This window comes from Vanessa atalanta, chromosome 21, assembly GCF_905147765.1.
Source record: "Vanessa atalanta chromosome 21, ilVanAtal1.2, whole genome shotgun sequence".
Lineage (NCBI taxonomy): Eukaryota > Metazoa > Arthropoda > Insecta > Lepidoptera > Nymphalidae > Vanessa > Vanessa atalanta.
This window is the reverse complement of record NC_061891.1, coordinates 5,136,836-5,350,946: the sequence shown is the minus strand read 5'-3', so window position 1 is coordinate 5,350,946 and position 214,111 is coordinate 5,136,836. Positions and strand designations below refer to the sequence as shown.

Sequence of the window (214,111 nt, the reverse complement as noted above, 5' to 3'; positions counted from 1 at the left end):
TTCTATCGTTCAACTTACCCGTTGGAATGAGAAAGGGACGTGGCTATAATGTGATGTCTTATCTCCGTATTTTTTACAAAATTAACTAAATAAATTAGATGTGAACGCACTACTTGCATCAAATATGAGTATTTTTGGATATCTAAATAATTTCAATATCTGCTAAGATGATGAACTTGAATAGCTGAACCTCGACGATGATGGTTTCCTCCTTACTTTGCTACGAGTTAGCTTTCACCTTCGCAGCGTCCTGTGTGCCGTATTAATCATTATCCCACTTCTAATGTAAGATAGTTATAACAATGCTATTGGATCCATTGTATCCAGAAGAGACCCTTTTTCCCAATGTTTGTTTTTTATAGTGTTGCCTACTTCAAAATTCATAGTGACAACACTATACTCAATTTAAGACAAATCTAACTCTCAGCTGATTGTCAAAGTTGACAAAATAAAATATTATTTAGTTTATTAGGTTATAAAATTGTACTAAATAATAAATACTCAGTGTCTAAATAAAATGAATACACGTTATATATTTCGCTCACTGAGCAGACCTGTGATTTTAAATATGTGTAAAAGGCATAAAGGATACAAGATTATAAAGCGTCCGGACCCCAATACTTTAAAAATGCCTAATCTCAGTGACGCACCGAGTATTATGGATATAATTAAAGAAAAAGTTCGGTTAAATGGACCGTTAACTGTTGCCGAATATATGAACATTGTTATAACAAATCCTACAGAAGGTTATTATATGAAAAAGGATGTGATTGGTGAGACAGGAGACTTTATAACTTCACCGGAAATTAGTCAACTGTTTGGTGAGATTTTAGCGATCTGGTTCTATGCAGAAACTCAGAAAATGTGTCTTGGCAAGCCACTCCAAATTGTCGAACTAGGACCAGGAAAGGCTACATTGTTGATAGATTTGTTAAGGGTAATTGTATTTATCTTCAGTCTCACATACCTTTTTTTTAAATAAAAATATTCAAGAACTAATACTACCTTCCACATCTATCTCTCTTGAACTTGTTGCTGTATCAGTATATTATTAGCTAAGATCAAAATGAGTTTAAACTATGATTCACTTTAACCTTACTGGCCAGACAGTAAATAAAAATAATTTATGAATAACTTCTCTTTAGAGAAAAGAATAAAATAATAACAAATTTAATTTATAAATTACCAAATAAAATGAAATTAGTATAAGTTTTTTACTATTTATATATTATTTTGTTTAAATTGGTTATCAGTTTAGTTTTATGACTTTTTTTATAATCATAAATAAAAGTATTCTTCATACTTCAATATGTTTAAATATATAATATATATCTTAATTTAAAACATCTTAAATTTTGTGTTATTCAATTGGTAAAATTAACTCAAAGGAAGTTTAAGAAATAAATACATTCTAAAGCCAATGCTTTACTGTTTACTATCTTTAGAGTAAGTTGCAAAAATATTCTAATATATTATTAACATTTTTCAGGTATTAAATCGTTATGGATACAAAGCTAATGATCTTAGTCTTCACCTTGTAGAAATATCATCAACAATGCAGCTGTTTCAAGCGAACAGGTTGTGTGCTACTCATAAAGAGACTGATTTATCTCTACCATACAATTATGAGGTAAAGTGTACTAGTCTACTTCTAACTATATGTTAATTTAAATTCACATCAATACATCTGAATTGAATTGGAACTACATTGAATAAGGTAGTTTTAACATAAATAAGAAGAATTAAGATAAAACATGACTTTACAGAGTTAACAATTTTTTTAATAATATTTTGTAAATTCGTATTATTAACTTTGTATGTGTTATATCTATAATATATAACCTAGTATGAATATTAAATTTAGTAAAGAAAGTCCATAAATATCCCAATGGGGGACAAAGTCTCCCCCTTAAAAGAAAAGGTTTCGGTTAGCACAACACTAAATAAGAATGTTGCAATACTAACTATAAATGTTCAAACTATTATAAATTAATATTAACTATTATAAATTTGAGTAAGTATTATTTGAAAAATTATAAGAACACAATATTTATCCTGAACAAAACAGCCAATAGTACCAATAATTATGTTTACATTTTAGGGGGAAACAGTGAGCGGTATAAAAGTCTATTGGTACAATGATTTAAAAAAAGTACCCAACAATTTTTCATGGTACATTGCCCATGAATTTTTTGATGTCTTACCTATACATAAGTTTGAAGTAAGTATTGTACTACTACACTACTCTACAATCTACGAAACAAGCATCATAAGCCGAAATAGCCGGTTTGCCGGGTTTGCTCGAAGAAGGAGCTTTTACGGGTCTTTCGAGCTTTTTCTCACCTTAACCTCGTACTTATTACACTACGACTCACTAGAGCAATGTTAATCCTACTTATATTATAAAAGTGAAAGTTTATAAGGATAGAAGAGTGGATCTTTGTTACTCTTTAACCCATAAACTACTAAACATATTTGGCTGAAATTTGTGGAATAGGGATACCCTGACTTTACACATATATGCATATCTAACACTTACCCCCTCTTACACGGGCTAAAGCTAGGTTAAAAAATTACAACAAATGTTGGTATCACTATAATAAAATCCAAAAAGCCTTTAAAAGCGAAATTATTATCATTTGTACTTAAAGATATCATAAAATTATGTAATTATATTTCAAATTAGCAAATGACGTAAATGAAATATTATGAAAATGTACATTTAGTAATAAAATTTTTATAGAAAACAGAAAATGGATGGCGGGAGATCCTCATAGAACTTGATGAGAATGAAAAATTGCAATACCGAATAGCAGCCAATGAGACACAGCCTGTTAGAACGTTAGTCAGGCCGCCATTAGATGCTGGAGACAGGATGGAACTCGAAATCAGTCCTAGAGCTTTAGGTATCGCGAGACAACTCGCTACTAGAGTAGACCAGTATGGAGGACTTGCATTAATAGCTGACTATGGACACAACGGAGAGAAAGGAGACACTTTTAGGGTATTTTTTTTATTCAAATGCCTCCTTTAATAATGGTTTGCACCATTTAGTTACCAAGACAGAAACGAAATACCATTTAATATTTTGTCGTACTAATTTAACCCTTGTCTTTGATATTATTTACTGAATTCAAACATTAGCGCATCACTTTTTATGAAATATCTACGCGGACGGCCATACGGACCACCTGATGGTAAGCGGTCACCATCGCCCATTGATATTGGCAAATCCAATGCGCCGTTGACTTTGGGAACTAAGATGTTAAGTCTATTATGCTTTAGTTACATGGGTGAGTAATCACCCTTCAAACCGAAACACAAAAATTCGAGGAGATGAGTGAGGTTTGTACCCACACAGACTGGCTTGCACAAAGTATAGCTTTGAAAACTATACCTAAGCTAAGTATAGCTTATAGTATATTTTATAGTAGTTAAGTTTAGAAAAAATCATGTCATTTTTCGTATTCCACACATTAGCATAAGCGCTTGCGTGGTAGTTATCACTCATGAGTTATTATTTATGATTTAAATTTATTCATAAAATTTATTTTAATTGTTAATAAAGAAGTTCTTAATTTGAAAATATTTTCTTTATACATTACTTTTCAATAAAACAGATACTACCAATACTGTTTATATATTCATTACTCATAATATCAAACGGCAATAGTCCAAGGTATCGAGATCAAATCTGCAGCTTCCACATCACTATCTGTACATATCTTTAAGGTCAAGCAACTTTAGCTTGAAGTGTTATATAAAATTTATAATAATGTTAATTTTTTTAAGGCATTTCACAAACACAAAATTGTAGACCCGCTAGAGAATCCTGGTAATTCAGACCTAACGGCTGATGTGGATTTTAGTCAACTGAGGATATCTGCGTCAATGTCACCAGGAGCGGAAAATTATGCTGTAGTTCTAGGACCGGTCAAACAGATGGAGTTCTTAGAACGAATGCAAGCTAGAGTTCGATTACAGGTAAGATAATTAATGAGAAAGATATTGTACCTTGTCTGTATACAACTTGTATAAAACTTATACAAGATAAGCTTCTCTGGTGGACCCGCTTCAAAGTTATTCTATTGACGCCACGAAATTAAATATTGCGTTCTTATATATTGTATAAGATAAAAAATTTAATTGTTTTGTTTTAGGTATTAATTGATAATGCTAAAACTGAAGAAGATAAAGAGAAAATCAAGGCATCATATGAAATGCTGGTCGATCCAACAAAAATGGGGGAAAGATTTAAATTCATGGCATTTTATCCTTCTGCAATGGCCAGTATATTAGAAAAGATACCCCCTTTGGGATTCTCAACTCCTAAAAATAGTAATTAAAAATGACATCAATACCAAAATATTCGATCTAAGTCTTTAAGTTTGTATTTATTAGGAAAAACAATTATAATGCAAAATAATTAATTCGTTTTTTTTTATTCATCTTTAATCGGTTCATTTTGCCGAAATATTATTTTTGTAGCTTTTTATTAGGAAAATCAATGTTTTGAAGTACTTTTTCAAACATAGTAGAATACCCTATTCTTACCATACCGACAGCATGAAATGCCATTCTTGCAATAAAATCATGGGTAATCCAGTGGGCCATCAAGTAAATTCAAAAAAAGTAATTCAACAAGTTTAATTTTGATGTAGAAAAATCGCTGAAAAAAACAAATGAATAAGAATCCAAATAGTATTGTATCAGTACGGTACGCCGTTAGCAACAAGCACATGCCACAATATGACGTCATCATTTGAGACTATGAATAGTTCTGACAAGAACTACTTAATATGAAACAAGAAGCAGGACGCGGTTTCGTTTGAAATATGAATAGGCTCTAAAAAGAACTGTTTATCTTCAAAGAAAACTATCTTGAATTCTTCACAACGTGTACTACACACACTTGACAATAGCGCGAGAGCAAGACAATATATTTCACGCGTCTATCAATTGGGCTTACTTTTAATGTAGACGTTTTAATTTGATGTCCGGTACGCATCGAAACCTGGGTGTCGCATTATACGCCATTTGCGAGGTCTAGAGCACAAATCTTTACTGCCAGTCCAGGTTGCGTGCACTCGCTCAATTTAGATAGGTTTACTGACGTCAACATACCATCTGATCAAACCGGAACTTTAAAATTGCAAGTTGAAGAAACTCCAGATGGACCAGGGATACGGAAAAGGCGAAGGGTCAAGCTATGACCATCCACGAATTCTAGGGACTCCAGATTTCATCAGGGATTCCAGAGCGCGAGTCTCTGTATATACAAAAGTGTTCCTACCTACAACCGAGCAGTCATTAGTCTCAATATTTTTATATTTATATTTATTCACCAACACGACGTCATGGTCGCCACAGCTATGCTTTCTATGATCCAGTTTGGAGCAGGATCCACTTGCCACAACCAAAAATAAATAAAAAGCCAAACCCAATCTAGAAAACATTTAGTAAAGCTTTTAATAAACCATATATATTTCAACTCAAAACTAAAACAATTCACAAATGTTTAAAATTTGATGATGGCTATTTATAAAATAATAAAGGAATACGGACAGAGTTTAGAGTTTAGAATTTACTTTACTACAAATAGTAAAGTCATCATAATATTCGCCACATTTTTCTTAGGAAAAGTATAAATTTCCCTTTTCTTATTTTTCACACCTTCTAAGCATTGGTTTACAGTAGCATTGTGACATTGCAATCTAAAACTTTGTTCTTATTAATGGGATTTATCCCACATTTTTCAAGTCCTTCTGAAATTTTATCAGTTAAATTTTTGCTATTTGGCTGAAAAGATTTTCAGCATTGATGGAAAGAATATTTTAGGTATGGTGGCATGTGTTCTGCCATCAGTTTTTTTCCATTGTCAAAGTATAGTCCTCCATTTGCTTTTCAAGTAAGACCAATAGCAGCAACATCCAGTGGATGTGTAACATGTGACTGTGTGTATGTGTAACAATTGAATATTATATTTCTTATTAAATCTATTAATTTTTATGCCCATTTCATCCTTAAAATGTGGCAATATAATTGACCTTACCCAGTCGTCAAAAGTTTATGCATCAAACCAACCAGAAGTTATGCAATTATAATAACAGCCCTTAGGTCCATTTTGCATCCAGGTATCATAAACATGTTGTGCTTTATACACTACATATGCAGGCAATAAAGTGCCATGTGCTGGAGCAGCCATGAGAGAGGTTGATCCCTTTATATGGTTCATTGCCCTTTCTGGATATTTTACATTTCTCCTTACTAATAATTCTTTTCTAGCTGGATCATTCATTAAGTTAGTTTCGTCCTAGATTACTATATTTGTAAGTGGGACTCCCAGTAATGCTCTGGCTAATACATTAAAATAGTCTTTAATAATTTCTGATGAAGCAATTACTCCGGATTTTGTTACATTTTGACTTAGTCCTATAGATATTCTATCGCTATGTCTTTTAAGAAAAGATTTTACATAATCAGGACCTGGTACATTGTCATTAAATTTGCAACATAAATAAATTTATGTCCTAAACTGTCTAAGTATCCCTTTATTATAAGCCTCAAATCAATGGTTTCTAAGGGATATCCCCATTCAGAACACACATTAATATATTTAATTAAATAATCTTCGGTTGCGGTTTAGTAATCTGCTCCAGGAGCGGGGGGTATAGGGGCTGTGGGGAAGTATACGAGTATTCTCCCTATGCTCTGGTACCATTCCCATCATGCGAAATTGCTTCATTCTTGAGATATTGGCAAAAACTAATCATATAATTCTAACCTCAAATCAGGCTATTTATTAACAATTTCGAAACTCAGTGGCCTTCGGCGCTACGGGATGAGCAGCACCCCCTTCGCGCCTTCGGTTTCTTAAAAAACACTCTAGGGGTAAGTCCGACAAGACCATATTGAGTCAGAGTTAACAGAGACGGTTTTGTGTCAATTTTATACAATCAAATGTATAAATCTAAGCTTTCTAGCAAAATCATCGAAATAAATCACAACAAACAAAATGAGCACTCATTCGAAATACGCGAGTCAAAAAGAAAAAACGCCATATTTAAATATGAATAACGTCAAAACACATTCGTGATATTTGACACATTCATTTAGCGTTTTGACATATGACAAGCAACTTATGTATATTGCATCCTTGTCGAACTTATACAAAATAGTTACTTATCCTGCTCTTATAGTAATATTACGATCTATTTGACATATTTCCGCGTGTATAGGTTATGATAGTTTTTCTTAATTTTCTCGAAAATGGTGCAGTTTCGCAGGACGCGAGTGGTATTGTTGTAATCATGGACCAATTCTCTAACATATACAACAATTTGTTTCCCCAAAATCGTGGAGGATTATTCTAAACCCAACCCCTAAAATATATTGTGCATACTATGTTATTTGAAAGGAATAAAATTGGGGTAAACAATTTATAAATATTATAATTATTTAACTTTGTATTCCTTAGAGGAACTTTATAATTCTATGATAAAATCAATAGGTATAATCAATAATATAATTTACGTATTAATAAAAAATAGAAAATATTTTTAAACATTTCACAAATTCGATCTTTTTTCTATTTCAGATAGTCTGCTTACTGTTTAGGCAATGAATATATAAAAATTACCACACTTTTAGTAATCGAAGCTTGACAGTCTTCGTTCCTATTCCATAGGAATTCATCTCTATATACCCCAAAGTGAACACCTAAAAATAAACTATTATTGTACCTCGTTTCAATATGTTACTCTTAACGCCATTTCATCAATTAAATAAACTCTTAAATTTGTACTCTGAGTGAGTGTAATCACAAATTAAATAATTATTATCAGCTATTTCTGGCGAAAATATATTTTAAAACATTTAAAGGTAGGTAAAGCATATGGTCTCTAACCAATGGTGTCAGCTCATATAATCATATTTTCCCACACAAAGTACACAATACATATAATACAATATTTTTATATTGCATATATTCCTTAAGAACAAATAATCAATTTATATAGCATTCCGTAATTATTTGCGGAATAACAAATAAGTAAATAACTGTCACATTGGAAAATAAATATTTTGAATGTAAACAAATTAAATACTTTTAATTTTTAAAAATGGATGCCTGTTAAGTTTATTAATTCTTGCAAAACAATACGGTCGGTTATTAAATTCCTTATCATTTTTTTATGCCTAAAACAATCAATAAATATAGTTTTTCCCTACCAACACTTGAGAGATGCAGTTTGTTCCACTGATAAATCATGAATTTCCGTGAGTCGTGACAGATTACTAAATATTATATATGACATTCACAGAGTATAAGAAGTATAAGCTCAAATAATCGAACCTGCTGAAAAATTATGTCGTACATAGTAAATGTTCATTCTTAATATCATTTTCAGTCCTTTTCGTTTAGAGTACGGGTATTCCTATCTATTTAGGAAATTAAAATATTAAAGAAAAATAAATAAACTCAAAGAACAGATAACTTCCGCACGATATATTTAGTAATTTCACGCTGTGATGAAATGTCACAATTTCAGTGGATTTGTGCCAATGATAGAGAAATCTAGCAATGTGAAAAATTGTGATGTTCATGCAATCCGTAATTTGTGATAATAAAAACGTTTTGTGTTTAAACGAATATATTTATAAAACTGTCTGTGGCAGAAAAGTTTGGGCGGAACAAAGAAATCGAGTTGGATGATTTAACAATTTTGATCTGAGGTAAGGGAAAGATTTTCTTTTGTTGCGTTTTGTTTTATTCCGTCGCAGTTTTGCTGATGCGATATAACGCCAGTTTCACTGCTTCTGGGTGCGTAAGAATATATTTATTTATATCATTCAACTGGAAAGTTCACCACAGAATAATACTATTATATAGATAATGATCTGATTGTATTTGTAACCACCAATAGGAAACTAACTTTCAGATAAATACGAGAATAGATCTCAAATTTCAAATATTGATGATATAATATTCGTATATATTTAAATAAAATAACATATGTGAACTGTCATTAATCACTATAAATATATTATACTAAATATTGTACTTGTGTTGAAAAAAATATTCGAAACGAAAACTACCAAAATTATTTTAATTTTAAACAATAAAAGATTACATAAAAAATGAGTATAACAGGGTTATAATTGATATCACCATATGTTATATTAAAATTGTTTAAATGTTTTTACTACTGGTCTTTTTAATTATTTGCAAAGTAAAGTGTACTCACAGCTTTTCAAATAATAGATTTAGAACAATGGTTCAAAAGATATAATATGTTAACCACATTACGTAGCAACATTTGTCTAATATGTTATCCCGATATTTAGTTTTTATCTGATAGAAGTTTTTATCTATATATATATAAGGAAATGAATCAAATGGGCTATGTAGTGAGTAGTGTTCAACTCCATCCAATGAATATACTGTCTGATTTAATTTTCCAAAGGAATACATAAATACTAATTATAATTTCTTTTGGCGGTAGAATTGGCACTTGTAAATTGGTAGTTTATACCCAGACACAAAGACCAAATGTATTAGTATTAATCATCTACTAGGGTTAATCAACTGACGTTGAGAAAGAGTAAATTTCCTTGCATCGCAACCTAGCTTCAATAGAAAAGCATAAAATTGCATTTTATATGAATGAAATTTTGTACTTTATTGTAAGTAAAATCTTAATATTACTAGGGTTAATTACTACCCTATTAGAAATTATTATAGTACTAATATTTTGTTATCCTAATACTTATTATTACTGAATGTTGTTATCTATTTATATATAAGTACATAACTACACTCAGTAATACACCTTTTTCACCTCTGTCTTTGTATCTTTTTTTTTTAATGGTGAATGCTTAGGGTTGTCATTATAAAAGATTATGGTCGAAATTTAAAGATTGGGTGAACATTAGTAAATATATAGAGTTTTAGGGGTTGGTTATCAGGTATTAGGCATAAAAAAGTAGCCTAGTATGCCTTTTCTTGGGGTCTAAGTTCAGGTTTAGCCTTGAAAGAGCAATGGATAGACAGACAGATAGTTACTTTCTCACTGTATAATATTAGTGAAGATTAAAATGTGAAATGAAAACTTGCACACAAGCATGTGCAGAGGTGGATACATTTGTCATAAAGACAAAGTCAAATTACAAAATCTTTATTCAATATAAAAGTGTTACAATTACTTATTGATAGTCTAAAATCTACCACCGGTTTTGGAAATTAACACCTCGGATCTGAGAACTGGCGAAAGACACTCAGTGGGTTTTTTTTTGTTTCTTATATAAATAAGTTTCTATAGAGTAGATGTGCAAAGAGTTAAATTTATACACATGTGTTAAAAATATATTGTATTGAATGAACTATTCCTTGTTTATGTTCATACAGCCAATGTCAACAAACTTAAATTTTTATTAATATATTTTCCACCATTTCACTTTGGATGAATGGATTGACATGATAAGGCTTTGTCCAGTTTAGCATAATTTTCTTATCATTTGTATCATTAAAATAATTCTAAAATTATCAGATAAATAAAATAATATAAAGCTTTGTAACAAATTAGAATAATAATTTAGTACCTTACTGAATATGAAATGTAATCCATTGGAATTGTAAACAATGTTTCTTATACATCTATGATTACAAGTGTCATTTTTCTCTGCAATGAATAATGGTTGAATTTCAAACAGTGACCATTAGTTTTTATTATTCCACGAAATTAAGAAGTGTATTATGCAATCTGTACATTCTTAACTCGATTTCTAATTATTTTTTAAAGTCTTATTCTTTTTTTTTGCATAATGTTTGGTTTAAAATGATTATATCATAACTTAATTATTTAACTATATAAATAAAAATTTTGATATTTTTTATTATAAAAGTATATGCTTATCTTCTTTCTATCTTATAAAAAATCTTATTGCTTATAAGATTTTTTCATAATAAAAATTATTTAAAACGTTTCACGATGCGTCGTAATAGGATAAGAGGCTCAAGTATCAATAATCAATATAACGCGTCAATTTTAATTTTCGACAAAAAAACGTAGCTATTGGTGCCTTAAAGTAATTTTTGTCTATCCAGCAGCATAAGACCGCAACATTCGATAGGAACGAATGAACTTATAGTTATCTAAAGTGAAAGCACTCAGAACCTGTGAAATTTGTCAATTGATGGCTTAACTCGTCCTGACACCAAACTATAAAAGACTCTCTGAAGCTTGGAACGTCAAGCTCCACAACATGATGCTGCAAAATTGAACATTGCTTAGTGATAATACCAACTTTATGAATTAAATGATAGCCATATATGATCTCTAGTATTTGGTTAAAAAGTAGCAAGGTCTATTTAAACACATATTAATAATAATGGATAATTAAACGAGAAGATATGCCTGAGGAAGAAACATCTATCTGCATTAGTTGGTATATCAGTAGCCAATATTGTATGAGGATCCTACACGATAGTCCTATATGACCAAACTCACTGCAAAATGTATAACAAAAATGATCATCTGGTCAGATGCAACAGCGATTTAAGATTTACGCGTTTAAACACTTCAAAGCTGTGTGATGAGGGTCTTACACTTATTTTAAGGTCGATTGTGACTGGGAATGAGAAATGGGTTAGGATAGGTTAGAAGACCATCAAATGGCACAAAAAGTACCAAGACCATCCCAAGAAGTATAAGGTGTCAAAATCTATGGCATTCGTCTTTAGGACTCTGAAGCAATTCTAGTCATTGAATTTAATGAAAATGTTAGTGCGCTTCCATATAAGCGAGACTGAGACAAGTCACGAAGAAAAAGATACCAGAATAATTATGCAAGGGTGTGAAGCTTGTGCAGGCAGACAATGCACCGGTTCACACGAGTAAAGTTGTGATGGTTGCTTTCCATATAAACGATTTCGTACCGGTTCTTCACCCATCCTTTATTGCGATTATAGCCTATTGTTTGTTTTAAATTAAAAAGGGGTAATTTTATATTTTCGCGGTCACTTGCTATTTTAGCTACCGTAACCGAAAAAGTAATGGATCTTTATGATTTTTTTAAAATTTCATTTACGTTCATCACGGCGGATTTTTTAGTTTATAAACATTAACTTAATTCAAGATTTCGAATAGGTCCAGATTGTTAAAAGCTCGAGTAATGAGTAATCTACTTATGAATAAACCTTTACTTAATTTTTTTTTGTAACTTCGTAAGAGGAAAATACAATCAAATGCCTGAATAAGGATGGAATATACAAAAACTTTTATGACATCCACGAAGTAAAGAGCCTATAAGAAAGTAAAGAAAATGATCAAGTTATAAAATAATCAAATACCTAAATAGTGCATTGACCTTGCTAATAAAAAAACAAGTTACACTCTACTAATTATCTATTATATAAACTTGCATAAAAACTTGTTCTTAATTTTATAAGACATTGCATCAATAGCAACACTTACAACAAGCATAATTAATTAAATCAGCCTAATGAATATGTATCAAATATTAACTTTTTTTTTTAATTAATCTTCCTACAAATCTCTTACCAGCACCTTTGATGATGTTTGACGAGGTGGCTTAATTTTCTTTTGCTTTTGAAGAACTTATTATCTAACAGTAAGATGTATTTTTTTAGTATTCTTCCGGATAATGCTACTTATCCGGAAGAATTAAATGTATTTTATAAATTTCTAAGCAGTTGTTGCATGCAGAAGTAATAGCTCGATAACACTTTTTTTTTCTAATATAATTAATAATCGAATTATCACGATACATGTATCGTCATAATTCGTTAACGATTACGAAAAATGGATATTGGTATTCGTGTTAAATTAAGTATTTCTCTATTAAGACTGGTTAGGATTTCGGGTAGGCGATTAAGATTAACCAACTGCGCAGGTTACGAGAGATATGCGTCATCAGATCACGAGTGTGTGTGGAGACACAGGTGCACTTTCTTTTCTCTCACGCTCATAATCTGATAGGACTGCAATCCGCCACTATCAGAGAGGAATCATGTTTACGTCCTTACTAAAATGCGACAGAGTGTTCTGTCAACCTATCGAGATTGGTGTAGTATACGATATCTGTAGTATGCGAGAGTATACTACAGATAATTTCTACAATAACCGAAGACCTTTGGATTTGTCACGTTTGAATGCGCAAGCGATCCCGTGGCGCCCCAGAAAAGACGACTTTTTTAGTGGGTATTCCATATTCCATATACTCGGCGACGGTGAGTCCCGTATCCATCTCCGATTCATGCGGGGGCAACGCGTGAATGTGCGTTTCCAGCTAAAAAAGGACTACTGCATTTGTAGCCTTATTAGTTATTAATATAGCATTATAAACAACGATTTCGTTAATGCTGTATGGCAAGAGAGTACATTGAATAAAATTTGGAATTAATGTTAAAATCCTCCACTGTTTAGATGCATATAAACAAGAGAAAATTTTGCATGACGATAAGAAATTTACGATGTAATTATACATAACATGTTTATAAAATAAATATTAATATAAACTGATCCATGTTTATGCTTGTACGTATTTTTCTTAAGGCAGACAAAATATTGGGCAATTACTTCGACTGTAATGTAGATGTAGATAAAAAAAAATGTATATTTATTTCCTTAGGTCACTAATTATGTAACTAAATATTTTCATTATTTTGATAATATCTACCTGCTCTATTCGACCAACTTAGAGTTTTCTGGGGTTCCGTTTTAGACCAACATATTTTGGTCCAATAGGATCTCTCTGTATATCCAGATTCTATTAGACTTTTACAGTATATGACAATGAGTGAAATGCATTTCCACGGAGGGTATGGAGAACGAGTAATGCCATTAAAAATATATTCATTATTACAAAAGGTCTAGGTACCTTTTGTAATGTATTAATAAATAGTCCCTTTTAGCATAAAATGTCCTGCTTAAATTATTTCTGAAATCGTTTATCGAAGTCGAGTCCTACTATAAGTTAAATTATTTATTAATAATGATATACAGGTACATTACATTGAATAAATTATTTTATTACAATTCTTTCACATATATTTTAACCTTTTCACTGGAATTCCTTACCGTTAAATTTTTTATTTTGTACGATAACGAGACAACGTCACTTGACCTACTCCCGAGTTCACTAATTAAAAACGTAATAATACTGTATTTGTATACTATTTTTATGGAGTTTGTTCATTTTCGTGCAGTTCACATAATAGTTATAAATAAAAAAAAAACTCATTGATCGGATCATCATACGGCGGTATATTCTGAGCTTCTGGGTTCAAAACTTTGGGTTGAATAATTTAAAAGTTGTAGAGGGTTTGCTATCGAGAAATTATAAGAAGCCCAGAATATGGAAATAGGCAGTGTTTACACTCCCGTGCTTCTGGAAGCACGTAAAGCTGTTGGCTACTCGCCTGAACTCTTTCCGGTCGTGTCGAATTGTCGGTTGCTGTCAATCTAATTATAAGAGTGAGTCAATAGAGAGTTTACTTATGTTGACGCGCACACCTTTGCACTATAATAAGTTTCGCGTAGACAGCAAATCTCGTTTCAGATTGACCACTAATAGGTCAGACTTACATATTATTTATATATATGTGAGTATACATTAGTGCAATAAGATGTGCGATTAGTTGTATGTATTTATACTATTCGATTTCATCGTAACTTTATTACGAAACACAACAACATCGGCCATCCTTAACAACCTAGGGCTGTAATGTGCATTCGTCGCCCTTTTATATTCGAGTAGGGTCGCACTGGGCTGCAACCTTTCCGGTGCCTTGGTAGAAATTGAAACCTCAATTGCAACGCGATCAAGTACAGATCCTAACGATACGCACAGCGTTCAATGTATGCACTACGGGAGGTAGGATACTAAAGAGCTCGCCCCCCCCCCCAAACTTTACGCCCTGGTTCATCGATCCATCGCATCCAAAAGTAAGGATGTAAAGCGCAAGCAAATTTGCCATTTGCGGAATCAACGATTAGTAGCAAGTGCTTTAAGCATGATTAAATATATATCGATATAATGTATTCAACCGAATAATGTGATCATAAAAATACAATAATGACCTCACTGTATCTCGCTCGACATCAGCGGATGTTTTTAAGCTATGAGCATAAATTGTAATAATCTTAACTTAAATAAAATATACACAATATTATATTTTTAGTCAATCCTTAATAAAAATAGCTCACGCTGGTGTGCGGAGTTTTATTATCAGTATTTTTGCATATCATATAAGTAATACGTTTTAAGGCCTCGTCTCCTCTAGTCGTTTTTGGTGCTTATTCCACCACACTGTACCGATGCGGCATGTAGATACACAAGCGGCAAATTTTCATCCGACACAAGCAGGCCTCCTCACGGTGTTTTTCTTCCCCGCTTAGCATGAGCTCAATTATAAACACATTAAAATTCAGTAGCGAACCCAGAATATCCGGTTAATATATACCCGTTCAAACCACAATTTCAGCTCAAGTTCAAGTTTTTTTTTTTTATGTTAAAATATTGTCTATTTTAAAATTACAATCATAAAGTAAGTATAGTCACAAATAAAACATAAATGTAAAAAATTTACTAAAATATGCAAAGCGTGGATAACATTTCTGCCACGCGCGCATCATCAGCAGGTGTTACAAGCCACGGGGTTAATGGCCTTTGATAAGGAAGCGAAACGATAGTTCGGTATGATCACGAGTTCGATATATATAATCCGTCGTAACTCAACCCTGGCCTAGGACAGGCTTAATATGTTAAAGTAAGATCTGGAACGCTGGCAGATCAACACTTAGATCCACTTTGGCCTATTCATCGGCAAGTCGTCATGATAGAAGTACCACATCATCTTATGTATTTAATTACACAAGTACGAACAGCTTTTGCAGGAGAGAAATACAGCAAGTGTACAGATGGGACGCACTTGTGCAACAAGCGAAACGTTTTCGTTTTTCAGATTATCACGTTTTTTTTGTCATAAATCGTAGAATAACCGGGCCCAGTATACCGATCGCCACGTGCCTACTGCTCTGCCGCGTGACCGCTTCTTATTTAAAAGGTCGTCACTTTTACATTGATGCAGCTGTTGAGTTGAAGTTGTCTTTGTTTACAGTCCCATGTGTCAGAATATGAGAATAAGGATATAGAGACGCAGCTGTTTGTTTATTTAAACATACACATTTATGTACTGTTATATTTCCTTCGCAGTCTGTTATTCCTTGATATATTGCCTTGGTCGCATTTTGTTCTGGAGGATATCTTCATTGGAATTTGAAACGGTTAATTACTTGGGAAAAATAATGACATATGTACATATTGACCTAGGAAATTACTTGCTGAGCGTTGTTCAAGTTCAATTAACCATAAAATTAAAATTTTAGGAACTAATACGAATTAATTTTTATCTAGTTCAGACAAAATTGCTAGTCACTCATTATACTGAGTTTAAATTTTAATCAACTAACGAAAATACTTTGTGTAACGATTGTACAGTAGCGCAAAGCTGGCGGTCACAGTAGCATGCGAATGCGATCCTGTGTATCCCCGCTGAAAAGACGGAGAGGGTACCGCTGGTTTTTAGTGGGTATTCCGGTGTACTTAGCGCAGTCCTGGGCACCGGCGAGTCCCACATACCCCCCCACTTTACTGGGGGAAACGCGTAATGCGTTTTTCCAGCGAGAAAAAAAAAAGTGGCGCAAAGCTTTTGTCTTCATCTTTCCGCCTGAAATTGCTATACAAAACATTTAACAGTAACTATTAAACTTATTGCACAAGTAAACAGTATTATGAAATAGATGTTTAATAGTTATTAATAATCTACCAGCACCTGCCGAAGGCAGTAATGTTCAATACTGGCAGGTTTATGAGAAAGTTTCTAACATAATATTAGCGTCTCTCATTCAATCTTCTGTGCAAAACCCCGTTTTACCTATTTTTAAAGGACTAAGCAAATCATTTTCAAAGTTATAATCGCTGAGGAAAATTAGTATAAAAATATAATAATAATAATACGCCATTATCATTAATAGTAATCCCAATCATTATTATTGGACTTTTTATGAATTATTAAATCCACGATGATAATTTTATAGTTAATGTTTTATGTTAACACGTCTTTATTCCTATTGTACGTATGTATATAGATGTACAAATAAACGTGTTCATTATTATACTTGAATCACTATATTGAACGTGTATGAAGGCCGAGTGATGAATTTCCTCATTTTCCGACATTAACAGCTATCGGAACGAATAAGATTAGGTCTTGAATGCATTTCCTGAAATAACTACTTTATCTTGAAATACTATATGATATGATATCATGTGTATATAATTACAATTTATTTTACTAAAAAAAAAAAATCATTTATACAAATTTTTTTGGGGTCGCATAGAGTATAAGATGTCTAATTTTTACGGTCGGCCGTCCGTCGGATGTTAGCCTTCTTTGGGAATGTAAATTTGTTTATCGGTAAAGAGTTTCTCGCTAGTCCTTCTAATAGAAATTACTTTCTGGACCGGTGGTAAAACGAACGAACAAAAGTACACCCAAGTAAATAAAGTATATTTTTAGTGTATAATGCCCGTACAATCGGATATAATCAGAGTGATAGAATACGGAGTGCACCTATAATATTTCAAGCTAGCCTCTGTTTCGAATGGCATATACCAAGCAACATTGACGAAATAATCTGCCTTATTGGTTAGAATGGCCATCCTGTATAAAATATACCAGGAGGACATAATCATTGTTATTGTTAATTTATTGTGTGTTAAATCAATTTAAATATCCGAATGGATGGTGCAATGCTACTTACTTTTTATTTTATATATTGGAGTTAGTAGTTTCTTGAATGTTTTTAAAATGCCATTGCATTGGCAAGTTCATTGACTCTCTTTATGTCTCGTGTTTTTAATGTATAAAGGACGACAACAAGGGTGATTCAACTTAGTGTTATTGACGTTTTTGTTTTTCAAAATATATTTTTATATATGTATATGCAATTATATTATATATAGATATGATATATAAAATTATATAGTAAGATAGTATAGGTTTATTACTTTGGCTGTAAATTAATGAATGTATTGTAATGTAATCTCTTATATAGATATAAGCTTTCTTTTGTAGCAAAATCTTTTATTCAACTATTCTTAAGGACATGATTGAAACATAATTAATCAAATAAAATTACATGCCGATTAAAGAATCGAAGTACAAGTAAATTCAAGTTGTAAGTTAAAGATTAGTAATGATTTATTCCCTTGTGTTGTTGCAGTCGGAGATAATTGGAGATGAGCACACCACCGCCGATGCAGTTGGAGGTGGAAGTCGGCGACGAGTCCATGGAAGAAGACGCTGCAGACATGATACCGGCTGATCGGTAAATTTTTTTTTATATAAAATTAGTCTAGCAATATATTTCTGAAGACAAGTGAAAACCTGCTTTTAACATAACCTAAGGGTTATGTTAAAAGTTAAGGACATAACGTCTGAGGGTAAAATTGGTGCTAAGAATCGGGCCGACAACCTACTGTTCAGCGTTTTAACAAGATCGGATTTGTGCGATTAGACGTTGAATATGTGGATATGGATTTTATATAATATAGTCAAATTGACCTAAGACTTAAGTCATAAACTCTAGATACTTTTTTGTTGTTCAAACGTCACTGATATTTATTCCTTGCGATTGATTAAATTTGGTAATGAATTAAGGATAGCTGGTTCAAGTTTTTTCTTATCGTTTCAATGGTATAGACGTAATAACCAGACAGTAGTACACATAATAACAGATAGAATTACTTTCGTATTTTATAATATAAGGCTGATTTGAAAATAGTTAGCTATAAATATTTAAATATGTTATACTGGTTGTCGCCCGCGGCTTCGCTCGTTTGTTTCAGGGATTGGTTTGGGTGTTTGTGGTTGTTTGTGTGATTCAGTCGTTGGCCTGCGACAGAGCGACAGCCAGACAGACAGAGTTACTTTCGCATTTATAGTTTTTTTGTATGATATCGGTAGGCGGATGTGCAAATGGGCCATAGGCCGTGGCGCTGTAAGAAATATTAACTATTCCTTACATCACCAATGCGCCACCAAGCTTGGGAACTAATATGTTACGTCCCTTGTGCCTGTTAGATCATGAAATTGAACAGGTATAGGTATTTTGCAACACAAGAGATAGATTTTTTTGTATTTCTTGCTCCTGTTCGATTAACATAGGGATTATGTATCAAAGGCACCCCAAGTCTAGTCTAGTCTAATCTACACGTTATATGGACTTGTTTTTTCTTCACTGATCTCACACAATCTTATCAGTATCATTTCCATATTGCGATCGATAATAACATTTATTTTGAAGTATTAGTGTTGCAAATCGCTTTCAAAGATCGAGTGCTTTTTATTGATTGTTGTTTAAATAAATAAAGTGTGTTGTGATACGGTGTAGGCAATTGTTATTAAAATTATAATCGTTGATTGTTGTACACGCACATACGTTACGGTGTCGCATTAAGGCAACAATATTGAGTTGCATTTTTTTTTTATTATTTTTATTAAGAGTGTAATTATTATTTTTTGTGTCTGATAATTTAATTCGTGTTTCAATCAATGAATCGCACAGTGGTATGATGTTATTAAAAATATTGCAAAATTTGTGTTGCAAAAGCGATGTTGAGTTGCTAAATGACGTATGTGAGTGTGATTCGAATGATATAAAATATAGGTATGTGATACATTAAATATTGTCATTAATATTTATTCTTCACATTTCTCATTTCAGTATGACTAAATTTTTTTTTTACGATTATATGAAATAGGCAAAGAAAATTTGTTGTAATTCTATAATCAATTTAGTTAATTAGTCAAAGAGATGTATTTTATCGATGCTCAAATTTTAAGAATACTTCCCCTATAACCGCCCTTAGCACGAATCAAATTATTGATTTTAGTTTTATTTCAAATGTCAAGGGTAAATTTGCGATTTATATGATTAAAAACAATGACTGGTTTTCGGTCAATGTTAAAGCGGGTAAATATTTGATTTAGTAATCGATACAGCTTTAATTGTCATAATAATATAAATGATTTTCTAAGTTACAAATTATTTATTAATTTTATTGCAAATAAAGTAAAATGAAAAATAATCATTCATATAAAAATACATAATGAGGCTTTAAATTACACGCAAAGGCGGACTTGTCCCAAGAAGGTATGTAGTTGAACTTGAGTAATCTCTTACGATCCTTAACAATGGCGTAAGACATTTCAAAAAACGAATGTAGTGTTGTATATGATTATATTAATGACCCTGAAATAGGAAATATATTATTATAACCCTATCTTCATGGTTTTCAAAATATGTATTAAATAAATAGTGTTCCAAAAAACATTCCATATATTATATAGGAGAATAGTGAAAAACGTTTTTGTAATGTGTACGTGTCTTGTAAGGTTCTTCCGAATCTTCTGTACCGAGATGTAAAGTAAAGTACAATATAATAACACTCATATACACTATATTCTTCTTTTATTGATATTATTTCTGAAAATACATTTAAATTAATTTTATTTATTTTTTTGTTACAGATGTATTCATTGCTTATGTTAATTAATTTAATAAAAAGAGATTTTATTTCGAGGAAATACGTTTACCTTCTACCCTTTTTATTGTTAAAAAACCTTGTATCATTTTTAATGATTATAATTTTCATTGACAAAAGTTTAGTCAACATTCTACACGGCAATATTATTTAAATTGTATGAAAGTATATTAGTTACAGATAAGTAAATAAAATTGTACCATTTTACTTAAGTGATTAATAAGAAATAATAAATCCTAGCGATTTCCTGCTTTCCAAATAAACCGACAGTAATAATAGTTGTTAGTCGTATATAATACGATTATGACTCATATATTTTCAAACGAGAACATATCTAAGAGTATTCGTTTTTATCAATTGCGTATGTAGAAAATAGTGTCGTACGTAGTTACTTTACTACGGCAATAAAATGTCACGCTTTGCCGATAAATATTATTTCTGCAAACATTTTTATTGTTTTAAATAAAACTAGCAGAACATTAGCACGCTTTGCTCAAAGCGTGTTTAAAGTTTTTCTAATATACCTATTATAAAAGGTAGTCGATTTTATTTGAAATCGTAATCGACCTATTCGTTTTGTGTATATCATTGACACATTAAATATTAAATTATATAAGTTTTATAACACATATTTACTAATAAATTGTAGGTATTGATTATGCAATCGATTTTATGGATTGAATGTAATGATTGATAGGGTTATACTAATTATTATTAATCTTGTCGGAAGGTCGCAGTTATTGAACTTATCAGTCTAACATCGTAAATGCGAAAGTAACTCTGTCTCGCTGACTTATACTAAAACTGATCGTAATTAGATATAATATAATATAAATATAGTGGTGGTGGTGGCGTGTACAAATTTTGTACGGAAGATATATATATATATGTATACTTACATAGCCTATTCCAATCAAAGTAGGAGTACCGACTTTTGAGCTATATATTCAATGCTATTAGCTCTAATAATAACTAATTAATTTACTTTAATTTTACTTCTAAAGTTCTGTTATCAATTTTCTTATTGTATATCAGATTGTTAAATGTCTCGATCAAGAATTCGTTGCAAATACGGTATTTACCAAGTCGCACGAGGCGCTTGATGTACATACTAAAAATATGTTGTTTTTGGCTAACTCGCCTCCAAGCCTGTTTAGGTTGGTACCACCCAATCATCATATATTCTGTATTGCTGTGTTCCGATTTGAAGGGTAAGTCAGGGTGTATGTAGTGTATAGGCACTGGGGACATGTCATGTCAATTTTTATGGGCAGTGGCGACCACTTACCATCAGATGGCCCATTTGCACGGACCAAATGCCACCGATTTCATAAAGACGATCACGAGTTCCTGGGCCGATTAAAAGTTATTGGGTTTTTTATCGAAAAATTCTCATTAACAGGCAGGACTCTGGAAGTTGGAAGTGTGCACACTCCTCTGCACTGGAAGGCGCGTAAAGCTTTCCGGTCGTATTGGATTTGCCATTCACTCTTGAACGGAATCTAATTAAATTCAACGTAGAAGTCGATTTTATCGTTGAATAGGCCATCGATAGAATCAGGCAGGTAACAGTCCACAGCAGTTTTTATTTTATGTAACATATTGTTGGCTGTTTGCGTTTCAAATTATTGTTATTTTTCAAATCCTATGCCTTATATTCAACGGTATATACATAATGTATAGACCTGTTCATATTAATGAACACGTCTATACATGTTGGATATAACTGGCGCGAGCCAAACGCGACCTTGATATTTATTGATTAATTCAGTTACTAAGAAATCATCATCTGTTAAGAGGTATAAAATTATAATTAATTCATGTTATTTGTAACTTTAAACAGAAAAACAACTAGAAAATTTAGATATTTAAATTTTTGCATTTTTCTGTATTACAAACGAATATTTGTGTAATATGTTATTAGGGTGACCAACTTTCCGGTATTTTCCCAGACAGAAAAAATAAAAAACAAAAACACACCGCGAAGCATCCGGTAATTTCTAAACTATAACAAAATAGCATTAATTCTTAAAGTTGAGGATGAAGATTTAATTCTTGAAGTTGATTTTGAACGCTTATTATCATTATAATTAATTAAATAGTGTCCTGCTTCCTATCACCGTCCTGGTGACCCTGTTGCAATATGAGCAATCTATCGTTAGTACATAACATCGTGAATGATTTAAACGTGACCAGTACTGGTGCTCGTCTATATACTATGTTATGTATAGACAAACTCCAGTCGGTAACTTCGCGTTAGGTAGGTGCTTTATTCTTAGCTATCCGGTCGCAATTGCGTTGTTTGTTCCAACATACAGTGGTAATTATCTAGGGGGAGTGCATATTCTTTCGACCCGAGATGTTGAAGAAAATAATATTTTTAAATTCCCATTTCAAAATTCAAAAGTTATCGTAACCGATTTATACTAGGTTTTCTAATAACCACTGAAATATCGGATATTATACTATTATTGCAATTTTATAATAATAACAACGACAAAAATATTTATAAAATATGTACAGATTTCACAATGCACTGGAGTTTTGAACTCTCCGTTCATCGACACGATAGGATAAGGTTGTAATATTCTGATTTCTGAACCTAAGTATTTTTGTTTAAAAATTAAATTAAATTTTAGAATATCTGCAACGGACAATGTTTTGTTTTGTAGAAAAATATAATCGTATGCCGTATTTTTGCGCTTTGTGGAGAAACATATTCATTAATATGCCGTTTTCTTAAAATTTTGACAAAACTTCAAAGTATAAAAAATATCTACGGATGTATTTAGCGTTTTATTTTTTTTAGTTTATTATGAGTTCAAAGGTAAAGGATTTTATTTGTCTTATAGCAGATATTAATAATTTATATCGCTTTTGTTTTACACGAAACGAAGGTATTCGATAGACGAGTGAGCCAGCATCTTAGATCCCTTGGTTAATGTAGTATTGACAGTGACAGGAATGGTTTATACTGGGTAATGTTGACTGTCATAGACAGATGAACAAGGGCCGTTTAGCAGTTCTATTCTAGTGCATATAAAACACAATATTACTTATTTTACGAGTTTTCGTTTGCAGATAGTTATACTTATATTTTTTACGAGTTCTAGTTTCGGATTTATTAAAATACATTTCACAGTACTACAGAAGTGAAAGCGTGGGCGAGCAATAAGATGACTGTATTAATGGGCTAAAGGCTGGCTGGTTACGAGCGGAGAAATTGGCGCGTTACTGATTGTGTTATATTCGTCTATATCTTTCAGTAGGTAAAGAATCCTATGTTATGCTCATAGCGATTATAGAGTATGCCTTTGGGCAAATTGATCTTGCGGCTTATTTACACAAAAATAAATACTCGACATTAGGGCTCGCTTGACCCTTAAAGTCAAAGGGGATTCCTAAGAATAAATGCTCACATTTTTAAGGATCTATCACGAGTCCGGTTCAAAAACTACGAACACACGTTTTAATTTGTTACTCGAATGAAACAGGGAGAAAGAACTTGATTATTAAAAATTCAAGTTGCGTTTGTACGCATCGTTTCGATAGGGTAGTAATAATAAAAACGCTATTCTTAAAACAAAAGAACGTCGCTTCGCAAAAATATTTCTCTCCGAGTTTACTTTTTCTCTTTGTAAACGAGGTCGCATTAATGGTTCAGTGTCATCTACAAGGTCTTAGGGAAACAGGTACGCTCCACACTGGGACAGTGCCAGTTTCCTACAATACATACGAACAAAAATAAATTTTATTAATTCGCAATAAGGCTCATACCATAATTATAGTCTCAAAAGAAAAATGCACATTTAAACTAAAATTTGCTTTATTGTTTCGTAATAAGGTCGAATTTATAGTAAATATATAAGAGCGATTTTTCTTTTCTGTCGATCGCTTTTTAAAGGTCATTGATTACTAGCAATTGTCTCATTTATTGCGATTATTGACATTTCGAAATTGAGGAATTTGTTTCAATTTTAAGCAAAAACTTGGCATTGCCTTCATGTAATATTAGGATAAGGTCTTAAGGTTCGTAAAAGTCGCGATATATCGGCGATTTTAAAGCTGGTTTTGTTCGATTGGCCAAATTGCTTTAAAAAGCTAACGGCCTATAATTACATGTTTAAATTTCTTTACAGGTGATAAAAAAACAACTAATTACTTGTAATTAAATGTACCGCTGATTAGTTCAGATTCAGACGAATAATGCATCTTATTTATAAACAAAGGTAGACACGGGGATGACGTTATGCTTTGTGGTAGCGTCTGCCAATAAACTCTGGTCATTTTTTATATTGCCAACACAAGTCAAATTCCATTTCCTAGTAGTATTTCATTCATTATAAACCGAAAAACGTTGACAAAAAATGTATTTATAATTTTATTAATGTAAAATATATTTTTATATACGTAGATCAGCTTAATAAAAACCGCCAAGTTTGTGTCAACGGTTCTTCTCACGTATGAGGTATTTCCTTCCGAACCTGTAGAAGATATTTGACAATATAACTACTACTCGAAAGACTTGAAAGTTAATTCTAAATTACTAATGCGCAACTGATAAACTTTTTTTTTATAACGGTTCGATATTCAATTTGTCCTATCTTTCATTTAAAGTACAAACAAATTAAAAATTATACATTTTAAACCTTATCTCCTTGATATAAGATTTAGTTTTTTTTTTGTTATCTGGATCGTCTTCACCCGTGTCACTGACCGTACGATGAAAATAGAAATAATTTCATCGTTTCAAGTTTTGTATTTTAAACTTTATTGCAATATCGATAAGGTTTATAGTGGTATCGTGCGAACGTAATTTATGAGGCTTTATTCCTGAATTTAGGCTGTTGAAATGTTATTGAACAAATGGCCTATTCCAAAAAAATTATAATATTTTTATCGTGTTCCATGTCTTCGCAATAAAGGGGTAATGTCTTTGAACTTTCGGAATTATTTTTTTAAGACAAGAGATAAATACATTTTTTATACAATGACCCTCTTAAATAAACTTTTTTTCTGTCGGATTGTATAGAAAGTTTACAGAAGTGGGTATAAATATGTCATATTTGGGTGTAGAAACATGTTTAATAAATAGAGTTCGATTTTTAAAAATCTAAATTTTGACATAAATAACCCTTACAGGTCCCCAGTGATTTTTCGACATTATTATTATAGTATAATATGATTGTATTACGCGTGGGTGAATCAAATCGCATCTAGATAATTATTGATTTAATTTAATGTAATGGTTAGAATTCTCCAAAGATATTCTATGAAAAAGATTGGTAACAATATAAATAAAAACTGTAGATTTTTAATTTTAAATCCATCAGCTTCATAATCTTGCGAACCTCTAGAAAGTAATTTAAGCGCAGGTATGAGATACTCCTTTACGTCGTCCATGTCTTGGAAAGGGTATTTCTAGCTGAGGACAACGCTTGAAGAAACACAGTTATAATATTAAATATATATATTTATTGTCATAGTTTGTTTATTTTTTTTAACGAAGTTCTTATACACGCTATACAGTAAAAACGTGAGAACTTTTACTCTTTTTTTTATTTTGTTTTTTCTTTTTAAACTCACTCTTTGTTATTATTTTGATTCAATGGGAAATTTAATATAAAAAAAAAGAAAAAAATAACTATTCTCACAAACTTTGTTAATTAATTTAATTGTGTCTGTTATTTTTTACATAATACATATATCACCATTATACCACCACCACCACCGTTCACCGTTTCGGGTGACTCACGACTCCTCGTTTGCGTTTGAAATGTAGTTTTTTTTTAAGTCTGCCTGCTTTATTAAAGCTATTTTATCATAGTGCGGCAATAGAAATAAAGCAAAAGCCGTAGCAGCTAATTGAATAATATCAATTCATTATAATATCGACACCTGTCTCTCATCACTATATAAATTACAACCACGTTGAACCTAAATAACGTAAGTAGGTATGTCAGACAAATGTCCAATAAAAAACGTCATCAATAATACTCGAATATATTATTAACTCGTGTATAATGTACATATTTTTTTTTATATAATTAGATTATAGATCTCTTAGAGTGGCCTCATGCCAAGTTGGGGAGCAGTTTATTGTTTACCGCGCTCCGGAATTATCGTGTTTGCTTATTTTACATGAGATTTTATACGCTCAATGTTTCGTTCGTGTCTAAGTTGGTTTATTGTGTCAATGATCTTGAAAAATAATCAATGTGTTCCCGTGATATAAAATATATGTATAAATGAACGTTCCTCTTTTATTATTTTCAGCTACGATTAAGCTGAACTTTTAAATAATTGACGTTTATTATTTTTGATAATCAATTTAAAAAAAAAATGGCGATCATTTTAATTTAAGTCTTTGTTTAATGACTCTATCTCTATGGACTGCTGTCAATGAAACATTAGTCTTTGAAATAATTTCAATATGATCTAATAATCCAAATGATAATCAAACTTAAAGTCCAGTTGGAACTATACCAATGAGTGATATCGACAGATTTACGTTACCCGCACGCGCTGACGCTGTTGTGGAGTTATGGAGGACGAAGATGGCAGAGGGTGTCCTCTCACCGGCACACTTTCAGGACCACTGGCGTGTGACTGTGCCCAGGATCTATTCGCCACAGCCCAACAGGACATGCTTGGGTAAGTTTACATTCGACCGAAATTATAATTAATTAAGGCTATGTGAGGATATGATTTTGATTATAATTTCAAAATAAAAAACAATTTTAAGATAAATTGCTTTTTTTAATTTTATAATCATATTACACAAGCGTTTTTTCCGGTTATTAAACAAATGTAAATTCAAACAAAAAAATATTATTAAAGTCAGGTTTAATTTCATATATTATACATTAGCTTAAAAAGACCCGTGAACAAGTCCGCGACGATCTTTATGTATAATTCACAAATTGATAATAGATGACTAACAGATATATTATGTAATTCAAATTAATTTTATATTATACAGGAAGGTCACGTTTGCCGGTTTATGGTTGTTTATAATATTTTGCAAACTAAAACCAATTTTATAATTCAATAAAATAATTGCCAATATCTCATTTGTAACACTGAAAACTTTTCACTTGTTATGTTTATTTTATTTTTGGCCACAAATTTAACGATGTTTGTTTTTTAATCTGTTGATTTTCTTTAAAAGAATCTTTTTTTTCGTAAACTAACTAAAAGGAGGTTATGTCTAAATATAAAAATAGTCAGTTATTTATTTACGTTGCCGTTGAAATAGCGCGTTGATAAAAAATCCGTTACACCAGCGGATGTATTCGTAGCAAAGATGCCTAAACACATTATTTACACTGCTCCTAATACATTGTTTGTCGGTGCAGATGTATGTATGACGCATTTCCAGCAGTCACAACCTACCGGCAAATAAGTTTGTCTAAATAAAAAGGTTAATTAGAAATGTCATAATTATTTCAGACAGCTAAGTTTTTTTTTCAAAGTAATCAAGTTCAAGTATATTGATAAGTGATATGCAAAGTATGCAAAATTTTATATATTATAATGAGAGTTGTTTATATTCCAGATTGGTCCTTCGACGAAGAATTAGCAGCCAAGTTACTGATCCAACCCCTGGAACAGTTCGTGTGGGGTTCCGCAGAGAGTTCTGAACCGCCGCCGCCTCGACGGTCCACGCTATGTGGCCGTGTATTCAAACAGGGAGAGCCGGCATATAGTTGCAGGGAGTGCGGTAAGTGCCCCGTGCACGGAATATAAAAAGCTTATTTATTCTATTTGTAGTCCATTCCAATGGCAGGAACAATAAAAATCAACCAACTTTTACTATTATTTATTCACAATTAACAATGAATCCTGCACATTATGTATACATGTGGACAAAATATGGTCTGTTTTATATATATAAACACCCAATACATTTAAATGTTCAATTTTTTTTATTATTATTTATCATGTAGTAAATTAATGTACATGTCAAATAATATAAATTAAATAAATATCTGACGAAAATGATGGTTATTATCATATATTGTTGTGAACAAAATGTAGCATATAAAAGTCCAAAGCTATCTAAAACTCAATATATTAAGTAATTTATTGGATGACATAACAAAAAAAATATATAGAAGTCAGAAGGCTGCTCAACGAGGCGATTGCAGAGATTAATAATCGCAAGTGGTCTCTGTTCATGGAACACGTAATAAAACAAGAAGAAAAATTAAAGAACTCGACAGTATACTGGATTTATCAACGTCTGACCTTTCAAAAAAATATTATAAATAATAAATGTATTAGAAAACTCTGAACCAGAGTCAAATAAAGATTATTTATAAAGCAACAAGCATCCATCCATTTAAATCCAAATAAATAAAAGTTTTAAAATGAATATAATTTGTAATAAAAAACAATAACATCAAACATTCAGTGCTCAATCTTACATTCATGCTACAGTTCGAATATCATGAGACATGTTAATTCGAGATCAAAGTTGTTTATTTATCATTACTCCACTTGCCATTGGAATGGACTCCGACTTTATTTGTATTGCTTATTATTTTCTTATTAAGCGTCTACAATAAAATTAGATGTTAATAATATTCAAAGGCTGAAGGAAGATAAATCTTTGTAAACTATATGTACAGAGATTGTTAGTGTATTAGTTTGGTTTTCATTCCAAAGTCCGTTGAATAGGGTAAGAAAGGAGTCAGAAGATCAGTTTGACGATCATGATAGTCCAAAAAAAAAATTACAACTTAAACAGAAGGAGAGAGTTAAATGTGAGATTAGAGCATGATGCATAGATATTCTTATGATATTTTTTCATTTTACAGGCATGGACAATACATGCGTTCTCTGTGTGGAGTGTTTCAAGGTGTCTGCGCACAGACATCACAAGTACAAGATGGGTCAGTCCGGGGGCGGCGGGTGCTGCGACTGTGGCGATACCGAGGCCTGGAAGAGGGATCCTTTCTGTGATCTTCACGCGGTAAGGCGTTATTTCCTCCTACATAAGTAAGGTTTAAAGAGAAAAAAAATAGTTTTAAGGACCGGAAGTTGATAATATGCAAAGTAATTTTAAAACACCTTGCATTGTATTAGAAATTGGTCGATAAAATATATTTTTTTGTAACATTCCATCTATATACAAATATATGTTCAAATATTTAATCTATTATATTTACTAATTAACATTTAATTTTAAAGAATATTCAATAAAGAATAAATAAAAAACTAAATATAATAATAGTCTAATGAAATGATCTACCCATTATAATAACATGCTGTCCAATAGTTTGTCCTATGGCATATGTATGGTATACGTCCTTTGGCATATATATATTTACGATGGTACAAGGCTATATATATAATTAAATTTACCATGATATTTTTTTTGATAAATTTAATAACACAAATTGAATTGTATAAATATAATAAATAATATATTATTTCTTACCCAGGCTCCTGATAGCGAAGAGCAGGCCCAAGCCAACATTGGCCCCGAAGTGCTTGAACGAATGAAGATCGTTGCGTCAGTGTGTCTATCGTATTGCTTTAGACTGCTCACGCTCGACCATGCGCCCGGACTGCCTAATGATTTAATGTAGGTATATGTTTTCGTATAATCTAATTTAAGTATTTTTAGTTGAATGCCTACCGAGACCTCTGTATTAGAAAGCATATAAGGCAGCAGAATCTAAGGTCTTCTGTTCAAATCCTTTTTTAATGTCTACTCTGAGGCTCGGAAAGCTTTAAAAGATATCTAGGCCTTAAATTAGAACCGGGTAATGTGAACTAAAATAAAAAGCTAGACTAAAACTATATATCATTAATCATTATATTTTATATAAGATTTCATCTTTGGTTAAACCAACTATACTATGAATAACTTTTTATAGTAAATAGGTAAAAAGTCAATTGATACCTTAAGACTGTGACTAATTGAAGTTTTTTCTTTACAGATTAAAGGATGCTGAAAAGGATCTACTACAGATATTAGATCAACCTGATTGCTATTGTACTGTGCTATACAATGATGAAACTCATACTTTTGAACAGGTAACATTTTTCAAAGTTTTGTCATAAGTTTGACGCATAATAAGGATGATGAAAAATATATGTGTATAAATGCACTGCACTATAACTAATTTAATACTATGTGTTTTACTGGATTTTAATAGCCAACCATCCTTGGGAACGGTTTTGATAATGGATTGATAACGGGGATAATGATCAAAATTCACTTAGTTGGCTGTTAAGACGGCGTAACAGGTTAAAATGACTCAGCGACTCGTCCGCAGGTGATAACGACCCTGAACCGCGTGATGAAGTGCAGCCACCGCGACTCGGTGGAGCTCGTGAGCCTCATCGACCGCGAGGGTCGCGCGCTCGTCAAGTGCAACTCCTTCCAGCTCTGCGACAAGCTCAAGACCGACATCGAGATGTGAGCCTCCGTCGTATACTTAGCTCGCTGGACACCCACCTGGCGTGTGGTGGTGAGTGGTCACCTCTGCTGCCAACCGAGGGCCTTAGATTGTTATGTCTCTTGTGCCTTTCAACATCTCACTCATCTCTCACATAAATATATGACGGATGAGTGACTTCTACAAAAGACTCCACAACCAGTAGGACAGGGATAATTTTTAATTCCCAAAGCGTACTTTCTATTTTTAGGCAAGTGAATTCTCCACTAAAATTCAGCACTACTTTTTTAAGTTTCTTATTTTTAAAAACAAGTACCTCGATGGTGGAATATGTTTATTTAAGGCAAGCATGTTGCCGATATTCACATTAGCATCTGCATATGCAATTATGAATTGTTATTTTCGACTCGTAATTAAAAAATATATATAATTAGGTACCTCAGTGTTCTCTAACACAACATAACAACAGCACCTACAGCGCAGATGTCAACTTTAAAATGACCCACTGTCAAAGATCATGCATTCGCACCACCCCTGATTAAAAGTCGTTAAGATATGAGATCACCCCGACTCGCGTGCGAGTCGCGTGGTGTGTGAGTCCGTTTGCACTCAGCCGGCGTGCGATGTTCGAAAGGTTCACGTCGCGGCACGGGCCGGCGCTCAAGGTGCTGGTGATGCACGCGCACGTCGTCGCGCACCAGATCTTTGCCATGAAGCTGCTCACGTGGTGAGTTATATGATTTTATCTATTAGCATTTTTTTTAGCATTAGCAGCCCGTAAACGTCCCACTGCTGGGATAAAGGCCTCCTCTCCCTTTGAGGAGAAGGTTTGGAGCATATTCCACCACGGTGCTCCAATGCGGGTTGGCGGAATACACATGTGGCAGAATTTCGTTGAAATTAGACACATGCAGGTTTCCTCACGTTGTTTTCCTTCACCGCCGAGCACGAGATGAATTATAAACACAAATTAAGCACATGAAATTTCAGTGGTGCGTGCCTGGGTTTGAACCCGAAATCATCGGTTAAGATGCACGCGTTCTAACCACTGGGCCATCTCGGCTCATTTTTATCTATACACCTCGTTTATGTATTCTTGAGTACACAATTCCACAGTTGGATCCGATGGAATTAACTGAATCGATAATGCCGCAATCGGTACAAATTAAGTATAAAAAAAAAACGATATATACCTATAAAAGTTTTAGTAGCATATATTACAAGCGTAAATAACGAGGCCGGCTCTCGCCGTCGACAGGTTGCAAAACTTCGTGAGTCAGGAGCAGAGCCTGCGGCTGGCGGTGAGCCAGGTGGCGCTGGCGGACGATTCGGCGCCGGCGGGCTGGGCGCCGGCGGGCGGCGGCGCGGGCGTGGCGGCGGGCGTCATGCAGAACGACTGCCGCATGTGGAAGGCGGCGCGCACGGCCTGGCACCGCCTGCTCATCGCCACCACGCTCATGGACTACTCCACCAAGCGCGCCATGGCCATCCTCTTCACTAAGAACTACGGTCGGTTTGAGATATCTGTACTCATATTATAAGTGCGAAAGTTACTCCGTCTGTCCGTTACACTTTTACGGCCAAACTACTGAACCGAATGTGATGAGATTTAGTATGAATCAAGCTTGAACTCTCAGGAAGAACATTGGCTACTTTTTTGTCTTGGTTGGCATGACGACCAAGCCCTAAATCACGACAACTAGTATTATTTATGGTCGCAATCTCAGATTTCCAAGGTGGGTTCAGCAGAATAGGATAGAGCTTCCTCCTTTTTTATTTTGATGCAGGGAAAATCTTTAAAAGATCCCCTGGCCTCATGAGGACCGGGCTACGTGGGATTTTTGCCCACTAAAACTCCGGCGATGGCCGCCCCACGAAGGGATCTACGAGGGTGAGAGATCGTTTTCAAAAACGCATCAGCTGCCCTTTCCCATGTCGTGCTTCGGTCTTTGCATGGCAGAGCTTGTCTCGAGAAAAAGGCAGGGTGGAATAGCACTACTTTATCCCAATCCGTAGTAGTCGTAAGATCTGACTAAGGAAATTTTGTTAAGCATATCCAGCTCGTAAGCCGTCTATCAATTTTATAGGGACGGGGAAAAAACCCTATCATTCCAAAAAGGGCTGGAGTCAGTAATATGACTGGCCGTAGAAGTCTGCCCAATCCTGATTTAGCACTGCATCGACCAAATTGGCAAATTATGACAATTCTATATTTTCTATGAGTTTTTCATCTGAAGTTTTTTTATATTAAAAATCGTAAATATGAGTTCTCATCTTATCAAATTAACTGAATTGAAATGTCAGTCGAGTATCTCAATGGGATTAACCGATCGGTTGTGCACAGGGTCGATCCTGAAGGACTTCATCCGCGACGACCACGACCACTCGTTCTCGATCTCGTCGCTGTCGGTGCAGCTGTACACCACGCCCACGCTGGCGCACCACCTCATCGCCAAGCACGACGCGCTCTTCGTCGTCATGAACACCTTCGTCAGCGAGTGCACGAGACGCTGCAACGCAGAGGTGAGCGACATCGTGATATGACTTTACCCTACCTAAATATCTATAAACTTTAAACCACTAGAAAGACGACCACATCTGTGATCGGCATCACAAGCTTACATTTAAATTTAACCGCGTGGATGCGATGTGTGTCACAATTAAATGTGCGAACTTTTACAATGATAGCAAGAAAAATCCAGTGATGTTATGTTCACCTACATACCAAAATAGCAAAGCTAAATGGATCAAAATTGTATCATAGAATTATATTTTGATTGTATTAATTTTTCAGGGTCGCCTGGAATTCGACAGGAACCATATATCTACTGGATTCAAGCGCGCTCAGTTCATACTCTACGACGTAAAGTACCTGTTGGGTTCCGTTCCCACCGTGTTCGATGAAGATTTAAGGAAAGGCTTCCTGCATGGTTTGTCGCTGATGCTTAACTTACTCGTGATGATGCAGGGAATGGATTCTGTAGTGAGACAAGTGAGTGGGATATTATTTCCAAAGTTTATCGGTATGTAAGAAAGCCATCTCGTTGATACATTTTTTTTTTCGATGATCCTTTCATATTAGAGATTTACAAACATTTCGAACATTCATTACACGTGTTCGTTGACTGTCCAAAAACTACCACCCGTTCGGAAAGAGATACCTATGAATTGAGAAGTACTCATAGCGATAGATTGTACTAGGGAGGTTTCTGTCGACAGGTCGGCCAGCACATGGAGTACGAGCCCGAGTGGGAGTCCGCCTTCAATCTGCACGTGAAGCTGGCGCACAGCATCACGTTAGCGCTGGAGTGGTGCAGCGCAGAGCGGACGCTCGCCGCCACCGCCTACCGCATGGCGCTGCGCAGACACGCCGACACCTGCGCCGCGCACGCGCACGAGCTGCGCGGTCAGTACGCACGTGCTCGCTCGACACGTGGGCCTTACCGCCGACGCATATAGATGCGCTCTGAAAGCGATACGGGTGTCCGTATGCAAATAAATATTTACACAAAAGTTAAATTTTGGACATAAAAGTAACACGGTACATGCAAATGTATCTATTTAACAAAAAATGTTTTACTATTTCAATTTTAATGTAACAAAAAGGGACAGATGCGAATATATCTCGATAATGCTTTAATTGTTTTGTTACTAAATGTCTAGTTAGCTGCAAATTTTAATATGTAAGGGGCGTTACAGAACTGAGCAACCAGAGCGCGTTCGTGATCCCGTACGACGTGTCGAAGGAGCCGGTGTCGGTGCACCGGCCGCTGTCCCGGTTCCTGGCCGGTCTGCATCTGCAACTGCACCGCCACGGGCTCGCCTATCACAGCCGCGAGTTCGACCGACCGGACTCGCCCAAACCGACGCCGGAGGAGCTCATCGGTTAGTCTCTGCTTCGTTTATTTACTCGAATTATATTGAATATTTTGGACCCCTTTAGGGTTGTTTATTGCGATATAAGTCTTTTGATATATTTAAAATTGGGTATTAATTCATCAGAGCCAGTCCTGCGCACGATGTCGATGATCGCGCAGGTTCACGCTGGTATGTGGCGACGGAACGGATTCGCCTTGCTGAACCAGCTCTACTTCTATCACAACGTCAAGTGCAGAGCGGAGATGTTCGATCGTGATGTCGTTATGTTACAGGTGAGTGCGTGTTAATTTATGTACAAAACTAAAACTTTTTGATTGAAGAATAACATGATCTCCCGACTTTACTAACAAAGACATTTAAAAAAATACACCAAAATACCACTTTTGTACACAAACCTTATAAGATGTACTTATTTGAGTATGGTCTAAAGTATTTTTATTTTTTCAGATTGGTGCTTCCTTAATTGAAAGCAATGAATTTATAATTCACGTTTTAAACAAATTCAACCTGCTGGACTGGGCTGCACCGGATTTCGAACAAAAGTCGATAGAGGATGACACCTTAAGACATACCATCAGCATGGTTGAGGAGTTCCTAAGGCTGCTTATTACAGGTAATAGGATAATAGCTTATTAAGGGTAAATACCACTAATCTCGAATCCGTGGGCATCGTAAGAAGCCAATAAAGATTTTTGTGCTAAGCTCATTCATCAATCCACCAGCTAAATGATTCTCAAGAGGGGTTGGTGTCAATTTGGCATGCTTTTATAAACATTGTACTGTTATAAACATTGCGCTGATTTGAAGTGAATATGGAACGAGAAAAAGCGAATAATAATTATAATAAGATATATGATTCAATTATAAAATATTTGATTTTGTAGCAAAGTGTTAAACAACCCTTTTATTTTCTTCACTTAAGTAGTATTGTTATTTATTTATGTCAAACCATTTAATGAATTTTAACTTTTTACAGTCGTTGGTTCCCGCTATATGCCAGGTGTGGGCGAGGTGACCAATGAAGATCGCACCAAGAAAGAGATCATACAGATGCTCTGCGTCAAGCCTATGCCGCACTCAGAACTCAATCGGTATTTGTATATTTTAATATTTATTTTATATTTAAAGTATTAGCACGTTTTGTTGTAAAAATAAAAGAAAATTATCGACGAATTGCTCATATTTATTAGTCAGCATCTATGTACGTCTACTCAATAACAATACAATTAATGTTAATTGCACAATATAAATCTGATCTATTTTTTCTCTGTCTGAGCCACTTGACGATACGTACCTTCTTGCATAGACAGAAATTTTAACCATTTTTACAATCGCTTACTTACTATTCAAACTGGGACTTTTTATTGCGGTTATAAGATGTATTTTACTTAATGGTAGATAAAAAAGTTCCTATTACTTGATACGAGTTCGTGTTTAATCTAGATCACTTCCCGAGGATCAACTACACGAGACGGGCCTCGAAGCTGTTATACACGAAGTAGCAGACTTTGTGAAACCGACCGGCGGTAACAACCGCGGCGTTTACAAATTAAAACCGCATCTCTACGACGAGTATGATACGTTCTTCTATCACTACACGCGAGAAGAACTTTCTCGAAGCGAGGAAGAACAAAGGAATAGACGGAAAGCCGCAGGTAATAATGATATATGGATAAAAACTGATCAATTCAATAGGTTGATGATATCTGTCGGGTGTAGCCAAATTTGCCTTGGTCAGTACAGCTAAAAGAGAATCGAATGCACGCGCACAAGCATATAAAAGCCGGGAAAAAATAGGAATGGTGATTACAATAAACAATAGTTAATTCAAAAAATAAACCATTAAACTTGTTAAAGAATTTCAAAATATAATCACGTCATTTCAAAATATTAGTTCATTATTTCTGTATATGTTTAAAATATAATTATTTGTGAAATTCCAGGTCTACCGGAATGCTGCCCGCCTCCGTCGCTGCCCAAGCTGTCGGCGCCCTTCCGCCTGCTCGCCAACCTGCTGCAGAGCGACGCCGCGCTGCACGTGCTGCGCTGCGTGCTGGAGCGAGCCCTCGACCTGCGGGCCAGGTCCTTCTCCGAGCCGCAAGTGCACAAGGTGACCGACCAGGCGTTCCGATATAGGCTACACACCCGTCGGACACCACGAGCCCGATTTTATTTTTAATTAAATAATAGAATATATTGAATAGTAATGTTGTCCTCGAGTTCCCATCTAACGGGGCGCGTCACGCATTGCTCTACAAAATCGAAAGCGACTAACATAGGTACTCCGTACCGCAGGCGCTGCACCTGATCGGCTACGCGCTGCGCGACGAGGAGAGCGGCCACTACGAGTTCCTGGCCTTCGCGGAGAGCGCGGCGCGCAGCGGGCTGCTGTCGCTGCTGCAGCGCCTCGCCGGCAGCCCGCGCGTGGACGCGCACCGCGCGCTCGCCCGCTGGCTGCTGCACCGCATGCGGTCCGTGCCCGCCCACCTGCGCCGCTTGTGGTGCCGGTCGCAACAGTGTCTGACGGTCTCGGTGTGAATGTCGTTTCAGATCCTTACTGGGGCAGGGAGATGAGAACCTGAGAGACATCGAAAACATGGAAACCGACCAGGAGGAGAAGCCGCCGTCCGATGAAACCGCGGGTATGGCTCGAGACTGATCGGTTCGTCGAAGCGATAGATTTATTTATTGTTATATATTTTTTTATTTAGATGCCGAGAAGGCCCGTCGTGCGAAGCTAGCCGCCGACAGACGCGTCAAGCTGATGGCGCAAATGAAGGCGCAGATGAATAAGTTCATATCTAACAACGCTACGCTTTTCCAGGAAACCACGACTGAGGTGATTTAACTACTATTAACGTGCCTAATTCACATTGTTGAAATTTTGGAATTATATAGATAGCATTAGCAGTCTGTAAATTTACCCACTGCTGGGCTAAAGGCCTCCTCTCCCTTTGAGGAGAAGGTTTGGAGCATATTCCACCAAGCTGCTCCAATGCGGGTTGGCGGAATACACATGTGGCAGAATTTCGTTGAAATTAGACACATGCAGGTTTCCTCACGATGTTTTCCTTCACCGCCGAGCACGAGATGAATTATAAACACAAATTAAGCACATGAAAATTCAGTGGTGCCTGGGTTTGCCGAAATCATCGGTTAAGATACAGGCGTTCTAACCACTGGGCCATCTCGGTTCTCTATATAGATAGGAAAGACTTAAAAAAAATAAGTTAGATAGGCCTATAGATAAATATTATGTATAGGCTGTAAAAGTATTTACTCCAGTTTCCAGTGTAAATTTAAGATAATTGTATATCTTGAAAATACTGTTTCCTAGTGTTATATTTTGCCTCTGAAGATTCAAATGAAGCCTTACTTGAAAATTAAGTCTGTTTTCGGATATACAATAAATTTAAAAAGTCTAATGCGTACTAGTGTACCTGAATACTTTTTCAGGTACACTAGTATGTCTAAATATTCTAAATGCTTTTACTATTTAAGGTTACAGAAGAAGAGGAAAAGCAGGACTTGCTGCCGCTGTACCGCGGGGCGGCGCTCGGCGTGTGGGGGGGCGGCGTCAGCGAGCCGCCCCGCGTGTGCATCATGTGTCAGGAGCAGGTAAGCAAGCTTGAATTTTAACGAAAACCTACTTATATTGTTATTTTATATTAATTTCTAGCCTATTCCAAATCTTATGGTATTCACTCATTGGAATAGTGTAGGAATAGTGTAGTAGTAATATAATACCTTGAAATAGTGTTTCATTATCAATAAATGTATATTAATCAATCTCTATCAGAGATATTACCAAATTGCATAGAATACGTAAAACTAAAGTTTGTTTATCTTTACTCTATCTTCGATCGGAATAGGCTACAGATAAAAACTGCTTTTGAATCACCGTGAAAGTGAATTCAATTTAATAATATTGCCCCCGATACGAAGTATACTCCTCGACTTCAACCAAAGCCCCTCTAGCTCCAAACGTCACTCATACAATCATACAGTCAAGCAAACAGGGGTAACGCGTCGGCCTCTCGGCTCCACACTATATTCGAGCGTTGCCCAGGCTCGCGTGGAGGCCATGTCGGAGCCGCTGGTGCTGGTGGCCTTCGCGCAGCACTCGAGCGTCCTCAACCGCAAGGGCGCGGGCGCGGGCGGCGCGGACGCGGCGTGGCGCAGCGCGTGGCCGCCCGCCGGCCTGGGCGCGCAGCCGCACGTGTCGTGCTGCGGACACGCGCTGCACGCGCGCTGCTGGCGCAAGTACGTCGACGGCGTGCTCGACAAGGAGAAGCTGCGGTGAGTGCCTCCTGCTCCTGGCGGGATGTGAGTTGCGGTCGAAACTCTCTGTGAACTAATTCATGAAAAAATACTTGAGGTGCCGTTATGTCCAAATGTCAGCAAAAAAGGATCATGGAAAATAATGCCTTATAGTAATCGAATGTGATGACGTCAAATTTTAATCTACGATTTCATTTGTACCATCGACATTGGAAAATTTATTTATACATTGGTTGTTACCTATTTTAAAGTATTTCCCGCCGCAGACCGTACCGCATCCGACAGCCGGCCGCGTTCGACGTGGAGAAGAAGGAGTACCTGTGCCCGCTGTGCGAGCGGCTGTGCAACACGGCGCTGCCGCTGCTGCCGGCGCCGGCGCTGCCCGCGCGGCCGCCGCCGCCGCTGTGCGAGCACGTATTCAGCGACGCCTCCGAGCTCATCCTCAAACTTAAGCACCAGGTAATAATAGCCGCCAATAAGCCGTACGACACCTACTAATTACACATGTTGACTTAACGAGTACTCCTAATTATTATAGTATTTGTTGACGTTTTTTTGTAATTATATAAAGTTTAAACCAGAGATAGTGCATAAAACGGTATCTTTTCTTATCTTTTATATCGATAAATATCCAATATCCCATTACGGCTATTCCTACTACAGACTAACGTAGAATATGTCCATATTCTATTATCTGTTTGTTTATGTGGTCCTGTATTGTAGTAAGTTCTTAATCCAAATGTCTATGGCCTTAGAAGCTAGCAATTAGAATAACGGGGCGTCCAGCATATATTCCGTTAGTCTAACGTCTGTTCGCGTCGAGCTCGTGTAACGCAATGGGCCCGCAGGTGTGCTCCGAATCTGTGCATCTGTGCACGGAGTACTGCGAGGACATGCACTGCACGGCGCGCGCACGCAGCGTGGGCGCCGTGTCGTCCGACATGGAGGACGAGTCCGCCGACGAGACCGAGGTGTACGTGTCCACGCACGCGGAGAACCTGCTGCCCGCCGAGTTCCTCACGCACTTCGACTGCGACCTGCCCGAGTACAACGAGACCACCAAGATGCTCGTCGAGGATTTCGCTAAGGTGACATTCGCGTTCAACTCGTTTCTGCAAATCGACAACGATTTTCTTACAAAAAAAAGCAATATGTACGACTCAACATTTTCGTTTACAGATGCTTCCGGGAATTTGTGGTCTAACAGAATCGGGTGGCATGGTGTCCGTTGCTGCTCTGTACCGAGCCACATCTTATACCATCATAAGCACAGATGCGGTTCTCCAAGCAGAGAGTCGGCCCCTTCTCGGCGATCTGCCTTCGAGACATCGAGATGCTTTACAAGCACTCATACGTCTAGCTGCGGTTGTCCCGACGATTTGGTCTTCACCTAAGCACATCTCCCACCATGCCTTGAGCACTTTGAGCACTCTAGAAAAAACATCCCCCCTTACACATCAAGTGTTCGGTACTCTAGTCGCCTTAGTCCTCACCGCTCCCTCATTATTCTGCAAAACATCAGGCCCCGCCCGTCCGACACACTTAGCGAGACAAATAACCCTAGAGGCGTTCAGAGCGACGCTGACCAGAGCCCTGATAGCTACCGACGTCACTTCCTGCACCAGCGAAACCATGGACGGCACGGAACCGACCAGAAAACCAGACTTAGAAAATTTATTGTCATTTATGAAGGAATTGCGGAGAGGGAAACTCGAAATTGAAAAATTAAGTCCGAACGAAGTCTGGGAATGTATAAAAAAACAGTGCCATAACTTCTTGAGATGCTGCTGTCTATTCTACCACTTTTTGAGCGATATCCAACCTCCCTCTGAACTGACCGTAGTGGGCGGAGATACCTGGGAGACAATGTGCGGATACTTAGACCTGCCAAGCACGTTCCGAGACCTAATCGATAATCTCTTAGCCAGAAAGAAGGCCCTCGCCTGGTCGGAGCTATCGACCGACTGGTTCAACGGCGATCTATCTCCAAAAATAGTACTCGAACCCGAGGAACCTCCGCGATTGATCACGCTGCCCGACGACTTCTCGGAGCTAATGAACGTGGTCTCCGAGTTCTCGTGCCCGAATTCGGAGCGGGAGGACAGCAAGAACCCGACGATGTGCCTCGTCTGCGGCCAGATCCTGTGCTCGCAGAGCTACTGCTGCCAGGTCGAGATACGCAAGGTAACCCGCGGCCCCGCACAGTGCCCGCACTGCGCGAGCGGCCGCTGACGCCCCCGTGTCCACAGAGCGGGCGCGGCAACGGCACGGAGCTGGTGGGCGCGGTGGTGGCGCACGCGCTGTGGTGCGGCGCGGGCGCCGGCGCCTTCCTGCGCGTGCGCGAGTGCGAGCTGCTGCTGCTGGCGGCGCCGGCGCGGGGCGCCATGCTGCCGGCGCCCTACCTCGACACCTACGGCGAGACCGACCAGGTGCTGTACCGTCGGTCGCTGTCTTTGCCGAGTTTTGGCACCACTATAACGATCACTTTGATATTGCAGGGCCTCCGTCGCGGGAATCCGCTCCATCTCTGCCCCGAACGCTACGAGCATCTCCGCATGTTGTGGCTGAGTCACGGCATACACGAGAGGATCGCCCGAGGACTCGACACGAACATGCTGGTCACCACCACCTGGCAAAACATGTGAAAATGTGACGCCCACTCGGCATCATGTGCAGTCGCGACTTGAGGCGATAGCGGGTGCGAGCTCGTAGCGTCAAAGGCGCAACTTTAAGATTATGCAGAGAATTGATTTCGAAAGATATATCTATTTGATATCTGGAAAAGGCCGGCACCTTGCTTCGAAAGGCGCATCGAATCGGTTTTTCTTCTCTTAATTTTGGACGTAGTTACGGAAATAATAACTAACCATTTTGGTTAAAATGTCAAAATGGTTGTAATGTATGTTACAGAATTACTCAAAAAAATGTCGGTCGCTTTAGCTTTTGTAAGCATATTTGTATTGGCTTACAAATGATTCATTTTATTTTATGTTAGTAATAAAAAAGAAACAAGTTTTAATGTTTGGTTTCCGAAACTGCGTCCAGTTTTATCAGAAGTATTTCTTTATTTTAACGTTTTTATAGAACATTTTAATTGTGTGGTTTCGTATGGAAATATTACCTTCCAATATAAAACCGCATCTATTGTCCCCAGTTAAAAAATAAACAATATAATATGTATCGTAAAAGATCTCTCATTATTACCAAATAGTTAAATATAAATTTCACGATTACGATTACGACTACGATTGAACTGTGATAAGCCGAGATTGGCTTTTAACATATGCACGCACGTGCGTACTCATATTGATAATTTTTCAAAGGGTTAGTTTGTAGATCTTTATAGTAATAATTTATTTTTAAGTCCGGATCTAAATTGTGTTATTATAAATACGTAATACGACTTCTGGTCTCGTTTCATACTAGCTAATTGTAGAAACAGTGTTTTAAGAACACAGTATAGAATTAGATCGGATGATGCTTGAAATTAATTAAAAACATTTCATTTTAAAACTATATATTTTGGTGTAAAACGTGAGATTTTAAAATTCATTCGTTGCCTACTTGTTTAAGATATCGTTGTTGCACAGAGGATAAATAATAATTAGCTATAAAATATTTAATATAGTTTCAAAAATGCTTATAATTCGATATTATACTTTGTCTTGATATGCGGTAAGAATTATATCGAAATATGTACAAGGGTCGTTAATCCCTGAGGTCATTACTTAGACAAAAAGCTCTCGAAAAAATTATGACAAATTAAAATTTTGATTTAACGTATTTATTAAATGTTTGTTAATTGTATAAAAATATTGATGATGATTTTGATTGATTAATAATACAAAAACCCTCTAACCCTTTTAAAATAAATTGTTTTCTTTTAAAGTAAATCTTGTTTGTAATAAATCATATAAAATTGTTGTGTGTAGAGCCCTAGCCCTAGCCGAGGGCTCCCATTAAATTTGTGTATTCGCACAAATTACTTTGTTGGTATAAAAGTCGTGTTTAAAAATGTAACATTGAATTTGTATGTTCGTGTTTGCAAATAAATTAATTGCTTCATTTATTTTTGAATTTGTTTTAAATATATCATATTATTTCACATCTTGACATTGAATGTATATAAGTTATTTATAATTTCCGAAATTTCTAAATAAAACTAAAAATAATAATTATTTATTTACATTGTTTTATTAATATAAAAAATATATAACAAAATAGGTATCCTGTGAAATTATTATTCCAAAAATCTTTGAATATATTTTGAAAAACAGTGATTGTAAAAACATAGTTTATTATTCGCAAAAAGAAAAATATATAAGACATTTCTTTGTCGATATACATATTTTTATAATTATCAAAAAAATTGGTCGTTAAATGAAATCTTTTGTTATACTTGATTTTAATTGTATATACATATAATTTTTATTGTGTTCGTGCAATAAAGAACCTAACTTTATTTTTGTGTGATTTCTAATGTAGCTAGTTAAATAGAATAGTCCTTTAAATATAACATTTATCATCGCTGAACGGTTGTACAAAGATAACACCAATTAAATCTTATTGTCTATTACATAAGTGTAATTTTCTTTTAACTTGCCGTTATTGCCTTGTAGTGAATTATTTGCACGTTAATTAAAGTTTTGTATAAAGACTCGGTTACTAAAACTGTAGTCACATTATGTAATATAATTTCATTTATCAATTCACTTGAAATATTAGTTTAATGACTTTTATTTGTGCCAACAATTTCCTTTAACACTTGAATATTTAAATTTTTCAAACACGACAGGCGGCTTTTGCGGACTAATAAAATTTCTTGTGTAATACATGAAATGGGGAAATATATCCTTTATTATGTAATTAATTTTGAAGACGTTGATTAGTCTTCACATTAAAGTTATTAAATACGTTATAAATAATTTATTTCTATTATCTTATAAATAATAGGGTACCTAATGAGGTTGATCGTAATATAACTTATGAAGAGTTTGTATTAAAAGGTTAAAAGCCCAAAATGTTTAAATGTCAAACTTATAAAATAAAAATTCCTAAAATCTTACACTGAGTTTATTTTATAATATCTCCTTTATACCTAAAATTACCAATCTTGTTTTATTTAAATTAAAAAAAAAAATGAACAATATTATTAATGAAAAAAAAATTCGAATGACCCCGACGTGATTTGAACACGCAACCTTCTGATCTGGAGTCAGACGCGCTACCGTTGCGCCACGGAGTCGATATTAACTGCTTCGAATTTAGTAAATTCATACATTTAAATTTGTGTTTCTTAAATCAAATTTTTAACGAATTTATAATAAACATATTGTATTCACAAAAATAAATTCTATAAAAATGTGGTGTTTTCAATAAATATTTTTTTTTAAATATTAGACTATAACGAGGATACATTGTTTGCTTTTTGCGGATTCAGTCAAATGATAATGTAATTTTTACATAAAGCTGACAAATACCTTTTCTATTTAGCTTAGAACGACCTGTCTACCTACTAGATTAACTTTTTTTATAATATGTAGGCGGCCATGCAAATGGTACACCTGATGGTATGTTGTTACCACATGTTATATTGGCGCAAAATATTAACTACTCCTTACATCAAACCAATGCGCCTCCAACCTTGGAAGCTAAGATGTTATGTCTCTTGTGCCAGTTGTTACTCTTAAGGGGACTACATGAGCTAAATGCAAGTTTTATAATGCAAAAAAGTATATGATCCAATGCAGTAAACCAAATGAAAAAAATATATGATAATCTTCAGGATACATGCTAAGTATTTGTTATTTTGAAAACATGATGTAATTAATTTGGTACGATAGAAAAAAATCACAAAGTTACCTCTAAAAAGATCTTTTAATCAATAATAACGATACTTATATACGTTCCATAATTCTGGTTTTTTGTCAGATTATTCTACAAGCAATATACTATTTAACCTCGGTTTCACTTTTTTAGTAAAATCAATAGATTTTTTTTAAATCCGATATTCTTATTTTCGAACAAAATGCGTACGGATGTGTGCGTAAACGCCGTGTACAGACAATGCCGGCCGAGGCCTGATGCTATACAGACGTGTCGATCTTTTCGCCGCATCATTCATTACGTTACGAGATATTTTTTTGTAATTTTAATTGTAAATTCATTGTTTCATGTTTTCTTATAATAAATTTTATTCTTTCTTGTAAATAAATATATTAAGTTAAAATAGTGTAGTAGTAATTAGGCATTTGATTTTTAATAATATTTTTTGTTATAAATTTTAATTGTGTAAATATGGGAAATAAAGTGAAACGCGTGAGGAAAACTAAAAAACGTTTATATAAATCAAGCGCCGAACATACATATGAACGATATTAAAAGGTAAGAGTATTTAATTAGTAAACATATTTTTTTTTTATAAATTTTGAATATTGAAAACATCTATTAGAAAAATGTGCAATCAGTTCGCATATAATCAGATTTTTCGAGCAATTCTTAATAATTACGATAGAGTATTTGGTCAAAGGAAGGAAAATATCAATTGACTTTCATGGGGATCAAGTGACTACATTCGATCCCCATGAACTCGAAGCATTTTTTTTTTCATTATAACTACTATGACATATTAAGATACATATTTTTTAAATACATAATTTTATAATTAATAAAAATGTAATTACTAACATATATTTATTTTTTACAGAATAAAGAAAGTCGAAAACAATAACACGGAAGCTATTTATATTGCGTAAGAGTTTAATTTTATCGATTGTTTATAATAAGAATTAAAGTTATGTATGAACTAATTTTAATAATAATAAAAAAAAGTAAAGTCGTAACAAAAAAAATTTAATTGTTGTGAACCAGAGAACTAGAATATTTAGAAGTGTCATTTGTACGTAATTCATAAATTTAAATTTTTTTGTAACGTCCGCCATATTGGATTGAATATAGCAGCAATTCATGAATCGTGCATTGTCATCGAGATTAAATATGTGTGCCAACTTTTAGCTGAAAGTGGGTGTAATATTTATTCCAAGATTCCAGGACATATGTAATAACATTAATACATACAAGTGAAATTAAATAAAAATTTTTTAAAAAAAATTAACACTAAATGTTTTTTTTTTTGTAGTACTAAATATAAATAAAAATATTTTAAGTTTAATTAAATCAGTTTTATTTTTTAATCATTTTCGAATAACAGTCAAAAGCAATACAAATAATTCTAATATCCTATCTATTTTTATGAGATTTATGATTAAACCTATTATGATTAACCTTTCATTCATCAATGATTCAACCAAACCGAATTGACAACTTTTTTTTTAGTAAATATTTAGATTTTTTTTTTTTTAATTTAATATATATTTTTTCTTTATGAACCAATATTAATAAAACGAATAAATACTACGCTATATCTTACCCCACGGTCACTACACTACAGATTTCGAACACTTACGATTTTATTATATAAATAGATCATTAAACTTTTATAAAATGTTAAAAATTGGTATGTTTCAATATTTAGTATAAGAACTAATTGTGGTATAATAATATAAATAATAGAAAAAAAGGTTAAAACTAACTGTCTATTTTATTGTATACAAAATATAAATAAAAATATTGTAAGTTTAATTGAATCAGTTTTATTTCATAATCATTTGTTAACTAACATCGAAAGAAATAAAAATAATTCTGTTGTCCTATCTATTTTTATGAGATTTATGATTGATCTTACGTCGCTCGGTTTGGCGCCATCTATTAGAATATTTGGGCGTAATCTCGTTACCTCGCTTAACCCTTAGTACACGGGCTTGCCGTTTTTGTCGATTTTGTAAGTGTGTGCGTGCGATTCTCAAGGGCACTTAGCTCTTGTAGTCCTCTTAAGTAATGCTGCTTGCCGGTAAATTGCCGTATAGTCAGTAAATTTTGCTCTAGCTATGTGCATACGTATGTAAAAATAAGCAGATTCGTCAGGATTGACTCCTTGAACTATTGTCGAACCGACTTCACTCCTAGCACAAGGTTAAAGCTTTTAGGAGGGGGACATTTAGGACCAATATTAATTACCTGGATAAAGGCATTTCTGCTATTGGAATAATTATTCCCTTGAAAATGCTATTGTCTTTCTTTTTTTAAAACGCAAGTTTGTGTGGAATAAAATACGTGCCAAAGTGTGTGCCTCGTTGACGTCAAAGCCTCCAAGCGCATGAAGCGATTTCTCAATTGTTTTTTATTTACCTAGTACCTTAATGTAAATGTTTGTTAGCTATATCTGTTCAGTTGTTTCAAAATTATATCTTGATCAAAATCTTTTCTTTGTCGGTACATAGTGATTATAAATTAATTCACGTAGGAATAAAAGCTTTTATTTTGATTTTAATAATCTCAATAATAGCATGAATCTTTCTTTTGTCTATGCTTAAATAAATATGTTATGGTTTATATATTTTTTTTAAATAATTTATAATTGTAAGGTTGAAATCTTAAATGTATTATTTTTATGTCAAATACTACTTTAAATTAATATTTCATTAAAGTAGTATTAATTAGCTCTAAAAAGGTTTTATATTAAATAAAATTCTTAAATGAAACAAGGATTCGTAACAATTTATTCTTTCAAAATGTAATCTCATAACTTAATTATACTTAAAATAGGTATTTCTTACATCGCAAGTTTTAAACAAGAATGCTCTTTGATTTTACATGCTAGTTTCTTAAATTATTATTAATACAATGTATCTAGCTGCCTGACTTGAAAAAATGGATTCGTTTTAAAAGTAATCACACATACAGTAGACGAAATAAACCGAGATCAATACAGTAATAGGCATCTATTGAACATCCAAATCTGAGATCGATTATTTTATTTTTTTTTAAATAATTTGCTTACCACAAAATTATTTTTATTAGCTTCACACTTACAAAGACCACCTTACATTAAATATAAAATATAATTTAAAACATTATAATATGAAACTTACTTAATAATCTTAAATTAAATTGATTTATATTATTATGGAAAATCGTTTTAAAACAAATCAAGTTTATACATAAAATAATATTTATACCATATGAAGTGAATATTTTCTTACAAAACAAACGCTAAATCACCATTTATTGATTCCAGTCACATAAAGGATAGTCTATACTTTTAGGCATATCAAAACAAAATGCAGAAATTAATGCAAATCAGTTGCTTTTTAATATACATCATAGTATATATTGTTTTATTCGTGACATGACGTTTCGCGTGACAATTCGTTACATTTAGGAACCGGACACAAATTGGCCAGACAGAAATTATCTGGGAGTGTTTGCGCGGGAATTTCTTTGAAACTGAAGTGCGGTCGATAAAATAAACAGTTATCAGAGTATCGAATTTAGTAAGCAGGATTTTAAACATCGTTACAATATATAGAAATCTAAACAATAGTTATAATCATAAATTTTGATCAAATTTAATTTTAAAACTTCACTTTTTACAATTACTAACAATTTCGTTAACACAAATTGTCGTTACATTATATTCTAAAATACTAAAAATTTGTTATCTACTTGGTTCACCTACAAATGTATAAAATTGGCACATTATCTATAGCGGTACATTTATACGAATATAATAAATTATACAATATAAACAAATATCGCAGACCGCAGTGTCAGTATTAAACATTTGCTGCCCGAAGGGTATATATAGAGTTGGTACAAGAGGGATATCTAGATCAACAATATTTGTTCTCAGACGGCGCAATATCTGCCAAAATTTTTCGTACGTATCTATTATAAATGGGTGAAAATATTGTTAAAAACATGTTTGCCGTATCGATGATACGCACGAACGAAACATCACTACGGCTTTCCGAAGTGCAAATTGCAATAAAACGCTTCCTTAATCCACGGGCAGCAATCGTTTAACACTATTGCAGGTATTCATATACATTTAATTTATTAATAATTATAATATTGCATAGACGCATTGCATACAAATGTTTGTCACAAGCGTCGACAACTATAATGTTGGCAATATGCTGTGAAGAGAAAAAAAGATGTAGAAGTGAGAAAACCTATTCAAAAAAAGAAATACAGTTAAATGTAGAAATATTTCAAACACAATTTCCAAAATAAATTAAAATATGAATGACAAGAGTTGTGATTGTAAAATGTGTATCTAAACAATTTAAAAAAATATCTGAATAATGACAACGAACAGTGGAAGATTAAATTCCAAGTTCTCCTAATAAGTCTATCTTATTTTATTTGACACTTCAATATACGTCCTAGATTTTACTTAATTGTTAATAATTCGTAAGACTTGTATTTCATTTCTTTGTCATGAATACACAAAAAATATCCGACTTTGAAGTAGCAGATACAAGATCAACGTTAAACAACTATTCTCGTACACTACGATACTATATATTCGGACTTTAAGATATCTTAGTCCGACGATTTAAGAGTTGCAATTGTTTGATAGCCTCGACCGTCTCGAGGGTTTAGTGGCTAACTTATAAATCAGGTCTGTAGATCCCGAGGGATTTAAAATCCAAGTCAGGCCCATAAAATGATATCGGGTTTATATTCCAAAAAAACGAACAGCAGCCCAAACATTGGCTGTTAGTAAAACCGCATTCATACCCGAACAGAATATATAAAATGGATAAAAATATACCTTCAAATATTTTAATTACTAATTATTATCAGCTATTTACAATAATGGAAACTTGAGTTGTGTCCATTAAATTAACTTGCACTGGCTTATTATTTAAAAAAAAAAAGATTAATATAAGGTGTTAAAGTCTTACGTAAGCAGTTTTCGGGGGGAAGAAGGTTCATATTTTGCTTACTTGTCACTCATATTAGCAACGAGGAAATATCTCTTGTAACATAGCATAATTATATAATAATTAACCGTTATAAGCAAAGTATATATACATGTTATGACGGCTATCGATATTCCTTCATTTTTAATTAGGAAGAAAACATGATCGGTAAAAAATTTCGGAATTTATATTATTTGCAAATTTTACGTTTTAACATTTTTTTAAACATAAACACGTACGAAGTATAAAATCACCGATAATTGCATACGAAATACTTGAACACAGGATGTATGTTAAAGTACATACATTCAGACATTTGAATGAATTATTTCTATTATAATAATTACAGTATGATAAATTCAACAAATTAATACATTACTTAAATAGGGATCTTAAATACGTGCTCAAAATAATTATACTAAGCTCCGAATATTAAAACAAATGACAAGATGTTGGAACGTTTTTGATATATAGTCTATTCCAACCACAAGAGGACAAGGCCAAACAAACATATTGAATTGACGCTGTATCTTTGGTTTAGATCTTGTATGATATTCATTATGAATTTTCAAAAAAATGGCGCGAAGCTATCATCGCTACTTTGGAAGTAAAGTGGATCTAAGTAGTTAAGTGATTATTAATCAAAATTTGTTAGTTTGATCTCGCATGCAATACTTTATCTAAGGTTTGTCTTTGTTCATCCCTTTTTCGATTGGAAAAGATTATAATTATAACGTTATAAGTGTTCCAATTGTTCATAAGCAATGTTTTTAAGAAATTACAAAAACATACTAATCTAAAATCATATTAATGTATTCCAGTTTCAAGAAGTCTTTCATGCAAATTAAATTTTATATTACGATTGGAACTTAATACCTAATAAAAATAGAGCAATAAAGTCTATGACCCGGTGCTAGAAGGGCAAAAGAACATTTTTGAGTATAATGTAAACTAATTTTACTATTTGCCAAATAATTTAAAATATATATATATATACGTAAGGATTGACTCTTTCAGTACCGAGCCACAGAATTATAAGTGTAATCTCATGTGTTTAAATAAAGATGGGAATGTGAAATGATTACAAGTAAATGACGTCAGCATTTGACCCAATATGGCGGGTAACATTTTAAGATTTTGAAGAAGATAAAATGAATGATTGTTATAGTATATTTTAATATTATCAATGCATTTTTTGGATAAATTTGTTTTGGTTCGTTAGTTTATTTAATATATAATATTTACCAAACTATTTTATCCCTAGCAACCTACAGAACGTCACTTTGACGGACTCTCAAAAATTTTTATGCTATTAAAAGGTCTTCAAATCCACAGCCTTTTGTCCTTAGTACTTATAATTAAGATGGAATATTGATTATTTAAATAAATTCACCGCTGGAATTTATATTTAAATTTGACAGTGGTTAGTTATGGTAGGTATTATTCAATTTGGGGTTCAGTGAGGATGACTGTCGGGTGCATAACTATTAATAAATACTAATATATTTTACTCGCACTTATTTGTTTATATAACAAATTAAAGCACAAATTCAAAAATAATACTACATAAAGAACCTACGAATTCTAACGACTTTGAAATTTTTCATGCCTTATACTTAAAGAAGTTCAATCACTATCAATAGAACATTCTGGTTCTACTGAGTGATACATTTGCATCCAATAATGAATATTGGCAGATATCGACACAGAAACGTTAAAACCAATGGAAGATTTTAATTCTGCTGTGGTATACATTTTGCATCAAAGATGTGTTGTCATGGTCAAGATCTTTGACTAGTTTTATTAAATACTATTGAAACTAGTGAATGATCTTAATTACAACAGGCGCTAGATGTCTGTTCCAGCTATCTTCCACTCCAAAATATGATTTAGAACTGGAGCGCCTCATTGTTTGGCCGCCCTGTACCATGGATTAAGACGGGCTTGCGAACGACTCAACAGTCATCGAGACAACATTAAACTTCTTAGTTTTATAGATGCTGAGATTTTACTTGTACCGTTAAGGTTCAAATGGAGAGTTCGAACATTTGTAATACCGTTTATGTTAAACACGGTATTATATACACGACATCATTGTACCGATCTTGAGAAAAAACAAAGTGAATGCAAACAATACGAACGTCATCCTCAAACTTAAGAGAGAAAGAGATTGAGTTCTTCTATTGAAGACTACCGTGACGTCTGTTACATCAGTTTCCTAAAATCCATACGTAAAAAATTTATCCCGATCGAAGACAGTAAATTTTAATTTATATGTTTCATATATATTGAGTTTGCACTTGGCGCAAGTGCATTTGCCATTGGCCTGCACTGTTCGTCCCTCTAGCTGCAGAGGCAACTATCATTGCTCGAGTTGTTCCGCTTCTGCCGCGATAATGTCACAAGTCTGGGACCACGTTCACCCTGGAATATAATACAATCATATATTAATTCAGTTAAATATTATACTGGAAGTCACCCGCGGCTTTGCTAGAGTTTTAGAGGTAGGTTGTCAGGTTAGGTACAAAAAAGTAGCCTATGTCCTTCCTTGGTGTTAAAGCTTCTTACCAAATCAGCCGTGACAGAGTAACAGGCAGAGGTACTATCGCATCTAAAATATTAGTATAGATAAGGGACAGGCAATGACAGCTAACAAAAAATCCAAAGGATTTTACCATAATTTTAAGTGTATAAAGATTATAAGATACACACACACACACATATAGTCTATTCCAATGGAAGGAGGACAAAGATAAACATAAATAAATTTACGTATTTCATGCGATTTGTTAATAACTATATTGTGTACTACGAAAACTTTATGATAATATATATTTATTTATAATACAACACTATTACATTTAAGTACTTATTTCAACTTTAATTTTACTTTCAAAATTCCGATAACAGTTTCGACTTTCAAAACGCCATTTTTTCGCAAATCCATAGCGAATATAGATTAACCAATGGTATCGCGTCAATTTGCTGTCAAATTTTGTTTATTTGGCTTTTCTATTCTTATGTTTGGAATAGAGTTTATATCTTATAGAGTTTGTTTGGTTGCTAGCGCTACAGCTATCGAAATCATCGCTAATCGCTAAGAGACGATTGCGATCAAATATTTGGAAATATTTACCTCAACACTGAGGACGCGCAGCGGCTGCTTTGAATACAGCTTGTGAGCCAATGTCATGAATATGGATTCCACATTATCACACTCGGAGTCCAAGAGAGCTGATGTTTCGAACAACTGAAAAATATAATAAATATTATAATATTTGCCATTTTCATAAAGTACCCACTGTTGGACATTAGCCTTTTGTGCTATTCTATATGGTATGCTTTGCGACACCTGCGACTTGCAGCCTGGACGGATGCAGTTCGTTCACCTCTCCTTAATATATATTACAGTTAGAAAATATATCTTAGTTCAAAGATAAGCATTGCCAAAAAACATTGAAGTGGTACATACACAACATCTGGAGCAACAAATAAATCGATAATATTGAAAAATAAAATTAAAGATTAGTAGTTACCGGCATGCCATGCTTGTCAGCGAGACGCTGGGCGTAGGTGGTGGCCAGCCGCGACTCGGGCGTCCCGCAGTCGCACTTGTTGCCGACCAGTACGCGCGGCGCGCCCGTCAGCCCGTGCGACTCCACTTCCTGCATCCAGTTTGCTATGGACTACAAGATAATATGCATTTAGATATAACTATAGTGAAATCAAAGATTTAAATTAAAACAATTATTAAATTAAATACTTAGTTTTTTATTAAGTCAGTATGTGGTTACCATCACTCACAGACCCACACAGGCTTGCAAAAGGCCCTACCACCAAAGAAACACAATCATTTATACTTAAAAAAAAAATCTTATTTTGACACACTTATATATTTATATTAATAAAATAAATAATAAATATATGTTTTTTTACAAATACCAAGCAAGTTTAATATATTCTGATAACACTTTTGCCAACATTAAGATATAAATTTTAATTATGTTAATACTGAAGAGGGAAGTTTAGCAGTGACTACAGAGAGATAAGTGTTTGGCTTATCAATATCTTTACATGAGTATATCTGCCTGAGTAGGTAACAGCCACTCATTGTATTCTATTGCCAAATACTGCAGACAATCAGTATTGTTGTGGTTTGAAGGGTGAGTAAACCAGTGTAAATACAAGCACAAAAATCATAACAACCTAAAAAATTTCCAAAAAACATAATGATGATGATGTATTTAGCTATAGTTCATGCTTTTTATATTTATTATTATTATTTTTACATTATGTCTATGTATGGAGGCAAATACTTACCACATGGTTGCCCATTTGCTGGTTTGTTTACCAATTACATAAAAAATATAAACAAATTAAAGTCAAGGAAAAATATGTTGTAATCATGCAAATTATATATTTTATTCAAATGTGAAATAATGATTATATCGACACCAAAAATTTATACTACGCTAACTCGAGAGTGTGAACAAAACTCCATTAATAATAGTTAACGTAATTTAAATCGATTGATTTCAAAAATTGTTTTGCCTTTAGTTAGCGTTGTATAAAATTTGTAACTTCGTTAATTTTGTTTATTTCTTCAATTTTTTTAATACATATTAAATAACATATTATAAGCAACTTGGCATAAAAAAACGATTGTCACTAAAATTCGAGTTAGCATACTATAAATTGTAAGTGTCAATATGTAGTTGAACAGTATGAACCCTTGTTGATTGTATATAATTATATATATGTTTATAATTATATATACAATAAGCTTGTAAATCCTGAACTATACCCATGCAAGTTGTTAAACTTTTAAACAATTCATTTTACTTTTAATATTAGAACATGAGGTAATACTGTTTATTCTTACCTCCAATAAAAATTATTCAATAATAAAACGCTTTAGATTTTATATTTCCAATACAATAATAAAAACATTAGATGTTATAAAAGAATAACAGTAAATATTAACTTACATGAAATGTTTCTGGTTTTGTGACATCATAAACTATAACAACAGCATGCACATTCCTGTAGTAGTGCTGCACCATGGACTTCCGGAACCTTTCTTGACCTGCGGTATCCCATAACTGCAACTACAACATTAAATAACTCTTGTAAATATAATATAATAATATTTTTTTTACAAATGACGTAAGTACCAGTACTGTATGTAGTTTTTATTTTTATTTTAAATCACTCAATTCTGTGTCCTTTTTTTTGTGGACAGTTTAAAAAATATTAAATCATACTAAAGTTGATAGTTTAATACAACTTAATGTTACCTTTATATCTTCATTGCGTATGCGTACGGTTCTTTCTCTGAAATCGACCCCGATAGTAGCCTCAGATTTATCCAGAAACTGACCTTCACAAAAGCGATAAGTGAGGCATGTTTTACCCACTCCAGAATCTCCAAGAACAATAATTTTAAACACCTTTTTCTGTTTTAATCCAGGTACTGGTTCATTTGGTTCGGACATTGCATATAAATCTTTGTCTAAAAATATTTAAAAATACATATCAAGATTAGAATAAGAGGAAAATATCAATATTTTGTTCCCTGATATTGAATTGATAATAATTGACACTGACATATAAAAACTGTCAAAAAGATACTGCGATATTATTACAAAAATATTATGATACCGTAGTAATGTTATTAATTGTTGTAGCCTGAAATGTGTTCTACTCTTATTTAATATTATCCCAGATAATAAGAATTAATTACATCATTTTTACCCATAAATAAAGAATAAATTGATATCTACATAGTTAACAACTGAACCGATGTGAATAAAGTATATAGCATTTTAATAAATTCAGGCTTGATTGCCTGATAATTAAAAAGAATAACAAGACTAACGAAATATTTAGTTTATTTAATCAATAACCACATAATTCTATGAACTATTATTATATTTGTGTTAAGTTTAGCTTATCTTGAACGTACCTAGTAGTTTTATTTTAAGCGTACATGGCAACATTAAGTTTATATTAATATTATATTTTTCTATATGGTAGTAGTTTTTCGGAAATGTCGGATGACGAGAGAGGGTTTCTGATTAATTTGTGGCGTTAATTATTCTAAAATTTTGCAAACCTTTCAAACGTTGTTTCGTATCAAAAATATTCAGAAATTTTGGGCTTATAGCTATGTAGGTAGACATATATAGATTAAATAATCCTAAATTTAGCTGCTGAATAACCTCTCGATCTGGGCTATCGTAATTGCTCCTTGTAATTGTAGATAGAATAGTTGAGATCGAGATAAATGAAAGTGTTGTTTATATATTTTGAAGTTCATGGTGCGGTACGCGTCGCGAACTGTCTTGAATGGGGCAGTGGTGCTTGATAATGTGAAATCATCAAAAAATGTGTTTGGTTTTGTGTAATTTAATTACAAAGTGTTTTTGTGCTGTTGATCGGATGTTGCGGTAGGATTGCCATGTCCAGGCTAGTGGACTATTTTGTCATAGTGGGCTTCGACCACGAGAAAGAAAGTAAGTTACTATTACATTGCTACAATATTTTTGAGAATTTCTTAAATTTTTTGTTGCGGTTTGATATTTGAAGTAAATATTTTTTGGGCAATATTTAAATTTTTCTTATAGAAAATAAATAACTTTCGTAATTTAAGTTCGTCATTTTGTTCATTGGTTTAAAATTATAGAACATACATTTAATTATATCATTTTGATTTTTTTATTAATATTACAAAGTATAAAAAAATATTTAATTTGTGACTCAATTCATAAACTCTTATTTAAATTCATTGTTTGATGTACATAAAACTGTTTTGATAACATTTACTATGTTGACATGTTTTTTATCTGTGATATTATCTAAATTACATTTGCATTTTAAGCAACCAACATAAAAAAATATGTGCTGTGTCAACTAGAAACTATTAGGCAACAAATTGAACTGAACAAAGTATATATTGTTTTTTAATTATATTTAGCTAAGGTACAATACTAAAAAATAACAACTTATATAAATATGATTTTTTATACTTTTTCTAAATTATTTAAACTCATGTATTTTTGTTTATTACCCATGCATTTATAATTTAAGTGACTCCTAGTTATTCTTAGAAACAATCCAAGTTTCTAAATTGAAGCCTAATTAATTTGGCCTTGAAGTGTAATGCATGTTAATAGCTCACCAGTTGTGAATATTCTAGTGTAAATAAATCAAATACATATTAACCTGCTATATGATCATAAAAAAATGCTATTTTTTTATAAATTAGAAAGATTCATGGAACCTTTAATATCATAACCCCATGTAACATGATTATTGACTATTTTTACCAAGTATTTCTTTGGCAATATTTTTTTATACCTTTTGTGAATGCATTAAGATCATATAGTTTTGTGACCATTGTTCTAACTATCAGAAACCTAGTAATTTAATAAGTAACAAAATTAAAAAAAATAAACATACTTGATAGTTATATAAAATTCAGTTTTAAAATTTATTACTATTGAAATTTGGAGGATTTTCTTAATGATTATCAAATACCAAACACCAAACAAAGTGGTGTTTCTCCTTTTAATATTCATTACAAACATATAATAGGTAAACCTTGGATTAACATAGGTTTTCCCATTGATCGAAATTTACACTCAGTTATTTAATCTTAATAATTAAAAATATAGAGAAACTAGTCAAGTAACTACAATAAAATAATCATATTGTTTAAACAAGTCTTTATTAGAGTCTTAACTTCACACTAACAAAAGCCAAATTAGTAAATTGAAAGTATTATTTATTTCTAATACTAAATGTCTAAACAGTTGTTACTGTCTAATCAACATGAATTTTATTTATAGTCGACCAAACAAATTATTAATGAGTTAACTTTCAGAATTTCTGTTAAACCGTTATTAATTGTGTTTGTAATTCGACTCACTTTATAGACTAATTGTACATTCTAATTAGAATAATTTTATAAACAAAATTCATTAACTATTCTCTTAGTATATTGTCTCACAGCATATTTTAAATGGTTTTGTTTAACAATGAATATTATAACAGTCAATATGATCTGCTGAAAAATGTGGTTCATCATTCAGATTTTAAGATTCAGTCATTTGTCTACTGCTAGAAAGTATCTCATTAAATGATCCATTGCTCCCAAATCTTCAATTTCTGTATCCAGCGGGATCCCATCATCTAATTTCCGATTCTGGAGTAGTCCCATTGTAAATGTCCATGTTTCGGAACTGCATGTCATAGCAGGTTGGAAATTTATGTCTTCAGCATGGGTGATATAGGTATCGCGAAGACAGCAAAACTGTTCGATTTAAATCAGCTTTTTCGATTTCGGTCTTCGGCCATGCTGGAAAGACACATATCTACGCAGTTATTCAACAGGTTGTGCTAGCAACTCCACAATGATGAATGATTATAGGTGATTCGAATAAATATAATGTACTCGTCATTTACATTGATGCTGTACCCAGTTCAAACCTGTAGGCATTGATGCATTGTTTAACTCTGTGCAATTTATCTTACGCTTCTGGATTTGGTTATTCCTTGTAGCAAAGCCAATAGGTTTTACATAGTCTACAAAAGTATGACTTTTGTAGACTATGTAAGACATGTATGTACAGAGATTGATTTTTCGGTCGTCGGCACTATCTATGGAACAGGATGCATATAGCCTGAATGAAACTGCCTTGCTGGTTGCTATCAATTATAAATTTTATATATGTATATTGTATATACATATATGAATACGTTGTGTGTAATGCTTTGTTCTATAAATAATACTAAAATATATGTGGTTCGTGTATCATTTACCTCGTATTGGACTGAAAAAAATTAAAATAAATTATTTCGATGTTTACGTATTATTTTCTTATTGGCGGAAAATTATTGTTACTGAGAAGGTTTATTTTCTTTTTAAATGACATTAAAAAAAAAACAAACTTGTTACTCGAATTCAATATTATTCCCTAAAGTAATGACATTCAAATAAATTTTATTTAAGTACGTTCTTATAAGCTCTTTAAATTATCATTTTACAAGATTGGATAATATTACTACTAGCGGTTCCGAACGAAGAAACAGCAAAGTACTCTGTGCCTAAATAATGTCGTACCTTGCAACGCAATAAAGAAAAAAAAACAACTAAAACCTCATTGAAATATTCTTTTATTCGGCTCATATTTTACATTGTTTTTATAAAGTCAGTTGGGGGATGGGTAATAAATATTAAACATTCCTTATACGTCCTTATATGTGCCTGTTACAATCGCTCAGTTACCCTTCAAACCGGAACACAACAATACTAAGCATTGCTGTTTGGCGGTAGCAAGTCCCTACCCAGAGCGGCTTGCTCAAAGCCTGGTTCCTGCATGGGTTTGAACCCGAAATCATCGGTTAAGATGCACGCAACCACTGGGCCATCTAGGCTCTATTTGTTATTAATTTTTATTTACGTTTTTACATACATTTGACAAATCTATTTTTTATAATTCTAGCTAACGTGAGCGACAGCATAAAATATAAAAAATAATAAATATACATTAAATTATGTGTCAACACTGGTTTCAAACATGTATGTTTCGGCTATATCTGATTGAAACGAAAACCATCTTTACAAACCATTTGACACATGAATGCATATTTATTAGCTGAATCACGCATTTGTCACGTTAACATCATCAAGCTACATCTTCGCGAAAGGAGAATTGGCAACTTGTGTGCCGTCAACACGCGTCGATGAGAGTTTGTGCAATCCCCTTTAGTCGTCAGCAGATTAATACACTGTCGTGTTTTTGATACTGATAATTGTTGCCGACTTTCTAAAGAACTGTAAACTATTTCAGTTCAAAGATAATATTAACAATAATTTAGTTGGCAATTTTAATTTTTATCAAGTTGTCGCAACTACTTTTTTTCGTGGTATTAGATCGGATTGCATTTATTTATATTATGTATTTTAAATAATGTTAATTAACATAAGTATTATACTAAACGCACTTGTATATGCTATACTTCGATAGTATTTATATATAAATATTATATTTGTTGTCTGTGTTATGATATAACAATTGAAATTTATAAATTCAAAATTCGAATATTATTGAAAAGTGAGTGTATCGACTGACTGATCGTCTTACTAGATAGATTCGTGATTACAATTCCGGACATGGAATGAGATGTGTTACGTCACTTAGGATGATTGGTTGCGGTAGGCGGTGGTTTCCTTGCTCTATTTATCAGATTACATTCATTTGAAAATCGTAACAAAAATTATTTAGTATCGACTTGTTCGCAACCGGTTTATGTTCGTTAGTAATATATATTTTTAATAAAAACAAAAAAAGGAAAGTTTTTGGCTGAGGATTGTAAGAGAGTAAGACTCTTACTTATCTGTTAAATTATTCTATTCTTGTTGGGTATGCTAGACAGTCTTTTTTAAGAGATAATTGAAAATGTTATTTTTAGTACTTAAAGTTATAAATAAATAGCCAAATCGTTCGCGTGTCTCTAAATTTACAAACAATCATTCTAAAACACATACGCGCCATCGAATGGTCATATGTCTGAAACCTTCACGGAAACTGTGCCAACAAAAATTGTATATATTTTTGAGTCAATCGCACAATCGATGCAATATTGATACGCATTCATTGTAAAAACAAAGTTATTAAATAATAATGTCGAATTACTAATAGTCCCACTAATAGTTATTTCAATTAAAAATCGTAGAGTGATAACTTATTTATTTACTTTACGTTAACAAACGGGAAGTCCAATGCATCCATTTTTAATACTCAAAAGAGTATTAACACGGTAAAATAACAATTGATTTTTAGTTGATAAAAACCAGTCTAGCCCTGCGACTAAAGAGCACTGTCGTTAGCATGTTTATTCGAAAGGCAAATAATCCTACGATAACAATAAAAACAATTATATTTGTAATAGGAAAACATAATATAGCAACGCTATGAATGAATTTTAACAAACGGAGCTATGTTTTACTTGGTATTTAAATCGACGCAGAGCAACCTGTCGATTTGGCCTCTAAATTCTAACTAAATCTAGTCAGTTCACTTGACGACCTTCAAATTAAAGCTTTTGTAAACTAAGACCCTGTTTTGTGATAATACTGTATTGTATTGTAAATTTGTAATTTATATTCTCAATCATAATAGTATATACAAACAATAATGAATTTACCTTTGATTACTACTGTTTGGTTTATTCATTTGTAACATTATTAAATTCGTTTCTCGCTCGTGAAATTATGAAATCCGACTTACGGAGATACGCTATTTCGACGCGTGTATCCTTTAAGTGTTGTAAATAATAATTATATTCTGAGTCGCGTATCAATTTCCGATATTTCACGATCGTTTTCTACGATAGGTTTCGAGTTTTTTGTTACACAATAGCTGTAGAGTTTCATTGTTTAATAGTTTGTTATTTGTGAAAATAAAATGTATGTATAGATAAAAAAATAAATAATTAAGTACTTTCTAGAGACTGGCGTAATTTTAAATAACATTAATCACAATGTGATTTTAGGCAGTCCAGCCGAAGTAGAAAAAATATAATTTAAAGTCATCATTTCTTAATGGATTAACTTGATTATATAATTATATACTACAATCGCTTAGTTTTGTACCAAAGCCCAGGATCTGTTTATGTTTGCATGCTAAACGCTTGTTAATTATTAGCTTAACGATAAAATAGCTCTAAGAAAAGTCTATAGATATAACACTTTGTCCCAATAATGTCCGTTTAACTGTTTTGTAAACAATTTTTTGTGTGAAAATTTTAACTTCATACAACTTACTTTTGATATTTATTTTTGGTTGTTCATTATTTTAATGTATTCGTAACAACAATTGTATGCAAAATCAGTATACCTACTTTAGATTATTTGCTTTGTGGTTTCTCTGTGGATCTCTACTGTTTAATTTTTTCGCAATAAATATTTAATGCCGACATTAAATTTTAAAAATCGAAGTACTTTCCCTTCTTTAATTAAGGAGTAATTAATGTTGTACCGGCATTTTAGAGTAGGTCTTCGTCCTTTTTGTGAATTATGAACGTAATTCTCTTCTACACATTTCCACTATCGGGTTAACTGAATCTATTGATCGTTTTTTATAGTATTCGAAACAGCATTTTTGTAGCTATCTTCTAGTAAAGAAATAGAATTTACGTCAACGACGAAAAAAATGAAATAGAAATTCTTACAAGGTCAATATGAAAATAGATCCAATTTTTTTCTTTTGATTTTCTCCACAGACGTGTTTATTGTATATTTTTATTATTTATAGTTTTCTAGTTAGATGTAGACACAGGCGCCTGTATTTATTTCTACACAGCATCACAATCAAAATTACAGGATTACATATTTTGTTTATCTTCATGTGTCAGATGTTTTTTAAGTGGGGTTGTGGTTTCCTAAGTTGGTCTGGATGGTATACGCCCAGCTTGTCTAAGTTGATGTCATGTGAATATGAATCGCTATTTTAAGGTTGTAGTCCTTGGTACTTATTCACCGTGTTCCCCATTTCACAAATTTGCATCAATTGTAAAACAATTGATGCAAAATAGATACTTTTCTGTTTTCAAGTTCTACTGCGTGTCAAAGCCTATTTTATTCTGGGTTGAAGTTCGTTGAAGACGTAAGATATCGTATTTGTGTTTACGATGGGATTATTAAATCACTCCGAAGGGCGAAAACGTAACATTTCTTAGTAACATTTTTTTTTGGCTAAGTCGGATGATTTTTTATCAATCTACGTGACTAGCAGCTATAAAATGGTTTCAACGAATTCTTTGCCTGATCTGAATATTTGATATTCGTTAAGAAACTTGGTAAAGACGTCGTTGAATGTTAACTTAATTTTTTATTTCGACCTCATGATAGATCATGTATTGAGTCAAAGCTTTTTTGAAAACAGAAAACATAAATTGAAAACGTTAGTAAATTTTAATGTATGCATTAAATGATTGCAAATTAGACACTGAAGAAAAATTGTTAATTATCAAATCACGACGTATAGTAGATCAAAAACTATGCCAGATATAGTACAGTCACAGCCAGTAAGTGCCCAATGCACGTGCCAAAGCTTCTCTTAAGGAAAAGGTTTGCGGCTTATTTTACGTCGCCACTGTACTGCGGTTTGGACTCTTTGCCAAGCTCGAAATTAATTACAAACATAAATTAAACCATGTTGTGCAAAGAAAACAATTTTATGTAAAAACAATAATGTTAGAATTGACTAAGATACCCATAAAATTATAGTTATATATTAAATTTACCTACATATTTAATTTAACAGGGTTACTGTCTATAAAAATAGTTTTCTCTTTTAAATCATACTTTTATTAGTGCTTTCGTGGGTTTTTGCATAACACGGTCCAATTAAGTATATGAAATATCATGGTTCTCACATGGATTTGAACCGTGATATTTGGTTTCAACCCACGTGTTTCATATGTTGCGTGTTCCATCTCGGGTCGAAAAAGTAGAGAAATTTAATTATTCGCCTAAACATAATGCAGAATGCCTTGTGTCATGGCCTCTTGCCTTAATATTGAATTGTTGATGTTTTCGATTAATTAATTTATTTGTTGTTGGTAATGTATTTATTTAGTTTTATGAATTGCAATACAAGGAACGTAAGGTCACGTTTTTGTTTTTTATATATCATAGTGGCGGTTTTAATATTTAAATGATGTGAACGTTGCTTTTATATGTATGCGGCTTAAGGTTGTTTTAGGATTGGATGAAAATCTGCATATTATATATTTGAAGGTTTTTTTTTTAAAGAATATACATAAATTTAATAATAATAATATAATATAGTACATTTCTACAAATTTAACATACTTATGCTATTTTCTGACTTAAAGTAGCTTACAAACATTAACAGTCTGTAAATTTCCCACTGGGCTAAGGCCTCCTCTCCCTTTGAGTACGTGGTCGTTGGAACGTACTTCTCCCCGAACCGCAGCCTGGCTGAGTTCGAGATCTATCTCGGCTTCGTCAGATCTGCTGCCTAAACCGACAGTGGTTCTTGGTGACCTAAACGCAAAGTCGCGTGCCTGGGGCAACCCTGCCACAAATCCGCGAGGAAGGGCCGTCCAGGTGTGGGCACTGCTCTCCGACCTGTCCCTTCTCAACAAGGGGCAGGTTCACACCTGCGTGCGCCAACAGGGGGGTTCCGTGGTGGACGTTTCGTTCGCCACCCCTGTCGTAGCACGCAGAGTGGTCGATTGGAGAGTGGAGGAGGAGGTGGAGACTCTATCGGATCACCGCTACATCCGATTTGAGATCTCCACCTCTCGCAGGCCGGCGGAACCCCAGAGGGTGCCGACCAAGCTGCCGAGGTGGTCTCTCGGCCAGGTCGATCGAGAACTGGTCAAGGAGGCCGCGATCGTGCAGCGGTGGGGTTCCGCAGGGAGGACGGAGGGCGCTAACGCAGAGGAGCTGGCGGGCCGCATGCGCAGTTCGCTCAAGGAAGTCTGCGATGCGGCCATGCCTCGGACCCGGCGCAGGGTTACGCGTCGGCACGTCTATTGGTGGTCACCCGAAATCGCCGACCTTCGGGCGACTTGCTGCCGGGCGCGGAGGGCCTACGTCGACACGGATCTGGAGAGACAGATGCTGGATGCTTATCGCCAGCTGAAAAAAGATCTGCAGCTGGCGATAAGCAAGGCCAAGGAGAAGGCCAGGGAGGAGCTTCTGGCGGGTCTCAATCGAGACCCGTGGGGGCGCCCGTATCGCGGTGTGCGCGGGAAGTTCCGCAACCAAGCCAACCAACCGCCCCCGTCACTGAGACGATGCCGCCGGAACTCCTCCTACGCCTGGTCGGGGAACTCTTCCCCCATCCAGGCGAGCATGTCCCTCCACAGATGGCCCGCTCCGTGATCGAAGACGCAGTGGCTCCACCACTGACCACGGAGCGGGAGATGGAGATGGCCCTCGGCCGCTTGAGGGCCAGGAACACGGCGCCGGGTCCGGACGGGGTTCCAGGGCGTGTTCTGTGCGACGCCCTGGAATTCCTGGGTGCAAGGCTTCGGGAGCTGTTCGACGAGTGCCTGTGCAGCGGGCAGTTTCCGAAGCCTTGGAAAGAAGGGAAATTGGTCCTGTTGCCGAAGGAAGGTCGGCCGATGGATTCGCCTTCGGCGTACAGGCCAATTGTGTTGCTGAACGAGACGGGAAAACTTTTCGAGAAGATCCTCGCAGCCCGTCTCGTTCAGCACCTCGAGGAGGTCGGTCCGGGTCTCTCAGAGGCTCAGTACGGGTTCAGGGCGGGCCGGTCGACGGTCGACGCTCTGAACGCCCTGAAGACTCGGACGACAGAAGCGGTAGCCCGGGGGCAAGTCATCCTGGCGGTGTCACTCGACGTGGCGAACGCCTTCAACAGTCTCCCTTTCGAGACGATACGGGAGGCACTCCGATACCATGGGGTGCCGACCTATCTCAGGAGGCTACTGGAGGCGTACCTCCAGGACAGGGAGGTCCTCTGGGCGGGGGTCAATGGGCGGTTGGTCCGGCGTCGGGTAGGTTGCGGCGTTCCACAGGGGTCGGTTCTCGGCCCAATTTTGTGGAATGTCGGTTTCGACTGGCTCCTGCGAGCTCCCGTCCTTCCCGGGATGGGGGTGTTGTGTTACGCTGATGACACCCTCGTCACGGCGACTGGGCGGGACTTTCGGGAGGCAGCTCGCCTCGCCGAGGTCGGAACGGCTCTCACCGTGAACCGTATGGGAATGCTGGGCTTGAGGGTCTCCATAAATAAAACGGAGGCCCTTCTATTCCACGGTCCACGGAAAGGACCCCCACGAGGGGCGAGTATCACCGTCCGGGGGACGGTGATCAAGGTGCAGGCCCAGATGAAGTATCTGGGCCTCATCCTGGACGGTCGATGGAGCTTCGGGCAGCATTTTGTCCATCTCGGCCCGAGGCTCATCAACGCCGCCGCCGCTCTCGGCCGCCTCCTTCCGAATGTGGGAGGACCGGGATCGCTATGCCGGCGTCTTTATTCCGGCGTAGTAAGGTCGATGGCGCTGTACGGTGCTCCGATCTGGGTTGACGCCCTCACCGCTCACAATCGGGCCCTGCTGCGGAAGCCGCAGAGGGTCATAGCGGTGAGAGGCATCAAAGGGTACCGTACGGTGTCATGGACTGCGGCGACACTTCTCGCGGGCGATCCTCCCTGGGAGCTCCAGGCGGAGGTGCTCGCGGAGGTGTACCGGTTCCGGGTCGAATCGAGGAACCGCGGCGACTGTCCAGGGTCGGCGGAGGTCGGGCGGATCAGGGCTCTAGCCCAGAAAGCCCTGATCGTCCGATGGCAGGAGGATCTGGGGTCACCCACGGCGGGCCTGGCGACAGTGGAGGCGATCCGTCCCCACTTGAGTCGCTGGGTCGAGAGAAAGAAGGGCACACTCACCTTCAGGATGACACAGGTACTTACCGGGCACGGGTGCTTTGGTAAGTACCTGCACGGAATAGCGCGGCGGGCGGTGTCACCCTCCTGCCACGAGTGTGGTGCGCCAGTCGACACGTCGCACCACACCCTGAGTGAGTGTGCTGCGTGGGGGCCCCAGAGGCACACCCTGGCGGCGACTATGGGCGGAGACCTCTCGCTGCCGAGCATCGTCAACGAAATGCTCAGTAGCGAGACGTGCTGGTCGGCGATGCGGTCCTTCTGCGAAAACGTGATGTCACAGAAGGAAGCCGCAGAGCGGGAGCGGGAAGAGGATGCCGCTGCAGACCCGCTCCGCCGAAGACGACCAGGGAGGAGGAAGAAGCGCTACGCGCACCTTCTCCCCCCGCCTCAATAGGCGTCGCAGGGACTAGGAGGGTCTCAGTACCCTGAGAACCCCTTCTAGGTGTTGGAGGCCGACCGTCAGGGCGTCACGGTAGCATGCGTAAGCGATCCCGTGGCGCTCGCCGAAAGGCGGAGAGGGTACCGCTGGTTTTTTAGTGGGTAAACCCGGCGTACCTGGGCGCACTCCGCGTCCAGGGCTCCGGGGAGTCCCACACACCCCCCCACTTACCATCACGTGGGGGAAGCGCGTAAAGCGTTTTTCCAGCGAGAAAAAAAAAAAAAAAGGCCTCCTCTCCCTTTGAGGAGGTTTGGAGCATATTCCATCACGCTGCTCCAATGCTGGTTAGTTGATACACATGTGGTTGAAATTAGACACATGCAGGTTTCCTCACGATGTGTTCCTTCACCGCCGAGTATGAGAAGAATTATAAACACAAATTAAGCACATGAAAATTTCAGTGGTAAGCACCACTGGCAGGATTTGAGCCCGCAATCATCGATTAAGTTGCACGCGTTCTAACCAATGGGTCATCAGTGATCAGCTACCTCGAAGGGAGCCAGTTGTTGTCAAGCTGGTTTAAATTCACAAATCATTCAGATGAAGATGTAAAAATCGATAGAGTTTACCTTTAAACTATGCCAGAAAGTGACTTACGCGACTTAGCAACAGATAAAAAATAGCAAACTAACCCATGATTTTCTTTAAAAAGGCACTATAAATATATTACAATCAGTAGGTATCGAAACAAGCGATTTATTGGTCTGAAAATACTTTATATCATCAAAAAGTAAATGTAAATTAAAAAGTAATTAATTCTAATATTAAAACTGAAGGGTTCTACTTCATTAACTAGACGCATGGTAATTTTGTGACGAGTTTACAACATAAACACTGCGTGCTTAATAAGAAGCACCTGTTAGATTTAAACTCTAATGATATATTATTTGTTTTGGGGTCTGACATCAGTATATTCTAGTTCAAAGTATTGGACGTCACTGATCAGTGATAAGCGGCCATAAGTTCCGATAATATATGTTATTCTATAGTATTTATTATGCTTTCCGTCTAATTAATTAAAGGCTCAATTTCCATCTTTTGTCATTTTAAATGTTTAAGGCTGCAATTATTTGTTGTGTTAGTTTGCGTGTTGTTGTGTCGTTGGTTTTAACGTGTTAACAGACTGTTTTGTACTCTGGGTCAAGGTCGACCGAGGCTATGCTAGGCCGTTAGGTCGTTAACTTTGTCACGAGCAAATGCCGACTGACGAATGATATCTGCATAATAAAAGGGGAAACTTGGACACAAATATACTTCTTAACAGGTTTCTTTTTTTTCTTTGTTATAGTACTTTTCAGTTTTAATTATGACATTAGGTTAAGATAATGTTTAAAAAATAATTTTCGCGCAAACTCAATACAAATTTCTTTAAACGTAATTTAGATTTAGTCAAGATCTTTTCCATTTCGTTCGATATTTCGTGAATAAATTACAAAACAAAATTATAATGATGATAAATTACTTTGTTTGATAATTAAAAATAAAAAGTATTTAACCGTAGACTTATTCAGTCTAAAATGAGGGGGTTTTTCGATCGAATCGAAATTCTTCTTCATCTGGGTAACAGATGACCTCTGGCAATCTTTATTTAATATATGTATCTAATTTTTATTGTTACAGGAGGCGGCCTCAGTAACGGCATCATCCTTCAGCGATTTCCTGAGATTAACTGGGAGGACACACCCTTCCACGACGGCATAGAATGGGTACAGATCATTATTCTCTCGAATTATTTTTCATTCCAATTCATTTCAATTTTCTGTAATATGGAATGAAATGAAATCAGAGCTGTTGCCTTGGTAGACGGAAGATATCCTAAATATTACTTGTCGTTATTTCTGTACAGTTCTGCCAGCCGCAAGGATGGGCGCTCTCCACAGAGCGTTCAGAGCCCCGCTTCTACGTGTCGGTGCTGACGGACGTGGATGCGAACAGGCACTACTGCGCCTGTCTCTGTTTCAACGAAACTGTAGCCATCACACCCACCAAACCGGCAGACGAGGTAGGATCTTTACTTACCGCCTTTGATGATATTATTTGTTTTCATGTGATCATAATAACTGTATTCATATACACAACTAGTGAGGACTGTAAATACAGCCCTATATACATGTATATGCAAATTATGTATCTGAGAATCTTATTCTAGTCTATGTAGATAATACCTACAAACCTACAACATTTAATTTTACAGAACTTGAAATGATTTGGTACGTTTAATAAAAAAGAAATTGAAGAAGGTTTCGGTATTTCGAACAAGAACAAATACTAATAGAAATATATAAATATCAATCATATTTTTAATACAAACGATCATGTAAAAATAACACCTGGAGATAATTGATAATAATTTGTAATTGAATAGAGAACTTTAATAACACTGAAAAGGATTACACGAACTTCATATATTTATATTGAATTGAATAAATGTTCACCATACGTTAAGATATAAAAATAACGTAGTATGAACAACACTATGTCCAACTAATCTTAGTAGATAATGTAGCAATTACATAACGTTTCTGGACACGGCTGAATGCTGTCCACGTCGGCCTTTAATATAACCGTTCCACTCTAATAGATGTTTAAACGGCAAAGTTATGACGGATACTTTATAAATTCAAGGTCGTGTTAACAGTTTGGTAAACAATGGCGCCAACATTTGTCAAGAGTTTGTTAAGAGGGTTTGTGTTTGTTAAGAGTAATATTGATAAATGGGAATCTAGGACTGAATTTAAATGACTATTGATGTGAAGTTACTGTCAAGCAACAGAGCGCTGTTGTGATATGAGTAATGCGTTGAGACTTAATACTCTAGTTATTTACATTGCCAATAAATAATTGTTTAACGTATTGATTATTGACTGATCACATTCGAATACACATTTTAAACATATGTGTCGAAGTGACGTTTATTTTTAGGTGCCCATCCTTTGTCTCTCTTTTTGTAATATAGGTTATATGAGATAGCAGATTAAATGAGAATATTGATGATTCGTAGAGGTTAATTAATTTTTCTACCGCTACTCAAGAATCATTTGATTGCTAGGTTTCGGTTTTAAGGATGAGTAACACAGTGTAATCCAGATACAAGATATTTAACATATTAGTATCATGTTGATGATGTATAGAAAAATTAAAGTTTGTCGACGTCTATGAGCTCTGGTGGTCACTTCCTAATGGCATTTGCCATTATCTTACTGCACAGCTAAAAACTTCCCTTCCCTGGAGGAAGTTTGCGAACCCGTTACAATCTCCACTGCGGTTTGGTTCCATGTGATATAATTTCATCCAATATATGCAGATTTATTTACAATGTTTATTTTCACTGCCTCGCACAAGATGATTTGGGCGAGGTTATCCAAAAGGGAACCAGTTTTCGTTTTTTAAGCTATTGTCGTTAGGTTTATGGATCAATTTTAGCCTGTAATGATTATTATCTAAGCAGCTAAGTGATATATTTTCAAATAAATTTGATATATTTATTTAACTTATTCTCAAAAGTTAAGTTTGCGGTTGATTCTAATTTGCATAATTACATCCACTGCGTAAATACAAATTAAGTTCATAATAATTCAGTGGTACCTGGGTTTGAAATCGTATCGTCCAGTTAAAATACACGTGAACAAACCACTGGGTAATACTCGGATGTGTAACTTATATTATTTAATTTGATAAATATTGCAATAGACTATTAATAATCTATACCCAATTATAGTAGTGAGTCGTGCGCGGAATTATTTCATCACTACACAATAAATCTTTTTTTATTATTGTATTCCATCAGACACAAGTTCACTACAATTATGTGAAGTAATCTAGTTAAAAACAATAGTTATGGTAACTGCACTCTCTCACAATGCGGTACGATATTGCCAATGTCAAGAACGGGTTACGATATTTTTTTATTATTGTAATCGTAATTGCAGATCGCTTACGAAGGCCTAATTAAACGTCAAAGTTGAGCACTTGCCTGGTTTGTTTCGAAAAAAAAACCACGCTTCGCAAGTGGATTAATTTCTGATAATTAATTTTGGAACGACCATTGTTATGGTATATACCGTTGTAGTCTAAAGAAAAAAAGTAGTATGTGCCTGTATATGTCCCAGTGTTGCGTTAATGCCGCCTCCGTTTAGGGGAAGTATCAGCTATTTATGTGAAACAGATTATTAAATTCAGTTTATTAACGACGAAGATTCTCATTTTCTTCCCCTATTCCATCCTTTTAGATAGATGCTTACCTCTTAATTTATATGGGATCAGCCTTGCCCTGTAATCTCTTCAATGAATCGTTAAAATCGGTCCACATTCGCCGAATAAATCGAGTAACTTCTAACGAGGCATATACCGCTTATAGCGTATATTTATATATCTCTAAATTAAATGAATACCCAATTATTATTATTTTATTTATAAATAACGATCCGCACGGGTTTTGCACGGGTGCCATTCATTAATAAAGAAAATAATATAATATAAATAATATTTTTACCTTATTTATTTTATTTATTTAAAAACTTTATTGACCAACAACAAAAGTTGGAACAAAAGGCGGACTTAATGCCTGAAGGCATTCTCTACCAGTCAACCTTTAGGCCAAACAGAAAGTCATGAAGGCGGTAACAATAAATTTTACAATAAATACTATAATAATAATAATGAAACAGAAACATAGATAAAATATTATATATATGCATGAGAATACACATTTATAATTAACAGAGACATAATAGAAATTTTAAAAACACAGCGTAGTGAGAGAAAGAAGGAGAAACTTAAGAGAGGTTTTTAATAAGATGATCCTGTAAACGACGCTTGAACAATGCCTTAGTAGAAGCCTTTCTAATTTCTACCGGAAGTTTATTCCATAATCTGACAGCTTGGACGGAGAAAGCGTTAGTTAGGAAACCAGAGAAGTGACTGGGAAAAGAGAGAAGGAGAGAATCAATAGAGCGTAGCTGTCGATCGTGATTGTCAGAAAGAAATTTGAATTTATCCTTTAAGTAATCAGGGGAAAGCGGGTCAAAAAGAATAGAAAAAAGAGAACACAGTAGCCGTAAATCTCTGCGTTGGCGGATAGGGAGCCATTTGAGTTCGGCTCGACAGTGGGAAATGTGGTCGAATTTTCGAAGGCAGAAGATGAAACGCAGGGAATTATTTATGAGGCGATCGAGTTTGTTTAAAAAAAAATTCATTGAGATCGACATAACACACATCAGCGTAATCGATGATCGGATATATAAGGGCTTGCACTAGCCCTTATATATCCTTATAGCATTCAGGAATCATGGAGCCTTCTATCAGTGAACCGTTTTTAGAATTGGATCATTAGTTCCGGAGACTAAGCCCTACATACAAACAAACAAATTTTAAATCTCTATAATATTGGTATAGATATTTTGTTTTTAATTTTTTTTTGTGTATACGTTAGTTACTATGGAAACGAATAAGGAATACTATTAATATTTACCAATTAAAGTATAATGTCAGTAAACAATTTTACCGATACCGACCGATAATATACATATGTATTTAACGACTCTTTATTGTACATCAATAATATAATTCGTCGATACCCAACTAGGAACGTGTAACGAATAAAGTCGTTTCTGTATATTTGCGATACACATAAATGTGTCTTCGTTTTATAAGAACGCCTTTGAATTAGGCCTCGTATAGATAATTCTGTCATCGTAAACAAAAAGAATCTTTTATCGAATATAGTAGCTTAATATTAATAGTTCCATTAATATTATAAAATATTATGTTTTGTGAATACATAATTCAAATTACATGAACATATAATCGTTCATCTAAACAAATATAAATGAGGGTCTGTCTGTTGGTCTCTTACGGAAAATCACTGAACCGAGTTTGATAAAATTTAATATGAAGGAAGTTTGAACTCCATGGAAGGACATGACAGACATTACCAATCCCTTAAACGCGAGCGATACCACATGCGACAATCAGTTGATTATAAAATATCATGCCTTATGTACGTTTATTTAAAATTATATGAACATGTTATTGATGGTCATGTAAATGTAAAACAAATGTTTTTTTTATCGTCGTGTTAGTGGAATCAGAACAAAATAGTGACAGTGAATTGTCCCAGTAGCAAATGACACTGAAACGATGTCCGCCACTTCCGACGCGTCACAGGATGTAGCTATCTTTGTCAAGGTTGCTTCGTCCACTAGCTTGACTCCAGATATCACATCTGAGCGATTTGTGTTCGACAAATATCATATTCTTTAATATAAAGCTTTTCTACTATGAAAATGTATATTCACTAAATTCATCCTGAGATTGAAGATGATTCTATAAGCAGAAATAAAGTTGGGATAAATTTATATATTAATGCATTTACTATTAAACGATCAGTTGTTTTTTTTTTAAATGATATAGTATGTATTTTTTATTAAGTTTATATATAGATATTTCGGAAGTCGGAATCATATCATTTCTAATTATAAAAAATATCCACGATTTTCTTCAAAAATCGCTTGGTGCTTATAAAATAAAATCTGCAACAAATGATAACAGAAATTTTAACTCATCATTATTCATACTTCACACTTCACTTACATTACTTCATACTTAATAGCACAATCGATACTTGATGATTTATTTCGTTCAAATTTGATCCAAAAATTTTAAATTATAACAATCTGTACACGTTACAATTAGTTTCGTACAACTTTCCAGATTGCTTGACGTTAATCGTTATTGCTCAGCTACTTTGAATTCTGAAGTTGTATAGTCTGTTCTTCAATAAACGGCTATCTAACGCTAACGTTTATTGAGGCGTTCAACCATAAATATTCCGGCTGTATATAATACGGCCGCCGCCCTATACACGCAAGTTTACGTTTACGTTATATCTGTACTTGTGTTCATGCACACACTTGTGTTCCGGTCCTGTGTGTAATATCCTGTGCAGTTGGCTTGTGGCTGAGAATGACCACGGTAACTTTTTTTGGATAGGAGGAAAACATCGCCAGTTCAAATTCTCGGGCTCGATATAAATATACCCTGATGTTAACGCATTCAATCACACGAACTTCCGCTTTATAATATAAATACAGATTTTACTTGAGAATATATCTGGTGATAGGAGTTTGTGCAGGCTTATTGAGTAGGTACCACACTCTTTTACCGCCAAGCAGCAATACTTAGTATTGTTGTATTCCGGTTCTAAGGGTGAGTGAGCCAGTGTAACAACAGGCACAAGGGATAACGTCTTAGTTCTAAGAATTCTTAGAATCTAGGTTGGTGGCGCATTGACGATGTAAGGAATATGTTTTTATGACGGTGCAGTGGTGACCACTTACCATCATATGGCCCATTCTGTTCTAATAGTGTAAATCACGACGTGTCAACGTTAAATTACTATTAATGGTAACCTTCACCAAGCATACAGTCATTCTACCGCCAAGCGACAATGAGGAATATATTATGTTGTTTTGTTCCGGTCTGAGGATTAAGTAAGTCAAGCGTAAGGGACAACTTAGGTAGCATGCTTGGTAGCACATTAGTATTAAGGGCTGATAATTTTGGTTTAGTGAGTAGCTTACAGGCCAGCAGTCACGGTTTTCCTATTAACGATTTCACCGTAGCAATCCGAAACAAATAAATTGCCAATGGTATACATTGGTTCTTCGCTAGCAAACATGGCTGTAGTGCGACAGAGTTCCGAAAAAGTTCAGATATATGCTCCTTTTTTTGAACTCTTTAGGAGCTCTGTCGCCTCATCGCAATGTGAAAGTGCTAGTCTACTTAATCACCATGATCTAAATTTTCATGTTAATGAAGGTCTTAATGGAATTAAATAATTTACGAAACAATGTGTCCATTTTCTGAATAGATTTTATATTGTTAAATAAGTCATCTATTGCAAACGGTTAGTGTAGGTAGTAGGTCACGCGACATTATTAGTAAATAGCATCGCATAGGATGTGAATCTCAAATAATCGTGAGTACTAAATCACGACCGAGGTCTATGCCCTGCGATGATCTGGCTAGATAAATATAACCTTATCTTTGTCTTTGGTATATTATTTGTGTAATCTATTGGTAATTTATATTTATGTTTAATTTAGGGATGACAAGGTTTACTATAGGAGCTTTTTTTTATTACTGTCTATGGGCAGTGGTAACTGGCGCCGTAAGCAATTTTAACCATTCCTTACATCACCAGTACCCCACCAACCTTGGGAACTAAGATGTTATATCCCTTTTGCGTGTATTTACATTGGCTCTTTCTCCTTCCAAACCGGAACACAACAATACTAAGTATTGCTGCTTGGTGGTAGAATATATGGTGAATGGGTGGTATCTGTCCAGATAGGTTTGCTCAAAAATTTCCACCACGTAAGCTGTAAAGTAATAATTTTATTTATTTAATTGATACCTACATGCTGTGTGTTCTTATTTATGTGAGCATTATTCTCAGATATCACAATCTAGCAACAACTCGAATGTTAACATTTAATAAAGTACTTTAGCCAGATCGATCTTGATAAGGTTTCAATAGAAAATTGCGTTCTAAGATCAGAGTGAACGGAGAAGTGATACGATGCAAGTTAACTTGGCCTGAGTTAAATTTGTACTACTATTATAAATGCGAAAGTCATTCTGTCCGTCTTTTTTGCTTTCACAACCAAATATTGAACCGAATTTAAAGAAATATTTTTAATCAAGCTAAGGAATAATATAAAATAAAAAATAAATGATGTCTGGTTGGCTTAAGCGCATCAAATGTCTTTTTCGCTTGTTTAAATCTTGGTATGGCTACATCATGTGTTTGTAATCTCTCGTATTCGGTGGTAATGGCAAACATCGTGAGGAAACCTGGATGTGTCGGATGAAAATCTGCCACACAACCATAAACTTGCTTTGTCGCAGCGTGGTGAAATAAAGTCTTTTTTATCCTTCCCCTCAAAAGGTGTGGAGGTATTTGCCCAATAATATAACATTTACTGCTGTTACTTTTACTGAAACATTCGAATGCTATATTAAGTGTTGATTAGCTCGAATTTTTATACAGGCGGTCGGGCAAATGGGCCGCCTGATGGTAATTGGTCATAACCGCCCATTGACTCTGAAGCTGTAAGAAATTTACTAATCCTTACATCGCCAATGCGCCATCGACCTTGGGAGTTAGGATTTTATGTCTTTAGTTACACTGGCTCACTCACGTTTCAAACCGGAACACGTCAAAATATTGGTATTGTATAAGTATTGCTGTTTGGCTGTTGTATATCTGATAAATTGGTTCTACCTACCCAGGCGGGTTTGCGTGGTAGCTTCATGAGTTGAGTAAGAGTCAAAATAACCACAATTGATCTTCAATTTATACGTTTTATACCATTTTTCTCGTTCCATGTTCTGGGCTTGTGGTATAATGGCTTCTCGTTACTATCGAACAAGACGATTCGAGTGCATGAACCCCGGCTTCAATGTGTGCTATGTTTATTTTAATGGCGTTCTTCCGGCGTCTGTGTGTATCGTAATTTATTATTAAATTAATCTTATCTATGTGGTTCTGTATGCTAGTAGTCACGAATATTGTGTTTTAGTTTTTAATTGTTCGTTTTATAATTATTATTTCAAAGCCTTTGACTAAAAAAAAAAAAAAATATTATATCAAATTATATTATTCACTGTTTTCAGATATTGCGTTGCGTTATTACTATTGTTTGAAGTTATTTGTTATTGGTCAATGAATTACAGATTGTAGTTTTGGGATTAGCCTATAAAATCTTATAAAAAAATAAAGATTATTATTACCTGTCAAATATCTATAATAGTAGACTTGCATATAAAGTTTTGTCATACATATCGTTCTTGTATCGGGAATTGTATGCAAATTACCATATAATCTACATCGCGAGGGGTAGATGTACTCAGCAGTAATGACTCCCGTTTCCTATTCATGAGTCAGAGTCACGGTATGCGCTTATCGTTCCCGCTCCATATCTCTAAATTGCACGAATACTCTGTAAATGACGCGAATAGTATTTATTGTTTATGTCACGAATCTCTGTGGGAACGTTTGAGAGTATCAACTAGATTTACATTGTTGGAAATTTTTGATTGTATATTTCTACTAACAAATCGATATCTTAATGGTGGTTTTCGTAATAGAATAGTAAAGTTATCATTCGTTAAATGTCTCACGATGGCCGAGAGCCGAGATGGCCCAGTGACTAGAACGCGTGCATCTTAACCGATGATTTCGGGTTCAAACCCAGGCAGGCACCACTGAAATTTCATGTGCTTAATTTATGTTTATAATTCATCTCGTGCTCGGCGGTGAAGGAAAACATCGTGAGGAAACCTGCATGTGTCTAATTTCAACGAAATTCTGCCACATGTGTATTCCGCCAACCCGCATTGGAGCAGCGTGGTGGAATATGCTCCAAACCTTCTCCTCAAAGGGAGAGGAGGCCTTTATCCCAGCAGTGGGACATTTACGGGTTGCTAATGCTAAATGCTAAATGTCTCACTGCTGAATCCCATTTATCTTCCAAACTAGGTTTCGAAGTTTATTCCATGTGGAAACACGTGTGGCGGAATATCCATCCGACACATGGTGGTTTCCTCACGATGCTTTCCTTTACAATCGGACATGAATTGTAAACACAAATCAAAAACTATTCTCATCTGTCAATTTTGCTATCGTAATAAAATGTGTGATAATGAGTAGCTATTTCTGTTTTAAAAGAAGAATATTATTGAGTTTAATTTCAGTAAATATATCTTCAGTTCGAAGAAAACTATTATTTTTTTAATCAATTCTCAATTGTTCAATTTGCCAAATATGAACATTTTTATTTTTCAAGACCCTTAGATGTCGCATGTCATATGTTGTAAAATAAATGTGTGAAGTTGTAATTTTCAAGAATCCTTTCTTAGTGAGACTCTACGTCGCAAAAGTCTTAAGTACTAAAGTAAAGTACTCCTTCAATAAATTTCAGAGTCAATCGTACCTATTATTTCTCATGAGATCTCGTGATGAGTCGGTGGTATTTCGCTTATATAATGTATATATTCTTGCAGACCAGAAGTGAAAAGGACTTTAAAAGAAATAACTATCCGACTTTATAGTAACAAAAACCAACTACAACGGCTTTTTTAATGATTCTTATGATTTATATGAAATAGTATGTCCGAAGCACCCAAACTTCTCTCCAAAATGTACCTATATCCAAACCTCTATCATTGGCGATCGCGATCTCTTTTTAAAGTATCACGCTACAAGGTATTGATGTACTAGGCAGTTAGAATTTTTTAATAAATATTAGTTCCTACAAAGTTTAATAATATCAGTTACTCATAAGTAATAGACCAAACCTATAATAATTACGTAGTTTATATTTACTCTAAAAAACGTATTTAAACGTATTACGGAGGCACGTAGCTTTAAACGCGACGCGACGACGACGCACTTTGTACCTACGACAAAATAATGGCATATGTGTTTAGATTTCACAAAAACCCAGGCATAATTTTTTTTCACTCATAAGCCCCTTACTTCCTTCGTAGTTCTAGTCCATGCACCTGTTGATTTGATTGGGCCCTTCCGTCCCGAACTATCTCAACCGTAAACATACAATAATTCTTAAGTTGGCTTACAGCAAAAAATATATATAAATTACTTTGCCTTTAAAATAATCTAAGTTACACAGAATTATGTAACACATGTTTATGAATAGCCCCTGACTGGCCTCACAAATCGTGCTTTCAAACTGCGTTTTCTTAAATAAATAAAATAATTAATCCCAAATATCATAGAATTGGATCCGTTATTGCAAAACAATTTTTCTTCCTCCATATAATACTGTTAAATATAAGTGCTTACTAAATTTATATTTCTTCTTAGTTACATTATGTTTTCTTATTTACAAATAACAGCTTTGATATTTTGTGTCTTTACTTTTAACAGGTCGTTTTTTGTTTCATTTGTATTTTTATAGTTATTATGTATTCGATTAATTAAAAATATATTTTTGGTTAAAGTATTTTCGTAAATTTACATTTTTTAGGTATCAACTTTTATTTCATTTCACTTGTTTGGATGGGTGGAGAAAATTATGTAACTACATAATTAAAACTAGTTCTACCAAAACGATTGAGTTGTGACAAACATTTTTGGTGCTGGTGACAAATATTGCCGATCCTTTAATAGGTTAAAAATACTACAATACTCATACTCATTTGAATGGTTCCGTTTAACGATATATCGATATTCATTTGTCATAACACTCTTTTGTCTCAAATATTTTTTAAAAATACAAAATACTTTCGAAATATTAGATGAGTTGCTATTAATTATAGATATGAATATTTTACGTCTGCGGCCGCTGTGTGATAAATTTGTATGCACGTTGCAGACATCTTTCCGGTGCGAATGTATTGTATCCTCGTCATTCCCGTGCCATTGGAAATAGTCGTATGTTCCGTTGCTTTTGTTAATAAAACATTTCATTATCTTTATGCTTGTCGCGGTCGTCTAACATATATGGCTAAACTTTGACAATAACTGGCCGCACGACGGCATAAGATAATTAAATATCATATATTTGAATTTGGAATGATTTAAATTATCTACAAAAATGTGATTTTGTAGACTTCTAAAGAAATCATACTCTAAACGATGACACGACGGGAAAACAGACCAGCAATGCAGATAACCAGTCCTTTATTCACCCTTAACAATGCTATTATTTTCATTATTATCATAATTGCTACTAAATGAACTGAGTTAGTATAATATACTATTTCAGTTTCACTTATTAGGTACGATATTTATTGAGGAGTGCTCATTGTGCTTCGCAAGATCCGTATAGGTGTTCCCGTCAATGCCCGTCATCATGGAGCGACATCACGTCGCCGGCTGATTATTATTTATGGCATTCACATGAGAACTTCGTTTTTGCTCACAAATACCGGTTACCTATATAACAAAGTAACGAAATAAATAGCAAGACAAGCTGTAAATAATTTTGTTTTCCTTATTTTCATAATACTATCTTATTAAACAACAGATAAATAACAAGTATAAGAAATAAATTGTCAATTACATATGATTAATCCATCTATATGTAGTTTTTCGGTTCGGAACGTGGGCGATGTTTCAATATTACAACGACGATATTTAAAACTGTACCCCAATGAGCGACTCGATACGTGCATAAAGCAGCAGAAATTACCGGATATTTAAGAATAATCGACGTCGATTAAAAATGATTACAGACAATGCTATAGAGACATGACTTTATGTGCAAAAAGTAATGTTCCCACAAGTGTGACGTGGTTCGAGATGAAAAAACGTAAACACTAATTAACATCGACGACGCGCTCGAAATAGATGTATGATGTCATATCGTGTTGAGATGAGATGCAAGACAGCTTTTTTTATTTTTAAGTTTATATTGTATTCGTAAGCAGACTGCTGATGCAATGAATTAAAAAAAAAAGATATGACAAGCATACCGCAAAGCAGGTTCGCAAGAAAACATTAATAATGCGTTTAAAATTGGTATCATGAGTAAAAAGGATACAAATTACTAACTAATCAAAAACAAATCAATCATTATCCAATCGTAGTAGTGTACTACTGTGCTTGTAATAGGCACCTTCTAAGGAATGTGAAAGCTCTACCCGCTCTTTGCGTCCGTATTTAATCGGGACCTGCCACCTTCTTTAGGTGATCGATTCACCTAGCTGGTGGGCGTTCTCTGAACAATATCCACTCTACCAATTGACTGCTTTACCATCACTTGAGTGCTAATTTTGTGAGCTATGCCCGTTTCTTCTCCGGATCAAAATATTAATAAAGCTATAATTCTTAATAAAACAGTTTTCACTTATGATCAAACGACGGGCATATTATTTATCTATTTATAATTTATACAACCTATTTCTGTATTTTATTATTTAGCTTTTAATACTATAAAATGTCCTTTTGATTTACGCGCGGAAATACGGCGTTTTATGTCGTCTTTTATTTTAGATCTAAATATGGCCGAATGGGACATAAAAAGCGCCGGAGTTTATCGTCTATGCTATAGATTAAATGGATGTCCTTTTTACATGAAAAATACGAGCATTTCTAAGATATATGTTGTGACATTAAAGACAATCGAGGAGTCTTTACTTTAAGAAAGTAAGCGTTTCCTGATTAAGTATGTTATTCAAATTTATAATATGTATTTTGTTTGATGTTGAGGTCAAAAGATGTAATACTTTAGACATATTGACAAATAGACCACTTTGTAAGTATTCATGACAGCCCATAGACTGTCACTGTAAGAAACATTAATCATCCCTTATATCGCCAATGCGCCACCAACTTTGGGAACTAAGACTTGGTGCCTGTTGGCAACACACATCGAAACACAACAATACTAAATATTATTGCTTGGCGATAGAATATAATTAAAAAAAATATTTTTAAGCCTTACCATGGTAAAACATCTACTTCATTTTTTTAATTATATTTATAGTTCGCACAAATGCATCAGAATGTTACGTAAAGTATTTAACAAAATAACTTTTGAAACGATTGGTTTCTAGTCGTCGTAGATCCCTGTATTGTGTATTTAGTAATAATATTAGTCCCTATCTCGTTCAACCGCAGAATGCTTGTAATCTGAAACTTCGGATAGTGTTGCGGTTTTTTTTTTAAATTAATCGACTAATAATACTTCGGTAAATAATAGAAGTGAGGTGTTTAGTTATATAATAATTAAAATTTGAGAAATACTTAGTTCTGTTGAGTTGAGGACGAGAGGGACAGTATAACTACGGCTGAAGGGATCAATTAATTCCCAATGTATCTGGCGCATTGGAGTTGTAAAAAGAAATCTGGATTTGTCACTTAAATTATCTTTCTTTGACGACGTTATTTTTGTACACAACAGATAAGAATATTGTTATATACTTTGAAAAAGGGCATCGAAAGCTCTCAAATTTTTATTTCAGAAATCCATTAAAAAAAATACCAATTTTATATGACAATTATTTTGTAATAAGACGATTTTATAACCATTTAATCGGGATGGGATTCCACGATATAAATGAAAATAAAAAACTTTAGCGAGGACATTTTTTTTTAATAAAAGTTTGTCCCTTGATACGCGGATGGATGATAGCAGAAACTCCTCTGCAACAAACGATTTATTCGAAAGTTTTCTAGGAAAGTTTTCTGCAGAAGCTGCGCGTAGAACAATACTGGCAGAACGGTATTGTCCTACGAAACGAAGTTGTATCTTACGAAGTTTCAAAACCCCTCAAAAGGTTGTCGCTTACAATTTGGTTACTTTTAGCTGTCATTAAATCAAAAGCCATCGAAGTATATAAGATAAGAAAGTCACAAGTTACATGCTCTAGTTGTACTAACTCCTAACACGAGCTTTACGAGCGAGCGTTTATCTCTCGTTTAAGTAGGATTACTGAAATCTTTGTAGTATTAAATTAGGCTCCATCAACATGCTTAATATTTAAAAATATTCCCGTATATTTTAGGATTGGTGAAATATTTTATGAACTCACAACCGAGTGGTCGTAGGATATAACGATGAGCGTAAAACATTTATTGGTAGATCTCTGACGCACATATTGCTATGATTGATCGACCATACTCGTTGAATATGTTCAATTGTTCGTAAACAAAAACATTTTATATATTTAACCTAAATCTCCAAAATTATATATATTATATACTTGTTGAACCTGCGGTTTTACACGTGCGAAATTTATAAAACTTTAGGCATAGTGCAATTACACCTCGAGGGTGAAAAAATAGTCTGTAGCCTCGGGACTCAAATTATCTCAGTATTAAATTTCATCTAAATTGATTCAGCGGTTTAAGCGTAAGGAGGTAACAGAGAGATTTACTTTCGCATTTATAACATAAATATAGATAGTTCTGGAGCATTTGTAGTAAATACATGAACCACGGAGTTCCTACTTGACCCCTCGAGAACCGACTGTAGGAGAGGTCAAGACAAAAACGATGGTCGGCTTTTGTCTCGACTCCTCCTTTCGGGTGCAACAAAGTCCGATCTAGTCCTATTCAGCCTAGGATTTTTAGGGTCAAGCTTTGACTGAAAGATGTACTATGTACTTCCATAGATTTATATATTGAATATAGAGTTAGATTGTCTACGGATTGACATAATTTCGTATGCGGAAGTTTAACTTTATAAAAAAAACAAATTTTGAATTATATGGATATTTTTGGATAAAAACTTTAGTAGTACAAAAAACGTTGTCATTTTATGAATATGATGTAAGAGGATTAAGAGAATAACATCGTTATTATTATTAATCTACATCTTAGTATAAAAACATCGAACACTTGTTACTTCGGGCACGGGCCGATATTAAATATGAACAGGTCAATGGCCTTGTTCTTAAGCGGTATTGTTGTGAAATGCGAGTACAAAGAACCATGATGCATTGGATGCGGTAATAAGCTATTATTATTGATGCGTTTGTTAATGTACAATGTACATAGTACATCTATGAAAATATATTACGTATAGTAATATTATAATGTTGGAGAGTATGTTAGGACGCTCATCTCAGAAACAACAAGTTCCAATTTTAAATATCTCTGATGACACATTTGTTAACAGTTTTATCAATTATATAATGACAATTGTGGTGTTTATTACATAGTTCATTTGTTTTTCTATTTTGACTGTGCGGCTAATTTGACATTCGGCTATAACATTTTTTGTGAAACTGTAAACCAACATGGATAACTAATCGAATGTTTCTTTGGTTGTGTAGTATACATTCCGAAATCATTCGACCGATTGAGTTGAGATTAACTATTAACAAATTATGAGGTTTAACAGTCTGTAATTGAATATTAATATTGCCTTCTCCATTTTGTAGTACATTAGTGAGCATTCTTATATCAGAAGACATACATTTAATTGAAGTGATCTCAACGAGGCCTACTTTATTTGGCGGGTATGTCGACATGCATGAATAATGGCGTTTAATAATAAATCTAAAGTAGTAAAGTAGTAATGAACAGAAAGGTTTATTTTATTTATTATAAGAATATCACGCGGCTATCGTTGCGTAAAATAGGATCACTGCAAATAGTAACTAATACTTATTGGATTAAACCCGATTAATGGTATATTAAATTGTTTTTATCCTATTTAAAGCAACTCTTTCCCTATCGCGGCGGGCCGGTCAACCTTTTATACTGAAGATGAGCTGGCGTCATGCAGGCGGTCGCTCGTAAAAGTCTTCCAAATTAATTCCATGCGGTTTACACACTAGGTCGACCTCAAAAGAAGGAAGGGGTGTGAGGGGGTGAGGGCTAGCAAATGATGCTTGTAGAAAGGAACATCTAGTAGTAAATTTGTGAGGAAAATTGCAAGTATGTTTTTTATATAACGAAAGTGAGGGTCCAATGCATATACTAAAAGAAAAATTATCTCTAATATTATTATGTCGTATATATATTTACACATATATATAACCTGGTGTGTTGATATGGTCCCGTAGATAGAACAAGTGGGTCTTAATCGATGCTTGCAGATTCAAATCTTTCAAAAAGAACTGTATTTTTACGTCTATCCTGCACGTGTTCTATGAAATGCGTATCCATCAATTTTAGCAACTGGTAGATTAAGATGCTATGCTTACTCCTCAACAGTAAAAGCCTTTGGTTCTGGTTGTTACTTTAATTTTGTTTATTAAGCGAGGGGGTGAGGGCTAGCAAATGATGCTTGTAGAAAGGAACATCTAGTAGTAAATTTGTGAGGAAAATTGCAAGTATGTTTTTTATATAACGAAAGTGAGGGTCCAATGCATATACTAAAAGAAAAATTATCTCTAATATTATTATGTCGTATATATATTTACACATATATATAACCTGGTGTGTTGATATGGTCCCGTAGATAGAACAAGTGGGTCTTAATCGATGCTTGCAGATTCAAATCTTTCAAAAACAACTGTATTTTTACGTCTATCCTGCACGTGTTCTATGAAATGCGTATCCATCAATTTTAGCAACTGGTAGATTAAGATGCTATGCTTACTCCTCAACAGTAAAAGCCTTTGGTTCTGGTTGTTACTTTAATTTTGTTTATTAAGTAGGGAATAGAAGACGCGGATTTAAATAGAGATTGCTTATTCAATTCAAATAAGTACCACGGAGTTTTTTGTCCAGTACTCAGCAATTGTACTTATCTGGATTTTTATGTAAATTAAATATTTTGGTATAAATATAATATACCTGTTTTTTGTTATTATTTCGTATGTACGATATTATTTTTGCTAAGTTATTAATATCTTGATCAGACTTTGCCAATGATGTACATATTTTTTTTTTTACATATTTTACCATTATACAAGAAAATTATGTAAATCTATAGTAATTCATGGCGTTCGCAAATTTGTCATACTCCGCTGAAATATTACAAAGAATGACGAAACGGTTCCATTCTCTATTGTCTCCGAATATAACACGTAGTTCCTTTTTATATGTTGTATATTTTAAATCTCTAAAAAGCAAAGAAAAAAGGACATGTCAAAATATGACAATATTTTCCGTACAATATGTATTCAACGGTATACGCGAGATATGTTTTCGAATAATATTTTTTTATTATTAATCACGTGAAACTATTAAACGTTTCCGTATGAGACTATGCTCAATCTACGTTGAATCATCCGTAGTCCTATTCATTTTTTGAATTCCGTTGAACTTTGTTTTTTTTTAATTGCCAGTTACGCGAGTGTATGACAGTATTAAATATATATCAATAAAGAGATTAGTTTGCTTTCATTATCAATTGTAAGTAAAACTAACAGCATTTACAATGCCCTGTTGAGGGTCAAAGGACTCCTGCCTTGAGGGAATTTTGTAGCTCGGTCACATTGGAGCAGTGCGGTGGAATACCACAGCGTTGCTCAAATGTGGGTCGGATACACGCGAGGCAGAATTCAAGCCGCGGTAAACACATACAGGTTTTCTTTTTTTTTTACCTTCACCGCCTAACACGGTATATAACATATAATTTGGAATAAAAATTAAGCACTCCCTTGATTTTGCTTATCGGGTACGACCTCAAAATTTTCAGATAATAATTTAAGGCAATCTTGATTCTCTCTTTAATATTGTAACCAACTGATTTCTTAAAGTTACGACGGTCTTTATTCCGAGTACTTGATTATATGTATCCGCTTGGTGGTAGAGGTAGTGATCTATCTAATTTCAGGTCAGTGTCTTTTTTCGTTACATCTTATTTCATTATAGTTATTTCAGTCGAGTCATTTGCACGTTTGCTTTACCATATAAAATTTTAAAAAGTAAAATTTACTATATCACCTTTTAAATAGCTTACATTCGATCAGCCTGCGTCGAATCAGTTCTGTTTATTTAACTGCGCCATTCAAGTAAATAAAGGATTCTAAAATTAAATTATACCGGTTTGTTTTGAACGATTTCCCCTTCCTATTATTCATTTGTTAATCGATTTATTTGAAACCGTTTAATCAATGAAATATTATATCAGGACTTTTGTCGTGTACTTTACCAATAAGGAACAATATTTACTTTTTTTTTATTCCAGATGATTTATTTGTATTTTTTGTCCAACGCAACTTTTTATTCCTGTCACTTGTACAAAATTGCAAGCGAATTGAATTTTGTTTTTGAGCCGAAATGGTTCAGGGGTTAGAACAAAGGAGTTCAAAACCAGACAAGCACCGCTGAATTTTCATGTGTTTAATTTGTGTTTATAATACATCTCGTTCTCGGTGATCAAATATAATAACGTGAGGAAACCTGCATGTATCTAATTTCAATGAAATTCTGTCGCACGTGTGTCCACCAACATGCATTGGACCAATTTTGTGGAATACGATACAAACCTTATCCTGAAAGCTAGAAGGGGCCTTAGCTCAGAAGACATTTACAGACTGTAACATTTCATAATGTCCCGCTATAAATTATATTTGATTATTATGAAGCTCGATATGAATAATTTATTATGCATTTGCTAAGTCTTTAAATGAGGTATAATTTTAAGAAACGCTCCGTAAAACATGAACAACCTTAAGTACCCTCAGAGAGTACAGTCACTTTGAAAATGTTATAACTGAGATTATTACGAGCATCGCACTAGTATCGCAGTCACGATGAATAGTCTTTTCAAATGTTGCGGATTCATATTGTGGTTAAATGTCATTGGCTTTTACGCCTGGGGTTTCATACTTACATTAGCGATGAACAACTGTTTATTAAAATGATTATTGAAATGACGTCTTTCTGACCGATTTCGGGCACGGCAGCCATTTTCAAGAAAGACTACTATGTCGCTCTGTGCTACTCCTTCATTCTGTTAACCGTACGGGACGGCTAATCCGACAGACAGAATTTAGGTACATTAATAAATTATATATACTTCGGTTTAATACTGAGAATTTTTCGACAGAAAAATCCAACTTAAAAAAACTGATTTGAACCCAGGAACTCGCGATCTGCGGCTATATAGCTAGCCATTAGACCAATGATTCAGTCAGTAGTTAACAGTACAGTTATACACATGAAATCAGTTACGAAGTTAGGATGGATTTTTTAAACGATGTGCTGAGTCCATGAAACGTACTTTAATGCTTACGGTCTTCTTAAATATCCATTTACGTGAAAGAACTCGTTCCGTTCGATGCTGACTTATCGAGATTCGATATCGAGAAAGCTCGTAAAGTGTATTAGGTAATATGGCGTAAAGAAATACGAATGAAGGGCGGTAACTCGATAAACTTGTAAGGCGTCGAACTATTACGAGTAGTTTCATTTAAAAGTAATATCAACTGGGTCAAAGTATAAAATTTTAATAGGTACCCGTCCCGGCTTCGCACGGGTTTATCGAGGGTATACAGATATAACTCTATTGGTTTACGGGGACACGCTAGTGGCTCCCAGTTGCCATGACATTTTCCGACATTTTCAATTGCTTGAAAACCGTATGAAGATCCGTGCGATAGCTTTCGAGATTATCGCGTTCCAATAGTCAGACAGACACGGCAACAGGGACTTTTTTATTATAATATGTAGTGATTTCATTTTTAAATATTAATATAAAAATTCCGAATTTCCCAATTAATTTAGGTAAAATTTAAGTTCTTTGTGAATAGTTGGTTTACTGTTACCTTTTAATTAAAATTCCTGATATCAACGAGCTCTAGCTATTTTTAATTATACGCTTCTTGTGAATTGGCAGTTTAAAATTATAACAGAGGTTTTATAAAGAGTTTATTATACAATTTTAAGTAATTTTGTATACACGTGATAGTAATCTTGTTATCAATTAAGATGATTAAAAGAGATTTGTATATTTACCGTAAAACTTCGTCAATCTAATTTTTTTTTTTTTAATAAGCGCTTACTGTACTTCTTATATTCAATGCCTTTGTCCAGCTCGTCTGGGTAGGTTCCACCTACTCTAACAGATATTATATCGCAAGCATCAATATTTTGTCTTGATGTGTCCGGTTTGAAGGGTGTGTGGTTAAAGAATCGGTCTAACTACAAGGAAATATTATATTATATTAGATCTCTTTATTGGTATCGCAATTTAAGAATTGGTTGATGTATTTATGATACTAATCTGATGGTCATCGGATGGCAACGTTATTCGAGCTAAAAAAAAACATAGATTACGCTCTAATAGCTCAACAACAGTAAGAAAGTTTGACTATAGGCTGTATGTTTGGGCTATTGGTACTTTTCTAGCACAAGTTAACATTTAATTGGCTGTGTAATTAAAGTTACAATAGATATAACAATTTAGACCCCATTTGTAACAGTGTTTACTTCATGACACTGTTTGGGCTGAGATTAAAAAAAAATGCTTTAAATAATCTCTTCACATATTTGTGTATCTCTGGCATATAAGTTGGAAGAGAGCAGTGCAGAGAGATTGTAACAGGTTTCATATAATGCCCATACCTGTTGGCTACCTGGCACCGTTGGAGGTGTTCCCATAAACAAGTTTAAAATTTATCTTAACTGTACCTGATATATATGTCTGTCATCGATTGAAGTATAGCGTAACAAGTACTTAACAATTAGTCAAGTAAGATTATTGACTGCTAATTACAGTTATTTAATTAATTACATTACTAAATATTTTGGTAATTGATAATAAATCTTTTTTATACTACTTCGACTATCGTTCGCATATTTTCTGCAAGTTAAATTGTATTCTTCTGTGATCTGGGAGATCACGTATGCAATCTTAAATTCCATTAGCGGTTCATTAACACTGTCAGGTCGATCCATTGGATCTATCACCTAGATATGTAATCTTACAATCAGTCAGGATTTGCCCATTGGCTAAAAAACATGAATATTAATCGAAAATTAAATTTAAATAGATAAATAAATAAATTTAAATAAATTTAAATAAAAGTTCAACCCCCAGACAAGTACCACTTGCAAGTTCTCATTTGCTTGTTTTATGTTTTAAAATTAATTGCGTGCTCGACGGTAACGGAAAATATTTTAAGGACTTGTTGGAAGCGATTCTGCCACATATGCATTATTGAAGCAGGGTGGTGGAATGTATTCCAACAGCTTGAATAATAACATTTTCCTCAAAGGAAAAGGAAGCTTACTTTATTTTTTTATAGATAGCATCTCATCATTTTAGTTCTCTCTGACACGAGGGAATTTCATTTAGCCCTTCAATGTATGAAATATCAAAGCAAGCTGCAAATACTCTATTTACAAATACCAACGCTGAACTTGATTTTGATTGTCGACGTCCATACACGCTTTTATAACCCTTAGAACAAGATAGTTAAAGATTACATTCCATTGCATGTATTCTAAGATAAATGTCGTTCTATTTTGAAACGTATGTATATACGTATAGATTTGAAATTTCCGTATATGTTTGGGAAGCATGTTTAGGTAGTAGGAAATACGATACGAAATGGATTTCGAGATGAAATCCTAAAATTCAATTTACGTGTTGATTACCTTTTGCGTCGTGTGAGTTTTCGGTTTCGATATATTTTTTTCTTCGAACTTTTCTATGTGTATATTGGGTAATTACAGTTCCTATAACCAACTATTTATAGCATACGACTTTGCTTGTAAAAAGGTAAAAAAAATATGGTCCGTTTTCATCATGATGATTACATGATATTCATGCCATAAAACGGGTCAATATAATGAAATGGAACATTAGGGGATGCCCCAACTTTAAGACGTGAACTTAAGGTGTATGTAGACTTATGTCTATGCTCATTATCAATAATGACTGAATTGCCTTTTATAGAATTGTGCTATCTTCATTCGTATATAAATGCAAAAGTTTCCCAGTATATTTATTTCTAAAGTGTAACCACTCATTCTTGGAAATCGAAGAAACAATATTCCTTATTTTATAAAAATGTTTTAGAATATACTTTTAATTTTACGTGTATGTGCTGTTTATTAACAGTAAGCATAGTTGGGTTGTATATCGGACGATCGATTTAAAAAAAAAAAGAAAAAAGTATGTATTAGGTAAAGTTATTATTAAGCAGATTCAGTGTAGGGCACTATCGAATATAATCAACTTTATACAATGCTTAGGAGATCAATTTTTTTTTATGTTGCAAGACCTAGACAGAGAAAGTTGTTACTATATGTATGTACCTATGTACATGTAATTGAACTAAAAAAATAATGTATAGTAACAGGTACTGCAAATAAGGTTTAATATTTTTCTAAAAAGACGATTGCGTAATAACTATGTTTATAACCTAACGTGACTGCTTTACTTTGATTTGTGAAATGAACGTTGTGTAATCATCAGGTGCACACCATACTTGGCAATACACGAGTAACTGATAACGTAGGTACGTTTGATATGCCAGTTGAATTTAAATATATTGAATGTAATAACTGTAACTATCAACTCTATACTATATTCGAACCATAATAGGAAAAAGCCAAATAAACAACATTTGATAGCAAAAGCTTGATTAATCTATGATATTCACTAGAGATTTGCGAAAATATGGCGTTTTCGTCGACGAAACTGTTATCCGAATTTTAGAAGTAAAATTAAAGTGGAAATAAGTAGTTAGTGCAATGGTGTTGTATTATAAATAAAGATATATTAATCATAAACTCTTAGTAGTGCACAATATAGCTGAGTTATTATCAAATCGCACGAAATACGTAAATCTAAGGTTTGTTTATCTTTTTTCCTACTTCAATTGGAATAGGCTATAACTATAATGTTCTTGTGCTGGATGATAAGTTTAGTACATTTCGATCGAAATGCATTGCATTTAATATTCGGAGGATTTAAAATAAACAATATTTTACATCAAATTGATGAAATATCAGTTTGTACGAGAGCTTGAATAATCTGTGATGTTAATTATGCAAATGCGAAACAATTGCGTTTTGAACGTCAACGAAGCTGTTATCGGAACTTTGGAAGAACTATACGTAGTTAAGTGGTATAGTATTGTGTTAAAAATATATATTAATTAAGAACTGTAAGTAATGCACACTATAGCTATAGCAAATTGCATGGAATACGTAAATCTAAGGTTTGTTTATCTTCATTAGTTCTTCGATTGGAATAGAATACTGGTGTTGTTGAACACCCGGATCGAATTAATCAATCATTGTTTGGAAAGTACAGAATACTATTTATTTTTTTAGCACTAGCAGCCTGTAAATTTTCCACTGCTGGGCTAAAGGCCTCCTCTCCCTTTGAGGAGAAGGTTTGGAGCATATTCCACCACGCTGCTCCAATGCGGGTTGGCGAAATACACATGTGGCAGAATTTCGTTGAAATTTGACACATGCAGGTTTCCTCACGATGATTTCTTTCACCGCCGAGCACGAGATGAATTATAAACACAAATTAAGCACATGAAAATTCAGTGGTGCCTGCCTGGGTTTGAACCCGAAATCATCGGTTAAGATGCACGCGTTCTAACCACTGGGCCATCTCGGCTCGGAATACTATGTATATATTAAAAGTGTAATCTTACCAATCCAATATTATTATTTTTATAAATATTAGTGTATGTTCACTCAACTAGTATAGTAGCAATTCTAAAGTAACAATTTCTTTGGAATGTTTATAATTCAAATGTATCTCACAAATGCACGTATTGCGTGTAATTGCGGAATGAGATATTCAATTGCAACTTAATGTATGTATGTAGCTCTTACAGGATGTTTACACGAGTGCTAATGAACCGTTAACAGATTACTACTAACTTATTGAAACACATTTCGAACTTCGTAAGTATAAATATTTAAAGCCGGTAACCCACAGCAGAAGGGTTACGCCCGATTAGCTCGGCTTTGTATTTGGTACTATACGTATGTAAGTGGTGAGTACATACCACATGCATGTGTTACTATGTGCTAGTGTGCGTTCCTAAGTATCTAGCCCATTGTTTAAGTTCGCCTTGGATTTAAATATTCAGCTACAATTCGACCTATTGTTTTGTGTCCAATATTTGTCCGGATAATAAATATTAAAACACAATTCGGACAGGACACCAGCAATTTACTTGGACAACAGTATATTCTGAAGTTAAATTAAACACTAATTGTTATAACCTTTAGTTTCGTTACTATGTTACTTCTAAAACTAAACCAGCCAAATATGATAATGATGTGGTTTTAATATGGGCGTATATTAATCAAGTTAGAATTCTGATATGACGTATGCAATAACTGTCAAAGTATATTCGGCTTTTCGGTCAGACATTCGGCTTACATACCAAACGTTGCAAATTTAATTAAAACGAGTGACACTCTCCTACTATTATACTATTCTTCGTGTCTGTGCAGTGCAGGCGTTATACACGTGACAACGTGGACTTCCTATTATAAAAGTAAAACTTAATAAAAGAGTCCTTTACGTGTATAATGAAAAATAACACGCTAGGGCGTTTATAATATACAGACAAAGAGTCATATATAGGTGTAAATAAATTAAATGCATTATCCTGTTTGGTCTCGGCGTAGTCGGTTAATAAAATGCGTGAATTTGATACAAAACGTTGAGAGTCCTTGACGGTTCAAGCACTATTTTAAAACTCAGACGTATATTTCATATTAATAAATTCAAATGGAAGGCTCGTTTTAATTAACTTAAAACTCAGCTAGACATTCGCTTCATTGAATAAACAGTCTAGACAGATTTAGGCTCAGTTCAGACGAGATTAAATTGTTGACGTATTTTATGTTTAAATTCACAAGTGTTTAGTATGTTATTCTATTTATTTTTTAATCTTGTATTTGTCCTCATTTAACAACAATACGTAATCTATGTATAATTTCATTTCCTAATTTAAAAAAACAAAAAAACAAATCACATTGCCATATTTATAATATTGCATAAGACTTATACCAGCTGATATATTGGAAAAGAATTTAGAATATAATCTATGGCAGACGTCGTCCTTTGACGGTTTTTCTTGTATATATGAAACTAAAAAGATTGTGTGTTGTTGAGTTCGAACACGTTTATCTCGGAACATACCCGTTCGATTTATATATATATTTCTGTGTTTAAGAGCTCATTTATTGAGCAAGTATATATTATCAAGTATACTGAAGTATATTTAACGGTGGGGGGGGGGGTAATAGTATCAATACACGCTAGTAAAAATATAGTGTTCTATTATTAAAGGCTGGGAACTAAATATGGTATATAGTTGAGTAGAACACGAGTAGGAGTTAATATTTCATTCGTCGTAAATGAATGCTAACTTAATATAAATGTTTGTTTGTTTGTTACGCTTTCACGTCTTAACTACTCGATTTATTATTATTAATGTTATACAGACGTTGTCAGATGTACAGAACAGGGTACCAAAGACCTGACCACTTTGCACGCGTAGCCGAAGCCGCGGGCGGGAACTGGCGTTATATAATTATATCTCATCAACTCAATTGATGTATTGAAGAAAGTAACAAGTTATTACGACGAACCCAGTTCGTGTTACATTAAAATTAATAATTAAAGTACTATTTTGAATTCTATACCCTTGCATTAAAGATTAATACGTAAGCAGACGATATAATAAAATTTAATAGATTAAAGAGTACAATATGCGGGCGAGCTTTAATTTTTTTTTTTATTGTTCCCTGTACTGTCGGTCGAAAGTCTTAAATGCACTTGGTGTTTTATTATAAATAATAACATGAATGTTTTCGCATTTTATCATATCAAAGTGAGAAGATAAATAAATGAAATTGTGATAAATTATCATATTTGACAACAGATATCGCTTTATATTTAAATTTAAATATACCATTTATTTTATAGGTACATATATAAAAGAAAGCAGATTGGTTCAAATATTGGCGTTGTGAGAATTTATTATCCCTTAAATGTTTGCCGAATCTCTCATCCTTATCCTTACTAATATTGCAAAGGCTCTATTATGGAAAAACCCACCGAATGGATTTTAATAAAACTTTGCAGATATGGCCCAGTGGTTAGAATGCGTTCATCTTAACCGATGATTTCGGGTTCAAACTCAGGCAGGCACCACTGAATTTTCATGTGCTTAGTTTGTGCTTATAATTCATCTCGTGCTCGGCGGTGAAGGAAAACATCGTGAGGAAACCTGCATGTGTCTAATTTTAACGAAATTCTGCCACATGTGTATTCCTCCAAACCGCATTGGAGCAGCGTGGTGGAATATGCTCCAAAAACCTTCTCTTCTAAGGGAGAGGAGGCCTTAAGCCAGCAGTGGGAAATTTACGGGCTGCTAATGCTAAAAAAAAAATCAGAATAACACATAGATAAAATAATAGTTTTTTTAAACAGATCGTGTAAATCATACTTGACAACCACCCTCTAAAACGCGAGCGAAGCTGCATTTGAAAACTAGTTTGCATATAATTTCACTGTTGCAATCGATATTGGAATGTAATATATTTATTTCATATTTGAATATACAATATTGTGCTGATGGTTAAAAAGTATGGAGATGGATAACGTTGGTTTTTCATATAACTTTCATATATTCAAGTATAATGAATTTGTGTATTAGATTATCGGAATTATGTGAAATAATTATTCAAAAGTGCTTGTGTTATTTATATATATATGTTACTGTAAAAGCCCGAACTAAGGTAAATCTTAGTTTTTACTGGAAAATCTTTAGATTTACCGTAGTTCAAGCTTTTATAGTAACATATGTACTTTAATTGTAACTAACTCAAGTGCAGCTGTACTCTGGTTGGTGTTTCATCAAACTTCTTCGCCTTTTTTAACATGAAACTTATAGAAGCATTGAAGTATATCTCGGTACAATATAAATAATAAATTTATTAGGAATATTGACAGTTATAATTGTATAAATACAATAACTTTTCGCAATTTTTAATTGAAAACCGCAAACATGAGTCATCGCATCGATCTCGTGCAAGTAATATATGTATATACAATATTACATTTTGTCACATCGATATTAATTACAGTGTTTAAAATGATAATTACTTACAAGTTATTACAAAGGTGCTAAAAAGTGCAATAAAAATATATTGGTATTAATTGTCTAAAAGTGGTTCCGTAAAAAGGATTTTTAGTCTAAATAGGGTAAATATTTCCCTACTAGATAAGGATTTTTGGGAAGGTATGACACTGCTTTCCACTGGGAGCATGGGTGTATAACTGAATTTCACAATTAGTGACCCGATTACGTAATAAATAAAATTATAAACACATATTAACTATAATAGGAAAATGCATCCTTGCTCGATTTTGAGCCGTGGATTCAATGTTGGTTTATTTCCTTTATAAAATCATTTCTATGAACATATTGTATAATCAAATGAAATTGTTTTTTTTTTATTATTTTATTAGCTAACACCAACATCTTGATACTGTAAGAACCGGTTTTGAGAATAAAGTTTGCACATAATGAATAAACGAAGAAGATAATTTTACTTATTAAATTACTTTTTGTACGAGATTCGAATTGTTTTTTATGTTTTTCTTTCATAAAGCCTATGAAAAGATTTCATACGAGTATTCATCGCGTCGTAGTTCGCATCGCGCTGAATAAACATGAAACAGCTAACAGCTCTTGGCTCTCGGATCTTTGAGAAGTAGGTCCCCTGAGAGACTTTGCTCTAGCTCACTCCTTTAACCTTTCAACACGATATCTGTCAATTTTGTGAATCGAACCCCGTATATACAGAGGCTGGTCGATGAAAATATATCTTATGTTTTAGTGAGCGTTATAACTAATAAATATGAGCTTTAAAAATATACTTACATTACTAAAGTATGCTTTTACAAGAACATTCGTCATTATACAGGATTGTATGAACATTTAACACGGTGTAATTTTAATAAATTTTTTTTTTACATATGTATATGTTGCCCAAAAATCAAGAAGCACTAATTCCAAGCTTTTTATTATCAATATAATGGTGTGTTGAATATGTTTCATTAATTAATGTTTTCTTAGCAAAATATTTAAATTTATTAATTGGCAATATTAAAAATGGAGCATTTTATGGTTAGTATAAAAAATTAGCTGCGCAGTCTAGTACAGCATGCGAAGATTGAATGTTCTCTGGTGCCTTTAACACCTCACTCACCATTCAAACCGGTTAACCTTAACCACAGTCACACGAAATATTGCTGTTTGCTAATATAGTAGCTAGTTAGTGGATGATCTTGTGCAAATCCCAGCCACCGATTAAATTAATATGTTGTATCGTTTATTTAATTAAATTTATTATAATATCATTTAAATTTAAAAATTATATAAAATTTTCGACCATCAAGGTGATCCGCTATGCGTTCGAAACTTGAAATTCTTCTCGAGATCTTTTCGTAATATAGTAAGAGGACTATATTATACTTTAAAAAATATATGTTTTTAAATAAATATTTTGGTTCAATATATTATATTTATGCCATATTGGCAAATGAGACGCCTGATGGGACGTAGTCACCACTGCTCATAGAAATTGGTACATTAATAAATATTAATCATTCCTCATATCACCAACACGCCACCAACACTAGGATCTAAGATGTTACTTGTGCATGTACACTGGCTCACTCACACTTCAAACCGGAACACAGCAATTCTAAGTGTTGCTGTTTGGTGGTGAAATATGTGATGCTACCCAGACGGGCTTGCACACGGCATCAACTAAAATTGATTTATTAGTAGGTACTCATGAACGTTAGAAATCCGGACATACGCCAGGGACGAATCACAAGGGACAGGTTGGCATTGAGCGAACAATGGTACCATTGGGTATACGTATACATAACAGAGGTAACACTGAACCTGTGTTCGTCTTTATATCAACAATAATATTTATATAAATAAAAACGAATATTTGTATGTCTTGTCTTCCAACTTTCCTTAACTTTTGATCCGATCCTTGGTGAAAATTTGGTGAGTTGTGCTGTGTACGCCCAAGATGGTCCCCGACTATCTGCCCCTGGAGTCCGTACCGTACATACCCGTCTCAGTCCCCTGTAAATACATTTTCTCCCCAAAAAAAAAAAGGATGGTCCTCCCGGAAAAAATCTTGATTTTTTCCTTGTATGTCTGTCCTTGAATATGAACGTTTTATGTAGACCGTTATTATTCATGCGCGAAGCCGGGACGTGTAGCTAATAGTAAATGTCTAACATAAATTCGTTTATATCAATACTTTTTTTAATATAATTGTGTAGTTAGAGAGAGAACAATATTATCTATACGGTTTAACTATGTAAGAAGAAAATTATTAAATTCAACTTAAAGACCAGCAAATTGAATCGTCTATCGTATTTGTTTATTAGGCCTGTGCTCCGTGCCTAGCCCGTTATTCTGTAAAAACAATCGAGTTGCCGACCGCAAGACGAGTGACGTCACAGTTCTAATATATGTGCGTAATTTACATATGCCAGCTCGTGAATACGCGAACAGATGTGTACCATATTGTAAACTATGAAATCGTTAACAAGTAATGTAACATACATTTAACATACATACATACATTTCATACTGTTCGTATTATAATGAGTGAGCCTAAGATACTTTTAGGCTAAGCATCGGCTATAAAATTTATTTTCTCGTCGTATAGTACGAAAGAAATCAATTTAAATTTTTTGCCTTCATTTTGTTACACGAAACACTCATTCGTCTTGGTTCGGCTCGTAAATAAGTCGATATACTTTGGTACATGAGCTTTTACTCGTTTATCAACCTCTTATACTTATATATGTATAGAATATAGTATACTTTTTTCAATCTGTAGGTATATATTGCAATATAACAGAAATGCGTGCCTCGATAATTTATTAATGAATTTAAACGTCCTTCTTAATGGCAAAGATATGGCCGCATTTCATGTATCCGTATCATATGGATGGTTGTTACTTTTTCACGTAAAAACTGATCAATGGAGCTTAATGAAACTTTACAATAATATAGTTTATACATCAGAATAATACATAGGCTATAATTTATAAAGATATTGTGTAAATAATACCTGACAACCAACCAATAAAACGCGAGCAAAGCCGCGGGCTAATATTAGTTTACAATAAAAGAATGCTTTACAAAGTCAAGGTGTCAGGTTTTGTTAAAATTATATTTTCACATAATTACCTTCTTGCTGTGTACAATAAAAAAAAAGCCTATTTAAAAGTCCAGTCTCTTGATCCTTAGATCATAGTTCGAAAATAAATATTCAACATAAGCTATGCTATAACCATAGCTTCTGTGGTCTGCCGTCGACCGACGAAGTCGCTGAAACTTCCGTTGGTTATTTACTTTTTACGAGAGTCATAATTATTTCCTTTTTTCTTACTGTAGCTCATATCGATGGTATGGTTTTACGATAGCCACAAATACATATATTTTCACGCCTTCTTTAACGATTACATAAGATAGTCTATTTTTCTTCTGAATATTTTATTTTATGTAATAAATCTTCGATATGGAAACTTTTTACAATGAGTACTTCTCCGAATAGCTGGTTGTTTTTTGCTCGAACGTTACCTACGCATCTATTCATTCATCAACATCATTCTAGCTATAGATATCCTCAGGAATATATAGGATAAATAGAATATATAGGATAGGAATCCCCAGGGATAATAATAGGAACTCAAGATCCTCTCCGTCATTTTAAACATTATATTTCTTATTGTTTAATATTAAAATTGTAGTTATGAAAGGACTTTAAACAGAAATTTAGTTCCATACTTGTCTGATGATTTACAATAACCTCATTGTATGAAATTTTAATGCAAATATGTTTAGTTAGTATTAGTAGTAATTATAAGTTTACTGGTATACAATAAAATTACATTTTGTAATACAGTATTTTTTTTCTTTTGCAGGACGAAGAATCTCTAGACTCGAGCCGGCCAGTCTCGAATATCACCCACCACAGCATTATGTACGCACCCAAATGTCTGGTCATAGTGTCACGGCAAGACTACATCGATACATTCCGGGTAATTTCTAGAATATTCTAAGTTTCGTTAGTCACTTTTTTTTACTTTAATTGACTGAATAGTTATTTCCCATGGATTCTGTCGCCTTGATGATGTAAGAGATGGATAATATTTCTCATAGTGTCGATTTTCTTGGGCTGTGGTGACCACTTACCGTCAGTTTGGTGTAATAAAAAGTAATTGAGATGTGTGATTCAATGTAAATATTTCTTGTTTTAAAATTAAGTCAGTCAGAGCGATACAGTATCTTGTAGATCTAATTCAACTGAATATGTAACTTCTTAATTTAATCATATATAAGAATGACTTCATACAGATGTTGAATGCTTCGTTTTAATTGCCCATGTGATTTTAATTACACGTTTAATATTTTACAGAATTGCCTCGGCATAATCTACACGGTGTGGGTTGAGAACTTGGGCGTACCCTTAGAGACGTTGGTTGGTAACCTGCTGGGTTGCGTGCTGGTGCCACCGGCAGGTGGACCTCAGGTTCGCTTCAGTATAGGTGCTGGAGATCGTCAGGCACTGCAACCACCGGCTGCACCGCCTATGCCCGTCACACACAATGCTGTGTATATGTTATTGAGATTATTAGGTGAGTCAAATTGAATTTCTTTATCTTAGAGTATAAAGATTTTGGAAGACTTAATGTCTTGAAATAATTCCTTACTGGATTTAATTTACCCTTCTAAAGGATCAATATTGTTACTCGTAAATAATGTGGATCATTTATATGGCCAAGAAAACTTTCGCTTTGATACAACGTTGAACTTTTATTACAGCAAATTAATTGATTACAGTGTTCTAAGAAACTTTTGTCTTTCAGTTTGTTTATGAAAAAAAAAGCAATAAACCACTCGTAGCATAAATTTTTTAAAGAAAAATAAATTTTGATCATCATTTCGAATGTTCAACTTTCAGGTATCCACAATTCAGTAACGCTCTGGTGTGCGGTGATGAGCGAACACAAAGTGCTGCTGGTGTCGCTGGCGGGCGCGCGGCTGTCGGCTGCGTGCCGGGCTCTCGCCGCGCTCATGTTCCCCTTTCGCTATGCCCACGTCTACATACCGCTGTTGCCGGCCGGTTTGGCGGAGGTGCTCGCTACACCCACGCCCTTCCTTATAGGCGTGCATTCGAGTTTGAAGGAGGAGGTCTCAGAATTGGTAAGTGCTTAACCTATTTTAAGTATATTACCTCCAAGTATCAAAATACGTTATTGTGATTCGGTTTGGAGGGTAACTGAGCCAAAATAATTCCAGACAAGAAGAACGTAAAATCTAATATTCCATTGTCGCAGGTACATTGATATTCTAAGAAAGTTGTCTATACCTATAGAAGAATCACTGTCTGTGGGTGCCGGTGACCAATTATAAAAAGATAGACTTGTTATGAACATAAAACTACATAAGTTTTGTCACATATGTCATGACATACTCGGTCAGATCAAACTGCGTCACGCTTTTGTTTTATTACCAGTTAGGCATAAGTTACTGTTTATATGATTAATTATATATAGTATTAAGTTAGACTCATATCCGTAACTCTTGTTCGATTACAGTTGGATGTTATAGTAGCGGATCTCGACGTAGGATCACTTCACATCCCGGCAGGAGTAAACATACCACGACCGGAAGGGAAGCTCCTATCCTCTCTCCAAGATGCTTTAGCTCTGGTCTTGCAGCCGGAGTTGAAATCTGCCGATTCCGCGTTCGCACCACCACCTCCGTCCTCGTCTCCACCGCATATGTTGGATAAGGAGATCAGAGCGGTGTTTATGAGGACGTTGGCTAAACTATTACAGGGTTACAGGTAAGAGATTATATAAACTGCTTCAATAATTTGACCATCAATAAGAAAGTGTAATGCTTCTATGTTGAATAAAGGAATTTGAGTTTGAGTAAACTACATTAAATTAAGCTTTTTTCGGTTACAAGCAATTTAATATAAATGAATGTAGTCATCGAATAGACTCACTCATAGGAAAAAGTTGAATATTACTTTAGGTATATTTATGAATTTGTTTATACGCTAACATATTACTAAAAGTTTTACGCTAATATTTGCTAAAAGTATGTTTTGTTATATTGCTCTTAGGTATGGTTAATCATATTTTTAGAATTGTAATGTAATGTAAGTTTATGGGTTGAAATGTATTCTAAAATTGTTTACAATATCCTTTTTCAGACACTGTCTTACAATCATAAGGATCCATCCATCACCAGTATTAACATTCCACAAGGCCGGCTTCCTCGGAGCCAGAGGTCTGTCACAATGTCCGTTTGCAGTCAGATTATTGGACTCGATGTTCTTTAATGGTCTAGTTGCTGAACGAGGACCTCCGTGGAGACCGACGGATATATGGGATGAATTAGTGCAGTATGTATTGTCGTCGTTTCTATTATTAACATTTTCCATTTAACATGTTCATGTTTAATTTCAGCAATAATTTTATTTCAGAAATCTACCTGAACAACTTAGATTAGAATCATTGAATCCGGAGTTAGAGTTACAGCATATACAGGACTTGGCGATGCAGTTACACCTGAACGAAAATCCCAACCCACAGGTGAGTCGTGTACTAATGTTATTTATGTTATATTAAGTATTAATGACTAAGTAAGTTATAGAAGGGCAAGAGTTGCATTGGTAACTATGATTTGTCAAATAAATCGTAATTAAGAAAAATTGTTAGTAAAAATACTCATTATATTTTTTTAGGGCGTGTCAACACAGACGTACTCGCAGCGCGTACTGCGACCACCCGAAGGCGCTTCGGCTCGGATACACCAACCACCTCTACCACCATTAGATGCGGAAAGAGTACATGCCGTTATAGAAGAAGTCACCGCCAGAAACGCTAACAATCCCAAGTAAATAGGAAATTTTATATTTTATAAACTAATTGTGTATCTTTGTACATCAATTTAAATTGGTTTATAGTATGTTGCCTATCATTCGTCTTATTCAATTTATGTATCTGTTGTAGATTATCAGCGATCCGGCTGCCGGCCCCGAGGATCATCCCGCCGGGCGCCTCCCCCACCGGCGCCGTCGAACACACGCAGCTCCTACTCACCAACTCGGCCCGACGGCTCGAGGTGAGAATGATCGTTCGTGTTATAGTAAAAACCCGGGAAGTCGTTTCACCCGAAACGGACACGTTTCCTCACGACGTCCTATTTCACCGTCGAGCACGAAATGAATTCGCGTAACACGCGTGCGCAGGTGCTGCGCGCGTGCGTGGCGGCGACGTTCGAGTGCCGCTACGCGGACGCGCGCAAGTCGTTCCCGGGCGTGGTGCGCGCGCTGCGGGCGCCGGGCGCGCGCGCGGCGCTCGTGCGCGACCTGGCCGCGCGCCTGCCCACCAACAAGCACCTGCTGCAGCACCACCAGTTCGAGCTCGTCGTGCGGTCGGTACCAATCAAACTCTCGAGCGGGCTGGCTTATCTTTATTGCTACCACGACAGCTTGTACATTTTGTGTCGATTTCATTCGTCGCAGTAGTTCTCGTCCTCGAATTTGTTGAATTCTAGCACGCATTTGATGCAGGCGACCTTCTCGTTGTTGAGTATCAGGTAGGATAGGGCCTCGAACTCGCCGTAGATGGCCTCGCGGGGCAGCTTGCAGTAGTCCATCACGTAGTCGTCCACGTGATATTCTCCCTGAAAATTGCAAATGTGATAGACTACTACTACATATTTACTATGATAGTACAACGTACGATGTATTTTTAATGTCTCAATTGTCAGACCAACAGACAGACAGAGTTACTTTCGCATTTATAATATATGTAAAGTCAATGAACCAGATTCGAAAAAAAAATTCTTTACCTTGTCGACCGGGAATTCCGGCGGATCAAGTTTGGCTAATGTGAGCGCATTGAACACATTTTCTTCGGCGTATTTATTTAACATGTTCACGACACTGTTGTCAGAAAGTATCTGATAAGGCTTGCATCCTCCATCCACGTACTTACAAACTTCTATTAAAGCCTGAAAAATAGTTAAAAAAGAGGCGAAAGATAATGTGGAAATTCGCAACTTATACAGTCATAGAAAAATGTTGCCAACTTCAAAACATTTAAAGTAACAGTTTCTCAAAAAAAAAATATATATATTAATCATATATAATAATATTAAAATTGCAGGCTTAAATAAGTGCTGAAACATTTAAATTTTAATTCTTTAAATGAAAATTCATTTTTATTTTTGAATAAAACGACAAAAAACTAATAAAAAGATGTAAAATATATATATATCTTGTTACCGCGTATTTATCATCAATGGTATCAGTCGCTACGACGTCGGCGGAGATACCGTCGTGCGTGCGGTTCAGTTTATGTTTGTCCATGTCAACGATCAATACTTCATCTTTAATTTTCATGGGACATTTGCTTATGCTTATCAGCGACCATATTCCCGGACCCTGGTAGTATATTTATTATTATTTAGAGAATATTGTCTAAAAGGCTTTTTGCTATTGAAGTTTGTTATATAATGTTATCTTATAGAAAAACACAACATATCTGTAATATGCTATATTTAAATATATAAATAATGGTGGCGGGCTAGTGTATAACATTTTATACACATGGATTATGCCTTTTTATAAACTTAAATGTTGATGATGAGAGATCTAAAAAGTTATAAATGTACAATTAATTTTATAATCTTAAAATGGAGCTTATTTTTTAAATGTTTTAAAATATCTTACCAACATGTCGTTCGCGCTGATCTGAGCCACGTAGCACGTTAAAGTGGTTAATGATATTAATTTCAACATATCGACATACAGAGTTAGGACGCAAATGACTAGAGTTCTGCGTGCATTCTATATAAACACCCCGTAATTATGTATAGTTACGTGCATAGAGGTATTTAATTTCACATTGATTCTATCACCTATTCGTGTCATGATCGACAGATATGGCATTGTTGTTATACAATTTACATTTAATGTTGACGTTTTTAAAATATAAAACAGCTTCAGTTTTATTTCATATTGAATTTATTTTTTGTTCTGCTTTCGATTGAATATAGACAACCTAAATAAAAATGACCTAAATTAAATTAAAATTTGATAAGCTTAGTCTAGTTCGTAGATTCTACCGAGAAATCTCGCAAGACTTTTTTATTTATCAAACTATTATAGAATAGATTAAACATAAGTTTTATATAATTACATACACACTCTATATATAACTTATATATTTTATAAATAAACTTATATGAATTATATCCTACGTATATGTTCGACGGAGAAAATAAATGAATATTGTTTTTTATGGTCATAGTCGGTAAATCTTTCGCGTGTCTGCATATCTATATCGTTATTGTTTGTGATGGATTCGACCTTGTATTCCCCGACCCTGTTTCCGGTCATCGTAAATAAAAAATAAAAATACAAATATGTAACTTTATGTGTGTATTCCATGTATGGAATGATTTGGATTTTGAAGTAACCTTGAGAACTTATCTTAAAACATACCATGATAAAAAAATCTGGTAATTTTAGTGCTATTGAAGTTGTCTTTGATATTACAATTGCTAACACCGGATATCACAGCCGATGATCACAAAAAAAATAATACTAATGCTTGATTCTGAATAAGCGTAGCGTAGTAAATTACTTATATTAGGAGTAAAGACGACGTGAGCTTTAAAGTTTAAAGTAGAACGTATGACTTTCGTGAATCGCTTTCGCTCCGGAGGTAGTGACATTAGCTTATGAATGCACATTCGTGTAGGCTCATGAACTGCGCGCTGCAGTCCGCGAGCGCGCTGGACGAGCACTCCATCGCGGCCGCCGTGCTGCCGCTCGCCACCGCCTACTGCCGCAAGCTGTGCACCGGCGTCATCCAGTACGCGTACATGTGCATACAGGTACGTACCGACATTGGTTCCTTTCTTACACGAGTCTAGAGGTCAATTCAACTTTTACTCTGTTTATTATAAGGTTGTAAAGTAAAACTGACTATATCCTATAAAATTCCCAATTGTTACTAAGATGAAAACGTTCTTTGATTTTATGACCAGGAGCACCAGGTGTGGACGAGTCAGCAGTTCTGGGAGGCGGCCTTTTATCAAGAAGTACAGCGCGACATCAAGGCGCTGTATCTGCCCAGTCCCACGCACCACCACCGCATGCCTAGTCCCAGGTCTCATTAAGCTAACAGTCATAATATTAACGATTATCCTATTTCCGGAGCTGGTGAATATTTTGTTTAACAGCTATGTATAGTGTAATGTAACGAATTTAAAAAAATGTGTGCTTTATTTTAGGGAAGATGACGAGTACATATCGTTGCTAAAAGCTCAAGAACCGAGTGCGTTGGAAATAGCGGCAGAACAGATGCGGCTCTGGCCCAGCTTACCGCCAGGTAACATAAAAATCTCGTTCGTAGTGTTTCAATTCAAATGTCCACAACCCAGAATTGCTTGCTAAAGATGTTTCTACCGACGCACAGAGAAGCAACGCGAGTTGATAGCGAGCGAGGAGTCGACGTTGTACAGCCAGGCCATCCACTACGCCAACCGCATGGTGTACCTGCTGCTGCCGCTGGAGGGCGCCGGCCGGCGCGCCGACGTGCGCGGAGACGACGCCGACCGCGCCAGCAACAGCATCACCAACAGGTACTCGCGCCACCTACGTGTGACACACGCGCCGGTACCCTCTTATAGGTCTATGTCTGGATAAATATTATATCCATCGGCAATCGGCTTCCGTGGGAGGGTTTTTACAGGACCGTCTGGGTGGATTTCACCGATATACCAGTTAATTTAAAGTCAAAATTTGTATTGCCATATTCTGATTTAAATAATGACTACTAATAGGCATATGAGAAGTTCTTTATATTTCTCAAAATACGAGTGAGCCCAATTAACAAGAAGAGGCACTCGTCTGTTACTCATCTCTCTTCTATCTTTATTCAATGACTAAATTTAGCTATTATAAATATTTTAGTGTCGCGGAGTCAGATAGCGCGGATGCAGAATCAGGTTTCGAAGAGGCAGATCCGGGAGAAGCCGGCAACAACGTGATAAAGATGGTCTCCAGATTTGTCGACAAGGTACTCCAATCTGTAAAATAGATTTTTATGTTTAAATCTTTATTACTTACCTTTGGATAAAATATAAATATTTGACTCATTCAACAGACATTATTAAGAAAATCAAAACCCATCAATCATACATAACAAATAGAATAAATGTTAACGCCTTCTTAATGTGCGTGTTCGCGCAGGTGTGCACGGAGGGCGGCGTGACGGCAGACCACGTGCGCTGCCTGCACCAGATGGTACCGGGCGTCGTGCACATGCACCTGGAGGCGCTCGACGCAGTCGCGCGGGAGAGCCGCCGACTGCCGCCCGTGCAGAAGGTGAGGGATTTTTTCTTATATTCAATATAGTATCCTCATTCGTCTCCTTCCTACATTCAACCTACGCATGCGCTCGGCAGCCCCGCATCGCGTGGCCCGCGCTGGTGGCGGGCGAGGCGGGCGCGGGCGCGGCGCTGCGCGCGCTGCTGCTGGCGGACGGGCGCGGCTGCGCGCTGCCGCAGCTGCTACCCGCCGAGGGCGCGCTGTTCCTCACCAACTACCGCCTGCTGTTCAAGGGCGTGCCGCTCGACCCCTACGGTTAGTGGCGCGCTGCCGGCGTCGCTCCCTCCGATTGGGATTTCTTACTATTGACACTAAATAACGTTTCCCTCAGCATGCGAAGCGACGGTGGTGCGCTCCTTCCCGCTGAGTGCGTTGACGCGGGAGAAAGGTGTCCGGGCAGCGCACGCGCAGCTGGAACACGCGCTGCACGACGGACTGCAGCTGCGTGCCGCCACTTTCCAGCTTATCAAGGTGAGTTCTCGGATACCACATCGGTTAAGACCGATTCATGACATGATTACTCCCATGACACGAGTCGGTCCTCACGTACAATATCGAACATTCATTTTATTGCTTGAAATATATTATCTATTATAATATCAGGTAGCGCTTGACGAGGAGGTGAGTAGCGAGCAGGCGGAGGCGTTCCGTAAAGCCGTAGCTCGCCTGCGTCACCCGTCTCACCCGCTAATGCACTTCGCGCTGGCCCCGCGAGCGCCCCCGCCGGCGGACCTCGCGCAGCCCAAACACCACACGCTCAAGTGAGTACCACTCGACCTCTTAACATTCTCATTAGCGCTTTCACATTTTGGTTCCGTTCCATTTTAAATCCGAAAATGGTATTTAAATGTAATTACTAAAAACAGTCGTTTGCGTTTTTGTTTCATAGAGGCTTCGCCAAAAAGACCCTGTTGAAGACGGCTCGACGTGCAGGCTTAAAACCAAAACCCTCAAAGAGACAGAAGTATGTTCTTCCTTCTTCAGACGCACGGTCACTCACGTCGCCTCCTTTGATGTCCTCGCTTTCGGCTGATACGTTATCATGTAAGTCCAAAATAGACGATAGAGACTTTACTAAAAAATTTACTAGAGACTATTTCAACTATGTAATTATTACGATCATATTAAATATCATCTTGAAAAATCTATGATATTGATCAAGGATTCGGAAAACAAATCGTATCTTGAATGTCAGCGAAGCTCCTGTCGAAACTTTCGAAGTAAAATGACAGTGGACAAAGTAGTAAAGTGAAATATTTTCGTTGCATACAAATATATATTGATCAAAAACTGCCCGTAGTGCGTAATATAGCAGAATATGTAAATCTAAGGTTCGATTATGTATACGAGTACTCGTGCTGCGCAGTGGAGGAGCTGGAGCTGGGCGGCGGCGCGGCGGAGGGCGCGGAGTGCGCGCACGCGCGCTCGCTGGAGCGCGTGCGCGAGCGCGTGTACGCGCGCGACTGGGCGCGCCTGGGCCTCGCCGCGTCGCCCTTCCGCCTGTCGCACGCCAACGCGCTCTACACGCTCTGCAGGAGGTCGGTCGCGCGCCCCCCACTCTCGGGGCACGGCTTCCTAAAGTCTGCTCGTCTTCATCTTATCTTATGACGTATTTATTATGTCTTGATTGTCTACTATAATAGTTTATTTGCTGATTTCTTCAGACTTCTTCGATGTGAACGATTCATTTTAATAATCCTTTTTTGTTTTTAAATTGCGTATCTCTCGGCCCCGTTTATATTTGAAGCTTTGAACAATTCACTTTCAATTAATTGAATGAATCTGCTTGACTGTGCTTGAATGAGTGTTATCGTCGGCAGCTACCCGGCGGTGGTGGCGGTGCCCGAGAGCGTGTCGGACGAGTCCCTGCGGCGCGCGTCGCGCTGCTACCGACAGGGTCGCGTGCCGGTGCTCACGTGGCGACACCCGCGCACCAAGGCGCTGCTGGCGAGGTACGGCGGCCCGCATTGTATAGCTATCGAACTTCATTTTGCATGAGGCTGCGTAGCGATAAAAAAATATCGCGCACACCATCTCTTGTTTTATATTATCATTTTGTGCCCGTTTATTTCGGACGAAATACAGGCTCCCAAAAATGACATGTAATTCAATTTGTGAAGGTATTAATATATTAATGTGTTAATACACTTTTAATCCATCTGTGTGATCTTCAAATCCATGTGTGTGATCTAGATCAGCTGCATCTCACCATAAAGGCGTGATGGGGATGCTGAAGTCTTCCAGTCATCAAAACCCTGCAACGACACAGAGTGGAACTGAAACTACCTCTAGTATAGAACAAGTGAGCATGTAGCCGACATTTTTGTTATGACAACACTTCCCGTCATATTTCCTTGGAAGGGTTTAACCCAACATTAGTTGCCCTTGTCTAAAAGTTGTCATAAAGCGATTAGTTGCTCTATAGTGCAAGTGTATATTAAGTATTAACGTAATGTTTATTTCAGGAAAGATACTTAGCGACATTAGTATCCTTGACACCAGCGTCTCGCGGTGAATTGGACGATTCTAGTCTGAGCCTGGACTCCCTACTATTGTGCTGCGAGGAGCAACAACACAACCACACGCCGCTGCTCAGCAAGGCAGCCGGGACACTGGGGTCAGTTCTACTGCAGTAAAATTCTTGATCATTTTAATAACAAAAAATATATGACACTGTACTTTTGCAACTAGGAAATACAATGCATATTTCTCATTTCGCTGAGAAAAAAAAATTAATTATCTTTAGCTAAGCCACTTGCTTTACGGCTAGCAGCAGTGGCTTTCATTTTTAATTTGTTAATTAAAGCTTTAGCTATTGGTGTATAGGCGTGTGCGTTTTAACTGACTCATTGTTTTACGGTCGTCGGTAGGGTGCTGGGTCGAGGCAGCGGCGGCAAGAGCGCGGGCGGGGCGGGGGCGACGCGACACTTCGGTCGCTGGGGCTCGCTCAAGGACCGGCGCCAGCCCTCGCATCTCGAGCTCTACACGCCGCGCGCGAGACTCTCCGCGGTGGACCTCGACGCCGGTAGCTTGCCCCTCCACTCGCTCCACACATGTACAATTCAGTCGTGGATGTCTCGCGTACTAAGTCAGTGTGACCGCCCGCAGTGTCGGGCGAGGGCATGGCGCGGCGCGCGGCGCTGTACGTGCTGGCGGAGAAGGGCGCGGGCGGCGCGCAGGCGGGCGTGGAGCCCGTGCCGCTGGACTACCCCGACGCGCGCGCCACCAAGCACGCCTTCAAGAAGCTGCTGCGCGCCGCCGCGCCCTCCGCGCCCGCGCCGCCCGCCGCGCCCGCCGCCGACGAGCCCGGCTTCCTCAGGTACCGCTCGTCGAAGGACCCGCCGTCGGCGACCTCCGTGTTTGCCGACTTGTACCCTCGTATTTACTTTCAGGCTAGTGGAGGAGTCGGGCTGGTTGTGGCAGCTGCGGCAGTTGTTTCAGCTCTCCGGTGCGGTTGTGGATCTTTTGGACGTCCAGGGGTCGTCGGTGCTCCTGTCTCTGGAAGACGGTTGGGATGTTACTGCGCAGGTAATGTGATACGTTTCAATTAATTTCAATTAAAATAGTTCGTGATTTATTTAATTATTTTATACTATTTTATTTTAGATATCGTCACTGGCGCAAATTTGCCTCGACCCATACTATAGAACGCTCGAAGGTTTTCGTATTCTCGTCGAAAAGGAGTGGCTCGCTCTGGGCCACAAGTTCCAACAACGTTCCAATCTGGCCGCTACGCCGCAGCAGGGATTCACGCCAACATTCCTCATGTTCCTCGATGCCGTACACCAGGTACCTATCGTACCTCGATACGAGTCCCTATACCACAAACGTTTCATTATTTGCATCCTAGATCCCAGTTATAAACAAAACTGGATTTTCCGCTAGTGTTATGTTATATATTAATCGAAGTATAGGTTTTTGGGACATTCGAGTAACATTTATTAATTTTATGTACGTATTATGTTTCAGCTCCAGAAGCAGTTCCCGCTGGCGTTCGAGTTCAACGACTACTACCTGCGGTTCGTCGCGTACCACTGCGTGTCGTGTCGCTTCCGCACCTTCCTGCTGGACAGCGAGGCGCAGCGCGCGGAGCTCGGCCTGACGCCCGACGAGCGGCGCGTGGACGTCTCGCGCCTGGTACGCCCGCCGCTCCGCCCCTCCGCCCCGCTGCGCGAGTGCGTGCGCGGCTGCGGGTACAATGTGTGTGTGTGTGTGTCGCAGGGCGTGGAGACGTGCGGCGCGGGCGCGGCGAGCGCGGAGGGCGAGGACGGGCGCGCCGCGCTGGGCCTCTTCGAGTACGTGGAGCGCCTGCACCAGCGGTCGCCGCTCTTCTACAACCTGCTCTACACGCCCGACCTCGATAACCCGGTATGCGCTCGCATTCTCATCGCCTCGTCTCGGTCATTATTACATATTTGTGGCACACTAAAAATGTTATTTAATCATTTTGCACTGTTAACTTAACCCTTTTATTCGTTTTTACATCTAAAATACGTCAGTCATCGGGCCAGGTAGATTATTTTTACGTATGGTTTTACGTTTTTGAAGACCTTTAAACGTTGAATTCTGTGGCTAAACTAAGGTGTACTTAAAATCTGGGACACGAAATTATTTACGAAAAATTACCCGTAAATATACAGATATATACATATACAAAGTAATGTCATTAAATATTCAAGAAGAAATTGTAATGTCGCGGACTTTAGACGATCTCGTCACTGCCTCTGCGAGTCTTAAAGCGGATGTTGCTGATTATTAATTTTGTTTGTATTATTGCTGCGTTTGCACCAGCGGTCGACGCTCTACTATGACCCAGTGCGTATAACTTGGTAATTATTGCATCACTCATGTAAAGAGGTTTTGAAACCGATATGCCATGTGATGAACATAACTTTTTGATCGTAATCGCTATAAATTAAAAAACCGCCTTACTAGACTACACACCCATGAAAGTTCCACAAATATGTTTTTTTTGTTTTTAATTTTTTATTTAGTTAATAGCAATTTGTGGAGAAGGCTTAATATTTCCACCCTCGCTGTTTGTTCTGAAATTCGAAATTTAAAAATTATATAAAATAATTCTAAATTTAATAATATTTTTTTAATAAACGCATAATCATTGGCTCTTGGAATTACGTATAATATACTTGTTCTCAATTTATTACCCGAACTCTCCGGTAGATCCCGTATGCTAAACATTTGTACATTGACTGAGTAATAAATAAATGCTGCATGTATGTAGTTGAAAAGTAATCTCATGTTTGAGTTGGACTCAGGTATGCCAAAATGTGCAAAAAGTTATATGTCCTCTGACATACGAGTACTTCAATTACGCTAGCTTACTTTTGAGAATCTCCAAATATTCGAGAAATTATATTTTTAAGGCGAATATGTTTGGTGGTTTGTTAAATTTTGGCATAACTCTCCAATTTAAGATTATTTACAAAATAGTGATTGATTCAGCCGGTAGTAGAGTTCGATAGCAGGTCGATAACCGATTACGAGAACAACTCATTCTACATGCTCAATAACTATATAAGTATTTTATTTTTGTGTTTCGGTATGAAGTATGAACGGTGAGTGAACTACTTTAATTATAGGCGACGTATCTTAGATATCACAGTAGCGCCTTGACGGTGAATAATAATGCTACCTGTGTCGTTAATATCACTGAGTGACCACTTTGCTCGTTTGCCTTATTAATTTTAATTTAAAAATATGAATGTAATTTATACTTTTCATGCTTAAAACAAGGCAGTGACCGTGCACGTTACGTAGAGTAATATTGAATTAAAAACGCATGGGCAGAGATAGTACTGATGGTCGGTTGCATGTCGTTTTAACACTACCGTCTGTCACAGGTTCTGAGACCCGTTAGCGCAGTGAGCAGTCTGGAAGTGTGGGAGTACTACGTGAGCGAGGAGCTGTCTCACGGAGCGCCCTACGAGCCCGACCTGTGGTCCGACGATCGGCCGGCGCCCCTTCAGCGGCGACTCGTCGTGGCCGGGTACGGAGCTCCTTCATATTTGAAAAGACCGAATGTATTGTGCTAGACATCAATGTATCCGTTAGAAACGCTGTAAGAGTTATGGTAGAAAAAAATACATCCTGCAAATAAAATATACGGATCTATTCTATACACAGATACGACAGTATATCGCGGTGCATGCCGGACGCGTTCACCGGCCTGCTGGAGCGGCTCAGACAGCTCGAGCTGGAGCTGGGACATCTCCCGCAAAAGTGGCGCGTGCGGTGGGACCAGCTGGAGCTGCCCAACACCCTGGAACTGCAGGTGCCCGGCCCTCGACCGCGTGTAGCGGCTCCCGAGTGGCTAACCGAGTGACTAACCGACGGCTCCCCGCAGCGCAACGCGTCCATGTGCAGCGGGCTGGTGCGCGTGGCCACGCGCGCGGCGCACCGGCGCGGCACGCTGGAGGTGCTGGCGCGCGCGCGCCTGGCCGCCGCGCCGCCGCCCGCCGCGCACCGCTGGGCGCCCGCGCCCGCCGCCGCGCCCGCGCGCTGCGAGCACTGCGCCGACCTGCTGTGGGGGCCGCTGGGCTGCGGCGCGCGCTGCGCCGACTGCGGCGCGCTGTGCCACGAGCGTTGCGCCGACGCGCTGGCGGCGCCGTGCCCGCCGCGCCTGGGCCCGCCGCCGCCGCCCGACCGCCACGCCGAGCGCCCGCCCGCCGCCGTGTCGCAGCAGTACTACGAGCAGTTCTCCTCCAACGTGGCCGAGAACCGCACGCACGAGGGACATCTCTACAAGCGCGGCGCGCTGCTCAAGGGCTGGAAGCAGAGGTGACCGGCGACTGTGTACTGATGTCAAAAATAAAATGTTCCTATAGAGATAGAAAATAAGGTTTTTTTAAAAAATATATTATTACATATTTGAAAATGTGTTTTAGATGGTTCGTCCTCGACTCCATAAAACATCAACTGCGATATTATGACGCGATGGAAGACTCGCATTGTAAAGGATTCATTGGTGAGTAAAAAAATACATACATTAAAATAAATAAAATAAAAATTCAGCAGGATTTTTTTATGCTAAGAGTTATGTACGTAACTACTTCACACACCTTACCGCTCACAGACCTGGCGGAAGTGCTGACAGTGATGCAGGCCCCGCCCGCTCCTGGACCGCCCAAGAAGTGCGACGACAGATCCTTCTTCGACGTATGTATCGCAACATGTGATCGTTTCACATCATAAAAAAATATATATTATGCCAAAAATTAACTATAATTTATTCAGTTTAGACAAATAGTATGCCTTTTTTGAATGTATTAGATTAAGTTTAATTAATTATTTCTTCACAATAAATAAAGGGACTTCAAATAGATAACTATAAATGTATGACTAAAGAATTGTTTTTGTTTACAAAAAATATTTTCGTTTTATTGATATGAATTATTTCGATTTAACAGTTAAGGACGAGCAGAAGAACGTATAATTTCTGTGCGAGCGACGCGAACGCTGCGCAAGAGTGGATCGAGAAGCTGCAAGCATGTCTGCAGTAATCACTCCCGCATAGATTACTGCTTACGATGCACGTGCACGACGAGCGCACGAGACCGCTGGACTCTAAAAATATTTAGTGAAATTAAAGAAATTTTAATGATATAAATTAAAGATATTGACTACTTACTGGTACACTGGTAATTCCATATTGTTCGGTCACAAATACTTTCATAAATTTTGTATATTTGTATTTATTTTATTATCTTATTTATAATTATGTTTATAAAGTTATCACACGAGGGAAAAAATTGATTTCATTTCACTTTCTTTTTAATAATTTAAAACTTGTGAAAAATGTTTTATCGTGACATATCAAATTCGGTATTACTTTGAAGTTGTATATTAAAATTTAATAAACTAGAATGTCGGTTGGCAAGTAATTACTAAACTAGAGCTCTCTGTAATATTTACGAGTGCGTTCCGTTCGTCCGTCCCTGTGTATTGTAGATCATAAACGATTGACACATGATTTACTAATTTTAATATTTACATTTTGGTTTTAAATGAAATTTACTCCTGCATGAAATTGACAAAAAATAACTAAACGAAATCAAGATCTTATGCCTATTGGGCTTTCTAATTTTGAGAGGTATTTAAAATTATAAATGTCTTTAAAGTGATACAAAAGAAAATACTTTATCAGTTACTTGGGTATTATTATTATTATATTTATTGGTCAGTTTGTAAAAGAAATTCAGCAAAAGTATATTAAAGAAATAATTCTGTTGAATCTATTTCAACTGTTAGCACAAGTATTGAATTGATTGAACGTTTAAATATTCATAATTTTAAATTATTTAAAAAGTTAAAATCTTTTTCAATTTCCAGTCTGCTGTAAATTGTTTTTAAAGCAATATACCCAATACGAGCCTAACCCAGGTAAACGATTTAGTTTTTACTCTGTTGCACTTTAATAATGTAAATAATAAGTTGTCGGAATGTATCAACCAAAATCGTTTATTATCTGTGAGACTGTAAAACGTTTCCAATAATAATTCAGTAACACAAAGACAAGGAAATTTCTGATACAATGATATGACAACTAAGATATAAGTGTTACTCGAAATATGACTGAAAGTATTAAAGTACCATCAAACTGTTTTAATATATTCAACATTATTGATGGCAAAAACAGCAGGCTGTTATTGTGACACTAGCGATCGCAATGGTATTCATTTAGAAAGCGACTACTCGTCTTAGTATTAAGAGATAGGCAATTGGCAGTATTACTCCTATGCCTCGGAATGCGCGTTGGATGATTTGGCCATATTCCTGATCTTTCCTCCTATCAGAGTGTGAGACGTCGGTATCTGCGTCGGCGCACACAAGGTGCTCTAATACATATATCGCGCCTTTGAGAGCGTCTGAAACTCGTTCATCGATTCTAATGTTAACATAAATCGCTTTCGATTTGAACAAGATTGTAATTGCTGTCCCCCAGCGACTGAACGAGCGTTGACCGATGGCGACAGTCAATGCAAGTATTTATACCGTAGTTTAATTTAGCTATCAATATATAAAATAAATATATCGTTACGTTGGTTATTTGTAAATATTTTATATTAATTATTGTTGTGTAAAGACTTCTGTTCCATTATTATGAATATTTCCGTTTAAATGTTCATTATTATTTTTATACAATTATTACGTTATATGTGTGTGTTGTAAATTGTCTATATCATCACAAGGTACGTTCGTAAAGGTATGTAGTTTGCTGTTGTAGCCCGTGCGATGTTTGTTCGCAGGGAATATTGTTTAATGGGAATCTCAAATGAGCCCAACTTATTGTTACTCATTGATCGTTTTGTACGTTATTTTGTAAATATACCTGTATTTTGTGTTGACATATCAGTGTTGCCCGCCGTGACGTCCACTATAAAAATGGTTTCGAATAATTGAGTACATGGTTTAATTTTGCGACTTGATATATTTTATTTTTTAATATGTAATTTGTATTTTCGGCATTGCATTTAATTTCGTCACGACGGCGCGCGTGGGCTATGTATGTAATTATGAATGATGCGCGCGCTCAGGATTGTTTGCATTTATTGGGTAATGCAATTATTCTTATCAGATGTCATATTTATAGGCTTTTATAATTATCCATAATTTCATAATAAAATAAATATTAAACAAAAATATTATTTAATCTATGTAGTTGTCATGTTGTAGTTCACGATAAATAATCTGATGACGTCTGATAAGAGTAATTAGTACGTGTATCTTAAAAAAAATCTGTGCTACTTATACCTACAAAATTTTTGTTTGTGTTATATGCTCTCATTTATATATATACATGATTTATATTTCTTCGCTCAGAGATAGTAATAGTCGGTGCCAAATTCATGACTGCACACCTGGTGTGTGGTTGCTCAGGATATTCGTACAAAAGTGATGCAGTTTGAACTGACATTTATAAGTCTTGTTTTACTCGATGGGCTTCATCTTATATACCGTATATTTTAATAAGTCAAAGAGGTATTCATCTATAAGATTTTTTTAGTGTTATCTAATATTACCTTTGTATAAAGAGGTTTATCTTTTAAAGACCATATCAATGTTACGAAAGTATTTAGAATAATGAATTCTCGTGAAACAAGGCTTATACTTTGGGTAATAAGAGCTCCTGCTTTGGCAAAATTATAATATTTGTAGTGTAGCTTCGCTTAGACAATCTGACCTCCGTACAAAGCCCGACGATGTGCCATTCTCTTGGATAATTTGCGATTTCTATGTACAGCTTTATTTATGTAAATGCATTACGTCGGGCTGAATATCTGTAACTGTGCACTGCGTACAATCGAAATAAAGAGATTTTTAAAAGTATATGTCTTTTCATATTAACTTACCTTTAAATCAAATACGTATCAGCTAATTTTGAAGCTATTTGGTGTTTGTGATACATCAACTTATGAATAGCGATGTCTAACGACTTGTTTTAATCCGGAGAATTGGCCAATATTTTTTTTTTACTTTGTATAGTTATTTTAACATTAAAGAAGATATTCGTAGAAAATAGTACTGTTCAATTTAAACTTTTAATTAAATTTATATCAGTCGATGCAACGAGTTTAGTTGTTAGCGGTGTTAACCCGGTGGATGAACGTCACCTCAGTTTACAGGCACTTGATTACAGAATGAACAAAACCCATCACTATTCCTCGTGTTCTGTTGTGTTTAGTCTTTGAGGATATCGGTTTGAGATTAAGTATTGTCTAATACAATGCACTGACTCCAAAATAAAGAAGAATTTATATTTTAAAGAATTATATAGCCTTGATTTTTTTATAAAAACATGTAACTTAGTAACGTTAAGAATATTTTGTATTAAAAACCTTGACATTTCCTTGTTATTAGTTTATACATAAGACGTTTAACAATTATGATACAGGTAAATAATTTTATCCAGTCTAATATTAAAGAAAAGAAATAATAAAACACAAAAATCATATGTAACAATTTTATTTTACCAATATTAATAATATATTAACATATGTGGTCCGTAACCACCCTCTCTCTGATAATAATATAATACAAAGAATTTCACAGAGGTCTCTGAAACCATAACAAAGAAAACAAATAGCGCTACGACTAAGTGAACTACGAGCGGTCACGAGTCAAGTGATAAAACATCAGCCTCCTACAGCCTACTGACTCCGATACGTTACAATACAACAATATCTAAAACGAGGTAAAAAAGGAAAAGAAAAAGGTAAACATCTTCGTAATATATTAATCGTAATCGTTACTAGTCTAGGCGACGGGCGGCGGCCGCTGCAGCACCCGCGACTCCCCTTAGGCCCGGACGCACCCGTCGCGCTCACAAATACAGCAATATTATATAATTACACGTTATATACAATGGGAAATAAATATTCTATATGCACGACGAATATATAACTGTGTATGTACAGAAAACGCCTGCAGTGCAGTACAACCACCTATATTATATTTTATATATCACAAATATATAAATTTGTTGCCAGGTAGCGGTCGCTTGCCTACATTATAAATTGGCGTTCAATTTTTTGGCTTAGCTAGGTTTAAAAAGGTAGAAGTACCGACCGTTACTCCCCCCTCCCTCCTCCTCGAGACAGAGTCGGTCGCTCGGTCGTGACTCGCCTCGCGCAAATTATACCTAATTCCGTAAACGTCAAAGACAATTTTTTGGTTTCCACATTGTACAAATATTCTCCAAAAATACTCATCACTTAATTCCGAATCGCATCTCGCTTTATAATCGTTCTAAAATCTTTCAAAAATTGGGCCGCGTCACTTTCAAAGTTGAAGTTAAAAGCGTCAAAAAAAGAAAATATTCCCGAGCCGCGATGATCGGAATTCGTCGTTCAGGAGTCGAACCGTCATAAGAGTGTTTAAAGCTTACGACCGACACGCAGCTTCAGTACAACTTCGCTACTAACTTACTACCAACTTTCATATCGTATAAAACCCATAATCACGAAGAAAGTCTGAAGCGTAAAAATTCTAAAGTTTATACAAATTATCTTAACGCAAGTAAAGATAGTATAACTCGTGCTAGTAAGGAAAATATTTATAATCGGCGACTGATCAGCGGCCATCTCACTCGCAAACTATTCTATCTCTCTTGCACTTCTTGCGTTTATGATTAGAAAAAAGTTTGTGAACACATCAGTAAAAAATTTAATATTTATTCGAAATAAAATTACAACTATAAAATAAGATATAATAATTTAAAAGAAAAAAAAAAAAACTAAACAAAGAAACCAAACTTTGACAATGAATGATAATTTAGGTATTGACATTTATTCATAAATAAATAAAATTGAAAAGTTTCTGCTAACTATACTAACATTAGTACTGTCGGCCTTTATAAATGTTTTCGTTATCGGCACGCGTTATAATCGGATCGCAATACTTAGTTTTGCTATTACATATTTTAATTTTACAATTGGAGATGGCGTATCGATGGCTGAATCTACTCTTAACAATTGTGCCAAGCGATGTCAATATCTGTAGAACATCAATCGAATGTAACTTTTATAATTTCAATGTACTTAAATTATGACTGAGTGACTTTATAATTATAATCATAATATACATTCCGTCACAAATAAAGAATACAATTTTTCGTTTAAAATACAGCATTAGGCGTTATTGTTCCTTTGGAATAAACATACGGCGATCATAGTCCAGTGAAACTGATATTCGTAAACTAGTCGGTGAGGCGAAAATACTCGTCTAAAAACAGACATTTTACTTTACGTACTGAATTTATATTTTTAATTGATGGAGGCAAATGAAAAAAGCGATTTTAATTAATATCAATTAAAATTTACCGTGAATTTTAAGTAACAAATCAGTGACATTGGACTAATTAATACCTAAAACCGCATAATGACGCTCCGCACTTGTTGTATGTAATTATAACCTAGCCTCGAGGCGCTGCCCGGTGTGCCGCAGGGCTCCCGGTGCGGAGGCCCGCGGAGTGCTGCGGGGGTTAGTGTCCGACGGGCTCGACGTAGTTAGCGGGGTAGAGTCCCACGCGGCCGTCCTTTCGACCCTTGCACCAACCCTGCTCGTCCTCGTCTTCCAGTTTTTCGAACAGGTCGCCTGAAAGCCAAGAACACCGGTTAGCGATCCGGCGGCAGGGGGAGGGGCGGGGGCGGCGCGTGCGGGGCGGGTACCCTGTCGGAAGCTGAGCTCGTCGCTCTCGGCGCCGGTGTAGTCGTAGAGCGCCCGCACGGGCACGCCGGGCTCGCCGGTGTCGGTGAGCGCGCCGGCCGACTCCTCGTCCCAGTCCTCCTCTTCGAACGGGTTGTCCTTGCCCACGCTGTCCTTGGCCGGGGACGTCTTGGCCGACTTCGGACCGGAGGCCGTGCCGTTCCTGAAGTCGTGAGGGGCACTTCCGTTAGAACCGCGTCTGCGATGTCGAATGGAAAGTTACTATAGTAGCGAGTGAGTACAAAATTGGTAAAGATCAAATTATATTATATTATATCACAATTCTTGTTGACAATCCAATACGAAAATGTAATGCTAATTAAGATGACTCTATAGATAAAATTAGATTAAATGATTACTACATAATTGTTCTATCGAATGTATATACTGTGAGTACAACCAAACTAATGTAACCAATTTGCAATGTTCTATACATTCACTGTGTTTAGGGAACTAACGCAAGTTCGAGACAATTCTCATCGCAGAATGTATATCGCGAGTTAGCGCAGTCCGGCAACGCGTGCGCGCACGCAGCGGACCCGCACGTGTATATTTCTATACGCTCTATACTAATACAAGAAAATATTTGAATTCAGATAATCAATTCTTTTTTCAATTAGTACAATCTAAAAAATATAAATAATAAAAAAAAAAAATTTTTTTAATAATTTACAATTATTTGTAAAAAGCCTACTTTTAATCATAGCATTTATATATCAAATGAAATTCCAAAATTAATAAAATATATATTGAAATGACTTACGTGACAGCTATCGGTGCACTTATGGTTTTCTTATCGATAGTGTTGTTTGCGCTCGTGTTGTTCTGCATTACTGCGTTGTTGGTCAGCGGTTCCGTGTGATTGCTCGTTTTACCCGTCTTGTTGTTGGCCGTGATCGGAGGAAGCTCCTGAATTATAGATTATTAATATACTAAAATGTTTGGTCCTTCGAGCCTGATAACTGATGCAAAAGTAAAACAAACTTTAGTTTTTATAAGTAAATCTTATAGAAATATATTTATATAAATAATTTTATATTTACGTACTTAGATAATGAGATTTATATACTTTATAAAACTGAATAAATATTACTTATAAGGTTAATATTATTAATATTAAAAACGTGCCAATATGCATATCGGAAAAGCGACATCCATCATGCAACATCGATATTTAAAAATAATAAAAAAATATTGAGGTAAAAATAAAGCACATTTAATATAAAGATCAAAATGAGAATGACCCATACACCGGTTACTCAAAACTAAAGAGTTCTCATGCAAACATTCTCTAACATATGCAAGCAAAATACTATATCGAACACTATATGCTCTTCATTCTCATTTAAATCCCAAAACTGGGCCTAACCACACTTCTAAACGACTCTATAACATCATAGTTTAACTTAGGTAAATTGTCAACCTGCCGCTTACATTTCTTACCAACATCACATAAAAATGTGTTTAGCCCCGATTTGACTTAAAATATGACATTGACGCGAACAGGAAATCACATATAAGATGCCATTAAAAACCAAATCTCCAGGAAAAACTTCTAAGTATATAATTTGCTGTTCACGAAAACTTATAGATTATATTAAAAACAACTTTGTGGTCTCGCTTGAAAACCGCTTAGGAAATGTTAGAAATATAAGTTCAAGAGTGAATGTTTCGAGCGAGACCCAAAAGAGTCTCTCGGGACGTACGTCTTCGCTGACTGGTCGCTGGTTGAGGAGCGTGATGGGTCCGGTGGGGAGGCTCTCCTTTGATTTTCCTTTCGCGATGTCCCGGAACTCCTCAGTGTATTCCTGGGTCGAGACACGCGGTCACAAGCGTCCGTGAACGAGCGACACGTCGGGACATACATTAGGCCACTTTAGCAGCTAATATTTCGTTCAACGGGTTGGAACGGTTCGACTGTTTTTGTGACTTATAAAGTGTAACTTAAGTTCGGTATTGATTACTTTTGATAAATGTTACAACAGTGTTGAATCAAGTCAATGTTCCTATCGAGGTCACCTCGCAATGTCCCAACGTGTCGGCGCGTTCGTGATGGCAAAATCAAAATAACAAAATAAATGATTAAATAAAAATAAAAAACACTTTTCAAACAAAGCCGGTGTTCATTAGAGGGCGACATCAAGCATTACACTCAGGTGTTTGTGACAAGTGACGGATTGCAATCGACTAGGCTTGGAGAATGCTATGAGAAGATGCATGGTATTGGTATATATTGCTAAGTTTATTCAGAATAAGTACTTAAATTAGAGTTGTACTACACTAGAAAATAAATCCATTGAGCCAAGAGTATAAAATAATTATTTAGGTTTATTAATTTTATGATTTTTATGGTTTTTTTTTAATTTATTTTATGTACATGTGTTTATTAATAAAAGATTGGAGTTGTTTCTTTGTTTTTTCATGTATTAATTGGTTTTTTTTTTTAGTATGACTGTGTAGCTAGAATTGACAGTTCTTGTATGCATCTGTAGATTAAATGATTAATTAAAATTCATACTAACTATTTCATTTGTAGAAAACAATTATAGGAAGTGTCTCGTAATTTTTATTATTTGTATAGTTTATGAAGCAATTTTTATCTAATTTAATCCTTAATTAATAATTGTTTAAATTTGTTGTTTTCGATACGGCGTTGCGGGTGAACGTCGAGGACATATTACAATACAAGTGCTGGCAGAGTGTTCACTAGATAGCGAGATATCTTATATTGTTTTCGTATGATTTGCACAATCTAATCGTTCATGAGTGTCCCTTCCAAACGGAAGTGTATGGGTGCTGACGATCCTTTGCAAATAAACTCCACAAACTATTACACATCATGGTATCACAGTTGCCCAAGCCAGTGTTCTGTGCAGGGATTTCTTTGGCCGATGTTTGCGGAACTAATGACCAACAAACGGTGAAATTTGGTACATGTTCGATTTTTGTGCATTGAATAATTAAATATATTAGGCGATTGTCAGAGCTGCATAATTCGATGTATGGGGTGTTTTATAGGAATATAAATTTGTCTGTCGAGTGAACTCTAAACCAATGATGTTGGAATATGTTTTGATCTTCTATTACGATTAACTAGGAAGTTTAGAATTTGTTGCTTCTAGTGATAACGTGTGGGTGCCCTTTAAGTACCAATTGAGTCTTTATTTTTCTCACAACCATCAGCTCTGCTAACCGTCCCAACACCGTGGCGTACCATGAACGCGACATTATAACAACGGCCGTCGTTATACACGCTAGTCGTGTCCGACGGCGCCACTCTGCTTTCCCTCTCATCTCCGAAGCAGATGGTCGGAAGGGCACGGCGGAATCTCCTCTGAGCTCGTGACCACAGGGCTCTGATGGGTATTGATCGTGGTCGGGTGGTCACGCGCGCTAACACCGCTGTAGCGGCGGCAGGTAGGTATTTGTAACGTGGTTCGGTGGTCTCCGGCGGTTCGTCCTTTCAACGTTAAGATGGTGGCTAACTTTATGCATATGATTTATTTCAAAAGTAATTCACAAAAAAAATTAAATAATATTAAATTTATTTTTTTATATATTTTTATAATGTATTGCAATTTTATGCAAAGCAAGGTTTGAAAACACCTAAATATAATCATTTTATGAGCGTTTTAAATTAGACATTTTTAAAATTAATTATTTTGTTTCTTGATTAAATACTTTGCTCCACAACGCCGCTGTACCTACATTACTTAACAAAGCGATGACAATATTATGTCTCGGGAACCAGTTCAAGAATTTATTACCTATTTGCAGCGACCGCTGTCAATCCTGGCTACACTTTGAGATCTACAATTCATTTACAAACAAGCGAAATATTATTTGCGCGAAAATTACTATTAATATATTTCAAATAAGAAATTTAAATTTTGATACAAAATATTGACGCTTTAATTATGGCAAGAATGCAGATTAATTTTTTTGTATATTACAAATAAATATAATAATTGTTCTTCTGTAATCGTGATTAAAATCTGTATATAAATATTCCAAGTTAAGTCCATTGTTGAGTTTGGCACTTAACGGTCGTATCGTAACGTCTTTAAGCAAACGTTCCGCAATCGCTGGCGCTTCATCAAACATAGTAAAGTCAATATTGAAATTAGCGTTGACTCAAGAAAATTCGAAGGTCGCTCAAGCGTCTCTACTGGATCCAATGTTAGAATTTCGTTCGATTTATAAGCAGGCAGTTTCGACCGTGATCTAAACACTTAAACCAATTAGAAGAGGAGATAGAGAGAGGATAATCTTAATTTGCATGCTCTAAGGATCTAGACACGTCTAACCTATCTATACTAGATCGAAAGCATTCAGTTAATCATTGCATACATAACGGTATAATTGCATATATAGTTATGCATTGCTGTGTCAGTAAGGGGACCGGGATGGCGGGAGGCAGGCTGGCGGTGTATGGAATTTACCTCGAACTGCGGCCACGCCATAGCCATGTTAACTCCGTGATTATTGGCCCACCATTTCAGGTCCTTCTGGTGGTCCGCGTTGTTTATTGTGTGGTGGAATTCTTCGTATATTTGTGGTAATCTGTAACAGCATTATTAATTCTTCTTAAACTAATACGATTTTGACATAAATATAACGTCTTAATACCACAAGAATATCATTGGTTCAGTAGTAAAAGGAACTTGCTACGTCGACCAAGAAGAACTGATTTTGAAATTTTTGTAAATGAAATTAAAATCGACACGATAAAAAAATACAATAACTATTTCCGCGTAAGTAGAAAATGACTAATATGGCTTTAGTTAAGTTAACGAAAGAATGTACGTCATGTACGATGGACAAAGCGAAAGAAAGTTTATCAGAATAAATACAAGTATCTGGAAAAGAGTAATAAAAGAAAAGGCGCGAGGATACATTGTCAGATATGTTTTATCATATAGACATCAAAGACCTAAGCTTTCAATATTTCAAGTTTCGACTTACATTCTTTTCGTTTGTAAACTAAATACTACTTTATTTGCACAGTTTGCTCAACAACGCAAATAGCGTTTGTTAGCCCGACTCTCATGGGCTTACGGACGATTATTTACGGATTACTTCAATGATGTTTGCGTTTTAATAAAACGGTTCTATTGTACCTAGATATGAATCTAGTAGCAGAATTAAGCAGCAAATTTAAAATTATGAATTGTTTTACGCAATATGGAAACGAGATTACCAAGTGGTAAAATAACGTGAATTTTGATCGGAGAATCAAGGTTCAAGCCCTCTGATAGTTTATATTGTATGCGTAGTGTGAAATGCCATACGAATGTCCGTCTACCATCATCCGTCGCATTGGAACAGCAGGGTGGAATAACGATAAATCTCTTCAAAAGTGGAGGAGTTCTTAGACATTCGAAGACTGTTACTTATTTTACCCTTTATAATATAATATATCAATGTTGAAAAGAAGTGTCACCTTCGTGTATCAGATATAAGTAAATCCACTTACGTCGGTTCCTTGCTGATGTCCAAACATTTGTGGAAACTGAAGAGCACGTCCTTGAAGAACGTGAGCCGCTGCGCCTCCATCTGCTGGCAGCGGTCGAAGACTGTCGTCATGTCCTCTATGTAGCGCGGGTTGTACGCCGTGATCTCCGCCAGTGCCGCTTGGTATTTATCGCGATTCTTCGAAACGTCATCTCGACATTTGGCAACTCGTTCTGCCATTTTCTTTACCTGAATCAAAAGGTTTAAATCACGATTACGATGGTATGTTAAAATTATTTACATTTTTTTATATAAAATCAATCAATTTATCAACAGAAGTTTATAAGTTTATACGTTTTCGGTAATGTACATACATATATATGTACACTTATATGTACTCTAAATAATAAGTATTTTTGATATTTATTGTAAGTAATGTAAAATTATTTAAATGTTGAAATCTCCCTGAGAGTATTTAACTTATACGAAACGAAATGAATTTTTAAACTCCTGGGAAATCTAGCACTACGTTTTATTTAATACAAAATTTAACCAAACGACTATAAAAACTAAGTGAAGTTGAAAACTGAAACGACGATACTGCGCAAAAAAGTAACTTACTTTACTTTAATATAGTCAGAAGGCACGTTGGCAAACTATAATACTTATATATTCATTCAAAATTATTAACCCTGTTTTTATTTTAATGTTTCATATTTGGGATTACATTACATTTTAAAATTATAAAAAGGACTACTTGAAATCAATAAACTCAATGCTGTGATAGACAATATCTATACGTCCGAATATTTGATTTGAAGCGGTTCTTCGCTTTTATAGAACACAAAGGTCGCTTATTATATCACATAAAGCCCAGATCTATTGTTTGTAAATTCCGATTCAAGTCACAAACACATTTGTATCTGAATTTTAGATTGAACATTACGCTATCACCTTCAGAATGTATGTTCAACCTAAAGAAACTTAGTCTGAAGTAACTATTTTACTTATACGGATTTTAATAAATACACTTATTTTAAATGAAAATCAATCAATACTATGAAATAGCTACTGAAGAACTCATAAAATCTCAACATTAACAAAAGACTAGCACTACTTTATGATGTAACTATGTCACGAGCGACAGACACACGTGCTGACAAATTACCTTTAGAGTCGTACTACGTGTATTGTGTATGACTCTTGTACATTGTATATTTTTTTAACAGCCAACAGTTTAATTGGCAGTAATCATTATTACATATCTATGGAAAATTTATATGATATATGTGGAGCGGAGTTCATAGTCCGATTGTTATGGTTGCCGTTTATATATATTTTAAATGCGTAACTTGTTGCTAATTTTTAAGTATCATATTAAATGGTTCTTTACATAATACATACTATACTATACACATATTATTAGTGTAAAAGGGCGTATTTTCCTGAAATAATACTTATACATATCTTATATACTTTATTATATGTTTGTCTGTATCGTTATATCAAACTGGCAGTTCTTTAAAAAGTGCAATGTATAGCTCTACAGATGTAAATAAACGACCTTACCAGTATATATCGCTGTTGCGAGTGAAAACAGAAAATTAAAACTATTATTTGTTGAAGTTTGCTTTTCTTTTAAATTAAAATAGCCTGTTAGTCCAGTAAATAAAGACAAAATAAAGACTAAACTTCCGATTAATCTTCGGATTATTCACATTTTGTTTAGAACCTCAAAAGGAAGATTCATCCAAATATCCAGCTTTCCCCTATTTTTTCCGTATAAGTGCAATGTCTTTATTCACTGGACTATGTCATGTAAGTACACATGGGAGATAGAAACAAGAACGATCTCACATAAGTTACGAAACTATAAAAATATTCTCGAATAAATCGTGTCATATAAACTTTAATAAGCTAGCGACAATTTTTTTATAAATTTAAAAACACTTTAAATAAATTGTTTATTTTGTTATTACGTTCGTGAAGTTAGACGGTATATGGTCGATGGCACTAGTCCGAATATGGCCACCAAGGGATCGGCAAGAAGTAGGTTTTTGTTTCAGAAAATGTATTTATTAGTTGTAATAACATTACAAAGATTTGCTACGTGCACATGTACACACTCTATTTCTTGTTTTTCATCTTTATGTCACTTGGGAAACTAGCCGGATACGACAGGAGGGAGATTAAACGATCCTACCTCTGATCGTCGTGAACACTGACAATTTCTTAATCGCGGGCTAAGACTAAGAATTCTTTGATAGAAAAATTTCAACAAGCTGAGACAAGGTGATAACCCAACCCAGGAATGGAAATGGTTATCAAGAACTTTGTCATCGAAACTCAAAACTGAACGATTTTTATAAAGTTTATATGTATGAGTAGCTGAACCTGCGGCTTTACTCGCACGAAATTTATAAAAACACCCGTTCTTAGCGGATGTCTACACCCTATTAGAAACATGTCAAATTTTAAGTTTGTATGTGTTATAGTTTCTGAGATTTCGTGATTAATCAGTAAATGGTATTTTGCTTTTATATATATTTATTATATATATTATTGTGGTTTTTCTTGAACGCGTACGAGTAAAATAGCTACAAGATAGAAAACAAAAAGCCCAGGAGACGTTAGACGGAGTGACGTCAACACTCGAGTCGAGATTGTTGTCAAGCGTCATTCATACGCCGCCGAGTCAGCCGAGACGCGCTTCAGGGCCCCGAGGGCTACCGCTCCGTAAACAGGCAGGCTTAGTCTGCATTTCTTGGGATCATTTGTGATTCTTACTAGGGACCATACGTTTTTGTACCTTGTACTCACATCGCATTAAACGCATCGCTATATCTCATTTGTGTTGTCAGTGTAAACAGTTTTCGTTTAGCGATCTATTTTACACAATAAACTTAATTTAAGAAGAGAAATAGAAAACGTGATATTTAATCCATACTGAACTTGGAAGACTAAGCTCTAATATCAAAGAAGCCTTTGCTGGGTGGATCATTTACGAACTGCAGCAGACTGGACTCGTTATTTCTCCTATACAGCGCATTTGTACAGTCGCTTTTTTATGAATGCCAATATTATTTTTAATATTATCGATTTTTTTAATAATTACAATTTCGATAAATACAATTTAAAACTGAATAACACTCTTAGCTTAATGACATTATTTATTACAATGATTGAGAAACTAATTTATTACATATCTTATCCTGCAAGTACTTATCTGGGAGAGTTTGGCTCAGCTCTAATAATACGACAAAAATAATATTTAGATATATACAAATAAACTTTACTTTACTCAGAAAAAAAAAATAGGATCTCAATTGTTAGAGCTGTTTCCGAGATAAATAATAAATGTATGTACGAGATTTGCTCATATAATGTAATAAGTGATTTGATAAACTAGAGCAATATTATCTGCGAGGATTCAAAATAATTTTAACGACAACCTGTTTATACGAAACTGAAAATCAATAAAGTGAAGTTGTGAGCTCGTGGGCGGAGGGGAACGCAGCTCACGTTGGATTTTCAATTCAATCACTTAACTGGATTACTTACTAGGGAACAATCTGATGAACTTTGCACATCATTTAATATAAGTAGTGTTCGTCGTGGGCAATACTGTGATACTATACATGTTTCAGAAATATTTTTATTGCAATGACTACCAGATAAAATTTTTTTTTTTTTTTCGAATATTCCAGATTATACAGCCAAGCCGCAAATTTTTTTCCGACTATCTTAAAAGTATAATATAATAAGTTTCTATACAAAATTTGTTACGAATTCAGTACCTATATTAGCTGAAGTATTTAGCCGTTTTGATAATAAAAACAAGAAATATTTACTATGCTCGTCAAATATATATAGCCCGCCGGCGGAGCTACAACAGTTTAAAAGTTCATGTCAAGGTGTAGTCAAGGGCACGGCAGAGGCTTCGTCCGGCCTGTGAGCTGATTTTGAGAGACGTGATCCGACAAGTGGCCGGGTGACATGTGACTACATAATACGTTCATAAAATATCACATTCTTATGTTTTATGTACTCCTTGATAATGATAATCTAATATATACGTAGATTTCATGTACTTAAGTATTTTCCCGTACGTTGATAAGTATTTATTGTTGGCTGAAATAATAACATAAAACTCAAACAAAGCCTCAAAGCTTGGAGCTTCATGGTCCACAAATAAAACAAAATATATATTATATTGGTCCCGCTACAATTGCTGTTTGCACTGCAAGCATTTTTGAAATGTATGAAGACAATGGGTTCATTGATTATTACTCTAAAAATATAATCTTGACACTCTACACTGATATAATCAAGGGAATGTCACCCTCTTCATTCCCAGCAAACTAATACTATATTACTGAGCTACAACAGATACCAAAACATGTAAACGTTTCAACGCGACCGTTAGATTTCATTTGCAAATGTTAATTGTCTGCGGTTACCGGGGACGACGCCGCGACGCCTCTGTCTACGGTTGACGTTTCATTTCCTGTCCTGACGTTTGTAGGTCAAATGCACTACACAAATCTGCATCCATAGCATTACACGTGAATTATTTAGCTATATTTATACACTCGTAGTATAAACCGATTAGTTTTATTAATCTTGTTGCTGTTCATATGGCAAGGACACTTGTAATTACATTTTTATAATAAAAAATAATTCTAGTGCTTATATAAAAACCTATTACGGAATAATATTATCTCGTTTATACAATAGAATAAAATCATATATAAAGTATAATGCCTTGTTAAGGAAAAAAAATATTACATTACATTTAATGTTTTTGACGAAAACGGATAACTCAAGCATAAAATACCTACTAACAAGTATCAAGGTGTATAAACGATATTCTGAAAATTCGAATAAATACTACGTTTCCGACATCTGTTAAATGTTTTAATATAATCGTTTTATTATTATATACAAATAGTTGTGCTAACAATTTACGATTAGTCATTATTCCGACAATGTAGCAATGAATTTGTTCCGCGTGCTAACATTTTCATACTTGTCGTTTTTAAACTGAATAAATACAAAATTAAAACTGACAACGGTTTCAATGGAAACGCACCTTTATATTGCAAATAATTTTAATAGACCTCACGACTGTCGCACAAGAATGCATAAAATAACACATACGTATTAGTAACAAGAACTTATATAAATCATCATCCTTATTTCTTAATACTCATAATTCCTAAATAAGAACGATTATGTATGAAAATTCTTGTTATCAAAATGAAACAATTCTAAGTATTCTTTATTCATTATTCTAGATACTAAACCTTCAGTTACTCATTTGGAGAGGTACAAAGTATAAAAAAAAGTTTCGCATACGAATTTAACTTTTATCAATCCAGACTATGAATCTATCTTTGAATTATATCTACGTAAGGGGAGAGAAGATTGTATTGTCAGCAACGACAAATGTGTTTATAGTTCAATCATTTGGGTGGGACTGGTTTAAATTTATTTCGCAAGATCCGATTTACACTTCCATACTAATTGGTGAAGACAAAAATTTTAATTTTTTTAAAACTATGGTCATATAAAAGGCAATTAGACTCGTTTCAAAGGAATATATTATTTCATACAATGAAATCCTGCATACAAATTAGTTTATTAAGTAAATTAACAAAAAAATTATAAACTCTGCAGTGCACACAAGATGACTTCGAAACAATTGTGTTTTTTTTTCAAAAAACAACAAGCTCTTCACTTTTCAACTTATGTGTTAAGACTTAATAATAATTCAATCGAAGACAGTTTGACATATATTTAAACAACATTTGATACTATTGAATATAACAACATCTATGATTAAAAATATATGTTTAACCTATTATTATTTTCTTCGTATTATTTTTTTAATTTGACTAACAATTTCGGCATTGTTTGACGACCGGGTTCGAACACAGAACCACATATTGCGAATTGTGAAGTTTTGCAACGCACTATAGAAAGGAGTAACTAGAATCGAATGTTATAATAAAGCTTAGCGAAGCACCTGTACCTACTATAATTTTCCCTTTTGTTAAGAAATATCTAAACATTTTCATAATCTTGAGTCGGGTGAAGCGCTTGCTCATTGGAGCTAGATAAGGCACGTCTTCGTAGGCAACGGCACGACCTCGCAAAACTTAATGAGTGCGTCGGTTATGTGAAATGTTACTACGTTAGCGTCGAGAACTAAACTATTTTTTAACGAATCCTTGTGAGAAACGACCTTTAAGTTATTATAAATGTCACAAGTAGGAAAGATTTTTTTTCTGAGAGTTGAGTATATAACTTAGTTGTCTAATAATAAATTCACTAAAGTGTTTCTTGTTAGCGGTAGGAACATGAAATGACAATTTTTTTTTAAATGAATATTTCGGTGTTCTTCAATAGTTCTTGTTTAGTTTTTTCGTATAAAATTAACTTCTTTTAATATAAATGAATAATAATTAAAGAAAAATCATCATCTTCATCTTTTTCATTTAAAGTATACTTTTTTGGTCCGTTTACTAAACTGACTCTTTTATAGCACTTCTCCTCTACATAACAACTTAGTCGAATTAATTAATCCATTGCAAAGGGACCTGACGGTACAGTTGCGACGATGATAATAATCACTGAAAACTAGTTTTAACTTTTATAGATAATTGCAATTTAAATATCGAACACAAATCATTAAGTCTAATCTATCTGTTTTGATATTTAAAAACTTGAATCGCTATCACAAAAATATAAAAAAAAAAACACTGTTTTTCTAGAACATTTTCGATCAGTCTATTGAACATATTACCAAATATGTGTCAGGATAAATATACTTCGGATACATGTTACCCGTCAATATCTCACCGTATACCTGCCTCGCCCCGGTTAGTTACGTAAACGTAACACGAGAACCGTTCCGCATGTTTGTGGTCGCGTGCGAAGCGGTCAACTCTATGAAAATTGATCTAAAAATTTTGAACTTATACACTGAATATTTTAACCTGATTATTTAGTTTTACACGAAAACGCAATAAGTATAATGTATCGCGTTATAGTAAAGTACTGTTTGGTTTTGTATGACGACTTATTAAATTATCTGCTCCGTCGTTTTAGTGGTATAAATGGCACCAGATTGAGGTTCCAATTCCAAGTCGGGCTAATAAGTTGTACGATTGATTTCAATCAATTTCTTCACAGTAGTAGATTTACCTTGGTAAATTACTACACTTCTGTGCCTCGGGAATTAGGATAACACGATGGTCCAGTGGACAATGAGAATAATATAAATGGACAGCACAGGTGTATATGTGTGCATTTGTTTATGCACTATGTCTTTTAAATTGTTCGATACGTCGTCGCTTACGAAAAGACGGGAATGAGAACATATATTACATAAGTATGTAGATATTTTATGTAACGAGGTTTTTCAACATTTAATTAATAGGAGTTCATACATTTACATTTTTATCTATAGATAACATAGTATATGTACATGTAGTTAGCAAATAAATGAATCCCTTCGCATTAGTGAAGTGATGACGAGCTCAGTACAAGGTATACCAATATTATTAGATACTGTATGTACCTACTACATGTACTTACGATTAATATGGTTATTATTTTTGTAAAAAATATATTTATTTTTAAATAAACATTCTGTATTCTGTATGTGCTTGATGGGTTTAATGTCACGTAAAAGCCTTTAATACCGACTGACCGCATGTTTTTGTACAAGTTATTAACAACGGTCGCAGAGAGTAGTTTCAATTATAGATTTTAAATTTTGTAAATATAACAAAACCACACACACACACACAAGAACAGATACCAACTTATTCGAAACTTACTAGAACAAAATGGAATCAATATATAATAATGCATTAGCTATTGAAATCAATAACTTCCTCCTTGTGAATACTTTAAAAGCAATTTATGCTTTTATCGAAAAGCATTTTACTATCATTCCGGAGTTAGAAATTTGACTAGGCAGTGAAATTCATGTGCCCTGAAAACGACGTAAAACCAGACACAGCTTGACCTCTCACCATCGTATCGGTGACCTGTGCATACTTGTACAAATTTCCTGCGCTATTGCGATAAATTCGGCAAGGACTTTATTCATTGAAGTTTTGAATACTACATTGTCAACGCATAATGTAGTATTCAAAACTTCAATGAATAAAGTCCTTGCCGAATTTGCTTTCTTTCGTACGTTGCGCACACGTTAAGTAGTAATATGAGATATTAACCCGAAAAAATAGTATAAGTTAAGGTACAATTAATCACAGAAATATATTTTATACCTCAAAATATAAAATAAAGAATATTTACTTAGTTCTAAACCTTGTATCGGACAACGTATTATAAGTTATATAAAGTTGAATTTAAAAATAAAAGTATGAATGGAATATAATGGAGTATATTTTATGAAAGAAGCTGTGGAAAACTTTACGACTTTTGAGAGCGCTCGAGTACAAAGGAAAAATCTTGTTACAACAAAACTGTTAGTTTTATTTTATAAATAAACTTGCGCTAATTAAATTAACCTGTTGGCGAATATTCAGAGTTTTTATATAAAGAAAATATATTAGTAATATATTATTGAAAGTAATTATAGCATTAAGTAAGAGGCTGTAAATATCCCACTAAAGCTCCTCTTCTACTTATGAGAAGATTTAGTGTTTAAAAGCTAAAAAATACGACGTAAAACCAGCTAATGCGGGCAAAACTTATAATATTATATACATATATTAATCATCCCTTACATCGCAATGTTAAGATGTTATGTGCCTTGTGCCTGTTGTTACATTGGCTTACTCAACTATCAAACCGGAATACGATAATACTAAGTATACCTATTCAAACGGACCTGCACAAAGCCCAGCAAGAAGTAAATCTTGCATATTCTATTCGTACTACTAACGCTATCTAGTTTGTTAGGATTAACGCAGTTGTCAGGTTTATAGGGAACTGTCAAGTTACGATTTTAAATCGACAACAGAGTGTCGGACAATCGACGACAATCAGCGTTGAAGTAACCGAACGTGTTTGGAGACAACGAACAACTTATTCCAACGTCGACTTTCAATAATAAATACTTTACAAAAGTTGATAATAACGTCACCGGCACGTTTCTTATCCAAACTAATAATTTAGGTATTTTACGTTATAAATCGATCATAATAAATAACAGAACACGATAGATTTATAAACAAGTATCAATTTAAGGGACTTATATCATACAGCATTTACACAAGAGGCGTGTTATGAACGCGTTTTCAGACGTTGCGTTTCGCAGATACGTTTTTAAAAACAACAGAACGTGGTTGTTTTTTCCGTACGTATAGAACAACGTGTCGTCGGTGGCAGTATTATATTTCACTACTGATATATAGTCTAGTCTACCTTACCAATTTATTTTTTTATGTTAATTATTATGAAATATTTATGTATATAAGATAAAAAATAAAACCATCGTTTCCCCGTTAAACACTCGTTAAATACAGTCAAAAAACAAATTCAATGTTTATACATCAGGGAAAACATCCCTGTAAAGGTGTCCATCATTAAACGAAAAAAAAAACCATTCAGATGTATACCTACTAGTAGATACAAAAACGCCCCAAACACAATCTGGATTCCATGAATCGATTTTAAACTATAGACAATTTAAACGATTAAATTGATTTTGATTAAAACATATATATATGTATCGAATGCATAGGTAAGAAAACAAATCACATTGATATTGAAAGTCGGTTAATAAACAAAATTAATAACGTCGATGTAACAGCTGTGATATTATGCGTTATCGGCTCGTATTAAATATATAATTGCTTTACGATTAAATTGTCATTGCATTACACATTTGTTATTTGTATTTAACATGTTTTTGATTGGTTGTTATCGATGTAAGCGAAAGGTTAATTACTAATAAGTGATAATTTCATGTAATTGAATTTGTATGAAAACGAAATACATTGATACTTTTAAGCATTCTATTTATCACATTTAGAATTGAAATTATATATAAAAAAATAAAATCGAAACGAAAATATATTCTTGTTTCAAATTCTTATCTATCAACTGTATGTATAATTACAGCACATAGCAAAAAGTTGCGTACTGTTAATCTACTACTACTAATAGTAATATTATAAATGGGAAAGTACGGTCAAATCACTTAACAAAATCTTACGAAATTTGGTATGAAGCAACCTTAACCTTACCAACCCAAGGAAGGAAATAGGCTACTTTTTATGCCTAACGCCTGACGAGCCACCCCTAAAAACCGAGCAAAGCCGCGTGCGACAACTATTCAATAATGTTATAACTATTTATTCTATAAGCGAAAGAAATAATTAAAACATAACTATTATGATTATTAAATCACATACATTTATACGTAAAAATAAATGTATGATGGTACTTTAACACAAACACACGATCAGACGAACTGTCACGCTGTCACGGATAACTGATGTTGTTACGATTGTGTCAGTCTTGATGGTTTTATCTGAGTTGCGTGTGTAAATAATCGTATTTGATAGATATTCAAGACATGAGGTCTTGAACAGTTCACATTCCTCTAACACTTGGCAGATTATATTATTATTACAAAAAAAAAAACAACTTGTAACTAGCTTTTTGTTAAACTCCAATTATATATATAATGTAATGATAGCATCGAAATTAATTATTTATGTGTATATAAAATACGGTTAAGCAGAACTGGACGAAAGACTTCGACAATCAGCTCGAGCAGCAATAGCAGTCCACTACAAGTGCCTGCCTCACTATTAAGCGATTTCTGCTTGAGATACAAAAACCATAAAATCTTTTCAACACAAGATATGATATCCAAGATATGATATGAGCCAGTGTAATCACAGGCACAAGGGACATAATATCTTAGTTCCCAAGGTTGGTGGCGCATAGGTGATGTAAGGAACGGTTAATATTTCTTACAGCGCCTTTGTCTATGGACGGTGGTGACCACTTACCATCAGGTGGCCCATATGCTGGTCCGCCAACCAATGCCATAAAAAAATATATATCAATAAGTTATTATATTACAGACATAATTTCGTAACGAATATAGTTAGTCAATGACGATCAAATATAGCAAATATGAATTCACGAAAGTATTCATTAAATCTCAGCGTTTAATCAACGGAATATAATACGCAATATTTCGAATTCGATTGATGTTCAACACGCGATGTTGCAATCATTACGCATTGCATCCCGAACTGGTTGATACGCTGCTTCAACCGAATTCCTGAATAACCGCTCGCTAGTGGAACTTGCGAATAATCTTTATTATGTATGTATACTCAGTTTGACCGCGACTTCGTTCGGTTTAACATTACTCAAATTTTAGGTTTAATTTTACTCAAACTGCTCATTGCTTAATTGCATGGGTTATACACAAATTATTTTTATAAATGAACTTCAAACGTAGTATTGATCCGGCCGTGCCGTGCGCCCTGTGCTAGTGCATAATACCGCACACCCCACATCTTTGCATAAACACTCGAGGGTGGTTGTATTTAAATATTTTATTAAAAATAACACAATGATTTTTATGAATTTATAAAAAATTATAATATTCAATACTTACTACTTGGGTAGGCCAAGTAGTAAGTATTGAATAGTTATATGTAGTACAAGGATATTACGATGCCTTAGTAATAAAGTTTTAAATCAACAATTAATTTGTTAAAATCTACAAAAATCTTAATATACTTTTCTTTACGTATTCGCGTGGGCACAGGGCACAGGCACTTTTGGATCGTCAATTTACAGAATTTGAATTGAATAGCTACACGCTTATATGATCTTGTATTGAGTTATTTGAGATATTTATTGACGTTGGTTTAAGAAACGATTTAAATTAATGAATTGGCAAATTTTATGGAAATTTATCATAGAAACGATTACTTTGCCCCAGGAAGTATTTATTGGGTTTGCGGAGTCGGAAACTTGGCGTTTGGCGTTAAGATCGACCAATTTATCATAGACAAATAACAAAATATGTCCATAAAATATTTTTTACTTTTCCCATGAACTTAACGATGTTATATATTGCATGACGGTATTTTTTATGAACGTCGTTGAATCAAATAAACGATTTATTTCTAATATTTAACTTGTTTGGTAGCGAAGTGCTCACTGCGTGTCCGTACGTGATCACTTTGGTAGTGGAACCATGCCATCGAAAGATACGGGACATGTCTGCATGTGGATCAAATTGAATTGAATTTCCCACATTTTTCATATTTATGTATTTAATTCTATAACTGGACTGCGGCCGACTAAAGTTGAAGAAAATTATTTGAGTCAAATGTAATAACTTATCTAGTGGTGTACGATAATTAATTCCATATTAAGATTCTATACTATAATTAATTTGTATATTTTATGCAACGAAATAATTTGTCAGCATTTTATTTACTATATGTTCTACAAGTACAATAGAATATCTGGAGAATTTTACGTTTTTTCTTTTGATTCTGGTAGTTCTTCTCTAAGCATGTGAATTTAAAAATTGCAATTGAATGAAATGATAACACTGCCGTTTGTTAAAACAAGATCAATCCAATTTTTATGTAAAATAATATATTGGCGGTATTCCAAAACTACTGTTATTATTATCGGTATAGTAAAAAGGGTATGGAACGAATTTAATAGAATATAAGGTGTTATTTTTAATTTTTCAAAAGTAAAACCTATGCATTTTTTGAATAATAATAAAAATAATAATTATTATTTTATTTGTTGTTTTAATAACAATATAAGTAAATTGGAAAGGAAATCATACAATTGAATATCTAAAAAAAACAACGTATTTACTAAACGAACGACTGTACTTAATTAGTAATGTACAGAGTAGCAATGGTACGGCGCCGCCACTTGAGACTCATAACAATTGTTCGGATGATAACAGATTATCTACAACGGCTCGGTTCTGGTTACGATGACTCAAGAGAGAACTGATTAAAATAAAATGAATATAATAAATGAATTATATATTGCTTAGGTTTTTTTTTATTACCAACGGGATTCCTTTACATAGGATGATAAACTTACATAAAACAATGATGGTAACGTAAAATACAACTACTAGTTTTATCACTCAAAGATTAAATCTTAATTTAACAACTCCTCTTACATTTTTCCTATAAAATTTTAACGATGTTACACTTAGTCGTAACAAATTTTCTTTTATATTATCTAAAGGAATTTTTCCTTTTTTAACTTTTTACCATGGTCACATTAACTACACATGTGTGCGCGCATATGATTGGCTAATTACGATTGTAAAGAGACAAACAATAGATAGGGGTGAGGTCACACAATCGTGAGAGGGTTTGCTGCGTTTGTTACCGCGATTAGATAACTGATAAACCACGGAAGCCATCTTATGTAATTATTAGGCTTTAGAGAGATATATCGTTTTCTTGTATTGTTTTGTTTTTTTTTAGATTATACAATGTTTTATTGTATTTTGTATACACGTGTGTGTTTGTAAATAAGTTTAGTTATAATTCTTTAGGTAGATCAGTTTTTATTTATAATAATATACCTATAATCAGCTCCGACTTTCAGAGTCTTTAACTATAGTTATAATAAAATTAGTATAGGTATATTATATATTCTTGTTTTCAGTGCTAACTGTATATGACTTCTTCAATCAATATTAATATTCTGAAGTACTTGTCCAAATTGAACTGTATTTAGTCTATTTTTTTCATACTTAAATACAAAACATATAAACACACTACATTCTATAGTACCTCAATTATCTGAACAATGACTGAGTTTATCCGAACGTTGGCGCGAAAGATACATTTTTGTTCGCTGCCACCGCCATGAGCAACTATGTACATATATTTGCGAGAATCGTGGGCATGCACGCATGTCGAGCGTGTTGAAATGCGTTTTATTTCAACGAACGTTGTTAATCCACTTACCAAGATTCCTCGCTAAATTTTGATATTTTCCTCTCATTTTTCTATCAATAATAACAGTAAAATAATAGCCTTCACTTAGTGTTTTTCTTTAGCATACGAAAGCCACAGTTTAAATAGCCTTAAAAATGTCTCTAGATTTTGACTATCTTTCCCAGGTACGACAGTAGGATTCTGATTTTATAAAAATCCTTTTTTTTATATAATCATAAGCACCGGCTAAGCAGACGGTCGGTCTAAGCAGCTGCCGACAGATGTTCTATTGGTGTATCCATGTGTACTCATCCATAAATTCTTTTGAGGGTTGAAACTGGTACCATTCAAAAGTTGACGTATTGTTTTTTTTTTAAGTTTATGTAACACGAGCTGTGAGCTATTTACGTGAATTAATTCGCTTGAATATTGGGAGGAGAATGTACTGTCATCCATTAAACAGTACATTATTATCTCGAGAACACATTCCAAAAAAAAATGTTGATCTAGAATTATACAAGCAATTACTCCGTCGTTTCATTATAATCGAACGAGGAGATTAGAAGTAGTTCAAAACGTAATCTACTAACCTCACCAATGATACGTGTAACTATTCATAAGTGGATGTCATTACCCTTCAGTGAGACGTTGGATGGTGTTTTTGAGAACGTAATTGCCCGTCAATCACATATTAAACAGCATTACTTAAACATATACTTAATAATTACTAGCACGTAGTCGTTCTTTGTGATAAAAAACAGAACTTAAAATTATTGAATTTAATCTGCGTATGTATATACCGAAACAAGCCTTGAACCGAAACGAAAATACATATTAACTGGAATTCAAAACAACAAACATTCATGTATGGCAACTGGCAACGTTATAAAACTTTGTATCGTCCAATGTGGAGAGCAATTAACTTGTTTCGACGTCCGCGCTCACTTCAAAGCTTAAACTTATTCCATTAGATTTCATTTCAAGATCTAAGTTTCGTTTCGAATCCCTAACTTATCGATGATTGTGTACGTAAAGTGAATAATATTTATGTCGATACCTGTCAGTCATAAACAATCTAGACGATAAATTAGTTTAACAATATTTTTAGTGCTGTCAAATATATCTTCAGGCAGGAAAACATCATCGTCGTCGTCATCATTGTCCGAGACTGATAAAAATATTACAACGTATGTAACGTATTTTTAAATGTACATTTAAAAATAGTATGTTATTATTTAGCGGTCCTAATAATGAAATTTGACCAAATATCGGTCAAGCTGTTCATTTCAAAGACTATCTCCGAGTCTTAATGCAGACTCTATAGTCTTTGACGAGCTTGACTACCCTAATACAAAATATAACACACAAAAAAGTATATATTTATTCTTGCAAATAACCGACGTCATTAAATTTTCTTCAGTAAACTAGATCGCTTTTTTGATGCCCTCTGATGCTTAAATGTTTTTCTCGACTCTTCGTCTTTTGTAACCTTGTACTTAATTTATTCTCTCGTGTTTTTTGGGTACAAATTGTATATTTGTAATGCATTATATTATATGCTAGACGAACATATCAATACAAATAAATATTTTTCATTTTATGATAAAATTTTCTAGACAGTATTAATAAATATTACTGTTACTGTGTCAGGGATGATGTTATCACGCGATCTTAGATCTTAAATATAGATAATGCATTGATAACGCAAATCGTTTAAAACGACCTCTGCTTAACGAATTAATTATGTAAATTTATTCCGTAATTACATCAAATTACATGTGATTGGGGTCGCGGTTATTGTTCAACAAACGTTTGTAATAACATTTATCCTGATATGTCTGTATATTGAGATTTATGTCACTTTTTAAAATTTATTTTTGTTATAGTCAGGATTTAAATATCTCACTTGCATCAGACGATGGTGACATAGAGAAGAGTTTTACCGGTAGTAAGGCTTCTCTATGCAGGTCTCTCTGGCACCAGTCCCGAATCAACTATTTTACATCGAAACATGTTTCGGTTTCAAGAGCGAGTGCCTCTTTGATCGTTAGACTTCCGAAACTAAATTCTGAACTAATTTGTAGATAAACTACGTTCCTAGGTAATATCATTTTGCACGGTAGACTGTCTAATAAGCAGGAATGTAGATATTGCATCGCTTTTTATTCTCTATTGAGAGTGGACTACTTTTGTATTTTTATTTTTTTAGGAACATAGTTAAGTCATATGTTCAATAAATATTTTTTGTTTGCGATAACCCAGTCAGATAATATTTGAATTCTCGTCTTCTCAAATATCTGTATGTTGAAAACGGTCGAGTGGTGTGACGAAGGTGGTTCGAGACGTCATGTACACGGTTTAAAGGTTACAAGTCTATACAGCAGATTTAATTACATAAATTGTTTTTCGAAAGAGTTCGGGAAAAAAGTCCTCATTTCATCAATCATCGATTAAAATATTCAAAGGAGTTTCGGATCTTACCTAGAGATCTCGATCTCGCACGTTTCATTAAATTTTTTTATGTATTCTGCGAAACACTGGGACATCGCAAAAACTCTGTTATTTTCTTATAAGCAGTTGCGTGTTTTTTAAAATACATGTATCTTTGTGCTATTGATTGGTCTTAATAAAGTTTATTTCGTATTCACTTTTGCATATAATAAAACTCTTTTAGAAAAGTCAAATTAATGAATTTTACAAAGAGCGCAATGCAAGAATAACGTTTATTTTACGTGGCATAGCCCTTAAATGTCAGCATATGAAAAAAGAATTCTCATCAAAACGTGAAAACATGATCCATAATAAGCATAGTAACAGTATCGCAAAAATATTTATTAAAAAAAATATAATTTTTTTGGTGCTACTCATGGTAAGTCAAAAAACTCAATTGTGTGCATCAGATTTGTATCTGCAAACTTTGTTTAAGACCTACGTGCATTTATTATAATTTACTGTCAACATCATTTAAATACCAAAACGTAGCTGCGGGCTCTAGTTTGAGCAGTCATGAAAATATGTAGGTAGCGAAGAGCAGCTACACATGTTTCTGAATTGTAGTAGGTACTTACACTTCAAAACGCGGGGTGTATGACGTAAGAGCTTGAAGAGTTCTATCAAATCTAGATGTGTTTATTTTTGGAACATTAAACTAGATTGATAATGTTTTCATAATAAATTGAATTAATTATGAAATTTTACGTTAATATTAATCCGAATAAGTACTTAAGTTTTGCTGTGCCTGGTGATATGAGCTCAAAACATAATCTATACCAACGCCGTTTCCTAGTATTACGGGCTGTTAATTTAGGTTTCTATCGATACATTGACAGACCTTTTTTCGAGAAAATTTAGTTTTAATTTCTCTTTTTGTAAAAAAAATATCAACTGAAATGTTCCGATGGCGTACAAAGGCCCGACACAACCGACGTATACGAGTAAAGGAAACTGCCAGCGGCATTCGCTCGGGTGCTTTAAAAATAGAGATACCATTTTTTTTTAAATATTGCAGGACAATTTGTTTCAAAATTGGAAGTCTTTACGTATTATTATGATAACACTAAAACCTATTTATGACTTATTTAATAACTCTTTTTTATTAATATTATTTGATTGCATACAAAAAAAAAGGAAAAAAGGCGTTCGTGAATCATAATCAATTCTTTGTATGTAATATATTTGATTCACAAAATTTATCTTTCACATTAAATATATATGATACAACCAATTATAAATTATAATTGTTATCGTATTTTAGTCGCTCTTTACAATCGACAATCGATAACTAAGAAACAAATTGAAAATCGAATTATTTCTTCATTAATATAATAAATATAAAAAATGTTATAATTCCAAGGCTCATGGTTATTAAATGGGGGGTGTTTTTGAAGCATCGGGATATGTCCGATAATTTCTGACAATGTGGTAGCCGTACCGCACGGGACACATCGCTCGTCTTTACGGTACAATCAGCTTTGTAACCGAGAATAGCGTTTGACGAAAGTGATTAGGAAAAAAAATGTCACGTACTTTTTAAAACGATCTCTATAGCGTCCATCTTTTTTTTAACGTATTATGTATTCGAAGATGGACATAATCGAGATGGATCAATCAGCTATAATAACGAATAAAACACTTGCACTAAGTGCTAAAGCTTTGAATTGGCCCGTTTGGGTAAGTACCTTCCACTCATCAGATGTTCTACCGTCAAGCAGTAGTACTCAGTTTTTTGTGTTCCGGTTTGCAGAGTGAGTGAGCAAGTGTATTTACAAGCAAAAGGGACATAACATCTTAGTTTCCAACGTCGGTTGCGAATTCACGATGTCCTTATATGGTTAATATTTCTTGCAGCGCCATTGTCTATGGCCACCAGCGATGACAACTTATACTCAAACGCGCCCGAAGTCAGGGCATAGCAAGTTTATTCTAAAGAAGGTAAATCAATGTCACCGTATGTTTACATTTCAAATAATTAAAAAAAATAATTAAGTTATCAGTCTTATCTTAATTCATTGAATGTGCACGCTAAAGAGAAATGATTCATTAAACACCGCATAGGTGTGGCTTATTGGTAACGATGCGTTATGCATATAAATATCTGCATTATACATACGAATAGAGCTGTATCGTATTCGATTCGATTACATTCTTCAATACAGTTTTGTGTTATCTAGTGTTATCCACTAAGCCGTATTTTATAATCGTTAAGAATTTTGTTACAATACAAAAAAAAAACATATGATTTTGTACGCAGGGGCTATTAAAGAACAAGTTTGTGCAAAAATACAGGTGCACTTTTAAAATCTGCTTGGGCGGCAACCGATAGTGCCGCTTTTGAGACATCGGAGTGGAACACATACTAACTTCCTAAGTATATAATCCTCCTTGGATTACACATTGGCTAATGAGAATTTTTGGATGGAAAAACTCGGATAAGTTTTTATTGGATCCTTTCAGGATTAGGAACCAGGAGTTCGGAATCGGCGGCCGCAGCAGCAGATAATTAACTAGATCAACGAGGTAATTAAGTATAAACCCTGATACCGATTAACTTCTATTGGAAATCAAGTAAATAGTAAAAAAAAAATCCTGTAATTACATCAATACTATGGTTTTCAAATTCAAATGAGTGTTTAATTATTAAAAGCTACAGTCCTGGAGCAATCTCACATACTTCAGTAACAAAACTGTTGACGATTGATATTCAGATTTATTTGTTCACGACATAGTTATGATAATAGATGTGCTTATGTGTAGTAACCGTATCACGAGACATTGATCGACTACTGTTAAATGGAACGAGTGGGCAAAGAACTCTAAAATCAATATTAGTGGCCGGCACTACAAGACTTATGCCTGCTCTGTTTACTACAAGTGCACTAAGCCGAGTACTGGACTTTGCGTGTTAGCTCGGTCTAGTGGCTTCGGGTTTAAGCTCGAGAGGTAGGCTTCAAACTATGGATGAATAAGTTCCACCGCTACGTACTTCTGGGTTTTTGTATTTAGTCTAAGTGGACAAAATAGTTGTCTCAAACAAACAATACACGCAATAATAAAATGTATTTAAAAATAAAAATATATTTATAAATGATATATTGATATATTAATAAAAGCATTACTTTTTTTAAAAGTTTTTATTACAAGCGATGTTTTAAGTGACTAGTAATGTTTATATTATTATATGTTCAGCAAAAATAGTTGTATAAAAAAAAGTTTATACAAATTTTTTGTATGTTACTTGCAATTTTCTTTTTTTTTATATATCGGTATTTGTAAGATATATGTTGATTATTATAGATTTAATAGATTTAAACATTTTATTCAGATGGCGTTTTATCCTTCGCAAGGTAGTTGATTGGAATAATTGACTTCCAAATAGTCGCATAACATAATTCCACAACCAAAATCTTTTTGGATTAAAAAACCGATTTGTGCACTGAGGTACAATAGGATATTCTCAAAAAAACCATGATACGTCATATGAAAGTAAAGTGTGTGGTTTTGACAACTGACCACACCATCGATAAATACTTTGATACATTTTTAAATTGATATCGATTGTAGCGAATACATAAAAGAGGGCGTTGATTCATAAATAAGCAAACAGTTTGTAACATACGCAGAATCGAACGCCCCAGATAACTTCGAGGTGTACGTCAGACAACAATTTCTCACAAAAAATGCAATAGAAAGGCTATTTCTTTTGCATGTTTTTGTTTGCGTGGTTTTGCGTTAAACATTTGAAACTTTGCTTTTCTTACATGCTGGTAACAGAAGGTTTTAAATATCGGTTGTAGTGTCCTTGATGGACACTCCTGCGTGGCCGAGCTTCACGGGAATGACCGCAACGATTAATCGTTTGTGCTTTTTAACATTACATTGACCCAACAAAAGTGAGATACAGCCATTGTTGCTTAAATACATTATTACGTTACGTATCGAGACCTCATCTTGAAAATATAAGGACATTTTTTTTTATGCGAAGATATAACCTAGTAATAAAACCTAGATACTTTAAAGTCAAACATCACTAACCTGGTCTGGACTGAGGGAACTGTCGCCGCTAGCATTCCTCTCCTGGTTTTGCGCGGTCCTCTCTTGTTTGCAAGCTGTGTGATACTCTAGTCGCGTTCTCTCCACCTTCTGTAGAAGTTTCGCCCACGGCTTCTGCGCCTTTTTGAAAGCCTCGTCCATTTCTTTGCGTTCTTTTAGTTGGATCATTGACTGTTAACAAAAAATACTTTTATTTAGTCTATTATCACACTTATTAGAAATAGTTACTGATTTAATTACACGGATATGTACATTAATTATTAATTTTCTTGAACAATAAAATTTTAATATTTCAACATCATCATTTCAAAGGCAAAGACAGGTAGATATCAACTTCTAGGTTTAAGTTGGTCTGGCCTATTAAATATTTTGAAATAGAACTATAAATTTACAAACGAAGATCTTAAAAACTACGTAGACATTTCTAAGGTATTGGAAATAATTTTATTTAATGTAACGCTAAATTCAAGATGCCAACCTCTAGAAATGGTTGCCAACATCAAAAACCAAATTTTTATATTATTTTTGCTGGTAAAAAAAATCATATTCATGCACTTTAAATAGACAATCATATTATTTTCTTGGCACAGGCGTCCTCCATTACTATCGTAAGGTCAGCTATGCCGCAAAATTTCCACCTGAGGTGCTCGAGATCGTCTTACATAATAACATTTCTTGGAGAAACTATAATTTTAAATGAACCGGTTTGCCGCCTTGGCACTAAATTAACATTAGTTTCAATAAAGTTTTTTATGAAGCTGTTATCATATTTTCATTGAATTATCGTGTATCTTGTACATTTATGTATGTAATAGTGTCGCAGGGTTATTAAATGGGCTGACGAGTTTTGTCCATACTATCAATTTCTTACAGTATAAGATTAATTTCAATTTTAGTTTAATGCACATCAGTAACATTAAAAGAATATTTTTTTGCCTTGATAACCACTTTCTAACAAAATTAGTGAGAATAATTCTAGTAGAATTATAAATATTAGCAACTTCACCTTGTTTGAATTACCGATATCTTTTGAATATTTAGATATTATTCCCCGTATTTATGGCAATGGCATCAATTAAATTACTTTTTATTTGTCTTTCCCAACAACCTTGAGAAGTTTAACGTACAACATAGTAGGACATATGTAAATAAGAAAAGTTTTCCAACACGGACATATAATGAGATATATTAAAAGACATATTTTATATTATTAATACCGAAATTAAGTCAAAAAATTAAAACGATTTTATTACAACCAATAATCAAAGATACTAAGACTTTTATATTGTGACGGTTTAACGACTTTTTTATAATGTAAGATCATTAAATTATGAGTGTATATTTAACTGCAAAACTTTTATTTGTAATTTTGTCCTGATTTTCCGATCGCGATCGATACTCGACTACTGGGTCACCTTACAACAGATTAAAACTAAACTCGAACACCTTAACGAGCAATTAAATATTCAATCATTAATTCCAATTCTAATCGAATAACGATTGGGAGATGTACTGAATATCGTACATATTTATAGTGTGTAATGTAGTATTTGTTAACATACAAATATATCAAGAGCGAATACATAAGTGTAGTCACTACTTTACATTCAGATGAAATGATTGTATTTAGATTTATTATAATGTATGCGACATCACGCCCGTCGGGAATAAACTACACATTGAAAGTTTTAATTAGCGAATATGAACCTTACCCAGTATGAAATAGGTGTTATGTATATGATGAATGTTTAAAGATTAACTCAAACAAGCTTTAATGTCACTTCCATACGTTTAGGTCCATTTTCACATTTACTACTACGAAATGTTTTGTATGGGCTTATAATTTGTAGGTGCGTATTAATGGGATTAACCTATGAATTAGTTATTAGGTGTTTTGAATTTAACTCATTTATAATATCAGATAGTTTTAATTGAGCTATTGTTTAATGCTTTTTCAGCAGTAATACTATACGTATTGTTTTCTTATCAATATAATTTAGATAGATAATCAATATAGATTTTAATTATTGATATAATTTTACACGTTAAGTCCTTTTTGGAATGTATTTATAATAAAAAACTAAATCTTGCATACCTACGTACATCGAGTCACGTTCAATAAATGTTGGAAGATATTTGTCAAATTAAAAAAAAAAACAGACTTCTTAAACAAATCACGATAAAATGTGAAATAACTCAATTACGTTTTGTATTTAATAATCTGTTTTAAGTTTGAAAATAGAATCACGTATTAACGCATACATATAAAACCTTTTTTGTCCTAAAATGAATATGTCATAAATTGTCATTTATGATTATATTAAATATAAAAGATAAAGTATAGAAACCACATACAAATGTTGTAAAAATGACAATGTGTTTGTTAATAGTGAAGCGTTATGTTACTTTCCGTTCAATGAAACACCATACTGACATCCTCTACACGAGCGTACCTACTAGTTATTAATCTTCTGCATCCGTCCTTTCATGACAAATTGCAGTTTAATTCATTTAACACGGTATTACTAAGGTATTTTTTATTTCTTTCAGGATTTTTTTATTACAAAAAAAGCAAGCAGAACAATTATATTCTCTTATATTTCAAGGAATATGTACTTTCCCTATTCGAAATCGTGATAAAATCGTCTGTCTATCAGTTTTGTAATCAGTTAATCAATGATAATAATATTTATATCAGTGCGCAGAAATATTCGCTGATATGGGGATTGGCATATCCTACTACTGACATTAGATAAGATATTGTGTAAAACATACATATTACGTAGAATTACGTTAATATATTATTTCATTCGAATATTTTTTATGTATAAAATTATTATTTTATATGATTTATTTTTAGTAGCTATGTAACCTTCCTTAATTAATTTTATTTATTTAAGTATGTTCGGCTGAATAAATGAAAGCTGGTGATAATTGTGTTTAGGGGTCATCTATAACATATTTACACATTTTGAACAGGCGTGATGTAGGCGTGTATGCGTGCGTGCGACAGGCACTCATGGATTTAATATCATTTTCTTTATTTAGTTCAATCAAAATTTAATTACAGCTTCGTGAGTGAGAAATTGACACAGATTTTAAACTTTGCTTATTTTTTCTTATATAATATATAATCGTCATGGTTTTCGCGAGGATTCCAAGGTTCTGGTTCTGGGTTCAAACCCCGGGTCGAATTTTACTGTCGAATAATTCTCAGTAACAGCCCGGATTTTGGCAGTTGGAAGTGTGTACACTCCTGTGCCTTGACAAGCACGTAAAAAAGCTGTTGATTCTGCGTCTGAACTCTTTCCGATCGTATCGGATTTGAAGTCCCACCAGACTATTAGAGAGCAATTGTGTGTGTGTACGCACACACTTCTGCCCTATAATATTTCCTGCATTGTTGGCTGATCTCCCTTGACTTTGTCTGCCGTGACCGAAATAGAACGTGTATATTAAAGGACAAATACATATATAAAGAAAACATTCTTTTATCTTTGGGCTAGGAACCTTCTCGGACTTACGCAGAACAACAACACGAAACTTTCATTAGAATCAGATGACTGATTTAGGAGCGCATAGAGGACAAACATGCAATCGTTTTTATTTATATAGATATACATTATATAGAGGTAGCAGTTTATTACGCGGATGCTCAGGTGGCAAGTGGAGAGTCGGGGAACATAAGAGGGAAGGGGAGAAGTACCACTTAACGTCACGGATAAGGTAGGTGAGGGTCAGACAAAGTATGACGTAATAAAGTCTATTAAATAACTTTGATGTTGCTCAAAAGTATTGCTTTAATTAATACATATTTTTGTTATTACGCGTGTTATATATAATAAATAATTTACTTGTATAGATAATAAAATTATTATTTGATCCCGATTCCGTTTTACGAGACGAACAAACTTTCTCATCAAGGTTGCTCTTTAGATTTAATTTTAAACAAATATTAATTGTATATAAATTTTTTTTTAATTTTTTATTATTAATATGTTTCTTCACCGTTTCAGCCGTTAAGTCACAATTGCAAGTTTATCATGGGGAACGACATACTGTATAAAAAATGTTGAAAACAACCTAACTTGTTGGATATAGTAAGTAGGTACAATTAATCGTAAAACAGCGAAATAAACTGGAGCCATTTGAAGTACTAATTGGTATCTTGTAACACTAATTGTACAGTACAGAGAGAAAGCAAGAGCGCAGGACAGGAGTCAGCTAATTGTTAACTGGATAACTTTATTGTACAAAATTAATTACATGAAAAGTTGTCTTCGGGATTCGGTGACATAGAGATGAACGAAACACGTGACTCTCAAACGAAGATAGCTGGTTCAAAACCAATGAGCATTACTGAGTCTTCAGCGTTTCCGTTAATAATAATAAATTATTATCAATCTCGTGCTCGACGTCAGGGATCATCGTGAGGAAACCTACACACAGGGTTGGATGTAATTCTATCTTGTGTATACATGTGTATAATGAGGTTTAAGTATCAGCACACAAACGTGTGCTGATACTTAATCACGTCATATTTTAATTCACCTACTTGCCGAATGGTGTTTTGTAGGATTTCCGTGTGTGTGTTGTGTTATTTACTAAATTTACTTACTATTTGTTTTGTTTAAGTTTCCTTCTTATTCTGATTGTATCATTTTACATTTATTTTTCATATAAATATTAAAATAAAAATAAAAAACCGTAACATCGCATTATAAATGTACAATATTAGCAATTTCGGCTTAATATTTTCAAAATACACTCACAAAAAATTAGAAATATATAACAGGAAAAAGAATAAGGAATATATGAAATAAATGTTCCAAAATTTTCCTTTCAGCGTTGAAGCAAACAACGCTTACTAATGCTATTAAATTTATTTGATGACTTTAAAATGTGTGTCTATTATTTATATAAAATTAATGATCTTGAATGTTAACGATCTCTATGAAGCCTTATCATTTCTAAATATTGGGCTAGCCGACGTCGAGTGTTAGCGCTTCATTAGCTCTGTTTACAGAGACCATGATCTTCGCGCACGGTTTCCGCATATTTCTCCTCCTTTATCATCGTATTACGCATGCTCGTTGATATCAGAGCTTTTGAATATCTATTAGTCTATGGTAAACGAAACTACGTGAAGATTTACCGCGGCTCTTCTTGCTATGGGCGTAAACATTCTGAAAATAATTTAACGCAATGAAAGTAAAAATAGTTTCAAGCTCAACTGTTTATATTGGAGAGCAGAGTTTCTTAAAACTGAGAACGATACTTTAAAAAAAATCTTTCTTAATTTTCTATACAATTATGTATTGTGATCACATATTAATCGATTTATAGAGATAGCAAGGGTACTTAACAATAATTAGTACCAGACCAATCACATTATAAACGTGTACCGCTCCATGTGACTCCATTCGCGTCAAGCTTATTTATCCCGTAATGTATATGCCTATGTCCTTATCTAGGTCCGAGTCAACCTCTATATTAAATTTCACTGCGATCGGTTCAGTGGTGTTGTCGTGATGAGGCAAGAGACAGGGTTACTTTCGAAATTATAATATTAGTCTGATATAAACCAAGTCCGCAAGTTTACTCGTACAAATGGCACGACAATGTTTGATGATAAATTGCTTTCGGAACAATGTGTCCCTGAATGAAGAAATTCCTCATCAGTAAATGACAAACGCCAATAGTATCCCTTACGTAATACGTGCCGGCATACTGCAGATAAACTTGTTATCGCTGTAACAAACGTTGCCAGAGTTGGGGGCCCGTTAACACAAAGGTCAGCAACGAGGTCGAGGTGTTTCCACACTTAGTCGAAATTGGCACACGACCAGCACGTGACAGGTATTGGCTTAATAATATTAAACTTTTGATTTTTCTGGAAAGTACTAAATTTTTAAAAACAAGATTGTATTATTATGTACCCAGGGACTCCGGACATTATGTCGCCTTATAAGTCACTAGACTAACGAGACAATTTCATCTGTAAAATATCATATTTACCTGCTCATCGTAAAAAAGGACATCAACTTTTATCTTCGACTATTGGATTCAATCAAAAATATTTTATTTTATCATATCCTTTTACTCAATTTTTATATGTATAAATTCATAAGTGACAATAATGTTATAGTTAATATATTATATATTTAATAAATAATAGCATTCTATAGACTTCATCGTTCATCATCATCGGTATCATTTAATAAAGTCATTATTTCTACTATCATGTAATATATTGCGTTTGTTTTATGTTGCACAAAAAGCACCCATAATGAGTACAATACCGTAATTTGAACGTAACCTTTACTTAATAATTTTATGACTTTAATAATTTCAAATATCGAAATTAGTCTACGTCTAATAACATTTCGATGATTAAAAAAAGAAACATAATACAAAGTACGAATACATAAAATACCAAAACGGTATAAATGCATCTTGCGCGAGATACCGAAAACATTGAAATAAAACTGATGAAGCCATAAAAGAGTATCGTAAAACTCGAGGTTTGTATGACGATGTCCGACTTGAAGAGAACATTTTTACAGCATGTTTTTAAAGTACTACATTTTTATCTCACATAAATGAAAACAACGGTACAATTGCAATATAAAAAAAAAAAGTATTTATAAAAAGTAAAGATTTTCTAATTCTATTAAATATTTTTTTAATAAAATGTTCACACTTCTATTCATAATGGTTAATCGAAGCCGGTAATAGTGGAATAAAAACGAGCGAATGAAATGAGTAGGTACTTTTGAAATTCCATAATACCTGTCAAAGTGTCAGTTGCAGTTTACAAATGAAAGAAACAATATAGCCATTCTGTTACTGAAGTACACACAAAGACAATATTATATAAAAAACTTATATTTATAGGATTGCCATTTTATTGGTCTATGAGAGTGTATTCGTATACACAACTTTGCATTACTCCTGAGCATCGAGCTCGGACATACACATAGTGGATTCGTTAATTTAAAAAAGATAAACTCGTAGTTACTACATATGTATGTTAATTACAATATACATACGCAATATTGTATATATATGCACACCTGACTTTAAACAGTCACCATCTGTAAAGAAGCTCAACAAACGCAGAGACAAAACATTATAAATCACTCCATAAACGACTTTTAATGGAAGCATTTGACACATTCGTCAGTCAAGATATGTGAATGAAAAAAAAAATGGAATAATTTTTCAGTACTGTTATTGGCACTGGCAACATTCCAGAGACAGATAAGAGTTTTTATTCTATGTCATTATCGCAGCATGGTTTATTTTCGTAGGCTGACACAATTATACGTGCTAATATAGTTACATCATTCATGCGCTATCTGGTAATAATCGGTGATGGTATCGTAAATAATAACGGATTAGGGAAACAGAGATAAAGATACCATTTAATATTGACTTTCGGAATAAGGTGTAGGTTCATATTTATTTGACTTGTGTAACAGTGAAAACTTAATTATATGTAGAAATATAATAAAATATCTAAAAATAAAATAAATTAAAAATATATACATTCACGATATGATTGTAAAAAGGAAGAGGTAACGATCCAAAGTTGGTGTAATGTTTCTTCAACGCTTAAAAAAGAAATACTATGACAAAAACTGCTGTCGAAAAAAAAATTTTAAATCGTGTAGAAAAACATAAACAGCGATATTGGAATAATAATATTTGAATACCCTAGTAGATGGTAAAACCAGCACTAGAATTGAGTGAACATTTTCAGATCACCGATTCGTTGGTTTCTAGATCTGCAAAATTCATTTCCAAGATTTCACTCCAACATATTTACAAAAGATAAATAAATTCACTCCTTAAATTCGTTCTGAGAATTGATTGAATTAGACGTCTCGACTCGACTCGTCTGCTCCGTTGACATCACTAAAAGCTACGTTTGCGTTAAAAAGATCAAAATCGCAACTCACCGCAGAACACGATTTGGAAAGTGCGAAATTGAATGAAACGAATTATAAATATAAATGAATTATAAAATTTATCGACTGAGATATGTATATAAGTTCGAACAGATTAGGACTGCTGGTATACTGTGACAAATTTAAATATTCTAAAAGTGAGAGATTATTATTATTTTCCACACAATAACATCATTGTGTCGGTCGTCCAGACAAAGAGGAGTCGCTCCTAAATATAAAACTGGACCAAATTTGTATTCGCTATGCGAGGTATATAAAATACGTACGACGTCTACGTGGTCAAAGCGAGCTATTGTTTCGGACAAATTCGTCTACGATGCAAGATAACTTTTATTGTTTGTTTTTATATAAAACGGTGTATTGTTTATTAAAATGGTAGCAATTTTTAACGATTAAACTGATCAATTGTGTTGTTTTACCGAATTTAGAACAAATTTTTATTTGGGTTTGTTCAAAGAAATGCTATTGATTTAAGTTATAAAATTAAATTGTTTTGATTTAAAAAACAAAAAAACAATCATACACTATTATGCATAACCCGGTTCTTTTCTTCTATTGCAAAGGGCAAGCATGTTTTCGGTCTCTGCTTCAGAGGCGAAACAAATTAGTGGGTCAGACGCGGACGCCAAGAAGAAAGAAAACCTCCATTCTCAGGGCATGAGTCAGACTCTAAATATAATCTTTTGTTCACGTTTCATCCTCGAGCGAGATTCTTCTTCCTTTAGAAGTAGGAGTTTACTCTCCCATTTGGATGTCGAAGGTGCGCGAAAAATTAATAGATACCTACATATGTGTGTAGGAGATCTGTCTGTTGTTGAGTCTGGATACCGATAGTGCGAATGTTGGTGGGGCGTATAAAATGCGAGTTAATCAGGTGCACGGCTCAGGGCTGTCATGGTGAAGGTAGATAGATGGAATACTCTTTATTATTTAAAACCTTATTCTATCATTTCTATCAGGAGAAGGCTACTTGTACCTATATATATTATTTGCATGTCAGTAGCCAACTAATATTTTTTCTAAAAATACATTTTATTTTTTGTAAAAAAAACAATAAAATTGTTAATAAGAATAACTCAGTTTACTTAAATATGTAATAAGTCATTAAAATAATAAATATGTAATAAAAATTTCACAACAGATAGAGTCGCATACATTTTTTATCACATCTTCAACGAGGCCGCTTCGACGATAACGAAAGAATTTTCTGTTTTATCTCGAAGGATTGCAATTGACATCAATATACCAAAAAAAAAAGATAAACGAATTCATTCAATTTATGAGAAGCAAATGTAATGATTGTATATAAATTACATTTAATAAATTGTACTCTTATTAGTATATTTTAGAGTAATTGACTCTATACTTAGGCCTGCCTGTAAATTTTTCGCTATTGAAATAAGAAATCTCCTAGTATTACTATATAGGAAACCACAAAAGCAGGTGAATTTGCTCGCAAAATTCGGTTAAGATTCACGTGTTCATGTGGGCCTTCTCGGTTCGTATGGCTAGATTCCTACCAGTTGTAAATGAATAAAAGTGTCGAGTCAAAACTAGGATAACATTTTCATTTTGTTTATATAGATGGCAAAAATACTTCGTAAACACTGATATTTCATCACCAACTAATTCCTGTTACTCATAAATTTAAATCTAGTATAAAGATAAACTCCTCTTTATCTCATGTTATGTAAATTTACTCGAAAGATAATAACATTTTTAACGATCGAAAACAATAAAAGATTCAACACAGCATGTGCCTTAGAGAAGCGATCACGATTCCTCCGAAAGTTACATCAGAGCGATGCGCTCATTTTCATCCCGGAGAATGAGAAATTTCGTATGCAAGTTATAACCTGGGTTAGTTATAAGCGGAGACATGTGACTCATGGATGATTGCCAGAACACATACTATAACTATCGGTACTCTCTACGTGAAACGCCACGGTTTATGCATACTACCGTGATGCATAAACAGGCTGACCTGCCTCTGACTACCGATGCCTTGGAATGTCTTAGACTAGCGAAAATCAGGCTCGATAGCTTCTCTTTGGCATAAACTTTTTTTACCCCTTAGTATTGCTTCTACCAAGAAGAGCTGTAGCTTTACAAACTATCCATCGCGATCACTTTCGCTTCGCTTGGTCGAACAAGTGTATGCGATCGTTAAACGCGTTAATTTTAAGATCTTCTCCCATAAATCTTGAGCGGTTGTAGTCGAGATTACTAGTAAAAATTTACATTCGATCTGACCTAAAAATTCTCTATTCATCTGAATATAATACTAAGATAATCTTATTTTATTTTATGTTCATTGAATATAATATGTTATTTTGGTTACAAAATGTTTTGTTTGCCTATTTTAAAACTACGCAAGGATGATTAACACTAAGTACTGACATGAAAAAGATTTACGATTTGAGACATTTATTTCTCAATAAGTTATCATTAAACTAAATATGTGAATTACCTAGTAGGTTATATTATCTTATGTTCTTTCGTTAAAAATTAATTAATACGCAATAATGTATATGTAACCGAACCAATATTGAAACCGATAAAATATTATCTTTTTTATAATATAATTTAGTATTAATCAAAATATAAAAGTAGAATCGCTGTATCGAACACAAACGATAAAGAATAATAGAAAATTATCTGTCAATCAAATGTTAATCATTCAAACGAATTCAAAAGACATTTGAACAATATGAGCATTAAGTAAGACGAATGAAATCAATGAGTATATTTACAATAACAAATGTAATGTAATACGACATTCTATAACTCTACAATCGAAATTACAAGTCAATTGCAAAGGTCATTCGATTATTAAGTCGCGTTCACAACCGATCAGAATGGCATGCGACTACATGGAATAATGTTCGTTTCTTAATTAATAAGTAGGAATTATCACAGACGACCAATAGAATTTATACTAAAGTTATAAATGCGAAAGTAAATCTTTCTGTTTGTCTGTTGTTCTTTCTCGGCCAAACTACTGAACCGAATTTGATGAAATTTGTAATGAAGCAACGTCAAAGGTGGACATAGTCTTTTTATGCTCAACAACTAACCGCCAACCCTTATAGCAGCGAGCCACAACTAGTTTTACATAAAGGATAGTTACGTTTATATTTTAAGCGTGTGAACTCGGAGATGTTGTTGTATATATATAATGTATTTAATTATTTGTTAATATGTCATTACACATCTAAGAAATTTTCAAATGATTCGTAGAAATATTTTACGGACAATTATAAAAAATACTATTGCAGATAGACAATAAAAATAAATATAAATGGTTACAATGATAGTGTACGGGATGTATTTCCATAAATAAATGTGATGCTTCAAATTGCATAAATATTGACATTGATTAATAACTTCTTTAGTAAGTAATAAGGCAGTGGCAAAAGTCTTCACGTATAAAGCCTAGTAGTATTTAAAAATCGATTTATAGATCCTCAATTCGATTTTCCTTGCATATTGATTATTCACAAAGTTTAACGTTTGCATAACATTAATAAAATAGCGATGATTTCATTGTTGACCATCAAGCCGACACTTATTCGTCGAGGTATGCACCTACATACCAAACAATGCTAATACGTACGCTTTTAATATTAAACGTTGCATCCTCGACTCCTTAATATTAATTACGTGTAGTTAACAATAAATGTTACATTTAACTATTAAATAAACATGTAGATTGTCACGAGTGGTTCCGTCACGAGAGAATTAGCAACGCCTTTTAGTGAAGTATATGCTAAGAGAGGATAATTTATAAGTAGGTCTCGGAGACAGGATGGAATTAGCTACTAACTGGGCAAAGTAAAATGACAGTTTGTTTCTGCCTTAATACATCACGTTACCACGTCTCTTAGTGGTGTTAAAACATATTATAGGATTTCGTCTAAAATATGCAAATGAGTCTGTTGGAGCTCCACATTATATTTTACCTTACCAGAATATGACTCATGAGACAAGTATTGTGGGTACGGATGTATATGACGTTGTATAGCATACCCGGCCTTGATTACGACACCTTCGTTTAAAATTCGCAATTTCTGCAATCCCTCAAATGTTTCCTTATTCGCATCAAATACTTATCACTCAACGATCGAAACTTCCCAAATTCGAACCGCTAATGTAATTTCAGTTTCGTTTTTATATATATTCATCATATCATATGAAAATCTGTAAATACAAATATACATTCAAAATGTGAGGTATTTCAATTGTATTGTTAATGTAAGACAGTAACAAAATATGCGTTGTCGCCGCGTGGATGCTGCGAGTCGCGTGCTAACGGAACGTTGGAGCTGGCTGTCGGCCATCAGCGATCGTGATGATTGTAACTGATTATTTGTCTCTTTGAGCCGAGATGGCCCAGTGGTTAGAACGCGCGCATCTTAATCAAAAATTGAAGAATTTTCATGTGCTTAATTTGTGTTTATAAATTCATCTCGTGCTCGGTGGTGAAGGAAAACATCGACAGGAAACCTGCATGTGTCTAATTTCAACGAAATTCTCCCACATGTGTATCCACCAACCCGCATGGGAGCAGCGTGGTGGAATATGCTCCGAACCTTCTCCTCGAAGGGAGAGGAGGCCTAAGGCTAGGCACTGGGATATTTACAGGCTGTTACTGTACTGTACTGATTTGTCTCTTAATGTTTATTACCTTTATCTTGTTTTTCAATGTAAAGCTATACTTAATAAAGGTTATAGTGTAGTTTGCGTTTGTTTTTTTAGCAATAATCCATATTTGAATATGGGATACCGTAGTGAATCGTAGCACTGTCTTCCAGTGTCTTAAGTCTATAAATACCGGTTTTAAAGCAACATTCTCTGTCTAAAAACGTCAAGTCTAAACAATATGACCGGTTTAGAGATTCCTGCATCACGTTTATATTTATCAAGGAAACGTCCGTCAGTTCGTATGTTACTCGCTTGAACCTGCCGACAGCAAAGTCGTTCCATACTGGCTAAGGTCATAGTGATAACTAACGAAATGTTTTGATTGACATTTTATATATTCATATATATTTATATATATATTTCAAGTAATATTTCCTATTCTATATGCAAAAAAAAAAACATTTGAATTTGGTATATTAGAATTCACTAGAACTAGACTATTTGGATTGTTCCGTTTTTACGACAAAAAAGGTATTGATAGACTCTTATTGTTTATATGTCAGATATATAAATATATAAAACGGAATATATAATATGTAATAGTCGCAAAAGGCAAATATTTTTTTTCGATAAAGACTTCAAGAGATAGATCTTTCTATACTTATTCATCCTTGCACGCAAGATACATAATATTGCTCAAGGTCGCAACCTACGACGGTAGTCCAACGCGACCTAAGAAAAATGAGGACCTAATTCTTAACGTGCTTAACAAGATCCTTGATTGTAAAACCTTTCAACAACATCATAACTTCGTTATATCATTGAGAATTTCTTTACAGAAATACACAACCGCTTTTGCAGGCACCGATTTTCTCATATAGGCAGGCGGACAGGCGAATGAGCCACCTGATGTTATGTCATCAACACCGCTAATATAGGCGCTGTTAATTTTTTATCCGTCCTTCCTTACATCGAGAGATTGGGATATCGAGGCTATTTGAACCTAGGACCTCTATATCAACAAGATAGTCATTATTATTTATACATAACAATCCAAAATACTGTTTGACGAACAGGTTTTTGTTATTCACATTAAAAGCCCAGAAAATCTAAAACAAGGTATTACATAAAAATCCATACAACACGTTTCAAACATGTTATACTAAAAAGAAACGTCAGTTTAACATACGGAGTTTTCTATTTCGTTTAATATTCAAAGTGCATTTTAATTGTTCACTAGAGAGCTTTAAATCAATGTTTACTTTTACTTTCTCATAACATGTGTATCGCAAACATACTGTTATGCAACCGAATTCGTGGAATGAACGTTAATGGCTTTCGGAACACGTTATACTAGTTAAATAAGTAATTTATATTGAAATAATCGAATGGAATGACCAAGAGATTGATGTTGAATGTATTGAATTGAAGATAGAGGGATAATAACGATGATATATCGCCAGAATGCGGTTTAAAAACAGTTAACGAGTGAGTGTCGAATTCTTGTTACGGCGCAAGCGTCCTCCGCTTTGACCTTTAGGACATTCCAAACACACATTAATTGCGTAAAGCATTAAATATAATGCCTTATAAAACTTCGATATGAATCATCTACTTTTAAGATAATTTACAGTTTTATTTGGAAAGGGTAGAAAGTAGAAATTTTGCGAGACAATAAGACCATGACGAAATTATAAAAAATAAAAATGTTACTACAGTTCTCTAAAGGAGCTATCAATTTTATAAAAATAAAATTAATTACATTAGTAAAAGTTAAATTCTATAATAATTGAATTGAAATCAAAACTTTCCTCTCAAATATTTTGCCTCGTGAGATTTGTTTTTAATGCTAATGTTAGATTAAAAATTTGATTCACTTTAACGATATGATGCAGCTACATAACAAATTAAAAAAAAAATATTTTGAAATATAAGCATACATGAATAATTATTGATTTACTTTGATGATTGAATGCTGACAGATTTTAACTGATAAAATTATCAGGATGAGTGAATATAAAGAGATAGCATGTTGAAATTATAAGATTTTTAATTTTCACTATAAAACATAAAAGAACAATCACAATCAAATAAATATTGCTTAATATTTATTTTCGTAATATCGAGAATCTACATTTATTTTTATAGATAACAATTTAAACGCATAAATAATGAATAATGTTAAATTTTTTATCAATGAATCAACATTACGGCTAACTGTTAAATTCTATTGACGAAATAATACAATGACGTAACTAATTGGAAACATTCAAAATGATAGCGGTTATGCTAATAAAGATTTGTGGTGGAGCGAGCATGTCACTCGTGTGTGTAAGTAGCCATACACGCTACACGCTGAATTAACCGTATAAAGCCATGTTTGCAGAGACCAGGGGTATTTACGTGTTCAAATAGTTTCTTTACGGATTTTAAAAATTAAGTTTTTCAAAGGCCTTTGACTCATTTAAATGCTACAGATACCAGAACGATGTTTATAAATTAAGCAGATACAAGAACATTTAAGTCATACCATCCGGCTACGTCTGTCTGTCTGAACATGACAAACTCAAAAACTATTGAACGAATTTTCATACGATCTTTAAGGGTTGGAGGGATTCAAGAGATATGTGTATGTGTAATTTATTAAGGTTTTGAGTAGATTCGTTAATATCAAAGTTATTGTTATACGCCGTGTAAATCACCATAAATATATGTATTACAATATAAAAACTTTTGATGTAGACCCTTTTTTTACGTGTGCCGGGCGGGCTAGCTAGTTATAAATTTATGAATGTTAAAATAAGAGAATTATGTTGAATTTACGGAAGTGCCGCAAGGAGCACTGGTGGGTCATATTTCTTATATTGGCTATCACGAAAATAGTTATTTGACACTGACCTTATGATAAGTATCCTTTTGCCAATTCTTGATCTGAGCTATAACGTCGTTGACAAGGCGATCGCGCACGCTTAAATGTAGATCGGATAGACGTTCAGCTTCAACCATACCGCCTTTCCATGCTGCTTCCATTGTTCCGTATTCTGGGCCTATGAAAAAAAAATACTTTAACATCGTTACCGTATATTATTATAATACTTTATGTTTCATGTAATTAGAAAGCTTAAGACAAAAAATATTTCATTTGAAACGTTTTTTAATTGTCATGACTGTTCATTTGCCTTGATTTAAGCGTGCCCTTGACCTTAGCACACAACCCTCAGATAGATAAACCAATAATACTTTTAAAAGCTGCTAGAGCTAGGTTGTGGCCTACTATCCTAAATGGATTAAGAATTATCATTAGGTTTTATGCATACCAGTAGCGATTGTTTTTAGATAGGTTAACTTTTTTTTTAAATATAATAATACACATTAGAAATTATGATGTTATTATCATTAAACGAACAATCGCATATAAACGACTAATTACTATAGATTCGCTAGGTTAAATTAATGCACTTGATAATAATCAATAAAAAATGTCTTTATCTTTTTTATTAGTATCATAAATGTTGGTTATATCTATACTAATATTATATAAATACGACAGTAATTCTGTCTGTCGGTCTTCGTTTTCAGGGCTTAACCACTGAACAGAATTTGATGACATTAAAGAAACACGCTTGAACACTTTTTTATACCTCAAATCACAACCTCCAAACGCTAGGGCGAAAACTATAACTCAATATACCTAAACACAGGATACTTAAGATAAGACGATACATACAATTAAGGTCAAAGGCCTCGAATAGCGCCTTGTATGTACAGATCGTTTATTACGGAAACTAGCTAGTACATACATACATACATACATACATAATCACATGGGTTATATTATAGTTGAAAGTGCTTAATTTAGTAGGCGTGCCTATGCCAACTAAATCTCTCTGGCATTAAATCCAACGCTAATCGTTCTAACTTAATTACTCCAACATTTCATCGATAAAACAGTTTCTAAACTGTTTTGAGATTTAAATTTAAGCAATTAAGGTTTAAATTTCTATGTCATTCGGTTAATTTCTATGAATAAATTACGATTTACTGTGAGACGTTGCTCCCAAGTTGCAAATTTATGTAGGTATGGCAAAATATTAATAGTGACTTTCTTTTACTACATAAATTGCAAATTCTTCATTTATTTTCACTGAGTTCGTTAAGAAACAAAATACCACATTATTGAATTAATTACGCTTTATTTTATAAATTCTTGCGGGCGAAACCGAAAAAACCTGATCACGCATTTACGCACATTTGAATAATTAAACAAGAGAATGTGAATCAAGAAAGTGAGATTATTAGTCGTGATTAATAAATACGAAATAACTTTAAATTTCATACTTAAATACCAAAATATAATTACCGCAAATATTATAAGGGCAAACAGTAATTATACATACACTATAGATAACTTAGGAAACAATAATGAAAATCGTTTCATAAAATAGTTGCATGAACAACTTACTCCCTATATTAAAAAGAAAAAATTAAATCAATTTATTGTCGATTCGAACGAGTTTAATATGACCCACTAAATAACTTCCCAGTTACATAACAATTATTCGTCTCGACAATCAGTCGTAAAAACTGGTCTCTGACCAGTTGGTGCTGCAGGTTTCATAACTTTCCCTTCATAATATGCTGACGTAAGGTGCTGTAATAATATGTCGTATGTCATTGCTGCGAAGAAGCGAGTTTTGGTTTTTATAATGACAACAATTCATATTAATAAATTTGCAGGTCCCGAGAATTTGTAGAAAGTTATTGGGTTTGTATGTTAATAATTTTGTGAGTAATCGGAGTTTGGATTAGGAAAGCAATTAATATAACACATCATATAAATAAATCCTTTGGTCCTGAGCATGAACCTGTCGTGACGGATCCATGTCTACGGCTTACGAGGGTGAGGGGATTGAGGGAGCACTTGTGTTATCGCACACTTGAGCACTATACTCGTATCTACGCGTTAACTAATATCTCTTAATAATGAATGAAAGATTGGCAATGTCCGAAATCGGTCAAGTGGACTTAATGATCTTCTACAAATAATCTTAAATAATCTTGCTTAGGTAGTGAGCAGTTGTTAAAGTAAACACTTGTTGTATTAATAAGATAGATCGGTTTACAAAGAAAGAACGAGATCTGACAAAGATATCGCGTAAAGAGATTCTATTACTTCGAAGGATATTTTTTTTACGATGCGATTACTGTACGTAGAGAATATCATATTGAAATACCATAATAAGCTAATTTTAAAAAATGTCTCAGGGAGATATATTTCGGACTATAAACACACGCATATATATATATATAATGCTATATATAAATGTCCCATAGCTGGACTCAGGCCGCGTCCTCTTTTCGAGGAGGAGGATTCGGAGCTTGAAATTAAATCATTTTTAGCAAATATTGTAAAGATAATTATTCCAGTAGACATTTTTACATAGAGTAAAATTATAGTTGTAATAATTTAACGAAATTTCTTACTGCTCATTTAAATACATCAAAGTATGTAAATATGTAAAATTAAATTTAAATAAAACTCGTGATATTATTCATTTGATTCTTAGCTTTAGAGTTATAACAATATAACCAACTTTGACTCAGTTGAGAGTTCAGTACTTTTATTCGGTTTCTAGAAAAATGCTTTGTTGCATTACATTTATTTCTGTTAAAATAAATTGTTAAACTTTCTTCACAGCATGCTGAAATCTTGCAAAGTAAGGATGTAATTTACTTTCAATTCTCTATAATGCATGTAATACAACACGCTTTCGGCACGTCCCCGACCCGATCGGAATCGTATTGAATTCGACGCGTGCGCAGCATTAACGAGTGACCAAACTCCCAAATAACTTTCCATTTCAGTTTTAATGTTTAATTCGTTCCACAATCGTTTATGCAATGGTGAAAATTTGCGAAAGAAAATACATGTCACCGTTGAATTTAAATACTCTCGTATAATTAAAACCGTTGCATAATTCATTGAAAACTTTTTTTTTTTACATTTTTAATGGAATAAAATCTTACCACGTTACGTCACCAAAATACACTAAAAAGCATGTGGTAGATTTTATTTAGTTTTTAACTACTGATTATATTAAAAATAAATATCAGCGACTAATCTTTTCCTAACTTACTACTTATACTTGTAAAATGGAGCTCAGAGCAACATTAACGCATACGCGTGATCTCACTAATCGCTGATGGTCTAACTGCTGATAATCGCATTATCGCGTCCACTAACCGCGATATAATAAGCGTGCTCGAGAAGGAACTGCCTGTTAACGATAAGATTGGATGAGATTTGATGGGAGAGGTTATCTTATAATAGGCAGTTGAGTAGATCTCGCTATGCGTACCTTCAACCCGACTAAGGCTACATAAACGACAGGAAGGTGTGGAGTTAGTATTCGTTGCTTTTAAGCAGGATAAATAATTATTTTATTATTCTTCCCGATAAGATTTACATTACAAACTGATGATACCATTGCATTTAATTTTGTACCGTAACGTGACGATTCAAATACGCTTATAAGCCTAGATTTAAATAATTAGATTTTGATTATAAAATGAAATAACTTAGTTGCAAGATCGGGCTTACTAACAAATGATTAGTCCAATAAAAATCAGTCAGAATCAAGAGATATCGATATTAAATAATTCGTTAAGGGTATTCTAATTAATATGTAACATTTTAGAAAAACAAATATTATTGTTAGTGATGAATCAGTTTACATAACGACAAAAATATACATAAAAAGTTGAAGGCAATCAGAAAACTATCTCATCGGTATTAAAACTATTGACTGACGATCTTTTGTCTTGTATAATATGTTATATTATTCGTGTTGGTCATTCTACGTGTATTATGCTTTTGTATTGGCAAGACTATTCGTACCAGCATCGGAACGCAATAACGACTCGAGCGACATTACTGAGACCATTTCCTTGTAACATAAGCACATATTGAAATTCTTTAACTAATGATTCGAACGAAAATATTTTATTTAAGCAATATTAATAAAATAAGCAAGTCCTATGCATAGTATAAAAATATATATACCTACTAACGACTAAAAAGAATGTTGAATAAATTTTATAAATGTAATCATTTAACTTTGCAAATTGTTCGGTAAAGTGTGGCGTAGTTGAGATAAAACTGTCGGAGTATATTACAACTAAAGTTATCTAAATACAAGAGCTAGCGAGATAACACGAGCTTATCATTAGACACAATTCGAGATTAGTCTAGTCTAGTCTATCAGAACGTAGGGACCTAACCAATAAACGATCACGGCCCATATAATCAACACCATTAAATATTTAAGAGGATCAAATTTATAAAATTATGTGAAGCTAATTAGAAGCATTTAACGTTGAATTTTATCGTAAGATGTTTTCCAGAAAAGTTACTTTATAACAAATGTAAATTATATTTCAACAACGGCAAATACCTAATCACGACGTCTAAAAACAAAAGAGATTCAATTATTCATATAGAAAGTAAAGTTTACATTTGTAAACGAATTACCTTGAAACTCAGAAAAACATTTTATTTCATTTTAATTCGGGGCGTTTAGCAAAAAAAATTACAATAGCTGGTCGTCTTTATTGAAATCCAATTCGACCAGCACCCTGCTTATAATGGCAATGCGGGCACACTGTATTCCGATGTTCTTGCATACCTACTCGAGTTTTCAATTCTTTCGTAATGAAACGTGACATCTGAAAGGCGAGCGAGCCATCGATAAACATGATTATGAATGGATTTCCGTCACTAATAGAGACGTCGGCCATCGTTTTACAAATGTTTTCTTTCATGTTTTATAAATAGTTAATTAGACTGTTTTGTCTCTTCGATTATGGCATACGTTTCATTTCATTCGCTTCTAGCGTCATCCTTTATGTTTTTCGTATAAAGTAAAATTGTTTGTTAAGCAAATTCAAATGAAGAACAATTCGATTTACGATTCGAAACGCATGTCCATCTTTAATGAACCGACCTATACCTCCATGCTATGTTTAGTGACCGCCGGTTATTTAAATGCCAATCTAGATAAAGATGGCTATCGGACTCGCATCATTACCGATACGTGTACCTCTCTCTATCTTGGATTAGTTGCATAAACTTATACAAATTAGCCTTGTGGGCTGTTCACACTATAGCAGTGCAATATGTTAGTTATCATCAAACAATAGCCATCTGAATATAAAGATGGTCAATTAAGAGTGACACTAGTCTGTTCTTTGTTTCGTTCTCATATAATTTATTATTATGTATTATTTTAGACAGTGACGAATGATAGCTTAAGGTTATTTAGCTACTGTAGAAGGCATAAGCGTTGTTATTTTTGAAATATAGTAGGTAGGCAACCTGGCCAATTGTCGGCCTGCTTGTAAGTCACAACCATACATAATTGCCGGTATTGATTAAATAAAAATTAACCTTATTTCTACATGACGACCTCCGTGGTCGAGTAGTGTGTACACCGGTTTTCACGGGTACGCCAATCCGAGGCCCTGGGTTCGATTCCCGGCCGAGTCGATGTAGAAAAACTTGTGCATGTATTGTGCAATTACACTGACTTACTCACCCTTCAAGCTGGAACCCAACAATACTAATAAGTGTTGTTTAGCGGTATAATAAGTAATGAGTACCTACTACCTACCCAGAGAAGTACAAATACACTACACACTACACTACAAAGTAAAATACTACCAAACGAATATGTATTTTAGATTGTTCTGTTTATTTCATATCTGAAGTCAGCTATCTTTGACTTGCAAATGCATTATTATAAATTTACGCCTTAGCTGAAGGTCACCTTAGTGGCAAAGAACGGCGAAGTAAGATTATACTCATTACAATATTGCTTATATAAGGTGCTTGAACATCAGCGTTATTTTCACTAGTAAAACATATATGTACACAATAGAAATCACGCAATCTCTATATTAGTGTAAGAAGAAGCCATAGATTTATGTGATCTGATCTTGACCCATATTTTTTACCTTCACTCTCACCAATAGCGTAAACGTTATATGGAATTCGTTAACGGTAAATAGATACATCGTTTTGTATAAGTAAAGTACAATAGACGATAAAGTAACCGCCAATCAAAGATCCCAATGCTGGGTTAAATTCTCATCGCCTTTCGAGAAGAAGGTTAAGTGTTTGGATACCCATGTGACGGATTTTCATCCGAAACATGCAAGTTTCAGCAATAACGAGATGAATTTTAAACGAAAATTAAGCATATGATATTTCAGTAGTGCTTTTAGAGTTTTCTGTATCTGTTAAGATTATCTGTTTTAACTCGTGGGTCACTCGGCTGTTATATATGCAATATGAATCGATTTACTGCAACGAATTCGGACGATACTTACCTTTCTCGATAAGGTCGTTCCATTTCTTCGCCCATCCTCTCAGACTTTTCGCATAAGTTTTCTCTATGTCCGCTCGCTCCTGCACGAGAGCCTGTAGCTCGCTGCAGAGCCTGTGACCGTCGTCGACGCGGCGTGTCGTCCGCTTGTAATTGCCGGGCTCCCAGAACGAGTCCGATGTGACCGTGAGCAGCGCTTGCTCGTCGCTGTGATGCGACATGGCGGTGCGACACTCACACACCGCCCCTCTGAAACATACATTATTATTTTAATATACATTATTATTACGTGATTAGATTATTTGGAATTTAATTAAAATTGTTTAATATAATTAATCAATTTATAACTCATAATAACAGTTATTAATCTAGTCTCTTGTGTATTACTTGTAAATTTTCTTACACATAATATATAAATATAACTCCTCTGATCACGTGAACAGCTATTGTGAAATTGAGGCGTTTTGCGAATTGCACAGCGATAAACGAAAACAGGTAATGGAAGTGATTTAATACAGACTGTGTAAGACATGACGTAAGTATGTTTCCACTCAAGCGGAGGAAATAATTATAATTATTTTACAATTTGTAAAGGCTTACATATAAGCTACCGGCCTACTGTTATCTACTCAATAGAAAAAAATGCATATTATTGTTACTATTACTCAGGTTCCTATACATATATACTCGCCTTATCCCCGGTTACTAGATTCAAAAAGCGATCCGTTTTTCTTACGGATAGTAAAATGGCCTACGAGTATTTTAAATCGTTCCAATTACAAACGTTTCGTAATAGTCGCAGTATCGCAGTTATGCGAATTCGAAAATTATGAAACGCATATAAAATTCAAAAACGAAAGGTTTTGGACAAAAACGGTTCATTATATATACGGTTACAGAATAATAATTCATTATCGATTAAAATAGATTTTTCTTTGAATGCCATATCACACAATTGATCGGTTGATATCAATAGCACATGTTCTAAGAAAAATACGATAGTGAACCTATTTGTTGGGAAGCACATGTTAACGTATAAGATGAACGACGTAGTTTTATAGCCATGCGACCTTGATCTTTCGATGAATGAACATGCCTTATACGAAGTTACCCGACAATTTGTATAGGTTTTTTCATCGGTTTCCAACTAAAAATGGAGATATCAACGTGTCAAGGTCCAAGGGCGTAGAAAATCTTAGAATAATGTGTCGCAGAAATGGCGTAAGGGTCGAAGTTTTAGTATTGTTCGAAATGTACACGTTTTCTTACAAAATATCGTTAAGAAAAGTGACTTATATTTACTCTATATTACATAAGTCCTTTCTTCATTGTTACTAAAACAATCGTACGTAATATTTATATATTTGAAACTAAATATGTTTAGTTGTATTAAAATTTATAAGCGTATTAATATTTTGTCACATTTTTCTTATCTCTATGTAACAGTCGTGTTGCGTATCTACATATCATCTACACTACATATTTCTATCTAATTAGAGGATCTACTACTTAGGTTATTTTAATGCAACTTTGTGTGTTTAAATCTTGAAAAAGAGTTTCTTGTTTTTCTCGGTAGAATCTACATTCCGAACTGGTGGTAGCTCAACTTAACAAAAGATAATTCAGTATTCTTCCCTGTCCTACTAGACAGATAAAAAAAAATATATCTATTTCAATCTCCAAAAAATGTCCTTATAAAGATTTCTTTAACAACTCCCGAGAAAGAATAAGTTAAAAATAAATGTAGGAACATATTAATAAATTAATCAACTACGTTTTCAGGAACAAGCAGATACTATAACTATTGAAAAAATGGATGCATGAATTATACATATATAGTGTTGCGTTCAGTAATTATGTTTAATCGCATCACGTCTCTCGCTTACGTCACTTACGGATACACATTGCATCACTCGTGTGAATGAATACCCAATACCCATGTAGTGAGATATCGTTGGAATTTTTAAATCACTCGATTGCTTACGCATAAAATTATTACAATATTTTTTATGACTATATAATTTCTATACATCACATATAACTTTGTTCTTTTACAATCATTCGATATAAAATATTGATAAATATGTATTTATAAAACGTGACACAGTTGATAGTAATGAGATATTTCGTATTACAAATGGTCACTTTAAATCAATCGCAAAAAATAAATCTGCCTATGAAACTATAGAATATAATTAACTAGAATTGTCGATTAAATTTAATTAAAATTTGAATCCTAACAAAAGGAAAACAGGTGCAATATTTGTATGTAATTTTTATAATATTAAGTACGTGTAATACTTTAACACGAAATTTCCGTTCAATTAACATATACTATCCGCTGGTTTTTAAAACATTGATTCGACGTTAAAATTAACGAATCGATCAATTAATTGTTGATTAATCAAAATTTATTTTCGAAACACTGACCTGCTTTGCCTATAAATGTTGTTCAAGAACATAAGTAAGGTCGTGATTATTTGATAAGAACTCCAAGCATTTTAAAATGATCAGTTTATAAGACTTGTCGATTGATACAAGTTGTTGATTGCACTGAGAAGGTCGGCAGATGCTTTGTATTGTGTACGTATGTGTTCAAACATAATAAAGTATAAGAGCTGCTAATTAAACCATTCAAGTGAAATAAACATAAGAAAGCAGGAAATAAGCAAGTAAAGGCTTCGATCGAACACGTCGATCTGAACCGTTAATCGCAGGTTCAAATCCGGGTAAGCGACAATGAAGCAAATTTTGTATTTGTATATTTTAACTTTGTTTATGTGATTCATAATAAAACTCCTGTCTCGTACGATATAGGAAAACATTGATAGAAATCTAGCATGTGTCGTATGAAATCTATCACATTTATCTTTGCCGCCCCCATTCATTAAGAGAAACATATTCCTTGAGATATATGGACCCTTTTCACAGTTGTGGCAAATTCACTGTACCCATAGCACATAACATAACAGAAGAAGTCTATAAGATTGTTGTGTTGATTAACCGGTGTTAGGTGTTTAGCTTTTTAATTTTCACTTGGAGGTAGGGCTTTATGTTAACCCGTTTGGGTAGGTACCACTCACTTATCAGATTGTTGTGTTCCGGTTTGAAGAGGGAGTGAGCCAGTGTATCTACAGGCACAAGGGGTATAACATCCTAGTTCCCAAGATTGGTGGCCCATTGGCGATGTAAGTAATGGTTAATATTTCTTACAGCGCAATTGTGTATGGGTGGTGACCACTTACCATCAGGAGACCCCACTTACCTAACATTAAAATCTCATAACATAATAATCACATAACATTAAAATATAGATACCAAAAGCAAGTATGTTTAAAGGCAACGTTGCTTACCCAAAGAAATGCAACATGTGCTGCATTTTGCCCTCGCACTTTCTAGCTCGCCGTCGACTTCTCAACTTAGCCATTATTTAGAAACACGATCACTATTTAATCACTATACGACTTTCTATACAATTAAATAAGGTAAACTTTAAAGAAAAGCTGAAGCCATCATATTCTTAACAAAATACGATCTCAGCGTTACCAAAAATCGTATCACAAATCTGATTAAGACGTAAATAACGAGTGACCGTCATGAGTCATGTGAAGGCAGAAACACCCACAGCCCATACCCAAGTGGTAAACAATGACACATCTACGTACATACATAAGTATAAAAATACTTAATTGTGAGAACAATTAAATTTATATAATATGCAAACGTCAAACGGAAATACAATGAAATAAACAAAAAAAAAACTTAATAGAATTTAATTACAACCACGTACTTAAAGTAGTAAGTAAGTACTTGAATGTGTAGTTACCGAAACGAGAAGTTTAGATTAATTGATTGTATGGAGTTAGTTTAAAATATAATCGCAAGATGTCAACTATGTGATCCACTCATATTGCAATAAAAATAAAAGTTTGTATGAATAAACGATCTCAAGAACTCGATTAAAATATCCTTCGTACATACATAATTAACTTATGTATAGAAAACGGTACTAAAGTACAAATCGTCGGTACATTGTCATAGCATGTAAATGACTTCGAGCCTTACTTCCAGTACCGTCTTCAAACAGTATTCGTCTTGTCGATTTCGTAAGGTAATGAAGAGGAATAATATATATTAATAAATGTATTGCAAGGATACAATAATATACATAAACATGCGAAGCTTACGCAGTACACATAACGGAAACTTAAAAAAACATTAATACGGATCATATGGTTATCAATGATGAGCGTGATTTGAATGCGTTTGGGTTTTGTACAGATCAGTCTGAGCTGTGCTTGGAATCACTAGTTATTTTACCGACAAGCTGCGGTATTTTTATTTTTGTGTTTAAACGTTGCGTTAAAGTTTAATAAATTTCTCGCGTGTAAAGCCGCAGGTACAGCTAGTTATAAAACAAGTATAAAGAGTTACCATAGAATTTCGAAATTATTTAACAGTATTAACAGACTAACAATACTTTTATCTAAAGATTATATCAGTCTGTATTGTTGAAACTCCACGTGATCTATTCATATATAATTTTTAACTGCATTAGATAATGGAACACGATTTCGGCTGTATATCAACTGTAATTGGGCGTAAACAGTCTCATAAGGTTTCAAAGCAAGCCAGCCATAAAACTAACTTGTAAGTCTGTTTTGTAAAATATAATCATCCAGATTATTAAAAATACCCCGACAAGGATACTATCCAGATTTAAGTATAATTAGAAATAGCTTAATGATAAATAAATGATTTACGGGCCGCCTAGCGATGTAAGTCGCAGAATCGATCCTGACACCTTGGGATATGGTCGTACCCACTCCTTGACACAAGTGATAAGCTTAAAAGGAGGGGTAAATAGGAATATTAGTAATTTCTTAATTAATTTTGGGGTATTGTCAATATTCTTTATATATACATTGAACTGTTAATACGCTCGCGAACATGGAAGATCTGTTCGAATTAATTGACGAGAAAGAGTCCAGGCGCAGGGCCATCGACTTCAAGTGCTCTCCAAAGCACGAGGGTATATGTAAATACAGCCAACCGCTGGCTCTGGGCTGCTACTGAGATTTTCTCGACGAAAAAAATAACTTTATAGAAATCTCTGATTCTATATCTGATGATTACGAGCTAGACCGACGAGCCAATTACAATTGAACAGGTAACGATGAATCAATGTACTGACGATGCCTCTTATTAACTATTTCCTTCCTCATTCAAATTCCGCTCGTGTCAAATCACTGTCATGATGATGTAATAGTGTGTCAAAATGAGCAACCAATGATGTTTAATTATTAATAATTGAATATTTCAAACTACGAACTTTGTGGTATTCAATTAGAAGTTTTTATTTGTGAAGCTTGTAATATTTGAGTGCTAAAAAATATTTATGTTTTCGAATCCGAAGCAGATTGTTGCTAGCAGATTGTAATATTTTTATGTACTTGTAGGTCACACATATTATTACAGACAAAATATAATCATTACATCCATAGTAACGTGCCAGTATTACATGCCGTGTGTCGCCGCATCGGTATACGGCATCCAGATGAATACCGTACGGTATAATCAGAAGCAAAACCATATTTTATAAACGTATCTTATCAAAATATAATTCTTAGTCGATTAATAGTTATTTAATATAGTATTTATTTCAGAGAAAAACGTAATATGTGTAGTAAAAGGGGAACACGGGTGGTCTCAGATACTCGGGAGAACGTATGAGAGAGCTCTTAGACTCTCGAAACCGGTTACACTCGTCTAAGTATCGTTTTCATTGGACTTGAATCTCGGAAACCGGAATGAAGTATAAATGTGAATTCTGTTTTGTCTTCGCACTTGTATAATTATTATCGAGACGAGTTACAGCACATTTAAAACAAAACACGTCAAGAAATCGACGAAACCTGTTTAAGTTTAGATGCATCAAGTACAATGTACTTTCAACAATTCAACCATATAATTTCGTTGATCTAAACTTGAATTTTTAAAGCCGTTACTAGAAAGCGAAATATAAACGGTTAGATTATGCATAAAATCACACTATTAAAATAACACGTTGGCGAATTTTGATAAGCGGAGCGTGTTGAGAACATTTATTTTTAGCACATGACGGTCACTACAAATTTTAGAATCTTCAAGACAAAATAAAATCATTAAGCGTCCTAAGTAATATTTATACACAACGACACCGTTCGGCGCACATAAGTCGAAAATACTGAGCAAAAACCTATTTAGCAACACGTTCAAGGTCACTCACGACGCGAGATAACTGGATAACATCACTACGTTTACAAAAATATTCGGTATAATTCTCGGCCGAACTTATACGATCCTTTACCGACGCCGAATGACAACTTACTGTCTTGAAATTCTTGTTAAGGGAACGAAAAATTTGACTGAAACGATTCTCGTTCGATTTTCGACTCTGTTCCATTCGACGAGAAAAATTTAACGGTTTTTGACGAAGAACACAAGCGACCTTCTATAGAGCGATGAATCACCAAGACTATTAGCATGTTAGATAGTGTTATGCCATATTGAGATTTCGTCTCACCTGTTAGTATTCATTTTATTAAAAATAATATGGAAAATATGTCATTGACCTTAACGTCGGGGCGTGCGCAACTTTTATAGGTATTCTCACTACATCGATATCGAAAAATACAATCATCTTGATAAGGAGTGGTTGTGTATTTATTTCTATAGATACACGTTTTTATTTTTGATTGTGTGTGTATCACAAATGACCTGACTATAATAATCAATAGACTTTTTGTGGCTACAATAATAACAAAACAGCCTGCATTTACAATTATTAAAATTATTAAAATTCGTGAGTAATGATCAGTGAAGTCAATACGTTTTAAAAGGGCGAATCTTGTTGCTTTTTTCAAGTTGAGCTACAGACCAATTAGTCAGCGCATATTCAAGATAATCAATTTAAATAATATCTGGCAAAAAGCGATTCCACAGACAAATAAACAAAACGATGTTATTATGTAGTGTATAATTTTTGCATTATTCCGTACGGTGAAAACATGTTCCGGTGCTATTATGCAAATAAACGTCACTTTTTTATAACAAAACTGTTACTTTCAGATCAAACATAAAAGAGAAATACTATATGGCTATAAGCAAGAAACTTCAACATTAAGGTAAATTGTTAAAGGACAATTAACATGACGACAATGCTTCAGAGTTTAGACGAACCATCTTAATATAATTTTAAAAAGTAAAGGCTTAATTATTTAGTGTGTGTTAAGTAAGGCTGATTTTTTAACTAATTATCTTTGTCATTATTGATTTTACATTCAAAAGAATAAGCAACAGTATTGTATAACTAATCATAGAAAGTCGTGAGTTAAGGATTCAATTTATAATTAAAAAAATCCCTAAGGAGATTAAACTTGGCTCTATATGACATCTCCAAGATTTGAAGTGAATTTGTGTACTGACATTTTTTATATGTGACTGATATTTCAATTTTATTCAAGAATATTATTAAACGGAGTTATTGCTTTTATACAATCAATAATATACAAATATATTACATTAAATTAAAATGAACTTTTCGAAAGAGCCTTTGTAGAACGTCGTTGTAATGGTTTTTTTGTGTCAACAAATACATACATAAAGAAAAGTAATTCGAATCCATTGATTTTATTTTTTACTAGTTTTTATGATTAGTCGGAAATAAAAAAAATTTACAGTTTTTTACAAGAACACAGAAATAAAAGTAAGAAAATATATTTAAAGAACATTTTTAAGGAGATACTAATTAATTATGGATCAATATTCATATTTAAATAAATCGAACTGTATTAGTATACAATTATTATTATTAAATTATAGAGACTGAGTACCTCTAGTGATTTATGATTTTGGGTGAGTGAGCACGGAGGCCGTTGCAACCGGGGCGGGGGAATGAGACGGGGGTAGCTGAGACGTGAAAACAATCTTCTAAGTCATGACCGTGACGCGGATACATACAGAGATAGGAAGGTGCGTTATTGCGAAGTATTCGCTTGTAAACACTGGCCTAACAATTTAATTATACAAGATGGTGTGGGTTGATGGAGTATATCATTAATTATGTGTTTTAATTTTGTGTACAAAATAATGTTGCTTCGTATGTGGATTAGGCTTTATGAAGTATATAAAAGTAGCACTTGCTTATTTTCGAAATCCACCACCACGAATACGGGACTGAGAAGATATACAATGGACTGTTTAGTTTTCAATAAAACGCATTCGTTTTAATGCAAACTAGTTAATATCATTAATATATATCATTATAATATAATTATATTTTTATATATTATTGTAATGGCTAGTTATATAATATTCTTTATAGACAGACTACTAGACTATATCACACAGACTTTCCTTAGGGGATTCTTTTTTTACAACTGAACATTTTTAAAACTTTTTCCCAAGAGTTTAACTCTGCATAGTTGAGTAACAGCTTACAACTTCTTTCCGCTAACAACTTACAACTTCGTATTCTAACTTGGCCATTTAGAACGAAAATAAATTAAGTATGTTCTCTGAGTTACAAAATTAATACACGCAATTTTAGAAAAATTACTCGAACAAGGTTTCGGATGTAGTTAACCATTTAAAGGTCAAACAAGACATTATACTCTGCGTGAAATTGGCAGATGAAGGCTCAGCGGTATACCTAACGAGGTATCCTATAATTTAGAGAAACTTACAAGCCAACAAAAGTTCACTAAGTAAAGATGCTTACCCAGTTCACATCTGCGGTAAACTTCACCGCAAATATTTAAGGTCACGAGAGACGCCAACGCTTATGATAACAGCTATTGTTAACGTAACCGTTCCGACGGTCGTGCGGTTTGATATTCGGTCTATGAACTTGAGAGATCGACCATGATATCATCATGTATAACATCCGATACCATCATCATCATCACATTATCATAAATGTGTGTTTGCAATGTGTGCTGTTTCAAATAAACTTTTCTTCATTTCAATTCAATGACAATCATCTATCACACACTATTTGTATTTTTTTTACTATGATATAGCACATAAATCAACACTTACTACATTTTCACGTCATATAACTTCACAGTATCTTCAATCCTGTCATTGTCGATTCAAATTTAAACATAAACTTAACGATTAACTGAAGAGGAAAAAGGAATCTTAGATATAACATGAAAATATCGAATACTATGTTAGCACTTAAGTTGAAAAAAAAAATCTTCTAGGAAAGCTTTTCTGTATGAGATCATTAAAGCCACTTTTGCGGACTATTTTTCTTTAAATGCATATCTTATTTGTTCGGTAATTCATCGGAAACTATTGTTTAAGTAATATAATATGCAAAGTATAAATATATAAATCAATATTAATGTTAATAATGTACACACACATATACAAGAACATACAACCATGACTAGTAAAACATTATTTACAGTTTTGGAATGCATGAATATTTTAAAAGACTACACTCGTGTCTCCGAAGTAGACGAGAGGAAACGAGTATGTATGCTTTTCATTATGAATATCATGACTCTTTCTTGTGACGAAGATAGCGCTGCTCCTTTTAATGATCTTTTTACAAGTTATATAAAGTGCTTCTAAAGAAAACTTAAAAAATATATTATCATGTTACGAATATTATAACTAAGAAAGTGAAAAGTTGCTACAACATATTCACAAATTTCTCTTGCTTTCTCAGTAAAAATGGTAAAATTATTTTAATAAAAGAACAGTTAAAAATATTATATATGACTTTTCATTAGTCTCACTTGGAATATATATTCTAACAAAAACAGTATATCAGAACATGTCTTTAGGTTATCTTATACATATTATCTTATAATTTATACTAATATTATAATGCGAAAATAACTCTGTCTCTTAATATTTCACGGCCAAACTACTGAACCGAATTTGATGAAATTTGTTATGAAGCAAGTTGGAACCCAAAGAAACGACTTTTTATACCTAAACCTGACGACCAACCCCTAAAATGCGAGGGACACCGCGGGCGACAACTAGCACATATACTTATATATTAAATAATCAATCTTACGAAATTTTACTTGGTACGACAACTCTTGTAACTGCCAAACAAACGTGAAAACCCTTTAGAGGTGAGTTAATTTTTTTAGTGTAAGTATTCCCTTCCACTTAAGTGGACCACGCACTGAGCCATCGCGGCTCAGTTTTTATATATTTAAGTTTTATTTACGACACCGTACGAGAAAGTCGAGTAACATATATATAAAACGTACGCAAAACAAATAAACCGTTATAAAATCAAATACAGTAACTCACGCTGAAATTAAAAAGTACGAGGAAGATTTAATTATTGTAATAAAGGCAGATTTTAATGTGTACGGCTCGTTCTAGCGGCGGCCGGCAATTAACCTAAAAGCGCTTTATAAGCGACTTCCGTAAGTCTATAGTTGCGAAATCATAGCCGATGTGTTTAATTCGCTATAATTAATTTAAACTACTAACTAAAACTTATAATATATACGTGATATAAAACGAATTTGTACTAGTTTGCTAGTAATTAGCATACTTTTTTGTGTCGAGTTTTCATGGAATTCGTCTTTTGTTATACATTTATGTTTTTAGGCTAATTTTGATACTACTACTTGTATCAACAGCGTCTAACTGTTTCAATTTATTTAAAAAATATATTAAATACTGGGTATAGGTACTTTCCATAAATTCCTACATTTATTTGTTGTGGGCGACATATCTTTTACCTTCTAAAATATTCAATTTCTAGTCATTTATGTTTAGGGTAAAATTATTTTTATATCATATAATTTATTAAGACAATACGTCTTTATTAATAAATTGCCAGTTAAATATGGAAGCATTTTCTTTCGTATTGATAGTCAAAGTAAAAACGACACCGGTTTGGAAAAGATATTGCCTTGACATCTAAGAACCCGTAAAGGAAACTTAGCGAGTTTTTTTTGTCAATTTTTAACATCATAAAGAAGTATCCAGGAGGCGAGCGTTTCATATCCAAATTGTGCTAGAATCTATGAACTCCCGAATTGAATAATAGACTTTCGTTTAGTTTAGTTTTGATGTTTTCTGTAATCGTGCTTTGAAAGCACATGCAATGCCTAAAAAAAGATTAACTGACTGTGCAGTCGAGTAAACAGATTATTGTATTATACAGGTTACTATTCATGTCTGACACACACAGGGCCTCTGCCTAACCATTTAAAACGTCATCGCCTTAAATATGTATCATATCATACACGATGCACTAAAATAGAATTGACACAATGAGAATACAATACCAAGCTACGTATGAAGCTGTCGGAGCAAGTGAAAAAGTAATAAATATATCATGAATGTTTATATATTTATTAGGTATAAACCAGCAAGACGAGCATACTTCGCAAACTCACTGAATTAATTTAAAAATCATTCGACCATAACTAGTTCAAGTTTTTATATTCAAATGATTATAAAAACGTTTAAAATGTATCGTAGCTCGAATATATATTTCGAAATATACTGAAAAACTGGAAAACTTTAAACTGGTAATATTTTTACAATCGTGTCATTCGAATGTATGTAGTTTCTAAATGAAGCCAGTTGTTCTATTCTAAAAGAGCAAACTCGAAACTCACTGCATAATACGATCATGAAATTTCGGAAATGCGATATTAACTGTAATAACAATTAATTACTAGTCGGTCTCCCGCGAAACTTCGCGTTCATTCCTATGACAGGTTTTATTTTGATTTCATTTCATTGTAAACTGCAAGTCACTCATCTACATTTGGCGCCAAAATTATGAAACCTTATTTCAATGAAATTTTTAATGTCAAATAGTACACATTAGTTCAGTTTGAAGTTTGTCGATAACAATTTACTTTAATTTTATTTACGTTTTTTTTACGTTTTTCATTTTTTCTTATACAGCCGTATACTACTTACTACTCTCTAACCGGCCAGTAACTTTTTCGGCTCTCTAAAATTAATCCTTTGTTAAATTGTAAAAAAAATCGTAAATTGCAATCACAAATCCTCATTATTTTTCTGCACATCTACAGACGGAGTTCTTCAAAATGAGACCATAACCGATTATTTTTGTGCAGCTACCGTCCCATAATCACTGGGATAAAAATCGGCTTACGCTATTAATATATAAGATATAACAGTCAATATTGATACGTGTATACTATAAATGTTAAAAAAAAACATTCAAACAACGGAACAATAACAAATGACTGTCGGATTTCAATCTACTTACATTTCACGAATGATACTTAACCACTGCCAGTAGGTACCGTCAGTACGCCTCGCTCGGTGTTAATGAAATTTTAATAATGATTTTTTTTGTAATGAATGGTTTAAATACTATATCTTTTTAAAAGATATAATCAAGTTGTATACCAAAATTTAATTAAAATCCCTCCAGTCGTTCGAACGAGATTGAGTAACAAACATCCCAACGCACGACCTTTCGCATTTATATTCGTAATTAGTTAATTAATTAGACAGATTTCTAATGTCACCGTTAATTATGCAATTAATTGAAGTAAATTCCAATTTAGAATAAGAGTAGATCTAGCAAGTGAGTCGAGTTTTAAACGATATATTTTTAAATTAAATAAAATCAATTATAGCTGGGTTATATATATATATTAAGTATTATTAACCATTTTTTTATTATTAACCTTTTCTTATATACGCAGCGTACGTATTATTATGTTGAGATTGTTAGGAATAATCTTTATTATATGCGGAATAGACGTATGTTGTAGACTAAACCTTATAAAGGCATTTTAATTTATTATGGGCACCCAGCGGGCACGAGATGTCGGGAGGACGAATTTATAGCTACGAGGTATGGCGTCTAAAAAAGATTCCCATCTATCCGCTCGAATATTTTATTAGAATGTTCTACAGCTCCATCTTGGTTTGATGGTTTTTGTGTACATGGAGACGTATGAGGTTGTTATCATATAGCTTTAGTAAGTGCAGTAGAATGAAGCTTTAGTTTCTTCGGGAAAAATTAAGTATTTGCTATTATTATTATTATTTGCTATTTGAAATTGGATCATGATATCAGAGCAAATTCTAAAATACAATAAGCGATCTATTTGCTCGATCCTTTGGTATAACATATATCCACAGATCACAAGGGGTTTATTTCATGCCCTTTTTTTAATATCTCCAACAGAAGTAATAAGTTAAGTAGAAACATTGATATCAAAAGCAAAAATATAACAAAATGAAAACGGATGATATTTTGTATTTACTATAATGGGTATTTTATACAATAATAATTATTATTGAAATTAACAATGACATTTATCTTTAGGTATTTATAATTAAGTATCTACATACATGGAGTTTGGGAGCAGCGCGGTGGAATATGTTCAAAAGCTTTTCCTCAAGAACTCACCTCTTGAAGCATCAGCCCAACAGTGGGACTGCGGTATTTCACTATTCATTAATAGTAGTAATTATAATTTCCTATTGTTTAAATTTAATTGAAAAACTTCTGTAAAATATACATAATATATATATATATATATATATAATAAACAAGTATTGCGTATATTTTTTCGATGAACCTATATATACGCATTGCAGAATCAGTGGGGAGTCAACCTTTTACGTATTTAATGAAATAAGTCTTTATAAACATTACTCAGTTGAGGTGATTATGTTTTATGCCACGGACAACACGCTGTGATCGACTCGATCGACAATAAATAAAACATTTTAATGTCTTATCTGCGATTCTTTTCATTAAACAATTGCAATTAATAGTAATCGTATATAGGTATATGTATCGCATATAATAATAAAAACACTCAGATATTTAATAGTCTATTTAAAAACGAGTAGTTTTAACCGTTACGAGAATCACGTGACGTTGACAAACTCTTAGATGAAAACGGATTAATACATATCTGTAGTTAGTAATGAGGTGAAAATTCCATTACGTTAATGGGGCGAAGATTGAAGATCGATCTATCGATGGGTACATATCTAAGATAGATTTAACATTGACTGTAGATATGCTATCTTCGGTTGAGTCTTCGGAGAGTTTAAAGAACACACCGAACACATTCTAATAGTAGTTTTAAAAGTGAAACTACATTCATTGATTAATTTTTCTATTGTGTAACGAGTCTCATAATATCTTCAAATACATTTGTTTCTTTGTTTGAACAAACAAACAATATTGTAAGCAAAACCAAATCTTGAAGATAAAATTCAACCCAAAATAAATGATACGTTATGTAATTGCGTATTCCATATAAATTATATAACAATTTCTACATCTGACATACAATAAATAATCGTTAACTCGGTACGTATCGCCTCCAATCAGTTAGCAATTTGTAGACGAGTGCGCTCTGCGCTATTGTTCGCTGTCTCATTAGGACGTGGAGTAAACTACGAGATACGGCGAATGAAGTGGGTTTATTATGCTATCAATGTATAAATTTACGAGTAGACACTAAACTTTAAATATTAAAATAGTAACTTTTTTTAAATTTAATTAAAGCTATTTTTATTTAATGGTTGACACAGTCGTTATCTTAATAAATATATTCTGTGAATTATTTTAATCGTTGATTATGAATTCATTTATTACATTAGGTTAATTTATTTATTTAATAAAAATAAACTTCGACAGATGATCATATATAAATCCAAAAATACGAGTTTAGTAGAGAGTTTTTTTTTAATTTAGACTCAATTACTGGAGATCTCGGATACTGTCTATAATATTAAACAATAAAACTAAAAACTAACAAATCTAAATTATACACCAAATAAAAAATGAGTTGGCATATAATATAACGATGCTAACGATGTTTTTTTTTTTTTTAAATAGTGACTTTTGTCCAAGGAGGCCTCAAAAGCGTCTTCTGGAAGCTTGTACTTATAATGATGCAAAATAAATAATCAAACTAACTAATTATAAAACTAATTCAAAAAGTTAAACTGCATAATGTTCTATTTATAAAAACTTTGTGTTTTATATGAATGTTTGAATAAGTCACATGTTAAAATGAAGTCACAATAGCGGATGCAAATTAAAATTATCAAAGGGTTGTTTGCTTCGGATACGCGACCTCGTTTTGTTGAACGGCTTTATTTAGCTTAATTAATACATTCTGCGATAGGAAATAATTATTCTCTCGTTGCGAGAAAAATAAACGGAATATGTACAGAAAATTGTTATATCTATAAGCGAAATACCACGGATTAACTCATCACGAACTCTCAGAAACGATAGGTTCGATGGACTTAAAATTTAACATAGTTAGTTAGTAGTAGTAACTCTTACTAGACGAAACAAAACAAACCAATTGTAAAATCTATTTTAATGCAAGATAATGAATTATAGACAACTATTGAATTATATTTATATGTATATATAACCAACTAAAATAAAAAATCTACAATCACATTTCATATATCTGAGCCATTATATTCCCTTTTCTCGTTTACTATTTACAAAAGAAAAAGCACACGCTACGACCTTACGGATAGAGTTACGAGCTCAGCAACAACACAGCTGCTGCGAATCGAAAATATTTTTTTTTTAAGTTATATTTAGAAAATAAAGCTATAATTAGACAAAGACTTAATTGTTTATTGCGTGAAAAATGCCCTTTGACATTGTGGCAGAAGCCGGGAAATATTTAGTTATTTTAAACAAAGACGTTATTGTGTTCCGTCCGAGGCTGGCTTTTGTTCCTTTTAATGTTTATTATATAACACACAATAAGCCGTTTAAAACATAATAGGTGTGTTTCTTAATTTTTATTAGATATTAACGTTTATTTCAAAGTCAGCTTCCGTTTGGAAAGATAAGGCGTTAATAAGTTTTGTGTTCATTTTAATTTTGAAATTAGAATATTTATGGAAAATTTCGAAGAGATTTTGGTCACGCATTAAATTAGTCTCACTTTTATGTTATCAACATAGTGAGTGTAAACAAGTCGTCGTTGTTGTTGATTGTAACCTACAAATACTTCTATTTATCGTATCGACTGGTGATTGAATATCTTTGTAAGTACACGTAATTCGGATGTCAATATAAATACTTTATACAACCAAGTTGATGAAGGAGTCAAAGGTGTTTACAGGAACTCGTCAAGGGCCAGTAACTGGCTCAAGTTTGTTGAGAATACATAAAAGTAATTTTCTATGATTTATTTATTTTATTTTTTGAAGAATCTCATACGTAATGTTTTAGTAATCGAATACGACGTGTCGAGTAGAGAATCTATAGTCGATTGCAAACACAAGAGATGTAAAGAAAAATCTAAATTTCTAGTAATCTATGATATTTGCATTATGGATCGTGATTTTCTATGTCGGCGTAATTGTTGTTGCATACATAAGTATGTCATTCTTTGGGGTAAGCTTGCTCCATATTAAATTTAAGATTCTACTACATGTAAATAAATTTGATATATGACCAAATTCTCGATAAATATAATAACTGCGTCACATTTTGACATTGTTCAATTGTCAAGTACACGGACACACTGTCGTACAGTTATGTTGTATAATATTCACTCATATATGGCATTGAGCGGTCCACCTGAGTACACAATAACAATACGACACGTGATCGCTTTTATACAATAATACTTGTGTATAAAGTATCAATATAATATTGAGAGATGAAATTATACGAATATTATCAGCATTTGGTTTTAATCCAATTTATTGGAATTATTAAAGTAGACGTGCATGCTGTCAAACCAACACGCTTTAATTGCTGGACATTTTAAATGATTATTCAAAATGGTACATAACTTGAAAAATATACCTTTTAATATAAGTTATTAAATTATATTAAATTACTTTTATATAAATTTTAACTCCAAGAAATGTGCTCGTATTACCAACAGGTGATTAATAACGAATCAATTTTTTTAGTAAATACACTACATAAAACTAGTACCTATTCGTACCGATTAAAATCGCCATACCAATACAATAGGGACATAAAAAAACGAGTAGAGTCCGATTCGATTTTATTTACGCGACATCGAATACTATGCTAAGTTCCTCGATTGTTTTGCGTAAACATGATACAAATACTCCAAGATGAAGTTTAAAATAATTTATATTATAAATAGTGTTCTCGGTAACTCGACACTTAGCCGAGTTTTCGGGCGAGTACGAGCATCGCAAAAATTGCGAAGTAGGTACCGACTTGCAAATGAATACTCAGCTCAACTGTACTATAATTTTGTTTTGTTATATTAAAATTTTACTATTAATTTTAATAATCAATTGATTTAAAGTTAGGATAATTGCTAACATTGTTTGACAATTTTCAATTTTTTATCTATCTTAGTATAAAAATTATAAAAATGAATGATATAAAAATTAAATACTTCGACTGTGGTGGTTGAATGCCTTGGGAGCGGTGGGCGTGCGGTAACGGTACACGGTGCGGTTTGCTCAGCTTGATTTGGGATAGGCAAATAGTGATGCGCTCATATCTATCGATATGCGAAAGATATATCTACCTAACGAAAAACTGTGTTCAGATATTACTGAAAGTTTAAAATATCTTCGTTTAAAATTGATAATCTTTGAGACATAAATAGGTACGAGCAAAACTTTTTTATTTTTGTAATTTCATTTAGTTTGGTTTAAAGAATATGCCAAATGTAGTTGTGGATATTGAATGAAGTTCAGTATAATTAATCTTTTAATTATTAATATTCACAGAACACGTTTAATCGATGTATGTCGGCTCTATAACATACAGGTCACGACAATTATTTTGTCGACTATCAACTCTCACAATACGCGTACATCCCTTGCATGAATTCGCAGTTCATCCGTGACCATGTAGGAGTACAAGCAATGTTGGCTAACAATCAAAATACACCTGTTCATTCATATTGAAATATTAAAATTATATCCTACTTAACTATATACTGTTTTGATGATTTATTATGAAAGTATTAATGAGTAAAAATTGTTTATCATACATTATCATTGAGAAGGCACATTATGGCGAAAATATATTTCTTTTTCTTGTGATAACCGTGATCTTTATGTTAAGTATAGTAATATTTTCTATACTTTAGATAGAAATTGTATTTCGGATCAATTTGGATAAAAATTTGCACAAGACTGAAATGAAGTGTGCAATTAAAGAATGATATTAAACATGGCCTTTTCACTGATAGAGAGCTGGTTATTATTAAGCTGGATAAATAGCAATATAATTACGTACGATGAGAATGCAACAACTATATGAAAAAATAAAATATTATTTGAACAGTTTCAATGATATAATATAATTTATAATTAAAAATGTTATTTAAAGGAAGTCCAAATTAATCATAAGAGTTGTCATACATACTGTGAGATAGTATGGGGTGGATATTAATAAAAATGGACGCGGCGACGTCTCGAATCACCATCATAAATAAGTTTAAGATGATATGATCACTATGAAAATAATTATATTATAAATATTTACACAATCAATTTGCCCAATTTAAAAGCACGTATTGTTCCATATTATTATAGAAAAAAATGTTTAGGTATAGTCTGATTCAATGAGGTGACTATGTTGTATTTGGTATAAACGAATCTATCTATCAATTTGAAATTTATAACAGATATCAATTAATGTTCTCATGAATCTCTAGACGTTTTTTTTTTTTAATTCGCTTCTGAAGTTCGACTTTAACAAACAATAACAATACAACGATGTTTGTTTGTACTGAATTACGTCACTTTCTCTTCACATGCTATTAATTCGCAATATCGTAAGTCGTAATAGCCTGTCGGTTTAAATTATGCAGTAAAATATTTATCGCTTTCGTTATTCATGAATAATAACAGCTTCTAAACTTTAGAGCGTTTCTGGGCTATTATTTGTTACCAGATACTTCATTCTCTTGAATTATTTTATAATGTGTGATAACACGTTACCTAAAGGCCTGCCTTTTTGCCTTGTGACCGGTCACAATACATATAGATTTGTGCATACTATATCTACTTATATAGGAAGATTTCAGTGAGACTGTTCAACGTCATGCTCAATATCATTATTATACGAAAATGACGAAGATACCTGTTTATTTCCTGGAATATCCACAATTTCTTTACAATTTCCTTCAATTTTTGAAACGTTTCTAGTTAAAGCTAGTTTTGTATGCGTGTCCACTGAGATTATTGGCAATTTATTTGTTTGCAATTCTTTTGGGAAGTAACCAACAACTATACGATCGAATATTTTTTTGTTGACAATACAAGTCGCCAATTTTCCATTGGACGAAACTTATGATGTTATTTTGTAATCATTATAAATGTAATATCTTGCTGGTGAGATACGGATTTGCGAAACACCTTAATTGCGAAAGTGGTGCGGTAGTGTGGTCTAGACCCTTAATGGCTTTAATTTTCTGCTAATATTTTACACAAGCTCGTCACGATAAGTAGGTAACCCACAAACTATCGGGTACCAACAGGTATCAGTAGATACACTCATCAGTTATTTTAGCACCCAACATGAACCAGTATATTACGGCCGCTTTACAGCTGTCTAAAATTTCAGCAGGTCAGCGATTCATTGACGATTTGAGAAATCGTAAGTAATTCTTGCAATACAGGATGGACAGCAGTGCCCGTTCACCATACGATGACTCAAGTGCTTGTCAGCTTTTGTTTTACAAATTTTAAAACAAAGTGCTGTTTTCCCAAAAAATAAATGATTTCATAAATATGCAAAACAGTTTGAAAAACCTCCTTGATGTCACTCGTTGTAATAAATAACGATACATTTTACTTAATTAATATCCCTATAAAAACGATAATACAGACGCGTCGTATAATAACGCATTTAAGTCATTCCTTCCTTGATCTATTTAAAGCGCTCATAGACAATCTCACAAAAGATCGTAAAGCTAAACAAGCGAAACGCGTACAAAAATAGCTAAACACAACAATCGATACAACATCGAACGAGTAATTTCAATAATACCTTCACATAATTCTAGTACTTATTGAGAAGGCAACAAAGGCCGTTAAAGCGCGCCGCATCGTGCATGTGTTATGCATCGTATGGCACACTTACACTTCATCGGTGCGCGCGAGTGCGACGCGAACTCACGTAATCACGGCGCATGCGTAACACTCCATACACGATCGTGCGATAATGGGTGCACGAATCGACAATTACAAGGTAGCATAATTATAACAGTAGAAGGTAACAGATTGGGTTGAAAACCCTTAATGAAAATAATGGGAAGATATGAAAAAAAATTGTTACTTTATCTATATTCCACGTATACTTTTAACATTTATTTACGCAGCGTGTTTGGTTGTATTGTTAACATATTACTGGAGTGCATTTTGCTATTTTGTTAATAATTTTCGAAATACCCTATGCAATGGTTGATACCAATTATGTATATAGAGAAATAATCCCTTGAATATTTGTTGACTATCATAGAGTAGATGACGTTCCATTTGAATTATTTATTTTTTTTATATTCATACTACATAGTATACAGTACACTATGTGTCATAAATTTTGTATTTCACTTACAATAATATTCGTATTTTTTTTTTCATTACTTTGAAGTTACTCTTTGAAAAGAAGGTACCAAGAATAATCATCACAAAGAATTAGATTAAATAGACTAGATGGACGTTGGAATTTGAACGATTAAAAAATGACTTAATAAAAACTTTTGCAATAAACATATATGGTATTGCAATTTTCACCAACATTAAACATTACTGATGTTATGTACTTTGAGAAAGTAATTTTCTCAATAAATGACCAATCTATCTGACTCGTGGGTCGTATCAAACAAACAAAGTTTTAATCTATATAATTTTGATATAAATGATTATTTTTCATTTTATGTTTTTCTTTTAATGTTTCGAAATCACGAATGTTTCTGTTAAGACAGACGTCCTGTCCATTTATTTTCTAAATGACTGTAATTACACTTCGTGGATGTACTCAACATTTCGATGGTTTTCGGAGCGAAAAATATGTTAATATATCTAAATAAACTTGAACAACGGTTATTTTTACCGATGTTCTCGGCCCCTTCCATAAATTAGAGATCTCGAGGGACGCGTTATAAATAAGCGTTTACGTTCCCGCCCAATGAATGCGGTGAAAAGTGTTTATTTATATTAGCGATTATTTAATTTAAGAACCGCCTTCAGTGTATCTTTTAACAGCTGTAAAGGGTTGTTTATAAATCTTTGTTATCAGAGAACAAAGACGGATCTGTGATTCTTAAACTTTAAAGCGGTTTAAAGTATAAAAAGATGTTTTTATTCTTATATAAAGACATATTTTCTTTTAAAGAAACCATTGTATATGTAAAGAAAAAACGACTAAAATTTTTAAATATCTCGTTTTTATTTTAATACAATTTATGAATATAAAATTTCTTGATATATACAAATCTAACCATAATCAAGCATATTAATAATATTTACAAAATATAATACATTCACAACATTCTTTTGATTTAGTGATTTAAAAAATATATATTTATAACAACGTATAAATAAAAATTAGAGTAGTTTTATTGATTATGAATAAAATATAAATTGTTCCTGCGTGACTGCGTGTTCGTGTAATAGAGGTTTGTCCTACTCTGGAGACCAGTAAGGGACCATTTACAAAATGGTGGCATATTAGCATAAGCATAGATTATAAAGCAAAACAACATCCAAACAATGAGGAATATCTCACGACTGTGAGTGATCGTGACTGCTGAACTATCAATGGGTTTGTAACGCCGTGATTTTATGGTCGAGATGTGGGTAATAAGACGGCGCCAGCAAATTACAATCTTAGGTATTCTAGATTTGGAATGTTCTTTGGATTTTTGAAACTTATAATTGCCATGCTTAAAAATAATCATGTAAATTAAGCGCCATGATAGTCCAGTGGATAGAACATGAGTACTATAACGGAAAGAAAACGCGTTTAAATCCGGGCAACCTCTATTAAATTTTCATGTGCTTAATTTTATTCATCTCAAGGTCAGTGACTCAGCGTAATTCTTTCTTATCATAGTAATTACCTTTATCCAGCCGTCACACATTTGTGGGCGGTTTATCATTCCACCCTGTTTCAGATTTAAATTTAAAACAATACATTCAGAATTCATAACGTTATATTATTAACTTAAGCATTTTAATAAAATATTCATATTCACTAAAAGATTCTTAGTTCAATAAAAACTCTTTCTCATGCATTTAAACCAATGCGAAACGATATAATATAAACTATTTAGCAAAAGTACATCCATCCAGACATTCCTCAGTATCAGGGACATGTAGACGGAGCGCTAGAGACATACTAATTGTGCTTAAGCGTCGTATAAGGAGCACAATTGAACACAAACATTTACTAACAGAAACATATGCCAAACGAATAATTGATGTAGAAGTCATTGTTCTAAAGATGGCTCAGGGACCCTTGGACCCTTTATGTGACAGGGAACTTTACAGAACAGTGTCATCAAATAAAAATAATGATATATTATTCTTCAGTATCTGTTTATGATTTAGTGATTAGTGCAGCGATCGTAAGCAACTTTTTGCGATGTTCTATAAAATAATACGAAATTGAAAAAAAAACAAGCACAACGACGACCAAGCCTTATTATGGAGCGACTTAATTATTGATAAAGTAATCAATAATTCCTTTGATGCAATATGAATTGAAAGTTTAGTTTTTTTATTAGTATATCTGATTTTTCACACAAGTTGCCCTAATTTAAAACGACTAGATCGTCACTAAGCTTAATGTAGGTACCTACAGCGATTGTTACAAACTTTATAAAAACCTCTATCACCAAAATTCCTTCTAAGTTTATCACCTTTACTTTTCTCTCGAAGAAATAAATTAATATAATGTTTCAACTTTAACCCTTATCACAACAAATTGGGTTCAGGATGTTATCACAATTACATTAACTCTAGATGCCCCAAGGGTCGGCTCAGATCTATCGAAACGTAGCCGACATTGATTTCTAATTAATTAACAACTACACACCGAAACGAAAATAATTTTAAAACGAGTTTATCTATATTTTTATTTTTATTTAGAATATTTTAATTAGGTACTTATATCTTTCTATATAATCTATTTTATAAGTTTATAGGTCAAGTTTTTATCATTCTATCATGCTTTTATAAATAATAAAATACGCTTACATGAAGTACGTTTGTTTATTTTATTTATCGTGTAATGTAATAGGTATAATACAATAAAACTTTTGTAAATGTATAGTGTAGACATACTTTTTTATTTTATTGAAATTACGATGCAATTGCGTTTACTGGCCATAATAAATATTATTTTATTTAAATACTTTCGACGTAAAAAAGAGTTTACTTATTATAGTATATCTTAGTTAGGCCCTGTTCACCTATCACGTCTGTCTAAAAACCCGACATCCGCCGCTTGTGCGCCTCCGACCATCCGAGACGGACGAACAAACCACACCAATAGAAAAGTGTAGTTCACTCAAAAAGTTACAATACAACGCAATTCAATACTACTCTTACTACTATTTGCATTTTGCAGTATAAGTAATCGTATAAATTTAATTATTGCTAGTTGAATGTCAAGTGCGTTTATTATTATAGAAAACTGAAACTGCATTTTTCATTAAAAAAAAAAACGTCAATAAAGTTGTCATTTACGACGTATCGACTAATCATCAATCTCTTCATGTTAGCTATTCATAAAATCATTTTATAAATTGTTTGAAACAGACTTGTCTGGAAAACCTAAATTAGTTATTCTATGACCACATAGTCAGTCCTTGCATGCATTGTTGTATTTCAGAATATAATAAGGAACGAGAAATGAGCCGAGATGGCCCAGTGTTTAAAATCCGTACACATTGACCGATGATTGCGGGTTTAAACACAGATAAGAACCAATTAATTTCAAAAATCTCGAACTTTCCATATACTTATTCATCTTGTGCTTGGTAGTGAAGAAAAATTAATCTAATATCAACGAAATTCTGTTACATGTGTATCCAACAACCCGCATTGGTGTAATGGTGGAATTATCTCTAAACCGTCTCCTCGAAGGGAGAGGAGGACGTATCTCAATAGTGGCATATTTACAGGCTAACTGCCTTTACTTTTACTTTATGGAACGAGTCGGTAAGTTGACGTCTTCCGGATCGATTTCGACCACGATGGTTATTCAGAACAAATACTAGCCACAAATACAATTCTCTATTGTCATACTCTATAAACCGATGTGTAACATTGTCAACGTCCCCACTCCGTACTGCAGCTGACACACACACTATACATGATGCCATGCCACTACGTCATCGAAGCAGTGCAGTATAACTATTATAGGAAGAAGGGGAATACCAATCGAGATGGCATGGTTAGTAACGCTTCGGCAAAGTAAGGAGTAATTAGCTATTACTATAATTATTCATAGTATACGTTTAGACCAAGACTAGATTAGACTACTGTCTTTTGCTTTGTTATCCTCATAATATGCGTTCTCGCGCTCGTAATTATTTAATGGTAATAAGGTAGACTGAGTGCAGTTGACCACTTCTCATCAATTAAAATTCAAAATAACAAATTCAAATAAAAAAAAATATATTTTTGTATTCATTTCAATAAAGAAAAAAACATAAGTTGGTTATTTCGCAGATTTTTATACGTTTTATATTTTTGGTTAATTTTAGTATCAGAACGTCAAAGTATTCATAGTTAATTGTTAAAGTGTTGTGGAGTGCAACGACCTCCTTTTATGAGATAATCGAGGCTTATTCTTGGACGTGATCGTTCAATTCGCAGGTTCCTCTGACAGACACTTAACTTTTTGACATATTATGCTTATATATCATTCTGAATCATAAAAACAATCTATACATACATTTAAACTGTGACTATGGACTTTTACATCAAAATATTTTGTACAATTTAGTGATTCATAATATCATAATTAAAATAAAATAATATATTTTGTATCCATTTTCGGTTTTGGAAACATCATTTGACAATTATATTTTAAATCAATTTATTCATCAGAACTAATTTAGTGTAATTGCTTTTAAACTAACAATAACATTCATTGGCCCGATCCAGTATTTGCACCCAAGACCTTGCGATCTTCCACCTTATACCTAGCTAATAGATAAACGGGGAATCTTAAAGTATATCTTGATAGATATATATATATAGTTTACACATGTAAACAATTTAAAAAAAAGCCTCAAGATTCAAAGAACAGGTTGCGTTGCTGTAGTCGCAAGTCTAAATGTAACCAGTGTGATGTGTTACATATAAATTATGTTACTATTACCCAATGATCTTATACCGATTAAACAGAAATTATATCGTCTTTATTATATACCGGTTTCGTTCGGTCGTAGTTACATGTTTCGATCCGCTTAAATTGCATGCCGTAATATCTGTACGAATATTTTAAAGGCACAAATAACTGTCTGTTACCTCTTTATACTGAACCGATTTAGATGAAATTTGAAATGAAGATAGTTTTAGGCTCGGACAAGGATATAGGCTACTTTTTTAAATCGTTCCTTGGTTGAAATGATGGGTGACGGTTTGTGTGATATACGTAAAGTTTTATAAATTTCGTCCGGGTAAAGATGCAGGTTCGGCTAGTACTATAAAGATCCAGAGAAAGAATTGACGTTTACAGTTAAGATCAGACGTAATATATTACTTAACATAATACATAATATGATGCTTGTATTTGTCATATATTCAAAGATTCCGTTTATTTTGTTAACGTAGTCGATTGAAAATTGCCGATCCAGGCGCTTTCCAAGCGAACGATGCCAAAACTATTAAATACCTATACACGAAAAGTTTTACTGCAGAATTTCTATAACATAAACGAAAATGTTATCGTCAGTATACATTAGCTTTTAGAATTCAAATAAAAACAATTTTAATTTTTAGTATAATGCTTATTAGTTACTGTGAATATATAACATTTCTCAAATTATATTTATATTGAAATTTACGCACAACATGTAAATACGTGAGTCACGTGTAAGACGTATCAACAGTTAGCACATACGAATCGCTTGGCTGGACACTGATTGTATTTGTTATATTTGCATGAAAATCATCTATACTAATATTATAAAGTTTGTTTGTTTGAACGCGCTAATCTGAGGAACTACAGGTCCGTTTAAAAATAAAACTTTTAGTTTTATATAATATAGCCCATTAATCGAGGGAGCCTATTAGCTATATATACGCTACGACAAAAAGGAGCAGAGATGAAAAATGTTACAAAAATTATTATTTATGTCTTTTGAGATCTGAGAGATCTGTTGCGTGAGCTGCGTAAACCGTTACAATTTCGCATAAATCATATATTATAGACTTTGTAATATAGCCGAGCGAAGTCGGAACGAGCAACTATTTTAAAAATAAAATAAATAATCCGTAGAGGTATTATATTGTTATAGTATAATAGTTTTATAAATGTATTTTCTCAATTTAGTCGTTTTGGAATACTGCAATATAAATCTGAACGACGGCGAGGGAAAAGTCGAGAGTGTAAATATAAAATAAACGATTAATTCTACATAGTATGTGACAATTTCAACCAGTATAGGTTTCCGGGCATTGTTTAAAGTTATAGGGAAGTGGATGTAAGTCCAGAAATGCTTAACTGGGTTCTAACATACAACTAACTTTGTTTCTCGACTTTCAAATAGTCACGACTTGACTGTTAGGCCAAAACTTTATACATAATTATTGTGTGCAAGTATGTTTATAGTTAGGCTTCATATTATTCAAATCACCGTCGCTATATTTGACGAATGCACTAAAAATCACGTAGCAAAATAAAATAAAAAGTACAAACCACTGCTACTCAAAGTGACAAAGAACATTCCTATAAAAAACTGTCGTTAAGACATCGATAATACGAAAATGTTTATTTCGTTTAATAGTTCAAGAAATTAAGCGTTATTAAATGACACTATATCAGACTTATTATTATAACAAAGACCTTTTTGCAAAATTTGAATCGTTTTTTGATCTATGAGAAATAAATGTATCATATGTAATGTAATACCTACCTACCCATTTTATATTTGAATTTCTACTGGAATTTAGATGAGTATTAAGGAAGTATTTTAAAATGGTTTAATGTAATTAATATTTGTATGCAAGTTCGTGATTTTTGAAAATAAGAAATATGCAAATCATATTCAATCTTTTGTTTGAGTTAATGCCATCTGTTGTGAATTTTTTGCAAATTTCGCACCCAAGTTGGTGAACTTGGGGGAAGTATGTAAAGAAGTAAGGTAAACTATTACCTATTTCAGAAAAATCGGTAGACATTTGAAAAATATTTCCATAACAAACAATGCATAATTTCGATGTAGAACTGACACAGATCTAGAACAATGCAAAAGCTCGAGATAATTAGTTACCTAATAACAGATATACTCACAAGTATGTAAACCACGCAGCGTGGCGACGCTCCCTCTGCTAGTTCTAGCGACGTCTCATCGATGCACTTTGCACTATTATTCTGTTGACAAAAGAATATTCAATCAAAAACTTTGGCATACCGCCTATATATATATATGTGTATTATAGAATATTATTATTTATTATTTTGAGTATTCTTCAATACAACTATAAAATCCGCTAAAATATGCTTTATGAGACATATATTATTGCAATAATAAATGTATACAATATCGAAAGATTCAATATCTACTACTTACTATAATATTGATACAAATTGATCTTTAAAAGGGAATAAAAGGTTTCATGTATTTTTAAAACATCTGCCTCTACATATAAGATAACTTACATAACAACTAATTTATACTGCTAACCGAGCTGGGTTCGCGCTACCGGATCTTAACAATGAACGACCTTGGTCAACCCTCATCTCTGCAGTTCATTCTCGACGAAACTAAGTATTTAGATCAGTTATACGAATTTCAAATGTAAAACTAGAGCAATAAGGCACCATTTCACATCAAAGTATATCGTGATTAAGTACACCGGTTTTAGTGATTAGGGGGAAGAACACGACGGTCGTTTCATTTTGAGGATTAATCCTAGTTGAGGTAACAATATAAGACTCGGTACATCTGTGGCATAAAATTTAAAAGTGTTGTACTTCAAATTACTAATGAGAAATGTACTTTTCTTTCGACGTCATCAAGTATTTCAACAATTACTCCGCTACTTATATTTGAATAATATTCGATTTCTATTTGATTTCATTATAAGTCGATACAATGGAACATTAGCTTAATTTATTTTTTTCTAAAACGATATTACAAGGATAATTTTTATTATCGTATTTGAATATCGAATTTCGCTTACGTACGTTTCAAAGTGTTAATTTTTTTTATTCAATCTCTGTCGAACGTAGTTTGGAGTTGATCTTAGGCCCTTAGTTACAAAATGACAATAGAGGTTATTGAAACTTTTCATATTAAGGTCTCTAAGGAATCCAAGTAAAATCTTCGTTTGACTTAATTAATAAATAGTAACAAACGTTTAATAGTATTGTGAATTATAGTAGCTACAAAGCACTGATGATTTTAATCTCGTTTTCTAAGATAAGTATCGAGTTTACGTAATTTTATTGTTTCGTGTATTTTTACAAGTTCCCAAACAAAGATGATTAATGTTTTCTCGTGGACAGTTTTGTGATAAATGTCTCCAGTGCCGGCTACATTCTATATTATGTATAAAAGAAGCAATTTAGCGAACACCTAACACGATTGAACATGTTTTTATCACAAAACATTCACTAACAAACATTAAAAACATATAATTGTTTTTTTATTTACGGATTCACTTGAAAAGTACAAACTTGTTTGATTTGGAACTTTCATATTACGATAATACATAGTTTCCGGATCGAAGTGGGCTATATAGTATGATTATATGTTAGAGCACCCTGTTTAGATGTAATTTAGTATGTCAACGTAGTCGAAGAGAAAATTATCCACCCGTGCTCTTTTAAAAACTATAACAGATATCGAAAACTTTGTATGTAAGATTTATTAATCTCAAAAATTACTATACAAAAGCAAACGAAGCTACATTATTTTATTAATAAAGAACGAAAATAATATTTTGAGTTATATAATTCTTGACACGATATTTTTTTAATCCCAATCGTATAAATAAATAATTTTATATATATGTATCTACTTTCAGCAGATATTTTGAAGAATGCATAAGAAAAATAATAAATTACATTTATGTGGAGCGATAGACCGCGATACAAGTTTGTAATAATTATTAATAAATATTTAACAGTAGAATAAGACACAAATACTAGTTAAACATTAGACTGGTCAGAATAACAGTGTCTAGTGAACATATTTACCATTACCTACTTTTATGGCGGTTTTTTAAAGTAAAAGTGACATACATGTGCAGTTAATAGCAATAAATTGTTTATATCTTCCCTTCTCTTCAAAACGACATTCGTCGAAACTAATGATCATTGTGCGAAGGCACGCGATCTCGCTTCACAGTTATGCGACGTTTTAACTGAATGTGACATTTCACACTAAAACTTTTATTATGTTTATTAAATATAAAAACAATTGTTAATTGCTAAAATAATGATTAATTTGATTAAAGAAAATACGAACACATTTTTGGAAAAATATAAAAAAATTAAATCAATAATAAATGCGACTCTGTCTGTCTGTTACGTTTTCACAGTTTAACTACTGAACCGAATTTGATGAAATTTGTTATGAACCTTGCCTGAACCTCAAGGAAGGATCCCACTACCACCACCCGTTTCACTCCATTACATACATTACATTTACATTAACGACCTGTAAATTTCCCACTGATGGGCTAAGAGATAAATTATAAACACAAATTAAGCACATGAAAACTGTGAGGCTTGCCTGGGTTTGAACCCGCAATCATCGGTTAAGATGCACGCGTTCTAACCACTGGGCCGTTAATTACATTATTTCACTCCAAAATAATGTAATTACAACACAACGTGTAATTACAACTAATGACACAACGCATTGTCTTCAATTGATATCCTCAAAAGGATATCGTCCCTGGTGATATACTTAAATCGACCTTAAGCACACAATTGTTCTCTAGGGATTCTAATGACATAACCTAGAATTACTCACATACCAACAGGGGAATGACGTCTATCTTTTATAAACACATATGAAAATATTCTCCCGTAATAATCTTATAAAAATCTTAAATAAGTTACATTTATATCTGCACTGTATTTTTTTTTACTTTAAAGTTCAATTCGATATTTAAAAACGAATGTTTCGTTTTTTCTAAATACGTTTGAATAAGTTGCCATCTCTACATAAAAATAAACTTCATAATTCATTAAAATATGAAATGTACAGATAAACAATTAATTAATTTACTTAAACACTTTCCGGAAAGTTACAATCAATTCTTTTTGATTTTCTTTCCCATTAATTCTTCAATTAATCGTCGGCTTGCGTAACAAGATTATTGGATTAGGGTCAAGTCCCCCAGATGGTACACTTGGGGAGTATCGACAAGTCTGTCCAACTTTGTTTCTGGGACCGGTCGCACGATCAATGCTAATATTGGTCTAGCGGAGTTCGATGTTGACTTTTGAGTTAGAGTAAAGTAAAGTTATTTTAACCGTCTTATAGGAATTTTCGTACCTATTGTATAAATTAAAAACTATACGGATAATTTAAAATAATTGTTAATAACTTACTATTTAAGTGTATTTTTTTAATATTGCCACTAATCCAAAAACTTAATTAATTATTACGAATGGTTGGTAATTTTTCAAGTCTATTAACACTTTCAATAACATTCTTAGCATTAATGTATAAGTCACACAGTATAAAAAGAACACTAAATCACTAATCATCGACTTGAACTTTCTCAAGGATGTCCAAGGTCTCCACTGACACCACTATAATACCATACACCAATCGATAAATTCATACCTGTTACGGTCGGAATATTATGGTGTGCGAAGCAGACGACGGGCGAAAGTAGACTCTTCTCGTATGACTTTAAAACTTATAATCGGTTGAAAATATCTGGTGCGTGGGCAAGAGGTATTTTAATGGGCTTGCGGCCGGTCCGAGCAAACTTGTTATGCAGCGGCAACAACTATTTCGATGATAAAACGCAGTGATCAAGTGGGAAAGAGAATTAGACTGTGTTTCCGGTACACTGTTCGTCGAACGCAACTTTTCATTCCAACCTTGTATCCAGTACTCAATGCATATGGAACAGGTTTTCTCTTCCTATCGTTTAAAACATTACAACATACGGTTGTCTATAAAAAACTGCGATTCATCAATAACCATTTATATCTGTTGCAAATTTCCGAATAATAAAATTTCAAGCAATACATGTTTAAAAAAAAAAAATAGGCGTTGTTATTAAGATTTTTAACGTTAAACATATTTAATTCACTTTCAACTAAAGAACCTTCTTGGTGGTAGGGTTTTGTACGAGTGCGTCTGGGTAAATAGCACCAACTGATCATATATTCTACCGCCAGGCAGCAATACTTTGTATTGTTGTGTTCCGGTTTGATGCGTGAGTGAGCCAGTGTAACTACAGGCACAAGGGACATAATAACTTAGTTCCCAAGGTTGGTGGTGCATTGAAGATCTTGATTGAGAATGATTAAAATTTCTTACGGCGCCTTGTATATGAGCGGTGATAATTTTCAATTAGATGGACCATTTTTTCCCGTTAGCCTATCTATTTCATTAAAAAAAGAATAAATATATTTCTATTTACAGCTCATGCTTATGTTGTTGGAACTTCGTCCTCGAAATCATTTTATTATGAATTATTGATTACCACAATTTTTCATGTGACAGTTCACATATGATTATATACTACCGGTAGTAAACGGAACCATCGCAATGGCGAAGAATAAGATCTTTAATAAAACTAAAGACATACTAACAGAACTAAATTTAATATCTAAAATCAAACTGAAACTCTGAAATCTGACCAAATCCAGCATTGGAATGAATTTCACAATTTCGTTCGAAGACTATAAATGGTTTGCAGAAAGCAAGACCGCATTAAATGGCGGTCAATTCATCATCAATGCGGCTTTTCCTTTCGACCACATTCCACATTGTCAACTATTGGTTTAGACTTGTAAATACTAAGTTGCCTTTAAGCAATGTTGGAATTTTGTTTTAATAGCTCTTGAATAATATACAAGAGATCAGATTAACATTAAATCTTTAGATAAATCGTAATATAGTGCCGGTGTGTTTTATATGAATAGCACAGAAGTTTTTAAAGATTATAATAAAATGTATTATGAAATTATATACTTTTACTTTCGTATAGGAATTCTAACAAATTATTAAATAAACGCAATAATAATGTGACATATATCTGATTTATGTTTTAAAATACCAGTCTCATCTTTGTTTGTCGAAGTAACGTATAACATATATAACATATGAATGTACATGTACATATAAACCACTCAAAACAATAAGTGGGAGTGAATGATACTCTATCCGAAATAAGACGTCCTGCAAACTTGAAATCTGAAGTTATCCATCAAGGTCAAATCCAAGATTACAGCAAAAAGGTAGGTAAACGAGTGGATTGGGGAGTCGTGTGGATGATATACGCCTGTAGTAGATATATACATTATAATTTAATATTGAAGAAAGAAAAAAGGTTCTCTTGAAAATATTCTTGAAAGTTGTGAAGTATAAAGGAACGAAGACACTTGACGGAATAGCTAATAATCCATCGTGTTGAATTGCACCTAAGAAGGATTATGTCTAGACTTCCTGTATATGCCCCGTAGTCAAGATACGACCTAGAATGTTATTTTAATAGAAGTATTGTAATACGCCTTAAATTGCTATTACTAGCCATTTTGTAACCAATCCAAATTACAGTCCGGATTTTCGATCTTATCATTGCAATGATCGCTTAGAAACAACCTTTTAGATAGAGGACATTCTTCACATTAAAATAGTCAAAGAGTTTGCGTTTTAATAATACATTATTTTAATAAAACTTGCTGATATTTATGTACTAAAATAATAGGTATTTATAAATACGTACACGTTTCAAATACACGAGTACATGTGCTTCAACTTGTACATAGCGGTGACATACAAGTTAGAGCTTCGTAAATAATCTTAGTACCCTAGGTTTGTGACGCATTGGCGATGTAAGCAATGTTTCATTTTTTTTTACGGGTCTAACGTGTATGCGTGGTGACCACTTACCATAAGGTGACACAACACTACTTCATAAAAATAAAATAAAAAGTTAAATCAAATATTGATGTAATGATATTTTAGTGTATGTTTTTAATATTACGTATTATTCCCGACATTATATTCTTAATAAAAAAAACTAGATAACTTATTGATTACTAATAAACGATATAACAACGACGTGAATTCATTTTAATTAAAAATATATATCTGACTCATTTTTGTTATATTAACATTTTACTTTAAGACTACTATTTTTAATTCCAAATGTTTTTATATTACTTCTTTGACATTATCTTGATCATTTAACGTATTTTAACTCAGTGCATTTATAATTTAAAGTTTTAAGTGCATTGCACATTAAAAAATACCCGTTTATCAATTTAGAGAAAAATCGTTGAGTGTAGTTTACGAGATATCACAATCTGTAGGTATATACTCGTAATTTATACGTGAACCTTGAAAATTATCGTACTATTTTTAGTAATATAATAAAGGACGGAGAATTATGCTGACATCGTATAAGCTAGCGAAATGTCCAATTTAGATAAAAATTAAACTAATTTCGACCACACGCGATACCACTTAGTATATAAGAACAAAATAATGGTCGAAATTATATAGAATATATTTCGTTTTAAGCTAGCATCTTAGCTTTTACACACGGTTGCAAAACATATGCTTTAAAATAACGGACACTGTCAAGGTTATTTAAATAACTGTCGGATTTTATAAATTAATTCATTATTCTCGTACGGTATCCGTTTCGCATACCGGCGGATTATCGAACGAGGTCGCTGAGTTGATTTCAAAATAAAAATAATAATAAAAAAAAAACAAAAAAAAACCATCGTTGTTTTATGCACCGGTAAACGTTTTTAACGATAAATGTAATTTTCGTTACTAACGGATGTAGAAATGAAAGGATATGAATTTAAAAAAAATATACGAAGTTTATATTTGTGCAACAACGTTTGCGTTATCTTTAAAAAACATTTAATTATTTGTTTTTGTTCGTCGGAAATTTGATAATCAATAAACGAAACATTTATTAAAGGTTACAGTTTCACTTTAAATCGCATCAATTTCGATCAAAATTAGTTCCTGTAAAATGTGTATTTAGTACTAACATTTAATTTAAGTCTAGTAAATAATTCTCATCCATTATTCATATAAATCATTACACACCATAAAGAAATGTATGTTTTTTATTAAAATTGTACATGGAAAAATATGTCTAAGGTATTATTAAGTTAATAATCTACTGGAATGTGTTTGTCAAACATTTTAGTAAAGACCGCAGCTCAATATACGTTAACGTTTTTGCAAGTCAACATGTCTAGTCGTTTAATGGCTAGATTACAATATTTTATACATGAATTTAAAGCTACATATACACTGGGGCAATATGGATATTTGACAGTGCTCCTGGATTAGCGTTTATAATATAACAACTAGTAAATATGTTCTAATACTATTTATTTATGTTCAGATATATATATATTTTTATATATTAATTCGCACTTAGTCGCTTAAATTATACTGTAATGCTCAGTGACCAATGGTTGTCTGGAACAGATTATTTTTTAAGTGATAAGACCGCTTATCGATTTATTAAATTGTGATGATTATGACCAAAGATTTTTAAACATTAAAATTTATAATTATATAATAATATCTAACTGCTTTACTAATGTTAACATTGACGTATTTAATATTTGGTTTTGTATTACTTGTAAATGTGAACTTTAAAATACATAAGTAGATAAAGAGTAAGAAAAGCGATGATTGCTTATGACCCAACTGCATACTACTCTGCTATAGCATAGAATATCTTACGAGATCGTTGGATGATCAGCATTAAACCTACAGTTATAGATGTTTGACTTCCTGAACTCGTCTCGGGTAAACGACAAACTTGTTATTTCTATACTATCATTACATAAACCAGTTCAATGACCGACTTTATAATTAATAGCTTGAAAATTAAATATATTAAAATAATTATACATTAAAATTAGCATTATAAAAATTATATATTTTTTAATAAAACGTGATTTCAAAATTCTCATATTTTTGTATGTGTTTATGATTAAGGGAGTGCAATAAAACTGACATCATATTTAAATGGATGGTTAATAAGTAATAGTAAATATAACAACAACAGCAATAATAATTAATAACGGACCGTTTTTATAAAACTTATATAAAGTACAAAAATGTTATAAAAATATTTACATCGGGGACTTACGAATACTAGAGTATATATTCCAACCATAAGAGGAAAAAAGCCAAATAAACAAAATTTGACAGCAAATTGACGCGATATCATTGGTCGAGAGCTTGATTAATCTATGATATTCACTATGGATTTACGAAATAATGGCGTATTGAACGTCGACGAAACAGTTATCGGAATCTTGGAAGTAAAATTAAAGTGGAAATAAGTGGTTAAGTGCAATAGTGTTGTATTATAAATAAGCATATATTAATCATAAACTCTTAGTAGTGCAGAACAGCTGAGTTATTAGCAAATCGTATGAAATACGTAAATCTAAGATTTGTTTATCTTCTCTCCTACTTTCATTGGAATAGGCTATATGTAGACATATATCATTAAATAATTTATTATCTTCTTATATCCACAAATTGATCTTAGATTTTTTTTTAATAAACCGGTCTATGAGTGATGCTTGTCTACTCAAAATATTTTTGACATGAAATTTGTACCATTACATTTAGCGTGTTTCAGAGAAGATTTATGACTAAACATTATCATACTATATATATAATTCAACGTGTAACGTGGCCACAGCAACGCGGGTCGGGTCGAGTCATAGCATCTCGATGCATAACTTTTCAAATCCCTATGTGAAAATTTAAGGGAACGGTATTATATATATTTAAAAAACTGTCAAATCTATATATTTTTAGTACTAAGAGGCCGTTCAAAGACCTCGTTATTTGTTACACTACAAGGCGTCACTCGTTTAATCCGACAATTCAGGTTGACATATAATCCATGGTTATAAAACTAATACGTACTTACTCTACAAATATACGCATGATACTCGAATTAAATGTGCTTGATGTACGGACATTAATTGATAACTAAATAGTTATAAAAAGTTTTTTTGTATTAAGTACCTTTAATAGAAATATTCTAAACCAACATACGTAATACTAATTCTTTCTAAGCTCTACAAATGTTTTAATTATAACAATGAATTGGAGGAAAATAGTACCAGTTTATTTACAGAAGATATTATATTTAGTTTAAATTAAACGGTTGCTCTAACGTTGCATTTCGATATAAGACTCGTAAAAGTTACTGGACTGGCTGGACAAAAAGCCCCTCACTCGTTTTACGGAGAATGATTTATAGCCAAGGTGCTTTTTGAGTAGAGTTCGTGATTACAAATGTGGCGGAACATCACCCGGCATCATGTGTGTTAATGTAGACGAGTTGAATTATACAAAAACGAAATGAAACCCCGGCTTCAATCGGAAAAAATAAATAAAACTAAACAAATATAACTATCGTACCCCTACACAAAAATATTATTTGGAAGACAGTTTCTGAATGCACCCGTAAACGTCAAACGTGGCCGACCGCTGAACTGTCATGTCATTGAATTTCACGCATTTAATATGTTATATGTTATCGACTCAAAATTATTATTTTTTAACGGTCTATAATTGTGGCTATGTTTCGATCAGATCTATCGTAGACCGTAGACGAAATTATTAATATAATTAGATAAGCAAAGTAAAGACTAAGCGTGAATCCCGCAAATTTCGGTCAATATCTACGTGTTCATTTCATCTCAACTCATAGAGTCCAAATAATTGCTTCTGTCTGTGGCTTCTAAACATACTGTGACAATTGCGACATAATTTATGAAGATTCTGATGTCCTCTTGGCCGAATGAACTTGAACAATCTATTTTGAACCGCTTAACCACTTCTAATGTCGATTGGTAAATAGAGCATATCTTTTTTTGGAGGTATACTTTCCAGTCACCATACATTGTAATGGAACAACACTAGCTGATATTGTCCATTATTTTGTCACGTTTTACTAACTTCAAATTAAATATAGCCGACATTTTTTAGTATATTCAATATAGTATAGATCGTGAGTTATGACAAAAAATAAAATGTATGGAATTCAGGAAAACTTATTTTATACAGTCACGATTTACGGCACATATTCGAATGTTATTTCAAATAATTATAAGTCTTTTTTTTTATGGCATTGGTTGGCGGACGAGCATATGGGTCACCTGATGGTAAGTGGTCGCCACCGCCCATAGACAAAGGCGCTGTAAGAAATATTAACCATTCCTTACATCACCTATGCGCCACCAACCTTGGGAACTAAGATGTTATGTCCCTTGTGCCTGTGATTACACTGGCTCACTCACCCTTCTAACCGGAACACAACAATACAGTTTACTGTTATTTGGCGGTAGAATATCTAAAAGTCTGCTAGGCTGGTTCTAGTTCGTAAGTCATTTTAATACTTCCTTACGTTTAATGGCTCTCATAAAATTCAATAAATGGATTACGAGGTAATTTTCAAACTTTTTGTACTCGAACTTTAGTCTTATGTTATTTGTCAGACGCCGTTATCGTTTACATTTCGAGTAATATGAAATTGTTGCAACTGTATTTATTAACAATTGATTAACACGTTATAATGCAGTAGTCGTTCGCGGGATCGCTCTTTTTTGTAGTCGCGGTTTTAGGCGTTGGTCGTCGGGTGTTAGACATAAATAAGTAGCCTAAGTCCTTCCATGGTTAACGACCTAGCGTTCATACTAAATTTCATTAAATTCGGTTCAGTTTGGCCGCGAAAGAGTAACTTATTATTCGCTTTTTTATTATCAGTATAGATTACTGAGCTTTCTTTATATTTTGTATAACTTTTACCGGAACAGAATATGTTTATATATTTTTTTATATTAATGGATGTTTTCCGTTGGAAGAGGAATAAGTTCTAATCGAGTGGCTTGTATAATGTTATAATAACAATACCGCACATAGCGAGCGTGCAGTTTGAACAATCGTAACGACCTCGTTTTAATGATGACTAATGATCCCATTAAGTAAATTTAGTATTTGCGTAATTTCAAAATCACTGTATCTGCGATATATTCGATATTATGGAATGAGGCCGGCGTAGAAATACATTTTTGTATCGTATCAATACCGAGTAATTTTTGTATGGTTTTAAGGTCTAAGATAAAGAAGTATTGTGTAAATCTTTTGACATCTAAAATAATATGAATAGATGATAATCAATGATTTCATTATATAGTAAATACCTAATCCGCGTAAACCCGTAGCTACTAAGTTTCTCGTCGTTTCGATTTGGAAGAAGTTGCATTGCGGTTGCAACTTTATGCCATACAGCTGTAACAGGTATATAGTATCAACGAGAACATTTCACTCATATTTTTTTCCAGTTCGAACATTTTATAGTAAAAAATTAAATCATTCAGCAGAACTTCTTGTTTCAGATTTATTGACCTGTTTTTTATGTACCTTCTTATTTTTTCAATCCTCAAGACACAAGAAACTAGAAGGAGACGAAGCTTGTATAGCTGCCTTGTAATTATAATTTTATTAAATAAAAGATCTAAATTAAATATATATTGTTTGTAAACCCTTCATTGTGTCCCTTGTAAACGTGACTTTTTTTTAGAACATGCAATCAAACTAAACCTAACCGGTATAATGACGATTCAATAAATGTAGAACTATTTGAATAATTTTATATTAATACGATTCAAAATTAACAACACATTTGTATAAATTAAAATTGTAATGTCGTGTTAATAAATCAAGTAAGTATTTAATAAAGTTTAACATCAACATTATTTAAATCATTCTAAAACTATCTTATATGCTTTAAGTTATGTATGTACTTATTACGTTACACAAAAACACATGAACAAAGACCTAATAAATTTTCGGTAAATCACAAAGGCCCAGTGACCGGATCAAACCAGTTATTTCTACACGCTTCCGGAACTAGCAGCTTGCATCGCGGCCGCAGCGGAGCGTACTTCCATTAGTTTTTTCTATTTTGCCTTTTAACAGGATTCGATACCATTCGGCTTCCCTAGAACGTAATCCGCGGGGCCATCGCTACGCGGTCCTTGGATCGATATTTCGCAATTATTAATTAAATAACCAATCTATTTAGATTTCTAATCGATTCAGATTCGATTATTGATATTTCGTAATCATCGATAGCATCGTACTTTAAATTTTATTAGTCGAATTATTCTTTTTTGTGTCATTCAAAGAGAAATATCTATTAATTAAACCGTTCAATACTAAGTAGTTTTAAAAATATTACCTTAAATGTGCAATGGAATGTTTATTAACAATAACAAAAATAATACGAAGTTTTAATCTATCTTGAAGAATAAATAGATAAAAAAGCGTAGTATAACATCAGGTAAATGTCCCACGCCTGGTTGAAGGCATCCAGTAGGAGGATAGAGTTCAGAGCTCGTTTTACTAATCTGCTAAGTGCAAGTTTGTGATACGTTAAAGATATTTCTTTCGCGCCGATTAGCTTCAAACGAAACTTCGTATAAAGCCTGCTTGGATTTTAATCAGCGACTGAAAGTGTTTACGCTTTCGGCTTAATGTCATAATTAAAAAAAAAAAAACAAATTTTAAACATATTCCTTAGTGATGAAATTGTATAACAACACAATAAGTACGATACTTGCTTCTGCTAGTGATAAGTGGTATGTGAGCGGCGAATTATGATTGACGAGCGGATTACAGCTTGCCTTGATGAGATAAAACTGTAAAGCGTACTTAAAAGCGCACACTTGTCGCTGTAACATTTATGTGTTCGTACATAGAATAAAAAACTCTCAACAATAATATAGTTTTAAAATTTAAAGAAATATATAGGTTTAGAATTTTTTAAATCTTTCTGATGTGTTAATTGATAAGCCTTTAAATATAAATTTTTACCTGGGAGTTTCAATTTTAGGTTTTAAGTACTCCAACCTTTTTATGTACTATCACAAAGTTACTACGTATATAATATATATAATTGTGTAAATACTCACTAAGAAAAGTTATATGCGCCATTTATATTATTTAGATGGAACTAGAATACGTTAACAGTAAAATTGAAAGCTTCGTCATTGTATTGCAATCGCCCTTTTATCATCTTTATATTTTATCTTTTATCAATACCGAGCAGATTTAGTAATTTCAATTAATTACACTTAATAAACATATAATACACGAACTGTTTAAGTATAGTTTCAATATAACAAATTACATTTTAATAATGGTTCAGGTTTATTGTGCTCGGTTCAATCAGTTAGACAGGGCGCAGTCGGCCTTGCCTCGGTTATGGCGTGGCCAATTCCCAAATACCGCAATACCATTATCTGGGGCATACCATTGTTTGCCGCCTTGACCGCGGCTCAGCTAGATTATATTATCTATGCCTGTTATCTTTATCAGTTAAGGATTTAAATTAATTTAATGAAGAATTAATGTAATTAAACCTTAAATACAAACATCCAGAATGCTTTATAGAATTTGTGTTGCAATTAAAATAAAATCAAACCATCAACCATTGTGTATTGTGTATTGTGATGGCGATGATTTAAATTGGAAAAAGTAACAGTCTGTTAATACCCCAAAGCTGGACAATGGGGATTTTAAGAAAAAAAAATTTATATTTCATTTATTTTATTTTATATTTCTACAATCCATTTCATTAATGGAAAGAGAATGATTGTAAAAACAAATTAAGCACATACTCACTATTACTACTACCACTAATACTTAGTGTTGCTTGCCTTGTCCGGGCTAGAACATGCAATCCTCAATTCTTCTTGTGTTCTAACTACTGAGCCATAGAGGCTCACAAACTACTCAACTCTCTCACTCAATACAACAATTTTAAGAATGTTTTAAATAAATAGTATTATTTTATATATATACATATATCTGTGTGTATTATTCTTTGTAATCAACAATCTATGCAGCATTCATAAACATAATAATCTTGACATCAGATATTCTAAAGGTCATCAAATTTCTTAATATAATTGTATAATAAATTTATCTAACTTTTAATACAATATATAGTTGATGTGTTAATAAAACAAACCCCAATAATTACAATACAATATGAAAATGCGTAAGTCTTTTCTTCTTATCCCCTTTGTCACACAAACTATTAAGACAAGCACATCAAAGTCAGCAATAAAAAAGAAAAAATAAAATCCTTGAAATTACTAAAACATACTTGATAACTATATAATGAATTTTATGACATACTATTTAGTTTATTCTACACTGAGTGTTCTAATGTGTAATCTGCTATACTACTGCTAATTTATTTAATTAGTAATCCAATGATTAGCAGATAAATTAAATGAAGCCCTAGTGATCTAAGCAAAAATAGGTTAATGACCCAAAATAATAAACATAACAGCATCATTGGATGTAATATAATAATTTGAATAAATAATATCTTGATACATTTACTTATATATCATATCAATAATCTTACACAATAAAGATATTAATGGAAAGCTGACAAAATTCAGGTGACATTGTACTGACTAATACACTTACAAGGAATGACGGGGTACTGTAAATTGTTACGATAATGCAATTAATGATCGTATAATAAATATTTTCTTGCTGGAGATTATTTTTCTTATATCTTTACAAAACAGCTTATGCCATGTGATAAGGAATTTCATTCATATTTATTAAAATAAATTGACTGGTATATATTTTTATGAATGTATAAAAATACTATATTAATCCACACACATTTCTGTTTAATGTATTATTTGTAATTTATTTTAATACCTATTACAAAATAATGCACTTATGTCATATGGTATAAATATAAATTCATATTTTATAAGTTATTTAAACAAATTGATAAATATATCTTTAGTTTGGGTGTATGAAATTATTGTGTTAATCAGAAAAGTACAGTATAATAATTAATATATGACATATTTATCAAATTTTGTATACAAAATATAAAAAACAAGAAGTTTTTTTTTTTAATATAAGTAAATAAAATCCTAAATCACAATTTAAAAAAAAAAACTAAATATCCTATTCTAGTAGGCCTTTTGCATTTATCATATTATCACAGATAAGAAATGACAGTTTAAAATATTTTCTATTAGTATAATGCAGTGATTTATACCTAAAGCAATTATTATGAATTATATTATATGTATATATATATAGAAGTATAGTACAAGTATATTAATTATTCATAGAAATTAAAACTCTATTAAGCTCTATTAACTAAGAAACCTCATGTAATGATCTCACTATTCAATAATGCCAAGGTTAATAATTAAAGATTTTCCTTCATTGGTACTTATTTTCTGTATTTTTAACTTTTTTATATACCCATGATATTTATAAAATGTATCTCTATTTAATAGCTCACTCTTAGTCTCACTAATAATATGTTTAGATATTCTTAGATTAAGGTGATTAATTAAAGTGATTAATAGAAGAAAAGATTATTTGAGAAGAAATGAAAGGTTTCTGTGATATTTATTATTAGTATACGAAGTTCATGTTTTTTGTGAGTAATATAATGTAGTCTAAACTTCGACTTTACACATTATATAAGATTATCGAAAAATGTATATACACATGATTTATTTGGATTGTGTATTATATGAAATGACTAATTCGGCTACACCGCTCACTTTATATAAATCTCAATATTAATTTAACTTTCAGCGGGAAATGGAGCATAAAATTTAACAAACATTAGAGCAAAATAAATTGTGTTTATTTATTTTTATATTTATAACGTATGCTTAATTATATAACAGTTCCATTTTAAAACAGGTACGAGTGTAAGTAGTATTAGAATGTTATCAGAATCAACGCAATCTGCTAAATCGCCCGTTATCTCCCGGCTGGAACCGAAGACATCACGCGTCTCGCGTTCGTGGCAATATTAATCCAACGTTAACTTAAACGACTCATTCATTAATTATCTAGTGTCATTAAAAGCTCACCTGTCTACTATATTCGTTGTACAAACTGGAAACTGTAATCCAATAATATAAATGATCACTGATCCGATCCTATTACTTTAAGGACACAATAAACATTCTTTAAGGTAATTCACGATTAATTAAGTCACAATGTAAATGCACAAACTATCACAAGTTGTTTAAAATTTAATTCAATTCTCACTAAATCACGATTTACAAGCAACTTGATAATTTCAGCGCAAACATTCGACAACTATCACTTGCCTCCATTCCAACTGACTGACGGCCATAACTGAAAATGTTGCCACTGGTATTAGTCACGTTATTTCTGCATTCAAGAGAAAGTTGCCATTCTTAGAAAAAAAATTACCTATATATTGTCTAAGTGCATGTTTTTATGAATAAGTTAGATTTTTTATAAATTTAAAATGCCTAATAAAGACGTTCGTTTTTAAGATTAAATATATATTACAGTAAACAGAAGTAATTAATCAGTATTGTATGTAGACATCATTAACATGTAATTAATAAATTATTTTCGTTAATGTATTTTACTACAATACTTGGAATCAATGATGAGTAGGCAACACTAAATATTGTTTACAGTGTTGCTGTTATAAGATTATTTCTACTATTACTCTTGAATTCTTTATAAATATATATATTTCTATATAAGCATAATATGATACACTATATCATAAAATAAAAGACTAGTACATAGAATATTAAATTTAATTTTAACAATTCCTTTTATAACTAACCATATTGCAACAACCATTTTCTTACATATTGTATTGTAAACACTTTTATAGTAGGCATTTATGTAGTGAGACTTTGATCTGATTATTCAACAGTACTTCTAAATTTGAAAAATTTAATTTCATTTTATTTTAAAATGTTGCAAACATTGAGTGAAAAGTATAAATGTAGTTTGTGTTAAAAAATACAAAAATACATTGATGTTAAATATGGAGTACAGAATCTCACAATCAAATTATAAGGCAGGATTAGAGTTCATTTCCTTTTTTAACCCCAGATGCAAGAGATAGCAATGTTTTTAAACTTGTGAAATAAGTTTAGCTTAAGATTGGATACAATAGAATCGATAATATTACCTGTAGTATGGAATGAGTTCATGACTTACTTTATATATGAATAAACTTCATGGAGAATACATAGCTATACATTTTGACAACTTACAAATTATATAACCAATACATAGGCATAGATATTTGATATTCACGTAGCAAAGCACAATATTCTTATTCTTTATTTTTTTATAACAGAAAGAAATAATGCTACATACAAAATCTAGTTGATTATTTATTTTATGTACAAACTAGTGATGCCAATTAATAATTATACATATCTTATTATAAAACTGGATACAATAACTATAGTTCCAGATAAATTACATTCATATATAGAGAAGGACAAAATATGTATGATAAAAAATTCTTAGTTATTTACTAATCTTTAATATTTCAAATTACATATATATTAAATAATACAGAGTTAAATACGATTAAATTTCATTACAATGAAGCGAATTGGATGATACACAGGCACGATTTTTTATAATTACTATATTAAAACATTTACCTATAACAAATATTTAATGGAATATACAAGACTTTGTCACACTTAGCATTAACAACAACAAATATGTACTTCCTTATGCAAGTAGTTTAAAAAATGGTTATTTATTAAATGGGCAGTGATTATCAGTCGATTTCTATATGAAACGTTAACCCAACAGATGTGTCAAGCTTCTACCTCGGCGTTCTGAGTGTGACAAAACCTTCAAATACATGTAAATTGTATTCCTAACAAGTGACACATGCAATATCAAAATTACTAATAAAAACATCTAAAAAATTCCTTAACAATTTGATGAAAAACTTTAAAATTAATTCATAGTTTTTTTTCAAAGGATTGATATATACTTTGATGTGACAAAAACAAGGATGATATAAACAATCTGATTATTTAAAAATAATATACAAATATGACTTCAAGACGCGCCAAATAAGTAATTAATGTACAAATTCATACACATCATGTACACACATAGAAAATTATTTTACTTGTAAACAAAATTGAGTTTTTCGTAATGAGGTTGAAATCGTGGTATCCACTATTTTCGGTTTCATCATCAAATTAAATCGATGGTACCAAATTATTCAATTACCAACCATTTTTTTTTTCCAAAATCTGTCCAACAATTGGACGTGTAAAAGATAAAAATCTACAGCCTAGACGTGTTTACATACTGACTTTGTTAGTTACACAAATGTGAAGTTAATATAGTCCACGAAAAAAAAGAACAAAAATCTTATTATACTGAAAAAATATATTATGCATAAAGAAAAACAACTTCCTTTGTAAAAATGACGACGTATCCCAATGAATTATTATTAAGTGTATATTAGTAAAGTATAAATGATCTTCTTTTTCTTCTTCTTCGACACATACATATATGTCGAACGCAACCTTATTTGTATATTCTATATTACGTTGTGTTTCCAAATAGTTGGTATTTTTTTCTGTTTACAACTTTTTATTTTCATTAGAAAGTCACCGACAATTATCCAAGATTATCGAGAAATGGAATTAGTTTTCATTTTAAAAAGAATGTCAGTTTATTTTGGTCGATACACGTAAACGAATCAAATTTAACTTTATTCGAAGCTTTGCATTCTACTTTAAATCCCTTATTATTTATGAACTTGGTAGTTCTTTATAATATTTATCCACCTATAAAAATTCTATTCTTTATGTT

At 33.8% G+C, this 214,111-nt stretch overlaps 6 protein-coding genes and 1 non-coding gene across 13 annotated transcripts; 3 read left to right on the top strand and 4 right to left on the bottom strand.

The window, feature by feature from the left end:
- Positions 1-425: 425 nt before the first annotated feature.
- LOC125072311 (protein arginine methyltransferase NDUFAF7 homolog, mitochondrial) lies at positions 426-4,424 on the top strand. Its single transcript, XM_047682894.1, has 6 exons — positions 426-937; positions 1,490-1,630; positions 2,102-2,221; positions 2,744-3,004; positions 3,793-3,984; positions 4,161-4,424. Exons 1-6 carry the CDS (start codon positions 518-520, stop codon positions 4,344-4,346), a joined length of 1,320 nt encoding a protein of 439 aa, XP_047538850.1. The 5' UTR covers positions 426-517; the 3' UTR covers positions 4,347-4,424.
- Positions 4,425-8,410: 3,986 nt separating this feature from the next.
- Positions 8,411-43,312, top strand: LOC125072305 (E3 ubiquitin-protein ligase UBR1). Of its 3 annotated transcripts, none has more exons than XM_047682880.1 (29): positions 8,411-8,733; positions 18,309-18,413; positions 27,137-27,285; positions 28,190-28,354; positions 29,454-29,608; positions 30,081-30,223; positions 30,582-30,678; positions 30,921-31,063; positions 31,678-31,770; positions 32,302-32,552; positions 33,388-33,566; positions 33,838-34,035; positions 34,263-34,449; positions 34,743-34,928; positions 35,046-35,194; positions 35,370-35,535; positions 35,899-36,013; positions 36,366-36,577; positions 36,866-37,032; positions 37,218-37,393; positions 37,473-37,564; positions 37,634-37,761; positions 38,424-38,540; positions 38,992-39,221; positions 39,470-39,662; positions 40,052-40,291; positions 40,383-41,387; positions 41,453-41,632; positions 41,702-43,312. In XM_047682880.1, exons 2-29 carry the CDS (start codon positions 18,325-18,327, stop codon positions 41,846-41,848), a joined length of 5,352 nt encoding a protein of 1,783 aa, XP_047538836.1. In that variant the 5' UTR covers positions 8,411-8,733; positions 18,309-18,324; the 3' UTR covers positions 41,849-43,312. The 3 variants fall into 3 exon arrangements, with proteins under 3 accessions (XP_047538836.1, XP_047538837.1, XP_047538835.1); XM_047682881.1 differs by lacking the exon at positions 8,411-8,733 and adding an exon at positions 8,806-8,821; XM_047682879.1 differs by lacking the exons at positions 8,411-8,733; positions 18,309-18,413 and adding an exon at positions 19,737-19,754.
- Positions 43,313-44,376: 1,064 nt separating this feature from the next.
- Positions 44,377-44,448, bottom strand: Trnaw-cca. The gene has a single exon. It is a non-coding gene; the product is annotated as a tRNA-Trp (tRNA).
- Positions 44,449-49,979: 5,531 nt separating this feature from the next.
- Positions 49,980-55,606, bottom strand: LOC125072315 (putative Ras-related protein Rab-33). The gene is made up of 5 exons (XM_047682899.1): positions 55,330-55,606; positions 55,021-55,140; positions 53,569-53,718; positions 53,169-53,282; positions 49,980-52,456 (listed from the first exon to the last, which is right to left on the bottom strand). Exons 1-5 carry the CDS (start codon positions 55,525-55,527, stop codon positions 52,376-52,378), a joined length of 663 nt encoding a protein of 220 aa, XP_047538855.1. The 5' UTR covers positions 55,528-55,606; the 3' UTR covers positions 49,980-52,375.
- Positions 55,607-56,082: 476 nt separating this feature from the next.
- Positions 56,083-117,161, top strand: LOC125072303 (myotubularin-related protein 13). The gene is made up of 38 exons (XM_047682878.1): positions 56,083-56,547; positions 68,537-68,622; positions 68,763-68,918; positions 99,316-99,432; positions 99,810-100,029; positions 100,356-100,597; positions 100,993-101,243; positions 101,619-101,810; positions 101,892-102,000; positions 102,153-102,304; positions 102,421-102,532; positions 102,660-102,844; positions 105,181-105,316; positions 105,470-105,591; positions 105,716-105,813; positions 105,901-106,066; positions 106,398-106,503; positions 106,677-106,811; positions 106,892-107,069; positions 107,146-107,285; positions 107,418-107,575; positions 107,704-107,858; positions 108,181-108,352; positions 108,635-108,766; positions 109,008-109,116; positions 109,280-109,431; positions 109,685-109,839; positions 109,923-110,133; positions 110,207-110,342; positions 110,421-110,603; positions 110,784-110,951; positions 111,036-111,182; positions 112,676-112,821; positions 112,959-113,106; positions 113,179-113,612; positions 113,720-113,799; positions 113,908-113,990; positions 114,242-117,161. The coding sequence occupies exons 1-38, from the start codon at positions 56,493-56,495 to the stop codon at positions 114,332-114,334; spliced, it is 5,820 nt and encodes a 1,939-aa protein (XP_047538834.1). The 5' UTR covers positions 56,083-56,492; the 3' UTR covers positions 114,335-117,161.
- LOC125072317 lies at positions 102,869-104,227 on the bottom strand. The gene is made up of 4 exons (XM_047682902.1): positions 104,148-104,227; positions 103,701-103,859; positions 103,265-103,426; positions 102,869-103,096 (listed from the first exon to the last, which is right to left on the bottom strand). Exons 1-4 carry the CDS (start codon positions 104,214-104,216, stop codon positions 102,923-102,925), a joined length of 564 nt encoding a protein of 187 aa, XP_047538858.1. The 5' UTR covers positions 104,217-104,227; the 3' UTR covers positions 102,869-102,922.
- A 620-nt stretch (positions 117,162-117,781) lies between the features above and the next one.
- Positions 117,782-211,621, bottom strand: LOC125072310 (protein kinase C and casein kinase II substrate protein 3). 5 transcript variants are annotated; one of them, XM_047682891.1, is made up of 11 exons: positions 211,351-211,621; positions 195,493-195,573; positions 167,992-168,236; positions 161,503-161,651; positions 145,970-146,158; positions 125,515-125,747; positions 124,481-124,601; positions 121,745-121,846; positions 120,802-120,947; positions 120,002-120,237; positions 117,782-119,927 (listed from the first exon to the last, which is right to left on the bottom strand). In XM_047682891.1, exons 3-11 carry the CDS (start codon positions 168,206-168,208, stop codon positions 119,815-119,817), a joined length of 1,506 nt encoding a protein of 501 aa, XP_047538847.1. In that variant the 5' UTR covers positions 168,209-168,236; positions 195,493-195,573; positions 211,351-211,621; the 3' UTR covers positions 117,782-119,814. The 5 variants fall into 5 exon arrangements, with proteins under 5 accessions (XP_047538847.1, XP_047538846.1, XP_047538844.1 ...); XM_047682890.1 differs by lacking the exons at positions 195,493-195,573; positions 211,351-211,621 and adding an exon at positions 171,341-171,553 and having other exon boundaries at positions 120,002-120,201; XM_047682888.1 differs by lacking the exons at positions 195,493-195,573; positions 211,351-211,621 and adding an exon at positions 171,341-171,546.
- Between the last annotated feature and the right edge of the window lie 2,490 nt (positions 211,622-214,111).

Bases quoted from the DNA above. Each gene is read 5' to 3' on its own strand.
- LOC125072311 (XM_047682894.1), top strand. From the start codon at position 518: ATGAATACACGTTATATATTTCGCTCACTGAGCAGACCTGTGATTTTA. The intron at 938-1,489 runs GTAATTGTATTT...AACATTTTTCAG, and splicing joins TGTTGATAGATTTGTTAAGG to GTATTAAATCGTTATGGATA. The intron at 2,222-2,743 runs GTAAGTATTGTA...AAATTTTTATAG, and splicing joins TACCTATACATAAGTTTGAA to AAAACAGAAAATGGATGGCG.
- LOC125072305 (XM_047682880.1), top strand. From the start codon at position 18,325: ATGAGCACACCACCGCCGATGCAGTTGGAGGTGGAAGTCGGCGACGAG. The intron at 40,292-40,382 runs GTGACATTCGCG...TTTCGTTTACAG, and splicing joins TCGTCGAGGATTTCGCTAAG to ATGCTTCCGGGAATTTGTGG. The intron at 41,633-41,701 runs GTGCTGTACCGT...TTGATATTGCAG, and splicing joins CCTACGGCGAGACCGACCAG to GGCCTCCGTCGCGGGAATCC.
- LOC125072315 (XM_047682899.1), bottom strand. From the start codon at position 55,527: ATGTCCGAACCAAATGAACCAGTACCTGGATTAAAACAGAAAAAGGTG. The intron at 55,141-55,329 runs GTAACATTAAGT...TTAATGTTGTAG, and splicing joins TACGCAATGAAGATATAAAG to TTGCAGTTATGGGATACCGC. The intron at 53,283-53,568 runs GTAACTACTAAT...TATATTTTTCAG, and splicing joins CTGACAAGCATGGCATGCCG to TTGTTCGAAACATCAGCTCT.
- LOC125072303 (XM_047682878.1), top strand. From the start codon at position 56,493: ATGTCCAGGCTAGTGGACTATTTTGTCATAGTGGGCTTCGACCACGAG. The intron at 106,812-106,891 runs GTGAGGGATTTT...TGCGCTCGGCAG, and splicing joins GACTGCCGCCCGTGCAGAAG to CCCCGCATCGCGTGGCCCGC. The intron at 107,859-108,180 runs GTAAGTCCAAAA...CGTGCTGCGCAG, and splicing joins TTCGGCTGATACGTTATCAT to TGGAGGAGCTGGAGCTGGGC.
- LOC125072317 (XM_047682902.1), bottom strand. From the start codon at position 104,216: ATGTTGAAATTAATATCATTAACCACTTTAACGTGCTACGTGGCTCAG. The intron at 103,860-104,147 runs GTAAGATATTTT...ATATACTACCAG, and splicing joins TCAGCGCGAACGACATGTTG to GGTCCGGGAATATGGTCGCT. The intron at 103,097-103,264 runs GTAAAGAATTTT...TGCAATTTTCAG, and splicing joins CGGAATTCCCGGTCGACAAG to GGAGAATATCACGTGGACGA.
- LOC125072310 (XM_047682888.1), bottom strand. From the start codon at position 171,414: ATGGCTAAGTTGAGAAGTCGACGGCGAGCTAGAAAGTGCGAGGGCAAA. The intron at 168,237-171,340 runs GTAAGCAACGTT...TGTATGTTTCAG, and splicing joins CACATGTTGCATTTCTTTGG to AGGGGCGGTGTGTGAGTGTC. The intron at 119,928-120,001 runs GTACCCGCCCCG...CTTGGCTTTCAG, and splicing joins CGAGCTCAGCTTCCGACAGG to GCGACCTGTTCGAAAAACTG.